General features: G+C 39.7%; 6 protein-coding genes across 40 annotated transcripts; 3 read left to right on the forward strand and 3 right to left on the reverse strand.

The window, feature by feature from the left end:
• Positions 1-10,188: 10,188 nt before the first annotated feature.
• CCDC83 (coiled-coil domain containing 83) lies at positions 10,189-63,172 on the reverse strand. Of its 5 annotated transcripts, none has more exons than XM_047878510.1 (12): positions 63,047-63,160; positions 62,694-62,769; positions 56,931-57,053; positions 50,465-50,549; positions 45,197-45,359; positions 41,065-41,232; positions 33,263-33,354; positions 30,086-30,154; positions 18,567-18,688; positions 14,243-14,319; positions 13,512-13,711; positions 10,189-10,488 (listed from the first exon to the last, which is right to left on the reverse strand). In XM_047878510.1, the coding sequence occupies exons 3-12, from the start codon at positions 57,023-57,025 to the stop codon at positions 10,327-10,329; spliced, it is 1,233 nt and encodes a 410-aa protein (XP_047734466.1). In that variant the 5' UTR covers positions 57,026-57,053; positions 62,694-62,769; positions 63,047-63,160; the 3' UTR covers positions 10,189-10,326. The 5 variants fall into 5 exon arrangements, with proteins under 5 accessions (XP_047734466.1, XP_047734463.1, XP_047734464.1 ...); XM_047878507.1 differs by having other exon boundaries at positions 10,190-10,488; positions 13,512-13,714; positions 63,047-63,172; XM_047878508.1 differs by having other exon boundaries at positions 10,190-10,488; positions 13,512-13,714; positions 62,694-62,766.
• Positions 63,173-63,279: 107 nt separating this feature from the next.
• Positions 63,280-217,129, forward strand: SYTL2 (synaptotagmin like 2). Of its 18 annotated transcripts, none has more exons than XM_047877297.1 (25): positions 63,280-63,414; positions 65,695-65,755; positions 68,624-68,758; positions 76,690-76,785; positions 81,023-81,079; positions 82,296-82,492; positions 149,354-149,858; positions 163,475-163,626; positions 165,913-166,045; positions 176,878-176,959; positions 177,875-177,989; positions 179,385-180,188; positions 184,735-188,628; positions 191,728-191,829; positions 193,797-193,850; positions 195,096-195,143; positions 198,327-198,421; positions 201,491-201,610; positions 202,902-203,071; positions 204,185-204,287; positions 207,314-207,484; positions 209,625-209,703; positions 211,926-212,025; positions 213,317-213,522; positions 214,327-217,129. In XM_047877297.1, exons 7-25 carry the CDS (start codon positions 149,746-149,748, stop codon positions 214,470-214,472), a joined length of 6,687 nt encoding a protein of 2,228 aa, XP_047733253.1. In that variant the 5' UTR covers positions 63,280-63,414; positions 65,695-65,755; positions 68,624-68,758; positions 76,690-76,785; positions 81,023-81,079; positions 82,296-82,492; positions 149,354-149,745; the 3' UTR covers positions 214,473-217,129. The 18 variants fall into 18 exon arrangements, 17 of the variants coding, with proteins under 17 accessions (XP_047733253.1, XP_047733261.1, XP_047733257.1 ...); XM_047877305.1 differs by having other exon boundaries at positions 184,735-187,176; XM_047877307.1 differs by having other exon boundaries at positions 63,295-63,414; positions 184,735-184,803.
• A 147-nt stretch (positions 217,130-217,276) lies between these two features.
• On the forward strand, positions 217,277-221,335 carry CCDC89 (coiled-coil domain containing 89). Its single transcript, XM_047877326.1, has one exon. The coding sequence runs from the start codon at positions 220,043-220,045 to the stop codon at positions 221,153-221,155; it is 1,113 nt and encodes a 370-aa protein (XP_047733282.1). The 5' UTR covers positions 217,277-220,042; the 3' UTR covers positions 221,156-221,335.
• A 16,824-nt stretch (positions 221,336-238,159) lies between these two features.
• Positions 238,160-247,410, forward strand: CREBZF (CREB/ATF bZIP transcription factor). 12 transcript variants are annotated; one of them, XM_047877335.1, is made up of 4 exons: positions 238,160-239,501; positions 239,711-240,948; positions 241,591-241,705; positions 242,743-247,410. In XM_047877335.1, the coding sequence occupies exons 1-2, from the start codon at positions 238,426-238,428 to the stop codon at positions 239,724-239,726; spliced, it is 1,092 nt and encodes a 363-aa protein (XP_047733291.1). In that variant the 5' UTR covers positions 238,160-238,425; the 3' UTR covers positions 239,727-240,948; positions 241,591-241,705; positions 242,743-247,410. The 12 variants fall into 12 exon arrangements, with proteins under 12 accessions (XP_047733291.1, XP_047733294.1, XP_047733293.1 ...); XM_047877338.1 differs by lacking the exon at positions 241,591-241,705 and having other exon boundaries at positions 239,711-240,150; positions 240,880-240,948; XM_047877337.1 differs by lacking the exon at positions 241,591-241,705 and having other exon boundaries at positions 239,711-239,788; positions 240,880-240,948.
• A 68-nt stretch (positions 247,411-247,478) lies between these two features.
• TMEM126A (transmembrane protein 126A) lies at positions 247,479-255,976 on the reverse strand. Its single transcript, XM_047877344.1, has 5 exons — positions 255,765-255,976; positions 253,385-253,483; positions 250,101-250,294; positions 248,204-248,318; positions 247,479-247,716 (listed from the first exon to the last, which is right to left on the reverse strand). The coding sequence occupies exons 2-5, from the start codon at positions 253,474-253,476 to the stop codon at positions 247,524-247,526; spliced, it is 594 nt and encodes a 197-aa protein (XP_047733300.1). The 5' UTR covers positions 253,477-253,483; positions 255,765-255,976; the 3' UTR covers positions 247,479-247,523.
• A 17,219-nt stretch (positions 255,977-273,195) lies between these two features.
• TMEM126B (transmembrane protein 126B) lies at positions 273,196-279,919 on the reverse strand. Of its 3 annotated transcripts, XM_047877343.1 has the most exons (6): positions 279,812-279,897; positions 276,979-277,092; positions 276,598-276,719; positions 275,022-275,215; positions 273,833-273,944; positions 273,196-273,543 (listed from the first exon to the last, which is right to left on the reverse strand). In XM_047877343.1, the coding sequence occupies exons 3-6, from the start codon at positions 276,708-276,710 to the stop codon at positions 273,360-273,362; spliced, it is 603 nt and encodes a 200-aa protein (XP_047733299.1). In that variant the 5' UTR covers positions 276,711-276,719; positions 276,979-277,092; positions 279,812-279,897; the 3' UTR covers positions 273,196-273,359. The 3 variants fall into 3 exon arrangements, with proteins under 3 accessions (XP_047733299.1, XP_047733298.1, XP_047733297.1); XM_047877342.1 differs by lacking the exon at positions 276,979-277,092 and having other exon boundaries at positions 279,847-279,919; XM_047877341.1 differs by lacking the exon at positions 276,979-277,092 and having other exon boundaries at positions 279,812-279,914.
• Between the last annotated feature and the right edge of the window lie 8,439 nt (positions 279,920-288,358).

A 288,358-nucleotide genomic window follows, 5' to 3' on the forward strand; every position in this document is an offset into this window, starting at 1 on the left:
TAAAAAATTGTAAGATATATATACATATACATACACACACACACTGGAATATTGACTACTTATTCTTAAAAATGAGGGAAATTATTGTCATTTATGACAACCTGGATGAACCTGGAGGGATTATGCCAAGTGAAATAAGCCAGACAAAAACTAACACTGCCTGGTCTCACTTACATGTGGATTCTGAAAAAAGAAAAAAAAAAGTCAAAATAATAGAAACAGAAAATTGGAGGGTGGGGGAAATAGGGAGAGAGGTTGGTAAAAAGGTGCAAAGTTTAAATTATAAAAAGAATAAGGTGTGAGGATCTAATGTATAACATGGTGATATAGTTGATAACACTGTGTCATATAATAGAGATTTGCTGAGAGAATGAACTTAAATGCTCACCCCCACCACCCCCCAAAAAGGTAAGTATGTGAGGTGTTGGATGTGTATATAACTCTATGGGAGGAATCCCTTCACAAAGAATATATATATTAAATCATCACATCATGTACTTTAAATATTTTAAAATGTTGTCAATTATATCTCAAAGATGAAAACAATGTAGCATTATGAGATAGGTTGCAAAATCAATGGGAGGAAGGGAAATGCTGAGTGGTTATCAGACTGGAGATGAGATGGGGTAAGTGATGAAAGAAAAGCAAATGGATAGCCTGGAATATGAACATATACAGAAGACAATTTGCATAATATTAGTCTTTGAAGAGCATTCTTCCCTTCAGAGAGTATTTCTGTCATTGAGTGAAGCACCTGCTGCTTGATGAGACAGTTGCTCCATAGATGGTAAGTGTGGACTCTGCAGCCATGCTGGGGGTTAAACTCCTAGTTTGAGCAATTTATATAACTGCCCATGCCTCGATTTCTCCATCTGTAAAATGGCATAATAATGCCTACCCCATATGACTGCTGTTTGTAATTAATGAATTAAAAATGGAGGCATTTAGGACATCTTTGCATGTAATAAAGTTTCAGTACACTTCTTGAAATACAGAATAGCTTGTGGTCAAGAGCCTAGATCCTGGAGGCAAAACATCTGTGTTCAGATCCTGACTCTGTCCCTTACTAGCTGGGGGACTTTGGGAAATTTATTAAATTTCCCTCTGCCTATTTCTTCATCTGTAAAGTGAGAATAATTCTGGACCCACTACATAAGATTATAAGAAGGATCAATTAGGTTAATATATAATATACATAACATATGTAAAGTGCATATAATATATATATATGTGCATATATATGTAAATATATGTAATATATGTAAAGTGCAATAATAAGAGCATTTAGGTGTTTGCCATTGTTAGTTATTACTAAAGAGCCTTTTTAAATGTCACTCTTTGGACTTGTTCACCCTGCCCTGTTTGCATTGTGCTGATGTTAGCCCAGTGCTCTGCTGGAGGCCTCATGACGTGATTCCAAAGAAAAACCCTGAACCTCTAACTCCACACGTCCTCACATAAGCAGGAGTCCTTGATTCTGAAGCAGTGGCAGTAATTCCTGAGTCTGGTGTGACAGAACACATTTTTGAAAATAGCCCCCACACATCTAAGTATACTTAGGTCAGCAGCTTTAGATGCCTCAGATAAAGCAGAATACTTTCTAAAGTCATTTGAGCTCCCCTCCTTTTTTTTATTTTTAACAGAGAATAAATACTTACCCAAGTCTTATTTAGTGGAAGAGACTATGTTTTACTATTGGAAACATTGACTTCTTGTTTGGTAAATATTCATGCTAGTCTCTGTATTAGTATTAGATTTGGCTTGTGTGTAACAAAATTCATACGATGATTCAAAGAAGACAAGTTTATTTTCTCCCATAAAAGTCTGAGCTGGCATGGCAGCTTTGCTCATCAGATTGATAGGTGCCTACTTGCTGTTCCATAGTCCTTAAGGAGCTCCTTCCATCTCATAATTCTCTGTGGCTGAGCAGTATAACACCACCCCAAGCAGCAGGATAGAGAAAGTAGGGAGAAAGAGAGAAGAATTGTGCACAATTTCTCACATTCCATTGGCCAGAACTTTGTCATGTGGCTGCAAGGGAGGCTGGGAAATAATCTTTAATTTAGGTGACCATGTATTCAGCCAACATAGCTAAATCAATGCATTATTATAGCGTAAGGGGGACAAAGGAGTACTAGAAGCTACTATCACGATCGTTTCATTTTCATTAAAAGAATTGCTAATTTCTTTTTTTTTTTTTTAATTTGTTTTTCAACGTTTATTTATTTTGGGGACAGAGAGAGACAGAGCATGAACGGGGGAGGGGCAGAGAGAGAGGGAGACACAGAATCGGAAACAGGCTCCAGGCTCTGAGCCATCAGCCCAGAGCCTGACGCGGGGCTCGAACTCACGGACCGCGAGATCGTGACCTGGCTGAATTGGGACGCTTAACTGACTGCGCCACCCAGGCGCCCCAAGAATTGCTAATTTCTTGAGCCTTTTTCTGATCAGTGACTTTAAATCCCTCCCATGTCACATATTGTAAGTTTAGATCTGAGATATACTAATATATATATATATATATATATATATATATATATATATATATGTATATAGTTTTACAATTGAGTTATTTCAAAGAAATTAAATAGAAAAAGTGTCAAATGCTTAAAAATTAAAAAGAAGTGAATCCAAACTGCTCATGCTCAGTGTGTGTTACAAGACATGTTGAAAATGTGTGCCTTCACACCAAATTTCAGGCACAGCAGGATTCCATATTGACAGTTTTACATAAATAGCACCAAAGTCACAGAAGTCACTTTTTGAAGTGGCTAGAAGAAACTGATGCAAAAGTGAAACATAACAAAGAACAAAGAACATCAAAGATCCAAAGTGCCAGAACCTCAAATGAGGCCAGAGCACTTGGATTTGGAGTGAGGGCTTTAAGGTAAAAATGCTTTGTTGGCCTCAGTTAGTCATACAGAAGGGAATCCAGCATAGTTAATTTTCATTCCTCTTAGGAGGGAAATGTTGCAAGGCCTAGCATATTTTTATAGCTGAGACTATACAAAAAGATGGCCCTAACCCAAGAAGGCAGGAGGTCAGTGAGTTGAGCACCCAGCTTAAGGAAGGAAATGCTGACAAAACATTTTACTAAGAATCTGTGAGGATATCCGAATCTGCGGTCCCTTTCAAACTCATTCACTCTGCTGGAAATCTGAAAACATTTCTTTATGCTTCTTTAAAAGCATCTTGAAGGTTTTTAACACTCAGATCCTAGAACAGAATGACTTAAAACATAACCAACCAAGTCACAGTCCAAAAAAGCAGCCTTTCAGGGAACTTGAGCCTCATAAAGTGTCAGGAATAGGAAATGGAAATACTTAACCGAGTTAAAGTCACTAATATTTAGAAAGCCTCTGTTGCTTTGAAAGCACATTTCCTTGCAGCTAGTGCAAAAGCCAGTTTTACTCCAAGAAAAATACAGAGAAACTGTTGTGTTGAGCTCTAGTAAAACAAGGAAGGATCAAGCGGGCCTTTAACAAACAGCCCTTTATTGCCCCAAAAATCCCCTGGCCTCCTTGTTCCCTGAATGGCTCTAGTGTCTGGCTAGAAGATTCAAAAAGAAACAAAAATGTTAACCGCTGGCCCACAGTGCCATGCCCTGCCTCCCCCACACTCATGAAAATTTTGGAAATGGGTTTACTACTGGTCCCTACTGCCAGGTGTTGATTGGCAGAGGCTGGGTGTGGCCTCTTGGAGCCCTCACACCAGGTGGCAGCTGAGTCCCTGTCCCCAGCCACCCAGGACAGAATGAACCCCTTCATACAGCTACCATCAGAGACAGGTCAGCGCTTCACAGCATCCGGTGGATGGGACCCAGGCACTCTCTATGCCTTTGTAGTGAATGCTCTGCAAAGACTTCTTGGGCCTTAGTGCCAGTGATTACCGTTAAGTGCCAGTCATTATTTCAACTGCCATATCCTGTATGTCTAGTATGTGCAGGTTACATGTACTCTTTCTAATCCTTAAAATAATCCTGCCATAGGAGAATTAGGTCCATGTAATGAAGTTGCAGAAACCAGGCTTAAAATAAGTTAAGTGACTGCCCAAGATTCAAGGTAGCTGGCCTGACTCCACAAAATGTTTTCTCCCACACTCTACCTCATCTCTACACCTCCTTAATTTCTCCAGATTTATCTAATCCCTAGCTCCAAAAAAGCAATTTCCCAGCCTGAAGCTAAAGCTGCTGACCACCAGTCTCTATCCTTCTGCCCCTCAAATCTTGAATAGCAACATATAAAACTCACATGCTTGGTTATTCTGAAAACTGAAACCACATAAAAAGCATAAGATCCTCCTAAACTCATCTTAAATTTCTTTTCCAAAGTTATTATTAATGGTGCTAAAAATAGAATATTATAAGTTAAATACAACCACCCACCACATCTAGAGTATCTTGTCCTGTCTTCTCTCACCTCTCTTGCTTGAGCGAAAGCAGTTCTCAGCACCCATTAGCATCTTGAAGAAAGGGGCAATTTCATTTTGCCTCCCGAATGCCTTACACACAGTGCGTGGCTGGAGGGCCTTGTTTGATAAACACTTCATTGAATGAGGGACACTTGTAGGAAGTTCGCTGTAGTAGGCAACGTTTTTGAGATTTGCTCTGGAATGTCGTCATCTAAGAAAGTTATCACACCTATACTGTTTTACAGTTTGAGTTGTTAAAAAAAAAAAACCTGCAGATTTTTTTTTTTTTTAGAGATAGTGCTATTTTGCAAATTCTAAACACAAGAAATGATACTAACAGAAGGAAAGAACATTCTTCCCTTTCCTTTTCCAAAGGATGCCTTTTCTACTCTGACATCTTCTTGGCAGCAAACAAGACTTTTAGCCATTTGATATTTTCTTACGATTCAAATTCACATTGTAAAGTAAAAATTGCCACAACTAATAAATTAATGCTGGAGTCCTACCATGTTATGCCTGGCTTGTTTTCATAATCTCATGGTCTGAACTTTCCAAGAGTGATAGAAAAACAATGTCAATTTCTGCTGACCTACTGAAACCAACGAGCTGTCACATAGCCTTTCTTTGTCAGTTTACTGGAAGCTCTTTGATTTGTCCCAGGAGAAAGGCAGTAAGTTTTCCTCCTCTATCAGAGAAAAGTAAAGATAAGTCTTATCTATAAAAAATTTACCCTTCTTTCTTAAAAAGAAAATTGGCAAATCCACTCCATATTGTTACTAACTTTTCCAAGGGCATTTCTGTTTCTGTTGACCTTTGAAAGACCATCCTAACAAAGTATTCTGCCTTCCAGTCAGGAAACACTTGCTTCCGTTCACACTGCAAGACATAAGCATGGCCTTTCCATTCTGTTACTTTATGGAACTGATTGGAAGATGGGTATTTTAGGGATATTTGGGGAGGGAGGGGTAACTTTTAAAAAAATATTGTCAAGTTAGCTAACATAGAGTGTATACAGTGTGCTCTTGGTTTTAGGGGTAGATTCCCATGATTCATCGCTTACATATAACACCCAGTGCTCATCCCAAGTGCCCTCCTCAATTCCCATCAGAGAGATAACTTTAAAGTATTATATCAGTCAAGTACACAAATCTTAAGTGTCCTGCTTAATGTTTGTAAAGTGAACCATCCATGTTAACTGCCACTCGCTCAGATCAGGATTACCAGAAAACTCCTTCCTATACCATCCTAGGCATTCCCTATCACAAAAGTAGCCACAATCCTGACTTCTGTCATTAAGGTTAGTGTGCTTGTCCTGTTTTGCATAAATGGAATCATAACATATGTTCTGTTTTGTGTCTGCCTTCTTTTACTCACTTTTATGTGTATAGGATTGATCTATGTGGCTACATTTGGTAGTTGTTTATTCCTTTTCATTGCTGTATACTATTCCACCTTGTGCCTGTATATAGGTTGATATATATTGATACACATGTATCAGTCACTATTTACACATTCTGCTGATAGTCATTAGGGTTGTTTCTAATTTTTGGTTACTATCAGTAAAGCTGCTGGTAATATTCTTATCCATGTCTTCTGGTAAACAGAAGCACTCATTTCTTTTTTTTTTTTTAATTTCTTAAAAATGTTTTTGTTTCAGAGAGAGAGAGAGAGAGAGAGAGAGAGCGCACTTGAGCAGAGGAGAGGGGCAGAGGGAGAGAGAGAGAAAGAATCTTAAGCAAGCCTCCATGCTCAGCGTGGAAACTGACACTGGCTCCTTCCCATGACCTTGGTCATAACCTGAGCTGAAGTCAGATTATCAACAGACTAAGTCACCCAGGTGCCCCATAAGCACTCATTTCTATTCCATATTAAGCCAAGAGTGGAAGTGGTGGATCATGACATATATATATGTTCGGCTTTAATAAAATACTGCCAAACATATTCCAAAGTGCTTGTGCCAATTTATGATCCCATCAACAATTATATGATAGTTCAAGTGCTCTGTATCCTTGTCAATGTTTGCTATTTTTAACTTTTAATTTTTGCCATTCTAGTGGGTATATAGTTGTATCTAACCGTTTTGATTTGCTTTTTCCTGATGACTAATAATACCAATCTTCTTTTTATGTTCATTAGTCATTAGGCTATACTCTTTTGTTAAATACCAATTTAAATCTTTTGCCCATTTTTTCCTAAAATGTTGTCTTTTTTCCAACTGATTTGTAAAAGTTCTTTATATATTTTAGACATTTCTTTGTTAGATATATGTATAGAAAATATATTTTCCCAGTATGTGGCTTGCCTTTTGACTCTTCATGGTATCTTTTCATGAAAACAGATCTTAATTTTCATGAAATTCAATTTGTCAATATATGATTGGTGATTTTTATGTCCCTTTTTCCTCCGAAAGAGGTAGGTAACATAGGAAGCAGTAGGCTTGGGGAAGGGGACTTTTGGAACACTGCCAAATCCACATTTACCCACCTACCAGGTATAGATTTTAATTCAAGCATAGGCTTAATTATTGGATCTGTTGGGTGTATAAAGGGGAAAATGAAGATACTCTATTTCCTACTTGAATTGTTTTACCTTCCATATTTAGGTCTCTTATTCACTTTGAATTGATTTTTGGGTATGGTATGATGTAGGTGTCAAGGTTCATTTTTTTCCCCATATAGATATACAGTTGCCTGAGCATTTTTTTATTGAAAAGAACTCCTTTCTGCCCAAATTATAATGGCATGTTTGTCAGAATGTAAGTGATTTTGTGGGTTGGTTTCTGGACTCTTTATTCTGTTCCATTGTACTTTTTCTTTATCCTTGGCCCAATACCACACTGTCTTAATTAGTGAAATGTTAAAAGTCTTACAATTTGGGGCACCTGGGTGGCTCAGTCCATTGAGCATCTGACTCTTGATTTCAGCTCAGGTCATGCATGATCTCATGGTTCGTGAGTTTGAGCCCTGTGTCAGCCTTGGTGCTGCCAGCAGGGAGCCTGCTTGGGATTTTCTTCCTCTCTCCCTGCCCCTCCCCTGCCTGCACTTTCTCTTTCTCACTCTCTCTCTCAAAATAAATAAATAAACTTAAAAAAAAAAACTCTTGCAATTTGATAATAAGTTCTCCAATTTTGTTGTTTTTCTTAAAGATTGTTTTGGCTATCTTAGGTCTATTGCCTATGCTACAGATTTCCATAATAATGTTAGAAACTAGTAATTTCTAAGAAAAAAAATCAGCTGGAATTTTTATTGAGATTTCACTGAGACTACAGGTATAGGAAGAACTCACATCTTAACTCTGTTAAGAATCTTCCAATTGAATCTTTTGAATCTCCCAATGCATTATGATTATATATGTCTCTATACCCCATTTATGTAAGTCTTGAATTTCTCTCAACAATGTTGCACAGTTTCAGCATAGAATTTTGCTCATGTTTCATTAGACATATTTATTTTGATGTTTTTGATGTCATTATAAATGATTTGACTTTTTCCCAATTGTTTGCTGCTGGTTTAAAGAAATATAATGGATCTTTATTGACCTTGTACCCTGTGACTTTGCTAAATTCACTTATAAATTCTACTAATTTGTAGATTACTTTGGATTATCTACTTACAGAAACCTGATATCTATAAGTAAGATATTTTTCTTCTTCCTTTCTAATCTCTATGCTTTTAATTTCTTTTTCTTGCCTTTATTGAACTGGTTCCAACCTCCACTTGTGTTAAACACTGCTGAATAGAAGGGTGAGAGTGAACATCTGTGTCTTGTTCCTGACCTCAGTGGGAAAATATGTAATATTTCACTATTAAAATTAGCTATAGTGTTTTTTAGATATTCCTGGTTTGCTGAGAATTTTATCATACTATTATGATTTTTTTCACAGTATTGAATTTTATCAAATGCTGCACCTATTGAGATGATCATGTGAATTACCTCCTATGCTCCATTCATTATATCCTTGATTTTTATTTTATTTTTTTGTTCTTTATACCCTTGATTTAAAAATTTTAAGACATAAATTCACAAATTCACAACTGTACAAAATGATATGGGGTGCTGGGTGGCTCAGTTAGTTGAGCGTCTGACACTTGATTTTTGCTCAGGTCATGATCTCATGGTTTGTGGGGTTGGGCCCCACATCAGGCTCTGCACTAACAGCACAGAGCCTTCTTGGGATTCTCTCTCTCTTCCTCTCTCTCTGCCTCTTCCCTGCTCACTCTCTCTCTAAATAAATAAATAAATAAATAATTAAAACTTAAAAAAAATAATATGAATAGATCATGTGTACTCTTTACCCAGTTTCCTTCAATAGCATTTTTCAAAAGTATAGTACAATATCAGAAGCAGGATATTGACATTGATATAATCCACTGGTTCTATTTGTGTTTACACTCTAATTTCTGAATGTTAAACCAACCTTGCATTCTTTAATCATGAAATATGTATTACTAGATGCAATAAGCTGATATTTTGTCAGGGATTTCACATCTATATTCATGAGAGAGAGTGGTCTGTAATTCTCTTTTCTTGTAATGTCTTGCCAGATTTTGGTGTTAGAATTATATTGGCCTCATAGAATGATTTGGATGTGTTTCTTTTTTCTCTGTTCTCTGAAAGAGTTTGTGTATGTTTGCTATTAAATTGTTTTGAAATATTTGGAAAAATTCACCAGTAAAGCAAGCCATCTAGGTTTGCAATTTTCCTCTTGGGAAAATTTTAAGTACAGATTAGATATTTTTTTTATAGATCGAGGGCTATTCAGAATTTTTATTTCTTCCTGTTTTTCAGAAATGTTTTTTAAGAAACCATTTCCATTTCATTGAAGTTGTCAATTTTATTGGGAAAAGTTTTTTTCCCTTAATTTCCTCTCATGATATTTTTCATAGTGTCAGTAACATTGTAGCAATGTTTCCTTTTTCATTTGTTTCTTGTTTTCTTTTCTGATTAGTCTTACTAGGGGTTTTCAATTTCAATGAGCCCTTCAAAAAACCAGCGTTTGGCTTTGCTGATTTTCTCTTTCTCTATCTTTGGCCTTATATTTAAAACATGTTCCTTGTAAAAGCCTTATAAGTAAAGGTAGCTTTAAAATGGAGTGTTGATGTCAACTTCAGCCGTGGTCACAGTCCTTGGCTTGCAGCATCCGTAAGAGGGAAGTGGTAATGGTCTTGAACAGGGACTCAAAAGTTTAGACTGAGTTTAGAGCTGAGAGGAGAGGGATCTCACTGTTGGTGGAATTTTTTTTTAAAGTTTATTTATTTTGAATAAATAAGTATGCATGAGTGGGGGACAGGCAGAGAGAGAGAGAGGGAAAGAGAGAATCCCAAGCAGGCTCCTTAAGATCATGACCTCAGCTGAGATCAAGTGTTAGACATTTAACCAGCTGAGCCACCCAGGTGCTCCGTGGTGGAATATTTTTATACAATAATTATCACCCTCAAGTTTATTTGTTTCCAAAGTGTTTTGTATTGATTATAAATAGTGTTAGATGAAAGAAGAATAGTCTTGAATTGTGGACTGGCACCCTCAGAAAGAAAGATTTGTAGTCAGTGCTATGCAAACCTCTAAATTTGTCTTAGAAAATTTCTAATTGAAATATTTCATATTGGAATGATAGATTAATCAGCAGATTTTTAAGTGGTAAGGAAACTTGGGAACCATCTAGGGCCCATTATCATGCTTCTGAATACTTGGATATGGAAATATAAAGTGTACTTTCATTTTTGTCACTCATGCCATGCAGATAAATGAACAACTGAATACTTAGAACTTGGATTTTAAATATCATTATGACCTTTAAAAATAACAACTGGTTTAATAATGGACCAAAGTGTAAATAAAATGGGCAAGTGATATACTTCAGTTCCCAATGAAAATTTGTAAGGAAAAGTTGTTATTTTTACTTTGTAGCTTTTAGTCTTAGAGAAAAGACTTCATCATTTTGTATGTGATATAGCTTTCTGGGCTCTTGACATCTTCATAGAATTTGACTGGAATTTCCGTCTCTTGAAAATGAATGGGCATCTTCTTGCTCTCCACACTCATGAGCTTCACTTGGAGGGGACCCAAGTTGACATAATCCTATGATAAACAGATATAGAAGAGAATATGAGAGGTTATTCAACAAGTTACCAGTCGTTTGTTTGTTTGTTTGTTTGCTTGTTTGTTTTGAGAGAGAGATAGAGAAAGCAAGGTGGGGAGGGGTAGAGGGAGAGCGAAATCCCAAGCATGCTCCATGCTTGCAGGACAGATTGATACGGGGCTCAAAGTCAGGAACTGTGAGGTCATGACTTGAGCCGAAACCAAGAGGCAGGCACTTTACCGACTGAATCACCCAAGTGCCCCAACAAATTACCAGTCTTAATAGTTTGGTTTCCTTGGGGCATCTGGGTGGCTCAGTAGTTGAGTGTCTGACTTCAGTTTAGGTCATGATCTCGTGGTTTGTGAGTTTGAGCCCTGCATTGGGCTTTGCGCTGATAGCTCAGAGTCTGCTTGGGATTCTCTGTCTCGCTCTCTCTCTGTCCCTCCCCCACTTGCTTTCTCTCTCAAAAATAAATAAACATTAAAAAAAATAGGTTTCCTTTATTATAGTTGGCCTTTATCTGACATTTCATTGTCCTTTTAACTGACTGAATAACAAGTGAAATATGAGAACCACTGTAAACAAAAAACCACTAAATACACTTATATACCCAGTGAGGAATGTAAGGCAAGACCTCCCAAAGGGCAGGCAGCAAGGCTGACAGGCTTGTTTTTCAGGGAGTTGGATGAGGGGCACCAATTAGAATGGGGAGATATATTCTCTCAAGGTCTTTAATTGGTAAAAGAAAATGTTAGCTGTATATATGTAGCCCTCTGCTGGCCAGGATATAAACACAGCAGAGTTTTCTATATTATTCAAGAACAATGGGAAGGATTGGCAAAGGTTACTTTGACTATAAAAATTCTAATATTGAGAAAATTCTCCATGAATTTTCACTTTTCACAGGACCAATGTCCACTGTATAAGAAAGCTTACCATATTCTGCCAAACTAACTGTAATTTAAGATACCAACAAACAGAAATCTAATTTACTGATGGCTCAGTCTATTGAGCATCTGACTCTTGATTTCTATTCAGGTCATGATCTCACAGTTTGTGGGTTTGAGCCCCATACTGGGTTCCGTGCTGACAGCATGGAGCCTGCTTAGGATTCTCTGTCTCTTTCTCTCTCTGTCCCTCCCCTGCTTGCACATGCTCTCCCTCTCTCAAAATAAATAAATAAACATTAAAAAAAATGTCACTTGTTGTTAGCAGGACTGAGTTGTAGTTAGCTAAAATGGTTTTTGTTTGATTTTTTTTTTTCAGTATCTTCTGCTTTCATACATCATTTTATCCTACCAGATTTTAAGTTCTAGGAGAACTCTTATTTTGATCTTTTTAAGTTTATTTATTTATTTGGAGGAAGAAAGAGACAGAGAGAGAGACAGAGATCAGGGATCATGACCTGAGCTGAAATCAAGAATTACATGCTTAACCAATTGAGCCACCCAAGTGCCCCCTAAGTTCTAGGATGACTTTTAAAGTTATTAGTAGTACCAAGAAGGAAGATAGCAAGGGATAGATGTGGGAGTAATTGGAATATACCAAAAAGGTTTTAAAATTAAAAAGCTTTGATACTACAGGTTTCACCTAATATGGTATATATGGTGGTTTGTACTTTCCAGTGATGGCCACAGTAATAGGTATCCTGTCCCACATGATTTCTTTCTTTTTTTTTTTTTTATGGTCTATTTTCTCTATCCATTTGCTTTCAGTTTATACAGGTCTTTATATTTAAGTGTATTTTTGTGGACAACATAGAGTTGCGTTGTGTTTTTTGATCCACTATGACAATCTCTGTCTTTTATTTATTTATTTATTTATTTATTTATTTTTTCAATATATGAAGTTTATTGTCAAATTGGTTTCCATACAACACCCAGTGCTCATCCCAAAAGGTGCCCTCCTCAATACCCATCTGTAGAAACATGGATGGAACTGGAGAGTGTTATGCTAAGTGAAATAAGCCATACAGAGAAAGACAGATACCATGTTTTCACTCTTAGGTGGATCCTGAGAAACTTAACAGAAACCCATGGGGGAGGGGAAGGAAAAAAAAAGAGGTTACAGTGGAAGAGAGCCACATGATTTCTTTATATATATATATAAAGGAGAGAGAGGGAGAGAAGGAGGGTCAGAGAGAGGAAGACAGAATCCAAAACAGGCTCTGCATGGTCAGCGCAAAACCTGATGTGGGGCTTGGTCCCATGAATTGTGAGATCATGACCTGAGCCAAAGTTAGAAGCTCAACCAACTGAGCCACCCAGGAACCCCCCACATGCTTTTCTTAGAATATGATGCTCCTTCCTCTTTTCAGATGCAGGAGCTACATTCCCTCCCCTTGGGTGGAGCTTTGTAACTACATCAACCAATAGAATATGATGGAAGTGATGGTGTGTGATTTCCAAGGCTAAGTCATACAAAATATTGTGGCTCTTACCTTGGTCTCTGGTATTGCTTGTCCTGGGAGAAGCCTGACACCATAACCAAGAGACAATAAAGGCACCCCACGAGAGGCCCGTGTAATGAAGAACTGAGGGTCCCAGCTTGGCCAGCATCAACTTGCCAGCCATGTGAGTGAGCCACCTTGGAAGTGGATCTCCTCCTACTCTAGCCAAGCCTTCAGGTGACTGTAGCCCCAGCTGACATATGACTGCAACTCCTCAGGGCCCAAGTGAGAAGTGTCCAGTGGAGCCCTTCTCAAATTCCTAACCAACAGAAGTTATGAAAGAAGTTATAAGCCACAGAAGTTACAAGCCACTAAGTTTGGAGATGATTTGTTATATGGCATTAGGTAACTTACATTGTATACTAGGAATGGAACTCTATTAGTGAATATACGCAGCAAATTGCACATGGGTAGGAGTGAACATTGTGTCTAATGAGAGATGTGAATGGTGGGCCAATTTTACTAATAATTGCAAACAGAAATTTTCAATATCCGTATTATAGGTTAATTTTCTCCATTAATTAAAAAAAAGCATTCTCTTAGTAGTCAGAATTTTTTTTGCATGAATCTTACCTTGAAATCCTGATCATCCTCATACAGTAAGTATTTCATATCGGAGGCCCCAAACCCTGTGCATGAGTCGCTTTCCTCATCTGTCTTCAGGTCCTTGCTGTACCTGGTCCCATCCTCACGAGTGACACATAAAGCACAGCTCTCAGCTGAGGAGCTCATCATGTTTCCACTTTTTACTTCTACAGATTGCAATTTTGACTCTTCTGGGATAAATACAAAGAGATTGGTTATTTTGGGACAGATAAAAATGAAAATGCAATATACACTTTGTCACATTTTTAATTTGAAAGATCTTTGAGGAATGTAGAGTCTATATATTAATGTGAGAGTGAGCCCCATTTTTAGAACCTCCAAGTTTATTCCATTCTCTTAGCTGACAGGTTTTGGTAATCATATGGTAACTCGTGTGTGTTGTTATTTTGGTTGGTTGGCTAAATTAGAACCCAGAAATACACCAGTATAGACAGCACTCCATCCCTCTCCACCAGTATTTATGTAATACTGAATTACATACACCACGTGAAACGTGATGACTTGAATTTGAAAACAGGACTAGAGAAAGGAGGTGGGTTAGGACAAGTGCTGCAAGGAGAAGAGAAATATGGAGAAACTGGCACATACCTATTCCCTGAATAGCTCTTGGGTACAAGGTACCTGTCATAGATGCTCAATAAGTAGTTGTTATTTAAAAAAAAAAAAAAAAACCTGTCACCATTACGACAAAATAATACCTTTAAATGTTTCTGGCAACTCCAAAGCCACTTCAGGTGTCACTGTCTGTCCAGCAGCTTGAGTAAGATACAGTCGCCTAAAAAGAACAAATGAGAAAAGCAGTCTGTCAACAAACATTGTACCATCTGGTCACTGGTGTCTGTGTCTCTGCTAGGTTCTGGAGACACACAGATGAAAATTGAGACAGTTTCTCCCCTGGAGAAGCATGAGGCCCAAGGGGGTGGCAGATGGACTGGGTGACATTCTGTACCCTGATGGGTGATGCGGGTAGTGTGAGAAGTGCTATGGCATAGAGAGAAGGTGCACCTGGTTGAGCTTTTAGGAGGTAAGGGAAGGTTTCCAGGAGGAGATGGGACCTGAGTGGAGTCTTGAAGAACCAGGGGCTATTTTCCAGGGAAGAGTTTGGGGTGAGGAAGGGCACTGTGTGATAAGGGAGTGACACACTTAATGTTCTGGAAATGAAAGTGAGCTTGGCACCAGTTAGGGTGCTGTTGTAGTAGTCCAGGTGAGCAACAGCCGTGGCCTGAATGAGTGGTTTTAAGATGGAGAGGGAAAGAGAAGGACAACAAGCAGCAAGAATCCCAGATGACATCGAGGTGCTGTCTGTCGCCAAGTGCCATGTTGCAGCTCCAAGCCTGGGGAGCTGTATGTCTGCTATTGAAGCTCTCTGGGCATGTGTTTAATCCTGTTCTCTGCTTTGCAGTGCCCACTGAACTTGCAACCAGAAAATACGATGTCTGGAAAGCTCCATGTAACTTTTCCATGAAGTTTTCCCGAAGACAGCATGAATTGCACTCTTGTCGATAGTCAAACCACCCCTCATGCTTAGCAGCTCAGCAGTCAGGGTGAAGCCCCCGGATTATAGGTTGTCAATTATTTAAAGAACATGAGTAAAGCGTTCTTCAAAATGCTTAAGTTTCAAGCAAATAATGTAACTAAATACAATATTTATGTTTATAAAACTTCTTTTTTTAAAAAAAGTTTACTTATTTTTAATGTTTATTTTTGAGAGATAGAGACAGAGCACAAGTTGGGGAGGGGCAGAGAGAGAAAGAGGGAGAAAGAATCTGAAACATACTCCAGCTTGTCAGCACAGAGTACTATGCAGGGCTCAAACTCGGGAATGGCAAGATCATGACCTAGGCTGAAGTCTGACGTTCAACCGACTGAGCCACCCAGGTGCCCCTAAAATTTTTTTTACTTATTTTTTAGAGAGAGCACACACGTGAAAGTGTGTGAATGGGGGACGGGAAGGGGGGGATGCGGATAGCCTGATGCAGGGCCCGAACTCACTAACCGTGAGATCATGACCTGAGCAGAAGTCAGTCGCTTAACCGACAGAGCCACCCAGGTGCCCAAGTGGTTTTACCCTTTTGAATAATTATGATCTTACTAAATGTCATAAACTTCATAAATCTGGATTCTGTCTCAATCATTAATTTATTGTCATTTTTATACCATCATAGGGCAACACTTGATGATATAGAAAATATTTAAAGAATGCTATTATATAGGTATTGGTCCACTTAGTCTAGTTCTGTGGCACTGGAGTCCCTGGGAAGTCACCTCTGGTGGACATTTACCTCCTCTCATGTGTTAAACAAATACTGTGATGTTCTTTGTGAGTTGTGAAAGGAAAATGTCTGGGGAGCATTGGATGGGAAAGGTAGTAACTCTATTAGCTAGAATACCCCATTTTTCAGCCAAATAGGAAAACAACTTTTCCTATTTCCTCTGGGCACAGTTTGTGTCTACTTCTCACCCCCTTCTAGTATTATATAGGACTGAGTTCTCAACAAATAGGTGAAAATGGAAGTTGCCATAAAATATGCAATATGTGTTATATTTCTTTGACTTGAAAATGGGTTACAGTAAAAGCTGCTGAATATGCTTGGAGTTACCCTTCTGGAAAAGTAGTGTAACAGAAATGAAGGGTTTACACATTTCTGTTCCTTTATGCAGATCTTTCTAAAATGTCCTAAACACTTGCCTCAGACAATTTACAATCTAGCAAGGAAGCAGACATTAAATAAGTAATCGTGAGTGTGATAAATGCTGGTTATGAAGGAAAACCATCCTTGGAAGCATATACCAGGGTACCTAACCCAGTTCTTATAAATGTCTCCCATGCTGTTTCTTTTTGCTTGGTCAGATTTTGAATTCATCTCTCCCAACTCTAAGGCAAGACAAAACACTCATATCTCTCACTGAAGAAAATCAACCCACAAGGCACTGATGAACGTTGCCAGTTCTACTGAAGACTTTTGTGGGGTTAGGGGTTAAACTGGATAGGGTTAAGTTGCACAGGACACAGCAAACAACTTAATGAGAATCTCCATTAAAAGTTTCTCCTCTCCCTGCCTGTCACTGCCAAGTTCTCTCTGGCCAGTGAAGGAATTCCTCTTTTTTTTTTTTTTTTTCAACGTTTATTTATTTTTGTGACAGAGAGAGACAGAGCATGAACGGGGGAGGGGCAGAGAGAGAGGGAGACACAGAATCGGAAACAGGCTCCAGGCTCTGAGCCATCAGCCCAGAGCCTGACGCGGGGCTCGAACTCCCGGACCGCGAGATCATGACCTGGCTGAAGTCGGACGCTTAACCGACTGCACCACCCAGGCGCCCCAGGAATTCCTCTTTGTTGTAACTAGTAATTCACATCCATGGCAGCACCAAATCAGATATGCCAGACTGAGCTGATCAAAGCAGCAAGTGGAGTCATCTGTTTGGAGGGTAGCTCCTTCCTAAGGGAAAGACGACAGTGGATGGCAGGTACAGCAGTGCTTGTTAAGCCACAGAGCCAGCACTGGCTGCGGAGATTAGACCTGACTGCTAAGAAGGCAGCAGCAGCAGGCGGGACAGGAGAGTGGAGCTGGAGACCTGATCAGACAGAAGACAGCTGGCAAGTGGGTGTGCCTATTATGGGGCACAGTGAGGCCCTTCCCCAGAGGACCCCTCAAGAGCATCAGCTCAAGAGACTGGGAATTCAAGCGTCCAGGAAACAGCCAATTCATTCGGCCTGACTGTCTGCCTCATCTGCATTGGTGTCTACCTCTGCAGGGCATCACACGGACATTGTGGAAGGGAGCAGAGGGCCCCTTTTTCTACCCTGCCCCGCCCAGCTTTCAGCCTGCAGCACAACTGCCCTATCTCCCAGTTTCTCCAATCTTGTATCCTGATGCCCATCACTTAGCCCAGCAAACAAAACCCTCCACAACTTACCTGTATCCACACATCAGGAAGTTTGCAAACAAAAAATACCTGATTATGTCACAAATGGTATTTTTCCATGCCACACAAGCCACAGGAACCATTTGGGTAGAAATTTTTTCATGGTCCTTCCACCACGTTGAATTTCTCTGCTTTAATGCCTAGACCTAGACATTTGTTTCCCATCGAACACGTATACACCCTACATTTGTGTGATTCTTTCCCTTCTCATGCTACTATTTAGATTATTTCTTGTTTCTGACTACCTGCCCAAATTATAATCACCACTTTGAGTTTTAATCCATATTCCAGGGCCCTAGTTTTCCTCAAGGCTGGTGTATTAAGAATTCTTTTGTGAGGCAAGAAAAAGAACCTAAAATACGCATTTGGTTTCTCTTGTGCAGGAATATTTTCTCTGCCTACAAGATAGTTTGACTCTTCCACTAACTACTAAAGGAAACAATTGTACAGTCCACAAGGTAACTACAAGCCCAGAAGACCTCCAGGAAGTTATCACAAAGTTGATCACTTCCTCGTTGTGCTAACTCCACACCTCATACTTCTACTTCACAGGTATGCTTTGATTTTTATGCCTCTCTTCCCTGCTGACGTGGAGGCTTTTGAAGGTCAGCAGTTGTGATATTCATGTTAAGTGTTTGCTATTATGACTACAGTGCATTGCTAGAAAAAGCAAGCCACAGTTTCTGTACCAATGGTCGATTATAATATTACACCTTCATCATGGCTGTTTTGTGAGTTCTTTTCTTTTCAACAATTGTCATCTTGCTGGAGTATCAAATATTAAATCATCTTTTAAAAATAATAACTTTTGGGGGTGCCTGGGTGGTTCAGTTTGTTAAATGTATGGCTTTGGCTCAGCTCATGATCTCATGGTTCATGGGTTCAAGACCCACAGCAGGCTCTATGCTGACAGCTCAGAGCCTGGAGCCTGCTTCAGGTTCTGTGTCTCCCTCTCTCTCTCTCTGCCCCTCCCCTGCTTGCACTCTGTCTCTCTCTCAAAAATAAAATAAACATTAAAAAATAAATAAAAATAACAACTTTTTTACAGATACAAACACTGACAAACTACTTTCTAGATATGCTAATGACTTTCACCTGGGTATTTTGAGATCCACAAGTCTACAGTTGAATAGTTGATCAATAAGCACCAAGTTTTCTTCTTCCAGTTTATGAATAGTATTTTCTAATTCTTCAATTTCCCTCCGGTGATTTGCAATCTGTTTTCAGAAGAAGAGAATGAATGTTGGTACTTGTTGACTTACTTCTATCTAGTCTTCTATAAGAAATTCAACTCTTAAAAATCCATTTGCCTAAGGGGAAGATCTATCCTGTATTATTGATTACTGGGTTTGTTTTGTCCTTCCTCTCTAAGAAGGAACAGGTGGGTCTCTTTTCTAGATTATGTGCAGTACTTTTTTGGCAAGGCAGTTATTGGTGAATGGTAGGAGTTGTCCTTTCCTACCCTTCAAAAACATCACTGGACTTATCTATGAGCTGGAGGTATAGATAAACAAAAATAACTAACTTATCCATGTAAGTGGGGGAAGATGGTGATAAAAACAGAAAGCAGTGTGATCAAACCATAATGGAAGCTGTCCAGGTACAGGGGGAGGTTCACCCTATGTCTAGTGTAGGGGATAAAGGGGAATTAATAGAGGAGATGACATCTAATCTGGATCTTGAAGGCCAAGTAGGGATTCTCTAGGCAACAAAAGAGGGTACATTCTAGGCAGAAGGAACCACATGTTAGGCACAATCATTTTGGTGTAGATAGCTACAAAGTGGAAGTGGGGAGAAGTAGGAGAGAAATTGGACAATTAGGGAAGAGCCAAATAATGCTAACAGGTCTAGTTTTTCTTTTTTTTTTAATATAATTTATTGTCAAGTTGGCTAACATACAGTGTATACAGTGTACTCTTGATTTGGGGGGGTAGATTCCTGTGATTCATTGCTTACATACAATACCCAGTGCTCATCCCAACAAGTGCCCTCCTCAATCCCTATCACCCATTTCCCCTCTCCCCTGCACCTCCTGCATCAACCCTCAGTTTGTTCTCTGTATTTAAGAGTCTCTTATGGTTTGCCTTCCTCCCTCTCTGTTTGTAACTATTTTTTCCCCTTCCCTTCCCCCATGGTCTTCTGTTAAGTTTCTCAAGTTCCACATATGAGTGAAAACATATGATATCTGTCTTTCTCTGACTGACTTATTTCACTTAGCATAATAAAGCACTAGTTTTTATTTTGCAGGTGATGGAAGGTCATTGACAGACATAGCAGGTTTGACGTTTAGTAAAGAAATGTGGCTAACTTAAATATGAACATGCTGCTTCTATTGACAGAATCCCCATCAGTCTGTAAGAAGTGTATTTTGATAACTTTTGTCTAAAGAAAGCTTGATAGTGGGAAAAATACACAGAATGTTACTAGACAGAACTCCCAACTCACCTTTTTCCCTGCCTCATATAGTATGAGCTATACAGGTACTGCCCTGAGAGATGCTCACAGAAAGAGGTCAGGACGATAGCAAAATTAGAAGCAACAGTACAAAAGAGAAAGCAATAGACTGGTAAGAATAATAGAAAATAAACTGGAAAAAGTATTTCGGAAGAATATGATGAAACAAAAAAGGTTCAGGGGTTTAGATTCAGTATTTCTTGTTAGGAGTTGCCAAGAATACTTAGATAGCTAACATTTTTGATTTGTAATTAAATATATTTATTGTATTTTTGATTTGGGAAGCATTCCGTATATTACCACATTCCTATCTCTATCACATAAGTCATGTATTACATGCTTGAATTCCTACTATGGGCAAGATTCCTACTATGTGCGAGACAGAGGGACACAAAAGTGAATAAGGCATAGCACCTTCCTTCAAAGAAGTTTACAATGCAGTGAACAAATACACAAATATTTGTAACATAAAACAACACTGGTACCATAGAAAAGGCTCAAATAGGGGCGCCTGGCTGGCTCAGTTGGTAAGGCTTGCAACTCTTGATCTCGTGAGTTCGAGCCCCACGTTGGGTGTGGAGATTACTTAAAGATAAAATCTTAAAAAAAAAAAAAAGCTCGAAGATGGCGGCTTAGGAGGACGCTGGGCTCACCGCACGTCCTGCTGATCACTTAGATTCCATCTACATCTGCCTAAATAACCCAGAAAACCGCCAGAGGATTAGCAGAACGGAGTCGCCGGAGCCAAACGCAGACGAGAGGCCCACGGAAGAGGGTAGGAAGGGCGCGAGGCGGTGCGCGCTCCACGGACTGGCGGGAGGGGGCCGGGGCGGAGAGGCGGCTCGCCGGCCAAGCACAGCCACCGAGTCTGGCTTGCAAAAGCGGAGGGGCCTGACGGACTGTGTTCCCACAACAAGCGCGACTTAGCGTCTGGGAGGTCATAAGTTAACAGCTCTGCTCGGAAAGCGGGAAGGCTGGAGGACAAAGGGAGGGAGAGCTGCTGAGCCCCCTGACAACAGAGCTCAGTTTGGTGGGGAACAAAGGCGCTCGCCAGCGCCATCTCCCCCGCCCATCCCCCAGCCGAAATCCCAAAGAGAACCTGTTCCTGCCGGGGAACTTGCTCCCTCCGCGCAAACACCCAACTCTGCGCTTCGGCGGAGCCAAACCTCCGGCAGCGGATCTGACTCCCTCCCGCTGCCACAGGGCCCCTCCTGAAGTGGATCACCTAAGGAGAAGCGATCTAAGCCTGCCCCTCCTGCCCCCGAGCACCTTGCCTACCCACCCCAGCTAATACGCCAGATCCCCAGCATCACAAGCCTGGCACGGTGCAAGTAGCCCAGACGAGCCACACCACCCCACAGTGAATCCCGCCCCTAGGAGAGGGGAAGAGAAGGCACACACCAGTCTGACCGTGGCCCCAGCGGTGGGCTGGGGACAGACATCAGGTCTGACTGCGGCCCCGCCCACCAACTCCAGTTATACACTACAGCACAGGGGAAGTGCCCTGCAGGTCCGCACCACTCCAGGGACTATCCAAAATGACCAAGCGGAAGAACTCCCCTCAGAAGAATCTCCAGGAAATAACAACAGCTAATGAGCTGATCAAAAAGGATTTAAATAATATAACAGAAAGTGAATTTAGAATAATAGTCATAAAATTAATCGCTGGGCTTGAAAACAGTATACAGGACAGCAGAGAATCTCTTGCTACAGAGATCAAGGGACTAAGGAACAGTCACGAGGAGCTGAAAAACGCTTTAAACGAAATGCATAACAAAATGGAAACCACCACAGCTCGGCTTGAAGAGGCAGAGGAGAGAATAGGTGAACTAGAAGATAAAGTTATGGAAAAAGAGGAAGCTGAGAAAAAGAGAGATAAAAAAATCCAGGAGTATGAGGGGAAAATTAGAGAATTAAGTGATACACTAAAAAGAAATAATATACGCATAATTGGTATCCCAGAGGAGGAAGAGAGAGGGAAAGGTGCTGAAGGGGTACTTGAAGAAATCATAGCTGAGAACTTCCCTGAACTGGGGAAGGAAAAAGGCATTGAAATCCAAGAGGCACAGAGAACTCCCTTCAGACGTAACTTGAATCGATCTTCTGCACGACATATCATAGTGAAACTGGCAAAATACAAGGATAAAGAGAAAATTCTGAAAGCAGCAAGGGGTAAACGTGCCCTCACATATAAAGGGAGACCTATAAGACTCGTGACTGATCTCTCTTTTGAAACTTGGCAGGCCAGAAAGAATTGGCACGAGATTTTCAGGGTGCTAGACAGAAAAAATATGCAGCCGAGAATCCTTTATCCAGCAAGTCTGTCATTTAGAATAGAAGGAGAGATAAAGGTCTTCCCAAACAAACAAAAACTGAAGGAATTTGTCACCACTAAACCAGCCCTACAAGAGATCCTAAGGGGGACCCTGTGAGACAAAGTCCCAGAGACATCACTACAAGCATAAAACATACAGACATCACAATGACTCTAAACCCGTATCTTTCTATAATAACACTGAATGTAAATGGATTAAATGCGCCAACCAAAAGACATAGGGTATCAGAATGGATAAAAAAACAAGACCCATCTATTTGCTGTCTACAAGAGACTCATTTTAGACCTGAGGACACCTTTAGATTGAGAGTGAGGGGATGGAGAACTATTTATCATGCGACTGGAAGCCAAAAGAAAGCTGGAGTAGCCATACTTATATCAGACAAACTAGACTTTAAATTAAAGGCTGTAACAAGAGATGAAGAAGGACATTATATAATAGTTACAGGGTCTATCCATCAGGAAGAGCTAACAATTATAAATGTCTATGCACCGAATACCGGAGCCCCCAAATATATAAAACAATTACTCATAAACATAAGCAACCTTATTGATAAGAATGTGGTAATTGCAGGGGACTTTAATACACCACTTACAGAAATGGATAGATCATCTAGACACACGGTCAATAAAGACACAAGGGCCCTGAATGAGACATTGGATCAGATGGACTTGACAGATATATTTAGAACTCTGCATCCCAAAGCAACAGAATATACTTTCTTCTCGAGTGCACATGGAACATTCTCCAAGATAGATCATATACTGGGTCACAAAACAGCCCTTCATAAGTTTACAAGAATTGAAATTATACCATGCTTACTTTCAGACCACAATGCTATGAAGCTTGAAATCAACCACAGAAAAAAGTCTGGAAAACCTCCAAAAGCATGGAGGTTAAAGAACACCCTACTAACGAATGAGTGGGTCAACCAGGCAATTAGAGAAGAAATTAAAAAATATATGGAAACAAATGAAAATGAAAATACAACAATCCAAACGCTTTGGGACGCAGCAAAGGCAGTCCTGAGAGGAAAATACATTGCAATCCAGGCCTATCTCAAGAAACAAGAAAAATCCCAAATACAAAATCTAACAGCACACCTAAAGGAACTAGAAGCAGAACAGCAAAGGCAGCCTAAGCCCAGCAGAAGAAGAGAAATAATAAAGATCAGGGCAGAAATAAACAATATAGAAACTAAAAAAACTGTAGAGCAGATCAACGAAACCAAGAGCTGGTTTTTTGAAAAAATAAACAAAATTGACAAACCTCTAGCCAGGCTTCTCAAAAAGAAAAGGGAGATGACCCAAATAGATAAAATCATGAATGAAAATGGAATTATTACAACCAATCCCTCAGAGATACAAACAATTATCAGGGAATACTATGAAAAATTATATGCCAACAAACTGGACAACCTGGAAGAAATGGACAAATTCCTGAACAACCACACTCTTCCAAAACTCAATCAGGAGGAAATAGAAAGCTTGAACAGACCCATAACCAGCGAAGAAATTGAATCGGTTATCAAAAATCTCCCAACAAATAAGAGTCCAGGACCAGATGGCTTCCCAGGGGAGTTCTACCAGACGTTTAAAGCAGAGATAATACCTATCCTTCTCAAGCTATTCCAAGAAATAGAAAGGGAAGGAAAACTTCCAGACTCATTCTATGAAGCCAGTATTACTTTGATTCCTAAACCAGACAGAGACCCAGTAAAAAAAGAGAACTACAGGCCAATATCCCTGATGAATATGGATGCAAAAATTCTCAATAAGGTACTAGCAAATCGAATTCAACGGCATATAAAAAGAATTATTCACCATGATCAAGTGGGATTCATTCCTGGGATGCAGGGCTGGTTCAACATTCGCAAATCAATCAACGTGATACATCACATTAACAAAAAAAAAGAGAAGAACCATATGATCCTGTCAATCGATGCAGAAAAGACCTTCGACAAAATCCAGCACCCTTTCTTAATAAAAACCCTTGAGAAAGTCGGGATAGAAGGAACATACTTAAAGATCATAAAAGCCATTTATGAAAAGCCCACAGCTAACATCATCCTCAACGGGGAAAAACTGAGAGCTTTTTCCCTGAGATCAGGAACACGACAAGGATGCCCACTCTCACCGCTGCTGTTTAACATAGTGCTGGAAGTTCTAGCATCAGCAATCAGACAACAAAAGGAAATCAAAGGCATCAAAATTGGCAAAGATGAAGTCAAGCTTTCGCTTTTTGCAGATGACATGATATTATACATGGAAAATCCGATAGACTCCACCAAAAGTCTGCTAGAACTGATACAGGAATTCAGCAAAGTTGCAGGATACAAAATCAATGTACAGAAATCAGTTGCATTCTTATACACTAACAATGAAGCAACAGAAAGACAAATAAAGAAACTGATCCCATTCACAATTGCACCAAGAAGCATAAAATACCTAGGAATAAATCTAACCAAAGATGTAAAGGATCTGTATGCTGAAAATTATAGAAAGCTTATGAAGGAAATTGAAGAAGATTTAAAGAAATGGAAAGACATTCCCTGCTCATGGATTGGAAAAATAAATATTGTCAAAATGTCAATACTACCCAAAGCTATCTACACATTCAATGCAATCCCAATCAAAATTGCACCAGCATTCTTCTCGAAACTAGAACAAGCAATCCTAAAATTCATATGGAACCACAAAAGGCCCCGAATAGCCAAAGGAATTTTGAAGAAGAAGACCAAAGCAGGAGGCATCACAATCCCAGACTTTAGCCTCTACTACAAAGCTGTCATCATCAAGACAGCATGGTATTGGCACCAAAACAGACACATCGACCAATGGAATAGAATAGAAACCCCAGAACTAGACCCACAAACGTATGGCCAACTCATCTTTGACAAAGCAGGAAAGAACATCCAATGGAAAAAAGACAGCCTCTTTAACAAATGGTGCTGGGAGAACAGGACAGCAACATGCAGAAGGTTGAAACTAGACCACTTTCTCACACCATTCACAAAAATAAACTCAAAATGGATAAAGGACCTAAATGTGAGACAGGAAACCATCAAAACCTTAGAGGAGAAAGCAGGAAAAGACCTCTCTGACCTCAGCCGTAGCAATCTCTTACTGGACACATCCCCAAAGGCAAGGGAATTAAAAGCAAAAGTGAATTACTGGGACCTCATGAAGATAAAAAGCTTCTGCACAGCCAAGGAAACAACCAACAAAACTAAAAGGCAACCAACGGAATGGGAAAAGATATTCGCAAATGACATATCGGACAAAGGGCTAGTATCCAAAATCTATAAAGAGCTCACCAAACTCCACACCCGAAAAACAAATAACCCAGTGAAGAAATGGGCAGAAAACATGAATAGACACTTCTCTAAAGAAGACATCCGGATGGCCAACAGGCACATGAAAAGATGTTCAGCGTCGCTCCTTATCAGGGAAATACAAATCAAAACCACACTCAGGTATCACCTCACGCCAGTCAGAGTGGCCAAAATGAACAAATCCGGAGACTATAGATGCTGGAGAGGATGTGGAGAAACGGGAACCCTCTTGCACTGTTGGTGGGAATGCAAATTGGTGCAGCCGCTCTGGAAAGCAGTGTGGAGGTTCCTCAGAAAATTAAAAATAGACCTACCCTATGACCCAGCAATAGCACTGCTAGGAATTTATCCAAGGGATACAGGAGCGCTGATGCATAGGGCCACGTGTACCCCAATGTTCATAGCAGCACTCTCAACAATAGCCAAAGTATGGAAAGAGCCTAAATGTCCATCAACTGATGAATGGATAAAGAAATTGTGGTTTATATACACAATGGAATATTACGTGGCAATGAGAAAAAATGAAATATGGCCTTTCGTAGCAACGTGGATGGAACTGGAGAGTGTGATGCTAAGTGAAATAAGCCATACAGAGAAAGACAGATACCATATGGTTTCACTCTTATGTGGATCCTGAGAAACTTCACAGGAACCCATGGGGGAGGGGAAGGAAAAAAAAAAAAAAAGAGGTTAGAATGGGAGAGAGCCAAAGCATAAGAGACTTAAAAACTGAGAACAAACTGAGGGTTGATGGGGGGTGGGAGGGAGGAGAGGGTGGGTGATGGGTATTGAGGAGGGCACCTTTTGGGATGAGCACTGGGTGTTGTATGGAAACCAATTTGTCAATAAATTTCATAAAAAAAAAAAAAAGAAAAAAAAAATAAAAAAAAAAAAAAAAAAAAAAAAAGCTCAAATATTGCTGGTGGCTTGGAGTTCAAAAGAAAAGCATATATTTTTTACCTGCCTTAAACAATTTAGCAAAACCGTTTGAGTCCATAATACTAAATTAGAAAGCAAGGGGCTGGTGCTTTAGGATCTCATGTGTTGGGAGATAAACAGTTCAATTACAGGCTTGAATGCCTTAAAGAAAAGTTAATAATTTTCAAATGTCAAAGGATGAGAAAGAAATTATATTTAGAGGTTGTAAACAGAAGGAATTGATAGAACATTTGGAAATGTTTGACCCAAGGACTTGGCATGCTTGGGAGGCAGCACACACAGTTTTTGGTCTTCTTCCAAAGCTTGGAATGAGGGCCCCTTGGGGTCCGACCTCTCAAGCTAAGGATGTCTTGTGGCATCACGTACCCCTTTGGACTACTAACTAAGGTTCTCAGCAATTAATGTCTCCTTTCCAGCCTTTCGAAATGTTAGGGAGATGAAAAGTACCTTTAGATTTCTAGGTATGAAACTGAAAATGAAGAAGTAGAAGACTGCTTTTCCTTCCTCATCTTCCCCATCCTCAAATATCCAAGAAATTGAGAAAGAATTTAGTTAAAACTATTATAATTCAGAGACCTAGGATCCTGAATTAAATGCCTGTTCTTGAAATTTTCCCCTGCAAGGTCCCAGTTAGCTTTATGCCTCCTCACCCTTGAAACTCTGATTACTAACCTCTTTGAATCCCTTTCTTTGCCTAGTTTTATTTGCTTTCTATTTGTTGAGTTAGTCTAAGTCATTTGTAAATTTCAGTTTTTCTTCATTTCCTTAATATGCATACTAAATAAAACCAGATAATGGAAGTCATGCAGGGGACATTTCATATCCTTACCACAGATCTAACTGTTTGGTTATTGTTGAAAGATGGTTAAATGGAGAAATATTTTCAGGAGTTCCATTATTAAATATCCCTTGTTACTCATTCTAAACCTTCCTCAAAGAAATTAATTGACATACATTATTCCATTTCCAGGCAATTTTCAATTCTTATGATAATACTTATAACCAGAGATGGTTTTAATTAATTTTGGGAGTAAATTTAATAATGCTAAAATAAATATTTATTGAAATAAGGAGAAATTAAATCTACTAAATTTCCTTAAAATGATTTGTCCTTTATTACTAAGCTCTTTTGTTCATGATTTAATTCGATTTGACATTTTTTATGTCTTTTATTTCTACTGAATTCTGAGAAGAAAACAAAACAAAATGTAATTTGTGGCTTTAGTAGGAAGGCTCAAAACACCAAAACAGCCTTTCTTATCAGTCAAATATAAATGTTTGCCATCATTTTCTCTGAACCTAATATCTATGACATCTTATAGGATTTAAGGTTTGAATTGTGAAATTATTATAATTAGGATTATACTATTGTATTCAATAAAAGTATCAAAACTAAACTCTTCCCTAATACTCTTTAACTGTTAAGCTCACCTTGAGTTTTTAAATTTTTCAATTTAACTTATTTTGTTATTATATTATTATTATTGTTATTATTATTGTTTTTTTTAAGTAGGCTTCACACCCAGCATGGACCCCAAAGCAGGGCTTGATCTCATGACCCTGAGATCAAGACCTGAGCTGAGGTCAAGAGTCTGACCCTGAGCTGATTAAGCCCTTCACCGTGAGTTTTTAAAATCAATATTCATTTTTCAAAACTGGGGATTCCTCTTGATTCATTTTGGAAGTAGTATGGACTCCTATTGACCATGACTTTATGAAGGCAACTTAAAGATAATTGTCAATATTATAGAAAGCACATTAATTTTTAAATTCCTTGTTTCCTAGACTAACCAATACTGTTCAGCCAAATAGGAGGCAGGGAAAAAAGAAAAGAAGGTGACAGTGACAGTTTTACTTCAAGTATCTGAGCAGATGGTGAAAAAGGAAATGCAAGAAGTGAAAATTTAAGGAGAAATTTAATGGGTTCTGCTTTAGGTGTGTTGAGTACCTTTGGGACATCCATGTGGAAATATTTGGTAGGCAAATAAAAATATAGGTATAGAGCTAAGATATAATGCTGAAGAAATCACATGTTAGTGATTTGAGAATGACATACATATAACTTGCCAACAAGAGCTGTGTGTAGTTGAAGTGAATTCTTTCAAAAGATACTGAGTTTTCTTTCATAGATGGTATCTAAGCACAGTTTGGGTGACTCCTTGTTTGAATGTAAAGGCAATTTCAAAGTAGTGAGTTTTGCACATTTTCTGTAGCACCCTTGTAACATCTAGACCAAAGATTATCTACCTGTTATATCCAATAACATGCTCTCACATCTTCACCCAAGATCTAAGCCATGTACTTGATTCATTGCCCCAATGAGTATATCTATACTCATAGACATTCTTTCATTCAATAACTATTTAGTGAACATAGATTATGTATTAGTTTTCATGGACATGTAGTTGAAAAGGCATAGCCTGCTCTGTGAAATGAGGAGATAGATGCATAAACAGACAATTTCAACATATTTTAGCAAGAGTTACAATGAAACAAGAGAGCACTGAGGAAAAAGTACTCAAGACTTTCTGGGGGAAATACAAAATTATTCAGAAAGAAATTAGTCATCAAGGTCTGTGTCTAAAGAAAGAGTCGGAGTTTTCCAGGCAGAGGAGGGTGAGAAGGTAAGGAGATAAGGCAGAGGGACTAGTATGTACAATGTAAGGAAAACAGGACAGTGCCTCATAACAAAGAAGGTCTATAAGTCCTCACATGATCACATTCAGCAAGAGCAATATTGTAGCACTGGTATAGGGAGACAAGTAGATAGTTGAGTCTAAGGCAGCATGCTGGGTCCACTGGTTTCTGCATGCTTTCCAGAAGACAGTCTAAGGACCAAGCTAGGATAGGATATAGAGACTGCAGTGGGCAGGGGCATCTTGATCATTGGCAAATGGCTGTAATTGTGGGTTTGGTGTTGGCTGCAAAACAATGTCCAAAAGGCTAGAGCAGTCCATTCAGAAGTCACTAGTGCAGGGAGGAGACAGATGCATGTCCTCTACAGATGAAAGGCAGAGGGAGCAAAGGTCCAAAGGAAATCCCATAGATCTGAACCCTCTTTAATAATACGCCCCACAAGAGGGCATGTAACCCCACCTTCTTATACAACAGGGTCCATCTTCGAGAAGTGCAGGGGGAAGTAAGGAAATTCAAACAACTGAACCTTTATGCAAAGGAGACCACGTCATCCCAAAGGGGCAATTAAAAACAGCAGAGAATGAGGTTAGAATGATCCTTTAGCCTTCCTCCCACCACCCAGAAGGAAGTAGCATCTTGAGAAAGACCAGATCAATTTAGGGCATGAGAAACTTCAAACATTTGAGTATATTGCATTAATTATGATGTCAAAAAATGACTTCTGATTATTAATGAAATTGTTGATGGTACTCATTGAGTAACAGCTTATAATAAGATTAGGATTCCACTTGAATTTTATTTTACCTCAGCTAGCCACAAATCTGTGTTTTTCCCATGCCTTTAGCTCATAAATGAAAGTCATTTTCAGTTCAAAAAAACGAGAAAGAAGAAATTGCTTTTAAAATTCCACTCACCTCTCTTTTTAGCCAGTCATTCTCCCGGATCTCTCGGTAGCTGCCTTTGTCAATGAACCTTATGGCATTCTAAAAGAAAGTTTCTGTATTAAGGAAGAATTGTAACATGGTGGTTCAACATCAACTTAGCTGATCATTCATTTTAACTTATGTTTTGCAACATACCTTTGGAAACATACCTAAGAACTTTTGCTTCAGTTGTTCTTTATTCTCCTATTGTATTATTTTTGCTGATTTGCACTGCCTAATACAGGTGATTTAGAGAACTCGATAGCAGTTATCCATTCAATTTGGCTTCTACTGTGAATGAACCTGATTGCCATGGTGAAATCAATCATTAAGTAATCTGCTCCTATGGGACGCCTAGGTGGCTCAGTCAGCTGGGCATCCGGCTTTGGCTCAGGTCATGATCTTGAGGTTTGTGGGTTCAAGCCCTGCATCCGGCTCTGTGCTGACAGCTCAGAGCCTGGAACCTGCTTCGGATTCCGTGTCTCCCTCTCTCTCTGCCCCTCCTCCATTCTCACTGTCTCTCTCTCTCTCTCTCTCAAAAATAAATGTTAAAAAAAAAGAAGTGATCTGCTCCATAATTAAGGTGGCTGAACTGCAGTGATCAACTATTCTTCAAGTTTATGGTCACAGTCATAATCCAACATATAGCAAAAAGCATGAATAGATTCTATTACTCCCTTTTTAATTTGAGATATTTCTGTATGTCAGTAATAACAATATACATATTTACAAACTTAATAGCAAATAGTTTCAGGGTAGCAGGCTGTAGCTAGACAGTGTCCTGGAGAAAGTTATTTTAGATGAAGAAAACAGAAAAAGTATTACTTTGTCAGTGGGTTCACAAAATGTAAATTCATTTTCAATTACTTGTATATTTATAGTTTCGCTCGAACTTTATAGTGGATGAAAGATTGTATTTATCTGTGAGGTACTTTTATATGGATACCATGTTATAAATTCCATATTCAGTGACTGAAGGGCACAACCTAAAGAAGAGAAATTAGGAAAACTCCTATAGATCATAAGCATTCACAGGAATAATTTAAAACTATGTTAAGAATAAATTTATCTAAGTCTTTAGTGTTGGAAGATTTGCAATAATTTTTTTATTTAAATCACACTAATTAAACTAAGAGTGGACCTGTATTCCCCAGGAACTAGGAACTTTTATACTCCAGCTACAACTGATAATTCTAAGGTTTCCTGGAACACAGAATTTCATTTGAACAAAAGCAGGACATAGCTCATAACTGAAGTTAGATGGTTAATGGCTTCATTTACCAAAATGGAGCAGAGGTTTTCAACTTTGGCCATATGATAGAATCTCCTGGACAGTTTGAAAAATCCAGAAGCCAATGCAACATTGTAGGTCAATTACATGAGCATCTCTGTGCACAGGACCCAGGCACTGACTGAGTTAACCAATTTCTCAGGTGACTCCAACATTGCAGCTGAGGTTGTACAACAGTGGATTATCAGAAGTTAAATGTATGCTAAAACAGCCAGATAAAAATGGGGAAATTTCATTCAGGTGTGTGAATTATGTAGAGAAAAGAAAATGTATAGTGTAACGATTAAGAGCAGTGATCTGAAGAAGACACCTTAAATTGAATCTCTCGATTCTGCCACTTGCTCTGGGAAAGTCACAAAATTTCTCTGTGCTTCAGCCTTCTCATTAGCAAGTCCCTGCCTTATAGGATTATTGAGAGACATAAATATAAAAGGCTCAGAACAGTATCTGGAACAGTCTTCATTATATATTGAATATGTATATTTGAAAGATATTTGATTTAAAGATGCATTTTTAATCATCTTAACTATGTTCAGATCATTTTAATGTTGATTTCACCATTTAGTCATATTCTGTCACAAAGGGGCTGAATTTTATGGGCAGTAAACTATTGGCAAGTTCTCCATAGTCGCGCATAAATCTGTAAAAATCATGCAATGGGATGGTAACTGAAAGAACAACTAAACTAACACGTAAACAACAAACCAAAGCAACTGAAATTCAATGAGGAACTTTAGAGAAGACCAGTGCTTATAATTCTGAAGAAGAGATATTCTTGATGAAGAGACAATTCCAGTGGGGACCTCACTAACTGAGAAGGTAGTCTGGGGCAGGGGAAGAACAGTGAAAAGAAAAGATTCAGATATTTTGTGAAAAACAAAAGGATTAGAAAAACATATAATATTGGAAATCATATCTCAAACATTTTTTTATGTCCCAAATCTTTAAACCTCTAGCAATGTGGAGTACTTTCTTAGGTTTGGATATATATGAAAGTACTTTTTAGACAAATCATATTTCATTCTATAACACATCCAAAACTTTTATTTGATAATTTGTTGTAGTCATTATTATTACTTAAAAATAACTGAGTAACAATTTACTGAGCTCTTTTTTATTTTTTTATTTTTTATGAGTCACTATGCTACTTAAATCATCTCATTTAGGGGCACCCGGCTGGCTCAATCTGGGTGGCTCAGTTAGTTGAGCATCTGACTTGATTTTGGCTCAGGTCAATGATCCCAGGATAGTAGAATCGAGTGCTGTGCCAGGCTCCATGCCTGGCTCTACACTAAGCATGGAGCCTGCTTTAGATTCTCTCTCTTTCTCTCTCCCTCTCTCTCTCTCTCTCTCTCTCTCTCTCTCTCTCTCAGTGCCTGGGTGGCTCAGTCAGTTAAGCATCCAACTTTGGCTCAGATCATGATCCACATGGGGCTCCCGGCTATCAGTGCAGAGTCCACTTCAGATTCTCTGTCCCCTCCCCAACCCCTCCCTCACTCACTCACTCACGTGCATGGGCATGCTTTCTCTCAAAAAATGAACAAATATATATAAAAAAAGATTCCTCCCCCCGCTGCCTTCCCCCAACTCTAAAATTTAAAAAAAAAATCTCATTTAATCCTCATACTATTCTTTAAAGGTAAATATCATTGCCAATCTTTATATATATATATATATATATATATATATATATATATATAAATTAGGAAACTGAAGCCCAGAAAAATCAAGTAACAAATTTAGTTTACATTCCCAGTAAGTGGTACAGCTGTGATTTAAACTAAACTAACTTTAGTACTCAAGATCTTAATCATTGTTATATACCATGGGAAAAAAATAGGGGAAGAACTTTTGTTTTTAAGAAAATTGAAATATACCTGCGTGGCCCATTCCTTCTTTTGATCCAGTTGCAACAAAGTTTCTCTGATTATTCTCTTTCTAGCATCTTCCAGAGTGACTTTATAGTGTTCTTTAAAAAGAAAATTAGAAGTCTCAACAAGATTAATCCTAGGAAAGGGGTGCTTGGGTGGCTCTGTTGGTTAAGTGTCCAACTTTGGCTCAGGTCATGACCTTGCTGTCCGTGAGTTAGAGCCCCATGTCAGGCTCTGTGCTGACAGCTCAGAGCCTGTGGCCTGCTTCAGATTCTGCGTCTCCCTTTCTGTCTGACCCTCCCCCACTGCGCTCTGTCTATCTCATTCTCTCTCTCTCAAAAAATGAATAAATATTTAAAAAATTAAAAAAAGACTAATCCTAGGTAAAACTATGGTGTTCATAAATGTTATCTTCCATGATCTTCCCCCCTCCTTTCTACATATTTTTCCCCCCTGAATTTTCAGGGTACATTTTTACTGAAGCATCTAGTACCTTCAATTAGAAGAAATGCTCCAATAATTTACTAACACCTTAATGTGAATTGGTTTAAGATGATATCTCTTCCAAGAATATTTGTATTTTCAAAGAATTGTCTCTCCAAAGGGAGAATTCCCAATACTTTAGTATGTGTGCAGCCATCTACCTTTCATATCACACACTTCTGACTGCATAATGGAAACATAAAGAAGCTCTGATTATCTGCACAAGAAACATCCTGTACTTCTGACTTCATCTAACTAAATTTCCAGTATTCTAGGCATGTGTCTCCGTGGGCAGGAAAGACAGAGCCAGAAGAGGAGAGAGGTGTGGAGGGGCTGTGGAAGTCAGCCCCTGGTTCTGAGTTGGGCTCAGAGCAAGAAAGGAGGAGAGATATGAAGAAATGCAGGATTCTTTATTCTTTCCAAAGGTTCTTGTGTCATAGTCAGAAAGGAGAGAGCAAAGGATCATAAAATCTTAGGCTTTGAAAGATGCTTAGCGATCATATCAACACTTCTGTTTAAGGAAAGTGAAGTAGTGACATTAAGGTCTCTGTAGAGAGTGGAGAGGAAGAAAGGTGCATAATGAGTCCAGTTTGTTAATCTTCTATTCAACAAACCAGCAGCAATGTGTTCTGATGTGCAGGACACTACTTAAGGCTCTGGGAACACTGCTGAATAAGAAACAAATCACCTGCCCTTATGACAGGTACATTCCAGTACGGAAGCCTGACCGTAAGTAACCAACCAAATAAATAATATTTTGGGTGGTGATATGTGTGATGAAGCAGAACTAAAATTCTCCATTTCAGAGAAAGTTTTGAGGAGGTAAAGACTGAATGAGGTGAGGTAGTCAGCAATGTGCAACAGGAGGGAACCACACTACACAAATCTGAGAATAATCAAAGTTAGTTGTACCTGATGATAGCATCTATGTTATAAGTTGCTATTAGTTGTATTTTATTTATAACATCTGAAGGATAAGTATTTGCTAGATTTCTGTACTGGTCCACAGAAACCCATTTAACTCATTCTGTAACTAAACAATACTTTCGTAGGAGTGGTGCTGTGGAACCTAACTGCCATTTAGGACACTGTGTCAAAGGGAACATTTTCTCCCCAGAGCAAGTCCGTCAAAGCAGAACTCTCAGGGGTCTTAGGCTACAGGGAAGGAGATCTGCAGATCTGGTCTTTTAGTAGGTTGGAGCTGAGGTTCTGGAAAGGGGACCAGAGTAAAAATTCCTCTTCCATACCTTTCTTCTCCTGCAGTCTCTGGGACACAACAGATAATGAAGAATATGTTGAAGAAAATTAAATGTGCAAGTCTTTGGCGGGCAGTAATCTGAGGCTTCACCACCAGGTAGGGCAGCAGCAAATGATGGCCTTCAGTTGTGACTGTGGTGGGAAGGGGAGGGTGAGAAGGGGGAGCTCTCCCAGGTTGCCCAGTGGCCAGAAAGGGGGCAGGTCAGTTTCTGCCTCTAACAGAATTGGGACAGGAGTGTCTGACTGAGGCAGCAGTTAACAAACACAAGAGTTGCGTTTTGGGGACTAGTCTAACTTGACATCTGGAGAATAAGAAAATGAAACTCTTTGTTATTCCAACGCACATGTACTCATCTATATAGCCTGTATTTTTCTTACTCATCCGGGGTAATCACTTGAGTATTTTAATCATTCCAATCTCATCTCTGATAGAAATTGTTTTCAATTCAGTACCTAGTCCACTAGACTAAGGCTGGATATTTATTTGAAATTTCTACCCAACAAAACACAACAAGCAATCTAAAAGTTGCTATGGATCAGGAGTTTAGTTATAGTGGATTTTTCATTCTTAGCATCTGAAAGAAACTGTAAAACTGGGAGCTTGATAACATTAAATATTAATTCTTTGCTATAAATCATAAAAAACAGATGATCAGATATGCTCTGACTGAAGTTATACCTCTTTCTATTGCCATATTAACACTAAAACAGCAACAAAAATATCCAGCTCTGTTCCAAGTTCCATATAGAATTCAGTGGACTTTTTATCTTCTTAAAAGCAGAGTAACAAGCACAAGGGAGCATGTAAAAGTCTCATTGCTCTCTTTTGTGATTCACAAGATGTTTTGAGAAATAGCTATTAACCACACATTTGCAAATACAGCCAAAGAAGCTATGAGTATATAAATGTCCCCTCATAAAAGTTTGAGCATGGGCGACTATGGCTTTGTGCCTTTAAACTCTGGACTGCTCAGATTCCTGTCTCTGTGGCCACTTCTCAGAAGCCGATCTCAAAGCCCCCCCTGGCTGAAGCTGGCTTTGCATTGTTCTACCTTCCCTGTTGTATCTGCTCTGAGTTGGTTTGCTCCTCCACAGCTCTCTGGGGGTCTGTTGTCCACTTTTCACATGTGTCGGTGTCACACAACTTCACCCTACTGACCACCCCCCCTCCTGTGGTGGTGGCCTCTCTTGTACGCTCTCTTGAAGATCACCAGGGGACTCCCATTTTACAGATGAAGAAATTAATGTTCAAAGAAGTAATGCTACTTTTTTGTAAATGTATTTGAACCCAAATCTTTTAACTCACTATTAGCGTACAAAGAAATTTTAGAGATTCCTGTCCTGTATGTCTGGTGAAGGCCAAAGGTAAAAATGCTCTGTGGCTCTGATATCTAATGACTCTTAATAACCCCACACTTTCTGTATTGCTGGGCTTCATCCTTTTATTGAGAGTCAGAGCCTTGTCCTGGATACATTAGTGACCATGTTTCCTATACCCACTATCCCAACATTTCCAAGCTAAAGTTCAGGGAAGAAGCTCTAGGTGCTTCCTCCCGCTTCCTTCTAGAGCTCAGGGACATACTGAATAAGGCAGTGTTGGATAGCTGACCACAGAATGGTTTGTGCTGGGGCTGACTCATTACCCACGAGGAGGCATGGACAAAGGTCTTTGCTCATCTCTGATTAGGTAGGTGATCACTCCAGCTCTTCAGAATCTCAGGGGTCTTAGGCTATAGGGAAGGAGATGGAGAAAACTGCAAGAACTGGTCTTTGGGAAGCAAGAAGAGAATGGGGACAGGACAGAGCAAAGCAAAGCAGAGGAACATCTGAAGGAGACAGTCCGTGAGAGATAAATGTAGAGAGGAGCCATCCCTATAGCCACCACTTATCTGATAGGCTTCTGTTTCCATCTTCAAACTTTGTATTCCTCATTATAAGTGTTATATTCAACAAACATGACCATGGGACATCAAGCAACCTCAGTTTTTTCTCTTCCCTTTAAAATTCATACTGTGAAGCTAGTAATTCTCTCAACAAGATATGTGGCAAATTTCTGATTTTTCTGCTTCCTTTGTGATGATAAGAGGTTCTCAATTGGTAATTAATATATCCAGTCTTTTGTAATAAACAAAACTTTAAATTTTATTCAAAACTCTGGCTATTTCCTTCCAGCTTAGATGCACAACTATATCCTCTGATTTGAGCTTCCTCTTCCCTTAGGGATGAAGGGAAGCATGGAAAGGGACAAGAAAGCTCTCACTTGACAGACACTGTCTCAAGTTAATGTTGCACTTTCTGGTCCTAGCTGATGCTTAAGGTTGATGTCTTTTTCATGGAGGTGTTCTTATAGGTTCTTCAGAGGACCACCTTCCCCATTGCTAGTTATTTCATCTGAGTTCCCTTGATGCGGGGGATGTACTGTCCTTAATGGCTGGCTAACAACTTTTCCTTTGGCCTCTGGCTCTCAATATATTCCTCCCTCCCTTACATTGCTGGCCTCTAATTCCTCTGTTGGAACATCATCACCAAGATCTAACTGGACAGCATACTAGCCCTCCCTCATAGCATATTCACAAGAAAAACTCTTTCATGCTTTGCCATAACAAATTCTTGAAAGTGTAGCCTCTTGCAGACTGAATATTTGTGTACCTCAAAATTCATATGTTGAAACCTAACCCTCAGTGTGATGGCATTTGGAGATGGGGTCTTTGGGAAGTCATTAGGTCAAGAGGGTGGAACCCTCGTGAGTGGGATTAGTGCCCTTACAAAAGAGACTCCAGAGAGCTCTCTTGCCCCTTCCACCAAAGATGGCTGCCTATGGACCAGGCAGTGGATTTTCTCCAGACACCAAATTTGCTGACACCTTGGTCTTGAACTTTCCAGCCTCCAGGACTGTGAGAAATACATTTCTGTTGTTTATAAGACACACATTCAATGCACTTTGTTACAGCAGCCTGAATGGACTAAGACACAGCCCTAGCTCAGGACAGCAGCCTCCTCATATTTGCTCTGCTGTCAGAATGATTAGTTAGTCCCTTATTCCTTAGATTTCTCAGGGGTGGGTCATAAACTAGACCTCCATGTCTCCCAAACTTCAGGAGACACATACTGAATAATCAGAGGAATTCCCTTGAAGACCCTCCATCTTGATTTGAGATGAAGGAGAAATTACCTTTCACCTGCCCCTTTGGGGGCAATGTAGGACGTAAAGCACACCAAGATCTCTTTCTAAACACTGTCCCCTAATTTCCAACAATCTTTGTTTGACCTATCCAACTCCTTTTATAGACTGGAATTCAGTGGTTGAAGGTATGAAACCAGTTTTCTGCCTTATTTGCATGGTGGTATCTCAGTTTACTCTGATGTGGTGTCTGTTATATTGCCACTCCAGTTTAACTGAGACTAAAGAATTTTATTTTAATATCCTCCTTCAGTAACTCCCCCCGCCCCATCCCTAAAATACCTGTTCCTTGCTAGTAAACCCAGTCTAACTAACGCAAAGTCCATGATCATGGTTGTGGGAGAAAAATTCCAGAAAAATCGTGGAAGAAGAGAGGCAGTGGGGGAGAAAAAGGGCACTATAATAGTAAGGCTCCGGAAAAATAGATGCAAGTGTTCTGCTCATATTCATTGTCCAGTTAATGGCCCCAATATTTTAATAGCCCCCAGGCAGAGTTGCTGCTGCTAACTGCGTGGTTGGGAGAAATGCCTAAATTCAGTGACAAGTAAAACAAGCCCACAACAACTACTTCCCATGACACCTAAAGTTGGCTACAGACCAAGGTTCAACCAGGAAGTTATTCAATGTATAAATGTCATTACCATCATCCCAAAGTTGGATTCAACAGCATGACAATTTTCAACCGAAAGAAATCATCCAAATTTCTGATGAACATAATAAGTTTATCTGAGAAGATGACTCTTCCTAATTTAAAAATATAAAATAAAGAAATGTTGGGGAAAAAACTTAAAAAATTTTAAACATGTCAGAACAATAACTATTTTAAAAGTATGATACTGGTACACAAATACATAGATCAATGGAACAGAATAGAAACATAAAGAGAGACCCAAATACACATGGGAAATTAAAGTATGATAAAATCAGCATTTCAAATCAGTAAGGTTAAAATGAGTTATCTGAGAAGTGATGTTAGGACAACTGGAAAAACATCTGGCAAAACATAAAGTTGGTTTCCCACCTCATAGACACACACAAAAAACCCAAAGATTTAAATATTAAAATGAAGCCATAAATATGGCTAATAGAAGAAATATTAGACTATTTATAATCACAGATATCTTAAAATAAAAACCGAACTTGGGCACTCCAAAACTACAAAATGTCTTCATAATATACCCCACAAACAGAAAACTAGTGACAAATAAGGAAGATATTTGTACTTTATATCACAGTTAAAGAGCTAATTTCCTTAAAAGGTAAAGAGCTCCATCACACAGTAGAAAAATGGGCAAGGGATACAAACAGATGATTCACAGAAAAGGAAATTCAATACATATCCTGACCTTATGAAAGATACTCACTATCACTTATAATAAGAGAAGTGGAAATTAAAACCACAAGAAGATACCATTTTCTACTTTTAAGACTGACAAAGAACAAAAAAAGCTAACATCCCTGCTGTTGAAGATGCGGGAACATAGGCATCTTCATCCATATGGGGGAAATAAACTTGGTACAAGATCTACAGAGAGCCATCCCTATCAAAATAAAAAATAAATCAATAAACGGGCTCTTTGGGCCAGCCATTCCTCCCTAGAGATACCCAAAAATGAAATTATATAAATATAAGAATATTCTTTGCAGCATTATTTGTAATAGTAAAATATAGGAAATAGCCTAAATGCTTGTGAGTAGGGGACTGGTAAAAAAAAAAATTGTAACAGAACAAAACAAAGTAGCCACTGGAAGAATGAAGACATCCTAATATGTACTGATCTATAAGAATGTTCATATATTGTATTTGTAGCATGCTTTGTATATTTTGATATAAAATATTTCTGATGGAGGCTATATGAGAAATTGGTAATTGTGGTTTTATCTACAGAGAGTATCTGAGTGACTGGGGGATGTACAGGGGTAGGAAGGTGTCCCTTTTATGTTCTACTTTTCTTCTGAGGAGGAGAACCTTTTGAAAGATTAGAACTCCAAGTCCAGTCTGATTTGGGCCAAATTTACACTACCATTGTGGTGCAGAAGCCCTGAGCTGAGAACTTTACAGAAAAATTGGTCTAGATGTGGAACATCCCAAGAGGGCCCCAGACGTGGGGATGGAAATTATGCCACAGGAACACCTCCCCAACATAGGGCACCATCACCAGCTGGGTTCAGAATTGTCATCCAGCCACAGTGGTCTTTTGGGTCATCAGATTACTCCATTTATTCTATCCCATGACTTTTCTGTCTCTGGGCCTCTGATTTTTTGTTTTTGTTTTTTTAAGCCACTATGCTAGCCACAGGGACAGACATGTAGCCTCATGGTTCCCAGATTTAGTCCTGGTAAGTTTCATCTCGCCTGATGCCATCCTTCTCCATACCTTCTCATTTTTGTTCTTCCCATTTCCCATCTCATGTTTGTTCTTCAGTTCTTTCTGACCATAACCTAGCATTTACTTGGGCATTTCTCTACAATGATTCTGGTTTTATAGCTTGGTTAAGCTGTTTTAAGCTTGTCTCGGGTAAATTTCTTTTCTAATGTAACCCTGTCCCAGGACCCCCCTGCCTCCACCCCGATAGAATTGCCCCAGACCTACGTGTGGGAGCATACAGACACCATCCACTGAACGAAGCTTCTTTCTCTAAGACATCTGGTCTCAGGGATTCTCCACTGCCCCGGCACCCACCCCTCCATCCTTCTCATGGTTTCACTGGTAGTCCTGGGAGAGTTTCTCCTTCTCTTTCCACCTTCAGCCTTAGATTCATAGCTACTTGTGCTGATAGCAGAGATTAAAGAATGATTCAGGGAGTGTGCGTTTTTTTCCTTCTACCACAGGGCTGCTCTCCGAAGATTTTCTACTGAATTTAAACTAGCTTTGTCTCAACTGACCTGACATTTTCTCTGTATTCTCTTTAACTGTATTGATGTCATTTTGTAAGGAGATAATGAGTTTGGCATGTTGTTCACTCCCTGCGTTCTTGTACTCTTCCCAGTATTCCTTCTCACTGAGTTTCTCAAGAAATAGTTTCTCAGCATTATTTATTTGCATGTGCATATCTGTTGAAAGAAAATAAAGATATCGTGTCATTTCTTTTGTTCTTGCAACCATTATATGTTGCAATCAGATTTTATGAAGTTAAGGTCTGATACTACAATGCTGTTAATTCATAAATACAAGCTTTTAACTCCAATTAAAGGAAATCTAAACTATTCGAACTGTTGCTTATCCCTCATAATTCATAATCTAAGTAAAATTAAACTTCCAATTATAAAGTAGATGTGTGGTTTTAGGCCGTGACTGACAGCTATAATAGACAACCTATATGCCTAGGAACCCATAAGCTTAAATTATTCCCATGATACCTTGATAAGAGTCCTTTTTTGTACAAGATTATGTTGCATATGCTTTTTATTAATAAATTGTGATTTTTCTGACCATTATGCCTCTGGGCAAAGTGACCTCAACTTGTATCCTTGTGCTGTCCTTGGCAACCATTTTTGTAAGTAAGTTGGCTGATTCCATTATCTAAAGTTCATTGTTTGGGCTTCCCTTGTGTGAAATGATACCATATCATACCAAATGATACCATGTCTTCTCCTGCCCCCACTTACTAAGGCCTTCAGAGTGAAAGATAAATTCACTAGGACAGTATGTGCAATTGAGCTATCTCAACTGTATAAACTTCTAGTTCACCCTGATGCACTTGCTAAACGTGATATGTTACTCAATCTTTAGGCGGGGTCTCATGCTTCTAAATATTTTGGAAATGGAAGCATGAAAAGAAAAAGGTACGGTGAAGTGAATGGCTATTTGTTTCAGTGCCACACACCATCTGGTTTGAGAGCTCCCTGAAGGCAAGACCACATCTTATTCATGTGTGTAAATCCAGCACTTGGCACAGAGTCTGGCAATTAGTTGGTGCTCAATACATGTTTATGGAATGACTGACACACTCCATTCAGGCCAGAGGGATGTTCTTCAGTACAGAGGGCCAGAAGGACTCCAGACATGTCTTTTTCCAAATATGTAAATAAGATATTTTTAAATCCCTTAATAAATGGCACTTGTTGCCATTAACAATTAATACTGTTATAACCTATCCAATGATCTGTCCTCTTATTTGGTTAGATTGCTGCTATCTCCAGCACTCTCAACAATAGCCAAATTATGGAAAGAGCCTAAATGTCCATCAACTGATGAATGGATAAAGAAATTGTGGTTTATATACACAATGGAGTACTACGTGGCAATGAGAAAGAATGAAATATGGCCTTTTGTAGCAACATGGATGGAACTGGAGAGTGTTATGCTAAGTGAAATAAGCCATACAGAGAAAGACAGATACCATATGTGTTCACTCCTATGTGGATCCTGAGAAACTTAACAGAAACCCATGGGGGAGGGGAAGGAAGAAAAAAAAAAAAGAGGTTAGAGTGGGAGAGAGCCAAAGCATAAGAGACTCTTAAAAACTGAGAACAAACTGAGGGTTGATGGGGGGTGGGAGGGAGGGGAGAGTGGGTGATGGGTATTGAGGAGGGCACCTTTTGGGATGAGCACTGGGTGTTGTATGGAAACCAATTTGACAATAAACTTCATATATTGAAAAAAAAAAAAAAAAAGATTGCTGCTATCTCAGCCCTGGGCCACATTCAGCCTTTGAGGGGAAGGCTGGTTAATGTCACTGAAGATTCTGGAAAAGAGGTGGATGTAGCGGCTATTGTTATACATTCCCAGAACCTATCTCCCTTCCCTTCTCCTACCCCTTGTCAAATCAGTAGGCCAATTACAGTGGTCCCTTCTCTTGGACATTTCTCTTGGACAAATGTCTCTTGGTCCCTTCTCTTGGACAAATCTCTTGGATTTGTCCAGGGGTGAGCATGTGTCTCAAGCAAGGCACATGCTCAGAGTCCTTCTACTGAAACTGGTGGAAAACATGTCTCTTTTGTCTCCATTTTGAGGTTAAAAGGATGTAAGGTGAGGAGTGTCTATTGTCAGAGTTCCAGCCTCCTGGGGACAATAGCCTCAGTTAAAGGAGCCATCTTTCAGGGGGAAGACAGCGAGAGGAGAAGGATAAGAGGTAGAGGAGGAGGACAATGGGGGAAGAAAGAGGGAGAAGCAGAGGAGATAGATTAAAAAAACAAACAAACTGAACTCTAACAGCATGTGAGGCTCTGGTGGGTCCAGGTCAGTAGCAATCTGCCTTTTCTGTTTGATTTTATGAAAAAATTAACATCCTCCTTAAGCTTAGGCTATAGTTTGGGTTAAATTTTTATCTTTGAGACTAAAGAGTCCTAAGTTGGAAAAAAAAAAGGGGGGGGGTTACCTCAGTCCTTCTCAAACCTTCCTATGCATAGGGATCCTCTAGGGTCTGTCACAATGCAGATTCTAACTCTGTAGGTCTGGCTGGGTCTGAGATTCTGCCACCCCAAACTGGCTTGCCTGTAAGCGACTACCTGGTACCTGACAGAACTGCATCAGAAAGCCTTTTCAGAGCCACCTGCCTTCTCACTTTCCTCTCTCTCCTTTGGCACCTGTGGGCTCTTTTCTTTCTTGGATCACCTCCCATGCCCAGCACTCCTCCTCTGTGCCTGGTCACCCAGCTCGGCGCCAGTCTCGTATGACACACACGTTCCATCACTCAGCCCAAACCATAAACAGGCACACCTCTGCTAGCTGGGCTCATTTCCCTGAGAAGGCAGTTTCATGAGTGCATTTGAGTATCCTTTGTGGTCTCACTCCCACCTCAAGGGACTTATTAAAGTACTCCTTCCAAGCATAAGCAGAACTCTCCTGGAAAGGAGCCCTGAGAAATACAGTATCTACCACCTCATGACATCATCATTGCCCATAAGAAGATGGGTCAGAACAGGCTTATGGGAACAGTTGTGGAAACCCCTAAAAATGAAGTTTTCTGATTGCCGTTTTTTTGTGTTGTTAACTATTTCATTCAAAACCAAAAATAATTACAGATGGTGTGCTTGCTCTTTGTCAAGTGCTTGGGTAAGTGGGCTCTCTGAAATACTTGGGACACATTCAGGGAAGCAAGTCCTTGTTTTGCCTCCCAGCTTCTAGTACTGCTTCCTGAGAACACTCAATGTCTTTTCCCAAGTTTTCCAGCTTCCTAGCTAAGATGATACTTATAGAGGTCCTGGCAAAAGTGGTTCTGGAAATCTTAGAAGCAAGTTGAGGATAAAGGAATGAAAAACATTTTTTTTTTTTGAGAGAGTGTGAGTGCACAAGTTGGGGAGGAGCAGAGGAGAGAATTCTAAGCAGGTGCCATGCTTGGTGTGGAGCCTGACTCAGGGTTCAGTCTCATGACTGTGAGATCACAACCTGAGCTGAAATCGAGTCAATTGCTCCACCCACTGAGCCACGCAGATGCCCTGAAAATCTCTTCTTAATGCATGTGTCAAAGCTATGTACGACTTCCCCACAGGGCCACGGTATTTCCTAAGCCCATGACAAGAGGGTCCTGGGCCTCCTGGGAAATCCTGGGTCTTTCATCTTCTACACCTAGCATCATTTCTATCCATGTCCGCCAACCTTCCCCCTGGTCAACTCTAATCCCTCTCTTCACCTAAATGGGAGTGTTTGCTCCTTTAGCAATACTGGTGTGGGGGGAAGCTTTATGGTAATATTCACCTTGTTCCCAAGTCTGAACTGAAGTTGAAGTCAAAGAAACTGCCAAACAAGAGAATTTCCCCAAGAAAGAACAAATCCCCACTGTGAGGACTTCAGGGTGGTAGCTAACAGGATGTTATCTAGTGTCAAGACCCAGGTGGTTTTCTTCTTTGTTTTTGATCAGTGCCCTTCCTCCTCCTCCTCACTTGGCTTCAGTAGCTCTGCCCACTTGTTATTTCCCTCGCCTGTCCATTTACCCACACATGTGTGTGCTTGTGGTGTTAATGATCTCATCTGAAACATGTTTGTGGCATTTTGAACATATTAGGAGACAAAAGCATTAACACATTCAAGAAATAATTTGATGCAGCTTTATAATTTTCCAAGTTCCTAAGTCACCTTTTAAGTTTTCTTCCTGGTCTCTTTCAAACTTCCATTTTTCCTTCATTGCTTCTTCAACATCTTCTCTTGTTACAACTGGTAATTCCTCCAACTTCTCTTCACTCAGCTCCTTCAGTAGGTTCCGTATGTGCCAAGTCTGTTCATCCTTCAAGCGTCTGTTCTGTCATGACAATCAACAGTAGGTAACAGCATCTGCTCAAGTATTTACATTGATTTGCCTCAAAACAGAGTCACACTGAGGCTTGCAAAATGAGAAAAAAAACATTTAATGAAGTAAGTTTATACAATATCTCTAAAAGCTTATGGAATATGGAAGACTCAAAATTAAACCCATCAACATAGTAACTATTGGATAGAAAGTTACATTTAAAAAAATTGTGTTATTAATTTCCTAGTCTATCACTCTATTATAGGATCAGTGAACATTAAAGTTAGACCTTGGAGGCCAATTTCTTCAATGTCCCACTAATACCATTCTTCTCCAGCGATTGTCATTCATTTAGTCAGTATTTATGGAGCATCTACCATGTGCCAGGAGGTCTTCTAGACACTAGGAGTACATCAGTGAACACTATACACAAAATACAGTGGCACCTTCTCCTGGCCACTGGATTTGTCCAGGTTGAGCATGTTGTCTCAAGCAAGCATATGCTCAGAGTCCTTCCCTGGAAATACTTTCACTGAAACTGATGGAAACATGTTTTTTGGTCTCCATTTTGAGGTTAAAAGATGTAAGGTGAGGTGTCCATGGTCAGAGTTCCGGCTTCATGGGGACAACAGACTCAGAAAAAGGACGCTTTGGTTGCAAAGGTAATAATTTAACTGCAACTAGCCTAAGCATAAAGAGGATTTTAATTTTTTCTTATGACCACACAGCCAAGGCAGGATGCCACATCTGGACCACAGCCTTACATGCTGTCAGATCTCAGTTTTAAAAACTTTTTATAAATCTGCTCTCCCCCTCCTCTCTCAAGCTCTCTCCTTCTCTGCTCTCCTATTCCCCCCCTTATCCCTCTTTTCTCTCTTCCTCTTGAAAGTTGACTCCTTTGTAAAATGGTACAGCTACTCTGCTAAAAAGGATGCCAATTTCTTATAAAACTAAACATTTGCCTATTATACAACTCAGCAACTAGGCTCTTAGGCATTTATCTCAGAGAAATGAAAGCTTATATTCACATTAATACAATGCTTACAAAACTGTATTTATCATAGCCAAATACTGGAAACAACTCACATGTCTTTCAAAAGGTAAATGGTTGAATAAATTGTGATATATTTATATCATGAAATAAAAATGAATAAAAGGAACCAACTAATTATACATGCAGCAAACTGAATCTCCAGAGAATTCTGCTGAATGAAAAGAGCCAATCTCCAAAGATTACTTACTATATGATTCCATTTATATAACATTCTTAAAATAACAAAATTATAAATATGGAGAACAGGTTAATGGTTGCCAGGAGCTAATGAAGGGGCAGAATTGGGAATGAGTGAGTAGCTATATTAGGATAATATGAGAGACACCTGTGTTAGTGGAAATGTCCTATGCCTTGACTGTATCAATGTCAATATTGTTAATGTTAATATCCTACTTGTGATATTGTACTATAGTTCTGTAATATGTTATAGGAAACCAGGTATGGGTATACAGGATCTCTCTGTATTATTTTTTTATAACTGCATGCTAATCTGTAATTATTTCAAAAAAGTTTAATTTAAAAAATGAAGATCAATCAATATTAGCAACTGATAAACAATTTATTGCTCTTTAATCAGTTCTCAAATAACTCCATTTTCTTAAATGAAATTGATTCATGTTTTGCTTTTCTTATAAATAAATTGAATTACTTTGGCTCGACATGAGTTATCTGAAAATGAAATATTTGTAGAAACTTGAATAATAGCAATGGAAATATCCCTTGCCAAACTATTGCACTCCTAATACTTTTTCTAAATATGGACTTTTCCACTTATTTTTGTAGAAATGGAAAATTCCTTTATCAAGTATAGTCCGAATACTAAATAAATCTTTATCTGATTTTATTTATGTTAGGTAATTATAGTAAGGCAATAATTGCCTCAAAATCAATTCCAGCTGAAAAATAGGCAAAAAATACCCAAAGACAGTGATCATTTAAAAACCACTACATATAATTCATAAAAGAATAGTGTGTAATGAATCAACAAATTTTCCTTTTACTTTCCATACTTAGCACAATACTTGCCAAAGTGAATCCAGTCCTCTTAGATCAAATTTTTAACACAATGACTATCCTTTTAAAACATATGATATTTTCATTTATAAATTAAAATAGTATCATATGTCCTAAAGCTGTATTCAAAAATTACATAAACATGACTAAATCATATTTGGCATTATATATACATTTAATAGCATCTGTATTAAACTTACCAAATCCCATAGTGAATTACAAGTGGATGGGACATGTGTCTGATAACATGTTACAAAATTCACTATATCTGAAAAATTATTTTGAGTGATATATGAAATACAATTTAGTTAGCTATATTCACCAACGTGTTTAAAAAAAGACATTTATCCTACAAAGCAAACCATTATCACACCATAAAAATAGAATAAAGGAGATTAAATAAATAAACTACAAAGAAAGAACTGATTTTGTTTTGTTATAAGGCCATCTCATGGGCTCTGACTTTTTAACTTTTTAAGATTTGCAGGAACAAGAAGTTGCCAGAATAGTACACAGAGCTTTGCCTTACTACACCCTGCTTTCCCCAATGATGACATCTTATATAACCACAGCACCTGAAAATGGAGAAGTTGACATTTGCACAATGGTATTAAGTAAATTAGAGAATTTAATTTGGATTTCACCAGTTTTTACATATGCTCATTTCAGTTGTTTTTAGTGGATAAGTATTAAGAAAATTTGCCACATATACATATGAGAATTATCACCAGACAGATGGCATTTGAAGCCATAGTGTTAAGTAAGGCCTTTAGATTTAAAGAGAAGAGTGGAGATCAGAACCCTGGAAAATACCTAATTAAGGGATGGCTCCGGGAAAAGAGCAATGAATGAAAAACAAGAAATGGTTGAAGAATATGGGGGAATATTAAAGGATGTGCTGGCAGCCAAAGGAAGAGAGAGTTTCAAGATGACAGGGCTGATGATGAAGGCACGAGAAATAAAGACTAAAAAGAGGCCATTGGACCCGACTAATTGGTCATTAATAACTTGTGTCCTAGCAGGTTTGGTGGAATAGCACGAGTGAAAGGATGAAATGGAGGTAAGGGAGTGGACACAGTGAACTATGAAATGTCTAATGACATGAGTGGAGCATACAAACAGAGAGAAAGAAAGATAATCAATGAAGTGACAGTCCAAACAAAATTCACACAAAGGAGGACATGATGGGGAGGAAGGATTTCTGAGTTTGACCTAATGGAAGAGAAAAAGTAGGTCTTGTTAATGAGTCATATTTAATTTAGCAAGTAAATATCTGTGACCTCAAAAATGTTTCCTTCACTGGTGTTAGTGTGAATCAACTCAACAAATATTTATCGAACACCGACTCATGCTGGGCCCTTCCGGAGAAACAAAGGCAAGTAAGATTTGATTGCTGCTCCCTAAAGAGCTTTCAATTTAATAATGGAGATACATTTGTATGGAGCATTCCAGCTGAGTTTAGGGGAACAGAAAGGAGCTGGCAAGAGAAGAGCATTCTGGAGGATGAAACAGCCTGAAGAAAGGTACAATAACGAGCAAGACTGGGTTTTCCAAGATTTCAAAGAAGCAGTGGTGAGCAAAGGGTGGAACAACTGGAGACAAGGTTGGAGAGGTGAGCAGAGGTCAGATCTTGTAGGGCCTCAAAGACTTTAGTAGGGAGCATGGATTTAATTTTCTGTACCATAGAAAGCCACTGTAGGGTTTTAAGCATTGAAAGGTTTACGGTATTCAAAGGGTTGCACTGTGGAAAATGTACTGAATAGAAGAAGGATGGGTAAGAGTTGGTGGCAGCCTCAACTGTGGCAGTAGCGGCATAAATGGAAAGAAAGAGATACATAGCTGGAACTAGTCTGCCTCTCCATGTTCGTCGCTGCTGGGTCCACATGACCCCAGAAGAAGACATAGGCCTATCCCATAGTCATGAAAATAAGAATTTTGTTTCTGGCTTCAAATGAGGGGCTATGGGAAAGTGATCCCTCAGTCCTGATCTGTTGTCATTTCCACAACCAAATGGAAGTCCCAGTGCTGACCACTGGGTGGTGTGCATTGGTCTTTGACGGCAGTTCACTCATCTAATGTGCTGTGGAGCTCATCATGTGGAACCTGCATCCAAGCACCTAGACCAAACGTCCCCTTTCCATTTTCACCCACAGACCTGAGTTTCTGATCAACAGACTTTAGTAACTGATCGTTGAGAATCACGACAATGTCAGGGCCACAGTTATATCACCACCATGTCTAGTCCCCAAAATATTGCTGAATGAATGACCAAATTAGCCCTATTTGGAAGACAGGAATCCCATGTTATAGGAGGGAAACTGGGGTTCACATCAGTTTTGGCCAAAATGCGACCAGCCTTAAGTTGTACAGTCAGGATGCAATCTCAGGTCTCTGACCCCAGACTCCATTAAAACTTGTAGATATAGTCATTTTAGACAAAAGCCAAATATAACAGTTAACTGTGGAAGCTTTAGAGTCCATATAAATGTTTTAGTAGAGAACAGTCTCAGCATTTCCTTATCCCCTTAAGGGAAAAAAATTGTGTTAATTATCAGTTAGTCATATACAGCATGACTTTGATATTCATTTCAATCTGATTTTATAAATACAACATATCATCTTAAACATCAGTCATTTTAACAACTGAGATTATACTTTTCAAATAATATTTACATATGCACACTCTGAAAATCTAAGAGCAAAAAGATATAGAAATTAAAAACAGAGACCCAATGTTTTATCATTTGGCTAAATAAGAAATTAAATGATAAATGTGGTTTCAGAGCCTTAAAATTTTTAACACAAGACTCAATGTCATCATGTCTAAATAACACAGCTCAAGCTGACTTCCTTCAACACTGTAATTAATATAATAGGAACAGCAGTACCCTTTTGCCTTACATGTACAAAAAACTTAGATTGTAAATTAATCAATTCCAAGCACTAAAGAAGATACTTTCCTAGAGTACATGTCATCATAATTCACAATTTTTAAAGCATTTGTGTAAATGTTTAATAACTAGATATAAGCTTTAAATGTTATACTTACTCTTTCATGACACTTTTGGTTCTTTTCTCTAAGTCTCTTTATTTGAGCCATAAACCGTTCTACTGCATTTTCCTTTATTTGACAGCTGATAATAAACAAAGATAAGATGTTTTACAATTATTTATCTTGGAAAATTAATGGGGCAAATTTAAAATTTTAAACTAAATTATTTGAATTGAAATAAAGTATTAGATACATTATAAAAACCCATTTAGGGATCAGAAAACTTTTTAAGTGATTTGTGTGTGTGTGTGTGTTTCTGAGTATATTTTCCTCACTAAAATATATATTCGAGAGATAACTTCAAGTTTTTTTTTCTTAAATCAATCCCCATTTGTACTTCATAATTTTTATACTGTCTAACTATCTATAAATAATTCAGCTTAAAGGGAACCTAAAGAAGGGCATACAGAAAACATGCTTTCTAGAAATCTAAATATTTCAAACAAAAATGACAAAACAAAGGCTTTATAAGTGCAGGCACATCTTCTTGAAAGAGAAAGATATACTAGGCATATCTTTGGTTCAAGTTCCTTAGCACGCCATCTCTTCTATAAATAATAAAAACTTTCCTGACACAAACACATTTCTTTAAGACTCAACAAGTATTTGTTGAGCATCTGTCAGATACAAAGGAGAGACAGAAAGGTGCAGGAAGACTTTGATGTGGGCTATGTGATAAATATTTGAAGTGCTGAGTATATCTCTACTACCCAGTACATCTTGTAACTTTAAATCTGAGACCAAAGTAACACAATGGAAACAACTTCATGTAAATACCTTGCCTCAATTAAAACAAAACAAAACAAAACAAAACAAAACAAAACAAAACAAATATATAGCACCTCTGTGGTGTAGTGAACAGAGACGCTGTTAAAGATTGAACAACTCTTGTTTTCAATCTTGTCCCTGTCCCTTCTTACCTACATGATCTCAGGCAAGTCACTTCTCTGAGCATCAATTTCCAAGCTATCAGTGGTGACAACAATACCTAGCCCTAATCGTATAAGGATTAAAATAAGAAATTGTATGTGAATGTTTCTAGCATAGAGTAAGTGCTTAGTAAATTTCGTTGAAGTGAATCTTATATCCTCAGCCCTTCCTCCAAAATACCATTTATATTTATGATATTGCATATTTGGTAGAGAGAAAAATAAGGCTCCTTCTTTCCCAATAATGAGAAAATGCAACATAAAAACAAAACAAGCAATCCATTTTAGTGGCAAAAGTACTCTGTTTGGATACTATGAAACTTGGATTTCAGGCCTGCTTCTCCACTAACTGCCCAAGGACTCTTCACCTAGTTAGGCCTTGCCTTACTCTTCTGTAGGTAAAAGAATTGAAGGGGATGAGCTCTCTAGTTTTTCAGTTCAAAAATTATACAATTTAAATTGACCATTGTTCCCTTTCATGCATTCACAAATAACAAGATTTAATGAGCTGCTGCTTTGTGCCCAGTATTGTTTATGGCATTATGGAGATAGTGTTGAACAAGACCTCTGTGATTCTTGCCCTCAAGGAGCTTACATTTTATTAGACAATAAAGAAGTAAACACACAATCATATTATTTACCCATTGTTATGGGGGAAATAACAGGCTAAATGGAAGGGTGGTTTCCACACAATAATAATAAATAAGTCTATAGGTAGGTATAAACCATCTTTTTACTTCCCACCTAAAGCTTAGGTATGCAAAAATTTTGAAGGAGTGCCTTCTCTACCTCCCATTTTAAGGAGAAAAATAAAAAATATTATGAGAATTATTTGAAAAAAGGCTATGCGAATGTTCACACATTAGGCAATTTCTGCAATTACAAATATGGCAACCTAACTCTCAGTGTGGGTGAAGCAGGCAAATGAATCTCAAATATGTAGTCTCCATTGGTTGAGAGAGTCTTTGGATGGTCTAGTTAATAGACTTACTAATGGCTTCAGCTGAGAGCCTTCCCTGCTGATGACTGAGTATACAAAGATGGGTCCAGAGACTACATCCTGCCCCAACCCCAGCTGCTGCATGGCACAAACTTACATTAAAAAAAATGATTTCATATTCATTTTAAATTCAAATTTAATTGCGCATCCGGTAATTTTATTTGCTATATCTGGCAACCTTACACTTCAGCCAACCACCCCTCTGCTCAGAGCAGTTAGGGGCAAATGACCTAGGGCTCTGTCTTTTGTTCCTTCTGCAGTGAGCTGTTCAGAAAGATCTAAATGGCACCGGCAGGCCTGGGGGAGATTCTGAGATGCCCAAAAGATTTTGGTGGCTTCACTGGCTCAATTGTGGCTCACATGGTAGTCATAGGTCTAAGCTGAGTCTTTCCTTGGAATTTACTTCAACCTCCTTAGGTCTCATGAAGATGAAACTGAACTTCAGAACTCAACACTCTTAGCCACTGTGGGAATTCAAGCTTCACTCTTCTCTATATACTTTTTCCTTTTTATAACTTTCTCAGAGGCCATAGTAGCCCACATGTCACACTAAATGCTGAAGCAAGTTGGACGGTAAACTAATGAGATAATAGATATTAAAGCCGTTTGGAAAGGATACACATTATTCTGAAGCACAGTGATATGAAATGGTTAGTAATACAAGGTGTCACCTTCCCCCTTACCTCGCTGTATTATTAAAGTGTTATTAATGTGCCAACTTTCTCCCTCCATGCAATTTCATTGAAAATTCTCAGAAGGAAAATAGATAAATCTGGATTTAAAAATTTTATACTTTTATCTATTTTTTAACCTATAATAATATCTGTACCTATTTCTAGATCTATTCACACATTGTAGAAAACTGGGGGAAAAACAAGTACAAAGGAAAAAATAAAAACCACCATTACCTAGAAATGGTGTCACTTTATAGATTTGGCATTGACAGTTTCAGCTCTTCACAATCATAGAGGTTCATGACCTTATTTTCTTGGGATAGATTTAAAAAAGTGTTCAGTTGTTCGGAAGTCATTGATTACCTACTATGTGCTCCGAGCTCTTTGTTCTAAAATGAGATTGTGTAAGAGAGAAGGAACATACTTCCAGGGGACCCTTGGACAATCCTTTCTCAGATGGTGAGGTGGGTGTTTTGGCCAATTTGTCATGTGACAAAAGTTCTGTCACCTGGGAACACCTGGAATGAGTCAAGTGTCACTAGCAGAGTATGGTACAGTCAGGCCTCGACTGTTTCAGTCCATGAGATTGTTTATTTAGTCTTAACAAAGCAGAGAACAAAAGCATGAGATGTTCAGTTTATATCTTGTGCTAGATCATGAGAATTTTTAAATGTTTGTCTTTTTGTAAACCTCTGTTAAAGACTGGCCTCTGATTGACCTACAAGAGAAACGGTTGTATTTGGATGTCATCATTGTAAACCATGGCAGCAAATTAGAGAGCAGGTTGTATTCCTAGAGCCTTTTTGTGCACCTCTCCGAAGATGAGGTGAGGGAAGTTTTCAGTTATGTTGACAAATGAGTGTGGGTAGTTTCTGGTTATAACTTAATGTTATCTCAAGTAAAAAATAAAAGGGAACTTTGTCACAAGTCCCTTCTTGGGTATCTGACCCTTTCAGTCAACTGCCCTCTAAAAAGAACAGACAGATAGATTTGGAGTTCTTAAGAAGGAGGTAGATTTTATCTGAATGTTGTTAAAAACAAATCTCTTGAAGCCCAGTGTTACAGGCTAGTCACCAGCATTCCAGGCTCCCCACTTTCAGTCTTGTTCCTCTCCAATAAATAGTTTCTCATACTGACTCCCAAATATTCCACTGGACTCGGTTTATCTGACCCTTGCATACATCATCAGTTCAGTCTTACCCTTTCTCCCTCACTCTGCCTTCTCTCAGTTCCTGGGCTGTGAAACCTCTCCCTCACTCCAGCATTTTTTTCCATAAGCTTTTCTCTCTTTTACTTTATCTCTCCATAATACCTATTCCTCTTCCAGAGATCAGCTCCAACGTCACTTCCTCAACAAGCTTTTCCTGACACCTCTGACCATAGTTTAAACCTTTAGTTAAACTGTTACACAGGACCCTACACTTTTCTTTCATAGTGTCTTAATTGCAGCTATGCAATTTTGTAAAAAAAGCTTGAATTAGTTGTCTAATGTCTGTCTCCCATGTCTCATCAGGGCAGGAACCAGGTTGTCTCTTTGTTGTTGTCCTTTAGCACTTGCCTTGGACTTGGTAAATATTCAAGTACTTGTTCAGTAAATGCATGAATGAAGTACATGCTTTTTTAAAAATTTTAATTCCAGGGGCGCCTGGGTGGCTCAGTCGGTTAAGCGTCCGACTTCAGCTCAGGTCACGATCTCACGGTCCGTTGAGTTCGAGCCCCGCGTCGGGCTCTGGGCTGATGATGGCTCAGAGCCTGGAGCCTGCTTCCGATTCTGTGTCTCCCTCTCTCTCTGACCCTCCCCGTTCATGCTCTGCCTCTCTCTGTCTCAAAAATAAATAAACGTTAAAAAAAATTTTTTTAATTCCAGTATAGTTAACATACAATGTTATATTAGTTTCACATGTACAATATATCAATTCAACAATTCTGTACATTACTCAGTGCTCATCATGTTAAGTGTACTCTTAATCCCCATCACCTATTTCACCCATACCCCTACCAACCCCCTCTGGTAACCATCAATTTGTTCTCTATAGTTAAGAGTGTTTTTGGCTTGTCTCTCTCTCTTTTTTCTTTTTGTTCATTTGTTTTGTTTCTTAAATTCCACATATAAGTGAAATCATATGTTATTTGTCTTTCTTTAACATTTCACTTAGCATTGTACTCTGTAGATCCATCCATGTTGTTGCAAATGGCAAGATTTTATTCTTTTTTATGGCTGAATAATATTCCATTGCATATGTTGAATAATAATGCTGAATATTCCATTGTATATATTGTGTGTGTATATATATATATATATATATACACACACACACACACACACACATACACACACACGTATACTCTGTGTATATATATATGTGTGTGTATATATATATACACACACACATACACACACACACACATATACTCTTGATCTATGTATCTATTTTTGTGCCAGTACCATACTATTTTGATTCCTACAGCTTTGTAGTATATCTTGAAATCTGGGATTGTGATACCTCCAGTTTTGTTCTTCCTTTTCAAGATTTATTTGGCTATTCAGGGTTGTTTGTGGTTCCATGCAAATTTAAGGATTATCTGTTCTAGTTCTGTGAAAAATGCTGTTGATATTTTGATAGGGATTGCATTAAATGTGTGGATTGCTTTAGGTATATGGACATTTTAACAATATCTGTTCTTCTGATCCATGAGCACGGAATATCTTTCCATTTGTTAGTGTCATCTTTAATTTCTTTCATCAGTGTTTTATAGTTTTCAGAGTATAGGTCTTTTACCTCCTTCAGTTTATTCCTAGCTATTTTATTCTTTTTGGTGCAGTTGTAATGGGATTTTTTTGCTAAGTTTTTCTTCTGCAACTTCATTATTAGTGTATAGAAATGCAATCAACTTCTGTATACTTATTTTGTAACTTGTGACCTTACTGAATAAATCAATCAGTTCTAGTAGTTTTTTGGTGGGGTCTTTAGGGTTTTCTATGTATAGTATCATCTGCAAATAGAGTTTTACTTCTTCCTTCATTACCATTGTGGATACCTTTTATTTGTTTTTCTTAGCTGACTGCTGTGGCTAGGACGATGTTGAATAAAAGTGGGAAGAGCGTACATCCTTGTCTTGTTCCTGACCTTGTTCCTGACCTTCCTGAAAAAGCTCTCAGTTTTTTGCCACTGACTATGATGTTAGCTGTGTGGCTTTCATATATGGCCTTTATTATGTTGAGGTATGTTCCTTCTAAACCTACCTTGTTGAGGGTTATGAAGTACATTCTTGTGTGTAAAAGAATGAAATGAATTCATTCACTCCTTAAGAATTACACATTAAAACACCTACCCTGTGTCAAAAGCTGAGGTTCAAAATCTCTCCAGGAGTTTACTATCTATGAAAACATAAATATAGAATAGGTATTACCTTTAGTTTTATCTTCAGCTCCTGGGAGTGAGACATTAAGAAATATTGTTATTAAAAATAATTCTATCTTTTGGATTTGATCTGTAGCCACTGGAGATGACACTATTCTCTGTTGTATTTTAAGAGGTAAGCCAGCCAGCTGTTATATACAAAGTGTACACAGTATGTGGGAGAGTGACCAATAATACAATGGAGGGAGAGAGAGATCCAAAACCACATTAATGAATGCAGTTTCACAGCTACTACTTGGAATATATTATAGTCAAAGTTTCAAAACTTAAAAAAAAGTCTGCACATAGCACAAGAGTTCAATTATGCTTCCAATCTACCTCTAGTTTGGCTCTCTTGACAACTTTTGAGTGCATTACTGTCCATTTGGAGTTATATGAATGTTAACAATGATTTCCATTTACATGTGGGGATGTTTGGATTTCATAATCTAAGCTTACTGATAGTCTAGAAGTGCTTCACTGGTAGGCAATTGGACTTCTTTGGGTGGCTCATTTTGAATATCCTTTTTATTTGCTTTCGCTGTGTTGTCCATTGTGTTGCTTCATTAGTAAGAGGTATGCCTGTTTAGAAAAGAAGTAGGAAAAGCAAATAAATTCTTTCTTTGCCCCTTACTTGTGTTTACTCAAGATAAGGACCGGCCAGCACTTAATTTAAAACTGCTTTTCCATTCAGGCTAGGAAATCTATCAGACCTATCATCCCCCACAGTGCGAGGACATCAGTGAATCAATGGATTCTTGAGTCTAGTAAGTTCCATGTTTGGACCAGGTACAGCATTTCCCCATTCCAAAACATTTTCTTTTCTTTTTTTAAAGTTTATTTTGCCAGAGATTTGAGCGCACAGGCTCACATGTGCAGTGGGGGAGGGGGAAGGGGAGGGGGAGAGGGAAGGGGAAGGGGAGGGGTAAAAAGAATCCCAAGCAGGCTCCCTGGTGTCAGTGTGGAGCCTGCAGTGGGGCTTCATCCCAGGAACTGAACTGTGAGATCGTGATGTGAATCGAAATCAAGAGTCAGCTGCTCAACCAACGGAGCCACCCAGGTGCCCTTTCCTACCCAAACTTTCTAAGACACTCCCCCCCTTATGTTATCCATCTACATCTCTTGTCCCTATCAAGCTTTTCTAAGAACAAGGACTATACTTTTCCAGTCATTTTATTTCTCCACAGTGTTACTGCATATAATAACAGCTCAAGAAATGTCTGTTAATTTTTTTTAATTAAGACAAAACAAAAAAGCACAATTTTCTGTGAGCTAGAATCCAAAGAAACTAGAATCCAAAAGAATTAGGTATGGCTAGGGTTGTTAGAGCAAATAAAAGCACATATTCAAATGTTTTTTTAAATGGCTAAAAGGTTTACAAATGCAAAGTAATAATAATAATGTAATATTTAGCAGTCACTGCTCATCAGCTATCGATTGCTTTTTATCTAATAATAAAAAATTATCAAAAATAATAGATTTTAAGAGTGAAAAATCAGGTCCACTGTTCACAGATTTTTATAGTGAACAGGAATACTTGATGGATTTTGTATAGGTACTAAAGTACTTCTTTTCATATTATAATCTTAACAGATTTTTATCTTCTAATTTCCATTAATTAAAAAAAATAAGTGCCTAAGCTTCAATCAAAGTAGTAGTAGTTGGGTATGGTAGAAAGAATTTAACCTTTGTAATTATTTATTTAGATGGCTGGGAAGTCCATGAGAGTGGGCATGATGTAATTCTTGTGCATTACTGTATTCCCCACCTAGCACAAGTAGATGCACAGTAAGTCCTTGTCAAAGGAAAAACTGGATGGATAAATCAGGCAGACATGTTTTAATCCTATATCCACCACCTATTATCTATGTGACCTTAGGTAGGTGACTTAATCTTTCTGAGCTTCAGTTTCATCATCTATAAGAGCAAAAATCATACTCTAAAAGCTGTTGTAAGGATTAAATAAGCCATTATTTAAAGCACCTAGCATAGTGGGTGACATACAGAAAGAGCTTAGTTAAGTATTATGCCCTTTTAGTTAAAGCTCCAGATCAGGCTTTTTCAAACTCCGGGTGACTAAAGCAGAGGATGTCTACCCAATGCCAAGTATAATGATGTGTGGAAAAACTAATCCATGCGGTTTGCTATTGTCAATCTTCATCATTGACTTGGGTCACTGACTCGGCAATCTATATAGGTCACTGAGATCCACAGTGGAAAATGTCTCTGAAATGAAACACTTCTTCCTAGACATACTGTTTTCACACGTAGACCTCCAGTGAGGCTCAGTCTTTGTGTCTGAGACTTTTCTTTTCCAGCCGGTGTGCTCATCTCTACATTCTAACAGATTTGAGTATATGTGAATGCAAACATACTATATAATACTTTCCAACTGAAAAGCACACAGCTGTCAACAAAAAGATTTAACACATTAACACAGAGTAATATATTAAGTGGTATCTTCTCAGATATTAAAGTATTGAGAATAATTTCATAAACTACACAATAAAATGTGTCATTCTCCCGTCACAGTTCACAGAAACTTGTAAGTTGAGTAAAAATTGCTTTTGTTTTGTTTTAGATGCAGAGTTGAATTTTTATATTATTTTCTATTTTAGAATTAGAAATTTTAACTTGACTATTGCACAAACAGATAACATGCTGACAAGTGTATCATTTTGCAACAATAACTTACTACTTAACAGTGATTGTTTTACTATAAATATTTTATTAAAAGTTAAAACAAATGTTAACATTGATCTGTAATTTTCCTTCTGAGTCATATGGAGGAGATCAAGTGTTAGAGTTTCCATCTATAATACCCATCTGGTGCTGGAGGAAAAATGACCTCATCTTGCTCATTACCTCAGTTACCTGGCTCTTAAGTTTTCAGCTCTCTGACTAAAGTATTATTAGTTACCTAACTGCAACTCATGGCAAAGCACTTTAACAAACTATGAGTGAAAATGTGGATCCATTAGCACAAATTATTTATCCATAAACTATTTTAAGATTCATTGTTTTACATACTTTCCAGAAAATCAGTAAGCAGAGGATTGGCCTCTTAATAGATGCATTTTTGCAATGAGCTAATGACATTACTTCAGAATGTCCTTCTATATTTGATAATGTCCTACAAACAATGGGGATTTTCATATACATTTACAAGGATTTATGGTTCCTGTCCACCTAGAGGACTTGTATCTCAGCAAAGGGTGAGGACCCTAGAAAAATATTCACACAGTAATGTAGGTTATCTTCCAGGAGGTTTTATGAAGAATAATTCTTGACAGATGGACACCTAATCTGTGTGTCAGTAACTGCAAACATCTATCTGGTGCCTGCTCTGTGCATGGCACGTTACCTGGTCCTTAATTATAACATATGGAAGAGGCAAGATCTCTACTCAGATGGATAGGAAGAAAGAAGCATACCCTAGTAGGACTTTAAGAAAAATAATGAACAACTTTAAAAGGCTAGCAAGATTGTGCAGGCAATGAAGGCTCTGGAGATCTTTGCTCACAGTATGACCTTTTGTACTATCTGTTTGTCCTTTCCCAATGCTCTTTGGGCATTCCATAACATATGCCATGGAGCGATGGCAGGCGAGGAGGCTAGGTTTGAAAGACTCAGGTCTCCAGCCTTTTCAGAGCCCACTCCATAATCACTTTCTGTCAGAAAATTTTTCAAAACATATTCCCCAAATGCTTCTCAGTGGAAAGGAAGAAGACTGTTTAGAAAAAATGGACATAGAATAGCCATCTTATTCAAATGTACTGTTATCCCATAATGCTTTACTTGACTCTGCAAAATTACCCCCCCCAAAAAACCAAAGAGTGCATTCTCAGGATCCTGGCTCAATACTGAGAAAGCTCCTAATGACTTTTTTCATGACTTTGTGGAGCCATGAATATCCAGAAGCCTCCTAATGACTCTTTCCAAATTTTGTGGAGGCTGAGAGGGATGGCAGCTCTGCCCTAATAGCTTTTTTGACATTTGAAATGGATTCTGATGTTTGTTATGTAGATTAAAATGGAAGATATTTACTTAACAGCATTAGTAACAGTAAAAGTTCTGAATAAGATTTCATCAGAGATTGAGGGCATGATTTAGTGAAAAGATCTCTATATAGGTGTGGGAAGTCTCGAAGTCTATCTAGTACTGGCTCTGCCATTAACTAGCTGTAAATGTGTATGTCTAATAAATGATAATAATGTAGTAGTATCCCATTATAGTGTTAATTGCAATATATATTTGAAAGTATTCATGGTGTTATATGCTCATTTTCAACAAAATATAATTCCTTTAATACTGAATAACAACTAACCGCTTCAACAAACCATCTTTGGGTTTTCAAAAATATATGTTGGAACATATATTTGGAATATATATTCTCAAAATATATTTTCAAAATATATGTTGGAACATACCTTGTTGGACACAAAGTAGATGCTCAATAAATGTCTAATTTGAATGACCTGCAAATAATGTCTACTCACTTTCTTTATCCATGGCCCTATTTATTTTCTCATAATGTTGTATATACCCTGAATTTAGAAAGTAAATCACTTTTAAATTCAAATTCTCACTTATGCTAGAACATATTGTTAATACAATATTTAAATGTTTTAGAAATGCTTTTCAGTGTAGGGGTGCCTGGCTGGCTAAGCCGGTTGAGCATTTGACTCTGGATTTCAGTTTGGGTCATGATCTCATAGTTTGTGAGATTGAGCCCCACATCGCTTGGGATTCTCTTTCCTTCTCTCTCTGCCTCTCTCCCACTTGTGCTTTCTGTCTCTCTCAAAATAAATCAACAAATAAACATTTAAAAAAAGAAATGCTCTTCAGTGTATGTTAAAAAGCACTGAATTCATTTAAAGCCTTTTAGTAGTGAGAATATCACCTAAAAGTTAGCTTAAAACAAATTCAGTCCTTTTTTTGTATAGATTATGTATATACAGCCCAAAACAGCTTTAAAATGTAAAACACAGCCAGTTTGGAGATATGTTAAACAACCAAATATTCAAATCAAGATATTTAAAAATATCTGGATAAATAACACTTTCAACTTTCACATGCCTAATTGGTGATGTACATTACATTACCATGTATTTTTTTCACCAATACAAATCCTTTGGTCAGTGGGACATTTCTGAACTGCAGTTCCCAAATTACACTTAGCTTCTGAATTGGTCTATCTTCTGATCCAGATTTGCTAATAACAAATAGTTTGAGAAGCATTATATTATACTAATTTCTCTAGCAACCAGAACTACTACATTTTTTCCCCCAACTCCTGCTGTCCTTCAAGCTTAGAAATGTCAAAATAAAAGAGACATAATTATGAAAAGAATGTTGTGAGGATGATGGAAATACATGTAGTATTTTCAAACTCTGATGGTGGAGGAGAACCAAAGGGCTTCCATTTTCAGAGAGCAGTGGTGAATACAAAGAGATCTACTGGGGCCAGGTCTTGGGGTGGCAGTAAGGAAATCCATAAGCAATTATCACACACACAGTGATAAACACCCAGGTTTATTGTTTTCCTTCTCTGCCTTAACAGAAATATATATATATATATATATATATATATATATATATATACTTTTTTTTTTTTCCTTCAATGGGACATCTCCCACTACCCAACCATCTCCTCAACTCTCTCTTGCCCAGCAGAGAATTAATCATGGAGTAAGAAGGGGAGTGAAGAACAAAGTACTGTACAAATCTAACATTAATAAAAGAAAGAAACCTAATGTCCTGTTCAGAAGGATGTTGCAGCATCCACGGAAAGGAGCTAAAGCCAATCTATGGACTGTGGAGGAGAGTGGGGGCGGGGGGAAGGCCATCAGCAACACTTAGAGCACTCAGGTAGTACCCTCGTGGGAGGGCTCCATGCAGGCTCTGAGAAGGTTGCAGGGAGGTGTGAGTCCTCACTCAAAACGCATTCACAAGACCAGGAATTCGGTGAGAAGAGCACTAAGCAAAGCAAGACTTGAGTCTAGTTCTGGCTCCTCCACTAGTGAGTTTTATAACCTTGAGTGTCTAATCCCCTCTGACCCTGAGTTCTCTTCCATCTTTCCTACCTCCTGTCCGGGTTATCAATGAGGCTCAAATGCTTTGGGAATACTGTCAAGCGATAAAGCTCCACACAAAGGGAAGGATTAGTTTACTGAACACCTATGTGCTAGAGGCTGTGAGGGCACCATTAAGGTCACAAACCTGAATCACATTCAGATCCTGCCCTCAGGAACAGATCTCGAAGGGCGGGCAAATCAGCAAGTCACCGGGGGTTCTACTGCAAGGCGAAGAGAGGTTAATATTTGGATCAGTTCAAAAAATCTCCCTCACTGTCTCCGTCCTGAAGAGGGGCGGGCCTATGAGAACCCCTCCTGGCGGTTTCCCACGGTCCAGGAGCAGGGTTTGGTGGAGGACGCCAGGAGGGAGCGACCCCAGGCCCGCTTGGGCGTAGAGCAAGCCCCAGGCCTGGTGGGGGTGGGACGGAGATGTAAAGTCTTAAGTGCCAAACTGGAAGGAGTCAGGGGTCGAGCGAGGAGTCCAGCCAGTCTCCCTACCTTCCCTCGACCGCTTCCAGGCGCGGATGCACTGCAGTGGGCCCGCAGGTAGCACTCGCGTCCTGCCCGCGGACCAGGCCCACCCACTCCTCTGCTGTAGCCTAGCCCTCCGTTTCCTAGGCGATGGGCTAGCGAGGGCTTCCCCCCCACCCCCCCGACTCCGCCACGCGCCGCCGCGACCCGCGGGCCGGGCGCGCCACCTGGTGGCCGCACGGGGAGGAGTCCAGGCGAAGGGCACGCACGGACGCCTTTGCAGCCGAGATCGCGTCCTCCCGCCTTCTCCCCGCGTGATTTTGACCGCCACGACTCCCCCTGTTGATTCCATGAAACACACAACTCCCTCCTTGCCTCCCTGGAGTGGCAAACCGGTAAGTGGTGAGTTGTGTGGAGACGTGACAGCCGGCTCTGCTCTGTGACCGTGAGCGGGTCACTTGGGTCTGTGTGTCTGTTTCTTCCGCTGTAAACTGAGTCACAGACCGCTCTGGGTTTCCTAGCAGCTCACGGGTTGGGGAAAGGAGTGTATGCGCGTGGAGGGCTTCTGCCGCACTCTGCCCTTCAGCGACCAAGGCTTGTCTTCTCTCTGCTCTTGTTTTGGGTAAAAGTTCCTTCGGGTTTGGCTCCAGACAGAATTGCAACCCCCTGGATTAAGTGCTTATATGATAATGTCCAGCTCTGAAAGATCCTGAAAGATCTGAAAGATCCTGCCTCTTTTGCTTGTCGCTTTACTTTTTTTGCTCCTAAACCTCGAGAAACCAACGCAGGTTCGTCTTTGCCCCTCCTGATACTTTTTGCAGCTCTGTCCTCATTTGAGAAAAGAATATCACCACACACCTACATCCTTTAAGGTTCCCCTTTCCTCTTCTGCATTTTTCCTCATCCTCAGCCTCAAGACAACAATTTCTTACGCCCTGGCACCACCTACTTAGGCCACTAACCTCTGACTCAGTTATCCCTCTGTCCTGGGGAGACGGAAGTGAGGCGCTCCCTGGAACCTCCACTCTTAATTAGTCAGCCTGTTTGGCATTCTTGAATTCGATTTTTAAAAACTAGTTTATCATATGTTTTCTAACTAGTGCTGTGTTATATTAATAACAAATTCAGAACTTCTTAAAAGAAGGGAATTGAAGCAGTTAATACGCATATTAGCTTTTGGCTGAGAGAGTTTTTCTCATCAGTAAAAAGTCATCCAAAAAATAACCAGTTTGAGACAATTTATGTGTTTTACCTCATTTGGACCTTCCTTTATTTCCATCAGTGTTGTGTATTTGTTAAATGCCAGCAGGTTGCTGGGATCTACAAATCTGACAAAGGTTTTTAAGTACTTGATCTTAACTAGAATACCAACAGGTGGGATTATCGGGTAAAAATATTAAATAGAGTGCTGTTGCAGGAGAAAAAAAAAGCTACCACCAAAATTTTTGAAGCGTGGGGATTATTTTTGTTAAATGGAAAAACAATTTTGTGATTATTCAGTACGTTGAACTCATTCCCAAATCATTTGCTATAAATCTTAGACCTGCCTCTTCCATGAGAGCCTGGATCCAGGGTCAGAAATGTACTCTTATCCGTTCATTTATCTCCTGGGCAGTTTTTGTTATGGTATTTGCCAGTTAGTGGTCAAACAGTGAAGCCAGATAATCATTTGCCAAGTTTCCTCATTTGACTTTGGTTTTCTGTTAGCTCTGCCATGTTGAGTGATGTAGAAATACAGGTAGGAGAGTTTCTGTGGTAGAAAGAGCCAGATATGTTGTCTGATTTGGCAAAATGCCAGAGAACCTGTTTGGTGTGCACAGTTGCTAAACATTTTATACTTTTTCAAAATTTTCACCCACTTTTACTGAGGATCGCTACCTCTGCAAACAGACTCTACAGCAATCAACTAAATGCATTCATATTAAATCCCACAATAATTTTTAGACGCCTGAGCTAGTGATTAACATATTGACTTTGTAAACCAGTTAAAACTTTTAGTAAATCAGAAAGTTTACTGAAAATAAGGTTACTTTTCAGAAACAGAAAAACCCTGATAACTTCTTATTCAAAAACTTTGTTCCTGACAAATATGAGATAAATAGGTGTTTTGACAAAAAAAAAAAAAAGTCGGGGTGCCTGGGTGGCTCAGTCGGTTAAGCCTCTGACTCTTGGTTTCTGTTCAGGTCATGATGTCACGGTTTCGTGAGTTTGAGCCTCACGTTAGGTTCGGTGCTGAGAGTGTGCAGCCTGTTTGGGGTTCTCTCTTTCTCTCAGTCTCTGCCCCTCCCCCACTCACGCTGTCTCTGTCTCAATAATAAATAAATAAACTTCAAAAAAAGTCATGAAGTAAAATATTCTCTTGAGAGGAAAGGCTTACATTACCTTTATGCAGACACTGTAACAAACCCATAGAGGGGATTGTGTTGTGATGCAACATCCATTGGCATGTTTCAATATTGTAAAATGGGATTGTTTCCCATCTAATTTATATGGGTCCTAACTTTTTCTTTTAGGCCAGAGACATAGCTCTGCAATCTCTCCTCATCTCTTCATTTCTTCACACCGAGTTTAAGTTGAATGACCAGAACTCTGGCAAAAAGAGGTCACATCTCTTTTTTTCCCCACATACCTCCTCCTCCTTACTAATTTTTTATGATCTCTTCGTTCTCTCTGAGGGAGAGGAGCCCAGAATGGTAAGCAGGAGCCAGCATGCCATCTCCCAGGAGCCTGAGCCAGGTAATATGGACCATGCCTAAGGGCTTTGGTGTCTGATGTCATGAGACCAGTTCAGCTACAGTGAGTTGCTATGCTTTTGGCAGTTTTAAAATATGACTACATAGGTAAATGTACAGATCAATAGAATGTGACAAAAATATCCAGAAATAGATACACAAAAATATATATACATATATTTACATATATTTGACTATATATTTTATTTTATCTATATACATACACACACATATAGGTAGTTGCTTCAGACAGAAGTGGCAAGCTAAATAAACGAGGCAAGGATAGTATTTTCAACAAAGGCTACTGTAACTATTGCATATGTTTGGGAAAAAAATGAGTCTTGACCTGACTATGCACCTTGAAAAAATTAACGCAAAGTGAATCATAGATCTGAACATAAAAGCTAAAACTATAAAACTTCTTGAGTAAAACATAGGAGAAAAATCTTTGTGATCTTGAGTAGGCAAAGATTTCTTTTATAGGACACCAAGAGCATGAATTAAAAAAAAAAAGAAAATAATAATTTGGACTTCATCAAAATTAAAAACTTCTGCTCTTTAGTCAGTTTGAAGAAGATGAAAAGGCAAGCCACAGTCTGGAGGAAAATATTTCTTTACAAAAATGTTTTAATGTTTACTTTTGAGAGAGAGAGAGAGAGAGAGAGACAGAGTGCGAGGGGGGGAGGGGCAGAGAGAGAGGGAGACACAGAATCTGAAGCAGGCTCCAGGCCCTGAGCTGTTAGCACAGAACCCAACGCAGAACTTGAACTCAAGAACCATGAGATCATGACCTGAGCCGAAGTCGGACGCCCAGCTGACTGAGCCACCCAGGTGCCCTGAGGAGGAGAGTAGTTTAATACATAGACCTGACAAAAGGCTGGTATCCGTAATTTATAAACAACTTCTAAAGCTCAATAGTGAGAAAATAACCAGTTACAAATGCCAAAGGATTTGAATAGACACTCCACAAAAGAAGATATATCAGTGATCAATTAGTACATGAAAATATGCTCAACATCATTAGTCATCAGGGAAATGCAAATTAAAACCCCAATGAGATACTGCTACACACCCATTAGAATCGCTAAACTTAAAAAGACTGACAATCCCATGTGTTAGCAAGGGTGGGGAGCAACTAGAACTTTCATATATTCTTGCTGGGAAAATAAGATGGCACAACCATTTTGGAAAGCAATTGAGTGGTCTTTTATAAAGTTAAAACATCTATCTCCAGTATGACCCAGCAACCCCACTCCTAGATATTTATTCAAGAGAAATGAAAATGAATGTTCATAACAGCTTTATCATAATAATCTAAATCTGGAAACAACCCAGATGTCCATCCACAGGTAACTGCTAAAACAAAACATTTATAGACATACAACAGAAACTACTTAGCAATAAAAAATAAATGAACTATTGATTCATGCAACAAACAACATGATGGGTCTCAAAAGAATTTAGCTAAGTGAAAAAGCTAAGTAAAAAACCATATATATATGGTGTCACACAAAATTCTAGAAGAGGCTGAAAGCAGATTAGTGGTTGCCTGGCACTAGGAGGGAAGGGTGAAGGGATTGACTGCAAGGAGGCAGAAGGGAACTTTGGGATGAAGGAAATGTTCTGTAGCTTGATGGTGATGGTAGTTACAGGGTAATACATAGTCATGTGTTAAAACTTGCCAAATTGCATATTTAAATTGGTGCATTTTATTGCATATAAATTATACCTTAATAATTAATTTATTTTTAAAAGAATAGCTGTAAATTCTTTGATATTCCTCCCATCAAGAGGTGGAGTCACTTCTTGAATCTAGGTGGTCTTATGACTGCTTCAACCAAGAGAATATAGTAGAAATGACTGTATGTTATTTCCAGGGCTAGGTCATAAAAAGTACAGCTTCTTCTGGGTTCTTTCGGGATACTTGTTCTGAGGGAAGCCAACTGCCATGTAAAGTTCATCTACTTGGAGACAGCCATTCTGGAGAGGCCAAGTGTAGGCTCTGTGGTAATCTATTCCAACGGAGACTACTTTCTAGCCCAAAAAGTGCCCAAGATGTGAGTGAAGCTGTCTTGGATCCTCCCAATCGGCCAATCCACCAGCTGAGTAATGCTGAGTTGTGCCATAGTTGATGCCACAAGGAGCAAGAGGTCGCCAGTTGCTATCCTGCAGAATCTGGGATACGATTGTTTAAAGCTTCTAAGTTTTGATAGTGTATTAGTTATCCATTACCATATAACAAATTACTCCAAAATTTAATGGTTCAGGACAACAGCAATCACTTATTATCTCACAGTGCCTATGGATCAGGAGTTTGGGAGCAAGTTGATTGGGAAGTTCTAAGTTAGGGTATCTCATGAGGTCAGATGTTGGGCAGATTCTGTCCCTGCCTGAAGAAGCTTTCAGTCTAGGGGGAGTGAGGAGTAGACAAGTTAATAGGCAATCACAACACATTCGGCTGATCTGTGGAATAGGGGTAAAAGCCCCTGAAAAGGGAAAACCTAACCCGGTCTTGAGGGTCAGGAAAATATTCCCAATGAGGTCTAAACAGAGACTTGGCAATGAGCAGGCATTAGTCAGTTTGGAGGGTTGGATGTGAAGGGGGCTGGAACAGAGGGATGGCCATGGGCAAAGGCCTAGAGGTAAAGATGAAAATGATGTGTTTTTTGGAGCTGAGAGAAATTTACAAATGCTTAGAGAATAGGTTCCCAGAGAAAGGAGAGGAGCTAGCCAGTAGTCACAGGTCCTCTGAACCATCTTTCATGGTGACAAAAGTTCACTCTGGCTACAGTGTGGAGGGGTTGGGAGAGGTCAAGAAGGGGACATGGTCCAGGATGAACTCCACTGATCATACTTCTTTCTTCTGCCTAAGGGCCTCTCACTTAGGTCTAGTTTCTTGTCCAAGACACCGCCTCTGCCTTTTGCAACATTGCAATGATTGGCAAAAAGAATGACCTCATCTCTCTGGCTCAATCTTGCCCAATCTCTGGAACCTTCTATGACTCAGGTGAGATGCTCACCCCCACACCAGGAAGTAGTCTATGAAACTTTGCCTCCAACAAACATATTAAAAGAATTAGAACATAGGGAGCGACACTACCTCACATCTGGAGAATGAGGCAGTATGGATTCTGACTTCCATCTTTTAAGAACTGTGTTTGTATAATTGTTTTTAGTTGATTTTTTTTTTTTTACTGTGGTAAGAAACACAACATAAGATCTACTCTCTCACAAAATTTTAAGTGTATATTGTTGTTAACCATAGGTGCTGTATTTAGTTGCAGATCTCTCCAATTTATGCATCTGACATAACTGAAACTTTATACCTTTTGAACCGCAATTACCCATTTTCCCTCTCCAAAGCCCTTGGCAACCACCAATCTACTCTCTGCTTCTATGAGTTTGACTATTTTAGATCCCTCATATAAGTGTATTCATGCAGTATTTATCCTTCTGTGTCTGACTTATTTCACTTAGCATGATGTCCTAAAGGCTATTGTTGCAAGTGGCAGGATTTTTTTCTTTTTCTAAAGCTAAATAATATTCCATTGTATGAATATACCATGTTTTCTTTTTTTTAATTTAATTTAATTTTTTTAATATTTATTATCATTTAAAAAAAATTTTTTTAATGTTTATTTATTTTTGAGACAGAGAGAGACAGAGCATGAATGGGGGAGGGTCAGAGAGAGGGAGACACAGAATGTGAAACAGGCTCCAGGCTCTGAGCTGTCAGCACAGAGCCCGACGCGGGGCTCGAACTCACGGACCGCGAGATCATGACCTGAGCCGAAGTCGGGCGCTTAACTGACTGAGCCACCCAGGCACCCCTATACCATGTTTTCTTTCTCTATTCATCCATCAAGGGACATTTAGGTTGTTTCAATATTTTGGTTATTATGGATGATGCTGCAGTGAACATGGGAATGTAGATAACCTCTTTGACATCCTGATTTCAATTCTTTTGGTTAAATATTCCAAAATGGGATTGCTAGATCATGTGGTAGTTCTATTTTTAATCTTTTGAAGAACCTCCATACTGTTTTCCAAAATTTGAACATGCAATTCAATAGCTTCTCTGTCTGTTAGAAACAATGATTTAGAATAGACTGTGGGGGCACCTGGGTGGCTCAGTCAGTTAAGTGTCTCACTTTTTATTTTGGCTCATATCATGATCACATCAGGCTCTGCACTGACATCATGGAGCCTGCTTGGGATCCTCTCTCTCTCTCGCTCTTGCTCTCACTCTCTTTCTCTCTTTCTCTCTCTGCCCCTATCTCTGTGCCTCTCTCACACTCTCTCAAAATACATAAACAAACATTAAAAAAAAAGAGAGAGAGAATAGACTGTGAGAAAATGTGCCATATAAAAATATCACCAGAAAAAGAGTTTGATACAGATAGTATGTGTTAAAAACCTAAATAATAGTTTTTTTAAAGTTCTCAAAACTTTTGACTTAACAGACTGGATCATACCAGGAATAGAAAATATATAACATTGGATAATATCAGTATTAATCTTTCCAAATAAATGTATAAGTTTAATGCAGATCTATAAAAAAAATGTTTGCACTACTGTGTATCAGTATTAGCAAATCCAAGATGGTGTGCTATATTTTTAAATAAAAAGGGGCACCTGGGTGGCTCAGTTGGTTGAGCATCTGACTTTGGCTCAGATCATGATCTTGCAGTTCATGAGTTCGAGCCCCATGTTGGGCTCTGTGCTGACAGCTCAGAGCCTGGAGCCTGCTTCAGATTCTGTGTCCCCCTCTCTCTCTGCCCCACTCCTGCTTGTGGTCTGTCTCTCTCTGTATTTCAAAAATGAATGAACATTAAAAAAAATTAAAAAAAATAATGAGGTTTTGGGTTACTCTCTATGTTACATATGGTGTTGAGGAAATACTAAATATTTTACCTTTTATTCATCACACTGGCTGAGAACATCATTGCAAAAGACCACATTATATGTTTCCATTTAAATGATATGTCCAGAGAAAGCAAATCTGCGGAGACAGAAATTGAGAGACTTCAGTTGGGGCTTTACCACAGTAGGGTCACCAGCAGGGGGACCACTTGGAAAGAGAGTTGTTCAAATGAGGGATGAGGAGCTGAACAGAGGGCTGCAGAGAGAATAACCTTTGGTCCCTGGAATCGAAAGACTCTACTACTGAATGCACCTGACTTTGGGAATTGCACATTGTGAAGTCTGGTGAGACTAAGAGTCATAGGATACAGAACCATGTTTTGTTGATTCTTATTTTAAACATGAAATTTGGACTAGGACAGTCTAGAGTTTTTCTGAAGCTGCTGACCAGCTGTGAACTTGGATAAATGACCTCCTTTCTGTACTTTAATTTCCTCGTCTGTAAATGGAGATAATATTTCATACCTCTCAGGGCTGTTCTGAAGATTAAACACCTAGTGCAATTCTTGGCCTATAGTAGGTTCTCAATGGATATTAGTTCTCCCTCATACTCCTTCTGAAATGTTATTTTAGAGAGAATTCCAGAAAACAGGAAAACGTGGAGCTCTTCTGGGTCACATTTCCCATGTGGTTGGAGAGGGCTTGCTCCACGCAATTTGCAGCTATATCTGGTGGGACCCAAATATGCATCTCTAACCCAGCTCCAAACCTGTGTACCCAGCTGCCTGCTCAGCATCAATTAGATGTCTCACAGGCACATCATGCCCCAAACACATTATCTCTTACCCCTCCAACTTGCTGATCCTCAAAGCTATGATCCATATTGAGTAAATAGCATCAGCATTCACCTAGCTGTTCAAGCCTGAAGACTTGACTCTTTCCTTTTCCTCAAATCCCAAATGAAACGAGTCTTCAAGTTCTGACAGTCTATCTAGTGATTTGGTACATTGAACCTATTCATTAATTTTCATCCAAAAATATTTGTTGAGCAGTTACTATGGACTAGGCATCATGTCAGGCTCTGTCTTCACTGCTTCCTCCCTAGTACTGATCACAGTCTTCTTCTGACTTGACTGAAGAAATAGCTTCCCTGTTAGTTGCCCTGAATCAGCTTCTTACCTCTTTGAATCTTTTCTCCACATGCTACCAGAGATTCGTTCCTTTGGCTTAAGAGTTTAAATGGCTTCCCACCTGGCACAGCCGGTAAGACTTTCTAAGATCCAGGCCCACTAGGCATAAGTCTAGTTCTCTGATATATGCTCCAGTCATTGGTGGGGTTCCCCCCCAAAACAAATCCCAAGACTAGGATTTGAGTGCAAGTGGTTTATGTGGGGGATAATCTCAGGAAGCTGTGGTAGGAAGATAGAGGAATGAGGAAGGAAGAAAAAGAAGGCTATTCAGAGTGCCTTAATGAATGGATTCATGGGAGGTGGGTGACTGGGGCTCAGTCTCACTGGGAAACTCTGGGAGACAGTATACGCCATAGCCTGAATTGTGTTCCCCCAAATCCATATGTTGAAGCCTTCATCCTCAATATGCCTATATTTGGAGATAGGGACAATAAGGAGATAATTAAAAATTAAGGAGGGCCTATAATGAGATCATAAGGGTGGGGCCTTGATGCAGTAGCATTAGCATATTTCTAAGAAGTAACACTAGGGAGCTCCCCTGAGGTCTTTCTTTCTCTTGGTGAGAGAGCACACAAAGAAGAGGTCACGTGAACACACAGTGATAAAGTGGTCATCCACAAGCCAGGAAGAGAGGTTTCACCAGAAACCACCCATGCTGGCACCCTGATCTCAGCCATCCAGCCTCCAGAACTGTGAGAAAATACATTTCCGTTGTCTAAGCCACGCAGTCTATGGCATTTTGTTATGGCAGCCCAGGCTTAGATAGTATAGAACACCCAGAGGGTGAGGGAGCTGTGTAGTTAACTCTCAAGTCTTATTCACCATGGGTTGAGGACTGCTCCTGAGGGCACTGATTCCTTGCAACTGATGGCCTGCACGATACTAGGGCCAAGCATGCTCCTGCCTGCTGTGGGCCAGAGAAGCCTTACTCAGCTTGAGAGTCTCTTGCAGGAAGAAGCCTTTGGCTTGCCTGGTGAGTGCTGAGGGGATGTGAGCAGGGCAGTAGTGGCCTCCACACCCCCCAGTTTACTTTCCATCCGTAGCTCTGCTTATCCTTATAATGACTCATTCAGCCAATGTGTTAGCTCTGTAAGACTATAGACAATATCTCTCTGCTTCACAAATGTATTGCCAATGCCTAGCACAGAGCCTGACAAGTAATAGTTGCTCAAGAGATATTTAATGAATGTTTGGATAAATAAATAAATGATGATCCTTTTCAGAAAGTAACCCAGGGGGCACCTGGGTGGCTCAGTCAGTTAAGTGTCCGGCTCTTGGTTTTGGCTCGGGTCATGATCTCATGGTTCGTGAGTTCAAGCCCCGTGTCGGGCTCTGCACTGGCAGTGTGGAGCCTACTTGGGATTCTTTCTCCTTCTCTTTCTTCCCCTCCCCTGCTCACTGTCTCTCTCAAAAAAAATAAACTTAAAAAAAAATCTTAAAAAAAAAAAACCAGAAAGTAAGTAAGTCATGTCATGCTCTGTATCTGACAAATAAATTATACATGGAGCATAAAACCTCTAAGTTATTGTGACACCTAAATCTCTATATTCACATAAATTACTGAACTCTCTTTACAGTAGCTGATTAAAAGCTTTACTATGCTTAAGGTGTAAATTTTTATCCTTTTGCAACAAATCCTAACACCTTTTTTCTAGACCCAGGCCATTCCACATGTTGTGCTGGGTTTGGAAAGGATAAAACACACACAGCCCACCCTGCACAACAACAACCGGGCTCAGCCACATGACTCTCTGGAAATGGCTCCCAGCTGCCCACAGTTTGAACATAAATAAGGTGGAGCACACGAAGTTGAAGGCAGCATTACGGAACTCAGACCTACTCCTGTGAGCACTGGGAAGTGTGGAAGGTGCCCTGCCATAAAAGCAAGACTTCAGAAAGATTAATGAACAGTGATGCCTAGGTGGGAGTGGAATGGGGAGAGACTGGAGGCTGGGACACAAGATAGGAACAAAGAGCACTGAGACAACATGGCTGAACAGAAACTTGTGAACTGTGTGACACTTTCTTATGGGGCCAGTAGCCTGGTTGGAGACAGAGGAATCACAGCAGTGAATGAATCAAAGTATATACAGTATGCAAATACAGTTTAGATTTTAATCGAACTCCCTTACAAGGCCTCTTCTGTTAATCTTTGAAGTTATTTCCTAAGACACCAAAGGGGTATTTGTTAAAAAAAAAAAGTTATAAGTCATCACAAAGGTTCCCTGTAAATAATCAAGAATGCAAGTTTTCACAACTGTGTAACTTGAAAAGGGAGGTGAAATGGCACTGATTTTTGTGTGTCCATGGAATGATGCCTGAATGTTGCGTGCATACAGCACATGACTTTCTCTGAAACTAAGAAATTGTTTCCCTTAAAACTTTGCTTAAGTTTAAGCAAATATTTAAATATTCCTTTTCACATGTTCTGCATCTTGACTGTGGTGGTGATTACATGATGATATTCATGTATCAAAACTTCTCAAGCTCTATATTTAAAATTGATGACTTTGGGGACACCTGGGTGGGTCAGTCAGTTAAGTGTCTGACTTCAGCTCAGGTGATGATCTCGCAGTTTGTGGGTTCAAGCCTCATGTAGGGCTCTGTGCTGACAGCTCAGAGCCTGGAGCTTGCTTCAGATTCTGAGTTCCCTCTCTCTCTGCCCCTCCCCTGCGCTCTCTCTCTCTCTCTCTCTCTCTCTCTCTCTCAAAAATAAGCATTAAATAAATTAAAAGTAAATAAAGTTAGTGACTTTGTATGTAACTTATGCCTCAATAAAGCTGGTTTTTAAGAATTGAATAAAGGTCAAATCTATCCAGAGATGAATCCAGACAAATAAGAATACATATGTATGATTGTACTTACATAAAACTCTCGAAAATGCAAATGAATCTATTGTGATGGAAAGAAGATCAGTGATTGTTTCATTGAGGATGGGGTTTTATATACCTCATAGTGCTATCTATACATACATATATGGCGCTATGAGGTTGAGAGACTTCCAGTTAAACATAGTTGAGTTTGTCTCCTCCTACTGAAACATGACTAAATAGGAAGAGGTGGGGCAGGGTAGAGTTGGAGGGAGTGTAAATCCACAAAGACTGATAAAATTAGAAAGGAGATGTGAGCAAATTTTGAAAGGTGGAAAATGAGTGGAGGAGCAAAATGTAACTGAGAGCAGAGGAGGCTACTATTGAGAGCCCATAGAGGAGGATGCAGAACTTGAGGTGGTACCAGGTACACCAAAGGTGAGTGAGGTGCAGGGATTGGTTTAAGTTTTTATGCAGATATTAAAGCCAAAGCGTCTTCCCTATCCCTTGAAGTCAGGGAAACTGCCCTCCACAGGTGATAGGAAGTATGTTCTCTGGAGACAATGAGCCAGAGAGACCCAGACAGACTCAGGGACACAAGACATATAGGGGTGTGGTGGGGTTGGGTTGATGGCAGGAGACTGAAACATGCTGATTCTGGGAAAATTCAAGTAATAAACAGAGGTACCCTCAGCCTTCTTTCTCAGATCTACTCCCACAAAGACCCTTCTTCCAAAGAGCCATCAGGCATATGTCCCCCCAGGCAGGAAACTGGAGGCTGTTTCTCTAAAGAGAAAACACCTCCACATACTGACATTTGAAGGATCCAGCGTAGGAAAGCACTAAAGGAAATTCTAGCTGGCAGCTGTGCTGTAGGCCTAGAAAGCAATTAGCCCAGATGGAGTAGGAAAACTTGAGAGTTTGAGGGGGATATTGCCAGGGGGAAAAAAAAAGTGGAACAAAAAGATTATTTGATATATTTTAGTGTCTGGAAATTAATAACAATACGTGTTTGACAGGTCCAATCAAGCATTTGAATAGATTCATAGGAAACTGTGCAACTCAAAATAACCAGGTGATTGTTAACTCCTGGAAAAAAAAAGTTGTTCAAGAAAGGAAACATAATTGTAGTAATTACCTTCTTCATCAGTGTATAATATTTGCATGCTTTTTTGTTATATAAGTAGTCAACTGATGATCTATCCCAAAATTTGGATGATGGGGGAGGGAGTAAGTGAGGTCAGAAGTTTTAAGAGAACTAAATTCTTATTGACTAGAACAAGAAATTAGTTTATGTTAAAAGTGTTATCTCAAATTAGTTAGAAAGAAAGTTCTATTTAATAAACAGTGCTGGAATTTTCAAATGCAGTCTATTAAAAACAACATTTGACTCGTGTTAATATAAAATACAGATTAAAGTGAATTAATAAACATTAAAAAATAAAGATTCTTCAAATAACCTTGAAGCACAAAAAGCCCTTCTAAGCAAGAGACAAACTGCAAAAGCCTTAAAGGCAAAAGATACACAGATTTGACCTCCAAAGAATAAAAAATTCCGGAATGAGTGACAAGTATCACCACAAATTCAGTTAAAACAGAAACAATAAACCTGGAGGAAAATACATGCAACATATTTAAGAGATAAAGGGTTAATGCTGTCTATCTACACATAAAATTTTAAGTTGTTCTGTGTTGTTCTTTTTCAAATATATTTGATCAGTTTTAAAATATCTTGCTTCTTAATTGTACTTTTGATATTGTTATTTCTTTAAATGTATCAAACAAACTTATTTTATATTCTCAATCTGATAATTCTAATAATATCTGCAGTCTTTGCAGTTCTAATTCTGGTATACTTTATTGTTTATGCTAACACTTGCTCATGGCAGCTTGTTTCATGGTGTTTTGATTGTGAGTTCATGTCCATGGAAACCTTACTATGTGTGAACTTTCTGAAAGTTGGTTTTTGTCCCTGGAAGTTTGCTTTTACTAACCTAAATGCCTGAGAGCATTAACTAACCAAGAACCACTCTGAACAATATTTAGGTGTTATGAGGTTTTCTTGTGTTACATAGGCATGTAGATTCTGGTTCCAACCCCGCCCGAGGGTTGAGCTTGCAGTTTGCAATTCTCAAGGAAGACATTTTTCCTCCTGTACTGCCTGCTATCAGGTAAGTGGCTTTCCCTTAAATAGTCTTGCAAATCTGATTATGTCACCTCGCCTACTTAAAAAATTATAGATCCACTTATTTGTTGGGTCTTAGCTTAAGGATTACTTCCTTATGAATGCCTCCTCTGACTGCCTGCCCCCAAACTAGATCAGGTCCCCTTTCATGCTCTTACAGCACCTTGTACTTCTCCCACAGGCATTAATAGCAATTGTAATCAATTATTTGTGCAACTGTATTTCATTGAAATAGTAAATTTCTTCATCACTGAAGAAATTTCGTATCAATCACTTTCACTGCTATATCTTCAACATTAACTTAGGGTCCAGGGCATATTTGTTCAATAAATAAGAAATAAGGGACACCCGAGTGGCTCAGTCAGTTAAACATCTGAGTCTAAATTTCAGCTTAGGTCATTATCTCACAGTCATGGAATTGAGTCCTGCATCAGGCTCCATGCTGTCAGGGTAGAGTCTGCTTGGGATTCTCTCTCTCCCTCTCTCTGCTACTCCCCTGCTCATGCTTGTGCTCTCACTCTCAAAATAAATAAACTTTATAAAAAGCAAATTAACATTTTTGGGAATATTATATAATGGAGGGAATCTAGTTCCAAGCTCTGTCATGTCGTACCCCTTAAATGTCTCTAAGTCTCAGTTGCTCACTTGTAAAATAGCATTAGTAACATTTACCTCATGGAATTGTTGTGAGGGTTACAAATGATATATTTAAAGAGCTACAAAATAGCCCCTGGCAATGACAGATCCTTAATGAGTGGTAGCTTTTATTATTATTTGCCAGCTATGTCTAAGTTCTTGGGAATTGGGCCAACCAGTTTTTTGAGCATACTCATATATAGCCATTTGAAATAGGGAGTAATTTAAAGAGCTTTTAGCCCACAAGGAATCACTGCATCAATATGATAATTAATGCATTATTCCAGAAATTGGATTTTAAAATAATATAGACTTAAACTTGAGAATATTGCTTTAAAAAATAAGTGCACATGGTGGTTTCCTGGGTGCATATATATGTCAAAATTTATTAAGTTGTACACTTTAAATATGTACAGTTCATTATATGTCAGTTATCCCACAATAAGACTATTTTTTCAAAAAAGAAAAAAATTAAGCCATCAATAACAAGTGGAATGAAATACATGTAATAGCTCTATTATTTAGGATGAAGTTTGATTCATTTAATTGTTTTTTTAACCAAAGGATCTGTATCTATTCTTTGGCTTCAATTTGAGGACAATTTAATTGCTTCTCACATAGTTCTTTTTTTTCTTTTTTCATTGAGATTTGCACTACAGTTTGACAAACGTCAATGCCTTCACTGCTGAAACTCCACTCCTCAAATGTAAATATTAGCTGAAAGTTAATCTTGCTTTCACAGTACAAAAGGAAACTTCTCTCCATTTCAGAATTGATAGTTTTAAAAATATTTATATTTATAGTGATGCCCTGAAAAATATGCATAATGTTTATTTATTTTTGAGAGACAGAGTGTGAGTCGGGGAGGGGCAGAGAGACAGAGGGAGACACAGAATCTGAAGCAGGCTTCAGGCTCTGAGCTGTCAGTACAGAGCCTGATGTGGGGCTCGAACTTGGGAATAGCGAAATCATGACCTAGGTCGAAGTCGGACACTTAACCAACTGAACCACTCAGGTGCCCCAATGCCAATTTTTTTTCAAGCTGGCATCCTTCACAAATATGACTGATGAACTTGGGCCTCTTTTTGAAGAGTGACTACTTAAGTGTACAGTCAGTGAATCATATTCACACATTCAACAGTCTCTATTTCTGCTGCTGTTAGGGCAGCAACAATTGTTGTTTCACTTATTTAACACCCATCTTGTGCACCCTAAGTTGGTGTTAATGGTGTTATTGGAAGACCTGTGGATAAAACCCCAAGGCAGAGATATGAAAGGTGAGCAAGAACAGGTGTGAGTCAGCTGGGAGGTGATGCTTCTGTGAATTTGGTGAACAACTTATGAGATAGAGTGTCTTGGTTTGTTTTTTCCCAAAAGCAGACCCTGAAACAAGAACGTGGAATGCAGGTAGTTTATTTAGGAAGTGATCTCAGGAAGCACAAGTGAGGGAGTGGAGAAGGTGGATAGAAAGGGAGAAATGCCAACAAAGGGTGATGAATAAGTGAGTTACTGCTGTGTGAAACTGGGGCACAATCTTACTGGGGACCCTCTGAGGAGTCATTTGAACAAGCTTCAAAATTATTCCATCGAGGGGCACCTGGGTGGCTCAGACAGTTAAGCATCAGATTCTTGATTTCAGCTCAGGTCATGATCTCATGGTTCATGAGAGTGAGCCCCATGTCGGGCTCTGCACTGATGGTGGGAGCTTGCTTGGGTTTCTCTCTCTCCCTCTTTCTGCCTACACCCCTCCCCCGCCTCTCAAAATAAATAAACTTAAAAAAATGATCCCACCAAGTGATAGGGAACCTGGAGTGTTTATCTGCAGATTCATGTCTTCATTGTTTGAAGGGTGCCCTGGAAAATGGGGACATTAATTACACACACACCCACACACACACACACACACACACACACGGAGTAAGCAAGCTCTTGTTGGCTAAAGAAAGTCCTCAGAGACACCAACGATATGCCATCCATTGAGATAGAAAGCTGGCTGTGTGCATGGAAACTGCCCACTGTAGATGCCAGTGAACTCAGAGGTTGGATGAGGGAGTATGAGCTGGGACTTCAATGTTATCTGCTACATGGAGGGTTTGGGATCTTGATGTGATAGCATATCAACACTAGGTGTTGAGGATGTATACCGACATGGTTAAAGCCATGGGTTTATAAATTCTGAAGGAGAAATTTTCCTTTACTGCTTTTCCAGAGTGAAATAAAATTGAGGAAATGCACAATTTGCTGGTCAATTCAATAGACTTTTCAGTTGTTTTGTACTCTGTAGACTGGTGGTCCAGCAGCATTAGTGTCATCTGGAATCTGTTGAGAATGCAAATTCCCAGGCTCCACCCAACCCTATTAAATCAGAACCTCTAGACACGGGACCCAGAAATCTGTGATAAGCCCTGTAGGTGATCCTGATACACACTCAGGTTGGGGAACTTCAGATGGAGACAAAACACTATACTGAGAGACTTAACTCTTATCCCAATCACGGGGTCATCGACTGGGTGTGGTTTCCAATCTAAGTTGGATGTGAAAATGGACAAATTATGTGATCTTTATGGGTCTTTTCCAATATGTAAAATGACAAGTTTGGACTAGTATACTGGAGTTTCAATTTTTTTTTTTTTTTTTTTTTTTTTTTTTTTTAGCAGTGGAATACTTTCTTCCAAAGAAATTTTACTTGAAACATCAGTATATGAGACATGAAAACAGAGATCCTTGATTGGGATATTAGCTCAGGATCCGGTCTTCTCATGTTCCCTATGGTGGCTTCCTAAGCATCACTAGGGACCTTTGGGGTTCTAAGAGGTATAGTTTGAGAACCACAGCAACTTGAAGACCCTTCCCGGGCCCTCTATAATATGATCTAAGACATCAGGCTGACTTAACCACAGTTACCTGATGATGATAGCTCTGAGATAGAGCTGTGATCACAGACCTTGTATTCAAAGCCTGGCTGGTTGCCTACCATCAGGGTGACCATGAGCAAGTCACGTAGCACCCATGGCATCCTCATTTATGATATGAAGTTAACTCTAATTCTTGTTATATGTGCCATTCAGGGCCGTTGACAGGATCAAATGAAATCACGTATATGAATATACTTTATAAGTTGCTAAGTCCTGTCTAATTGGAAGGGATTTTTGTGGGAGAAATTATCCTTCCAGGTAGTTTTCCTTTGTAACTGGTGCCAAAGATAAGTAGAAACAGAGAGTGTAGATAGTGAAATAGTCTGTAGTTTCTCCTTTATCTTCCAGGGATGCAAATGTAATTTTCCTTTTTAATTAAAACCTGTTTACCAGGAAGTGTCACTTTAAATAAAATGAAGCTTAAGCAGAGACTTGACTTAACCTGTTGACTTACTCTACGAAGCTTGTAAAAATAATGTTTGGGGTAATACTATCTAAAAAGATAATTAGTTTTTTTTAACAATTTACTGCCCACATACTAATGGGGTGAGCCAATTTTGGAATATGTTGACTTAGCATTTGTAGCTCCTTGCATGTTTAGAACAATTTTAGTGCAACATTACTTCAGATTTATTTGTTTGTTTGTTTATTTATTTATTTATTTATTGTCAGATGGGTGTTTCAGGAGAGATTCATGCATCCACCACAGAAATGCCTGAGATATACCAGGTAGCATGTTTTGTGTCTATATTCTGTCATTGGTGAAGTCTTCAATAATTTCTTGTGGAATTTTTGCAAGATTATCTACTAGTAATGTCAAATATAGTTACTGGGGTTACAAGGTAGTCATATTTAAGACCTCTTGTGTTCTAAACTCTCAGGGTAGCAGGTCAGGATGATCTCTGAAAACTGTCATTATAAGAAACAGATATCTGCCAATAACTCTGTATGACCACTTTGAAGGCCGCTGTCACATGGACCTACCAACATCTTCTAAGTGTGTCTCACTTTGCATTTCCTTCACATTTTCCCCATTACTTGGATCTTCACCTCACATTGTTGTACACCAGACAGAACTCCCTTAGAAGGAATCAACGTGGACTGGACAAGGATTTTTTCACAATCACCCCATATTTGGGTGGAGGGGCAGTCAGCAATCTCACACCTTTGAGCTGGCAACTGTGCCTCAGTTGCAAATAGGCCTTTGAACAGAGCAAATAGGCCTTTGTTGAGATCCAGAGGTTACTGAGGAGTCCAGCAGGCAGGAGTGGGGTGGGAGGACACGGAGGCATGGAGAGGAGCAGAGTGTTTCAAGCAGAGAGAATAGCATGTAGAAAGGCCCAGAAGAGGAGAGCATGGCATGTTCTGAGGACTGAAGAAAGTCCACAATGGCCAAACTGTAGGGAGTCACTTGGGTAGTGAGATGAGCCTGTGCCAGGTCAAGGAAGATCTTGTCTGCATGGGCCTCATCTTCCTCATTCATCAGTAGGACTGGTATAGAGAAATGCTTCTCAAACTGCCTTTGGGAAACAAGGGGGTTCTACCTAGGAGCCTCAGAGGGCCTTGGAGTGTAGGGGGTGGAAGGGAATGGCTCTGGTCCTCAGTTTCTCTTCAGTAAGAGTAGATTCACTAATATCCAGTTCAAGTGTTGAGTGTCCAACAGTGTTAGGAAATAGAGTTCCATGATTTAAAAATGATTGAAAACTACCAAGTCCCCTCCAGCTCTGGCACCTGTGCTGTGCCCCCTGAGAGAATGCTATATGGGTTCCTAGGGGTGTGGACATATTGCCTCTAGAGGAGTGGCCCATTCTTTACTGAAAATATAGGATTATGGTGTGGGCAAAAGTTCTGGGACTTCCTGTTCATTTTTTTTTACAGAACTTTCAAAAACAGTCCCTGAAATTTCCACTTTCCCAGCTTGACTGATGTCTCTTTATGTCAGCAGGACAGAGGAACCTTCCAGCAAGCCTTTTATCTGGCTTCACAAGGAGCAAGTGCGTTGTAATGCTGAGTCCCCCTCAGACTACACCCACACAGCTATAAAGACACATCTACCTACACGGGAAAGAATGTGAGCCTGAGAATGAGGACCAACCTCTCCTAAAATGAGACTCACTTCCTGTCTTACTCATAAGTGGCACCGTAAGTACTGGTTGAATCGTCTGCTTTCTTTTTCTTCCAAACTCTTATTCTCTAGACTTTGGTGCTCCAGAGCAGCATAACTCATTTTAGCTTGTCATTCACCCTCACCTGAGTCCCCTGGACTTGGCTTCTTGCCTCCTTGACCTGTAGATATTGCCTTTGAGTCCAGGCTGAGGCTCTGAAACTCATCGTTTGCTCACACATCTATGGAATCAGTATGCTATCCCTGCCGGGCCAGATTGGGGTCCCAGCTCCTCTGATGCAGAGCAGCCTGGCCATCTGCTCATACCCTGAGAGACCATGGTCACAATTTAAGGAATCAGTTTGGATATTCCCTGAGAGCTCCTGCCATTCCTGTCCCATCCCAGATAGAGCCACCAGAAGCCATCCACCAGGAGACTCAGGCCTCCTCATTCAGTCAATCGTGACTGAGCAGTGCTTCTCGAAGTTTAACATGCAGACAGATCACCTGGGGATCAGGTTATATTCTGATATTTGGGTCTGGGGTGGGGTGGGATCCTGCATCTCTTAAGAAGTTCCCAAATCATGTTAATGGTTCATGAACTTCACTTTGAGTAGTAACATGAGACTATGTAGACTACCAACTTCAACTTCACCTGGAGATAGGGTCTGTAATGCAGTTTTTTCCCCATTTATTAGCAAACATGTATTAAACGCTTTCTCTGTCTTCATGGTCATTGCTGCACTGATAAGGTCCCTTCTTTGCTTTCAAGGAGCTGACAAACTAATAGTTTAGAAGCCTATATGTTTGAGGGGCACTTGGGTGACTCAGTCAGTTGAGCGTCTGACTTTGGCTCAGGTCCTCACAGTTTGTGGGTTTGAGCCCCGTGTTGGGCCCTGTACTGACAGCTCAGAGCCTGGAGCCTTCTTTGGATTTTGTGTCTCGCTCTCTCTCTGCTCTTCCCCCGCTCATGCTCTGTCTCTCTCTTCTTCAAAAATAAATAAAACATTAAAAAAAAATTTTTTAAGCCTATATATTTGGGACCTATATACTTTATAAAGCTTAATTCTCACAACATCCCTATTGGATTAGTATTATTTCTGTATTCTACATGAGGAAACTGAGCCTTAAAGAAGTTAAGAAGCTTGTCAAAGTTGTGCTGATGGGAAATGACAGCCCGGATTCCAGCTCACATCTCTGGCTCTGAGCCTTCATACTTTCTGGGATATCTCAAGCATCTCTTCCTTAATGCTCTTATGTTGCCAGAATCCATACAGTTGGGCCTCTGCTTCAGTTTCCTTGCCTAACACTTTAGTTTCTGGCATTCTGGCTTACTTAAGCTGAGCCCTGCTCCAACCCCTTCCCGCCCCTCCCTCCTTCCCCCTCCAGTTTGGCTAGTGATCCTGTATCCAGCTCTTTCCAGTCCCTCCTTACCTGTCCATCTCCTAGTTGGGATTCTGCTACAGATAGTCCAGTTGCCTGGAAACAAAACATCATTCCATGTTGCAAAATAGCTTCTAGGAACTCTATAAGTTACCCCTTTCCTCTATAACTCACCCCTCATGATTCTTTGAAGTTTCACACCAGGCATCAGGCACTTCCTAAAGTAAATAAGCTACATAATAGGCACAGTGGAGAAAGAAGGAAGTGGCACTAATTTATGCAAACTTCATTCTCCGACCTCTTAAGCCCAGGGCGATATTCCTAATGGGCCAGGCATCCTTTCCCTAGGGATGGATGTGGCAGCTAGTAGAGCTCATGATTTGACTCATCCCAAACACAGTCTCTGCCAGGCTCTGCTGAGGCTCTGGGGACAGCATAAAGAGTGGGGTAGAGTCTGGGGAGTTGTCTGCATAGGATGGATGTTACATAGATCACAGAAGTCCTGGCCTGTCGTCATAGCTTTGATTTCTCCTAGGGTTCCCCACTCCCTCCCCACCTGCCCTTCTTAGGGCCAACTTTAAGCAAGGAGCTTACTTCTTATTGGCTCATTTACTCCCATGTAATTACCCAGTGCAGGGGGAAGGGAAGTATTTGCTATTGCTTCAACTGTCTCATCTTACTTAGAGTGGCAGAATTTAGCAAGAATTAGGAATTGAAATGTGTCATTGACAGTTTTCACTGACCAAAGCAACATTTTCACTGTTACTCAATGTAATCCATTCTACCCCAAGACACTATGACTTTAGGTGAAAAATCTCTACCAGAATTTTGTAAACCATTCCATGCTCAGACTGACACTTTTGATGATCATAAACCAGACTTTAGGCAATCTTCTGTAGGCACTATATCATTTTAAGTGACATCTGTTACTTGTTTAAGTATTCCTTCCCTCCACCCGCATACCCAGCAGATGGCAATTCCTGCCCGACCCAAGCTCAAGTTTGTCATGGACCTTCTGACCCTCTGACTGCGTGTAGCTGGGTCCTCTTCCCAACACTGTGAGACAACTTTAACCACACCTCAGGCACCATCTCTGTAAGTCATCCAAACTCCATCTGCCCTTGCCCCCAGTCATACAAAATGTAAACATGTTCACGGTCAACAGTGTGGTGGCTTGCGGTTTCCTTTAATTCAAAGTTCAAATCCCCCTCAGGGTTTACCATGGTTTCTGTGCAAGTCCCAGAGTCCTTTTTTGTTTACTCTGAGTATTCAGATGGCAGACAGAGAGCTTCAGCCTAACTAACCACAGCATCCTGTAGTCAGCATGAAGAGTTTACATGCATCTTGAAAACTTTTGAGTGTTATTTGATCTAGTGCCCTAAGAAGTAATCCAAAGTAAAATCTCAAACCTTTGCATCAATATTTTCCTTTGGGGACTCCAAAAGAAATTTTGTGATCAAATGCCATCATTTTTTACCTATGATGTTGACTGTGTAATTATTGGCAATGTTCAGGCATTCTTTGTTGCAAATTCTTTTGAAACCACTGGCAAATGCTTAGTAGCATTGATAATATTGACCAAAGATTAGTTTGGAAATTTAATAAAAAGAAAAAATAAAATTTTAATGTTCTAAAACCTGACTTAAGTGTATTTTTACCTTCTCTAAAATCTGCATGCCATTTCTTGTCAGAAAATTTTAAATGATCTTAGATTAGGATATGTCTGATTAAAAAATATACATGCTGACAGCTTATAGCCTATTTTCTTATTGGTGAATACCAGCAGACAACATGTGCTTGGAATTCTACTTAAGGTTACTGCCACAATTTGGAGTATACTCTAGGACACTAAATATTTTCTGATCATTTAGCAGTTATTCAGTCATTCGACTAACATATATCTAGTGCTTACTATGTGCCAAAAATTGTTCTGGATTTTAGGCCTTCAAATGTTGAAGAGGAGGGGTGCCTGGGTGGCTCAGTCAGTTAGGTATCTGCCTCTTGATTTTGGCTCAAGTCGTGATCTCACAGTCGTGAGACTGAGCTCTGAATAGGCTCCTCACTGGGCTTTGAGCCTGCTAGGGATTCTTTCTCTCTTTCTCTGCCCCTCCCCTACTTGTGCTCAGGCATGTGTGTGTGCACAAGCACATGCACACTCTCTCTTTCTCTCTCTCTCAAACTAAATAAACTTTAAAAAGTGATGAAGAAGATAGACAACATTTCCACCTGCATGGAGCTTAAATGTTTGTTAATTGAATAAGTAAAGGAATGAATGTGGGTGGAACGAGGGAGGATGCTGGGGTTAGACTGGATGGTGATCAGAGCACCCAGCCAGCAATCCCTGATAGTTCTCGAGGGCTTAGAGCCAGAAGGAAGTCAGTTGCAGGTCTGGACCAGCTTAGTGACCCTGCCCAATCTCGCTGTACTTACAGATCCTGTAAGAAGACCTGCCCTACATTCAAGTGCTTGGGAAGTTAGAGCCTCTTTCACCTCTGTCCTCCCTTCTCCACCCACTTGCTCCTTAATGTTGGCTCTGGTTATAGCCTTCTTCCCTTTTGGCTGGTTGCCCCTCTCTGCCTGGTTCCTTTGGATTGATGCTTTGGGGCCTGGGTGTTGGTTCTGCTCCTTGCCATCCTTCCTACTTTCTCTCCCTAGATTCCTTCTTACCTCTACATCCCAAGCTATGGGCCAGCTCTACCTCAATCTGAGCCTAGCTCTAGTTTCTAGGTTGGAGCCTTAGACACCCACTGACCAACTGACAAGTTGGATCTCAGGGATTGGGGCATAGCAGCAGCAATTTTCACATAGGGGTATTGCTCAGAACCAGGCAGGCCAACGAGGTTGGGGGTGCAGAATTTATCTAGTTTGGATCAGGACCACAATTGGGAAGAAGAGACTGGCAGGAGAAGGTGAAGAAGTCAGGGATTCAGGGTGGGCTCTCTGTGTAACTAAAGTGCAAAGCAAAGAGTTTAGGTAAGTTCCAGTCTTACAGAAAGGCAAGCATGTCCCTAATAAAGGGTTAAGGACAAGCCTAATTTGGTGGACACATGGGTGCACACCAAACCCGGGCTATCTTAATGCTAATTCCAGACTCTGTAACTGGGGGGGAGGGATGTGGGGGGGGGGGGCTCAAAAGGAAACCATTGATCTGGCAGTCTGATTAGGGCTGAGACTCATAGAGAATACAAGTTCAAAGAGCAGACTTTGAGAGGAGACAGAAGAGGGTGTGAATCTCAACTCTGCTATTTACTAACCGTGACGTTGGGCAAATCACTTCACCTCCAGTCCCTGGTTTCCTTACTTGTAAAATGAGAATGGTAACACCTACCTCACATGGATGTGGTGAGGATTAAATGATGAATTTGGGGTGACAGTGAGACTTGTTCAAAAAGAAGACGAGTCTTTGAACAGTGGGCTCTCTCCATGAGGCCCAAGTGGGGAGGGGGCAATGGTCAGCAGCCCAGTGCCGGCATGCCTGGCTCTGGTGCCTATTGTGATCTAGCACAGTCATTCGGGTCTGGCAACTGGAAAGCAGTAACACTCAGTGGGTGTGCTCTCCCACCAGGTCTGGTGGAGTGGGTGGGCGTTGGTTCATTTGTCTCTGCCACATGCTCATGTGTATATAGTACTATTGTATTTGCCATGGCTGTTCCAGGAGCTCATAGCCTCTGAGTACTAAGTCAGTATGTCTCCTTCCTTCTCAAACAGTGGTGACCAAAAATTGGAAATAAATAAATAAATAAATAAATGTATGATATATATATATATATATCATTATATCTATATCTCTATATCTATATCTATATCTATATCTAAAATCCCCTGATGCTGAGTCCATTCCAAATATCAGTTTGGACTTAACCTTTCATTCTTCTGCTCAGAGATATTTCATTGCTCCTTATTTTTTAACTGCATCATTTGCTAAATTTTCTAAGGTTTTTATAATCTGATTTCAAGTTATTAGTCACTCAGCTCCCTTGGTTCCTAACACCTCCTGCTCTGTCCCACCCAGGCCTGTGCCTCTCAGTCAGTTTCTCCTTCCCTTTGGGTGTTTCACCTCTAGATGCTCCTGTTCTTCTTCCCCTCTTAAAAATCCTACTTTTTCTTCAACCTGGCTCAGGTATCACCTTACCCTTGAAGGCCTTTTGACTCTTGGAATGCTTATAGATCTCCATATCCCTGAACTCCTGTGATACTCAATAGTTTAGAATTTATCAAATTTCACAAAATCTATGAAGCCATCAACTGAAGATGCACCATTATTTTATGTACCGTTAGAAAAACCTTCTAATAAAACTGGCACCCACAGAATGTAAGACACATCCTTATTTCAGGAAGATTAAACTGTAAAAAAGTTTGTCTTAGGATCAATGAAATACGGTAATTATTTGGTGCTACATATTATTCATAATTACGATGGACATTACCACTGTCTTATTTTTCTGATTCTTCCACTAGAATGTATACTTCATGAGGACAGATTTCATGCCTGGCTCATTTCACTGTTATATCCATAACCATCTAGCACACTATCTGGTCCTCAAGAAATGATTGAATAAATAGACTCCTAAAATGAATGGAAAGTTCCTCAAAGGCGGGATTATGTATTACACACTTCTGTGTAGCTATTTTTAAAATTGACATGTAATATACATAAAGTGTACTAATCGTAAATGTAGAGACTAAAGTTTTTAAAATATATCTGTATATCTACACTATAATCCCTGAAATGAATATATAAAGCATTTTCCTATAGTCCTTTCCCCAGTGCTGAGGAAGTAGGAGATATATGTCAATATTTATCTATACTCATTGATTCATTAAATGGTCTCCAGCTATCCTTGTATATGGTTCAGTGTCAGTTCACTCCTGTTTTCCCTGGTTCAATGGTTCTCAAATTCTAGCCTTCATCAGAATTACCTACAAGGCTTGTAGAAACAGATTACTGGGCTCCACCCCCAGATTTTCTGATTTAGAAGGTCTATGGTAGAGTTTGAGAATATGCTTTTTGAACAAGGTAATGTTGATATGGCTCTAGAGGTGAGGAAGAGGGGGTCTTCCTAAGGGTATGAAATATCTCCCATTGTCTGACTATTAAATGTTTGGTTAGGCGTTCTTCACCTTTTCTTTGTAACAGGTGGCCTGGGCAGCATGGTGAAGACCCTGTACTCCTCAGAAAAATATTTCTTTTTTTTTTTTTTTTACAGTTTTGATATTTTATATTTTAAACCCGTTTTGAACTCATGTAAATATGACATTTGAGTCTCTATGTCAGAGACATTGGAGAGCCTAATATGTAATATAAAATACTTTTCCTACATTTTTTTCTTTTTTTTTTTTAATATATGAAATTTATTGTCAAATTGGTTTCCATACAACACCCAGTGCTCATCCCAAAAGGTGCCCTCCTCAATACCCATCACCCACCCTCCCCTCCCTCCCACCCCCCATCAACCCTCAGTTTGTTCTCAGTTTTTAACAGTCTCTTATGCTTTGGCTCTCTCCCACTCTAACCTCTTTTTTTTTTTTTTTCCTTCCCTTCCCCCATGGGTTTGTTAAGTTTCTTAGGATCCACATAAGAGTGAAACCATATGGTATCTGTCTTTCTCTGTATGGCTTATTTCACTTAGCATCACACTCTCCGGTTCCATCCACGTTGCTACAAAAGGCCATATTTCATTCTTTCTCATTGCCATGTAGTATTCCATTGTGTATATAAACCACAATTTCTTTATCCATTCATCAGTTGATAGACATTTAGGCTCTTTCCATAATTTGGCTATTGTTGAGAGTGCTGCTATAAACATTGGGGTACAAGTGCCCCTATGCATCAGTACTCCTGTATCCCTTGGATAAATTCCTAGCAGTGCTATTGCTGGGTCATAGGGTAGGTCTATTTTTAATCTCAGAAAATATTTCTAAATTGAATACAATAAAATACCTAGGACTCCAAAGAAAACTAATTATATTAAAATGGATTGTTCAAATTATTTTAAAAAATATTGTAAAAATTGTAATATTTACAGTATTTACAACAAGTCATCTGTATTGTGATATGAAACATTTGGGGTTTCCATTGGTGGTAAACTCACTCACCTACCGATAACACTACTGTGGTTGTTGCTTACATTTATAATTGAAAGAGATGATAAATTGCAGATAGAAATTAGTGAAAATAAGGAGCCTAGGTTAAGAATCCTTGCCCTGGTGTAGTCTGAAATGAGATGCTCTACCTTTGGCACTGGGTGAAGTTTCAAAGATTTTAGGTCTGTGTCATTCAAGTCTGTTACTGATTAAATGCCTCCTATGTGGAGCTGTGATAGATGCTCAACATTCAGAAAGGGCTAAGATGCTTTCTCTTCCCTTATTCACAAGTATTCGATTTCGGTGACGGAAAATTGAAATATAAACTGGTAATTAAAGTGGAGTATGATAGGGGCATCTGGGTGGCTCACTCAGTTAAGTGTCTGGCTCTTGATTTTGGTCATGATGTCATGGTTCATGAGTTCCAGCCCAGCATGGCACTCCATGCTGACAGTGCAGAGCCTGCTTTGGATTCGTTCTCTTTCCTTCTTTCTCTGCCCCTCCCCTGTTTGCTCACTGTCTCTCTCAAAGTAAATAAATAAACTTAAAAAAAAGTGGAGCGTGACATATTCAGAAAGGGAAGTATGCACAAAGCACATAAGTAAAGAATGGAATGATATATGCATGCATACGAGAAACAGGAGTAAGATCTCTGTTAGTTAGAACTCAGTTGGATGGAAGTGGTGGTGGTAGACTATCACACTGGTGGTCCTCAATGAAAACATGCTTCCAGGATCCTCAGGCTCCCCCATGTTGACTCTGGACTTAGCCACAAAACTTGCTTTGGGCAAAGGATGGTTAGCCAGCTTGATGCAAATATTTACACATTGGGGCTTGCCTCTTGTAATGCTTGGGCTTCAGCTGCCATGTAAGAAGTTTGGGCTTAGATTACTGAATGAGGAGAGGCCATGTGGAGGGCAGCCCTGGAGAATGAGCTGCCACCTTCGATGTTCCAGCCTCAGCTGAGCACTCAGCTGAATGCAGCAGCATAAGAAACTGTCATCAGTGAGTGAGTAGCAGCAGAACCACCCAACCCAGAGAATCATGAAAAATAAGAAATTGTTGTTTTAACCACTGTTTTAGAGTTGTTTGCTACATACCAATAGATAACGGAAATTATTGTTTTTATTTCTTGACAATTTTTTCTCTTCTGTTTGGTTTTTAAAGATGCAGAGGGCAGGGGCACCTGGGTGGCTCAGTTGGTTAAGCATCCAACTTTGGCTCAGGTCGTGATCTCACTGTCCGTGAGTGGGAGCCCTATGTCGGGCTCTGTGCTGACAGCTCAGAGCCTGGAGCCTGATTCAGATTCTCTGTCTCCCTCTCTCTCTGCTCCTCCCCCACTCATGTTCTTTCTCTGTCTCTCAAAACTAAATAAATATTAAAAAAAAATAATAAAAAAGATGCAGATGGTAAAATGCCCTGTAAAATAAGCTAATGCAGAGATTCTTCTGCAAGTAAATAAGCACAATTTCCAGAGAAGCTTCTGTTTCATACATTCAGGTCTTTTAAGATCTATGGCTAGAAAACTGATATAATTATGACTCTAGTAAATTGAAATGCTGATCTGCAGGGAATGATTACTTTAAAAATCATAAACTCCTAAAACCTGAAATTTTGGGCTGGAAGAGATCTTGCAATATATGCAGTCTAATCTCATAACTTTATTTTTTAAGATTATTTACCATTTTTTAGTAATCTCTACACCCAATGTGGGACTTGAACTCATGACCCTGAGATCAAGAGTCACATGCTTTTCTGACTGAGCCAGAGGTGCCCCTTACCTCTTAATTTTAGAGGTAAGGACACCAAGTCCTGAGAGGTTAAAGCCACAGAGCATTTTGTTAGTTGGGTCCAGAAGGGAAGCCAAATATTCTGACTTCTACTACAATGTCTTTTTTTTTTTTTTTTTAATTTTTTTTTTCAACGTTTATTTATTTTTGGGACAGAGAGAGACAGAGCATGAACGGGGGATGGGCAGAGAGAGAGGGAGACACAGAATCGGAAACAGGCTCCAGGCTCTGAGCCATCAGCCCAGAGCCTGACGCGGGGCTCGAACTCACAGACCACGAGATCATGACCTGGCTGAAGTCGGACGCTTAACCGACTGCGCCACCCAGGCGCTCCTACGATGTCTTTTAATAAATAAGAAATAGCAATTTGTAGATTATCATTTCTATAATTTTATTTTTGCAATTGGCAAAGTGGATAGTTTTATCCTTTTTAATTTTGTAGATGAGTTAGATCTAAAAAGACCTGCTCATTTCACATAACTCATAAAAGCAGGACTAGATCTTGGGTTTTATGTCCCCTGGGCCAGGGCTTTTTCATTATATCATGCTGCCTGAGATGTTCACTATTAAAAACCAGGAAATAAACTAATATCTTTTTGAAAGGGCATCAACAGCAGACATTATCTGGTTCATCTCTGAATTTCTCATAGCCGTATATCATGTACATAATGTGTCATTCAATAAATATTTGTAATATGAAATGAATACATGAATGAATAACTGAATAAACAAGGGATAGAACAAGATTGTGTTTTATTTTTACCAGACATTCCATTCTTTTTTTTTTAATTGTTTTTTTAATGTTTATTTATTTTTGAGACAGAGACAGACAGAGCATGAACAGGGGAGGGTCAGAGAGAGAGGGAGACACAGAATCTGAAACAGGCCCCAGGCTCTGAGCAGTCAGCACAGAGCCCGACGCGGGGCTCGAACTCACGGACCGTGAGATCATGACCTGAGCTGAAGCCAGACGCTCAACCGACTGAGCCACCCAGGCGCCCCCAGACATTCCATTCTTGAAGTGTATGATTAATCAAGATTCCTCTGTACTTGAAAAGGAATAGGGGATAAAAATGCCAGGCAGTAGTAATGACAACATTTTGTAATTATTGTGCTTTGAAAGCAAAGTAATGAACAGAAAGGCAAGCTCTATCAATATGTGTCTCCTATTCTGTATGTAATAACTCAAAAGTAATATGCCCCTTCTTTCAAGGGTGAAAGTGAGGTAGAGAAAGTGACCCAGGCAACCTTGAACAGACTTATCCAGTAGAATAATGAGAGCTACATATTTAATTTAAAATTTTCTAGTAGCTGCACTGAAAAAAGTAAAAAGAAACAGATGAAACTAATTAAAACATTTTTAAAATTAAAAAAATTTTTTTAATGTTTATTTTTGAGAAAGAGAGAGAGACAGAGCATGAGCAGAGGAGGGGCAGAGAGAGAGAGAGAGAGAGAGAGAGAGAGAGAGAATCAGAATCCAAAGCAGGCTCCAGGCTCTGAGCTGTCAGTACAGAGCCCGACGCAGGGCTCAAACTCACAGACTGTGAGATCATGACCTGAGCTGAAGTCGGTCACTCAACTGACTGAACCACCCAGGCTCCCCTAATTAAAACATTTTTAAAAAATGTTTATTTATTTTTGAGACAAAGAGAGTGTAAGCTGTGGAGGGGCCAAGAGGGAGGGAGACAGAGAATCTGAAGCAGGCTCTGAGCTGTCAGCACAAAGCCCAACGTAAGGCTTGAACCCTGGAAGGAGATCATGACCTGAGCCAAAGTTGGATAATCAACCACCCAGGTACCCCTAGATAAAACTAATTTTGATAATATACTGTACTTAATTCAGTATGTCCAAAATATTATCTTTCAACATGTAATCAATACAAAAATTGTTGATGAGGTATTTTACTTTTTTTTTTAAGTGGGTGTTTTACACTCAGAGTACATCTCAATCCAGACTAGCCACATTTCTCTTAAGCATTTTTTTCAATACTTTTTTTTTTTTTTTTTTTTTTTTTTGAGAAAACGAGACAGCGTGCATGCATGTGCTGGGGAAGGGCATAGGGAGAGGGAGAGAGAGAGAATCTTAAGCAGGCTCCATGCCTAGTGCAGAGCCCGATGTGGGGCTCAATCTCATGATGGTGAGATTGTGACCTGGGCCCAAACCAAGAGTCAGATGCTTTACTGACTGAGCTACCTGGGCAGGCACCCCTAGACTAGCCACATTTCTAGTATTCAATAGCCACATATGGCTAGTGGCTACCATTTTGGACAGCACAGGTCTAGTCACATAGGACACAATAAGAGAAGGCAACAGTAATTACAGCACAGAGGAAGTAGAATTTGAAGGAATACTTGAGGAAATTTTCCTGCTTTAGTCCAACTGCATAACCCAGATCACTGCAACTTGAAGGGAGATTCTACTACCTCCTGGGAAGTCAGCTCCAGAGTTTTGTCAGCCCTTTGGGAAGATGTTTGGTTGTATGGCCCTGGGCAAGTAACCTAACCTTCATATAACTCAGTTTCTCATCTGTTACCCATAGCTGCTCTCACAATTACATGAAATAATAGGAAAAAGCATGTAGTCAATACTGGCAGGTAGGAGGCACTTGGTTAATAGGAGCTCTAGTACTCTACTAGGATTTACCTTATCACCCCCTATCTCAACCCCATTTTGGATTTTTAAAAAAACTTTTTTAATGTTTGTTTATTTTTGAGAAAGAGACAGAGTGTGAGCAGGGAATGGGCAGAGGTAGAGCAAGACACAGAATCTGAAGCAGGCTCCAGGCTCTGGGCTGTCAGCACAGAGCCCGACGTGGGACCCGAACCCACAAACCGTGAGATCATGACCTGAGCAGAAGTCAGACACTTAACCGACTGAGCCACCCAGGCGCCCCAACCCATTTTGGATTTTTTTACAAAAGGTTGGTATGACTCCCTACAGATCAGTATCTTTTCTGCCACAGCAAAGGTGTGAAGGTGAAGTAAATTTCAAAAAGACAAAACAAAAAAGGTCATGAATTACATTATAAGTAGCCTTCTACTACAGGGAATCTCATATTAATAAAACTAGGTGGTCTACTCTTTAAAAAAATTTTTTTTAACATTTATTTATTTTTGAGAGACAGAGACAGAGCATGGGTGGGGGAGGGGCAGAGAGAGAGGGAGACACTGAATCTGAAGCAGGCTCCAGGCTCTGAGCTATCAGCACAGAGCCCAGTGCGGGCCCGAACTCACGACCTGTGAGATCATGACCCAAGCTGAAGTCGGACGCTTAGCCGTCTGAGCCACCCAGGTGCCCCTCTTCTATGTTTTATTGTTATAAAATATTCATAACAAAATTTGCTTAATTTTTAAAATAAATATTTATTCATTTCTAAATATGCAGTTCTGTGTCATTAAGTAGCTGTTCTGCAGCCATCACCATCATCCATCTCCAGGACTTTTTCAACATCCCACAGTGAAACTCTGTACCCAGTAACTACCCATTAACTCCAGCACCCCCTCCCCCAGTTCCTGCTAAACACTCTTCTGTCTCTTTGTATTGGACCATTCTAGGAATCTCATATAAACAGAGGTCTTATGTTTTTTTGAAGTAACATTTGTTCTTTTTTTAAACATTAAAATAAGAAAATTTGTCCTAAAATACTGACTGAGTAAACCTAGAGGTTTTTTTAAAAAGAATATTAGTGTTGAGGGGCGCCTGAGTGGCTCAGTCGGTTGAGTATCCGACTTTGGCTCAGGTCATGATCTTACGGTTCGGGTTTGAACCCCGCGTCAGACTCTGGGCTGACAGCTCAGAGCCTGGAGCCTGCTTCGGATTCTGTGTCTCCATCTCTCTCTGCCCTTCCTCCACTCATGCTCTGTCTCTCTCTGCCTTTCAAAAATAAAGAAACCTAATAAAAAAAATTAAAAAAAAAGAATATTAGTGTCGGAATGCATGTTGATAAACACAGATGAAAGCCACTGAAGAAATAAATTATAATTATTACATATCTGAGGGAGATGGTCACTACCAAGGTTCTTCTTTACTTTATAAAAGGAAGTCTGTGCGAGAGTATAGACACATGAATATAAATTAAGACATGTCTGTGTGAGATTACTGCCCATAAAGGTCATAAATAATGATGCCCAATTTTCATGAATATCAGAACTCTCGCTGGTATAGTAGATCCTTGACTTTGTCACTAGTTTGCCATTTGGCCTGGGTTTAGGGCCTGGTCCTCTCAAGCCCTTCCTATCTTCATCTGTAAAATGCAGATACTAATAATAGTTGCCCTTCCTACATCATAGGGTTGATGTGAAGATCAAACAAGATAATTAAAGTGGAAGAGCTTTGAAAAATACAAAGCCCAGTAGAAAGGCAAGGCATTATTAAAGACTGTGGAGAGATTGCTAATACGATTTGATTCAAGGCCAGAGTTTTGTACTTCCAAAAGATAAAAAGATATTCAGTTTTTGCAAATTATTTAGAAAACCAAATTCCTACTTTGGTGACCCAGCACCATGACTCAATTGTGTTCTAAATGCTGTACATTTGATACCTACTGCTATACATCATCTAACCACATCACCATACTAGATGTAATTGTACAGCATTTCAGCAATATCTTCAATTTTTGGTGGGTAAGAAGTTATAAATCCACATAGCTTAAAGGCAAAGTCATGTCTGCACAGGAAGTTTTGTTTTTGTTTTTTTTTTAACTTTTCCATGGTGGCAACAGTGCTGCTCTCTGTAATGTATCTACTCTGCGAGACCTGCCTGCAATGCGATTTAATAAGCATTTATTGAGTACCTATAGTGTGCAAGGCATTTGAAGTAGAGATGGTGTGAGGGAATGATGGAGGTAGTGAGAAAAAACGCAAAGAGAAAAGGGGTGTCCCTTGATTGGGTAGGCTTTAAAACAGGTGTGGAGTTGCAAGTCCTGTGACAACTAACTATGAAGACAATGAAATCAATGCCAAGAAAAGGCTTGAGGAATATGCCATGGGCGTTCCAGAGGTCCAAAGGATTAATTCATTCAACCTAAGAAGGAAGAATCTCGGGACATTTGTCCCAGGCCCTAATGCATGAGAAGGATTCCTTGGTTCTGAGATAGATGGGACATATTTCAAGCATAAAGGATTCACACCTACTATCCCACAAATAAATATTCACCTACTAACTAGCTGGTAAAACTAAACAACTTGGCCATGTGTCTGTGACCCTACAAAGTCATGGCTGGGTGGTATTAGAGGCTAAATCCCAGATTCTCATTTGAAAGCACCAGCCTTATGGCATTCCACCATTCCGGGAGGACAGCTCAGAGACCATACACACCCTGGCAAACAACACTCCATTTCATTGCAGCTCCATAGAGTTGCAAAAATTGACCAGAAGGGGGTTCCAGATTTCAACAACCCATTCCCAACTAGAAAACTCTTCCAGGCCAGGGTTCCACCTGTAGGTTTCTAAGCTGACGTCTACTCCTGTTCCAGTTTTCACAGATCCAGAATCAACTTTTCCACTTAGATTTTTTTTTCCTGGGATTACATTTTCCCCTTCCAATGCATTACTGTTAGATGACATTTCCCTTTCCCAAATGTATAAGACCTTTCTTCTTACCACAGTTTTTGAAATCTTACCTTGGGCCATGCAGTGTGCTATGTATTTTGCAGCATCTCCCTTACATGGGACAGGTAATATGACCACAGTTGACCCTTGAACAACTCAGGGATTAGAGGTACCTATCCTCACCACCCCTCCTTCACACAGTCAAAAATCTATAACTTTTGATTCCCCTCAAACTGAACTAATAGCCTACTCAGAGCCTTACCAATAACATAAATGGTCAATTAACACACATTTTGTATATGTAGTATATACTGTATTCATACAGTAAAGTAAGCCAAAAAAAAAAAAAAAAGAAAATATTGAGAAAATTGTAAGGAAGAGAAAATACATTTACAGTACTGTATTGTATTTATATTAAAAAAATTCACATATAAGTGAACCCATGCAGTTCAAACCCATATTATGAAAGGGTCAATTGTATTTCTCTTGTAGAAGAGGAACAGAGATCTAAAGAAGTTAAGTGACTTGTCCAAAGTCAACTGGATAGTTCAACAGTCAGTTGTAGAGTCCAGTGGTAGAGCTGGGACACACACCAGTCTGTACTCCAACCCTGCATTATCCCTATACCCTTGTTTTTCCCCTTAATATCAACAGAGAATATTTGTGAAATTTGTCACTTACATGAAAACTATTTTGAAGAATGGCAAAATCTTATAGGTTATGAGGAACAAGCCTCTGCTGACTTGATATAATCATGTTAACTAAGATTTATTCAATACTTCCTCTGTGCAAGCCACTATGCTTATACACACACATTTTCTCATTGTAAGCTTCAAGTAGTCTTAGTGAGGAGCATTATTATCATCTCTTTTACAAATGAGCAAAGTGAGGCACAGAATGGTTATGTAACTGGCTGAAGGTCCTGTTAGAAAGTGGTGGGGCCAGTATTTGAACTTTGGCCACATAACATCAGGGCTCTAGCTTTTAACCTCAGAGAATCCTTAGACCTTTCCTAGCAGGTGTTGCTATTTTTTTCCTCTGGGAGGAGTGACACCGGGAATAGTGAGCATTGAGTTTCTTCAAAGCTTTGTACCAAGCATGCAGGCCACTCACAGGTGAGGAAGATCCAGTGCCTACCTTCCAGGTTGAAGAGGGACAGGAAGGGGATTATGAAGGCACACACAAACACTGGAAGCAAGACACCAGACAAATGAGATCAGACCACTCCGCTGCTTAAAATCATTCACCAGCAGCCCTCACCAACAGGACACAGTCTGCTTCCCTCAGCAAGGCAGGCCTGGCTGCTCTTCCCGCCTCTACCTCTTTAGTTTCATCTCTGTCTCACTGTCAATATACCCTGTGCAACATATGACAGGCATCTGCATGTCTGCCTGCTTCTCTGCAGCCACTGTTCTCTTCCCCTTCTGTCTGACCTAAGTTATAGCCCTCCTTCAAGACTTGGTCACATCTGTATTTAAACTTGTATTGCCCTCTTCTCCCAGTGTTCGTGACTCTGTAACACTTTGCACATCTATTCTAGCTGTTATGACACTAAACTGAAATTATTTGCATGTTTGTCTCTTCAAGGGCAAGAGGAGTGGTTTTTCCTCTTTTGCATCCCCTAGTGCCCACCCACCGTAGGGACACATGGGACTCAAAGCTTGGGTGAAAGCCAGAATATACAAATTAACACAGCACAAGGATTCCTGGGCCAGGTTAGCAGCCCAGCACCCAGCACTGAATGAGGTCCGTGGGGATCAGCATTTGCAAGTTGGAGAGAAGGTATTTGAAAGAACCAAAGGCAGACCTGGGCCACCCTCAGTTGGATGGACAGCACAAATGGGGGAGATGAGGAGAATGGAGAAGGCCTTAAGGTCTACCTCTTTCACAAGTTTGCCTGGGCTCTCCCTATCATTGGTAACCTTTTTTTAATTGGCCGTGATACCCTGCCTTCCAGCACCATCCAGGGCGCTGGAGGCGAGGGGAGCTCAGTCTGTACACATCACGCTCACAACTTATCCAGGTATTATTGGATACTTTTCAAGCATCACTTCACTTAATCCTCTCAACTGCCTGTGAGGTATTTTTATATAATTTACACGTTAGAAAACTGACGTCCGGAGCGGTTAAAGCATCTTGATCCCGTCCGCTCTCCCGGCGCGGTGGCTAACTCCTCTTTCTTGAGTGGACTGGTTCCTTGAGCGCCACGTTCTCCGGCTCCAGGGACACCTAACGCACAGTGGTCACAAAATAATTGCACTCCTTATTTGCACAGTGAAGAAGCTGCTTCGGGGCAAGGTGCATTGGAGGAGGTCTGGGCGGGAGGGCCAAGGGGAAGAGAAAAACCGGGAGGGGCGGAGGGAAGTCGGAGAAGGGCAGGGGAGCAGGCGGGTGAGGCGTGCCGGGGGCGGGGCGGGGAGCGGGCAGAACGCCATTGGTCGGCGCTCCCGGGAGCCGCCCCTGCGCGCCCGCCTGCCGCCCGCAGGGGGGAGCTTGCACCGGCCTCCGTGCGCTGACAGCCGCGGGGCGACACCTGGACTGCCCCGCGAGAGTGCGGGGGTAGAGCTGCAGGCGCGCCTTCGCGGGAGAGGAGGCTCCGAGCGCCGGGTCCCGAGGAAGGTAACGCGCAGCACCCGGGGATTCAGGGATTGCACGTCTGTGGACTCTAGGACGCGGGAGGCGGCGAGACGCTCTCCCTGCCCCGCGGCGACCAGAGCAGCGGGGTTTTTTTCTCTGCCCACTCGGGGTGTTATTTCGGGCAACTTTCGTTCCTTCTCTGGGTCTCTCTTTCCTCCTCTTAAATGAGGGAGTTGTTGGTGTTGACTGATGCTTTGTAGTCTTTGGAGTTCTAAAGCGTGAGCCGCGTTTTGGCGAGCGGCAAGCTCCCTTCAAATCCGCACCTACTTAAGAGCCAGCTCCGCTGCCCAGGGGGCCGAGTCTTCAGGAAGCCGACGTGCCGGGTAGGCGGGGGTTCTGCTGGGCTGTCGCGTTTCCTGGGGCTTTTGAGGACCGACCCTGGGCTTCGTTCGGGCTGGCTGTTAGCGGGATCTGGTTGCAGAGTTAACTACCTCCAGATTGCTCAGGTGAAGTAAGGGCGATAGGACCTATCTACAGGTGGGGTGTTGGGAAGGAGGGTTTGGGAGCCGATGAGGTTTACTTGCAAAACAAGCAGTTTGTTTTGGAATTATCTCCCTACGCCCAGACCTTGCCCCGTCTTGAGTTACAAATCACAGGAATGGGATTCATCATCTTTCAGAGAGGAAACCCACTGCTTCAGCGGCTAGGACATAGGGCTCCATCAGCTTGTACGAAGTGGGCCTCTTTCTCTGCACCCATCCTGCCTCCTCTTCCCTTTCCTCCTTCCTGCTTTTATAAATCCCCTTTGACTTTTCATTTAGCGCTGGTTTGTGACCAGCAGCCTCCAGAGCTTTGGGCGCTGGGTAGGGATGGAAGCCTGGATAAGGACAGACTATGGATCCGCTGGCAGCCTCCTGACCCTTAGAGCCTGGTAGGGACGTGCAGAGGAAGCCCAGTGGGCTTCAGACAGACAGACAGACGGACAGACACTGGAAGGTGGGATGGATTCAAACTGCTGTCCAGCTTCCTGGCGTCTTCTTGGCAGCCATTCCCAGTGAGGGAATAGGGGCCCTAGTTGGTTGGGCAGCCAGTTGGTTACAGCAGCCAAACAGAGGGATGGTTGAAAGGAGTTGAGGATTTTGATGTGTTTCTGTGGAAAGTCTCCAGGTACTCTCTCCCCTCCCTATAGTTCTTTTGTTCCTTAGTGTGGTGCCTGGGTGAAATCAGATGCCAGGACCTGTCAAGAATGGTGAGGAAGGAAGGAGGCATGGCAGTGGCCTTATTGATGTCTTTATTCGGCACTTAGGGGCCACTCTTCTTTGTGTATAATGTGTCTTTGGTTCTCACAAAGCCACATGAGGGATCCTGTACTGTCAGTTAACCCATTTTACCAATGAGACACTGAGGGTTAGAAAGATCACTTCCTTTAGTCGCATAGCTAGTAAGCAAAATAATTGGAATGCAAATCTAGTTTCTCTGATTCTAAAACCTGTGATCTTTCTACCTTTTTTGGTGAGTAAGGGCAAGTTGGCCTAGTAACAGCAAAAATGGTATTACTGAGTTCTCACATGTGCCAGACACTGTTCAAAGCATTTTAGAAGAGTTATAGGGGTGCCTGGGTGGCTCAGTCAGTTAAGCAGCTGACTTCAGCTCAGGTCATTATCTCACAGGTTTGTGGATTCCAGGTTGTGGGCTCTCCGCTGACAGCTCAGAGTTGGAGCCTGCTTCAGATTCTGTGTCTCCCTGTCTCTTTGCCCCTCCCCCGCTCATACTCTGTGTCTCAAAAAATGAATAAATGTTAAAAAAAAAAGAGTTATGCCACTTATGGTGCAGTTTTGGTCATTCTGCTGGGAATAAGTGACTGTCTTAGCCTTTCTCAAAGCAGCAGTGCTGTTCCAGGATGCCTGCCTGATCCCACCCAGCTGCTAGTGAGTGAATGGGGCAGGGACCCTGCTTGCTTTATCCTAGAGGTGGTTTGAGGTCTAATGAAAGATTGATTGTCCACGTCTGATCCGTTAGACCTGACCGTTGGCTTGTGAATGATCCCACTGTCCCCTAAGAGGCCTTTCTCAGGTTTTGCTCAATAAACATTTGTGGAATGAATGAATTAGTACCTTGTGCAGAGTGGTCTGCTGTCCTGCAGAAGTGGGGCAGCCTAGGGCTCACCATGCTCAGAACCCAGGATGCCAGGCCAGGCAGTTCTCTCCTCTGGGCTGTGCCCCTGTGGGCTTCTAGATTTGCCTGGTAATATGTTTTCTGCCACCTGCTTTATTTGAAATTTTAAAGGTTATAGATGAGGAAAAATTTGATGTTTTTTTTAACTAACAGGAGAAATCACTTAGTCTCTCTTAAAAAGGGAGGGAAATAAGATGGTGCTATTTGCCATAGGGCTTCCCAAACTTCTTCATAGAAGAATCTCCAATAACGAAACTGGCAAGTGCTCCTAGGGGTTGGGGTACGGTTCAGATTGACCCCAACAAGCTTGAAAATTGTTTTATGAAATTATGCGATTTTTAAATTTGATTTCATATGTTGAATTTGGTTTCAATATATAAAACAAATTTTTTCCTCAAAATATTTGTGTAAAATTGGTGTCTTGGTACATTATTTTATATTCTTGGGTGCTGAGAGTACCCAAATGGAGAAGTACCCAAATGGCAAGCATTCTGGTGTGGCAGCATAGGGTACCATTTCCATTTTTCATGCACTTGGTTTACAGTAATAGAGCTTCCCAACTCCTTGTGGAGATAGCCCCTTTCCTATTTATCAGAATGAAGAACATGTTTTAAAAATAAAAACAATCTTTATTGTTTGACCCCCCCACCAGCTTTATTAAGATATAATTGACATATAACATTGTATAAGTCCATGATGATTTCATATGTGTATACATTGCTACTACATTTTTGTAGTGAGAACATTTGAGATTTATTCTCTTAGCAACTTTCAAGTATATAATACTATAGTCACCATATTGTATATTAGATCTTCATCTTAGAATTGGAAGTTTGTACCCTTTGACCAAACTCTCCCCATTTCTCCCTCTCCCAAGTCTCTGACAACCACCATTCTATTCCCTGTTCTGTGAGTTCAGCTCTTTATCGATTATATGTAGAAGGAAGATCCTTATTGTTTGTTTTCCTATTACCAAAGGTAATATATATATGTATATATATTCATTGTAGAAAAAGAAAAACTACAGATTAGCATTAATAATAATAATACCTTTATACTCAGAAATAACTAATGCAAAACTTGGATTTTATAGCCTTCCAAATCTTCTTCTCTGTGTCTATATGAGCACATTAAAAATAAAAATAAAAAAAAGAACAAATGAAGGGGTGCCTGGCTGGCTCAGTTGGAAGAGCATGTGACTCTTGATCTTAGGATCATGAGTTCGAGCCCCATGTTGGGTGTAGAGATTACTACCAAAAATAAACCTAAAAAGAGAGGATAAAAAAAGCATAGTAAGCTGAAAACAAAAAATGAACAAATGTATTAATATAACCCTTACTTTTCACTCAATCATCCTTAGAGCTAGGAGTCATCTCAGATTGTTTTTGAAAGGATACAGAGAATTAATTTTGAATAATTAAAATCATCATAAAGTTTAATCCTGTTTGTGAAGTTCACCTTCCCATAATTCCCTGGTGTCAGTTCCCAGCAGAGGGAAGTGCCTACCTTTGGGGCTGCTGCTGCAGTCACAGGGTCCAGCTGTGCTTCTTATGAGATGACTCACGTGTCTTAAATGTAACAGAAAAGGTAGCTCCTCAGTGTTGTTGAAGTGAAAATGTGAGCAGAGAATTCTAAAGCTAAACTGCACACAGAGGAGCCTCAGATAAGATCATTGCTCCAGAATTGCATTTTTTAAATATTATTTATTTTTGAGAGAGAGAGAGAGAGACAGACAGAGAGAGAGAGGGAGGGAGGGAGGGAGAGAGAGCGAGCGCGCACAGGGGAGGAGCAGAGAGAGAGAGAGACTGAGAATCCCAAGTAGGCTTCTCACTGTCACTGCAGAGCCCAATGTGGGGCTCAAACTGTGAAGAGTCAGACACTGAAATGATGGAGCCACCCAGGTGCCCCTCCAGCATTGAATTTTATTACCTGTGTGACTTTGGGCAAGACAGGTAGCTTCTCTAAACTGGTTTTCCCTTCCTTAGATTGGGGATAATGACACCTGCTGTACCTTTGCCTACCAGAGTCACTAATGAGGACCAGGTGTCAGGTATTGTTACTTAAATTTGCATGCAGGTGTTTATGCTATTTTTAAAAGGAGGTTTAAATGTAGAAAGATCAAAAGAATTGTCAGTCTTTATAAAAAGCTGGAATCTAACTCTTGGGCTTAACATTAGCAGGACTTAATTACAAAGCAAATGCTCTATTGGATCCCCACTCTAAGTTTTCTTCAAAGAATAGAAGATTCCTTGATGGCTAACATCTCATTACTTTTCATCACAATTCTGAACTGAAGGAAAGGGCAGAAAATAGTCCCATTTCACAGAATAAAAGTGGGCTTGCCATTCAAGAGAGCTGTTCATTGGCAGAGAGAGTCAGAGAGTTCCAGGGCCATCTGTAGCTGCCTTAAGAGGGCAGAGGTGTACAAGGGAGAAGCAGAGAGAGTAACTGGAAAGGCAGTGTGTGGGGGGGAGGGGGGGGCGGTGCATGGCTGAATGCTAGAAGCCACTGCCTCAAGGGCTGCTCACAGGCATGCACTCAACTCAGTTCTGAAGAGAGGAATGGGCCCTGCATTGGGATTGGGAGGCAGGTGTCTTGGCTTCTATTCCTGCCCCAAAGACAAGCTGTGTAATCTTAGTCATATCCTCTTCTTGAGCTTTTTTTTTTTTTTTTTTTTAAAATAAAGTGAGGGAATAGGACCAGATGAGGTACCTTCAATTCTTAAAAATCTATGATTCTGTCTGTTTTTTCGTCTATGTCTGCCCAAATGGAACTTTGGTAGAGAATTACCACACAGATAAATCAGGTGTGGGAGAATGTTCCAGCTTTCGGTGCCCCTCATGATTCCTATGGGGCTTCCCAGCTGGATACCTTAATGCACAACACATGATCCGTACATCATTGAAAGAAGAATTATTTTTGCTTGTCTATGTGTTACTCTTAACTAGAACCTTTTTAGATTGTTGGGAGGGAGAACTACTTTTGGTAACTTTTGGGAAGGTGGGTTGATAGAAGTATAGTGAAAGTAGGTTACTTATGGTAAGTAGTAAGTACTAATGGTAAGTATGGTAAGTATGGAAAGTAGGTATTACTTATGGTAATAGGCTGTGTGTGTCACTATGTACTGGCTTTCGAAATTACTAAATACAGTATTTTTCCTTAGTGCCCATTGGGAACTTTGCCTGTGCTATGGCTTTTGCAGAATGTGGGAGAAGCACTCTTGAGTGGCTCGAACTCTAGAAGAGGGAGAGGCAGGGAGGAAGGGAAGGGGAGAAGGAAGGTGGGAGAGATAAGGAGGGAAAGGGAAGGGACAGGAGAGAGCAGAGAGTACCAGTTGTGGTTAGAATACAATGGAGATTAAAAGACCAATTTGGGAAAAGATGAAGTCCCCAAGGACTTGGACTTTTGGTTTAATTTTGCATCTACATTGCCCAACCCCCGACGGGAACTCAGTGAAGTATTTTTAATGAATTAATAAATGAAAAAATGAAGAATGAATGATTCTGTTGAAAGGAAATTTTTGCTGAAATGTAGTACAGTGACCTTCAGGTGGTTGCAGTGACGTGTTTATATATGTGAAATGTGTACTTACAACCTATGGAAACACTTTCCTGTGCATTATCCTGCATAATGATGATAGACATTTTTTTAAAAAGGCCAAAATGAAAACATTGCCTAATGCCATACTTTCTAGACTCTTCATAGGTACTGATAAAAAAAGGATTTGGTTGATTATTTCTAGATAAGTCTTTCTGTAAAAGCACCAAGAAATATTTTAGGAGTGGGGGTATAAGACCTGTAAATAGTCCACAAATTTGCATTCCAAGTCAGAGGGAGAAAGACAGGCATTGTGTAACTTCTGGGTGAATAAACATTTTTTTCCCCCTTGCAGAAGCACTGTTTCACCATAAGTCTTGACGGAACTGGTGCCATCAGCTTCTGATTAGACAGATGTGTTTTGTGCCACCATTACTCACGGCCACAGGCGCCTGGGCTCTCCTGCCACTTGCTGAGTCAGCTGATTAAAACATTGGTCTGTGAGGCTGAAGGCAAGGGCTGGATCCCAGGCCAAGCCAAGTGCCTCAACCACTCCCGCCCCTTCTGCCAGCAATCTACATTGGGAGGAAGACTGAATTATGGCATGTTAGATTCATTAGGGAATATTCTTTACCATTGCTTGTTTTAGATTAGTCATTGAGTTTTAGAAGTAAGGGGTCTGGGTTTTCAGTTTAATTCTTTCACTCTTTTTAAAGTGGATTCTAGTGTTGTTTCAGGTTTACCATCTTGGGGCATGTTCATGGTATGCATTCTGAGACTTTTGGTACCCCAAGTCAACTATCAGCATGGCATATCATATCTTCAGTGTGTCTAAAATGGGGATGATCATACCTGCCTCACAAGTTGCTCAGAGGATTAAATTAGGTCACATATCTAATAAAAAACAGCAAAAGCAGATTGAGATGCTGTTGCTGGCTGGTTAGCCAAAGACTCATCAGCCAAGGACTCACCACCTCATGCCTATCTGGTGCCATTTTTCATTTAACTACAGTTTCTATGTGACATGTATTTAAGATGCCTTATGAATTGTTGAAGCCATATGCATTCAGGCTGCAAATGCTATGGATCTCCTGCATTGATAATGCCCGGGGAAAGCAATTGGTTAGGTGGACTTCATCTTCGTTAGTTATTTCAAAAGTATTTTATCTGATCTGGTATGTTCTTTGTTGCTAATATAACATATTTGATTATATCTGGTTGCTTTTTTAAAACCCTATGAGGCAAATGAATGGTGATGATATCTGACCTTTATTGAGCAGTTACCATGTACCAGGCACTGTTCTAAACACTGTACCTACGCCCATTTATTTAATCCTCACAGTAGTCTATTTTGGGTACTATTATTTTTCCCATTTGATGATGATGAAATTAAGACACACAAGTTAAATAAGTTACCCAGATGACATAGCTGATGAAAGAAGGGACAGGGATTTGAACCCAGGCAGTCTGACTCTAGAGCCCATGCTTTTGGATCATCAGAGGATAGTCTTTCCAATCAAAACTAACCATTTTATTTGTCTATAAAGTACGAGAAAGTCACAGTCACACACTAAGCATATTCCACTCTATTATTCATGGAAGCAAGAAGCTAGAAACAGTTCTAGATACAGAATGAGGATACATAGCTTGGCAATTTTTTTCTTCTTTTTTTTGAGAGACAGAGCCCAAGTGGTGGAGAGGGGCAGAGAGAGAGAGAGAATATCAGAATCTCAAGCAGGTTCCACACTCAGCAGGGAGACCTATGCAGAGCTTGATACCACAACCCTGGGATCATGACCTGATCCGTAATCAAGAGTCAGAAGCTCAATTGACTGAGCCACCCAAGTGCCCCGCTTGGCAAACCTTCTGACCATACAAGATAATACTTGAAAATGAACTTGTTGCATGATATTCAGGAAATTTTATTGCCTAGAAATAGCAATAATTAAATTTAAGTATTACAGGAAATATCTGGGGGTGAGACTTAAAAAATGAGGAGTCAGCAACTTAATGCCTCATTTCAGTATCAATACAGTACTGTAATATAGTAACTGAAGTGTTGTGTCTTAGGAAGTAAAGTTGTAGCTCTGGTTACATTAGGTAAGTCACATCATTTATCATCTTTTGCTTAGAATGCCAAATTCTATCTTTCTTTTCCATTCCTTTTAGGGATGTTATGAATAATAACAAGAATATGGTGATAAAAAAGAATGCCTACTATCTATTGAGTACATATTATGTGTCAGTCCCTTGCTAGGTCATTGCTCCTCTAATTGGAAGGACAACTCTGAACTAGATGATAATTACCCATTTTACTGATGAGGAAATGGAAGCACAAAGAAGTTAAGTACATTGCCCAACGTCAACAACAGTGAATGGCAAAACAAACATTCGAACTCAGGTTGCTTACCTTGACTTAAAAGCCTGTGCTCTGTCCCCTAGCCAGTACTGCGTCTTTCTGGGGTTTCTCTAGAAGAATCATAGTATATCCACATTTACTGAATCCTTTGTTGAAACATATTGCTTGGCTTGAGGCTCATAACAGATTATTATATTTGAAACTGGGATTGTTCTAGAAAACCTGGAACATTTATGTTACCATAGAAATAGTAATGATGGCATGTGGATCTTGAGAAACTTAACAGAAGACCATGGGGGATGGGAAGGGGAAAAAAAAAGTTACAGACAGGGAGGGAGGCAAACCATAAGAGACCCTTAAATACAGAGAACAAACTGAGGGTTGATGGGAGGTGAGGGAGAGGGGAAAATGGGTGATGGGTATTGAGGAGGGCACTTGTTGGGATGAGCACTGGGTGTTGTATGGAAGCTAATTTGACAATAAATTATACTAAAAAAAAAGAAATAGTAATGATGGACTTGATATAAGCCTTACAGGAGAAAAATCTGGTTCTCCCAGCACACCACAGCCTAAGGAGTCAGGTACTTACTTGGTATCTAAGAAGCAGGATGACCTGGAACCAGAGTAGCTGAAATATGATCTATAGAGCTGGCAAGTAATTGTTTCTTTATGCTTAATTTCTGGAAGACCCCAATAATTTTTATTTTGGGGTGTCACTTGAGAAATTAGAAAGAATATATGAAGAATTTGAGTAAAACAAAGTTGGTCTTCATATTGTACATGTTGTAGAGGTTTATTAAAGAATTCTTTGTACCAGTTACCCTACTCACACCACTTAAATATGACATGTGTTTACTCTGATGGCATGCACACTCAAGTGTTTTTGAAATAACATCATACCACCTTTATGCAAATACAGTCACTGTGTTCTTGCTAGAATCCTGGGGATACTTTGCTATCTGATGGTTAGTAACAGATGGTTGTGAGGTGCAGTCATAGGTGGAAAGTCACAAGTCAGAATTTTGTGAAGCCCAGCGGCTGGCAAGGTGATAAGGGGGGGCTATAGTAAGGAAGGTGTTTCTGGATTGTGTCCATGGGCAGGTGTGGGTCTGGAAGCCCATGTTCCCTGTAGAGGAATAAACTTGGCTTTGGAGTCTGACAATATTGAGTTTATACCTTGGATCCATTTATTAATTGTGTAATTGAACAAGTAACCTCTGAATCTCAACTTTCTTTTCTGGAAAAAAATTGCATTCATCTTCCATCTCTCACAAAGTGGCTCCAAGGAATAAATAACATAATGAATAGATTAAAGTGCCTAACATTGTGTCTTGCAGAGTCACTGTTCAGTATCCGTTTCCTTGCCCCTCTCTTCTCTTCCTCCTTTCCTCTTGGATTCCTCTGTTGGTTCTTGAGAGTTCCCATTGTACAAGATTTGCCATTACTCAGCTCTACTCTTATCAAATCACTTAATTTCACTGATGCTTCAGTTTCCACCTATAGAAAACAGGAGTTGATCTCTGCCCCACTATTTTATGGGGTTTTAATCTAATCATTAAGTTGATAATTGGATTCTAAGTATTAAAAAAAGGACAAGAAAATGCCCATAATAGGGGCAACCATGGTAAAGAGTACTTACAATTCACTGTAAATGTTCTGGTGGAAATACATACAGCTTATTGTGAGACTGCGGAGCGCGCTGCCTGGGAAATTTGAAAGGTGAAAAATGAGGTGGAACCATAGCCCAGTAGGAGTTTGCTAGATTGAGAAGGGAATGGGATAGAGAGAACAGGTTCAAGGATTTTCATGTTCAGTGGCATAGAGGCAGGAAGGGCATGGGATACCAAAGGAGAGATCATGGTGTTGTCATATAGGGTAGATAAGTTGTGGCTAGAGGTGCTAATGTGGTGGGCTGAAGCCCAATGGTGAAACCAGGCTAAAAAGTTGCCCTTTACTGGGGTGCCTGGGTGGCTCAGTCAGTTGAGCATCTGACTTTGGCTCAGGTCATGATCTCACAGCTTGTGGTTTCAAGCCCCACACCAAAACTTGCCATTTACCTTGGAGGCTGCAAGGAACTAATGGAAGTTTCTCAATATTGTGAGCGAAATAGCTGGGCTTCTCTTTAGGACAAACAGCCTAAATTATGGAAGTTGTTAACGCTGCTCAAGTTATGGAAGATGGATTTGTTTGAAGACATACTTCTTAGGACTTACGGGTAACATAAAATAGTATATTTTGAAACTTTTTTGTAAAAAGTACTTGGAGAGATGGTGCTGCTATCAAATTCAAGACTTCTACATGAAGGTACATGTGTATAGGAAAATGGAGACTTCATATACTAATTTGTGGACTGGACCACGTGGAGCCATATTGTTCCAAAAGGATGAATATGCCCTGCTTTGGAGCTAAGCATATTTGCCATTTTTCAGTAAAGGACCAGGTATGCTTTTGGCAAATCATTGAGGCTTAGATCCAGAAAGATGTTAAGATGTTATACATATATATCTCCAGCACTGAGTTTAAGATCCTGAGAGTAGTTGACACTCAATGTGTGCAGAATTTGGGTGGTGATTTCTTGAATTTCTTGTGCTCAGCATGTGCTGCTGTGGTTAGCAGTCCCTGAATTTCCTCAGAGGAGGATCAGGGAGGCCTGAGCCACAAAACTATCATTTATGGGCAAATTGCAAGAAACTGGGTGACGTTTTTCCTTAAGTAGTCAGAGTCAAACACAAGTACACTCACATGTGTTTGTGTGTTTCTAGGTCTGTGTTTATGTTTTCCTGAGTGCTGTCTGCTTTATCCAGACCAGGGGGAAAACTAGATACATATCCAGAGTTCCTCAGGGAAAGCCTCCAGAGAGATTTGCCTTGGTTACTAGAGGTACCTAGATGTAAAGAAGACACTTGCTTTCTCACGTGAACTGGGTGGTGGCTGGGAACTGAAGGTGTGAGGAGATGTGGTTCCACTTACGAGATTCTGCTGGGGACAACTGAGCACCAGTGTTTGCTTGGCGTGTGAGGAAGTGAAGGTAGGATGGATGCTTTCTCCTTCTCTGATAGCCTTTCCCCAGGATCACTCTCTGAGTATTCGGGAACTGAAATCAAGTCTTGGGCTGACATGTGGTGTGCAGGGAGGATTATGTACACCTCAAACTCCTAAAGGCTTCTCATCTTTGAGGTTTAGAGTATGAGATCTTTGAACCTGTCTTTCTCTATGTGCCGAGCTCCAGTTCCTTCTCACTGGGTTAATCAAACCTGGGCTGAGTCCTTTGATAGATCTAGCTTTGGTCTCTTGAGACCAAAGGCAGAAGGGCTGATGAACTGTGGGTGGGAGTGGTCGGGTCTCTGAAGGGTGTATGTGTGTGTTTCACTATTTCGAGTTACAGTGACCAAATGTTTTAAGTTTAGTTTAATATTTAAATACACTCTGATTGGTTGATTTTTATTTTTCCTTTTTTTAAAACTGTTATTAAATAGTGAACATATGTTGATAAAAGGGGAAGCATGCTCTAGTGGGAAGAATATCAGATTTGGAGACAAGAGTTCATTCAATAAACACTTACTGAGTGTTTATTATGTGCCAGAAATTGTTTTAGGCTCAGAATTCAGTGGAGAAGGGGTGTCTGGTTGGCTTAGTTGGTTAAGCAGCTGAATCTTGATTTCTGGCTCAGGTCATGATTCCAGACTTGTGGGATCAAGCCCCATGTTGGGCTTGATGCATGGAGCCTGCTTAAGATTCTCTCTCCCTCTGCCCCTCCCTTGCTCTCTTTCTCTCTCTCTGTCTCTCTCTCAAATTAAAAAAAAGAATTCAGTGGGAAAAGCAGACCTCTGTGATCACTGTGCAGTATGATGTTAATAGTAAGATGTGAGCACAGGGGAAGGAAGTCGGGTGGTGAGGGGAAGGGGGATCAAGTGCCAAGGGCTTTCTGGAAGAGGGAGCTCTTGAGAAGAGACTGAGGGATGAATAGGGAAATTGCTCATCACACAATTTCATGTTCAAAGCAGGACTGGCAGGATCTGGGGCCAGAGAGAGGCAGGCAGTGGGCCAATCATGGAGAACTCTGTGTATCCTAGACTGGACTTTTTAAAGATCCTGCCTTGTGTCCTGTTCTGTGTGATAATTGGCCAAGTATTTCCTCTCTGGGCCTCAGTTTCCTTATTAGTAATAATGGAGATGATAATGATTACCTGGCTTTACCTCTTGGAATAATACTGAGACTCAAATAAGAGACTCAAATAAGAGAATTGAACACTTACACAGATTAGCTCACTTAACCCTTACTACAACTTTATTAGGTAGGTACTATTATTTTTTTTAAACCTAAACTTGAAATGGTTTATTATTTTTAAAAATATAATTTATTGTCAAATTGGCTAACATATGGTGTAAAGTGTGCTCTTGGTTTTTGGGGTAGATTCCCATGGTTCATTGCTTGCATACAACACTCAGTGCTCATCCTGACAAATGCCCTCCTCAATCCCCATCATCCATTTTCCCCTCTCCCCCACCTCCCCATCCAACCTCAGTTTGTTGTTTGTTCTCTGTATTTAAGAGTCTCTTATGGTTTGCCTCTCTCCCTCTCTGTTTGTAACTATTTTTTTCCCCTTCCCTCCCCCCATGGTTTTTTGTTAAGTTTACGTTTATCAAGTTCCACATATGAGTGAAAACATATGATGTCTGTCCTCTGAATAACTTATTTCACTCAGCAAAATACCTTCCAGTTCCATCCACATTGCTGCAGATGGCATGATTTCATTCTTTCTCATTGCCAAGTAGTATTCCACTGTGTATATAAGCCACATCTTCTTTATCCATTCTATTATTAAGGCCATTTCACAGATGAGAAAACACAGAGATTAAGTGATGTCTCAGATCGTAAAGCTAATAAGTGGTGGAGTTAGGATTTGAACTGAAGTAGTCTGTCTAAAGATAACTTCTCCGTGTGTGTGTATGTATGTGTTTATAGTGCTAACTCTGTGCCAAGCTCAAGAGCCAAGTTCTGTAGGCTGAAGGCAAAGGAATGCATAGCTGTGCACTTGCCATGTATAGTATTTGGCTTTTCCAAAATGCCTGTTACAGTGGGTCTGTGTGTCTGGGGAAAAAATATTGTGCTTGTTGGTGGACACCTGGCTGGTAAGCTTCTAAGAGTGGGAGGATCACTTTCCCTCAAGTGTCCTGCAAATAGTTAATTCTGGAGTGAATCGAACCATTTGCCTCTGACAGGTTCTTCTGTTCATACATCTGTTACCGAAAATGGGGACTCCACCATTTTCAAACCAGTGTTCCATTGGAAGGACCTTCGTTTCCTCTTTCATTCTGCCATTATCCACCATGGCTGGCTGAGGAAGCCGACTGTTTTGCACAATCATCACTATCCTTTTGGATTGTGAAGAACACCTTTGATTGTCCCTGAGCTTCTCCCCATTTCTGTCGCCTGAAAGAGAAGGAGCAGGCCGCCATTCCTAGCACCTCAGTCAGTGTCATTGTTGTCCAGACACCATGTTTCTACAACCATCTCTCCTTTTGGGAGACCCATTAAAGGATGGGTCCCCTCTTAATACTACTTTCTTTATCTTTTATACTACTCTCCCTAGCCTCTAGAACTTCATCTCACCTTTTTTTCCCCATAGTGACAAGAGGTCTTGGCTCACACAGTTTCCTGTGGATGGTTTTCTGTCCCACCCTGTCTTTGATTGGCAAAGGTCATAAGTGACATATCAATTACCAAGCCTATTCCCCTTTTCTCTGCACCACTCTGCCTCAACTCCTTGCAGTAGCTGACTAGGTTGACAGCTCCCTCTTTCCTAAAATTCTTTCCCTAGCTTTGTGACACCCTACTGTTTTGTTTCTCCAACCTGACTGGTCTTTCTCTTTTCACTTGACAAGTACAATGTCATCTGCTTTTTTCTCTCTGCTTTTTCACTGCATTCTTTCCCTTGCTGAGTTCAGCAATCAGTTGAGTCTCTAAGCTGGTAACTGCCATGTTTATAGTTCCAACCATGGCCTCTCTCCTGAGCACTTGTTCCTCATCTCCATCAGAGTTCTAGACATGTCTACTGAATTTTCTACCATGCTATCAGTTTTTACCTTTAACCTGCCTGCCTTCCTAGGCATTCTTGGTTTGGTGCATGAATCCCCCAATTAACTCTGTTTAAGAACTTTGAGTCTTGTTAGATTCATGCATTTCCTGAGTAGCATTGTTACTCCTTCCTTTCCAATGTTCTTCCCAAATGATACTTATATTTCACCTCCTCTGTTACTGCCAGCCTTCTTTGGCTCTTGTGAAGTTGACTGAGAAAGTCCTGGCCATTTGGCTTATAGTCACTCCTCTCCTTCATTCATGCTAAAGTAGCATGCTTTAAAAAGTAAACACACACACACATACACACACACACACACACACACGCTTCCCATCACCCACTGCATAAAGGACAGTCTCAGTCTGACATTTGAGACTTTCACTGATGTGATACTAGCCTCTGTTTTTAATTCTTCTATTACCTCCTTCTCTGAACCCTGTCTTCTATTCAAATCATATTCTCCTTTCCCTGTATCAGGCTCTGTGCTTTGTTCATGTAGCTTCCTGTGCCTGGAGTGATAGTTTTATTCCCCTCCTTGAGCTCTTCTTGGCCAGTCACTTACTCTCAAATCCTACCTGTCCTTAAAACTGCAGCTCTATGGCAATTCTCACAAGAATCTTCCTGGTTCATCAGAGCAGGAAGTTTCCTCCCCTTTCTCTACCTGGGCCAATTTATACCTATTTTATGTCCAGCATTGCATACCAACTTGTGTTATCTCTCTTTATGTACTCTTCTTATCTTCTGTATTGGTCTGAAAGTTCTTAAAGGGCAGGGACTAAGGGTCTTGTTATTTCCTTAATGCCACAGCACAGCAGGCTGACACAGTACAAATGTGCTGAATGAATATATTTTGAAGCACTGAATTATATTCACTGTGTTTTTTAAGAAATTATTTTTAATGTTTGTTTATTTTTGAGAGAGAGAGAGAGAGAGAGACAGTGAGTGGAGGAGGGGCAGAGAGAGAAAGAGAATCCAAAGCAGGCTTCATGCCATCAGAGCAAAGCCTGACATGGGGCTCGAATCCATTAACTGTGAGATCATGACCTGAGCCGAAGTTGGATGCTCAACTGACTGAGCCACCCAGGTGCCCTGACTAAGGTTTGTTTGTTTTCTTTTTTTTAGAATTTTAACACATTAATTGGCTCTGAAAATTTAGTGGTCAGTGGGCAGGTATTAATTAGATTTTTGGATATTTGTTCTGTTGTGTAAAGGAAAGAATTCATAAAGCAAGGCTGAGACTGCTTATCCCTAGAAAGGCCTGCTTGCAAGGCTGGTTCTTTACTGGTGTCTGGGAACTTGGATTTCAGAAGGATTGGCAGCACTCTAAATTGAGAGCAGCTCACGGTACCTAAATAGTTTGTGCAAATAGCACTGTGTATGCTGAGCACCTGCTTTCCTTCCAGGAGTCTGGAATTTGGTTCTATGCTAGGCAGGGAGTGTCTACCCGACCAGTCTCCAGTAAAAATCCTGGGCATCGAATCTCTAATGAACTTCCCTGGTTGGTAACATTTCACACATGTTGTCAGAACTTGTGTGTCTTGGGTAACTCTTCGGGAGAGGACTCTTTGAAGCTTATGCTTGGTTTTTCCCAGACTTCATTCCACCTACCTTTTTTCTTTGCTGGTTATGCCTTGTATCCTTTCAGAGTAATAAATCATAGCTGTGAGTATGACCACAGCCTTATGAGTCCTCCTAGTAAAATATCAAAACCTAGGGCTGGTCTTGGGGATCCCCCAACTCTATGAAATGCCACAAATGCAGAGCCAGTCCTCTTTTTTTTTAAACCAAGACTTCAGAGACATGAAAGACTCAGAGAGATTATTGGCTTTTACATAAGAGGAGGAGCCCAATTCTTAACACTATATGTACAGGGCCTTGTGAATGTATATGGTGCTCTGCAGAATAAAGCTGAAGTCTTCTTGATTGCCCACTATAAAATTTGGGTGAGAAAGAGCTATTGGGGAAGATTTGGTTGGATTTTTTTTTTATAGCATCTCATGTACTGTCAAGAGTTCTAAAAATATCGGTTATCAGGGCTAGGCTCTTAGAAAAATTAAGGACAATATTTGCCTGGGATCCATTGTCATTATTCTCCCATATCAAGAGTTGAGTTCCTTGGGCCATTTTTCCTGCCTGAAAATAAAAAGCGGACAGAGCATCCATCATGCTGAGTTTCCATTGTGTCAGACATCAGCTAGGTGTGTGGTATGAATCATTTCCTTTAATCCTCACAAAGACCCTCAAAGGCAGGAATTTTAAGCCATATAATATAGATAAGGAAATGAAACAGAGAAGTTAATATTTTCCCAGAGTCACAGAGCTGAGAAGTGGTACCCTGGAGTTTAAGCCCAGGTCTTACTCCCAAAGCAGTGCTTTTTGTTTTGTTTACCTCTGTCCTGCCTGAACACATATCAGCTCTTTCACAAGTGACTAAATCTTATCTGGACCTCCGTAAATGTTAAGTTTTGAGAAGTGTTAGTTAGCTTCCCGACTGGAAGTTTTAGAGAAGATTTCTTTGGTGAGGGTAGCTTTCGTGTGCATGCTCTGTATGTCAGTGCACCTTTCCCAGTCCTGGTGGGTCTCCATGCATGGCAGTTAGTGGCCTTTCTGATTCTTTTCACGTGCCTGCCCTGGGAAGGAGGGGATGGTCTGCTCTGTTGTTTTGCCAATTTCAAAGCAAGTTTGCCTGATGTTTCCCTTCTTAACAGATTTTGGGCCAAAACTTATCTGAGAACAGTTTGCTTTATTAAATCTGAAATAAGTGGAGGGTTGTTTTTCTTCTTCTTCTTCTTCTTCTTCTTCTTCTTCTTCTTCTTCTTCTTCTTCTTTTTATTTAATAAAACTATAGGGAGGAAAATAGAAATGGACAGTTGGGGTACTCTGTTGTATTCTTGTTAATTTCATCCTGGGAAATGCTTTCATATAACATTTCTTTCAGATGACCAGCACACTTCAGTAAGGAAACAAGGACTTGGGTTCCAGAGACTGCCATGGAAAGTGCTGACCATGAGCAAATAAATTCAGCACCTGGTACAATGCTCTGCATACACTAGGTACATGGTTGGTTAACATTTGCTGGATGAAAGCAATTGGACATAAGTATCTTAACTCTTTTGTTGCCCAAAGAACACAGTAACTTGGACCCTAGTTCCCTTTAGTGTGTTCTGGATGAGGAAGAGAATATTCAATTACTTTTAGATCAGGTGCTGAACCTGGGGCCAAGCCATCCATCATCTTTCAGAGAATGAAATGCAAATTGTTTCTTCTTGGATGGGTAAAATTTTATTTGGATTATGGAGAATAGATTGAGTGGTGGTGATAGTAATAACAACTAATACATAGGGTTTACTGTGCTAGACTAAGTGCTTTACACATGGAAAATCATCTAATCCTCACATCACATTTTTAAGTAGATGTTTTACCAATGAAGAAGCTGAAATACAGAGAGGCTAAGTCATTTGCCCAAGATCACATAGTAAGTGGTAATTCTGGAACTTAAATGTGGGTAAGAAACAGGCCACTTAACCTGTCCTTAGGGGTAATATAAAGAAATAGGAACCCAGGCATTTCCCGCATTTTTTAAATTTTGGTAAAATACACATAAAATTGATCATTGTAACCTTTCGTAAGTGTACAGTGGCATCACATTCACAGGGTTGTGCCACCATCACCATCATCCATTTCCAGACACCAGCTGTCCCCAGGTCACCAGCTAGACCCCAAGACCTGACCTTTACTGCCCACCTGTTTGTACTCACTAACCTTTGTCTTACATCCTCCCCCACCCCCTTGCCCCCAACCCCAAGCTCTTCTTTCCAGCTTACCTTTATCTCAGGCGAGTGGTCCTGGACACCACCCCTCAGGTGATGGCGACTGTCCTGACAAGACCTCTGCCCAGACCACACAGACCTTTTGAGTTTAACCCCTGACTCCTGAGGCGTGACCCCTAGAATGACAGGCAAATACCTGTACCTCATTATAATACTAAAATCTCTGCCCACAAAGGAGCCTCAGTCTCATTTATATAACATACAATATGTGTATAGGAAGGTTTTCCTTAAGGCACATGTACCATCATTTGCCTGCCTCTACATACAATGACAAGGCTTCCCTATCTAAATATTCATCCTAACCCATTCTTTCTCTCTCATTCTCTCTCTCTCTCTGAGTCACAGTTAGCTGCAAACCAAGTTTTTTTCTTTGTGTTAATACCTGACCTGGTGTGGTTTCTGTGACTTACCAAGGAGTGAACCCACCTTTGTTCAGTTACATTTTCACTGAAACTCTATATCCAGTAAATAATAATTTCCTATTCTCTCCTATCCCTAGCTCCTGGCAACCACTATTCTGCTTTCTAGCTCTATGATTTGACTAAGTATGTCATGTAAATGGAATCATAAAGTATTTCTCTTCTTGTGACTGACTTCTTTCACTTAGCATAATATCCTCAAGTTCATCTATGTTGTAGCATAGACCAACATTTTCTTCCTTTTTAAGGTTCAACAGTATTCAGTTATATGGATATACCACATTCCGCATGTTCATTCATCCATCAGTGGACACTTGGGTAGGTTTCATGTGTTAGCTATCGTGAATAATGTTATGAATGTGGGTACAAATATATCTTTGACACCCTCCTTTCAGTTCTTTTGGATATATACTTAGAAATGGGACTACTGGATCATGGGGTAATTCAGTTTTTAATTTTCTGAGGAATGGCTGTACTGTGCTTCTCAGCAGCTCTACCTTTTTAGTTTCCCACCAATGGTAAACAAGGATTTCAGTTTCTCTACATCCTTACCAACCAATACTTTGTTATTTCTTGGTGTTTTTTTTTTTTTTTTTTGATAGTAGCCAGTTAAATGGATGTAAGGTGGTGTCTTGTAGTTTTAATTTAAACTTTCTCAAGTGATTAATGATGTTGCGTATCTTTTCATGTGCTTATTGGCCATTTGTATGTCTTGTTTGGAGAAATGTCTTCTCAAGTTCTTTGCCCACTTTGAACTGGAGTTTGTTGTTTTTGAATTCTAGGAGTTATCTACATATCCTGGATATTGATTCCTTCTCAGATATATGGTTTTCAATATTTTCTCCCATTCTGTGGGTTGTCTTTTTACTCTGTTGATAGTGTCTTTTGATGTACAAAATTTTTATTTTTATGAAGTCCAATGTGTCTATTTTTTTCTTTTTTCTTTTGTTGCCTGTTCTTTTGTGTCATGGCCAAGAGATCATTGCCAAATCCAATGTTATGAAGCTTTTTTCTCTGAATTTTCTTCTAAGAGTTTTTTAGTTTTAGATCTTACATTTAGACCTTTGACTCATTTTGAGTTAATTTTTTATATGGTGTTAGGTAAGGGCCCAACTTCATTCTTTTGCATGTGGATATGTTGTTTTCCTAGGGCCAATTTTTGAAAAGACTGTCCTTTCCCCATGGAATGGTCTTGGCACTCTTGTCAAAAATCATTAGAGGGAAACTAGGCTTTTTTAAAGGCATTTTATCTCTTGGTATCTCTTGGTTTTATTTACTGAAAGGAAAGTACAGGTGAAGGGCTCCATTTTCCATGAGTTCCTGGAGCAGTTTCTGGAAATTCTGCTTTTCTTTTACTTCTATGTAAATCTTAAAAAATTGTTTACATTTTTATCAGAAAGAAATGAGAATTCATGTTTAAGTCTTGTACCCCCTGCCATAATATAATGATTTTTTTCTTTCCTCTAATATCAGGCAAATAGTAGAAATCAAGTCCATGTAATCAGAGAAGACTTCTTAAACTCAAGGTCCCTCAATAGGGAACCAGTTCAAGGAGATACATGATGCCTAGTTGGGAATTTGGATTCTTGTGAGTTTTGGGCTATGACAGTCTATTCTGTGACCTTGAGGAAGTAGGAGGTTTTACTGCTTGTTCTATTGCCCTTTAGAGTTTAAATCTGTACTTTTGAGTCATTGGACCATGGGGATTGAGGAATTGTGAGCCCTTTTCACTAATGAATTATATAGCATCGTCAATTAAAGATGGCAGAGCATTAAGTTCTCATTTTGACATGCTTCCAGTTGTGCTGGACTTGTTTTTTAGATGCCATAGTTATTTTTAATTAAATATTTTGCAGGGTTTATATTTGCATTGAGGGAGCATACTGACTAAAACAATGTGAAAATACAATTGTTGGCTTCCAGCGACAGATTCTCCAGCCTTTTTTTGGTACTAGGATTTTTCATTTGTGCAGAACTAAGTAATGTGACAGCTGTGAGGCCTTAACCATGGAAATGCCTATTTATTTGCCTGTTGGAACAATTTCCATGACAGAAAGTGTTGAGAACATTCCCTTTTTAAGGACAAGTTTATAAAACACTAGTTAGGGATAAATCAGTTTACATTTCAGGGATGTTACCAAAATTTGAGGTGGCTGAAACTTTTTTCCATGTCTATCTATTGGAGATTTTTAATTCAGTCTCAAAAGAAAATGGCTCATCTCTAAAACATAGACATTGATTAATAACAATTCTCACATTACCTCCTTCAAGTATTTATATTTTATAATGAAGAGGAGAGGTAATAAAACTCTGAAACTAAGAATCTGAGTGGTGGTGGGGTTGCAGTTTAGCAACAAACAATTGCTTTTATGATAACTTTTCTTGTGAAATCATTTTGACTCTTTGGTTTATTGTTTCTAAAAAATATTTAAAGAGGAAAAAAAAATTCCTCTGGAGACTTTAAGTTACTTAAAGTGATACATTTCAAAGTAGCGCCATTTAAAGATGGTCTGCACTAAATGGACTAGAAAGTTAAGCAGCAGGTTAAGAGAAATGAACAGCCCTGACTTGGAATAGAATACAGAAAGGCAAAGGTCAGCTGGCTGTCAGCTGCCTGCACCGCTCTGTGAGACAGTTGATTCTGAACTATTCCAGAAGAGTGGGTTTGAGGGCTATATTGGTAGTGCCCAGGGTCACCCCTAATTTGAAAACCACTCCCCACTAAAGGCTGGGTTGGTATCATGGTTTCCCTGGTAAGTTATATCTTTTTCAGTGATTTGAAGAGTTTAATCTACAGAACAATAGGCTTTCCCTGAAGCAGACTGTACCCCTCATCTGACCTTGTTCATCTGGCTTCCTTTTTGTCTTACTGGGTATACACCTAAGTATATCACATAATAGTAATCTGTCCTATAGACAGTTCACCGTTACATACTGTGTGAACAGTCGATCTTAGCTAGACTGTCAGCATGCCAATGTTATTAATCCCCTTCTTTTGCAGCTTTTGTATTCCTATAACAGGTGGTAGAACTCCCAGGGAATGAGGTTGAGAGTTATGGGTCTTTTTCAGTTGCAAGAAGTTGAGAAAGCAAACAGCTATTAGCTGCATGTATTCTCTTCCTTATGAGCTTTAAGTTCCGGCACATGACCCAACATGAGTTAGGTTCAGTATCTTGCTAGCCCCACTTCATTCAGAACTTTGATTTAGGCCAGAGGAGAGGAAGTGAAGTGGGCACTCATGAAAGTATTCAAGTATGTATTTGAAGACCTATTGTAGGCGTGGTGGAAAACAGCTGTTTTCTATGTCCACAGTGGACAGTTCAAAAGGAACAGATGGCAGATTAGATGGTAAAAACATAGATAAAGGGCTGGTCAACCTTTAGAATAGGAAAGATGTGTCAAGGTCATTTATCCTAGTCTTTATTCTACAGATGAGGAAACTGAGGCAGAGGAGCACAGCCAGGTATTGAATCAGTCCTCAGGCTTGCAGTGGGGGTTTCCTGTAACCCTTCACTCCCAATCCTCAGTCATTGCAAAGGTTGGGACTAGGTGCTTATTAAGTGCCCTATGCAGCAAAGCTGGATAGCCCTACCAACAGAACTCCTTCAGACCCACTCTTCTGGAATAGTTCAGAATCAGCTAGCTCACAGAGCCGTGGAGGCAGTTGACAGCCTTTCTGGAGTTTTTTGTTTGTTTGTTTGTTTTTGTCTTAATCAAAAGTGTGTGTTTCTGACTTCTTGAAGAGGGGCGAGTGAAGTCCAGAAAGGAGTGGAATATTTTTCTGGAAATCACTGTGAGCCAGAATATTTACTGAGAGTTCTTTGCCTTGGAAGATACACATTTGTTCCCATGTTCCATTTCTTCTTCCACACTATACCTCATCTCTTTATCCTAGTGATTTTTGGGTCCCTTGGTTTTCTTTTCCATGGTGGAATTGTGTTGGGGCAGGAGCTACCAACACCATAGGGCACACCTCAGTTCGCCTAAATAGACTAGCGAGGATCTTCAAGCTGTTCTTTCTCTCTAACATGTGGGACCCAGGGATCAGAGGAAGTTGCTGGGAGGCTGTCCTGGCAATGCAAGTGAATTTAGAAAGAAAGAGAAATCACACTATTAGACAGATAATAGTCACTTAATGAAGAATTGTCGGACGAATGAATTACTGTGCTTCTCCCCCTTCTTCCCTTGTAATTATAGAGCTGAAAGAAACTAAAGACACATTCAGTTCAACCTCTTCATTTTATGTGGTCAAGCAAGTGAAGACTACAAATGTTAAATGATTTGTCCAAAGTCCTGTTAGGGGCTGTGCTGGGGATAGGCATATGTCATTCTGTGTCTTCATATTACATTGGGTTGAACCGAGTGAAATTGCTATTTCCATGGTTCAAAACATTTGCTTATGGATAGTTTGTGAGGTGCAACCTAAATATGTTTGAAGGAGCAATCCTGTATACTTTTTAGTTCAATAATAGCAATAATAACCTTGGCCTTCTCTCTAAAACAAGCAAGCATATAATAGGTATCTTATTGTGGTGATCAAGAATAGTGGTTCTGAATCAGATGATTCTGGTTTGATATCCTTGGTCTTTGTAAGCTCAAGTTTCCTCATCTACAAAATAGGAAAAATGTCAGGTATATCATTTTTTATTCTAAAGGTTAAATGAGATGATTCTTTGAAGGGCTTAGTATCGTGTCTGGTACATAATAATTATGTAGGAAGGGTATTATTCATTGTATACATAAATAAAATAATAAAACTTATAAAGCTTTAAAACCTTATAATCCCTCTGAATGGCACAGTCATCTTTTCTGAAATCTGTGGGATATGCCATACTTCATTGTTTAAGATGGACATACTTTTATATACATATTTGTATATTCTTTGTATATTATGTTTCTGTTAGTTACAGAGAATATGCTTGGAATGATGTTCTATTTTTAAGATTTTTGTGTTGATAAAATATGCTATTGTCTCACACAAATCATTATGGTATTAATGGTATCTAATGCAGAATTAGATACGAGTTCCATAAAGGAAAATCACCTTTTCTGTCACAGTCATGCATGATTCTACTCAGCTTCTACCAGAGACCAGGTGTGTATAGTCAAGACTCAAAATGCTGTTGACTGACAAACTGAGTTAGTAAATTCTTTTAAAACCTGGACCCTGGAACCATATCCAGTGTTTGTCCATCTCTGCCTCATGTATCAGCAAATATCTCTACTGCCTGGTCATGGAGATACCCATGTGTGAAGTATTTCTCAGAGAACTCCTCATGACCCAGTGACACATCCATAGCAAATATGTTTTCAGACAGCTGCATACTTAGGGGAAAAGTTATCACCCTCAGTGTAAGAATGGACTAAGGCACTCCCAGCCCTGAGAAGGAAGCATTAGACTTACCCTAAAAACAAATACTTCTGTAGCAGAGAAGATAAACATAGGTCCTCCCATAGGGTCCTGCTTCCCTTCAGGACGACCAGCCTACCATTCTTGGGGTCAGTAGAAATTGTGGGTGTCTTTCCCTAGTGCCTATGCTGCCTTTGGGCAGGACCACTGCAAGGAACTATGGGGGAGGGGAGCCAGCCCAAAACAAGCCTTCTGTCATGATTTACCAGAAAAGGTACTTGGGATACACTATCCTAACAGCTACCTATATATACCCTGATCATCTTCCGCTCAAACTGGCCTCTTCCCATTTACTCCATCCTCTATCTCCATTTACTTTGTCCACATTACTTTTGCCATTGTAAATGGAAGCAAAGTCTGATCTTTAGAGGAAAGGTGCTACATGAAGGAAACACTGCTTATTTGTTTAAAAAGGCATAAATTTACTAAGAATTGGCCACCATTTTGAACTATGAAATTAACACCAGTGTCTGGAAGTATCTGTGGAAGGATATAAACATTTCTTGAGCTTCTACATAGGTGGCATTGAGCTAAGGTATTTATGTACACCATGTCTCATTTACAAAGCTGCATGCAAAAATATGTATTATTCTTCATTTTGCTAATGGGAAAACTGAGGTTCAGAGAAATTAACTACCACAAGATCATACAGCAAATGATCAGTGCAGCTGTCTGACTGAATCTCTGTATGTGCTTGCTGCTACTGTAGGCTCAGTTGCAGATGACCTTTAATTTTGCAGTAGGCCTGTAAGGCAGTGGGCACAGCTGTTGCTGACCTCTGAAGTTCAGAAAATTGGAGCAAAAGCATTGTGAATTTCTGGTTTATCCAGCCCTACTGTGGGCGGTAGAAAATGCATACATTCTTTTATTCACTTATTTATTTACTTTTTAAATTTTTCTTAATGTTTATTTATTTTTGAGAGACTGAGAGAGACAGAGCATGAGGAGGGGAGGGAGACACAGAATCCGAAGCAGGGTCCAGGCTCCCAGCCATCAGCACAGAGCCCGACGCAGGGCTTGAACTAACAAACTGTGAGATCAGGCCCGAGCTGAAGTTGGACACCCAACCGACTGAGCCACCCAGGTGCCCTGATTCACTTATTTGTTTATTAAGACCACTTTTATTCAGGGGTGCCTAGGCAGCTGAGTAGGTTAAGCATCCAACTTTTGATCTCAGCTCAGGTCTTGATATCAGGATTGTGAGTTCAAGCTCTGTGTTGGGCTCCATGCTGAGCATGGAGCCTACTTTAAAATAAATAAGTAAATTAATTAATTAATTGAAAACACTTTATTCAGTCTCTACTCTAGGCTCAGCACCGTGCTAGGCACTGAGAGAGTATTAAAAAAGTTTAAGAAATGGGCTCTATCTCAGGTGCTTTTACCCTAGGTGAAGAGAGAAGAGTCCTAAAATAGTTGTCCTTAATGTAAGAACAGGAATTTGATTGTATGATTAAATCAATTGGTGCATTGTGAGTTCATTTTCTTTTTTAAGTTTATTTTGAGAGAGAGGGAGGGAGGGAGGGAGCACGAGTTGGGGAGGGGCAAAGAGAGAGGGACAGAGAGAATCCTAAGCAGGCTCCATACTGTTAGTGCAGAGACAGATGTAGGTTTTGAACTCAAACTGTGAGATAATTACCTGAGCTGAAATCAAGACTTGATGTTTAACTGACTGAGCCACCCAGGTGCCCTGGTACATTGTGAGTTTAGAAGTGGGAGAGATCTATGTAGGTGGTTAGGAAAGGTTTAATGTGTTAACTACACACACACACACACACACACACACACACACACACACACACAGAGTCTCAAATTAGTGGTGCTGATGGTGGCAGAGGAGAGATTGATTCAAGGTAATTTTTTAAAATTAAACTTTTTAGGGGTGCCTGGGTGGCTTGGTCCGTTAAGCGTCCGACTTCGGTTCAGGTCATGATCTCATGGTCCGTGAATTTGAGCCCAGCATTGGGCTCTGTGCTGACCGCTCAGAACCTGCAGCCTGTTTCAGATTCTGTGTCTCCCTCTCTTTCTGCCCCTCCCCTGTTCATGCTCTGTCTCTCTCTGTCTCAAAAATAAATAAACGTTAAAAAAGAAAAAAAATTTAAAAAAAATTAAACTTTTTAGTTTGAGATAATCATAGAATCTCATGCTATTATAAGAGATAATATAGAGAGGTCTGTGTACCCTTAACCCAGTTGCCCTCAATGGTAGCAACATCATGCATAACTATAGTACAGTAATCACCATCACGATATTGACGTCAATATCATGTGTGTTCGTGTGCCCGTATGTAATTAAATTCTATGCAATTTTATCACAGGTAGCCAACACTATCACCAAGAGACTTCTCAGTTCCATCCCCATAGGGATTGCTCCCATTTTTCTTTTATAACCGTATAACCTCCCCTATCCTCATCCCTAACCCCTGGCCACCACTAATCTGTTCGCCATTTCTAATATTTTTAACAATATTTTTTATGTTTTTTTATTTATTTTGAGAGAGAGAGCATGCAAGAAGGGCAGAGAGAGGAAAAGAGAGACAGAATCCCAAGCAGGCTTCACAGTGCCAAGGTGGAGTCCAATGCGGGGCTTGAACTCGCAAATCGTGAGATGGTGACCTAAGCTGAAAACAAGAGTTGGGTGCTTAACCAACTGAGCTGTCCAGGTGCTCCTGTTCTCCATTTCTATAATTTTGCCATTTCAAGAATAGATGGAACAATACAGTGTATAATCTTTGGGGATTGGCTTAATTTCCTTGAGATTCACCCAAGTTGTTGTATGTAGCTGTAATTTGTTCCTTTTAACCACTTAGTGGTATCCCATAATATGGATATACCACAGTTTAACTATTCACCTGTTTAAGGGCATCAGGATTATTTCTGATTTCTGGCTATTACAAACCAAGCTGATATGAACAGGATTTTTTTCTTGCTATTTATGTAGTATAGTTGGGTCCAATGGTAGGCCTTACTTGGGCCTGTTTTATTTCTTCATTTAGCACTTATTCAACAGCTATTTTTGAGCTAGGCATTGTACTACTTATATTCTACTAAGAAATAGATAAATGAAAATTACCTTTGGCTTTTGGACTTCAGTGGCCTACAGCTCTTAGTATATAATCTCTTTGGAGAAAAACTAGAAGTCTGGACCTCATTTAAGCCTCTGATAGACTTCACAAATTAAAATTTAAACATCATACTCTCTTTAATTCTCCTCAACCAATTCAGACTTTTTGTAACTTTTCATAATGATTAAAAATCTCATTTAAAATCTTAAAAATCATTCTTTTGTATTGTTTTGGAAACAGAAGAATGAAAGAAGTTTTTGCAAAAATAGTTTAAAGATCTGCTTTTCCTTTTATAAAAAGACAAGGGAGTCACCTGGGTGGTTCAGTCAGTTAAGCGTCCAACACTATTTTAAACCATTTTTTAAAAGTTTATTTATTTATTGTGTGTGTGTGTGTGTGTGTGTGAGAGAGAGAGAGAGAGAGAGAGCGCGCGCGAGCGTGAGCACACAGGGGAGGAGCAGAAAGAGAGAATCCCAAGCAGGCTCCATGCTGACAGGGCAGAGCCCTACTCTGGGCTTGAACTCACAAATTGTGAGATCATGATCTGAACCAAAATCAAGAGTCAGATGCTAAACAGACACCCCCAGCCAAGCACCCCCAGCTTCCAACTCTTGATTTGGGCTCAGGTCATGCCCAGGGTCACGGGATCAAGTCCTGTGTCACGCTCTGTGCTGAGCATGGAGCCTGCTGGAGATTCTCTCTCTCCCTCTGTCACTCTCCCCTGCTCACACACATTTTTACTCCTAGGAAGATATTCAACATTTGCCAGATAATGCCTAGGGAAGAAATGAAATCCCACTTTTCCTTCTGTTTTCCATCCTCAAAGAGGGTTTTTATTTCTAGTTGCTCTCAAATAGGCTGTGTTGTTTGTTTGAGCTCATACTGAAACTCTATTCTGTCGACTCTTACATTTAGTAAATGTATTTTGTTTTCTTTCATTTTGTTTAGAATTACAAAAACCTCTATCCTCAGGTGAAACTGAGTCCCACAGAGTAGACCTGTTTTATGTTTTGTCTTCCAGCTTTCAGGGGCACTTGTGCTTTCCACTGTGTCAGGGGACTAGACAGTGACTTTAGTGTGGCATGGGTGTGGGATTTCTCTTGGCCTAAATGGCCCTTTTCTCACCTCCCGCTTCTTCCCAACGTACCTTGACTTCTGACTGATTGGTTCAAATAAGTAGTAACAAGCAAATAAGAAGGTACTACGTTAAATACATGCAAATGTTGCATGTTGCAGCTGGCAGGAGGCTGTGGTGGGAATAACTTGTCATTCCCAGGGCTGATGGAAACTAGTTTATAAATCTAGGGATGGAAACATTGTCTTCCTTACCAGCTCTGTGGGATTGTAAAAAGAAATTAAAACTAAGAGTTAAGATGATGGGTTTTTTTTTTTTTGTATAATTCTTTTCTTTTTAAATGAATGTTGAAGTCTGATAATTTTGTAGGCTTCTGATATGCATACATTTAATAAAATTAACATGTAATAGAGTTAAGTCCCATGATGATATCATTTGTTTCACTTGTAGATAACAATGGCATTTGAACGCCATTATTTTGGAAGAATAATGTAATTATGGGCCCAGAATTAGAAGTGAAAATCATCGCAGGCTGATTAGTTTTTCTTCCACTTTTTTCCCTCTTCTCTTGTATGTAAGATGAAAAAAGAATTAGCAAGGCAGAGACTATCATATTTTTAGAGAAGATTCTTTCTTCACATTTCTTCATAAGTTGATTTACTTATTCCTTTTTTCAATACTTTCGTGAGGTTCACCACACTCTTTTTCCTCTTAGTGGCTTTGGCCTTCCTAATGGAAGAATAAGGCATAAGGAATCTCAAGTTCAGTGGTTAAGCAGCTCATAAAAGCCCAAGCTCTATTTTCAGACCATTGTGTTGCACCATCTATGCCATTAAACTTTTACAAAAGCTTAAACTCAATTTATCTGAGTCCACCAAATGCTTTTCTTGGGGAAATGTTTCTTTTCTCCTCTGGCTGGGTCAGAGTTCTCCCTGGGCTTAAGAAAGATGAATTTCAGTTACTCTGTGAGGGTTGGTTGTAGGACATTGTCTCAGGCCATACTAGGAAGTTTGCCCAGGGACACATGTCTCTTTTGGCTGAATAGCACCCATCAGGAGGCTGGAAGCTCCTGGGGCCTCATCAACTTGGGCTGTTTGTTCTGAAGAAATCTGTGGGCTGAATCTGCCAGATATTAGAAAATGGGCCAAGCCAGAGAGTCCGGGAGGGTCAGAGAAAAAGAAGTAGGAAGAGCCAGAGACTTAAAAAGCTAACATTGAGGCCATCTGGAGAATGACTCTGTGCTTTGTGACACCATTGTCCAAGAGAGGCAAGGTGGTGTGGAGGTCCAGAGTGTGGACCCTCAAGTTGAATGTCTTTGTAGAGTTCTGCACTGCCACTTATTAATTACTTCATTTCTGCTAAGCCTATTTCCTTAGCTATAAAATGCTTGTCATGTTGTTTTGAGAAATCACTGAGTTAATGATATAAAGCGCTTAGAACAGTGCTTAGCATGTGTAATAAGTGCTACGTAAAACTTTGATATTGCTGTGATTAATAATAAATAATTACTCCAAGTTTGCTGTTTACTGTCAGGAATGAGGGATACTTAATTTGGTTGTAAAATATCACACGATTTAGAGGAGCGTGAGCACTACTGAAGGAGGGGCTATGTTAACTTGGTCCAGCAAGGTTGGGATGGAATTATCCAGGCTTTGAGGTGAAATGAAAGTAGCACTCATGAATTACAGGGCCATTCCCTGTAGCCAAATGGACATGGTCCACTGTAACCAAATTTTGCTGTGGCCTGAATTTTTCTCTTTCACCAATATGAATATAAGTGTTTTATTGCTGGCAGGGGTCCTTAAGGAGAACAAAGCTCTTGAAGGTCAAGTGATTTGCCCAACATCACATAGCTAGGGAGAAACTGAACTGGGAGTAAAATTGACCTTGCTTGAGTCCCAGGATGTTTTTTTTTTTTTTTTTTTTTTTTTTTTTCCCCAACACAGGTTTTCCATGATCACAGCCCCTCTCTGCAGTGTGATGCGCCGCCTGGTGAATCTCTCTCACATGGCATGTTTTAGGGGGTTTTTACTGGTCAACCTTTGTTGATTAAAAATTCATGAGTGTTTATCTTCTTCTGAAATCAAAGTTATGGATAAAGTGTTTTACCTAAATATTTTCAGTTTTCTATTATAGCTTGACTATTTAAGATTTACCTCTGCTAGGACAAAAAAAAAAAAAAAAAAAAAAAAAGGAAAGAATAATGAGATTGCACAAATATTACCTGACCCATCTGTTTTTAATTTTTGAAATGAAAACTTCAAATTCTGTTATCTCAGTTTGTAATTGATATCTTTAGTATACACATATACACAAATATGACATAGTATTTAAGAAGATAGACAGGGTAAAGTTACTCCACTTCTCTGAGCCCAGTTCATCTTCTGTACAGTAGGAGTGATAATGGCACCTTCCTTACAGTGTGGGACTGAGGGTTTGGTGTGATGGTTCTGGAAGCCTTCCAGCATGATGAATCTGAATAGAAACAACAGCAATAGCAGTGACTTTGCATCTAATCCTGCTACCTCCTTCCAATAAACAGCTATATCTGAACCAAAACCAGCCTTATTAGGACATCTTTGAGGGGGGAGGGTGCCTGATTTTGCCCATTACTTGGGCACCAGAATTCTGGTTTTGTAGTCAGTTAGCAACCACCCTGCTTAGCATTCTCTATGTAACAGTAGAGTGAAAAGTTCTCAGGATTTCATAAATTGGTTGCAAATGACTGAGAACTAAGAATTTACATATATTACATATATCCCTGCATGTATATGTGTATACATCTATCTTCTGTACTTTAGACAGAGTGCATGAGTGTCTATCTTGTTCCGCTTCACTTAGTCATTGTTAGGCACTTCCTTAAGGACAAGTCTTCAAATCTCCATCAGTGGATGTCTATGGAAGGCTTTGTTGCCTTCTGATGAGCCCCTCAAGATGCCAGAAAAGCTGGAAAGATGCTGGAAAAGGTTCTGCTCTCTAACTTGGTAGCTCACTTTGGCCATTGTATTTATTCTGCAAATAGTACTGGGTTCTGATGTGATGGATGAGAAGATTTAAATTCCCTGTGGTGGAAAAAGTCACCTCCAGCTTTGAGTCTAGCTTCCAAACCCACTTCCTGGGTACTGTCATCAGATAGTCCCTGCTTTCACCTCATCCCTAATGCTTGTCAGTTACTTGGGGCTGGGGGTGAGACAAGATTGATAAATCTCATTATACCCTGTACCCTGTGAATTTCATCTCAGAACTCTTGATGAAATTGGTATTGTTTGAAATGTAACCTGATTAGGAAAAAAAAAAAATGGAACCAGAATTCTGGAGGCTGACTGAAGTCTCACTAGCAAGACCTGGAATTCTGCTAGAAGTAAACCTTAGAACTCCTGTCACCTGAATTCCCCACCTGCAGGTCTGTAGTTTAACTTGAATCTCACCCTTCATTGTGCCAAAGGCCTCCTCCTCTCTCTCAAGCACCTTCAGCCTGATTCCAAAGTCTCCCCAGTTCTGCTTTTTTGGCTTACATCTCCTTCTGCATGATGTACAGAGCCTGGGCCTGCTTTATTAAGCGCTTCTGTAATTTTGAGACTCTATCATCACCTTGAAATCTTTCCCAGACATTTTCTTTCTTCCCTTCCCACATAGGAATGGGTCCAGGTTGCTCATTAATTACATTCTTGAGCCTTGGGAGCAATGAATGCAGGGAAGGCAGGCTTGCTGTACAACCATGTGATTAGTCACACCCACAGAGAAGAATACTTGACTGAGAAGGCCAGTTAGCTCAGGTAGCTACAGTAAGGATCAAGAGTGCCAAGGTCAGGAATTTTCACCCTAGCTCAGTGGGTACAGATCACATATCCCTAACACCATGTGACCCTCTCCCTGATACCCACTGTGAGTGCCAAAGGAAAAGGCTCAGAGCCACACATTTCTGCTGCTGGGGAAAATACTCAGAGCACACACATGCTGATTACTGATGACAGCTAAAGAATGACCACTTCTTAAATGAAAGACAGTGTGCTTCTGTGTGTGTTTAAGTATAGACATCCTTAGGTTTTTCTGCACTCCACCCTCTAAAGTAGTACTGTGCTGTCTTCTGCATTGAATTCAGTGTGTGTAGGGTGTGAATTGTCTAAATCTTACTTCATGTTCAAAGGTCATCTCAAGTCTCACTTCTTCCCAGTCCTTGTTCTGATCTCTTCACCTCCCCACTTCTCACATAATTGATGCTGAAGTATGCCCCCTTTGTCTGTAGTCATTTTCACCTTTTGCAAATGTATTCTCTTCCAAGCTCTGTCACTTAGCAGCTATGTGACATTGGACAAACCACTTGACCTTGCTGAACCTCAGTTTTCACATCAATAAAAGGAGGATTATGATGATGCTTACTCCCACCTGCCCTCCCTCACTGCCAAGGTTGTTGTGAAGAGTGTGTGTGCCAGAGTATAGTGTAAACTCCCAATATGGTACAAATGGGAGCTGTTGTTATTGCTGTGAGCCAAAATCTTCTTGACAGCACAAACCAGGTCTTAACTACCTAACAGTTGTGTTGGTGGTACCTAGCCTAGTCCCAAGCAGGGGACACTTTCAGTGAGAAAGGAAGGAAAGAGGGAGGGACAGGAAGAAGGGATGGAGGACTTCTGTCAGTTTTTGTATCTTATTTTCCTAATTAACATCCCCTCCGTCAGTATAGCTCTATCTTATTTTTAAATGTTTAGTTTCTTTAAAAAATTTTTTTGTTAATGTTTGTTTATTTTTGAGAGAGTTAGAGCATGAGCAGGGGAGGAGCAGAGAGAGAGGGAGACACAGAATCAGAAGCAGGCTGCAGGTTCCAAGCTATCAGCACAGAGCCTGATGCGGGGCTTGAACTCATGAACTGCAAGATCATGACCTGAGCCAAAGTCAGACCCTTAACCAACTGAGCCACCCAGGTGGCCCAAAAATGTTTAGTTTTTAAAAGGCATTTGCACTGGGCAGCAGAATCACTTTTTTTCCTCCAGTCAGTTTCCTCTGCATCTCCTTCTCCTTCAGCTAGCTTGGTAGTGGTGTTGAAATTCCTTCTGGCTGTTTGCTTTTATGCCCATGAGGAAAAAAATTATACAATTGGAAGATACCTGAGTGATCAGAGAGCACATGCCCCATTTTACAGGTGAGGGCCATCAGAGAGGTGAGAGACACCAAAGGGTTTCAGTCATTTGTGGCAGAACAGGGACCAGAACCCTTGTCTTTGGCTGCTCCTCCAGGCAGGGCACAGGCTGACCTCAGCTAACAAAGTGTATCATCTTTTGTCTTTGGCTAATACTGTAAAGCTCTTTCCCTGATCAGTGCAAGAATTTGCATTGTTCATGAGGCTTTAGGAAAATAGATTTGCTGGTGCTGCCACATCACACTCCCTGCCTGCTCTCTATATGTGCTGCTAAATTGGGATCACATAAAGAATAAAAAGTCCCTTTGTAACTGGTTGCTTTACACAACAAGGTTAACAGCATTGTGTACTGCAGAGCTCAGTGCTTTGTGTGTACCGGGGTTTGAGGGAAACCTCAGCTCTTCTTTGCATCCTTGGGCTCCTTCTCAGGGCCCTTGCCCTTCCTTTCTTCACCTTTACCAGAGCTCTTCCTGTGTGTTGGACATAACTCAAACTTGGCAGACCTGGGTTCAAATCCCTGTGTGGCTTACAGGCAATATGGGTACAGGCAGATCCCTTAATCTCCATGAAATTCACTTTCCTTGTCTGGAAAACACAGATAAAGTCGCCTACTTTGCTGGTTTCCTTATGCTGTACATATCATGTGTATAAAGATGGAAGGAGGTATTGAAGGAAGATAAAATGTCTATTTCTTCTACTCTTCCATCAAGCCCAACTCATACCTTTTAATGGTATTAACTTAGTTTTTAAATCTTCTGTAATACAGGCACATATGCATGCCTTTTAATGTTATTAGTGGTTAGTAAGACATTTTACTTTTCTATACAAGATCACATTCTTTCTTGCTGCTTTTCATCTGATTTTCCAGGGTTTGGCTGAGAATTTTCAGAAAGATTAGTATATAATATATCCCTTTTGGAAATTTTCCTTCCTCTTGGTAAAAAAAAACAAAAACAAAAAAAAAAAAAACAAAAAAAACACCACCAAAACCAAAACCCACCAAGTTGCACATCATTTCTAAATTTGAATCTCCTTTAAAAAAATGTGGTTCAGCTGGTTAAAAGAGAGGTTTCTCAGGGAAAATGTAATGTATATTTTTAAGCTCTGCAAAGATTATGTTACAATTCCAAACAGCTGTATATATTTTTTCCTAATAAGGCAAAGGTTTGGTAATAGTTTATTTTCTTGCTTTTTGAATAGAGAAAACAATACTTTAAAAAACCCAGTTTCTGAAAATAAGATACAGAGAGGAGGAGAGAAACCATAAGAGACTCTTAAATATAGAGAACAAACTTAAGGTTTGGAGGGGTGTTGGGTGGGGGGATGGGCTAAATGGGTGATGGGCATTAAGGAGGGCATTTGTTGGGATGAGCACTGGGTGTTCTATGTAAGGGATGAAATACTAAATTCTACTCCTGAAATCATTATTAAATTATATGTTAACTATCTTGGATTTAAATAAAATAAAAATAGAATGTGATACAGTAAAAAGAAAAAAAACACAATTTCTGGTCTTTTGGAATAACACTGTAAAACCATGTGGTACTTTGGTGGAATTTGGTACAGAATCCACAAACATCGAATGGCTGGCACAGGGTTGGATAGTGGGAATATGGAGGAGATGGACATAGAATGTCTATTTTCCAGAGGCACTTAGTCTTGTAAGGGAGCTAGATAAGTAAACAGACAATTGCTATATCATGCAGAGTTCAGCAAGACCACAGAGGCCAAGACTCTAACCCAGCTTCTGAGGAAGGAGCTAGACTCACTTTCCCCGAGGAGCTGACACTGGACTCTGACTTGAAAGATGAGTAGGAGTTTATGAAGCTGGGAAAGAGCATTATTGTCTGAAGACATGGAAGCATCAGAGGTAAATTTAAGGAACATCAAGGCATGGGGTAGGGGAAAATGGAGAGGAAGTAGGGGGCAGATCTGTAGGGGCCCATGTAACACTGAAGGGGCCCAGGTCTTATGCCAGGAGAAGACCTTAGAGGTCAGTCTACCATTTGATTTCACAAAATAGGAAACTGGTGCCAAGGAAGGGGGAGTGTCTTACTCATGGCCACAGAGGTAGTTAGTGGCTGATAGTGTTCATCTTTAAACCTACTCATTGGTGCCTGGGGAGTAGGTCAGAGGGAGCCTTCGCAATGAAATTTCAACGTTGACCTTGTGAAGCAGATTCTCATAGGAACGTTTGGCCAAGGATTTATCATGGGGACTGCATGGTTTGGGCTAATGACCCCAGCATGCCTTTTTGCATATTATGTCCTTTAAAGGAAAGGCCATCACTAGCTAGAAATGCTCTTTGGCTATTTTTAGGCTGTGTGGTAGGGGGAATTAGTGGAATTCCTAAGGTCAGCTCCAGCTGTTTTTCTCCAAAAGACCAGCTGAATTTTTCATGAGATTTGCTCATTAGAGCTTTTACCCTTTTGTGAGGCATTGTACTGGGTCTGAGTCAGGCTGTTCTGGAAAATAAATAAAGGGACTAGAATTGGGGAAAACTAAACTGGGATTAAGACAGTTGCTGTCATTTTTAATGTTAAGTGCTGTCTTAGATGAGGTTGGTCATCTCACATGCATTGTCAATCACAGCTAAGGTCCTTTGGGATTACAGCAAGTACCTTGAAGGATCTTTGGATTTTGAAGATTTAGGGATGTCATATACGTAAAGAGTCTGGCATGATGTCTGGGCAGAGGTGGTGCTAATTACATGATAGTTACACTAAATAGCACCTTTCATTCAGTAATATCACCTCCAAACACTTCATAGATGTCAAGACAGATGTTCCTTAAGATTCCTGTGAGGGGAGCTTGCCTGTGGTTATTTGACATCTACAGTTACAATGCTACTGTCTGGGCAGGTGAAGTGTCTATATGAAAGTATTCTTCATTTCTTCTAGAATGTACTATGCATCTTTCCTCTTATCTAGTCTCCTGGGTATCTGGTAGAGTTCATGCTGTGTTAGACACTGAATGGATAAATATGATCGTATAGCATTTTGCAGTTGATAAAATGTCTTTCCATATATGGTATCATTGGCCCCCTGTAGTGATTCAGTGAGGGAGATGGGCAGTGGTTATTCTCAATTTTAGAGACAGGAAACTCAGACTCAGGTAAGTGCTATGTTCATGGTCACTGAGCTATTAAGCAGGTAACTAGATTTCAAATCAGATATTAAATGACTTTAAATCTCATGTTCTTTCCACTTCATGATGCTGCCAACTAGGCTGAGAAATAAAGGGCCAAGTTTCCCCTCCACAAAAGTGGTTTAAGGAATACCTTTAAAGGAACGTGATTCTGTTACATACCTAACTGAGGAATGAAGGAGCATCTCCAGCTTGAGTTACCTAAACGTGATGGAGTAAAAGTGAACACTGTCCCACTAGCTCTGGAACAACAGTTGTTTTCTGAGCTAGAATTCAAGGACATTAGAATAACAATATATAACTTATGCTAGTGAAAACAATGTTCATTGAGTATTGTTAGTTGGGGGGTGAATAGTGGTTTAGAGGCATTAACTAAAGAGAGTGGGTCTTGCAAAGTTGCCAAAGTTGCCGTATTAAAAGGCTAACACTGATGACCAGAAAGAGAACCAGTGTACTGGTTTCCTTTAAAATGGAGAAAAAATGAGGCCATCCTTAGTATCTATGGAACAGGAAGACTGCAGAGGTGCTCCTAACACTTTGTTGACTTACTCAGTATTTAAGTTTTTTCACTGCTACATGCAAGATACTATGTGGCTACGAAAATGAAGTGGACATACATCCTTCCATTAAAGAGTCTAGAAGTAGGGGGACACCTGGGTGGCTCAGTCGGTTGAATGTCCAACTTCAGCTCAGGTCATGATCTCGCAGTTTGTGAGTTTGAGCCCGACGTTGGGCTCTGTGCTGACAGCTTGGAGCCTGGAGACTGCTTCAGATTCTGTGTCTCCCTCTATCTCTGCTCCTCCCCTGTTCATGCTCTGTCTGTCTCTCTCTCTCAAAAATAAAAACATTAAAAAATTTTAAAAAGAATCTAGAAGTAGGAATTTGACATGTGTATAAATTACTATAATGTTGATGTAATTATTGCATACTTATTGCTCTGGGCACCTAAATATGAATTTTAATCTTCCTAATGACCCAGTGAGATAGATATGATGTCCATTTTACAGATGAGAAACCTGAGGTTCAGAGAAATTAAGTACCTTGCACAAGAGGGTCACATTGTACCTAGGTCTATCTGACTCTAGAGCCTATGCTCTTTCCAACTTCAGAGAGAGATGTACACGTAAGTGCCATGAGGGCTCAGTGAAAGAAGTACCTTATCACCAGCTTGTGGAAGGGGTATTTGTGAGGTGGAAGGGAGCTGCAGGAGCAGCTTCATGGAGGAGGTGTCTGTCATTGAGGGTGGGACTTGGATGAGGGGTAAGGTTTGCATGTGTGCAGATAGGAGGGAATGACATTCTGGGTGGAGAGAACAGCAGAAACAGAGGTCTGATGATGATGGTGTCATGGTGCTATTGAGAAGTGCTTTGGCTGGAATTCATGAGGTAGGAAAAGCTGCGTGTGAAATTAGGTTGATAGGGAGCTGGGAATGAGAAGGAATGTTGACTTACTCTGCCATCAGGGAAGAGCTGAGGAAAGTTTTTAAATCGAGGTATGGCATGCTTAGAGTGGGGCTCTGGACTATGAATCTAGCTAGATTGTGTATGATAGACGGAAGTGAGGGAGAACCAGGAAGGAGAGGAGCCATGTTCAAGAGACCATTACAGCCTTCTCAGTGAGTGGTAGAGAAGGAGAGAAAGGGTTGATCCAGAGGGAGATTGCGTAGGTTCAGTCACCTGTACCTGGCAGTTGGTTGGCTGGAGGGCCTGCGGAGGAAAGTGTCACCAGAGTATTGTTTATGATGATGAACACAGTCAACAGAGTCTCAGGCAACAAACTGGGGATTCAGAGATGAATAAGGACACCATCTGTCCTCACACTATGTGTCAGTTCTCTGTTACTGCTGTAACAAGTCACCACAAATTTAGTGGATTGAAACAACACAAATTTATTGTCTTATAGTCAATAAGACAGACTGGAGGTCAGAAGTCTGAAATGGATCTTCCAGGGCAAAAATCAAGGAGTTGGCAGAGTGGAGTTCCTGCTGGAGGCTCTAGAGGAGACTCTGTTTCCTTGCCTTTTCTGGCTCTCAGAGGCTGCTTTTTTGTTTCTTGGCTCATGGCCCCTTCCTCCACTCTCAAAGTATATCACTCCAACCTATCTTCATTCTCACAGCTGCTCTCTTTCCTTCTGACCATCCTGCTTCCTCCTCACAAGGACCTTGTAATTTCTCTGGGCCTACTTAGATAATTCAGGATAATCTCCCTACCATAAGATCCTTCACTTAAACACATCCATGAAGTCTCTTTTCCATGTACCGTATTCATAAGTTCCAGGAAGTAGGATGTGAACATCTTTGGAGGACCATGATTTTGCCAACCACAGAGAGTTAATAAATACATTCATGGAAGATAATTTGTCACAGTTTTTCTGCCCCACTCTTGTGACTTTTCTAGGCTTTTTCACTATGCTGCTGTCTTGATTTTTCCTTCTAATCTCTTTTTTTTCTTTCCTTTATTCAATAAATGAGGCACCTGTTGTGTGCCAGGCACCATGCTAGGTGCTGAGGCCCAAGGATGCCTAAGCGCCTCTTTGCCCACCATCAGAGGAAGCAGAATTAGATGAGGGATGTTGGTGTTGATCCAGAGACCAAGATATTAGACTCCTGACTTTTGATTTTTCAAAGCTGAAGTCCAGGCCTAAGATGAGAAGATGTAGAAGAATTTTTGGTAATTTGAAAATGAGATCCTCCCACCTTCTTTCTCTATTGCCAAACCCCCATACCAAATTTAGAAGATTTTTTTTTTATCTCCTCAAAGTCCAGGGGGGTATGGCTGGTGGAAACCAAGAATTTGACTCCTTAAAATGGGGTGGGAGGTTAGAAGATGGGCGACAGTCTAATGAGGAAAAGAGAAAAACAGCAGCGATAACACTCTGACCTCAAGGTAGCATGGAAAGGTGATTGAGTTGGTAAAATGTGGAGATTTATTGTCAACAGGTATTTATGGATCACTTACTGTGTCCCAGACCACTTAACTTACAGTCTAATGACATCCTCACAGTGACCCTGGAGGGTTCGTCTTGCTGCCCGCATGGTACGGGTTGAACAATATACAGAATCTTCAGGGAGCTTCCAAGGAATGAATAAAGATCAGTACCCTTCCAGTCATTTTTTGATGCACAAACCAGTGTTTTCCATTCCATCACAACACCCTAGTAAATGGATGTGGTAGGCATTATTCACCTGTATCAGTTTTAAAATGAGTGTCTCTGTAGAGATGGAAAGGAGCAAGGAAGACTTTGCACATAGTGGGACCTTTATGTATCTTTGATGGGATAATTAATGGCCTGAGCAGAGGGATTTGGACAGATTCTGGGACTGGGGTGAGGGAGATGAGGCCCCCAGGGCACAGAATCTATGGACACAAGGTTATGTAAGTACTGACACTGGATTTGTGGCACCCTGAGTGAAAATGAGGGTCTTCTTACATTTTGTGCCCTAGGTGCCTCACTGATAAGGAGGCCTCACTGTTGGGGGGCTTCAGGGGCAGAGTGTTGTGCTCACACAACCTTGCCTCCTTGAATTTTGTGCCCTGGGCATCTTGCTTGCCTCACCCCGAGGTCTTAGATTTGAGCAGGGGCCAGAGAGAAAAGAGGACCAGTTAGTTCAAGGGTCTCATCACTCGCTGCACATTACAATCACCTGGGCAGCCAGGGTCTGACCCCGGACAAGTTACATCAGTGTTACGGAGGTTGGAGGAGGAAGAGACCTGGACATGGCTAATATTTTTTTTTAAAGCTTTTCAGGTCGATGCTGATGTGCAGCCAGATTTGGAAACCCCTGAGTAGTATGGTTGGAAAGGGTCCCTCATTCCCAAGGAGGAATGTACATGATTGTACAAAAGTGGGGCTTTATGTAGTCTTTTTAAAGTCTAAGTTGGTGATTTGCTACAGTTCAGTTAACTTTAGGATCCTGGTTTAATTCCAGCTAGTTAATAAATCACCTGGTTGCTGCACTCCCTTCCTCTGAATTTGAAACCTAGAAAAGAATTAAATCTAGAACTCACCTGTAATGCCTGCTGTTGTCAATGTGCTGGCTTCAGGGGTGTTCTGAAATGTAGTTCAATCCACATAGTAGTTCATTTGCAAATTCTTATTTAGGTTGAAGATGCACATGTCCTGGAAGATAAAGAAGGCCTCTTCTGGGCGACCCAGCTCTCACAGTAGGGAGCTCTGTGTCCTTAGGCAGTTGTTCTAGGTGACCTTAGTCAGTTGCATCTCAGCTTCCTCATCTGCACAAAAAACTAGTTATGACTATGATTCTGCTATTACTCCCTTTGTTGGGCTTGCTTTTGTTACAGCTGGAAAAGAATTGATGTACATATGAACATGTTTAACTTTGACTAATCGCTTTGCTCTTTAACCAGTCACCATCTGTTTCTAATCCATCGGGAATCCTTCATAGCTGTGATTCCCAGTCCTGGCCAAACATCTGGCATCATGTGGAAACATTTTATAAAATGCAGATTCCTGGGCCCCAGCCCTGAAGATTTTGATTCAGTAGGTCTTGAGCAAAGTCTGGGAATCTGCTACTCAGCAGCCACGTTTAGATATAAGCAATGATGGGGCGCCTGGGTGGCTCAGTTGGTTGAGCGTCTGACTTCGGTTCAGGTCATGATCTTGTGGTGTGTGGGTTTGAGCCCCGTGTCGGGCTCTGTGCTGACAGCTCAGAGCCTGGGGCCTGCTTTGGATTCTGTGTCTCCCTCTCTCTCTGCCCTTCCCCTGCTCATGCTCTGTCTCTCTCTGTCAAAAATAAATAAACATTAAAAAAATTTTAGATATAAGCAATGATGAATTTAATTATAACGATAGAACTCCCAATTTAGTTGTGACTATAGAGCTTAAAGTTGACAGAGATTGTATTTCTTCCTTAATAAGTGCCCTGGTTAAGAGTTTTAAAGCATCCTGCTCTTCTGCTTTGTAGGAATTCTTGGACTTGTTCAACATCTGTCCTCCTTTCCAGAATATAAACTCTCTGAGGGCAGGGACTGAGTATACTATAGAACTTTTGGAACATACAGATTCCTCTTCCTAAACTCTTATCTGAGTCTGTGGTGGATACTGCCATTACAAAGGGAAAGGAAGTTTCTCTCTGGCATTTTGAACTTAGACAAGGGTCCTGGTGCTTTCCAAGCTGGGTAGTCAACAAAAACCCATGGTCTGTGCAATGTCAGGTGAACCTTGTTCTACTGTGTCTTAAAGCTCCTTGTTGATACATTGTCAATGGCAAATCATCCCTTTTGTCGATTGTCATCCTTTTTTTTTAATATTTCAGTTTTGGCCCAAGTATAAAATTTAAAATGAATTTCAGCTGCCCATTTCCCCAGCTCCTTTCTTTCTTCACTGTTTTCATCTTTTGGAATCCTGATATGCCAAGAAAATACAGATTAAAAGAGTGGTTCTGGCACATTTATCAAGACTGGAAAATGTGAAAAATTCAGTTTCAAATTTCCCTTCTTTGGCATTTCAGGCCCTCTGTGTGGTCTGACCCTGGGTCCTGTTTCCCCATTCGTACCCTATACTCTGGTTACCAGCCTTCTTTTTGAATCCCTTCATGGTTTCACAGCTCAGTACACTGGCCCAGAATTCCTGTTCCCATCTCTAATTCAGCCTTCAAGGTTCACCTCATGTTATTTGCTTCCTAAATCCCTGGGACCCCCATACTTGGTTTGTGCCTCCTTTATTCATTCTTCACATAGTACTTGCCTGAGGGTTAGTTGTGTGTGATATTGCCTTCCTCACATGGCCCAGGATCTTGTGCTCAATTGGGGCTGGATGAAAATATTTTGTTCCTGTGGGTACCGTAAGTCCAAACTTGACTAGGAATGGCACATTATCATTAGGTCTGAACGTGAGATTAAAGGGTAGGGGGGAATGTCACATATAAGAAGTCTTTCCTTCTATCTCCTTCATTCTTTTTTAAAAAAATTTTTTTAATGTTTATTTATTTTAGAAAGAGGACAGAGCATGAGTGGGGGGTGGGGGCAGAGAAAGAGGGAAACACAGGATCCAAAGCAGGCTCCAGGCTCTGAGCTGTCAGCATAGAGCCCGACGGCAGGCTCAAACTCATGAACCACAAGATTATAACCTGAGCCGAAGTCAGGTGCTTAACTGACTGAGCCACCCAGGCGCCCCTATCTCCTTCATTCTTAATTTGAGGTCACCACATTAGTCATGGGAAATATAAGCTGTCAGTCACATGAGCCTGGGACTGGAGGAGGAGAATGGAGTAGCAAAATGGCTTCTACCTTTGGAATAATCCTCACGAAAGTGAAAGTTTTGTGTCTTGAAGGTGCTTGTTAGTTTTAATTTTTCAGTTGTTCCTCTAAGAAAAAATAAACCTATGATTGGATAACAAACTAACATATTCTTTCTTATTCCATCTTTATCCTTTTTTTGTTCACTTATTTATAGGGTCATGTCATTTATTAATTTTATTTATTCATTCAACTCATATTTTTAAAATGTGTTCATTTTTGAGAAAGAGAGAAAGCTCACATGTGTGTAAGTAGGGGAGGGGGAGTGAGAGAGAGACAGAGAGAATAAATATCCCAAGCAGGCTTCACACTCAGAATGGAGTCTGACTTGGGTCTCGATCCCACCACCATGAGATCGTGACCTGAGCTGAAATCAAGAGTCGGACACTCAACCGACTGAGCCACCCAGGTGCCCCTCAAACAGCAACTTAAAAGGAAAACATGTTTCTCCCTGAGTCTCCTTTATTGAGGGGAAGATGAGCTTCCTTCCTTCTCGACTGTTCCTCACATGATGTTGTCTAAGCTTTTCATGATCTTGCTTTACCTACATGGTCCCACTGGATCTCTCTGCCCACCCAGCAAGGCAGGTATTTTCTGCATTGTGCAGATAACATTTTGCTCAAGGAGTTAAATAATTTGTCTATAGTCACTCAACCAGAAGGTAATTTGAACCCAGGCCTGGAAGATTCTAAAGCCACTGTTTTTCATCTTTCTCTATATCACCACCCCCCTTATTTTCAGAGATATCACATAGCTAGTCAGGGACAAAGATGAAACTAGACCCCAGGTTTCCTGATTCCCAGTCCCGTTTGGTTTCACCATGCGTTCCTCCTTCTGTACATTTTGTTTCCTTCTTTGTCCCTATGAGCAATGTGCATTGACCCTCAAAGCAGGACATGTTCCTCTATGCACAACTCATAGGAATAGGAAAATTATTGGGCCCTTTGGATCTGTTTTATGGACAGACATGGAAAGGAGCACAAGCACAGGGTAGAGGGAAAAAGGCACCTGTGTCAACAGGTAGTGTTTATAACATGGCCACGAGCCTCTTAGGTTGGTGGAGATCCCAGGAACCAGAAACTTACTAAAAGAACCTACCTTTATGTGTTTAAACTCAATCAGAATGTTTTGTTATAGACTTACATAGAGATGTGTTTATATGAAAAGCAAATTTTGTCTACAGCACTGTCCAGAAACAATGCTACATGAATATTTTCTTGTTTCTGCGTGGTCAGGGCTTTTATCACTCTATTGAAAAGACGCAAATTACTCAACTTAATATGTTGCCTAAATTTGACTTCTTGAGGGGAAAGCATAATTCATTGCCTTATGATTGGTTCAAAGTTACTGCTCAAAAAATTTGAGTTGAAGCGTGCCTGAGTGGCTCAGTCGGTTAAGCATCCGACTTTTGCTCAAGTGATGATCTCACGGTTCCTGAGTTCGAGCCTCGTGTCAGGCTCTGTGCCTGCTTGGGATTCTCTCTCCCTTTCTCTCTCTCTCTCTCTCTCTCCCTCTCTCCCTCTCTCCCTCTCTCCCTCTCTCCCTCTCTTCCCTCTCTCCCTCTCTCCCTCTCTCCCTCTATCCCTCCCCTGCTTACCTGCTCCCTTTCTCTCTCTCAAAACAAATAAATAAACTTAAAAATATATAATTGCTGTGTGAAAGGGAGAGTGAGCTGAGGGGGCCAGGGGAAATTGGAGGCAAAGGGTGAAAATTAGGGGCAAGTTCAACCATAGTTCAAACTAAGCCTGAAAAGTGGAGCAACCCCGTAGGGGAATTAGGGCTTTGGGCATGCATGGTGCCCTGGTGGGGTGGCCTGCAGGTCTGATGACACCAGTTTGGTATGCAGGGGGGAGATTGTTGCAGTAGGGTGGGAGGTGATCAAGTGTTCTCTAATTGTCCCACTTCACTTGTTCATTCCTAGGCATCTTCTGAACCATCTGTGGATTATTCCATTTATTCCTTGATGCCACTATGATCTAGGAAGTTTACAAAACATTTGGTTTTATGTATAATGGTTTGTCACTGCTGGGAGTGAGTCCCTAAATTGATCAGGGCTGTCCAGCGCTATTTTTCCTAACCCCACCGTATTGATTCCTACTCTCCTTCTGCCTCCCAGATTTTTCTTTCAAGTCTTCATTCTTGATGTCACAGGACTGTCAGAACAATTTGCTTCTCATCTGAAAACCTCATCATGTGAGAGTCACTACTTACTTGAGGTTTCCCCCCCTTCCTTGGGGTCTGCAGGCTTTGGTGCAACAACAGTCATCTGGGGAAGGAAGAGATGGTATATGTGTCTGCCTTTGCAGCAGAGTGCGGTTGGAGAACAAACGCCGTTGATAATCAGGCTTTAACCTGGGTTTGGTCAGGCAGAATGATTGGGATTAGGACTATAAGTCTAACTCTTCTTCTTGCTGTGATTACCAGCAAGCACCAACTGTTTGGGGTCTTGGTTTCCCTGTCTAGCTTAACTTTGGACACTTGACAAGGAGTAGTGGCTTTTGTAGATGTGGCATAGCAGGGCTGACACATGAAAAACTTGAATTAAGCCCAGTCTGCATTTGGAGCCTGTAAATTTCCCTTTCATGTTGCTGCTCTTTTTTTTTCTTTTAATGTTTGTTTGTTTGTTTGTTTGTTTGTTTATTTATTTATTTATTTATTTATTTATTTATTTATTTATTTATTTTTGCTGCTGCTCTTACTCTTGCTCACTCCTTATTTGTTCTCGATGGTGTCCTGCATTTTTATGAGAGCTTCACTCACTCTATGGAGAGTAATCTCCATAAGAAAGGGAAAGTAAGAATAAATATGCCCATCACATAGATGAGAAAACTGAGACCTGGGGAAGTCATGTAGTTTATTTAAACCACACAGTCATGTGAAAGACCTAGAGCTTGAAAGCTGTGAATAATATGGACTGGTTTTTCAATATGGCCCTAGAGCCAGCTTCATGTCAAGGAAGAAGGGGCAGCTCAGTCCTCTTCCATTTGTATTCATGTGTTGAGTATGTGAGTGCCTTGTGGATGCAAGGAACAGTGGCAGGTGCTAGGGACACAAAGCACTCAGATGCCCAGGCCTTGCTCATAAACTAGTGGAGGAAAAACATGAGCGGATAGGGATCCCAGATGGTGTGATAGATATCCTGACTCAGGAAGTCAGGTGCTATTGTAGCCCACAAGAGGGATGCCTAACCTGGCCTTGAGAGGTTAGGGAAGGCTTCTGTGCAATAAGTGACATCTAACTTGAGACGCAAATGTATTAGCTCAGGAAAGGTATTCCAGGAGGAAGGAACAGCATATTCAAAGGGGGCAAAAGTTGTGTGGCAATGGCCTAAGGAAGAAAGCTGGTGCTAGTTCATGTGGGGCCCACAGGCCACGGTGGGGAGTTTGAGCATTAGCCCAGGGGCAATGGGAAGTTGTGAAGGGTTTTAAACCTGGCCATATGGCTTAGTCACATGTGACTTAGAAAAGTCACTCGGCAGAATGACGAGGGTGGGTGGGAGGGAGGCCGAAGCTAAGGAAGACTTTATGCCTCACCCTGGGAGCTACTCCTGTGAACACATAGGGAATCCCTGTTGTTGGATTTCATCCCTCCCAATTTGCCCCCATTGCACTGAAGTTGCCCCCATTGCTGACTGCCAGCTGAGGGCCAGTGATTTTTTTTTATGCTTAAGCAGAGAATGAGAGTCCACATTCAGACAGAAGAGTTTTGTTCTGCTTCCCAGTTTGAAGAATCTGTGGCTGGGAGAATTAAGGGAGAGTTCAGTATCGGGGCAGCTTAATCTGACAAAGCTGTTGACAGCTACCAGCCCCACCACACACAGGCTTGGTGGCCAACACCTCTCTGAGCCTTACTCTCCTCATCTAAACACACAGATCCCAAACCACCAGCCTCAGATCTTTGTGGGGATCCAATGAGATGATATATGTCAAGTGCCAGGTGTTTACGGGTACCCCGTAAATACTTGCTTCTCCTTCCTTCTGCCTTTCCTCAGTGCTGCTCCATCTCAGAGTGAGAGCCAGAAGTCATATAGTGCTAATGCAAAGCCGAATACAGTCCGATATACTTCCTTTCTGACCTTTCCCATCCTGTCCTCCTCTTGGCACACTCTGGTGTCCTGGCACCAGCTTCCTTGTTCTCTGAACACTCCAGACACACTGCCACCTCAGGAGCCTCTGCTACCAGCGTTGCTTGTTTCCTCGCCTCTGTCAAGTTTTTGTTCAGATGCCATCTTCTCAGCAAGACCAACCTTAATCACTCTCTTTAAAACTCCAGCTCCCCCCTTCCCCTCTCTGCTATCACCTTGTTACATAATTTAATTATCTAGGCCTTTTTCGTTTTATCGTTGTCTCCTCTAAGTGCCATGTAAGTTCCATGGGACTCGAAGTTTTTGTCTGTCTTACTTATTGCTCTATTTAGTGCCAGACACATAATAGGCTCTCAATAAGTGTTTGCTGAATGAATGAATTAAATGCTTGATTAGCTCCCATGGTAGAGACCATCCAGAATACTGGGAATTGAGAAAGCACCTGGCATTGAAGAGTCTTGATTGCCATCCAAGAGCTTTAATGCCGTCTTACCCAGTTAGGAGTCGAAGGTTCCAGTGCTTCACTCCTTTGTCTGTGAAATGAAGACTTTGCTCTTTGTCTCACTAACAGTCCATTCTTAGGAAAAACCTTTAACCCTTAGAAGCTCTTACACAGAAGCACTGGTTAGCTTGTACATGAAGGTGTGGAAACCAGCATTTCCTCCTTTAGCAATGCTGCCAATTACCACTGTTGGACAACCTGAGTTGTTTTTCTCCTTTGTCCTCTTCCTGTCCCCCACTTATTGATTTAAAAACAGTCTCTCATTGAACCATATGGCAGTGTTCATGGTTCTCAGAATGTGGCCTGAATTCATTTCCTTGGTAGCCTGTGAGATCTAAGGAAGTTCCTATGCATGAAAGAAGCTATTCTGCATGAAAGGATAGCCATCCCCTGGCAAACTTGTATTTTTTGGATTAGGTTCATTCATTTACTTATTCACATTCAGAGACTCACAGTCAAATGGGAATGGCTGAAGGAAGACACATAGTTACAACAGTGAAAGTGTATATAGAGAGAAGAAAGTTTTTGTATTAGTTAGGCTCCTGCTACAGAAGTGTTCTAGAACAATGCCACACTTGAGTGGCTTCCAACAATAAATATTTATTTCTTCCCATATCGCCAGGTCAGCTGGGGTGGCCTTAAGGTGGGTCAGGTTCTAGTTTGTCCCAATACCTCCTTTTCTGGGACCCAGACTGAAAGGGCAGTAGCTTACCTGTGGCAGCTCTTCTTGTAGCCCATGGCAGGACTGTAAGAAGCCAAGGCAAACCACATGAGCATCTACAGTCAGGCTTGTATGGCATTTGTAACATTCCATGGACCAAAGTCACAGGTCAAGCCCAACATTAGGAAGGTAGGGATGAATACTCTGCTTACTCTAATGGCAACATGGTTGCATGGCTATTTCAGGGAGGGAGTGAAGAGTTAGGAGCCATAAGTGAATCTACTTTTAACTCTGGCTGTGGAAATTAGGGAAGGCTTCCTGGAACTGGTAACTTTCACCCTGAAGGATGAGTAGTCTCCAAGATGAACAAGTAGGCTCTAACCTGTACAAATGAGTGCAAATTTTAAAAAGAGAGAAGAAAGTAGTGTCTTAATGTTTATTTTTGAGTAGTCACTGTGGGCAATATGAAGAGAGCTACAGGAATTTAAAACAAAGGTCATCAGAGTATCTGTCCATGAAGTCCACACCTCATGGGGAAGTTGGGAAGGAAACATAATACAAAAGAGAAAAGGAAACTATATAATCAAGGACACTCTTATTCAGAGGGATAGAACAAAAGTGTGAACTCAGAAAGGAAGCTAGAATGTATTTTCAGTAGCTATTTTTGGTAGAGGATGCAAGATATGTGCTGTTTTCTGTTCACGTTTCACTTAGTCTTTACAACCTCTGAGGGCTGTCCTATGGGCAAGTCAGCGCAGATGAGAAGAAATCTGAGTCGCAGAGTGAGAGCTCGCTTGCTAAAGTGGCAGAAGGGGCGCTTCTCAGCAGTTCTATTTTGCCAAAGCGAAGAACTTACTCATAAAAAGTACTCAGCCGTGTACACACTCTATTTTATTCTTCAGTGAGACTTCTTTAAAACTTACTGAACACCTGGTTTTCAGTGTCTACCGTATGTATAGCGCGGTGTTTGTTAAAGGGCCCCAATCCTGAAGTAGGTGGCTTCTGAAATCCCAGACGGCTATGGAATTCTTCGTGTCACCTTCCCATTGCACGTGGGTTTGAATTGCCTCAAAGAAAATAGGATTCTTACCCAGAGTCCTATTTAAAATTCTCATTTTGGATGGGGGGTGGAGATTGAAATTCTGCATCTCCCTTTCCCCAGTTTATGTACACACACATCACAGGTATTTTCTCCTCAGAAATGAAGAGAGACAAGCTTGGTGAGTTGCTCTAGACTCAGCAAAGTTAGAGGTGGGACTGGGTGAAGAATAACAATTTCCACTCTTGCACGAAGTACCTTAACCTGATACTAGCTCACTACCTGTCATTACAGAGCACAGATATATTCTGGTGCAACATTCCTACTCATGAAGATGTGAGCATTTGTGAATTTTTACGTCTAGTTTCTTATCCATAATCACTTGACAGCTGATCACGTCTTCCTGGTCTTATGGACCTTGAGCATGACTTTTTAGCCTAGCATCCCATGAGTTTGTAGAGAGAGAACCAGCTCCTTTTGGCGACCATTCCTTTGCTCAGTCAGTTGTCAAACGTCGATCGGCATTTTGTGTGCTCTCCATCTTGGCAGTCTGGAATTGAGTTGAAGCATGTTTCATGACCCATTTGCTCAGGAAGCTGGCAGAACTGGTTTCCCTGATCTCAGAGACCATCTCACATGGTCATTTTCTTTCCCCAGGCATGTTTTAAATCTTGTAATAATGAGCAATGCTTGTAGGAACTGCCTCTCACTGTCTGGTGTTTACTGTCTCATGATTCCCCAGGTAGGTGATGCTCGGATCTTGCTGCCTCTCCTCAAGTCGATGATCTGGATGGAAGGAGAATCAGTTGTGTCTAAAACTGGTCCAGAGTGGGAGTGTGAGGAGGAATGCCACCGTAGGAACAAGTGACCTGTCTGGCAAGGAATTCAGCGTCCTTCTGAGAGCCTCTTCTCCACCTTGTCCCACAGGCCACCACTTCCTCGGTGAAGAGGGTACGGAGGATTTTGCAATCAGTCACCTAAAACTTTAGCTGAGCCAACACACAAGACTTTTGTTGCAGAACTGAACAAGATATTATTTCACTTAATTTTTGTGTCTTTTAATCATTTGAACTACAGTCATAGTTGTTTTGCTTTGAGAATTGTAAGCCGGATTTGTTGCTATTATCTTTGTGTATGCGTCTCAAAATGATTGACTTGAGCTTCCTGACCGAGGAGGAGCAAGAAGCCATCATGAAGGTTCTGCAGAGGGACGCTGCTCTGAAGAGAGTGGAAGAGGAGAGAGTCAGGTAAGGGGCCAGGAGGTCCTCGGGCATGGGGGAAGGAGGGACAGTCTGTCAGAAGATGGGACACCTCTTTTTCTCAGGCATAAGTGGTAGTTCTGACTTGGAGCCTGAACTTACAGGTTCCAATTTTAGGTTTACTTCCAGGATGGGACTTTTTTCCTTCTTAGTGTCTCTTAATTCCTAATTCCTTAGGACTTTTTCCAGAAATAGTCTTAATAAACTAAACCCCTTTAATTTATTAAATATTGAATTTAAAATGAAGTATATACAAACACATACATACATCTACATCTGTATATTTGAATGTGTGCATATTTATAACCACTTTAAAAAAAAAAAGGAATCATGGACAAAATTAGAATTTTTTTTTAATTCCTAAGATTTTTAAAAGAAAATAAATTGAGAAGTAGCTCACATTTCTGCATACCTTCAGAAATGTTTGAATTGGTTTCAGCAGCAGTTGAAATTGGCTCTCACTGAGCCAGTTTTTCATTTGTGTCTCACAAGAAGGAATGGCAACTTTGACACACTATTCTTGCTGAAAGGAACCCAAATGTTCCATGTAACCATTCCTACTGCTTTCCACTCACCTGCGGGGTAGATGGAACATGAGACCAGGATGTCAAAGATGTGGGCTTGAGCCCAGCTCGAGCCATCTGTCACCTGTGTAACCTTGGGCTTTGAAGACAGTGAAAGGCTTCCCGAGTGTAAGTTAATAGTATTAACTGCATAATCACTGTCCCAGGAGTTCCCCAAAAGGAGCATAAGCCATGTTCTTATTTCCTGGGACACAGGATCATGAATAATGGATTTATTTGAATGATATTTTGACCCTAACTGAATGTGTATGCTTTGTGAACATGCTGAAATTCACTACAAGCACTCCAGAGTATCTGATTATGGCTACTCATAGTAATATCTCACAGACAGACAGTGCTTCACAAAGTAACAAATGACAGTGATGAACAGATTGCAAAGGGCATTTTTCTGAGCCCAAACATTCTTTTGCAGTTGGCAGTGGGTCACGGTGGGATACAACTATGCCTACTTGATGCGTGAGGAAGCTGGCACGGGTTGGGTGACTTGCTCAAGCTCATACAACCCATAGGTGTCAGGATTGAGAGTCACGTTCTGGTCTTTAGGTACTCATGTACTAACTCCACCTCCCCTCCCTGAGAAGACAATTGCAGACAGGCCATCCTGGCACCTGGCTGTGGTTAAGAGGGCAGCTGTTTTGCCTTGAGGTAGGAAGGGCACAGAGCTGTGATGGTAATAGATACGGAGTGTGAGAATGGGGTTCTTTACCTGGCATGTGCCTCCCCACAAGTCACCTGTAGTGCTCTGTGCACCTGGAAGGGGTGCTTTTCTCCATTCTCAGCAAGTGAGGTGCTGTGAGCATTTTATGGGGGGGTGGGGCAGGGGATTTACACCAATCTTCCCTCAGAGCCTTTTGGTAGCACTGATCCTTTACCCATTACAGTTTATAAAGCCCCTTCATGAATGGTATCCTATGTTTCTTCACAACAACCCTGAGATTTGGCAAGGTAGGACTGTTAAACCCATTTTGAAAATAAGGAGTGAGGGCAACACAGAGAAAATATTAGCTGATTCTGTTTTTTTTTTTTAAATCCTTATCTATTTTTGAGAGACAGAGAGAGAGGGAGAGAGTGAGCGAGCGAGCAGGGGAGGGGCAGAGAGAGAGGGAGACACCAAATCTGAAGCAGGCTCTGGGCTCTGAGCTGTCAGCCCAGAGCCCGATGCAGGGCTTGAACTCACGGACCATGAGATCATGACCTGAGCCAAAGTCAGACGCTTAACCGACTGAGCCACCCAGGTACCCCAATATTAGCTGATTCTTTTAAAAATATTTTTTTTCTTTTTTTTTTTTTAATTTTTTTTTTCAACGTTTATTTTTATTTTTGGGACAGAGAGAGACAGAGCATGAACGGGTGAGGGGCAGAGAGAGAGGGAGACACAGAATCAGAAACAGGCTCCAGGCTCCGAGCCATCAGCCCAGAGCCTGACGCGGGGCTCGAACTCCCGGACCGCGAGATCGTGACCTGGCTGAAGTCGGACGCTTAACCGACTGCGCCACCCAGGCGCCCCTAAAAATATTTTTAAAAATGTTTGTTTATTTTTGAGACAGAGGCAGTGCATGAGCAGGGGAGGGGTAGAGAGAGAGGGAGACACAGAATCCGAGGCACCAATATTAGCTGATTCTTAAAGCATAGTGGGAATTCCTTTATCCTCTCAGAAGACAAGACAGAGAGACTTGGAAAGAAAGCACAGGAGCAAAGGCTGCACTGGGCCCTTCTTCCTACATCAGGATATGGGGACTGTGAAAACCAGATCGCTGAACACCTTTGACTCTAAATGTTCTTGGCCCCTGGGATTGCAGGCTGCTGAGTCTTCTGCATAGTTGTGTGTTTCTGTGTGAGTGGAGTGGAGGTGTTTCATAGACATCTGCAGTGGCTGATGGAAAAATCCTCAAAACATGCAAAGTTCTGTCTGGAGCTGGGCTTGGTAAGGGGTGTGAGCATATCCTCTGGTACCAGCCAGTCTACAGCTGCAGCAACAATGCAATGAGTCCCTTGGTAGTGGTGAGTTTGCAGATGCCCCTTCCATTCGCCATTTCTGAGGGTGCCCCAGCAGCTGCCACTTTTGTAAACTGATAGGAAGAAGTCTTGGGGTGGCAAAAAATCAAGTGTCAGTCAGGCCTTGTATACCACCACCATTCTGGGGGAGTTTTGAGTTAGACATCAAGCACCTGATTTTGACTTGGCCACAGATAGGTCTAGGACTCTGCTCCTGGGGAGGAGTGATGGTTTACAGCTGGGTGGGGGTGGAGGGCAGGGGGGGCGGCAGGTGAGCATGAGGCCGATAGTCTGAAGACCCTGGAAGAGGCCCAGCCCATAGCCTGGACTGCTTCATGTAAAGAGAATCGTGCTGTGGCCCCTTCTTTGATTTAGAGGTAAAGGGCCTTGTGGGTATCGGTCTGAGGCTGTTCTGCTTCTGGGCTGGTGGAACTAGATCTCTGGTCTCTGAAAATGCTATTCCATGGGCTTTTGCTTTTCAGCTCCTTTGCTCTTCTCCAGCTGTTTGTCTTTGACTCTTCTGTCAGCCTTCCATATAGCCTGATAGCTCTGAAAAGGAGCTTTTTTGGTCCATATTGGTTACTTTACAGACAAAGAAGGTAAAGTCCAGAGAGGGGAAGTGACTTGCCCAGGGTCACACAGCTAGTCATTGCCAAAGCTATGGTAAGAAAAGCTCTTGGTCCAGTGCTATTCCCTCTATCCCATGTTGGTATTATTGCCCTTTGCAATTTGTTAAGCACTGTCATTTGTTAATCATTTGTTAATTTGTGAAGCACTGTCTATCTGTGAATTATTATTTGTAGCCATAATCAGATACTCTGGAGTGCTTGAAGTGAAGTTCAGTATGTTCGTAAAGCATCCGTGTTCAATTGGGGTCAAAATTGTTGGTATTATTCTTTCAGAAGAATAGGGAAGAACTCCCCTGCTTAACCTTGGAGTCAAAAGTGACATGAGTTTCAATCCTCTCCTTACCACTAACCAACCATACTTCATTGGACAAGTTATTTAACCTTTCGGAGCCTTAACCCAGAGACTGGGAATGACCATAATACCAAACTCAAGGGATTAGAGTTGGGATTAAGTAAAATAATTCTTAATCTTCTTAGCTCATGAGAAGTGATGGATACATTTCGATTCCCTTATTCCCCACTCTGCTTTTACCTCTAAAATAGGTCAAAATTCTATGCTTGGTAGTCTGACTCTTTAGGAGCAAATCACTCCTAAAAATCTCAATAATTTAATGCAGTGAAACTTAATTGAGCATCTATTAAGTATAAGGAACTACTCTGGACAATGATATGAAGAGAATTTTAGGGTCATGAAGACATGGTCCCAGCCCTCAAGGAATTGACTTTTGTCCATTTAATGGATTATCAGTTGCAAATTAAAAATCTCAGCTTTGTTTCCCTAACATGATTTTGCAGTTTCTGTCCTTCTCCTACTTGGAATGTGGCTTTAGAAACATAAATTATATAATTCTAATAATAACCTCGACAAGACATCATTAGAAAGACAATGGACTGGAGCACTGTTGCCCAGTAAGACCAGATGCTGCCTCAGAATCCTTTTCAGCATGGCTGTAAGTGAGATTTTGCGTTCAAACTGAAATCTGTTTGCCTTTCCTAATATATCCAGGGGTTCAAATTGTTTACCTCCAAGCTCATTCAAGACATTGTGGATGATTTCATGGATGAGAAAGATGAGTGTCACACAGGGAAAGTGTTCAGTTCTCAAATCCCTGTACCTGGTAGAGCATGGACTTGAACCCAAGGGAACATCCAGTGTGATGTCTCAGGATGCAGCTACAAGATAACAGTTCCAGGTGACTGTTGCCACCACAACTGTGTTTCATGCTGCCTCTCTGCCTACAGTCACAAGTGCTGGGCTCAGTCATTACCATGCATGTATACTCAGCATGCTTCCCTAACTACCAGCTAGAGCCATTTCACAGACCAGCAGTGAAGCAGACATTAGGATGGATTCTTTTTCTCTCCCTTTTCATTTTAAGAAACACCATCACACATACACATATGTAATTTTAGTCTTTTATGGTTTGGAAATGAGACACTTTAAAGGTGGTGTTTCCTGTGCTTTGTGTCATACTGTCAGCAGGAAACCATTGCCCATGTGCGTCTGTACCCCACCAGCACCACACCCCCACCCCTGTGCATACATAACCACATCTACAGTGATGGGCGTTCTTGCCATAGATAACATCTCAACCGCGACCACATCTTATGATTCTTAGCTGCTCCCCTAAGACCTAGTTTTTTAAGGGAAGGCAGTTGGCATTGAAGAACTGCTTTCCAGGACCTCTGGGGTATTTTCTGTCAGTGCAAAGGGGAAAGGAACCAACATTTGTTAAGGAACTATACTGTATACTGAGCTTCACTTATATTTTCCCCTTTCATCTACATAACAGTATAGCTAAACCTGCTTTACAGTGAGGAAATGAGGTAGAAGAGGTTAAGCGCCTGCAAGATTGAAGCCTTGCTCATCAAACTGCAAAGCCTGTGCTTCCTTCCCTCATGCTGTGCTGCCTCAGCAGATTGTGTGGATTTATGATGTGTCCATGACACAAGGGACACATGTTTCCTCTCATTTTCTGCATGGAGCATTTGCAATTTATTTCATTTTTGCATGTGTTAGTTTTCAGATTCTCTATCAAAGGTTGAATTCCCTTGTAGAAAAAGTGAAGTGTGATGACCATCTTAGCAAAATCATGTTTGGCTTTCTCAGGTAGGATGGAGTAGCAGAAACAGTGTTGGCCAGGAGTCTGGATGGCTTCTGGTCCTGGCTCTGTGTGACCTTGGGCAAACCTTCTAACCTCTCTGGCCTCAGACTACTTTCAAATCACATAGTCTAACTGCCTTGTCCAGAATATACTGAGGAGTTAAAAAAAAAAAAAAAAGCGCCTGGGAGTGGGCCAGTGGGCCTTTCTGGACAGACTGCTGTTTCTTGTCCAGTTGACTAGATAACATCATGAAAGTCCCGCCTGTGAAGGTAAGCCTTTGCCTAATGATGAATCACTGGAAGCTGGGGTGCGTTGTGTGAATACAAAGGGGAGCAGGGGATCAGCTGAGGGAAATACTGAGGCTGGACTGGAGGGTGTCACTGCTTTTCCAACTTTCCTCTGGAAGTGCTCACACTCTGCAACACAGGAGTTGAGACTGGTGCTTAGGGCTGTAGATTGAATTTTTAATGCACAATTCCAAGCATCTGGCTAATACATGATAGGGGATTAATGAATTAATGAATGAACAAATGAATAGATATGGCCTTCAGCACGCAGAGGAGGCAAGATGGCTGTCTTTTATAATTCACTAAATTCTTTGTACATCATGGTGAAATTGTAAGTATTAAATGAGATGATAGGTGATGCATGTTAAGTGCCAAGCATGGGGCCCAGTACAAAACGCATGCTTTATATGTATTAGCCAGAGGAGGGGGGCATGAGGGGCATATTCTGCCTGGAAGGCCAGCAGGACAGTGTGCTTCATGGGCTGAGTGCTTTTCTTCTATCTTCATCTCTGCCCACCAGCCCAGCGGGGTTTAGTGGGCATCTTCTCTATCCTCAGCTCTCTGCTAAGCACAATGTGCATGTGTGGAGAGGATGGTAAGCAATGAAAACTGTGATCCGAAAAATTTATCTTTTTCTCATTTCAACTCAATGGTATAAAAATTAGAGAATCAAATGCCATTTTTGTTGGTACAATTAGAGTTGATGAAAAATGAGACATCAACCTGGCTGATAGAGAAGATTTTAATAGCATCATCTAGATGGTGGAATTTTTGTTTAATGATCCTACATCTTTGTAAAACTTGGGATTTAGTGTCACATATATGTATTCATCTATAGGATATTCCAAATGACTAAGATAGAAAAGGAAACTGATTAAACCTAGCAGTGATTATCATGTTAGGAAAGACATTATTGGCACTTAATGAATTTGAAATTTTTCGTACTCTTTTGCCACTTAAGCCACAAACTCACCCCTCGTTCTATAATGTAATGGCTACCAGCCTTTCCAGGGGCAAATGTGTTTGAGTGAGCCTGACTCACACGGTGTGTGTTCATTGCACACTGAAAGTTTAGCATGATTAGGGCTTACAGACAGTCATTCAGGCAGGAGCAGAGTAAGAGTTGCACGAGGATGACTACAGAGTACGTTTCAGCTGAACAACAAAAATAAGTAAATAAATAACCTGAAGAGGAGTTGAGAGTTGTTATGCTATGAGGGTTTGTGGTCTCTTTCAACAGGAAGATGGCTGATGCCATATTTCATCATGCTTTTTCCCATTCCCTCAAGAGTGAGATGTCCTGCCTCATCAGGGGAAGTGAACCATACCCACCACTGCCATTGTATTGGGTATGGTTCACTTAAGCCCAGCAGTGACAGGATCTCTCTTATATCTTGCCTGACTCAGACTGGGGTGGCTGCTGAGCATTTATTTGTTCTTTATTCACTCAATTCACAGTTGTTGGGTATCAGCTCTGTGCCAGGCGTGGTGCGAGGTGCTCGCATTACAAAGGTGATTAAGATGTTGTCCTCACCTACAAGGTGTTTGCAGAGTTCACAGAGTAGTGGGTGAGACAGATGTGCAAATAGATCATTGGAACATGATGTGGTCAGTGCTGTGGGAGCCTGGGGGAAGGGCAAGCTGCTCACAGGTGTCTTGGCAATCAGGGAAGGCTTCCCCTGTGAGGTGGTGCATGAGCTGGATCTGAAGGATAAGGACCAATGTACTGCGAAGAGAAGTGAGGAAAGATATCCTCACATTTATTGGCCTCTTACCAAGATCTAGGCACTGTTGGGTGCTTTCAGGTAAACACCTCATTTAATCATCTTAGAAGTCCTACAGAGTAGATCTTATTTTCCTTCTCTTTACAAAGAGACTGTAGTGTCAAGGGGTTTAGTAACCTGCCCAGGTAGCATATAGGAAGGGTTAGAACAAGGATTTGGACCTGTTTGGGAGAGTCTAAACCTTGTAATCTTTCTGCCAGGACTTTCTGCTTGTAATGTTTATGGAGATCAGAAAGAGCAGTTTGGGGAATAATAAGAAATCTAGAGTACTGGCGAGTAGAGTCTGGAGGTAAATGCTGGAAAATGAATCTGAAAAGGTAGTCTGAAGCCAGGTGGTCAGGGGCCTTATTTGATATTCCTTCACCCCACAAGCACTGAATAAATACCCACCGTTTTCCAGAGATACCAAATAAGGATATATAGAGTACAAGACCTGCTCACTTTGTAATCAGGGAATGCTAGAAGGACTTCTCTCTTCTGGAATTGAACTCAAACTTGGTCCTTTGGGAGGAGAAGCCAAAAAAGCTCCATCAGTAGCCCATGGAGGATTGTTTGCTTTGCCAAAAGCATCAGACAATTGGAAACCATTAGAAATGTTTGATAAGAACCATGACCTCCCTGGTGATTCAAAACCATAAAGTGATGACTGTTTCTGTCAGGGTTTGGTGATGTTTTATCGTAACTGGACATGTTTGGGATGGGGTCACTTCTTCCTAGGTAACTGGGAGAGGAGAGAAACTTCCAGCAGAGAGTTGAACTCTTGGGAGGAAGACACTCCAGGCACCCTTGGAGAGAGGACATGCACTTGCTAGAATCCCTCCTGTTTTCTCCACTCCTGGGCATGCCAGTGTGCAACCCTCACACACAGCCCTGCTGCCACCCCCTTGGTGTGGCCATCATACAATGTTCTCTGGCTAAGACATTTTGATTTGCTACTTAGGAAGGGTGCATATTAACTTGAATGACAATCATAAACCCTCTTGGATTTATGTAGCACATTACCTCCCAAAAGTTCAAAGTCTGCTTAAGGCTTTAATACTTCTTTATTCTGTTGCTCTACTCTGGAGTTTGTGATTCTCATTTTACTGAGATGGGTGGAGAGATGTAGAGATTAAAAGACTTGTCAGGTATAGGGTCAGCTAGAAAGATGGCAGAGTAGGATGACCCTAAGCCCACCTCATCTCACAGATACAACCAGATTACACTCACATCGGTATAAATAACCCACAAAACAACCCAACGATGGACAGAACAAACTTCACAATTAAATGGTGGAGAAGAGGCCACAATGAATAAGGTAGGAAGAGTGAAGGCCCAGTTTGGGAGTGAAGTGGATTAGGGCCATCTATGGTGCAGAGGAAGCTGGTGGCACAAAGAAGGGCAGAAAACAGACTTTCCCACAGGGAACCCATAAAATGGAGGATGAATTCCCATAATATTTGCCTTTGAAATTGAGGGGACCTGAATATGTGATTTCTTACAACCAGTGGGACTTAAGGCCTGTAACTTTAAAAATAGGGGCTTGACTCTGGGATCTTTTCTGACCCCAACACTATGAAACTAGAAAACAACCACAAGAAAAATCTGGAAAGAGCACAGATACTTGGAGGTTAAATAGCATGCTACTAAACAATAAATGAGTCAACCAAGAAATCAAAGAAGAAATAAAAAATTGTATAGAAACAAATGAAAATGAAAACATAATGGTCCAAAATTTTTGAGATTCAGCAAAAGTAGTTCTAAGAGGGAAGTTTACAGCAATATAGGACTACCTCAAGAAGCAAGAAATCTCTCAAACAACCTAACCTTACACCTAAAGGGACTAGAAAAAGAAGAACAAGTAAAACCCAAATCCAATGAAAGGAAGGAAGTAACAAATATTAGAACAGAAATAAATGGCATAGAAACTAAAAAAAACAATAGAACAGGTGAAACTATGAGCTAGTTCTTTGAAAAGATTAACAAAATTGGTAAACCTCTAATAAACCTCTAAAAGAGGACCCAAATAAAATCAACACCACAGAAATACAAACAATTGTAGCAAAATATTATGAAAACCTATATGCCAACAAATTGGACAACTTAGAAAATATGGATAAATTCCTAGAAACGAATAACCTACCAAAACTAAAGCAGGAAGAAATAGAAAATTTGAACAGACCAATTACCAGCAATGAAATTGAATCCATAATCAAAAAATCCCCTAAAACAAAAGTCCAGGACCAGACAGCTTCACAGGAAAATTCTCCCGAACACTTAAAGAAGAGTTAATACCTATTCTTCTCAAACAATTCCAAAAAATAGAAGAGAAAGGGAAACTTCCGAATTCATTCAATGAAGCCGGTATCACCCTTACCAGATAGGAACACCACAAAAAAAGAGAACTACAGGCCAATATCTCTCATGAATATACATGTAAAAATCTCAAAAAAATATTAGCAAACTGAATCCAACAATACAAAAAATTAAAAAAAGAACTACCCTATGACCCAGCAATAGCACTACTAGGAACTTCTCCAAAGGATACAGGAGTGTTGATTCATAGGGGCACATGTATCCCAATGTTTATAGCAGTGATTTCAACAATAGCCAAATTATGTAAAGAGCCTAAATGTCCATCAACTGATGAACAGATAAAGAAGATGTGGTTTATATATACAATGGAATACTAGTTGGCAATGAAAAAGAATGAAATCCTGCCATCTGCAGCAATGTGGATGGAAGTGGAGGGTATTATGCTAAGTGAAATAAGGCAGGCAGGGAAAGACAGACAGTTCCACTCATATGTGGAACTTGAAAAACTTAACAGAAGACCATGGGGGAAGGGAAGGGGGAAAAATAGTTATAAACAGAAAGGGAGGGAGGCAAACCATAAGAGACTCTTAAATACAGAGCACAAATTGAGGGTTGATGGTGGGCATGGGGGAGAGAGGAAAATGGGTGATGGGCATTGAGGAGGGCACTTGTTGGGATGAGCACTGGCTGTTGTATGTAAGCAATGAATCATGGGAATCTACCCCCCAAACCAAGAGCACACTGTATGCACTGTATGTTAACCAACTTGATGATAAATTATATTTAAAAAAATCTTACACCACAATCAAGTGGGATTTATTTCTGGGATGCAGGAGTGGTTCAATATTCACAAAACAATCAACATGATACATTACATGAATCAGAGAAAGGATAAAAACCATATAATGATTTCAATAGATGCAGAAAAAGCATTTGGCAAAGTAGAACACCAATTCATGATAAAAACTTTCTGTAATGTATGTTTAGAGGGAACATACTGCAACATAATAAAGGCCAAATATGAAAAACCCATAGCCAATATACTGAATGGTGAAAAACTGCGAACTTTTGCCTTAAGGTCAGGAACAAGACAAGCCTGTCCACTCTCAGCACTGTTATTTAACATAGTACTGGAAATCCTAACTACAACAATTAGACAACATGAAGAAATAAAAGGCATCCAAATTGGCAAGGAAGAAGTAAAACTCTCACTATTTGCAAATGACATGTTACTGTATTTAGAAAACCCTAAATATCCCCCCCCAAAAAATGCTAGAACTGATAAATGAATTCAGTAAAGTTGCAGGATGCAAAATCAATGTACAGAAATCCCTCAAATTCTTATACACTAACAATGAAGCAGTAGAAAGTGAAATTAAGTAGAGAATCCCAACTTCATATATTGAAAAAAAAAAAAGAAAGAAAAAGAAGAGAATCCCATTTACAACTGTACCAAAACCAGTAAAATATCTAGGAATAAACTTAACCAAACAGGTGGAAGATCTGTACTCTGTAAAGTGTGAAACACTGATGAAAGAAATTCAAGACAATGCAAAGAAATGGAAAGATGTTCCATGCTCATAGGTTGGAAGAATAAAGATTGTTAAAATGCCTATACTACCCAAAACAATCTACATATTTAATGCAATACCTATCAGAATACCAACTGCATTTTTTTCACAGAGCTAAAACAAACCTAAAATTTGCATGGAACCACCAAAGACCTCAAATAGCCAAAACAGTCTTGAAAAAGAAAAACAAAACTGGAGGTATCACAATTCCAGATTTCAAGTTATATTACAAAGCAGGAGTCATTAAAACAGTATGGTACTGACATAAAAATAGACACATAGATCACTGGAATATTAAAGAAATCCAAAAATAAACCCACAATTATATGGTTAGTTAATCTTCAACATAAGAAGAACGAATATCCAATGGGAAAAAAGACTCTTCAGCAAATGGTATTGGGAAACTGGACAACCATGTGCAAAGTAACAAAACCAGACCTCGTTCTTATACCATACATGCAAATAAACTCAAAATGGATTAAAAGGCCTAAATGTGAGACCTGAAATAATAAAAAATCCTAGAATAGAGCATAGGCAGTAATCTCTCTGACATTAGCCCTAGCAACATTTTTCTAGATATGTCTCCTAAGGCAAGAAAATTAAAAGCAAAAATAAACTTTGGGACTACATTAAAATAAAAAGCTCTGCACAGTGAAGGAGACAAACTAAAAAGCAACCTGTGGAATGAGAGAAAATATTTGGTAATGACATAAAGGGTTGGTATCCAAAATATATAAAGAACTGATACAACTCAGTACCAAAAACAGATAATTCAACTAAAAAGTGGGCAGAATACATGAACAGACACTTCTCCAAAGATGACATCCAAATGGCCAGGAGACATATGAAAACAAGCTCAGCATCACTCATCATTAGGCAAATGCAAATTAAAACTACAATGAGTCATCACCTCACACCTGTCAGAATGGTGAAAATTAAAACACAAGACACATCAAGTATTGGTGAAAACGTGGAGAAAAGGGAACCCTCTTGCACTGATGGTAGAAATGCAAACTGGTGCAGCCACTGTGGAAAACAGTATGGAGGTTCCTCAAAAGATTAAAACTGGAACTACCCTACCACCCAGTAATCAAATTACTAAGTATTTACCCAAAAAATACAAAAACACTGAATCAAAGGGATATATGCACCCCTATGTTTATTACAACCTATTTACAACAGCCAAACTATGAAGCAACCCAGCTGTCCACTGATAGGCAAAGGATAAAGAAGAAGTGGTGTGTATTACAATGGAATATATTCAGCCACTAAAAAAAGAAAGAAATCTTGTTTGCAACAACAGGGATAGAGCAAGAGAGTGTAATACTAAAGGAAATAAGTCAGTCATGGGAAGACAACTACCATGTGATCTCACTCGTGTGGAATTTACAAACAAATGAGCAAAGAAAAAAGAGACCTAGAAATAGATGCTTAACTATAGAGAACAAACTGATGGTCACCAGAGGGGATGTGGGGGGGTGGTGGTGGGAGAAATAGGGGATGAGAATTAAAGAATACACTTATCACGATGAACAAAAAAAGACTTGTTAAGTAGAACAGTGTTTTTTTAAGTGAGTAAATTAGGAAGATTTTAGGGCTGCATTTGTTTTGTTCTATAGGCTTTAGCTTTTCAGTGAGCATGAGTGATCATGGAACCCTTGAAAGCAGTAACTGCACAATTGGCTGTGCCTCTGCCTCTACTCCCTGTCCCCCTCCTACCATAAATTTGATCTTGCCTGCCTCCTGCCTGCTTTTTCAGCATTCATTTCCCTAGCATTAAGACCCAGAGACATCATGCACTTCCCCCACAGAAAGTCTCTGATAAAACTCATTTCACTGAAATGGAAAGGATTGATGAGCTGATAACTACACCACACTTATTCATTGGGTATTAAGTGCCAGGCATTTGCAAAGGGCAGTTTATATGCATTAGCTAATTTAATCCTCAAAGCAATCCCATGAAGTAGATTAGTATGATTAACCTCTTTTTACAGCTAAAGGGACCAAAGCTTAGAGATGCTTAATATATCATCTTTCCCTGGGGTGTTTGCATTTGAACAGTAGACACAGAAGACCACAGCTCAAAAGTGAATCCATTCTTGAGAAATTCCAGACATCATGTGGAGGTCAGGGATAAAGTCTTTGATTTTTAAAAAGTGTAAGCCTTGTCTTTCTTGACTTTTCATTCAAAGAGGAATATATATTTCTTAGTCATCTAAGAGGTTTGTGGGGTCTTCTAAATTATTGAGAGCTTTATTTGTGTTTCTGTTTACAAATTTCTTTATGCACTGTCACAGTAAACTCATTTATTTACCATGGGCTCTCAGCAAAGTAAAGCTCTTTTCCTTTTGTAGACATTTGCCTGAAAAAATTAAGGATGACCAACAGTTGAAGAATATGAGTGGCCAGTGGTTTTATGAAGCCAAGGCAAAAAGGCACAGAGACAGAATTCATGGTGCAGATATCATCAGAGCATCCATGAGAAAGAAGAAGCTCCAGGTAGCAGGTGAGTTGATTTGGGTAGTACATTTTGAGCCAGCATTTGTGGGGAAGGCATTGTCAAGAGAAGGGAAGGATGTTAGAATCTTTACTGGAAGCTGCTGAGGGATGTCATTTAGAGGTGTGCTTTGCATAATGTGTAGTCCCCCAGCTCAAAATCCTCTTGCCCTGAATTCAGATGGATGAAGGCAGGGCTAAGTGACCCAGGGTAATGTAGAAAAACATGGGAAGTCCTTTAGAGACTGTATTGAGTTGTAGTAGTATAGACAGTTGGGGTTTATTTTTTTTTTTTCAGTTTATTTTATTTATTTTGAGAGAGAGAGAGAGAGAATGCACATGCAAGGGAGGGGTGGAGGGAGGGAGGGAGGGAGGGAGAGAGAGAGAGAGAGAGAGAGAGAGAGAGAGAGAGAGAGAATCCCAAGCAGGCTGTGCACTGTCAGCACAAAGCCTCACATGGGGCTTGAACTCACAAACTTTGAGATCATGACCTGAGCTGAAATCAGGAGTCAGAATCTTAACTGATTGAGCCACCCAGGCGCCCCAACAGTTGGGGTTATAAGGCATTTACCCCTGCATTCCTTTTGGCTTTTAACTCAGAAGATTCAGAACCTTTTCTTTGAGTAGGGTGACAGAAAGAGACTAGCATCTCTTTCAACAACTTTAACATCTGATACCTCTTTAATCAACCAAGTGTATTACTTAAGAGACTGTAAAGACAGTATTTTGAGGGCTTTAGAATTCTGTTGGGTTTATTAAACATTTATAGTGTGCCTTCTCTCTCACTCTAGACTAGACAGTATAAACTTTTACCCCTGAGAATAGCCCCTGTGTAGATCTAACCTGTATACAATAAGGAAAACAGCTCTCACCTTTTGATCATTTAATACATGATAGGCATTTACTCTCTATATTTGTAAGTATAGCAGCAATATTGTAAGGTAGGTATTATTATCCCCGTTCTATATATGGGACATGTAAAGTTCAGAGAAGTGAAATTACTTGTCCAAGGTTGTATCATTGGCAAATGGAGCACTGGGATTTCATTCTTTATGACTCAGAGTCATACTCCTTGCAAATAAAGGCTTATTGTTGAGTATATGCCATGTGTTGCTTGCATCCCTCTTGATTTTCAAAACCATCCCGGCCTTCAGAACTCTTGATAGGTACAGGTTACTATTGTGGATTCTGTTTTGCAATTGAAGAAATTAGACTTATGTGTAGAGAGACTCTGTAGGGAATACCACCCTGGAATGTGACTATTTGGTAATTGGGAGCCCTTATATTGAGACAGAGCATGAACGGGGGAGGGGCAGAGAGAGAGGGAGACACAGAATCAGAAGCAGGCTCCAGGCTCTGAGCCATCAGCCCAGAGCCCGACGCGGGGCTCGAACTCACGGACGGCGAGATCATGACCTGAGCTGAAGTCGGACGCTTAACCAACTGAGCCACCCAGGCGCCCCTGCTTCATCTTCTTAACGTTGATGTATAAGCATTCCTGGCATTTATTGGCTCTGTGGTCTTAGGCAAGTCTCCTGAACTTTTTGATCCTCAATTTCCAAACCTGTGAACTTGGAAAAAAACTCCTTCCTCACAAGGAAATGCATGCAAAAAACTCAGCACTGTGTCTGGCATTTAGTACTTGGTTGATGCTATGAGAGGTGCTGGTGAAGAGATCTGATGTTCAGAGGCAAAAAGAAGTTATTTCCTGAATAGGGAATGCAGAGTTTTTTGGGGGGCCTTGGCATCTGAGCTGGGTATTGAGGAGTATGTAGAATTTGGATGTGTAGAGACTGGGGGAAGGAAGAGGCAGTGGAGAGGAACATTCCAGATGATAAGTGTTTATTTCCCTTTGGGTCCCAGAGCCCAACCTCAAGTCAGGCACTGTTGATGTTTGGTAAATGCTTGGTAATGATGGTGTCTCTGTTCCAATGAGGACTCACTGACCAGAGAATTCTCCTGGCATACATCTTTAGTCCTGTCCCCAGTTGAGGTCAGATCCACTTAGAGGTGGTCAGCATTTTGCTGTAGTGGTCTCTGGATTTACCTGCACATTTAAATGTACAATCATGCTCTCAGGAGATTCTGCTTGAGGGAAGCTAACAATATGAGAATCTACTGACTTGACTTGCAGATGTAATTCTGACCCTGGATACTCAGACTCATTAGTGATTGCCTTGGCACTCTGGAAAGGCCTGAGGTTCAAGTTTGAGCTTCAGTGATAAGAGCTACTATAAGAGTTGTAGGTTATGGAGGTGAGGAATAACCTTCCTGTCTTTATTGTTTCCTCTTTCAGCTGAGCAGAGTAAGGACAGAGCAAATGAGGCAAAGGAAAGCTGGGTGAATAACGTCAACAAAGATGCTATCCTTCCCCCGGAGCTAACTGGTGCTCTAGAAGAGCCAGAGGATGTAGCACCAGCAAGCCCAAGGTAAGGTAGAGCTCATAGGGAGAGCCGCTGGATGTGGGATTCATGGCTTGGTGTGCTATGAGTGCAAACACCAGACTCTTCTCACAGGCACTGTGATGGGAGTATGTATGAGAGAATTTGGGGCCCTGATGTGGACAAAGCCTGAGCAGTACTCTTCCAACTTCGAGAATTTCTAACAAACCTGAATGTTAAATAAAATCAAAATATTAAGTGGGTGATTTCTTCTAGCACCAACAATAGCTGATTTTTATTTGTGTTAATGATTTCACCTTAGAGTAGAATGAAGAGGTACTTCAAAATAAATAGAGTCGTTTCAGAGAAGAGGTGAATTATGATCAAATTGTACAACCTGGTTCAATGGAAGAAGCTCAAGTTTCTGAGAAACCAGACATGAATTCAAATCCTAAATATGCCACTTATTAGCCATTTGATGATGGACAAGTCATTTAACCTCTCTGAGTCTCTTTTCTTAACTCTAGATAGGAAAGATAATATGTATATACCAGGAAAGACTATAGTGAGAATTAGTGATAATGTAGGTAGAATACCTGGTATATAGGAGGTGCTCAGTAAATGCCTCTTTAGGATGCAGATTGTCCTCAATATTTCAGTCTTGATTTTTTTTTTTTTTTGGTGTTTTCCATACCTGTTACCATCTGGCCAGTCAAAAATGTACATTTGTGCATCCTTCCTAAGAAGTACCTGACTGTGGAGCTACATTGCCAGAAACCTTTTGAGGATTTGCTTTTAGGTATTTAAGATCTTCCCATTGGTGTTCATCCCTTGGAGGTATAGTTATTACCCTTTGGTGGGAAGGCAGTTGCATTGTATCTGTACCTCCTCAGTGAAGACAATTCAATTCAGAGTCTACAACAGGGCTGAAGTCAACAAATTTGCTGGTAGGATAATCACTGAGTCAGTTTCCAAGTCTGAGGCACCTAGGGAACAGGGATATTTCTAATGTAGTTGACACATGAGGGAGAAGGTCTATAATGTAGGCATCAATAGGCATTTCAGAGCCAAATATGAGTAAAGTTACATGATGTGAATAATGGAATACTGACTCTATTAAGGTACCCAGTATCCATCTCCCGGTTGGAGAGGACTCACTTCCATGGGTTGTAGGCTGGACTGTTTCCCCTCTGGGATGATTTGTAATGTTCTGTATGTAGAAACCATGTTGGCTAGAAGTTAAACAATAAGTAGTCACTAATTGATTTTGTGACCTTGTGTTAGAAGTGACTTAACTTCTTGGGCCTTTGGTTTCTCAACTATAAAAATGGAATGATAATGATTTTCCAGCAGGATTACTGAGAATTTAATTAGCTAGTAAATGTAGAATTCTTAAAATGGTCAATAGCACATAGTGGGCATTTAGTGAATGGAAGTATGGACTCTCACATACATTGAGTGAGAATCGATCCCTACCACTTCCCCTTGGTGACTTCCCATTTTCCAGCAATCCCCCTAATGAGATAAAGGATTTCCTTCCATAGGGAAAGATGAGAACTTAAGTATTAGAAACTCCAGGAGTGAGAACACAGTTATTTAGAATCATCATTAAGGAGCTGAGAGCAGCTCCTAAGAGCCAATCTGATGGGTGATGGGGACACCAGAACACTGACTAACTAGGGGAGGAGGGTTCAAGTACCACAGAAGGGGAAAGGAGATTTGGGGGTGTCAGAAGACCAACTTAGCTTACTGCACAGTTTTATCTGGGTCAGACTTCCTGTCCTTCTCCCAAGAACGCATTTCATCTCAAAGGGCCTGGGGGACAGAGGCGCCGCTGCCCTCATTACCTGGCTTTTCTTCATGACCCCCATGCAGGCTGGTGGGTGTTTCCCCCTGTTTCTCAATTTGAGGCTATTAATATAGCTTCCCCAAGTCATATCTTCATTATTTTCTGCATTCCTTGTGTGGCCTCAGACGAGACTTTCTGGTTTCATCTGTAAATCAGAGCAGAGCTGCCTCACTAGGATATTATGAGATTAAATGAAATGAGATGTGGGAACCACTTAGCATTTCACAGGAAGAAAGAAAATTGGCAATTTCCAGTGGCTTTATAATTATGTTATTATAACATAGATGAGGTATGGTTCAGAAGGCAAGAATAAAAATGTCAGAATAAAAATGTATGCTGCTTTGCTCATGACGTGACATGGGTGGTAATCATCCAGAACTGTGGAAGGAGCTGTTGTTTACTTCTTCCTTCCCATGTCAGAAGCTAGTACTTTACTCAGTATCGGGTTCCTGCGGTGTTTCTCACCTATACTTTAACCTTTGCGAACTGGGTGTGTTAAGTATATTTTGGGGCCTGTACTTTTAGAGGAATTGAACTTCAATAGCATGACTCAGTACCTGTCAATATTTTCTTAGCCAGGAGTCAGGTGTCCGGGAGTGTTGTGAGGCAACAGTGACTAGATATTGCAGTTTCTGAAGCAGTTTTTCTAATAGGTTCTGTGGCAAGATTCCTTGTTTGTATGGGCACAGTTCTGTGGGGTCCTGCCTGAGAAGAATTGAAACACTGTGGGTGCCTGGCATGAACTCACGCGCCATCTGGTACCTGCATTCTTCCGGAATTCATCTTTGTTTGCACCTGTCACACAAGGAAGTAGAGAGAGGTTTGATGAACGAAGGAGTAGAGAGTGAGGTTTTCTTTAAAGTGGCAAAGGGAAAACTCCAAATGCTCACAGTTCCAGTGCTGGTTGCTGAATTTTAACTGTGCAGTATTGGCACAAATGGTGGTCAAAGACCCGTGTTTTGTTTTTTTAAAAAATAACCTGTATTTCTTAGTCATCACAGATTGGAATCTTATATAAAAATATAACAAAAATGAAATACAGAAAACAGCAAAATCATACGAAGTATAAAGCTCCAATACAGTTCTGGGCTGTCTTAGCAAATTGCTATAAATGAGTCTAAATGTATACACGCAATTTCTGTACTCCCCTCATTGTGAACCAGTGACACGCAGTTCTCAGATTGGCACTGGTTCATGAACCACACCTTGATAGCACATCATGTCCTCCCTATCCCCAAATAATCCACAAGGCATGGCTGAACCAAGGTGGGGAGTATACAAATAAAGATGTGAGAAGCTCTTCCCATAGGGGTCAGGACCCTGCCCATAAATGAGGTATAAGATGTCTTGACTATAGAGGTAGACCTGTTTTGGGGTGAGAAGACCTTCCTTTGTTACTTGGGATGACATGTTCTGTGAAACAAGGTTGGGTGCTCCGGGCAACACTGATAGTCTTAGATGTCCCCATTTTGGTGCTGCTTTGGTCTGAAGGAGGCTGCAAGTGGACTGGCCCTGTAGTTTCTCTCTCTAATCTCTTCCTTTAAGACTGCCTGTCTGAAGATTGGTCTCTGTGATAGCTTATATTAACACTGTGGCCTCTCACAGGACCAGCCCAATACACTAAAGAAAACGCTAGTTTCTCAAGTGCATTCCAAGCTTCTCATTTCTTTTCCCCTTCTGGTTCCTCTTCTCATGTCCTTCCCCATCCCACATCCCTCAGTTGCCCGATGGCCTCTCCTTTCTCCTTTGAAGGAATCTAGCATGCATTCCACTCTAAGGAATATTGACTTTTTAATAACCCTGCACGGATGGAAAATTTCAGCTTCTTGCCTTTTCTGAATGGTCACCTTATTGAAATAAGAGCCTGAGCGTGTTTGTGGCATCCCAACACACAGCCCAAGTAGCTCTTATCATGTGGTGTGCAGTACAGATGAGGGCATTTCAATGAAAGGATTCAGAGGTCTGTCATGTGTCTGTCTCCCACCCTGTATAGACTTTCTGCTGGGAAGACTTCCAGTTCCTAATGGTTTCTAAAGATTAAAGAATTACCTTCAGAATGCAGACTGATGGGGATCAGAGCCTTCAACCAAGGGAGGCAAACTGTTAGGTGCAGAGAGGACTGTGTTAGTGGCAGTGGGCATCTCAGTGCCCTGGCATCATATCAAAGAGGTGGTAGTATACTCTGACTATATACAAATAAGCCCTGGTAATAGATGTCCTCCGTCAGAGGTCAGTTACTGCTTTTGCTGGAGCAAAATCAGCAGGGGGTACTATGGGCCAGCCTAAACCACAGGCAGAAGAGTTCAGAAAGGCCAGAAGAAAGACAGTGAAATGTGTACAAAAATAGGAAAGAGAAACGGGTATGAATGGTTAGGATGGAACAGTTAATCCATTTATTGGCTCGGTTTACTTTCAGGATATTTATTAGAAATAAAATGTTTAAATATCACTGTATGTAGTTGATTGGAAACACTGATTCAATGTCTTGCTACCACCCAGTAGAATAAATCATTTTATAGGGTTTCTAATTTATTCTTCATTCAGTCATTTATTTAGTCAGTCAGTAATTATTCCATATTTATTGTATGCAAGATAGTAGCTAGGAATTCAGAGATGAACAACATATGGTCCCTGTCCTTAGGGAACTTATTGTTTGCAAAAGGGGCTGTCATGTATAACCATAAATTGTGATGTCAAATGATAAGTGTAATTAAAAGCTATGGGAGCACAGAGGAGTAGCCCCGTGTCCAGGGTGAATGTGAGGGATTGTCAGGGAAGCTTCTAGAGAGAGTTATATGTAAGTCAGTTCTTGAAAGATGAGAAGGATTATGTTAGGTAGACATGGGGAGAATGACATGAGGGCCTGGCATGTTGGAGACCTGAAAATGGTCTAGTAGATGTGGTCTGTGAGTGATGGGCAGTTATGCTGCAGAAAGAGACCAGAGCAAGATTGTGAAGAGCCTTGCATGTTGGCCAAAAGGCTGGACTTTTCCTTTAAGTCACAAGGAGCCATCAAATGACATTTTGATCAAGTTTGCTTTTTAGAGTGATCATTCTGATAACTGTGGAAGATGGGGTTAGGCAATTCCATTAGAACACTGTAACAGAAGTTTAGGTGAGAGATGGTAAGAACCTAATCAAGGGAGTGGAGAAAAGAGGAAACGTATGACAATTTTAGAGATGAAATTAGAAGAAATTTCAGGTGTTTGTATGACACAGGGATATCTAATAATCTATAAAAGATATGTGGGTTACTTGATGAGATATTCTCAACTGTGAGTTGTATGTCAGAACTGCCCAAGGAACTTTTAAAAATCCAGATTTTTCCCAGGGCTGAGCTTCACTGCATTTCTTTCTCAGCATTGAGGACATGGATATTATTCACCACCATGTACCAAGCACCTAACATGTAGTGATAAGTATCTGGGGAATGTATGAATGCCAGCACTTTTCTCTTATTTTCTGCACACTTACCACTACCTGACATTGGGTTACATATTTACTTTTGTGTGTATGTATTGTCCTTCCCCGCCCTCCAAATGCATGAGGAAAAGGCCTTTTGGTTTATTGCTATATTTTGTTTGGTTCACTGCCCTATTCCTAACACATACAACAGTGCCCAAAGAGTGTCTTGTGGAATGAATGAAGGAAGGAATGAATGAATGGAGAATAGACGGAGAGTGAGAGACTGACCACTTGGATGAAAACAGTTGATAAGGTAATGAATTATGAGGTAAAGAATAATGGTGAATGAGGGGTTAACGAATGAACAAATGAGTGAATGAAAGAATGATTGAATGAAGTAGTTTGGAACTCAGGGATGGAGTAGAAAAGAGGAGAAAGGGAAAAGTTAAGCTACAAATGAAGAACATGATCGATAGCCTACAGACTTCATTGCTTTGCGTTACTGAGAATCTCTCAGCTCAGCATTATCATCATGAGCTCTGGTGATTATAAAAGATGGACGAGAATGTGAGGGGTATTCTCACATTTGGACAACTATAAGAGGGGGCATTCAAAGTAGAGTACCAGAAGGCATGGAGGTAGGAGGGAGCTTGGCTGCTGCAGAGGTTTGTAATGTCTGTTAATCAAAAAAATCCCTAGAGAATATCTCCAAAATGAGTTCAGGGAGAACAAGGTGAAGGTTTCCCTGTGGTATTTCTTTCCATGGCTTCTGCACTTCCCTAGGAAGTGGTGAGAAAACAATGAGTTTTCTTACAAGAGAAGCTGTACGTCCTCACCTCACTTTGGTTTTGGTAGAGTTAAAGCACTGATTACTTGTGAGTCATCATAATGAACAAAAATGCTAATCTTTAAGCTTCACTTCCTATGCTTCAGTGATACTTTTGCCACCGATCTCTGTCTTATCCTCTGTTGAATGCGGACCAAGAAATTAAAACCATGTCTTTAATTCTGAAATAATGTTATTGTTTCTACTAATGTTCTTTTCCCTGGAAGGCTTTTGTTTGTGTCTCAATCTCTTAGTCTCTCCCTCTCTTTCTCCTCCTTCCTCTCCCTGTTTCAATCTCCCAGAAGAATTAGCCACTTACCTCAACCCCTACCCCAATAATAAGCTCAATGTGAAGCACGTAGCTTTCTCGCAAAAGCAAGGTAGAGATGCCATTCTAAGGACAATGCATTTGATCTTTTGTCCTTGGATATGTTGCATATGCAGTGATGTGACCATTTCATTTCTTAGAGGCCTGCCCCCCAGAATCACTTATACTGAGCACTTTAAAGCAATCTTTCTTAATCGTATAGGATCTTGGATTTGCCCAAATCACCTGTGGTAGAAATAGTTTCACTGTGACATCAGAGTGTCTTACACTTGGCTGAGAATATTCATGTTAGAGAATTCTGTAGCATGAAATATGGTGGCATCAGACAAGTAATGTTTTACTTAAAAAAAAATGCTGACTTGAAAGGCTTGGTGTAGCATATTTTCTAATTTACTTCCCTTACTTTATCCCTGAGCCATTTCTTCATTTGTTTACCCATGTGTTTGAGCTTCACTGAGTGTAACATGTGCTGGCACAGTGTTGGGCACTTGGGACGAGACCCAGCATTAGCTTCCAAGAAACTTGCCACCCAAAGGGGGAGAGAGGTGAACAACAGCAACAACATGTGGAAAAAAATCACTCGCAGAATTTGTTTCTGATTCGACACTGTTAATATTTAAGCTGCAAAGAACTAGTGTAAGATGTCTGCTGTTATTTTTAACTTTTTTAGAGGGAAAGGCCAGTTAAGGTTCAGAAACTCTTAAAAGTCACTTTATGTGCTTGAGAGCACTTTATGGCTAGATAGAGAAACAGGTTGAGTGTCCAGCTGGCCACGTGGTATGATTTAAAGCTGCACCTCTTTCCCCAGCATCCCTGCAACAGTATGATACCTTATTAGTCTTTGTAGTTAAGTCTTCCAAGACTTGTATTAAAATGCAGATACTTTTAACCCTAATGTCAATATCATAATCTAATACTTTAATAATTCTTTTAACAAAGTAAACACATTTTGTCTAAGTGTTCCTTCTGGCATTGCAGGTAGTTTTTGAAGGGTGCCTGAGGGAAGAATTACAAGCACAGGGTGTGGAATTTGGCTTGCTGCAGTTTAAAAATCTAGTCCTGTGGAATGTATTGAGTATCTTTTATATGCAGGACACAGTCTACTGCCTTGGGGAGGGATTCCAAGAAACAAAGACACAGTATCTGGCTATAAAGAGTCTATATTCTCTTAGGAAAAATAATGCATCCGTGTGTGTGAATATCTGATCATGTGATAACAAATAGTGCCAGGCAGAGAGCAAATTTTGAATCCAAAGTACCACTGAAATGTGATATAAGGATTTGAGACAAGGAGACCCACTTCCAGCTGGGCTGATACAGGAGCAGTATCACAAGGTGGTGAGATTTGGACTGGGCTTGGAGATGACAGCAAGGATTTGGGCAGAGAGCGGAGCAAACACATGAGGGCAGGGCGGGGAGGATAGACCAAGTGGAGACAACAGTCAAGTGAGTTTTGGGGATGATGAGTAGATGGAACTCTTTGGCATGAAGGGGCAATAGAAGGAAAGAGTGGGAAAGTATATTGGGTACATGGCGGAGCATCTCCAGTTCCTTCCTGACAAGTTCAAACAGACTTCATTCCAAGAGACCTTGGGGAGTCAGGGAAGGAGGACGAGCAAAAGAGTGACATGATCAAAATTGTGTTTGAGATCATCCCAGCTTAGTGGCGGAATGCTGAATGGATTCGTGGAACTTTAGAATCAGGAGGTCAGATGTGATGCTAATAAAGTTGATAGAAATAAAGGATGTGACTGTAAAGGTAGAAAGGAAGTGACAGATGTGACAGTCACTGGGAAAGAAGGATCACCTGGACTTCAGTCTTCTTGCTATAAACCACCACTTTATTAATGTGAGAAATCAGAGGCAGTGTAGCTTCGCCATTATTCGTGTGATTGTCTGTTGGGTCAGGGTCAGACACACCTGGCTCAAATCCCCAGGTCTTCATTTATTAATTTTGTGACATCAAGGTTATTTAACCTCCCAAGCCTTAGTTTTTCTCATGAGTTAAATGAGGAGAAGCATACATACCTCAAAGGGTTGTTGCAAAAATCAGCTGAGGATAAGGTGATTGCCAAATAAAAGGCAGGAATGCAAAACATTGCTGTATTCCTTGAGAGAAGTAAAGCCAGAGCTTAATCTGAGAAGTAGCTGTATTTTTACAGACTTTGAGGCACAAGACTGTTGTTTTCATTTTTTCTAAGCAGACTAACCCAGTCCCTAACCACGTGTCCCACCCCCTTGTCATTTTCCCTCTCCCAACACACACAGTGGCCCAGTGATACTGTATCTCTGTACTTTAGTGTCTGACCATGTGCTCTGAATGTGTCATTTCTTCCTCTTTTGTTTTCTGAACTAATAGAAACAAAGGCATTTATTTTAAACTTAAATAATGTGCCTTGTTGTTGTTTGGCAAGTAACATGGGTTTTTTAAGAAAAAAATCATGGATACCTATCTGCTGCCTGGCACTGGCTCAGTGATCTTCATTTTTCAGTTTTTCACAAGTTGTGTATCAGGTGCTGTACAAGGCATTGCAGGGGGTTTATAAAGACGGTCAAAGAGGTACTTCATAGTGGACCTGACATACATTGGTTGATAGAGTTTAGAAAGAGAGAGACTAGTTTCATGTCTGGTTTTATGATGTAAAATATGGGCACTCGGAACTGGGGCCTATGAAGCACAGGAACTGGGTTTCCGGGGAGCAGAGAGGGGAGAGAGTTGAGACTGCTTATCCTTCAGTCTTGGTGAGTGGGAGAGGAGGGAAGAAGATGGCAGGACAAAATGGGTGATCCATGGAGTCAGTAGCATTTGGTTGAGGTCCTCTGATTATACGACTGCTTTATTTATAAGGAGATGATACAAAACATTCTAAGAAACTGAGCCTAGCCTCTGTTGTAAGGTTCCTTGTGTCATTCATGGGCTTCTTAAAATGACAGTCAAGAGATAGTGCTTTCTAGTCCTGAGCTATTGGCTATTTTTATTGTATGGACACCGTGAGTTCTCTCAGTGACCAGGTACTTGTTTTCACATTGGCTGATAGATACCTTGATTGAAATTTGTGCCCACTGTTGTAAGAATAGCCTCCTGCAATGTGTTTTTCTATGAGCCTTAATTCTAGCTCCATTATAAATTCCCATTCTTGTTCCTTGCCCTTCCCTTCCCCATCCTTTTCCCCTCTTTGTCACATCCATGTAATCAAGATGTATTTTATATACATCTGCCTCAACTGCCGCAGTTCCTCTCTGGAACAATGAAGAGAGTAACAAAAGGAAGAATGGCTTCCTCAAAAGTTCATCCTTTTCCTGGGACTAAGTCTGTGCAAAAAATAACAATTGAAGTGCAGAGGGAAAGAAAGGAAATGAAGCTGTGGGAACAAGTAGCCCATGTTTTGAGTAACCATATTCTTGGGCAGGGCTCTGTGGCTTTGGGGAAAATTGCTCTCTTTCCCCAACATCCAGTTCCTTTGCTACATGGTGAAAAGCCGGTGCCTTCCTAGGTATTTTCCAAGTTCTTGAGTCTTTGATGTCACTAAGAGGACAGGTGGAGTCCACCTGGGCACAGTGGTTTCAGCCAGTAGTGACTTCACCTTTTATGCCTGAGGCAAGGCCACTGGAGCAGGAAGTCTGAACAGATGGTTTTCTTCCCGTCTGTCCGGGGCCACTCTGACTCTCTTTTTCCTTTCTTCCTTAATAGCCATGGGAGTGGTTGTTCAGGAGGGAACCCTGCTAAACTCCCTTTTCTCCATTTACTCTCACTGTGCTCTCACCCTGGGGCTGTCCTGTCCCTTGGGTAGAGAATCTTCTTCACTCTTCTGAGCCAGCCCCAGGCTTCTACCTGCCACCATCTTTTGGCTGCTGTGCTTGCCCTTACCCCTTTTGTATTTGAATAAGAACTCACTGCCCAGCCTGAGTTAGGAGAGTTAGGTTGAGAGCCCTCACCAAGTTGCCTGAATGTACTGGCCTCCCTGCACAGCATCTCTTAGATCGGCTGTCAAGTCACTGGTCTCACCGGAGTTTTTCCTTCAGTTATTTCCTGCCTGAGTTAGAGTGACCACTGCCATTCTGTGAAACCAAGCCCTGAAACTCTTTGGGGCTTTATTTTCAGCAATGACATCCCCTCGCCTTGAGATAAGTTGCTCCCTGTCATCTGCACCTGACCTTAGCTTCTGACTTTGAGATGGGTTCATCTCTACACATTTACATTGTGAACCTCCTGTGTGCCTGGTACCATGCTAAAAATCTCAAGGCTTCTGATGGTTTTGCTTGTCTCATGCCTGTCTTTCGTGTCTGTTCTGCCTCCGCCTTCACTTTGCTGCTTAATGATCTCTAGGCCCCAACTCTCTCTCCCTTCCCGGCAGTTTGGTTTTACAAACTTCCTCTCCTGTCCTGCCTTAATAGCTTTCAGCTTCAGAGGCATGATTTATGCTTCCTCAAAGGGTGAGGGTTTATTCTCTGAATTATTATTTCTTTTGCAGTTCTAGCGTGGTAAATCCAGCTTCCACCGTGATTGATATGTCCCAGGAAAACACAAGGAAGTCAGCTGTGTCTCCGGCTAAGGTAGATTGAGCTCAGACTCCAAAAGTCTCATTTTTGGCAGGAATGCCATTTTTCTGGTTGTATCAAAGTACCATGATATAAAGAGGATTTTGTAGTCCTTTTTTGTACCATAGATAATTTTTACTATTTTATGTAAGAAGTCACTCTTGTGGTGAAAAAGTTGGTGAATACCATGTTTCTACATTGCTGAAGACCCTGATTTCTTGCCCTAGAGAATAAAAAAAATCCCCTGTTGGGGATTGCTGCTTTTAAGCATACGGAAAGTAGCTTGTTAGTTCCATATCAGTCCAAGTTCCTATTCATAGCTTCCTGAATCTCTGTTAGAGTTCTGCTTATGGGAGGGCATTGCCAATTTATGAAGGCCAAGACAATAAGCATATTCAGTCTTATATTAATAAAAAAATTCTATTTACTGTTCCCCTTTCTGTCATTGGAATTGATGATCATAATAGTGATTATGAAGCACTCCAAATACCTTGATAAGTGTCTTTTAAATCTTTATAGGAAAGGTCAGTTACAATTGTATTTAGTTCAGCTTTAATCTAGCACAGTGAGAGTCTTTTATGTAGAAAGAGCATTGGGGGAATCTGCCCTGATCAGTCTCAGCTTTACCCTAACCTAGACTAGGCCCAAGTTTTCTCACCTTTGTAAAATGTGAGGTTTAGATTTGAATGCCTGGTTCTGGTCTAACTTTGTAGGACTCTGGGATTGAGTATATTTTATACAGTTTAATTCTGGTCTGGCATATTTGGTAATTCTGTGTCAGCCACATTAACCAGGACAGTAATTTTTCAAACATGCCAGACAGAGTTTACTGGACGAAACTATCAAGTTTTGGAACTAATAAGCATTTGTTAACACTGAGTTGCTGCTATGACGTTTAAAATGAGTTTAATAAACAATATTTTTCCCCAGCAAAGGAAGAACCCATTTAATAGCTCCAAGTTTCCAGAAGATCACTTATCTCAACAAACCAAAAGTGAGCCGTCAAAAAATGGAAAGGCTGGTTTCTTTCAGACCTCAAAAGAAGGTAAATATTATTTTTATGGACGAGATATTTGTATCTTTGTTATCTGTGGACCAAGGGAAATTCTCAGAGTTCCTTTAACTAAAAGAACTTTCAAGAGAAAGTGAAAAGTCCTGATGATTTTCTTATTCTACTGTGCCCATTGGTTTCCTGCCTGAGGGAAGGAAGCAGAAATTTTAGAAACTGGAAGTTCACGCATTCCAGTCTTGGAGCTCACACTTGTTGTTTGACCTCCAGGCCTTAGGTTCCCCCTCAGTGAACTGGGGAATTTTTTGACCAGAGGCGTTCATTCATTCATTTAACAGCACATATTGGCTGTGTACCATGTGAGGACATTCTTTGTGTAATGAAAAGAGTTTTTGCTTTAAGGAAAAAAGGCCACTTGACAATGTTATGATCCTCTAATCTGTAATTATCAGCCTAGTCCCTCAGGAGGCATTTGATCAGGTTTGTGGCTTAATTGATTTAAGTCTGCCTCTTACAGAATTTTACCGTTCTTCCATACCATTAAGAAGAAATACTAGACAATTCAGTCTCTTCAAAAGCAACTATAAGAAGAGCCCTCAGGCATTAAAAATTGGACAAGGGGTAGAAAATTAACATTAAATAGTGGAGTTGGAGTATCAATTATCCTGTTTTAATATTAGTGTACTTCCCCCCTCCATTGGATACACATTATATTACGTAAAATATTTTACAGAAAAAAAGGCACTGGAACATGCTACCCATTTTTTTTTTTTAACTTTTTGGAAAAAACTAATTTTTGTTTTAGAGATTTTCTTTTGTAAAAAAAATTGAGATTTTCTTTTTAAAACATTGAGTTCCTTTTTCTAGTTTCCATACGTGAATTAAAAAAAAAAATTTTTTTTTTAACGTTGATTTATTTTTGAGAGTGAGAGACAGGGTGCGGGCAAGGGATGGGTAGAGACAGAGAGGGAGACATAGAATCCGAAGCAGGCTCCAGGCTTTGTCAGCACAGAGCCCAGTGTGGGGCCTGAACTCACAAAGCACGAGATCCTGACCTGAGCCGAAGTCGGACACTCAACTAATTGAACCACCCAGGCGCCCCAACATATGTGAATTTTTTAAGTGACTTCTGTGTTTTTCCTTAGCCTCCTTAAGGAATTTTAAAAATTTTTTCTAAAAACTTTTTTACTGAGTATAAAAATACCTCAAAGTATGGATGTAAAGCACAGTAATCTTAAATGTACAGTTCAGTGAAGTTCATGAATGAATTTTTTAATGCTTTCTAATTAGGTCTGCACTTACACGAATACTTTGTTATCTTTAATATTTTATTCTACTCTTTTTGCTAAATGTACATTAAATTCGTGATAGGTGTTTTAAATTAGGGTTATTCTCCATTTGGTATATCACCTAACATGTTTTAATTTTCAGGTGAATTGTCAGAGTCAAAAGAAGAATTGTCGATCCCAGATATTTCAAGCCAAAATTTAGAGAAACCAAAGCAGACATTTCCAGGCCCTGAGAATGGATCTCAGATCAAAGCTCCAATCCCCAAAGCCAGGAAAATGCTCCACAAATCACATGAGTTAAAGCAAGATGATAACCAGCCTTTTCCTAGACAAAGGACAGACTCCCTGGGTGCAAGGGGGGCTCCGAGAGGGATCCTGAAGCGCAACTCCAGTTCTAGCAGCACAGACTCTGAAACGGTTCGTTTTCTTCAGAACTTTGAACCCAAAAGCAAAATTGTGTCACCTGGCCTAACCATCCATGAGAGAATTTCTGAGAAGGAGCATTCCTTGGAAGATGACGACTCTTCAAACTCCCTGGAGCCATTAAAACATGTGAGATTCTCTGCAGTGAAGGATGAACTCCCACAGAGCCCTGGGCTAAGCCATGGCCAGGACATAGGAGAATTTAGTGTTTTAGAATCTGACAGATTGAAGAATGGAGCAGAAGATAAAGTGGACGTAGATGAGTTTTGGAATGACCCTAAACCTCCCCAGTACAGAAAGCCTTTGCCTTTACATCAATCAGCCTCAAGCCCAAGTGCATCAAAAAATGAAACATGTCAGCCAATGACTTCTGGTTCTTTTCCAATTAATGGGCACCGTTCTCCCTCACAAGTTTTAACTACAAGACCAGAGTCCATTGAGAATTCACCTACCATCAATGAACACAAAGCCAAACCATCAGAATTGTCAAGGCTTAAATCAGAATTGTCCAAAAGCCCTGCTGGTAAGAGTTGTTACTACCAGGCTATAAAAACCAACCCAATGGCTTTGGAATGACCAAACCCAGCCCTGTAGAAGCCCCATTTTGCCTCTTAGACATTTCAGCTACAATTCAGGCAGGTGCCACTGGGGAATGATTATACTACCTTCTAATGGGTTTGGAGGTAGTATAACCACCAGTAAATAAAGGGATAACTCAAACTAAAACCAGGCACACCTGGGTGACTCAGTTAAGCATTGGACTTCAGCTCAGGTCATGATCTCATGGTGAGTTCGAGCCCCACATTGTGCTCTCTGCTGTCAGCATGGGTCCCTCTTCGGATCCTCTGTCTCTCTCTGTCTCTGCCCCTCTCTCCTCATGCTTGCTTGCTCTCTCTCTCTCTCAAAAATAAGCAAACATGAAAAAAACACACACACACACTTTCTGGCCCATTATGCTTTTCACTAAAAATTGTTAGCTACCAATAATTTAACTAAACAAATTATAATGTTTTGAGTTAAATCAAGGTGTGTATATAGAGTAAGAATTAAATATATGCTAATATCTTTGTACAGGATATATTATTCAGTTATTTTATCAATTACCTTTAATCAAACTTTGATATTTTTTTTTGAAAGAGAGAGAACAGGGAAGGAGCAGAAAGAGAGAAAATCTTAACCAGGTTCCATACTCAATGCAGAGCCTGATGTGGGGCTCAATGCCAAGACCCTGGGATCATGACGTGAGTTGAAATCCTGAGTCAGACGCTTAACTGACTGAACCACCCAGGAGCCCCTGACTTTATTTTTAACCTCAGAAGAACCTTCACTTTGTTAGCTCTGAAGGATGGGAACTTAGAGTTCTAGTACTTACTATGAAAAGCCTCAGACCTTGGCTTGCCTGGGGCCACCAGCCATGTGTTCTTAGATGTTAAAAGCCCAGAAGGAACTTTCTCCTTAAGCTGCTGTGAGCAGAGAGGTGAAGGGAATACTGCTTTTTCCTGCTATCTAGATAAACTAGCCCTCTCTTGAAAATCTTACACCTCTCAGGAGATGAGACACTGTTTTCCCAGACCCATGTGATTACTTCATAATTCTTATGTTTTATAAAACAGGAACAATGGAAAAAATCATGTTGTACACTCTTTCCCATCTTCAGTAATTCTTCATCAAGCCCTATGATGATGTCTTTGTAGTCCAGAAAATTTACAATAGCAGCAGCCACGTGTCTGATGCACTTGCTCTCCTCCTTCCTTATTAGTCAGTACTAAGTTAACTCTGAGTCATTTTTGCTCAGCCCTACAGTTTTATACTTGTTCAGATCAATCCTCTTCTTAAAGAGCAGAGCACTTTCAATCACCGCCCTGCGCCCCAGACATTTTAGTTATTTGAACACAAAGGAATATTTTTTAATTAAAAATTAGCAGGTGATTCTTCAATAAAAACACCTCATGTTAAAGAAAATTACTAAAGTTTCATAAACACTGGCAAATAATTGTATGGTGTTTACTTAAATATTCAAAAGATGAAAAAATTCTTTAATAATATTTTCATTTTGGGGCGCCTGGGTGGCGCAGTCGGTTAAGCGTCCGACTTCAGCCAGGTCACGATCTCGCGGTCCGTGAGTTCGAGCCCCGCGTCAGGCTCTGGGCTGATGGCTCGGAGCCTGGAGCCTGTTTCTGATTCTGTGTCTCCCTCTCTCTCTGCCCCTCCCCCGTTCATGCTCTGTCTCTCTCTGTCCCAAAAATAAATAAAAACGTTGAAAAAAAAATTTTTTAAAAAATATATTTTCATTTACTATAATCCACAGAAAAAAATTGGTAAACCTTTCCTGTTTTTCAAACTGCACCTGCTTTCCCACAAACTACAATTATGTATTAACTATTTGTGTTTTCTGATTTTTAAATCCCAGCTGACCAGGAAATTTGGGAGGAAGGCATCATCAGTTACACCTGTTTTGATTGATGGGCCTCCTGGCCTTATAGCTTATATACAAAGTTCTACTTACTTATTAATACCTTGCTTACCAAAAAAATATATACAAGTAAATAATGAAGCGTAAAAATAAAACAGGCTCCCAAAAATGATAAATGCAAAGTATGTGAATTGTAAGGGTTTAACTTTAGCTCTGAGCTTCAGGACAGTCAATATCACATTCATTACTACCTGGAAAATACAAAAGAACTCCTCAGAGGAAATTAAACATTACCTGGCATCAAATATTTAAAATAACTGTTCTTATTTTAAAACTAATATACTTTTGGGGCTCCTGGGTGGCTGTGTCAGTTAAGCATATGACTTCGGCTCAGGTCATAATCTCACAGTTCGTGGGGTTAAGCCCTATGTCAGGCTCTGCACTGACATCTCAGAGCCTGGAGCCTACATAGGATTCTGTGTCTCCCTTTCTCTCTGCCCCTCTGCCTCTCATGCTCTGTCTCTCTCATTCTCTGTCTCAAAAATATATAAACATTAAAAAAATTTTTTTTAATAAAAAATAAAAGTAATATAGTTTTGTTGTAAAACATTTGAAAAGAAGTGCACACAGAATGAAACAAATATTATCTGTGATGTCATCAGCCAGCATTAGCCACAGTATTGCTAACATTTAATTGTAGAGCCTTTCAAAAATTTTCAAGCATGACTATAATTTTAAATTATGTTTATACTGCCAGATTTCTTTTTTTCCTTATAGCATATTATAAGCATTTCTCCATCATTAAATAGTCTTCTGTTAAACAAACTAACACAGAATTCTTAAAGATTTCTCAAAAGAACTTCACAATTATTGACATATATTCAATAGTACAATGGGTAGTTATGGAAACCAATATCAACCATGTGCCAATTATTGTGTAACACTTAGTTGTTTTCATGCTTAGCCAGAGTTGATGATTAAAATTAAAGATAAAATTTTATTAATTGAGATGTCCTCTAGTGCATTTGAAATGTAGCTGATTTCATAAAAATTCTGCTGATGTAATTTTTAGGAACATGTATTGCATAGCTTAGCATTTGTAAGGAAGAGGGAGAAATGCTGAAACACTGGAGTCTTTTTTTTTTTAATGTTTATTTATTTTGAGAGAGAGAGCCAGCCAGCATGTGCATGCATGAGCAGGGGAGGAACAGAAAGAATGGGAGAGAGAGAATCCCAAGCAGGCTTTATGCTATCAGAGCAGAGCCAGAGGCAGGGCTCCGCACCGGGCTCAATCCCACAAACCATGAGATCATGAGCTGACCTGAGATGGAGTCAGATGCTTAACCAGCTGAGCTACCCAGGTGCTCCTGAAACATCCAAGTCTTAACTAAAAGGGAGAAATGCCTGAGCTCCCTTATCTAAGTGTACCGTATGCCCAATAATTAAGGCTCAGACAGGATTCTCTCTGCTTTCTTGATAGCTTAGCATAAACTTAAATATCCTTCTCTAGCTTCCTAGCCATTGGTCAGCCAACATCAGGGAACAAGTTGAGATCACATTCTCCATCAGTCTTCAGTTTAGTTTATTTGGCTCATAGAAACTACTAAACTCACAAACTATATCAGGGAAATGGAAGATAACAGAGGAGCCTCTTGAGATCATGGTCCTCAAACTCCAGTATGTAGAACAATCAGTGGGATAACTGTTAGTAAAGATTCCTGGGCCCCTCTTCAGAGATTCTGCTTTAATGTAGCAGGAGTAAGGCCCAGGAATGCAAATATCTTCATTGTAACATTCTTATACTCTGGCGGAAGCTCCAGAAAGTTGTTTTCCCAACTCCTGAATCTTCTGGTCTATGTTCCTCAAACGTGGGTATAAGCCCCCTCTGATGTTTATGAGTATGCCAGTGGATTGGTGGAGTCACAAAATCAACATGTTGTATCTTCTTATAGTGTCAGTTTTATGCATAGATTTGAGAGTAGAAGAAAATATTTAAAATGTAACATAGGGGCACCTGGGTGGCTCAGTTGGTTAAACGTCCAACTTCGACTCAGGTCATGATCTCATGGTTAGTGGGTTCAAGCCCTGCATTGGACTCTGGGCTGACAGCTTGGAGCCTGGAGCCTGCTTCGAGTTCTGTGTCTCCTTCTCTCTCTGCCCTTCTTCTCATGCTTTGTTGTGCTCTCTCTCTCTCTCTCTCAAAAATAAATGTTGAAAAAAATTTTAATGTAACATAGATCAGAATACTAAATTCACATGAATTTTTACTTTGTTTTAATTTAGCTCTACCCCTGACATGGGGCTTGAACTCATAACCCCACAAGATCAAGAGTCACATGCTCCACCGACCAAGCCAGCCAGGTGCCCCCATATGAATTTTCAGTATAAATCAGAGACTTCAGAGGAATTTCTCAATTGGGTCTATATCCCATATTTCAGAGGTCTACATTTACCTTCCTTTACTGTCATAGAGCAACTCTAATAGAATATCTTAATTAAGATTGTTTATATTATAGCCCCTGAAAAGTGCGGATATAAACAGCTAGTGGTATGGAAAGTGTAAATACAAAGTGCCTCTTCAAAAGATAATGTGAGTGATTGAATAATTCTTTAAGCATTCTCTTTTCTTATTTAGAAAAGCATTTCTGTGTTGCAGATGGACTGTCTTGTGTTGAGCCTGAGCCATCTCAGGTGCCAGGTCACAGTTCTAGAGACCATCAGCAAGGTAAGCCCCCTCTTCTCAAGGCCCTAAAAGCAATGAAGTCCTCACACTCTGATCCATTTGCCACTGAGATAAGGAAGACAACTGATGATTCCATATCTAAAGTCCTAGACTGGTTTAATCGAAGTTGTCATTCAGAAGACAATAAGTCATCTCTCCAACATCCCCAAGGAATAGAACCCAAAGAAGAAATAGACTCAGAATCACAGGTTGCTACTACCTTGGTGACAGATGACGCCAGTGTAAAAGAAAGTGGTTCAAAGGCTCTATTATCTGCCAAAGTTAAACTGACGCCTATGGAATCTGATTTGACATTCCAGGAAAAGGGAAATATGCTACCTTCTGGAAATTGCCAAAATAATAATGTGAATATCAAACCCAAACCTATTAATTTGTTCCAACAAGGCAAGGAAGGTCTAGGCATATTGCAATCATGTGAAATCTATGACCCAAATCAAGGCAGTAAAACTGTGGACTATAGCCAAGGTTCGAAAAACATAGGAGAAGGAAATCAGGTACTCCCCCCAACCAGTAACTATTCCTACAGTGCTGTCACAGGACCTGATGCAGAAGACCAAGTTCCATGCAACATTAAGGCTATTGGCACCTTAGGTGAAGAAGAGCCTGAGCTTCAGAGTTTTGAAAAAAGTAGAGGAAACTCAGAAGTGAATTTTGACTCTTCAACACTTGTCAAAGAACCAAGTTTGAAAGACAACATGAAGACAGAGAAAAAGAGCAAAGAAGAAGATACATACATCCTGAAAGCTTCCTTAGAGCCAGAGTATATTGAGTCACCACATGGGATTGCCAAAGACAAATCTTGGAAGAAGCCTGAAGTCCAATTACAGGATGCTGTTGAGGCTCCCAAGAACCAAGTACAAAGAGAGAAATACAAAAGAGTAAGTGACAGAATATCTTTTTGGGAAGGTGAGAAAGCTGCTGCTAAATTAACTCATAAAGAACCCACATCATCATGCAGTCAAGGGCGACCTTCTGCTAAAGCATATCAGCCTGTGAAGTCCATGGACAATTTATCTACAGGCCAGACTGAATATAATCAAGTCATTAGCAAACAAGTGGTCCTAGATGACAATGGCCACATAGCCCATCTCTCCAGCTTTTATTCCTTGAATAAATCTAAAGAGACCAGGCCTCAGAAACCAGGTCCATCCAAAAATTATCCTTCAGTTGACCAATCAGGTGAAATGTCTCCTTTTCAGAATAGGATAAATGAGCCTATAAAAATGTTGCCAGAGGCTGAGAGCTGGCATTATAAAAGGGATCTTACTTTACCATCATGGCAATATCCTTCAAATGTTGCGAATGGAATATATACTCCTTTGGAGAAAGACAGATCCCTAATTGGTGAATCAAATCCCAACTTTAAAGTTATGTCCCTAAAAGAAAGAATGGATGAACCCAATATGGAACAGGTCTATAATCACTCTCAATTTGAGAATTTGAGAAAGTTTTGGGACTTAGGAGCCAATACAAATAGTCAAGACAATGTTGAGAAGAATACTACCATAGTAAGCCAAAACCCTTTGGTGCCTTTTAATAGCCAGAAATACAAAGAACTCAGTGACATTAAATCATCAGGAAAAAATATCCATGAAATAGGGACACTTCCAGGTAAAAAAAAATTACCAGCAAGAGAGGAAATTGAGAAATTAAATTCAAAGTGCACACTCCAGGTGTTACCAGATGAAACCACATTTCCATTGAGACCATCCAGAAAGTCTGCTCATCAGTTGCCAGGAAATGAGTCATCAAAGGAAAATGTGAAAAAGAATATGGAATGGTTTGTTACACCAGTGTTCAAGGAAGAAAAGGATTACTCAGACCAAGAGATACAAGAATCAATAGTAAAAACAAGTGTTTTGTCTAAAGACTACAAAGACACTTTTAATGACAACTTACAGAAGTTACTTTCAGAAGCTTCATCACCAGCCATGCAAACTTCTGTTGGAAAAGTTCATGAAAAACAAGTGCCTGAACAAGAGATTTCTGGAAATAAAACATGGCCTCATGACACAGATTTTGCTGATACTGAGGGAGAAGACAGAGGACATGAGGAGATCATTAATGAGCATGTAGACAAAACAGTAGCTCCTCCAAAGGTCAAACCGAACACTTTGACTGCTAGTCTAGACAAACTCCTGAAGGAAGCAACTGGGACTTCACCTTCTCCCTTACCAACCATGTTAGAACCTGTTACCACTAGGATCAACTCTGAGCCTGAAGAGAGTAGAGTTTATGAAAAAGGGATAGAATGGAGTCACAACATATCAGACTATCAAAAAGAGATAATAGCTCCTTTTCCAAAAGGGGAAGAAACTTTGGGAAATGCAGCTCTCCTTCAGAAAGCTGAAAGTGGTGAGTGCCAGCTAAACACGGAGGATTTGTGTCAGATGGCTGCAGAAAGTTCTCACTCATTGGGTCGACCTTCTCATCTATACAGAAAGGATTCTTTTGGGGATGTGGCCAACTCTCCCCAAAAGATGCCTTATTCCAGGGATGCTCATCTCGCTCCCCAGGATAAGGCATTACCTTCACAAAGGGAAATTTCAGAGACTGTGGAAAAAGTCATTCTTCCACCTAACCCTGCCTTGAAGTATGTAAATGCTACATTACAAAAGCTACTTAGAGAAGCTTGGTTGAGCTATCCAGTTGAGAGGGGAGTAGTGCCTGGAGAAGTAAAAGCAGAATTTCCTGAAGGAGTTGAGGCAGCAGGTAGCCCCCAGAATTCTACACCGTGGGCTATAATGGACATTTTAATTCCAGACAGAAAGGATTTTTATCCCTTCACCATAGTTCCTGATAAAACTCATAAAATTGGATCTTACTTAGCTGCCCGAGTATCTCCATCAGAACAAACCCTTTGTTCATCTGATTGCACTGTTACTCAGTATGGCAAAAAGTTATCCCAGGAAGTGGCAGAAATTGTGAAGGAAACAGTTATTCAACCTAAATCAGAGTTCCTAGAATTCAGTGCTGGCTTAGAAAAACTACTGAAGGAAGCAGTTGAAAGCCCCTCCTCAAAAAATGAAAGTGATACAGGGACTCTTTCTCTATCAAAGCTAACAGGTAGTACTGAGGTGCCCAGGCAAGCTGCTTCTGAATTCCATCCTGAGGAAATCAAAGAAACAGTAAAAAAGTCTGAGGCGCCATCAATAACTGAGAGTGCTTTTGATATGGGTTTTGAGAAACTTTTTAGAGAAGCATCGGAAACTCCTTCTTACCTGCTCCAGTTGTCAGTGAAGGAAGAAACTCCCGAGAAGGAGTGTCCACAGTCAGAGCAGGACAGTTTCTTGAAGACAGTGCCCCATTTTTACTGGACAGCCTCAGAGGCCTCTGAAAGGAAGCTTAAGAATAATGTTCTCAAATCTCAAGTCAACCAGTGTGATGAAGTGTTGGGCGGACACCAAGCTATGACTGATTTATCAGTAGATCTTTGTGGTCCTGACAGTGGGGTTGAGATCTTTGGAACCCCACAGCTCTTTGCAGAACATAAAATAGGGGTCACTGAAACTACAATAGCCCCAGAGGACAGGGACAGTGAAAGTCAGGTTGCAGGGGTTCAAGAAGGGACTTCTCAGGAACCTGGCTTTGAAAAGGCTCCTAAAGCAATGAGTGTGTCCACAAATAGGCAACCCATTTCTCTCCTGACAGACAAAGCAAACCCTACAAAAACAAGTAAAGTTGAATTGATTCTGGCATCACCATGTAAGAGAGAAGAGAAAAAGGAAGAGAAAGAAGGTTTCTCTGACTCTGATTTTTCAGATGGAAACATTGGTTCCAATGCAGAAAGCTGGAGAAATACCTCTAGTGAGCATTCTGATTTTTTTTAACCTGTTGGTTAATGAATTGGTTTGTGGAATGCTGATGTAAAAGATGATACAGTTTTTACAACTGAGATTAATTTGACATTCCAAGTGGTGCTAAATTCTTCATATCACTTTAGCTCTACCTAGCCTTTCTTAATGAAAAGCTACATTTCCTTTTATATTCTTTTTTTTTCAAGTTTATTTATTTATTTTGAGAAGGGGGATGCAAAGAGAGAGAGAAGGAGAGGGAGAGAATCCCTAGCTGGCTCAGCATTGTCAGTGCAGAGCCCAGTGCAGGGCTTGAACTCACAAATCATGAGATCATGACCTGAGCCAAAGTTAGATGCTTAACCAACTGAGCCACCCAGCCTCCTTTTTATTCTTTAATCAAATCAGTTACATAGAGACAGTTTTACCCACAGGCAGTGTTTCAGAATCTGACTTTATTCTCATTAATCACAATAGAATTTTTAGGTTTTAAAAGTATTTTTTAAAGAACTTTTTGGGTTTAGAAAGTACTTCTAAAACATCCTAGCTAGTTTTCCTCCTGGACATAAAATAGAATTTCATTCTTAATGGGCAATCCACACAGAAGTCTCTAGTAAGATTTGTGGCAAGACAGTGCCACAAATGGACAGACATTTCCCTTTAAGGATGGATATTTTACCACAGTAGGGGCTAAATACCAGGAACAAAGTGCAAGGTTGGAACTTTCTTTCCATCAGATACATAGTACTGTGGTGTTTTGTTGCCACTCTTTTCCTCTTGTGTTCAGTTATCTGCAGAATCTTTCCCTTCTCTAGAGTATGACTTTGGTCAGATGAATTCACCTGGTTCCACCTGAAGGCATTGCCTGGCCTGCTGCATTTCTTTGACTCCAACTTTGGCCAAATGGATGAAGATCTTAACTGATTACCACATTCATCTGAGCGGACTTGGGGGTAGTGGTTTCAGCCAGGCTGTAAGACATGGGGCTTGTCTCTGTTTGCTATTGTGATCAACATGGGCATTTTAGAAGAGAAACCCAGAGACAAATAGGAATGAGAAGTTACCCAATTATAGTGATTAAATGATAAAGGATGCTCTTTGGGAGGGACATTTTAACCAAAGTTGCACAACAGCTAGTGTCAGTCACCCTCCTAGTAGTTTTAAAAATTTGTCATTTTTGAGTCCCCTCAGCATCGATGAGAATGAGTAAGTCTTACTGGGTGGATAACTTGTGAGGTTTGGTTTCCTTTGCAAGTAACTGTAGTCTTCTCTTCTTGAAAACTGACCAAAGTATCCCCTTTAATCCTAATTAATCAACTTGGAGCCCCTTTAACAAAGGTTGTTGGTAAGCAAAGGAAAGTGATATACCAGTCTCTGAAACCAGACATTTGCAAGAGTATAAGTCAGTATGTTAAACATGCTGAAGTAGACTTTTACTAAAGTACCCCATTAAAGACGAGGGTGAAGTGACCCTAAGAGGGTAAATTTGTACTTACTTTGGAGACTATTGCCTAATGTATATAGCTTTGTTTATAGTATATCAGGATAACCAATTAGACAGTAAAAAGCCTATCTAAAAATGAAATAATATTAAATAACCACCCAGAGCTTAGAGAAGATATTTAAAATTCATAAGCCAATAAGAGGTATAAATTAGTACAGTTGTAATTTTATATCCCCTAACCTAAATTTTTATTTGAAAACAAACAGATGGGAGTAGGGTGGGAGAGGGAGGAACCTGGCTACAGTAGCACCACAATTTGGGTGAGCAACTTAACATGTTTGACATGTGGCTGAGCTCTTAACCAATACCTCAGTATACTCCTTACCAAAAAAAAAAAAAAAGTTTCCATGATTAAATACATTTGGAAATGCTGGGAAATTATGCACGTTATTAGCATATTAAAGTCTGTAAGAAGATCTGTAGTAAGAAACCTTTAAATCTGAACACAGAGCATCTCATATCTAATTCATCTTAGAGTCCATTTGCTCTAGAATGCCTGTTAACACTGAGGAGAACTGGGATGCGTTTCAGGAAAGTATTGTGTGGAGAAGTGCTTCCCAAATTCATTGGCCCATTAATGAAATCATGCAGTGATTTAGCAAACATTTTTTTGTTTTTAAGTAGGCTCTACATCCAACGTGGGAATTGAACTCACGACCCTGATATCAAGAGTCACATGCTCTCCAACTGAGCCAGCCAGGCGTGCCTGGCAAACATTTTTGAAGTGCTTATTGTCAGCCACTGTTCTAGGCACTAAGAATACAACAGTGATAAATGACAATATTCAGACCAGGGCTAATCCATGATGGAGTTTTCACTGTCAAAATGAAAAAGTTAAGAGCCATCTAGAGATATTTTTTTTATAACATTAGATGTATTTAATTTAAAGGACTATTCTTATTTTGAGATTATGCCCTTTTTCTTTTTTTCTTTTGGTCCTAACATGCCTTTTTAAAAAATGAATACAGGTATTAGTACATGATACAGCCACCTCCCCTCCCTCCCCGACTTTAAATTGACTTAATTACATAAAAAGTTGACTATTTCATGTCATTTCCCAACATTTTGTTGGAAACTTTACTACCTCATGAAACCCAAAAAGCGTACATTCTTCATCTGGGGAATTCGCCCATCTGTGTACCTGATTATACACAGATGTTAAACATCTGAATCCTGCCTTCTATGGTTTTCAGCTAATTGTTTTAATGCTCCTAAAACCACTTTGTGGTTGTCTTCAAAAGCTGGAAGTGAAGTGGAAAGATTCAAAGTCTGGCACAGAACAAATCATGTGCCTAAAATAGAGGTGTAGACGACTAAGAGATCACTCTTCTATTTATGTGGTAATCTTGTTTCTTTATGATTTATGCTTGCAAATATTTCTTGACCAGGGAAATGGTTTTTAAAGGACATACCAAGAGAGTGGAGAAATTTTTCTTTTCTTTTTTCTTTTTTTTTTTTTTTTTGAGAAGTGCTTCATAGAGTAAATACAAGTATAGAGGCTTATAACATAATGCCTGCTTTCAACCTATGATATCAATTTCCACTGGTTTTTAAGAGTTTGGGTGTTTTTTGTATTGTGCAGTGTTCATCGATTTTGTCTTGTAACAGGTTCAGAAGAAGAACCCAGTCCTGTCTTGAAAACTTTGGAAAAGAGTGCTACTAGGAAAATGCCTTCCAAAAGTCTAGAAGACATTTCATCAGATTCACCAAGTGAGAAAATTTGCCCCACTGTTCATACCCCAGTCTGAGCTTAAAAATGCTTATGTGCTCTTCTGTGGCCTCACTGCATGCTTGTTGTGCACTGAAGCCCCTAAAGGGGGCGTTAACAGATGAGAATAACCTTTCCAAAGTGAGCAGAGTGGCTGGAACTTTTAAAATAGCGCATGAGGTTTGGTTACTAGACACTAGGTTTCCTTGAATTGAAGAATCCAAGTTTGAGTGTTTATTCAAGTACAGTGAGTTTTAAAAGATTGGGGTAGCTAGTGGTTCTAATAATAATAGCTAATATTTACTAAGCACTGTGTACCAAGACTTGGCTAAGCATTTCACATGCATTATCTCATTTAACTGGCATAAGCAACCCTATGAGGATGAATTGTTATTCCCATTTTAGAGATGAGGAAAATGAAGCTCATAGAGGTAAAGTAAATTGCTTAGTGTCCTGCAGCAGAACTGTGATTCAGAATTAACAGTAGTCATGAAGTGACCATGTTATATGTGACTGTGATGGATGTCTGATGAATTTTACATGATATAGAGATGAATGAGTCCCTAGCTTCAGGGACTGTCCTCTTTTATTCCTTCTTTTCACATATTTCTTTTGGATACTGGAACTATAAGCCCAAAGACTATCTGGCCTGCAATTCTTTAGGCACACTGTTCCCGCCCCCCCCCCCCCCCCCAACTGCTCCTTTAATTGGTGAAGGACTTCTTGAGTACTAACATAAAGGATAATATCTATAGGGACTTGTGAGCCACACAAGCGAATTTAGAAATCATGACTTCTAGGGGGTTTGTTCTTAATTGTTTTTAAACTAAGATGCACCCCTGGGAGTGCAGAGGGTCATGAGAAAATTTATTGAATGAAAGTTAACCACTGCCAAACTCATATGATTGAAAGTTGACCATTCTCATGTTTAGAATATGCTTTAGGCACCTGCAATTGAAACTAAAAAGTCTGAATTTAAAAAGGAAAAGGAAAAATCCATTAAATAATTCCTGAAAATCAGAGATTCTCAGGACTCTGAAGACAGTATTCCCAATTTAGGCAGTTCTATCCCCACTGGAGATCTTAGAATCTCGGGGTTAGAAGTGACCTTGAAGGTCACCCATTTTACACTCCTCCCCACCATGCAGGAATTTTCTATAAAGCCTCCTCAACAGGTGGCCAACCCCCTACATCCGCCTGAATGCTCCCACAGAAAGGGAGTCCAGTCCTTTGTTGGACCGCCCTAATTGTTCTTCCTGATGTTGGCGATGGGTCCTGAAAACAAAAACAAAAACAAAAAACTCAGCAACAATTGTCCAGTTTGACAAACCTCTTGCCTGTGAAGCATGGGGATATTTCCATGGTGCAGCTTTAAAGTACTTAGGAATGTGTAGGGTTAAAAAAAAAAATCACCATCAGCTGACGGGTATTCCTGCACGCTCCCTTCCAAATACCGATACCCACTCTCACACTAGCCTGCCAAGATTCCACTTAGCAGCTGGTCCCCAGTTACATCTCTTCAGTTGACTTCCCAAGCAAGGCTCCCAGAGGCTTACACAAATGATGATGCATGCACAGAAATATTTGTTAATGACCATGGGTTTGAGAAGGTGTTAGTCATGGCTAGCATCTTACCCTTTCCAGAAGAATAGAGAGGCTGTTGCAGCCCTGTGTTTTCTTCTGCCTCTGGCCGATTGCTTGCTCTTAGCTAACCCACTAACCCTTGGGAGTCCGTGTGCAGCAGTGTGCTGATGTAAGCTGCATCGGGGCTGAAATGGGAGCTCCCGCTATGGCACTGGTTCAAGTAGCTAATCTAAAGAGAAAGTATTTTGGGGAAGACATCTTGGTTGCACCCCTCACTGCATCTTGACTAATTGCTTCCAACTCCGGGGGCTTCCAGGGACAGTCTCATTGTTCTCTCTCGCCAAGGGTCAGCCGTGTTAACCATTTGTTAATTTCTCCTGAACAGATCAAGCAAAAGTAGATAATCTGCCAGAAGAATTAGTACGTAGTGCTGAAGATGGTAAATATCTTTACGTATTTGCATGTCTGTCTGGGGCGGTTTGGGCAGTCACCGGGACGCAGCTGTTGGATAAATAGAAGAACGTCATTTGCCACTATGTGATGAATGGTGCCTAAGTTATTATAAAATGGTTCTGACTCGGTGCATTTAATACTAACTATTTGTATTCTCAAGGCTTCTGCTGGTGATACCTTTGTGAGGATCTCATCAGAGACCCTTGGCAAGCGAGGGTTTCTATAAATAGGAAATTGTATTTCTATTGGTATGAGCTGATTTTTGCTACTCTGACTTGCAAAACTCCTTGCGAGGGCAGGAAGCATCGGGTGGGCTCCTGGGTTAAGTTATTCCTGTATTGGATTCGCACATCTCAGCATTTGGATCTCTCTGGCATAGCTGGTAAAGCTTTAACTTCAAAGGAAGGAGTCCCAGAACCAGAGTCAGGATCCTCCTTGGGTAATTTAAATAGCTAAATATAGACTGAGGTAAAATTTAACTGGTTCTGAATATTCAGGAGCCAGAAGATTTTGAACTTTGTCAATGGATTATTACTGGGTTCAGTTATAAAATACATAGGGTAATAGTGCCTTTGGGGGGAAGGGATGGAAATGAGTCTGATCTTTATATTTTATAGCTCAGCATTTATGAAAATGTATAGTTTACATTTGTATACTGGAATTGTGTTTTCTAAATTGCCTTTACTATAATAAAAAATATGTGTATTAACTGAGTTTTCCATATAAAATGCAGCATCAGAGCTCCTCAAAGGTCATTCCTTACTTTTATGTCATAGTTTTGTCTTTTTCATTTTATGTTTACAACAACTTCATGGAAGTAGGCGGGGCGGGGATTTTCATGGTCCTTTACTGATAAGAAAAGCTCAGAGAAATTAGGTGCCTTTCTAAGATCCTATAGCTGGTTGGTCAGTGGAGGGAGGTGGCAGCTAGAATCTCGGCTTCATTGCTCCTAGTGCAGTGCTCTTTGCATTTCCCAAGCTATGTGTGGCTCAGTGAATTAGAGGAAAGATGCCAAGCATCTCCTGTGCTGGATGTTGGATTTTTAGTTGAACAGGAGACCCTAAAGCGGCTAATGAAGAGTTACTCTGGGGATCAGATGAAAGCAAGCTAAAAACCCATCAGATGTATTCTTCAGTCTCTGTTGTGAAACTGACATTTGAGCTTTACTTTCTTGTCTCTTTAATCCTTCTGTTAAAATGGTATTTATTCTCAATGTTGCTCTTCTGAGTAGATCAAAAAGCAGATCAGGAACCAGATACAAATGAATGCATACAAGGAAGTGAGTAGCAGGATCTTTCTCACAAATGACTAAATGTTGCCACTTTACATGGTGTTAAATATACTGAAATAACTAACACTATTAATAACACAGTATTTATTATTGGTACTAAACTCTTGCAGCTTATAAAACTATTTCATTCTGGCAAGCATTTTGTTAAAAACATTTTACTGCTGTCAGTGTTGAAAGATTAATTCATGGTTCCACTGAGGAAGAGTTATGTACTTAAACAATTTTTATGTAGACACACACACACACACACACACTTGTGTGTGTGTATTTTATATATAAATATATACATGTATGTTATTGCTGAGTATTGTTATACTTTTGTACATCTCTCTGCTCTTTGAGTCTTGGCTTAAAATGAAGTTGGCACCTTGTCTTATCACTTGACTTTTATGTTGCAGTATATGGTCTTGAGTATTGGATCTCTTGTGGCCTTTACACAAGACTGTAGACATGACACAATTTATGAGTTATTTAGACATAAGAAAGAATTGTACTTTTACAAGTATGTGGTATGGTTGTATATGCCTCTCTCCATATCTATGGAAGCAAATTTTATTATGTCCAGGGTTTAAGCTCTGGGGTTCAAAACTGGACTCAGTATATATTCAATATATAAAGCAAGTGAACATCTGAGTTTTAAGAAGTAAGTGTATACTTGTGGTGGCTAATGTCCATCAGCTAATTAATATCCACCATGAATCAAAAGTAATGATTATTTACTCTTTTCTGTTCAATCTTAAGATTGATGTACTTAACTCTGACTACTGTCTCAAGGACAAATAGCACATTCAAAGGGAGTTTGTGGGGCCTTGCAAAGGATGCAGATAATGCGTGTGTCTTCTAAGCTTCTCGCTTTCAGTCAGTTTCATAATGCTAGGTGCTGGAGGTATGAAGACAATGATACACATGTCTGCCCTCAGGAGTCTACAAGATTTTTATTGACAGTTTGCCAACAGTCTGGATGTGCTAATAAGTCTTAATGAGAACAGCAGCTAACTGAAGGAGCCATTCGATAGAGAAACAAAGTGCTGATGCTAGAAGGCAGTGACATCTAGTCTGAAATCTGAAACTTTGCTCATAAGGTCATGCCAGAGAGGAAGGTGTTGAGCTCTGGCACATGACCTGGCAAAAGGACACTCCAGGCTTCAGATCTTAGTGCGTGTTCTCTGTCCAGCTGCTGCAGAGGAAACAAAACTCCTACCCCTTGGGGGTGTTGGGTAAAGAGATTTCTCCAGTTGCTTTTGAACTGGCAGATACTTAGGTATGGTCATCTTGTTTTATCTTGTTACATTTTTTCAACAGTTAGTGGAGGAGTGAAAACAGTAACATGGACATATATGCGAATGTACCTGTGTCTTCATTCATGACCCAGCTTAGTTAGGTCAAGCCACGAAGGCTAGTCATGTGCTGAATTCTGGATGTATTGATTTCTCTCTTATTTTATATTATCCAAGATGACTTTAATGTCTGGGCTGAGACTATTGCTTTTCTCCAGTGAAGACTGTATTCTTATCAAAAAACAAAATGAAATACATGATCAAAACATAAATAACTGAAGCCTAATAAATGTAAAACTGACTACATTTGAGGAGCAGATGTAGATTTTGCAAATAATGGGAAGCAGTATTACATAAGTTTTGTGTACTCATTGGGCTGTACTGTGCCCTCACGGGACCTAGTCTTACACCACTTCAGGGTAAGTCACCTGAATATGCACACATACATATTATTGTTTAATGGGAAGCAATTAAAGAAGGTATCATTTCATGAGTCACCGTAAAATATGTTTTGATACATTTGTGAGCCAAAGGCTAGATGAGAACTATGTGAATAAGAAAATATTTAATATATATAGTTCAGTTTTCATTTTTCCTTCATTAGATTTCTTTTAACCAAACATGAATTTAGCTAATGCTTAGGGCTGAATTTGAGCCTTTTGAGTTATATATAGAAATATAATTTGATTTTTATCTATTTTCCTGGTATCTCTTTCACTGCTAAAACCAAGTCAGTATATTTGTAGCACATCGAATAGGTAATTTAAGGATTATCAGACAATATTTACTTTTTTAGCAAATAATTATATATAGAGTATACTCTGTGTCAGGCACTATTCTAAGGGCCTTGAAACATGTTAACTCATATAATATGCAAGCTCTGATTCACTGTAAGAAAAACTTAGACACTAATTCTTTTTTTTTTTTTTTTTTTTTTAGTTTATTTTTTGAGAGAGCACGCATGAGAGAGAAGGGGCCAGGGAGAGAGAGAGGGAGAGAGAGAGAGACGGAAAGAGAGAGAGGGAGAGACAGGTAGAATCCCAAGCAGACTCTTCACTGTCAGAATGGAGTCCAATGTGGGGGCTTGAACTCACAAACTTCAAGATCATGACCTGAGCCAAAATTAAGAATTGGATGCTTAACCACCTGAGCCACCCAGGTGCCCCAGACACTAATTCTTAAAGAAGGAAATAGGTTTCTAACTAGAATTACACAAATGAGGAATAAAATTCATCATCTCATTGTGACTTCCACGTATATACTTACTGTATCAAAGGGTATCTAAATTAAGGTGTCTAAATAATAAGTCTAAACAATTTGTTTAAAAAAATAGTTTGGAATCATAGTCTTTCATAATTCTGAGTGAGAAACACTATCAGAGAAGTGATCCTCATAATCACTCAACAAACAAGCCTTCTCTTAGACGCTCAGTAGCCAGGACACTTTTATGATTGAGTTGTGTACGGAGATCCTTGCTGTCCAATGAAATAGTTTTTCAGCCTGCAGCATGTTTTAAAAATACATCTCAAGGAGATGAACCAATAAATCACACATCGTGTGGTTCAAATCTCTGATGTGAAAAATAAGTTAAAACTGATTTACAATGTCTCTATGTTTTAATAAATATAATTCAACTCCAGCTCCAGATTAATAAAAATGAGCAGTTTTTAAATTCTTATTTTCAATTGGTTCATCTCCTTACTAGTTCTCTCTATATAATTTATGAAAACTGCATGTTGCTTATCTTAGGATCCTGTGCATGTGAACTACTATGCCTTTAACCTTTTTATAAAAATATCTCATTCATAGATGAAAGAAAAGTGTGTTTTCAACTTATGCTTTATGTTTGTCCAAAATTGTAAGGATAATTTTGAATGGAAATGCTGCTGTTTAGTTTCCACAGTGCCTTCACAACCTGATAATCAGTTTTCCCACCCTGACAAACTCAAAAGGATGAGCAAGTCTGTTCCAGCATTTCTCCAAGATGAGGCAAGTTTGTCTTTTGTACTTTCAGAAAAATGGAACCAAATCGGTGAATTTGTTCTGCCAAGGTTGGTGTGTTTTTATTCAGCTGTGGCAGAGACCAAAGAGGTCAGCAGGACTGACCCATGAACTTTCCTGTCAATAAAGGTAGTGTTGTTGATCCTGGAACGAGGCATGGCATGTCTCATTTGACTCAAACGGCAACTCATTTTGGTGGTGAAGTCAAATTGCGTTGATTTTGGAATATGACTTTTGTTTCAAAGTGGGTACAAAATAAGAAACCCCTACAGAAATATATTGGTGTGAAATAACCACTCTTTAGTTTACAGTAGAGTTGATTTGTGAAAGCTTAGTCTGGGTAGCATGACTAGCTTGAAAGCATTTGGTAAAGTAATAGAGTGACAATTATACAGCAGACTTTAAGGATATCTCCTGGGCATAGACAATTTGTGTACATTATCTCATTTATTCCTCCAACAAGCCTAGAAGGCGGGCACCATCATTATCCCCAGACTTTACAGGTCAGGAAACACCATGAGAGGTAAATAACATCATCTAGAAAAGGGTTGAACCAGGACTGGAGCCCAGATCCGATTATCATAGTTAGCCATTATGCCTAGTGCCTCAGGTCAGGACAGGACTATTATCTGCTATTCCCTGAATACTTTGTAAATACCAGGCACTTAATATTCATTCTGATATCTAACTGTCACTAACTAAATGTGGTAGGTACATAAAACAGGAAAGTGCCTGAGATATTAAATAACTTTCCCCAAATCCAACAGCTGCTAAAAAGTAGACCTAGGACTTTAACTTAGGTCCTTTGACTTAAGATTCCATGTTCTGGGTTGGGGGATGGGTTAAAGAGGTGATAGGGATTAAGGAGTGCACATGTCACGATGAGCACTGGGTGTTGTATGGAATTATTGAATCACTATATTGTACACCTGAAACTAATATAACACTGTAAGTTAACTAGAATTAAAATAAAAACTTAAAAATCCCCCCCCCCCAAAAAAAATAAAAGATTCTATGTTCTTGCAGCCAGGTAGTTAGGAGCTTGGAGTCAGACACTCCTACTTCTGGCTGTGCTACAAATTTGCTGTGTGACTATGGGCAAGTTTCTTACTTTCCCTGTGTCTGGTTTCCTAGTACCTACCTGATTAGGTTGTGAGGAGTCAGTGAGATAATGGAGGGAAAACACAGGGCATCATGCCTGACACATAGTGAATACCCAGTAAACATTAACTGTTACTATATGAAGTTCGGGTCTGATTTTTGATGGTAAAATTAAAAGCTTTATCCTCAAGCATTCTCTTAGTAGATGAAATATGAGGAAAGTTCTAGACAGCATATAAATTACATATCTCTTGCCTGACCTCCTGGCCTTCCCTTTGTCTATTCTTGGGCCTTAGATGAACTGTATCTGCAAATATTCACCCCTGCATATGCATAACAGCCCACATTATAGTTCCTTTGAAAAGAATCACTCATTCTTTGAAACTAAATCATTAGTTGGAAGCCACTGGTAGGCACCTCATGGAGTTCCTGTGGTTTTATACCTTTGTAAACAGGCTTTGGTCTTGGTTGGTCATATGAATAAGCTATATAATAACTGAAGAGGCAAGTGATACCAGTTCTGGTTTTTCATGCTCCTCCTTCACTTTTAATGTGCTGCCTCATAGCTCCACACAAAGGAGAGTCCAAGTCATTTGAGTTTGTGCATCAGAGATGCCAAATTAAGCTGTATAATTTTGTCTTTCAAAGCACATGGGTCAGACTAAATGTTAAAGGAAGTGGACATGAAACCAGGCCTTGTGCCTTTGTCCATTATCCCTTTGAGGCTTAGTTTAACATCAGTCACATTTGTTGAGTACATGCTATGTGAAAATTGGTGTTCCAGGTCAACAAGACAGGATCCCATCCTTCATGAATTCACTAGTGACCTGATATACTAGGTAGACCATAGTGCATGCTATAATAGAGGGAAATGGACTGTAAGCATGTGGGGAGAGGGTGTGACAAGAGAGACATTTAAAAGGTATGGTGTTTTGTTGTTGTTGTTTTTAAATCCTTGAGGGAGGATTTTTTTCTTATCCATATAAGTCATAAATTTTGTTTTTCTTTAACTCCTTAACTCTGCATTTGAATTGGCATCTGTTATATTGATACATAATTGCATGGCCCCAGAATATGTTGGCATGAACTAACTACTCCATACAGATGTTTCCCTAACTCCACTGAACTGCTCCATAAACTCTCTAACCCCAAAAGGAACACATTCTGAATCATGAATTTTTAAAGGTACTGTCTGATAAACTTTAGCTCTGAATATAATAAAATTTATTATTGCCACTTTTTTTTTCTTGACCCAGGTAAATATTTCCTGGGACATATTTAAAATAATACTTTAAAAAAATTGTTAAAATCTAATGTGGGTAGAATTTAATACATGTTAATAAATGTAATTTAATATATACTTCCCTATAGCAATAAAAAGCTAAGCACAATAGCACTATGAAAATACATAAGAGGTGGTTTAGAATTCTTAAATATGTATATATATAAGTTCTAGTTGAAACAGATCAAACTAGCATTTATTTTTCTAGTTTAATAGTGTCTCAAGTAAAAGATTTGAATTTTAGGGAAGACAGGCTATGTTAATAATGAGGAATTACACATGACATTTTATGTTTTGATAGTAAGTCTTAGACCTTTTACTGTGTGCGTAAAGTTAACTTCTCATATCTATCAATAAAGTTCCCCAAGTAACCTAAATACATATACGAAATGCTGCCTTCTGTAGCACTATGGGCCCACCTTGTAGGTGAAAAAAAAAAAATCACTTTGTTGCTTTGGTAGCAAAGCACTGCTCTCCTCCTTAGGTGAGATCCAAGATAGACCACCCATTTCATCCTGAATCCCATTCCCTGGTGATTAGCACGAGTGTCTTTTGACCTTCAGAAATGTTGACAGATCCCTGGGATACCGAGATATCATATTTTTCTAAATTGAGATTCTGATCTTCACTCATCCTGAATTTAAATTTTGTGTATATTATATGATGTTTTGTAGAGTGATGACAGAGAAACAGATACAGCATCAGAAAGCAGTTACCAGCTCAGCAGACACAAGAAGAGCCCAAGCTCTTTAACCAATCTTAGCAGCTCCTCTGGCATGACGTCCCTGTCTTCTGTATGTAAACAAAGGCTCCGTGTTAATATCTCTCTGCTTCTGTGAACCTTGCTCTGCCATGCTCCTTCTTACTATAAAATGGCTCCCATTGTATTCCCAGATTCCAAGGGCACTAGCTTTTTCTCTAACCCACAATTAGCTTCTGGCTAGCTAAATCTTTGTTTTTCTTCTTTTAAGCATAAAAAGAGTTCACATCCATTATAAATGAATATGTTTTTTGGGATGTAAGTACTTTAGAAATAAGACTAAATTACCAACAAGATGAACCGCTGCATTTTTCTCTGCAACAAATGGGGTAACTATTGTTAAGTTCTGCTTATATTAGATACGTTTTATATTCTCTTTGCAGGTTTAGAATTGTATCTCTCTTTTAGCAAACCTGATGAATAAAGGTACTGATTCACATAAAAGAATAGGATTTCTTTGCCTTACAGAAGGATTTAGAACAGGGTTTTAAAAGGAAATCTACTTAAGTGTATTCAGGTTGGCTTTAGAAAATTTGACTTTACCTAGAACTTCTTTCATAAAGTGAGATCAGTCATTGTGCATGTAGTATGTGTGTAGAAATATATATATGTAAATATATCCACATACACTTACCAAATAGTTCTCTGATATACATAAACATGCACATATCTCACCAGGTATGCTAATCAAATGATAAAGCTGTACTTAAATTCTTACTAGCCTCCCATTTCTCAAACTTAAAAAAAAAAAATCTGTTTAAATTGAATTTCTGCTGATAACAATCAAATGTTTGGCCTTGGGAAGGCTTTCAACTGCCTTCATCAATCATCCATTCTCTACCCTTCCTGACCTCTAAAGGCGTATGGCCCAGTAAGCATTTTCCTAGATTTAGTGGATGAGTAACATAGTAAAATTCCTTTTTAGTGCCTTGGAAATTTGATAGAGCAATGTGTCACTGTGATTTGTGTGCCTGGGGTTTCTCACATCCTCTTTCTTTAATGTCTTAAATACTAAGCATGCCTAAAATTGGAACTTTGAATGCCCCCCACCATAAAAATCCCCCTGCTTTGAAATGAGCCAGTATCTAAATAACTTTGCATTTCACTTTTCATCTGTATCTTTTAGAGGCATTTTTTTTTTACACACTAGTTGTGCCATATATTACGTCAGGTTGTCTGTGTTGGCCTGTCTTTATGCCATATTTTATTAATTGCCTTAAGTGCAAACTAGAGAAATAATGGCAAGCAAAGATTATATTCATGATCCTTGTATTGGATTTGTGAAAGAGATAGAAACAAACACTGTGTGTTTCGGATGCTTTCAGGTGAGCGGCAGTGTGATGAGCGTTTACTGTGGAGACTTTGGCAATCTGGAAGTGAAAGGAAATATTCAGTTTGCAATCGACTATGTGGACTCATTGAAGGAGTTGCATGTCTTTGTGGCCCAGTGTAAAGACTTAGCAGCAGCAGATGTTAAAAAACAGCGCTCAGACCCGTAAGTACAATTTGAAGTAACTGTTTTCTCTTAGTTATTCGTAATCTTGCAGAAACTGGCCAAGAAAGAAAGAAATTGAAGGGAGGGTATGTGTGTGACTGCATCAAAAAGAAATGTTTGACAAGAAAAGTTTGGGGGAAGTGCTGTTTTATTTACTTTATAAATTCATATGCCAAAGTTATTAAACTATAAAAATGTCAGAGAAGCACAAAATATTTCAAGTTGGAAGGGACCTTTGAGGCCATCTTGTCCCATTCATTCTTTTAACAGATAAGGAAATTAAGGCCAGAAAAGATAAGTGACCTATTTACATAAATTCAGAGAGTCAGCAGCAAAACTGGGAATAAGGGCTTAAACCCTAATCTGTTCCCATGACTTTCAAACTTCTCTAAAGTTAGGGACATGTAGGGGCATACTTCAGAATGTTCAGTGGTGCAGGAACAGTTAAGATTCTAGACTGAGGTAGATTCTAAATTTAACTTGTATTTTACAGAAGAACTTTAGGGGGAATTACCAGCTCGTCTTTTAAATCAGAGGCTTAATTGATACTTCAGTTTATTTGCAAAAATTGAGTACATTCCTCACTTATCCTTATGCAGAAGTCAGATTCTTAATTATTTTGCTGGCATAAGCCTAATTCTTCATGCTTTTATTATAAAAACAATTGGGGCCAGTATACTTTTTCCCCCATTGAATGTGGCTTCATTAGGTTGGTGCTAAGAGTAACTTTTGTTTTCAAAAGGCAGTAACAAAACTTTTAAAAAAAAATTCTGTAAGCACCAGTCTTTTCTTAACTGGAAACAAGCCACTAAAATTAAGCACTACATTAGAGGTCTGTCCCCCACCACCCTCCATATCAGATAAGGCCAAAGAAAAAAGGAGTTCAGGAAATATCCTTTAAAAATTTTTAAAACAATTATGAAATGATCAATTCTGCTGCAATGTGTTTAAACGTTTAAGTATAAAAGACATTAGTGAGAACATTCATTTACTTATCACTTTTCTGAGTGTCATGAATTATTTCTGTCAATTACCAATGCATTTTTCAAAGTAGAGATAGAAACATGACTTTTATTTTCTCTGACCTTCTTGTCTTTCCGCTTCTCGCTTTAGATATGTAAAGGCCTATCTGTTACCAGACAAGGGCAAAATGGGCAAGAAGAAAACACTTGTAGTGAAGAAGACCTTGAATCCTGTGTATAATGAGATACTGCGGGTATCTATGAACTCTCTGTCTAGGAAAATCCTAAATGATGATGTGTCACTGTGATTATGTGTAAATAGCCATGTTGTCTAAATTTTTTTTTTTAATTTTTTTTTTCCACATTTTTATTTATTTTTGGGACAGAGAGAGACAGAGCATGAACGGGGGAGGGGCAGAGAGAGAGGGAGACACAGAATCGGAAACAGGCTCCAGGCTCCGAGCCATCAGCCCAGAGCCTGACGCGGGGCTCGAACTCCCAGACCGTGAGATCGTGACCTGGCTGAAGTCGGACGCTTAACCGACTGCGCCACCCAGGCGCCCCTAAAATTTTTTTAATGTGTGTTTATTTTTGAGAGAGAGGGACAAAGAGAGTGTGAGCGGGGGAGGGGCAGAGAGAGCGGGAGACACAGAATCCAAAGCAGGCTCCAGGCTCTCAGCTGTCAGCACAGGGCCCAACTCGGGGCTCCAACTCACTGAGATCATGACCTGATCCAAAGTCCAATGCTTAACCAACTGAGCCACCCAGGTGCCCCTAAATAGCCACTTCTTCTTGGGTAGTATCTCTACAAGTGAAGTCAGTCACAGGGAGAGAAAAAGGGAAGGAATAAACATTTTCTGACAAACTGCCTTGCATGAGACCATACACTTTGAATGTTGTTTGCGTTCTGTCATGCATTCTCTACATAGGCCACCAGGACGATACTGCCTGCACCTCACAGATGAAGCAGGTGAAGCTTAGAGAAACAAAGGAAATTGCTCAAAGATACACAACTGATAGAATTGAGCATCGTAAAAAATGATTTACCAAGAGCATAATTCTGATCATGTTATTTCTCTGCTTAAAATCTTTTAGGATTCCCATTACCCTTAGCGGCAAGTCCATCCTTCTTAACACGTCACCAGTCCCTCCACAACCCAGGCTCCAGCCTCCTCTTTTCAATTTCAGAGTCTTTGTTCAGGTCACCCCGATTCCTTTCTGTTCTTTGGAGGAACTGACTACATTTTCTCACACTGCTGGACTTCCTGTTCCATCTGGCCAGAGTGCTCTTTCCCACATTCTATCCCTAACTACCTCCTACAGCCTTAAATGCCTCTTCCTATGAGAGGCTCTCCTTAACCCATCAGGCCACCTTGCGGTCTGCTGCCTCAGTCACCTTGTTCTATATTAGGCTTTGTTAACACTCAGCACTTGAACTACTAGCCTCATTGTCTGCTTTCCCATTAAACTGTGAGTTCCAGGAGGGCAAGGTCCAACTCTGTGCCATTTATCAACTGTGTGAGTTTGGGCAAATGACTGAACCTGTCTGTACTTCATATCTGCCAAAGGGAGACAATAAGAGTACCTACCACTTCAGTAGGTGTGAACATTAAAAGAATTAATATATGCAAAGTGATTAGTATGTATTAAACACATGTTGACTCAATACAGTGTCTGGATAGGTACTCAAAAAATGTTTATTGGAAGGATAGATGGATAGACAGATGAATAGAAAGTATACCTGCCTCAAATACCCATATTTCCCCCTACCCCAGACTGTATAATGTTGTCTTAGTCATGATAACTTGAAACTGGAAACAGAATAAGTGTCATTCATTCCCTTTTTCTGAAAGGCTGTCCAACTATTTGATTATCCTCTGAGGAAAGAAGCAGAATTAAATTAATTTTCAGTCATCCATGGGTCAATTTTTTATAGATTTTCTGTAGCCAGTTTTTTTTTTTAATTTTTTTTTTCAACGTTTATTTATTTTTGGGACAGAGAGAGACAGAGCATGAACAGGGGAGGGGCAGAGAGAGAGGGAGACACAGAATCGGAAACAGGCTCCAGGCTCTGAGCCATCAGCCCAGAGCCCGACGCGGGGCTCGAACTCACGGACCGCGAGATCGTGACCTGGCTGAAGTCGGACGCTTAACCGACTGCGCCACCCAGGCGCCCCTGTAGCCAGTTTTTAATTACAGTTTGACTGTGATATACCTCCATACCCTAGCTGTTTCTAGGTCAACTACTTCAACCCTATACTCAGGAAAAGCCACCTAATTTAAATGGTAAATTCAGAGAAAGACCGGCCTGCTACAACCAAAATGGACATTCAAGTAGTACATCATAAAACCAAATAGAGATTATTTTTAGGTCAGAAGTACTATTATCCCTCCCATGATTATATACAATCTAGGATTGATTGCATCTTAGATGAAAAACCGTTAGGATGCCAGATATTTTCCACTTAACCGTATGAATCAGGAAAAAGGAATTTAATTGAAAAGTACCTTGTCATTGCAGGATATCTGTAGTGGGAGATGTGTGTAAATGGGAGCAAGTGGTATATAGGAATTTTCTGTACTTTCTGTTCAGTTTTGCTATAAATCTACGACTGCTCTAAAAAATAGTCTATTAGAAAAAAAAAAAATACCTTGTCCTTAGGTAGAAAACAGACCACAGGGGGCGCCTGGGTGGCGCAGTCGGTTAAGCGTCCGACTTCAGCCAGGTCACGATCTCACGGTCCCTGGGTTCGAGCCCCGCGTCGGGCTCTGGGCTGATGGCTCAGAGCCTGGAGCCTGTTTCCGATTCTGTGTCTCCCTCTCTCTCTGCCCCTCCCCCGTTCATGCTCTGTCTCTCTCTGTCCCAAAAATAAATAAACGTTGAAAAAAAAATTTAAAAAAGAAAACAGACCACAGGATTAAACTTCATTAGCATTTTGAGACTGAATTGGACTTATGTTATATCTAGTTTGAACAAAAAAACATCCAGTAAAAAATGAATAATTGGCTTTCATTTTTAGAAAGCTATTACTGGCTATGATATTTGAACTGTGGTTTGCTTTTCCAGAAGCAGAAAGAAAATCAGCTTTTGTGAAAGATGGATTTAGCTCTTTGAAACAAGACACTTAGAATAAGATGACTTTGCAATATCTTTGAGACTTGAAACCTAGCAGATGAGAAAACCTGATCTGTACAGATGACTTTTCTCTTTATCTCTGTGTCATAACTTTGGCATAAAATAGTATTATTCACCACTTTAATTTCCTTCTTTGACCTGCAGTATAAAGTCGAAAAGCAAATCTTAAAAACACAAAAGCTGAACCTGTCCGTTTGGCATCGAGATACATTTAAGCGCAATAGTTTTCTAGGGGAAGTAGAACTTGACTTGGAAACTTGGGACTGGGACAACAAACAGAATAAACAACTGAAGTGGTACCCTCTGAAGCGAAAGGTAAGTTCTGACATTTTTGGTTTGTTGGTTGGTTTCTTGCCTGGCATGTAGGAGAAAGCTACTATAAACTGCATTTTAATTAATAACGGTTATCCCTTGTTTGGGATCATTATATCTTTTCACTCTGTCCAATATGTCTCTTATGCCCTTTTAATGTATTTTCTGTTCTTTTTTTTTCTCCTCTCCAGAATTCAGGCTGGCTAGTTTTTGCTAATTTGTCTTTCCATTCAATAATTTTCTTATCTGCTATGTCTAAAACACCCATCTTACAGGTTCTCAATCATTATATTTTTCAGATTTATATTTTCATTTGATTTTTCATAGACCACTTCTCTCCTAAAATTCTCTATCTTAACATTATCCTCATGAACATATTAATCAAAGTTATTTAAAATTTATATCTGAAAACCCAATATCCTAAACATTTGTATGTCTCTTTATCTAATTTTTTATCTTAGTTTGGTCATTTGGTCCTTTGTCCTGGTATGCCTGTTCATTTTTTATTGTAAGCTAGACATTGTATATGAGAGTTCTAGGGATACTTTGAGAGGATTTACTTTTGTTTCTGACACACAGAGTGGGGACAGAACACTTTTATCTGAGAACAAACTGACTAGAAGCTGGGTTTCAGTTTTCATGTGGTCTCATGTAGTTTTTGTTTGCTCAAATTCCTAGCCTATGGCCCTTCAGGGATTCCAAGTGAAAGCCTAGGGAAGTAGTTATCAGATTTTAGCATGCATCCCATTCACGTGAAGTACTTATTATAATACAGATTTCTGGGCCCTATTGCCAGGGTTTCTGATTTAGTAACATCTGGGCCCAAGTTTCTAGCCATGGCTGGTTGCTGATACAGCGTCTTGCCTGGGGACCATACTTTGACAACCACTGATCTAGAGTATGTCTAAGGCTATTCCTTTCTATTATGCTCTAGTTCGGCACTACTTAAAAATCAGCTGATGGGGCGCCTGGGTGGCGCAGTCGGTTAAGCATCCGACTTCAGCCAGGTTACGATCTCGCAGTCCGGGAGTTCGAGCCCCGCGTCAGGCTCTGGGCTGATGGCTCAGAGCCTGGAGCCTGTTTCCGATTCTGTGTCTCCCTCTCTCTCTGACCCTCCCCTGTTCATGCTCTGTCTCTCTCTGTCCCAAAAATAAATAAACGTTGAAAAAAAAATTAAAAAAAAAAAAATCAGCTGATGCCTCAAAGTGAAAAGCAACGAATGTCAGACTCAAAGATGTTCTCCATTTGAGTCGTGATAATAATTCATTAATTCCTTCAAATAAATTTGTTTAATCCAGTTTTTTTTTTTATTGCTCCCAGTGTGAGGGTTGGTATGATCTCAGCTGGAAGTGATGAATATCAATAGTAGAAATCTTTGTTCAGCATCTCCATAATAAACCACTTATGCTTAAGAAATGGTTCCCAAATATTGCATCAAAATCACCTGGAGCACTGATTTCTAGTCTTACTCAAGACTCACTGGGTGTGAATTCCTTAGAAGATGTCAAAAGCTTTTCATTTTAAACTAACCCTTAGGTTTCTGATGCATAGCTATGTTTTGGCAATAAGGCTCTAAAGGACCAGAATTTGAAAGTGAAACCAGCTCTCTTATACTTGAAAATAATAGATACACATTTTTAAATTATTGTCCAGTCTTTGTTATTCTTACAGACATCAAACCATGTGATCTGAAATGATCAGGTTAATACAGCTTTGGAAATGTAATGTTTGGCTTTTCTTCCCCCAGACTTTCCCCACACTCTTCTTACTCAAAGAAAGAGTAACTCAAATAAATAGTTTTATGTCTGACTGGGTGACCAACAAAATTTATGTGCTTTTATAAAAACCAAAGCATCCCAGAACATTTCTTCTCTCTCCAAGAAAGCCATTCTGATTTCTTTACTATCTCTGAGACTAAAGGCCTTGAGATATTTTCTGGGTACCAAGCAAGTCTTTCCAAGATACACAGTATGGCTTTCCCAGATATAAAAGCAAGAGTTTAGCTTTGATGGAAATGTTAATTCAGGGCACTCATGGGTGATACATACTCACAGAAATGGGCATTTGTTGTCCTATAACACAATATCAACAGAGTAAAATAGTTTGTGTCTCACACTTACTGACAGTGTCCTTCATTTTCCAGACAGCACCAGTTGCCCTTGAAGCAGAAAACAGAGGTGAAATGAAGTTAGCTCTCCAGTATGTTCCAGATCCAATTCCTGGTATGTAATGATTTTCCATCCAGATTTATGTCCTTTCCCGATCCCTTCCTTCTCCAAGGATTTCTTTGAACTCTGTGATATTTTCAAAGGTGAAACCCTAGGCAAAATTACTAACTTAGTAATTATATGGACCAGATGAGTCAATTTATAGTTGATAATTCTTTATTGTGGTAAAAACACATAATATAAAATTTATCATCTTAACCATTTTGAAGTGTACCTTTTGTAGGATTAAGCATATTCACATTGTTATAAAGCAGATCTCTAGACCTTTTTTCATCTTGCATATCTGAAACTCTGTACCCTTTAAACTTCAGCCTCACCATGTCCTTCTCCCAGCCCCTGATAACCACCATTCTACCTTCTGGTTCCATGGAAAAAAAAATGTTCAGTTTCCAAAATTCTCTAGTTTACAATCCTTGTTTGAACTATCACCTCACTCTCCAAAAGTTTTTTTTTTTTTTATTGTTCCCAGTGTGAGGGTTGGTATGATCTCAGCTGGAAGTGATGAATATCAATAGTAGAAATCATTGTTTAGCATCTCCGTAATAAACCACTTATGCTTAAGAAATGGTTCCCAAATATTGCATCAAAATCACCTAGAGCACTGATTTCTAGTCTTACCCAAGACTTACTGGGTGTATCTGCACAGTGTGGATGGCCTTTCCCATATTCAGAATGGAGCCTGGGTGTTCCTCACAGGCAAGAATTAGACAAATTCATATGGAGCCCTTAGGAAGTAAGAGTGTATTGGTTCCCCATTCTTAAGGTCTCAGCAGGACTGAAAGCTTTTTCCTCAAGATTCCTAATTGCATCCTTGATGTTAGGGCCTCAGGTCTCCAGCCCAGTTAAGGAGCAAGAGACTAGCAAGAAATGAATGCCTGCCATTACTTCCTAAGCAAGTTCCCCAAGTTTTTCTCCTTAAGAATCTGTATAAATGTTATGACTGAAATCAGAGGTTGCAACTCAACTGCTTTCAGTAACCAGGCAGTGAAACCAGTGGCATGAAAGAAATCTTGGATGGTAAGGGCAGTGATTGAACTAGAAAAAGCATTCTAATTCGGTTAAAAAAAAAAAAAAAAGAATTGGAGGGCAAGTAAAAGATATCTTTAGGTCCATATGGCTGCCAAACCACCGTCTTGTTACTTCTGGATCTTCCTAAAAGGCAGATTTTTAAAATATATAATTTCTGTCCTATCATTTATGGTCCACATGCATAGAAATTCTGCCAGTCTGTTTTCCACCACTATCATTTCTTGGTGGGAGCAGGGGGAAAAGGAGATGATGTTTTGTGGTGGGCTCCACCTTGTCTGATTTTTTGTTCATGTAGTTTCTCTTCTCTGGAGTGGCTTCCTCTCTCAACCTATCCAAGTCTTAGATGAAGCCCCATCTTCTCCATAAAGCTTTTCCTGGCTATATGCATTCACCCTCGTTGAGCACATCATCACCTAGAACATTATAGTAATAACTTGGCATTTCATTCTGTATTACATTTTTATAGTTTTTATTTGAATTACTCTTTTTAAGTGTAAACATTTCCCGAGGACATAGATTTCTTATGTTCCTTGTATCCAATGATATTACTAGCATAGGGCTGAGCATATAATAAATGCTCATTAAATTCCTGTTGGTTAATTAGGTTAACCCATTCAGAAAAATATGGTAGCGGTCCTCTGTCCATGTGCACCCAGCCTAGCCAACAACTAAAGAGTAAGCCAACTTCTCAGAATTCCCTGGCCATAACCCTAGTTATTATGTGTGTGTATGCAATATTGTCACAAAGTGTGTAACCACATTTAACAAGAAAAGTGGCTGTACTTAGCCAGTACCTGTTTTGGTTACTTTATATTCATTATGTTTCAAATGCCTCCCATTAACAATATTTGAAAGGAATATGCATTTCATTGAGATGTTTTGAATATAACTGTAAATGGATGATTTATATACCTGATCTCTATAATTTATCTTGAAACAAGCCAAACCCAGAAATAATGATGTAGTACTCTGTACTTGGAATCAATATGAATTATTTGCATAGAGTTATCTGAGCTCAGTGCAGCCAGACTAGGGAAGATTTAGTTAAGAATGTATAAATTTAGCCAATTAGGATCATATCATCAAGCTCTAGCTAGCATCACTGTTCCAGACTGCATCTTTGGATGCAGTATTGCCAAGAGAGGAATGGCAGTGAAATTTTCTTTTCTGCCCTTTTTCAATTATAGGTAAAAAGCTTCCTACAACTGGAGAAGTGCACATCTGGGTGAAGGAATGTCTCGATCTACCTCTGCTAAGGGGCAACCATCTAAATTCTTTTGTTAAATGGTAACAGCATTGATAACTCTGCCTCTCTCATCTCTACCATAGCCCAGCCTTTGCTGGTTGGTTTCAAGCCTCCATACCTGTGATGCTGAAACTCATCATTCATGGTTTGAATGAAATAACTTAGGACAGTGGCAACACATTCTGGAAGGACCTGTGACATGAACCCCTAATTTGAGTTTTTAAGTGGCAAACTTTTTTCTCTGTTATACATATAAATGCCTGGCATCAAGTCAGCAGTGTCTAAACAGCTATTAGTGTGCTCTCTTAGCCCCCCTGACTGATTTTATCTATACCTATTCTTTCAGAAGACCAGTTGTAGCTGTTTAAGTTTATATGACATTATTTGTGACTTTCTCTCTATATATTATTCATAGATGCCAGCTGGTAAGATTTTTCAGCTCAGGGCAGTCTCTCATTCTGAGACAACTTTCAGACCTTCTTGTATTTATAAGAGGTATGGTAGGTTAAAAACAGAAAAGAGATAATCAGGACTAGATCATATTTCCAAATTATAAAGGAATCCTCAAGCAATTGCTACCATGTTAAGCACTTACTAATTGAAAGCACTGAACTAAGTTGTTTGCTTCATATGTAATTATAACATTAACCTTACGAATTAGGTATCACCATTCTCATTTTAAAGATGAAGCAAGTGAGAGATTAAGTGACTTTTCCTACAATACACAACCAATAAATGGCAGAGTGAGGATTCAAAGCAAGTCTGGTCCACTGTAATGAAGAGTAATGAAGAGTACCTCCAGCAGGATGCTGCCACCACTGCCACCACCACCATGACCACCCCCACTATGACCACCACAACCACCATCACCACCCCCATCATCATTGCCATCACCACCACGACCACCACCACCACTACCACCACCATGACAACCACCACCATCCCCACCACCACCATGACCACTACCACCATCCCCATAATATTCTCCAATACCACCACAACTACCATCACCACCATGACCACCCCCACCATGACCACCACAACCACCATCACCATCCCCATCCCCATCATCATCACCATCACCACCCCCATCATCATCGCCATCACCACCATGACAAGCACCACCATCCCCATCACCACCATGACCACCACCACCATCACCACCACCACTACCATCACCACCACCATCACCATCGCCACCACCACTGCCTCTCTACACTCTTTTTTTCTTCTATATCCTTCTGCCAGTCTTCACTAGCTGTGTTGAAGTACACTTAAGGTGTAAATGTTCACCATCTTAGTAAAATGCTTTCACAATGATTTCTTTTGTAGTATCATCCTTCCAGATACAAGTAGGAAAAGTCGCCAAAAGACAAGAGCTGTAGGGAAAACCACCAACCCTGTCTTCAACCACACCATGGTGTATGATGGTTTCAGGCCTGAAGACCTGACAGAAGCCTGTGTAGAGCTTACTGTCTGGGACCATTACAAATTAACCAACCAGTTTTTGGGAGGTCTTCGGATTGGCTTTGGAACAGGTAATGTCTGTTACGTTTTTAATTCTCTATGAGCCAAGTGCTTCTGGAGACAGTAGAGGTTTGTCTGCTTGTTGCTTTGCTTCTTCCTTATGAAAACAGATATTCTATTTCTGTTAACTGTAATGAAATGAATGAATGAAGGAATGTCAGGCTGTATGCCAAGGGCTCTAGATATGAAGATTAACAGGATGTAGTGTCTGTCCACACAGAGCTTAAGTTAGAGTATGTGGGGGGATACAGAAAATCCTTCATCACTCACTACTCTTCCCTGAAAAACATTTATATCCTTTTATGACTAAAAGGATGCTTTAAATAATGATAGCAATTAACATTTGTGGAGCAGTAGTCACTGTACTGAGTGCTTTGATTATATTATTTCATTTAATCCTCACAGAAATTCTATGAGTCGTTACTATGTTATCTCCAGAGGAACTGATGTTCTAAGGAATGAAGTAACAGAGCTAATAAGCATCAGAGCCAAGATTCAAAGTCGAGTCTCTTAGACACAAAACCCCAAACCACACTTCCTTAGAGATTATCTAGTGTCACCTCCATCCCAGTGCCAGGCCTCTTCCCTACTACCCCACTATGTCCCTGACAGATTGTCAGCTAGCTCAGGTGACTAAACAGCTCTTTCTTCTATTGAGCCCCAGATTTGCCCTCCTGGTGATATTAAAACGCTTCCTAGCTGTCTTCCACTGGTGATTATAATGAGGGAATGACCTTCCTCGCCGCCTCCAAAGAACAATTCCTTTCTAAATGCAAAGCTTCCTTTCTCTGCCCACCCCCCCCCCCCCCCCCCAGGTAAAAGCTATGGCACTGAAGTGGATTGGATGGACTCTACTTCAGAGGAAGTTGCTCTCTGGGAAAAGATGGTGAATTCCCCCAATACTTGGATTGAAGCAACCCTGCCTCTCAGAATGCTATTAATTGCCAAGATTTCAAAATGAACTCAGCATCGACTGGCTCCTCCACTAAAAACCACTAAACAGGTGGAATCTGATCTTGAAAATCTGACTGTGTGGACAGAGTTCTCACCTGCTACCCATTTCCACTAACGGATGCCACACAGCATGTTCAAGTCAACCTGCATGTGCTTCTTTGGTTACAAGGCCCAAGAGATTTAAATAATAATAAACAGTCTAACTTATTTGTGCCCTCAACATTAAAGAAGATATTTGAGAAAGCTAGCAAAATCAAATGGTACTGAGGCTTCAGGGAAAACGCTTTCAAAAAATATTAAATATGGGGTGATGTTAACGAGCAACATTTTCTAGTTTGCTGTTGTGTTTCACACCACAATTTTGTGCAACAGTTCGGAAGGCCTGCTTCTCGGTGGTTGAAAACCCTTGCAGGAACTGAAAATGTATAGTTTTTGTAAAAGAGGGACAGAAAAACACTCCTATAAGAAGTAGGGGGGGGGGGAAATATCAGTGATGATAAAGAATTTGACCATAAGAAAACGATATACTCTATAATCTCTATTATGATATGGAATTCCGTGTTAGGGACTTGAGACTGAATTTATTGCATGTATTTCTTTCTGCCTTTGAAACTGCTTTCCACCCGGCCCCCAATGTCAAAGTCTCAGATGTGCTTTGGTGCCACCTCCTGGCTCATAGGTGGAATTCAGTTTTTGGCTTAATTTTCTCCCAAGCTCTCAACCCTGTATTTTGTCATAGACTATGTGAAAAAACCAAAAACCTTGCATATATAAGATTCTGGTTTTCCTGTAACTCTACTATATGAAATTAGCATGAGAGTGGTCACAGGCATGTTTTGCAACAAAGTTTTAATTAGAATGTAAATTGTTAAACTTTGCTTCCTATGTATAATTTTCATACAGTATTTTGTAAAAACCCTTAGAAGAAATTATGATATGATTTAATTGTGTTGTCAAGTTAAATAGACTTCTTATTTTAAATGAGATACTTCATGTTAGAAGTCCTAAAATCTTAAATTCGCAGCAAGGCTAAAGAATTGGTAAGCTAATATTTCTCGAGTCTTTACTGTAACTCTGGACATCATTTCCTCCGAGTGAGATGCTTTGACCACATTGTTGAAAGTGGAAGTTTTTCTTTTAAAGAAGTAGTTGAAAAGCATTGAAGATATGTTAATATTTATTTTTGAAAAGTTTTCCACAGAGACATTTTTTGGGTCATTTTAGGATATAAAGCATGACTCCTCCTTAGGACCCAACTTGCTTGCCTTTCTCAAAACAAGCACTGTAGGTTAGACGGGGTCTGGATGGTCAGGAGTGTGAAACCTTACCACAGGTGTCTAGGAAACATCACTGAAAATGACTAGTGTGCTTGTCTCCTCTGAACAGATGTTAGAACCTCTATCCACTTGAAACACGTGAGAAACTTCTGCCCAGTAAGAGCGGCTAACTTAGAACCCCCTTCCCGTGGTCTCTCAAGGTCTTTTAGGGAGATGTGTAGTCTAGCTCTATTTCCTGATCCTGCTCTGACCACAAGGAGAGGCACTAGCTGAGTGGAGGCGCAGCTCCCAGGTCGAAAGTACAGATCCTGTTCCAGCTCCTGCCGCTTCATGGGGGCAGCTCTTTCTCAGCCCTTCTTTCACCTGCTCAGCCACCTCCCAGCAGCCAGCCAGCTCTGAAACACTGTGATTGGTTCTAGTGTCTCCCTATCTAGGACTGGGACTGCCTTCCTCCTCCTATTCTCAGATCCCTGACCTGCAAAACACCAGAGTGGTCAGTAGAAGCACCTTTGGTATCCAAATGATCTGGGTTTGAATTCTGGCTCTACCACTCGGGGTGACATGGGGTAACTTGTTCAACCTCTCTGTGCCTTCATTTCTTTGTTCCCTGCAAACTATAAAATGTATATACTAATGCCTACCTTTCAAGAATATTGTTAGAATTAAATGGGAGAAGATGTACAAGTGCCTAGTACTGTGCAGGTTATATAGAAGAACTCTGGAGATAGTAGATTCAAAAAAAGAGACATTAAAAGACTTACAGGCAAGTGGAGGGGACTCATTGGTCACCACTAGGGAGAGCATCAGCCCAGTTTTAGGCTTTGAACTTCTGGGGAGGAAATATTTTGGATAATTTCAGGATCAAAGGTAGGTGGGGGGGAAAATGGTAGAGCAAGGAAAACAACCATGGCAGAGAGGAGCCCAGAGTCATTATTACTAAATGGAAGTTCTCTCAGAAAAGAGATGGTATCTAATTTATTAATGTATACTCAGCCTCTAGCGCCACACTATACCTAGTAGCTGTTTGTTGAGTAAATAGGTAAATGAATATTGATTAGGGTCTTGTGAGATTCTCAGACTGGACAAGTTATCTATGGACTTAGTTTTTTTAAAATAATTTTAACATAGAAATGTAACCAATTTTTAATGTGGAAAATCTACTTAATCAACAAATGTCACCAAGCATTCACCATGTGCAAGGGGCATAGAAAGGTGGAGGGGGGTAGGGGAAGCATCCATAAGCTTATCCTTCAAGAAACAACTGCTGTTAACACTGAGTATTTTTCTGTCGTGTTTTCTTTTCTTAGGAAATATATTCTGTGAATTCACTTTACTACATCAGACAACCATATGTGGTAATCAGCAAATACATTCAATATATCTGTGACCCTTTTTTTTATATGAAGACGACTGTTCTAATTTTCTAGTCACTTGTCTCAACTTTGTAAGTTCCATTTCAGTGTATGAGCTTGAAATTTAAGGAAAAGAAGAGAAATGAGGGGGAAATACAAATAAGTTTAGGTCACTTTTTTTAATATTTATTTTTGAGAGAGACAGAGCACACGTGAGCACCAAGTGTGGGAGGGGCCCAGAGAGAGGGACAGAAGATCTGAAGCAGGCTCCGCACTTACAGCAGTGAGCCTGATGTAGGGCTCAAACTCATGAGTCGTGAGATCATGAGCTGAGCCAAAGTCAGACACTCAACTGACTGAGTCACCCAGGCGCCCCTAATTCACATTTGTGAAGTCTTTGGAATCCACTTTCATAAAACCTCAATATCCTACAATTTAAGTAGTTATTAAAATTTCAGTTCAGGAAATTTCCTAGTCTTCCAACATTGCTTTCCCTTTACAGACATGAGACCCTGATCTCTGAGACCAAAGATCAGATTATTTCTCATCTGTTTTCCCTCTGGTGAAATCTGAAGCATTTGAAAATCCATCAAACATCTACAATGACACTCAGGCTTTTTCCTGATCATCATGACTTGAGAGATGAAGTCCGAACACCAGAAACAGTGGTCATAGCAATAGTTACTAGGATCATTCTGAATTTTAAGATTTTTATCTTTCTTTTTTCACTTATATTTCTAGCATGTAATTTTCCATGCCATTAAATTACTTACAAGCATGATAATGTTTAATAGCTGCATAATATCCTAAGAAAATATAATTTCTTAACATTTTCTCTTTTTTGGACATTGAGGTTTCCAACTTTTAGTTGTTATAAACCACACTGCAGTGAAAAACTTTATCTTTTGGATTATTTCCTAAGCAAAACGCTCCCCCAAAAGGGCAAGCATTAGTTTAAAAAGCATAAAAATGTTTTTAGTCCTCAATATGTGCCGTCAACTGATTTTCACCAATAGTGTGGGAGTACCTATTTCACTATACCCTCACCAGTCCTGGGTAGTCTTAAAATAGGGGGAAAATTGTGACTAAATTGATGGATGAAATGGTATCTAACTTTAACTTATTGGATCACTGAGGGGGTTCAATCCTTGCCCATTTTCCCCCCTTCATCTGTGAATTTGTTTCTCTTTTTAGATGTTAATGCTTTATTTATTTGTTCAGGCTCTATAAAAATATAAATTTATCATCTGTCATCTTTATGGTGGATATTTTTCCTGGTTTTTGAAATTTGCCTTCAACATCTATTCACCATACATTTATCTAAGCCTCCCCAAGGTGCCAGGCACTTGTCAAGTATCAATGATGGAACAGTCACAGCCCCTGCCCTTAATGATCTCAGGCTTAATAGGGGGAGGCAGGCAGGTGAGCCATGAGTGCAATAAGGCTTTCACAGTTTCCATTAGAATTGTGAACAGTCGGGGCGCCTGGGTGGCGAAGTCGGTTAAGCATCCGACTTCAGCCAGGTCACAATCTCGCAGTCCGTGAGTTCGAGCCCCGCGTCAGGCTCTGGGCTGATGGCTCAGAGCCTGGAGCCTGTTTCCGATTCTGTGTCTCCCTGTCTCTCTGCCCCTCCCCCGTTCATGCTCTGTCTCTCTCTGTCCCAAAAATAAATAAAAGCGTTGAAAAAAAAATAAAAAGAAAAATTGTGAACAGTCTCCAGTGGATGCACCAAAAGAGGTGAGCAGTCAATTCTACATGTGGGGGCCAGGAAAGGCTTCACAGAGGAGATGATTCTCAACTGAGTATTGATGCTCAATAAGTGAGTAGAGTAACAAAGGACAAGGTGGGAAAAGGCATTCCAGGCAGAGAGAACACGCACAAACAAGGCCAGAGAGCTGGTTGGTTAGGGGAACATCAGTAGTTGGGATGGACTAGGAAGTAAAATGTCAAGCAGGTCCTAAGGAACAAGGGGCTGGAGAGACCGCAGAGCTCACAATTTAAAAAGTTATAAGTGACTTGAGATGTTCGGCAAAGTCACATTAAGCTTTTCCTTACTCCTCTTTTACATAATGAATAAACTGAGACAGTCCTTTCTGCAGGTTTTATTCTTATTTTAAGGTTTTATTCTTACCTGTGTTTCCTTTGTTTCCATTTTGAACACTTTACTTGTTATATTTAACTGTTTAATCTGGAATTGACTTTGGTATATGATAGCAAGCCTCATCTGGATCTTTCTTTCAGTTTTAATGTTCAGCGCATCTATATTGTTCATTAAGCTTCTTTCTATAACCTTATTTTGCCATTGAGTAGAAACAGGGAAAGCTGAATATCTAATAAGATGTATCCCCAGCCGGGGACAATAGGAAGGGAAACTAAAGAAATTTCACTGGGGTTTGCTCTTGTACTGAGCTGTGTTAAACATTATAGGTTCAACTCACAGCCACTCAGGATCCTGGCTCCCGGAGCACCACTGCTACTTTGTATTTATAGATGACACATTTCTAAGGAGCAAACGTGTTTCCACAGAGAGTAATTTACTCTCATGACAAGTGAAGGTGGGGAGATGGAGGAAAAATATGTCACAGGCAGCTTGATTTATTTACTCCTCCCAGAAATTAGGTGGAGTCGCGTTTGTTTGTTTTGCACCCTGATGCTGGCTGAAAACCCAGTGGGCCTGGCATCTCTTCTCCGTACAGTATAGGCCAGATGCTGGGCTGGGAGCAGAGAGCTGTGATTTGTTAGAAAGGCAAGCACAGATTGGTTCTCCAGTCCCTCAGATCTCCCTGTTCCTTCACGGCATTCTGAAGACCTGTCCACCAATCACGGGGCTGCTTACTGGAAAAAGCAACTGCTGGAGAGCGCTGGGAGTCCCTAGCAACACTCCGAGGCTTTTGAATCTGAGGGTGAACGGCTGTGTAGTCAGCCGATAGTGGAGGAGAGCAGCACCTATGCCTCAGGAAGAAAAGGCTGTCAGGATGGACACTCCACATACTGAAGAACCCTTCGATAAGAAAGACAAAAAACCAGAAAAGCAGGAAGAAGAGATGGAGTTTAAGGAACTGGGCGGTCTGAGGGAGGCCTTGGCAAATCTCCGGGGACTGTCCGAGGAGGAGAAGAGTGAGAAGGCCATGCTGTGCTCCCGCATCCAAGAGCAGTCCCAGCTCATCTGCATCCTGAAGCGGAGGTCAGATGAGGCCCTGGAGCGCTGCCAGATCCTGGAGCTGCTCAACACAGAGCTGGAGGAGAAGAGGATGCTGGAGGCTGAGAAGCTGAAGGCCATGAGCGAGCATGCCCAGAAGCTGGAGGAACGCTTTATGACCCTGGCAGCCAACCACGAGTTGATGATCCGCTTCAAGGACGAACACAAGAGTCAGAACGTCAAGCTCAGGGAGGAGAATGAGAAACTGAGGCTGGAGAATGACAGCCTCTTCAGCCAGGCTCTGAAGGACCAGGAGGCCAAAGTGCGCCAGCTCACCGCCCGCAGCGAGGCCCTCTCCAAGGAGCTGGAGACCCTGAAACAGAGGTGTACTCGGGATGCCTGCCAGGCACAAGCCAGAGAGAAAGAGCTGCTGGAACTGCAGAGCCGGCAGGCCTGTGCCCACGCCAAGGAGACAGAGCAGCTGCACAGCCAGCTGCAGAGCCTCCAGCAGCAGCACCAGCAGATCACGGAGCAGATGGCCTCGGCGGAGCAGGCTCACGGCAGCCTGAAGCAGGAGCTGCAGGCCAGACTGCAGACGGTCACTCGCGAGAAAGATGAGCTGCTGCAGCTGTCCATGGAAAGGGGCAGGGCGCTTCAGAGCAAGCAAGCGGAGATCCGCCAGCTTGAGGAGAAGCTGGAGACAGCAGATGTGGCCAGGAGGCATGCGCTACAGAGGTTTGAACAGGAGGCTGTGGCCGTGGACAGTAACTTGAGAGTACGAGAACTTCAGCGCAGGATCGATGGGATCCAGAAGGCCTATGATGACCTCAGGCTGCAGTCTGAAGCCTTCAAAAAGCACAGCCTGGGCCTTTTAAGCAAGGAGAGAGAACTCAACGCCAAACTCCGCCATCTCTTCCCATAGGAAGCTTCTGTTTCCTCTTTCCTCTAGTTGAAATATTTGTGCCTTAGCATTATGTGTATTATACTTTTAAGCACAATAGGAAGAAGAAAAGCTGCTTTACTATGATCTTGTGGTTATTACTATTGTAACGCTAACACTGATTTTCAGTCCTACCACCTAGAATACACAAGATTTACCTGACTTCTTTCTGTGCCTTTGAAATCCTCCAAAGTTTGCTATCATTATCTCTACCTTCCTCATAACCTATTCATTCTCAACCTCAGATACCTTCGTATATCCTAAGATTTTAAATTAGCAGCTACTATGGGCTTAAGGGAATCTGAAATGCAATGAGATGTACTATGGTGAAAGTAATTTAGTATAGTTCCCCCTTGGAGATAGGTAGGCTTGTAGTCTCCCATAGTTTAAATTATAAACTGTAACAGTTAATAGCATGATAATAGCATAGAGAGCTCACAGAAAAAACTCATATTTTGCAACTGGCCAAACAGTTGCTTGCTTCATCTGCTTTACAGCAGTATCCTTTTGATTTTATTTTACTTGCACTAGTTTGGAAAACAAAGATTGAAATCAGTAAGTTCTTTACCAAAGCAGACAAACTTTATTACAGTCATTCTGTATGAGCAATAAGATTCAAATAAGTGAAATCAACCAGTTTGTATTTTTCCTGCAAGCTGAGATCACATTCCATTTTCTTGGGTTTTTCCCTTAATGAAAACAGGATATAGAGGTACAAGGTTGCAAATATCAGTAGTTTCATTTAATATTACATAATGTGCTAATGGACAAAAGGCCCCAATTTAGGTAACATTCAGAGCAGACTGGGTACGATACATAAAGCAATGCAAAGTGATTGTTTTGTTTCTATTAGCATATTTCCTTGCAATTAACTTTTTCCTTTAAAAAAAAAAAACATCTAGGGGCACTTGGGTAGCTCGGTTGAGTGTCTTACTGGTGATTTCAGCTCAGGTCATGGTCTCCTGGTCTTGGGATCAAGCCCTGCTTTGGGCTCCATGCTAGATGTGAAGCCTGTTTAGGCTTCTCCCTCTCCCTCTCCCTCTCCCTCTCCCTCTCCCTCTCCCTCTCCCTCTCCCTCTCCCCCTCCCCAGCTCTCTCTCGCGCTCTCTCTCAAAAACAAACAAACAACCAAACATCTAAACAAAATATATATATGTATACTTAGCAGCATGTTTTAGGAATACCTAAATATGTAGATGCATACAAACGTAAAAGTTATTATATATATTTATAGAAAATTCTTAAAGAGGTAGTTATAAAAATATACTTAGTGCTTACTTATATCCCTGTTTTTAGTTGATATAGAAACATTATTATGAATACCCCTCAAAATAGATTATAATATGTCGACCTCAAAGGGCCGTGGACCTGGGAGGGGGCGGAGGAACTGAGAAAAAGAGAGGACAGTATAGCAAGGCACAGGAAACCCCAAGCCAACAGCCCAAGGCACTGAGGTTTATTGTAGATCTTCTTATATACGTTTTCAGGAAAAACAGATCAGCAATGATTAACAACAGAAGCTTAGCAAAGCATGTCAACAATGTACATCTGATTCAGCTATCATACGTATTTGCGTACTTGCGAATGAGAGCAGACTTGCAGATACGTATGTTCCGATAAAAATCTTTACCATAGAAGCAAAGACAAAGAAGGGAGTGAATGCACTGTGCTATATACATCTGGCTTTCTTTAAGCAAAACATCCCCATCTGCGTACTAAAGAACAGACCACATTTTCCAAGGGCAATTCATTCAAGTCCTTTCAGGTTATTTTTAACCTTATGATCTCCAGTTTTCTCAGAGATCTTGGACCCTGAATGAATATGGGCCTATGGTCATTATGGTGTTCTGTTTCCCATAGTAATATAGTATTTTTCTTACCTCACAGGGGCCAAGAGTCCCAAGAGTTACCTAATAATTTGGATTTATTAAAAAGTATTACTTGCTATCTTAAAAAAATTATTTTTTGAGAGAGAGCATGCGAGCGGGAAAGGGACAGAGAGAGAGGGAGAGAGAGAATCACAAGCAGGCTCCACACTGTCAGTTCAGAGCCTGATGCGGGGCTCAGATCTCACAAACCATGAGATTATGACCTGAGGCATGACCTGAGAATTAGATGCTTAACTAACTGAGCCATCCAGACGCCCCTTGGAATATTTTTAATAAGCAATTTTCCAGTGTTACTTTACCTCAGGCAGTTTTTTAAACCTATTTTCTCATAGTCCTACTAAGATGGTGATATTAAATACAAATTGCAAGAAACCACATTGATGGCCTGAAAGGACTATTTACTTCTTACATATTACCAAGGATCAGAATATAGGAGCTAGTTTAATCATGGTTGTCCCTGTTCAGCTCATACTATTTGTCATTGTGCTGAAGCACTTTGGATGGCTGGCTTTATTTAATCCATAGGGCCTTTTGAGAAGGTAATTATGTTTATTTCTATTTCAAAAAAGAAAACACTGGGATTCAGTAATTTTCTCAAGGCGACTTGGTCCCTGTGGAAGCTGGGATTTTGATGACATACCCCATTGAACCCCATTGAACAATTTCTTGACTGTCCACTGAGTGCCAAATTCAGAGGTTAGGCACTTAGAATAAGCATGAAGAAATATCTTTTCTGCCTGGCAGAGCTCTCACACAGTCTAGTCTAGGCACATAAAGCAATTATATACACAAAACAAAGTAGTTATATATAGTGTGATGTGTTTTCACAGGGGGTGTTATGAGATCACAGTGGGTAAAACACACACACACACACACACACACACACACACATACACACAGAGTAGCTAACTCTGCCTGGGGTTAAAGGTCAGGAAGGTAGAGAGGATTAATTGGCAGGGATAACCACAAGAATTGACATGTAAGCTGGTTCTTAAATACGTAGTAGAATTTCATCTATGGAGAAAAAGATTCGAGACAGCATGTAGAAAACCACAGAGGTTTTTAAAAAATGTGCAGGATATTTGGGGACATCATAAATAGTTGGGAAGAGGTTCAGAGAAGCATGTCTATGGATAAAACTGGAAGAGTAGGTTGTGGACAGAATACTGGGAGCCTAGAAAGCCAGGCAGACCCCTTATATTGGAGGGGGGGGGGGAGAAAAGGGAGGAGGGGGCAAGCCTAGAAACATAGCCACAGAAGAGCCTTCCTCTTCCCAGCCAGGTTTGGGGGGTTGTGGTTTGCAAGGGGCCTGGTGCACATGTGCACCAGCACCCCTTCGTTTCTCCCACCAACACCCCCAATGTCTTTCAGTGAGTCCAAGGTTGGTCCACTTGGCTCAGCAGGCTCTGGGGTGGTGGTGTAGCTCACCCAAAGTTTTATGCCCAATGCTTGTGGAGAAGGCAGCTTCTGTGCAGAGGCAAGGTGGGTCTTGAAAACTAGGGAATCCTGGTGCCCCCATACTGAAGTGTGGTCTGTTGGAGGACTTAGCAGAGGGGACTCCTTTTGTGGTAGGGAAGGGTGTGTCTGGAAGAGTGCAGGAGTGGGTAAGGTAGGGGGACAGGGGCATGTGTCCCCTAAAACATGGGCACAAAAGAAGGGCCTCAGGTGCCAGGGTCTGAGGACATTACTTTTCAAAGTCATGCTAAGGCATTTGTATTAGGTTGTATGATATGAAATCGACACTTTGTGAGTCATCAATTATTAGATATTGACTGGTGACGTTGACTCTAAAACCCTTTTGAAATATATTAAAAGGATAGTGGGTAATGAGAAGAGAAAGTCAAAGATGGATGCCTTGGAAAACTGATGGAAGAGCCTGATGTGGAAACCAAAGGTAAAAGAAATGTGGAAAAAATTAAAATTCCTTACAACTTACAGCCTATTGACAAGTACTTGGGATAGGCAGAGTGAGCTTCCTGGAGGAATTGAACTGCCTCAATCTTAATACTTGGCTAAGGGCAAAAGGCAACCTTAGTTTGACATTATAGCCTGACCTCCAGGATCCTGCATATTTTCTGTATAAAAATCCCTTTGGAAACTTCCTTTATCGCTACACCACCACCACCAACCCTTTCCCCAAAGATATATGTTAGCAATCCTCCTCCAAACATATGGCTCATTGATACACATCTGAAGGGTCTCATGATTAAGATTTTACTAGACAGTAGTAAATGACCTTATCCTAACAGCGGCTAGCCCCCTCAAGGTCCTGGAAACCTTGGCTTGCAAATTCCTTAGAGACTTACACTATCCTAACCCTCTCCCTGCTTAAGAGTATATAGTCAGTCACTCCTCACAATCCCAGTGTAGCTCTTTCTGACCACAAGTCCTGTCCCTGTGCTTTACTAAACCACCTGTTTTGCACCGAAGATGTCTCAAGAATTCTTTCTTGACCATTCACTCCTGAACCCCAACATTTCACATCAATATGGAGCCCACAATACAGAATAGGAAAGAGGAATGTGAACTTATCATGTATCAAGTGGTTTTCATTTCAGCCACATACCAACTCATTCACTATTTTACAGATGAAAAAAGTGAGACTCAGGGAGGGTGACTTTCCTGAACCCAAAGAGTTTTGCTGCGGGGGAGGGGGGGGGCGGCGCTGGAGCAGGAGAGAGGTTTGAACATAAGCCCCATCTGGCAGGGCCAGCTTCATGGCGTGTCACTTGTATGGACTTCCACACTTGGTTTAACGCTCTGCTGTTCCTGCCTTGAGATGCTTGATCACTGTGTGACAAGGGGCTCCACATTCTCCTTTTGTGCTGGGCTCTTCAAATTATGTAGCTGGGCTTGTTTTCTCGCTCAAAACCCCATGTTTTCTCCCACTATACAAACTACCTTCTAACCAGCCACAGAAAAGCATTGTTTTTTCCCCTCTGTGCTCCACACCACTTTGCATTCCACTCTCTCAGTGCTTATCTTGTGTGTAATCTGTGACCCACAGCCAGATCCGGGGATGAGCAACCAGTTTAGTCATTGTTGTATGCTGATCTAGAAAATGATGCTTATCACTGGAACAAATTAAAAAAGTGAAGTGGTCACCTCCAAACTATGCCCATGAGGGGAAATTTTAAAAAACAAAATAGCTCAACTCCTTTCCAAAGCAGACCTACATCTCTAGTAAACTTTTCTGCAACATCCACAAGCAGTAACCCTAAAATGAAAGCAGAATAGAAATTCTAAAACCAAATAATGTATGAGTGATGCCCCATCGATAGTGTGATCTTTTGTGTTACCTATATTGAAAGCCCCTCAGTGTGCCTTTAAGAACTTGTCTAGTTAAAAACCAAACCAAACAAACATAAAAGAGAGCTAGAAAAGGAGACAGATTACAGAAAAGGTGAACTGACTGGGCTGATATTTTCACAAATACAGACTCTACTTCAATTAGTGAACATTAATTCAGGTTAATTTGTTTCCAGTAAAGTATTAATAGAAGCTCTGTTTCTTCCTGGGGCACCAGGGTGGCTTAGTCAAGCGTCCGACTTCAGCTCAGGTCATGATCTCACAGCCCATGAGTTCAAGCCCCGTGTCAGACTCTCCGCTGACAGCTTGGAGCCTGGAGCCTGCTTTGGATTCCATGTCTCCCCCTGCCTTTGCCCCTCCCTTGCTCATGCTCTGTCTCCCTCTGTCTCTCAATAATAATAAATGTTAAAAAATATATTTTTTTTAAATCTGTTTCTTCCCAGCTCCACTATATTAAACAGTTATTTAAAGAACGGTGTTTGAAGGAGTACCTGCCCAGGTGCTTGCTGTTCTATCCAGCCCTTGTTGACCCAGATACCTATGGATGGAGGGCAATGGGTGTTGGATAGGCCATCAACAATGCCTGCTGTACCACATCTACTTAGATTGACAGAGCCTTATCTGCAGGGAGTCTCTTTTTATCTTGGCCTCCTAAAAAAAAGTTGGAATTTAGGGGAAATGGCCAAGAATAGGCTTTTCTAATCATTTGTCCATCTTCCTGAGGACAAGCTGGATGTTATTTTCCAAAGGCTAAAAACATCTAATTAAATTTAAAGGCCTAGGGCTGTACAGATGAATCTCCCTACCTGATGTTGTTCTCTCCAAACCTTCTGTTTATCTCACGAAAAAACTTTCAAATTTTTTCTGTCCAAATTTTCCCTTGGACAGATCTCCCTGGTCATTCGTTACTTACTCAACTGACCACAGCAGCCCCCTACCTCAATCACACTCCTCAGTTCTACGAAGGGATTAGTCTTAGCTATTTGCCAGACTGTGCCTATTTAATGCTCTAATCCACTCTTATTTGTACTAGTCTAAAATAATCTTCCCTTTCATGTTTGCGATTGTTCATTATAGCAGTGTTTGTAAGAGCAAAAGATTGGAAACAGCCTACATACCATAAATAAGGCACTGGTTAGACTGTGGGCCCTTCATTTTTTGGAATACATTGCAAGTGTAAAAAAAAGGGGGGGGAGAAAAATTAAGCTCTTTATGTACTGATATGAAAATATCAGGTTACATGTAGGGAAAAAACAAACAGGGTGCAGAATACTATCTGTAGTATACTCTCTTCTGTAGAAACAGGGAGGTGAAGAGGGGAGTAAAAATGCAAACGTATTTACTCCCATCTGCTTAAATAAATATTGGAAATCAGAAATACTAATAAAAAATGGTTATTAGTGGTATGGAGGGTTGTGGGGACCAGAATCGTTGGGGATAGGACTGAGAAGGAAACTCCACGTACACTATTTTATATCATTGGAATTTTAAACCATCTGAGTGTATTACCTATTCAAAAAGGCAGTAAAATTAAAACAAAGCATCTTGCACATAACTGTTTAACTTCTTAGTAAGCTCTATTTCTGTGTAGGTGACTCAAAAGCCTGCAGATTTTTCTTTCTCCAAGAATTAAGTAGACAAGACATATTTTATATAGAGCCAAATATGGCCTGACAGATCTAGGTCAGGCCATTCGGCTGAAAGCTGCTGCTTTCACAAATGTTCAACAACATACGGCTAATGACAATTTCTTTTTCTATTCTGAATGCCTCCTAAAGCTTAATATTTCTCTCCTGAATTTAAAGATTTGAATGTATTAACTTTTCTCATGGATTTTCATATGTCTGTGTGAGACGTGAATTTTTTTTGAGAGAGCAAGCCTGAGAGCAAGTGGGGGAGGGGCAGAGAGCGAGGGAGAAAGAGAATCCCAAGCAGGCTCTCATCTGCTAGCTCGATCCCACAAACCGCGAGATCATGACCTAAGCCCAAATCAAGAGTTGGATGCTTAGCCGACTGAGCCATTCAGGAGCCCTGAGATATGAATTTTACATTTTAGAAAGCCTATTTTCTCATATTAAATTTTTTAGGCTTTAGATGTTGGTGTTGGTTTTGCCCTAACAGACAAACAAAAGATGGTAGAGGTAGAGCAGGCCAAGCCGTTCTGACCTTTCCAGTTGAGTAAGTTATTCATCTAATGCACGAGATTAATTTAACAAATATTTAAGAGCCTTTTGTTGGCCAGGTACTGTGCTAAGTACAGAGACACAATGTGAGCAAGACAGGGACCTTATCCTCACAGAATTTGCCTCCTAGTGGGTGAGAAAAATGCTCTAGGATAGGATGACATTGGAATGGACAGCAGAGCTTTGCAACATAATACCGAGGGGGTTAGGGACAGGTTTTCCTAGAAGTGGCATTTAAACTAAAGCCTGTTGAATGTGTAAGAATTGCCCAAGAGAAGAGAAGAGGAAAACATGAGAGTCCAGTAGCTTGGCAGCCTTCATAATACCTCATATTCCTGGTAAGAAACTGCTTTTCCCAGTAGCTACACCATCCAGGGCTGCAGAATAAGCAGTCATAGTAGGTTCTAGTAAGAGACCCTGTGGCCAGATTAACTCCATTACTCACATCCGTGTTTACCTCCGTCACTGTCAGAGGTCTGAGCCTTGATAATCTGGCTCAGTCCTCCCCCCACAACCATCCCCACTCAAATCCTTCTACTAGGTCCTTTGGAAACCTAGATCTATGATCAGCAAAATACCAAGGTATTAGTGCAGTGAGTGAAGTACCAAGGTATTAGTACAGTACGAGTGCACTGGCATCAAACTGCCTGGATTCAAGTGCAGTCACTTACTGGGGGATCTCAGATTAGGTCTTAGCTGGATGCAGAGGAAACCAGAGAGCTAAAACTTCCAGTGTGTGAGAGATATGAAGAGAAGATGGCATGAACTTCACATTGGTGTAATCATATAGAGAAAAGAATTATCCAAATCTAGAAAACTGCTTCTTAAATGAAAATCCTTAATAGACAATATTCCAAGGAGAAATTGAACCACACCAAAATCTTAGTACATTTCATTTATTAGTTTTATGGCTGGTTGTAATATTGGTGTTACTCTAAAACTATTATATTTTAAAACTATTTTTAACTATATCACATATATATGACATATGTGCATATGTTTTGTGTATGAGACAGAGAATGAGAGAGACACTAAAGGAAAGATAATTATGTTAGTGTGGGGACAAAGTTAGGGACAAGACTTTCAATGTATAAACTAAGATATTAAAAAGTAAAGTAAAGCAGTTAATGTTAAATTCAAATTGAAAATATCAGTCTAAATCTATGACAGTTTTTCTTTAAAAAACATACACATGTTCTTCGGGTGCCTGGATGGCTCAGTCAGTTAAGCGTCTGAATTTGGCTTAGGTCATGATCCTGTGGTTTGTGGGTTCGAGCCCCGCATCTGGTTCTGTGCTGACAGATCAGAGCCTGGAGCCTGCTTTGGATTTTGTGTCTCCCTCTCTCTCTACCCCTCCCCTGCTTGCGTTCTCTCTCTCTCTCTCTCTCTCTCTCTCTCAAAAAAAAAAAAAAAAAGACAACATATGCCCTAGCTCTGTCAACTGAGAAGCCTAAATTCAATGACAATCTGGTAGTAATGAATATCCCTCAGGCCCAATCTGTGGCCTCCAAAAACTATTTTCCACTAAAATGCAGAAGGAATTGTTGGAGAAATGGCTAATTCCAGAACTAGAGTTGGAAATGTATACAATGAACTTGAGGCAGTTAGTTGTGTCAGAAAGCAAATAAAGTGTCGAAGACTAACACAGCTCTCTTTAAAAAGACAGGAGAGCCAGGCTGGAGAGGTTCCCAGTGGCTAAAGATGAGTAATTTGAGAACAAAAATAACTGCAATTGAGTGAAACACACTGAACATTTTAAAATCTATGAGTTCATTATGATACACCAAAAAAGACAAACAATAACAATAATGAAAACAACAACAAAACTCAGTGGTCACTAACTGAAAAGTGGCTATTAAAAGGAATTAATTGGTCGTTTATCCTGCTTTTCCAATTTTCTGTATTTCAGGGTAAAAAAAATGGCCCATATGTGACAAACTAACATAATTGAGAATTAAATTAATTGAGAACTAAAGGAATAAGAGAATTTTAAAAATCATTATTTTATAACTCCTAGTGAAATAATTTTTTCGAACACTGATCATCACTAGATGAAACTATTAGGAGAAAGGTTAATGGAGAATTTTACAATGGAACAGGAATGAGAGTGTCACCATTTGAAAACATCCATCCATCTTAGCATCACTAAAAACAGGAAAGCTAAACATTATGTGCTTCCCATATGATGCATTATGAAGAGTAGCGTCTTCTAGGAAGTATTCTGGCCATAAATGTTGAACCTTAAATGAACTAAGCCCTGAAAACCAATTTCCCACTTGCAGGATGTATGGGTCTAATGGGAAAAGTAAAATGGCACCACAAGAAAGCAGACAAATCTATAATATTCACTTGCAGTCAGAAATGCTTTCTTGGGAGGAGGACAAAGGAACGGAAATACAGCGAGCACACTAGGAATTGCACGTAATCCCTGCAAATACACAGTGCTTGTAAACAAATCCTACAGTGCCTAAACACTGCCAGTCCGGAGTCTTCAGTTTACACTCAGCCTTAAGATCCTTTCATGGTCTTACTACTCTTTACAGATTGTACTTTGCTGGTAAATAGGCAAACTAGATTAAAATGAGCATTCTGGCCTCTGTAGCACTGTTATCCTTCTGCTGTATCCGCTCAGCAATACCCCAACCCTGACTCACCTGCATTCCCTGCCACCTCTGCTCCAATCCTCCTCTATAGAAAATCCAATAAACGTTATGTATTGGTGCTGAAGCACCACAAAGCCACGGTCTTTGTAGAGGACTTAAGAGACTGGTAATTGTCATCTACTTCAGTCCCTCTTTTAGTGTGCTTTTTCCTGAATTACAAAAAGTGGAGAAACTGAAACAAACAAACAAAAATACAAAGCAAACTATATTTGCCAGACTTCTCTGCAGTATTTTTTGGAAGATACAAATAAGGCAGGGGCCCTTTCCCTTCTTTGGCTGTTGTTGCTGCCAAGCATATTCTCAGAAACACGGGCTTTTTCTGCAACAGCATTCCTATATGCATTCACTAGTTTTATGGGATATGGTAGCCAGCCCCCAAGATAGCACTAATGATTCTTGTCTCCTAGTATTCACTTTCTTGTGTAGTCCCCTTTCACAGTGAATAAGGTCTGACGGTGTGACCAGTAGAATACTACAGAAGTGATTGTAACTTCTGAGGCTAGGTCATAAAAGACATTGCTGCTGCTTCCTTGGTGTCTTGGATCATTCACTCTGGGGGAAGCCAGCTACCATGTAGGATAGACATTCACACAGCCTGTGGAGAGGCCCACATGGAAGGGGAACAGAGGCTTCCCCCAGCCATCTGGGAGGTGGATCTCTAGCTCCAGTCAAGCCTGCAGATGACTGCATTCTCAGCCAAAATCTGATTGAATTCGATGAGAATTCCAGAGCCAGACTACATGACCAAAGCACTTGAAATTTTCCGACCAACAGAAACTTTAAGAGATAATAAATGTTTATTGTGGGTTTAAGCCATAACAATAAGCAAATATTTATTATTTATTGTTGTTTTTAGAGTTTGAAGAACTTGCTGGGCCCATAGATTATACATGGGGTTGAGAGTTTGGGCAGTGGTAGTACTCTTGGAGCCAAATTCCAGTTTTTTATTTTAACACTTTCCCAATTAGGGCAGAGATCTCTATTGGGCCTGTTGGGCCACATTGTACTGAGAGGCATTCTTGATCACCCAGCCTAGTGCCCATTCCTCCAGTCCTTCCAATGACTTTATAAGCACACATTCTCTGTATTACAAACTTTTCTGCTTAAAGTAGCCAGATTGCTTTCTGTTTCCTGAACTTTAGCTTAGCCTAATCAAAATACCCATCTGAAATCAACAGTGAGACACCAGAGACATTCCTGTGAAAGTCAGAAATAAGACAAGGAAGTTGGCTTATCAACAGTATTATTTAACATCAAAGTGGAAGCACTATTTTATTATTAGTCAAGATAATGAAAAAAAGTATTGCAAAAGAGAAGGCAAATATCATTATATACCATAAGATGATATAATTGTCTACTAGAAAAATTTGAATGAATAAGCTGAAAATAAAAACTATTAAGAAAGTCTAGTGGGATAGTCAGTAAAAAATTTAACAAAAAAGATCAAAAGCTTTCCCACATAGCAATTTAGAAAATATAAAAGAAGAAATAACCTAGTCCAGTGACAAAAAAAAAATACATAAGATAACTTGAAAAAATTAATAAATTTAATGCAATTTCCATGAAAACTCCAAGTCTTTTTGAACTTGGAAAATTTTATAAAGTTATCTGGTAGAATAAATATTCAAATATAGATAGAAAATTCTGAGAAAGTAAGACCAGCAAAGAAGGACTTGCCCTATGAGTTATTAGAAAACATTGTAAAAAAAAAGTGATTTGAGGGCATCTGGGTCACTCAGTTGGTTAAGCATCTGACTTTTGATTTTGGCTCAGGTCATGATCTCATTGAACCCCGTGACGGGCTCTGTGCTAACAGTACACAGCCTGCTTGGGATTCTCTCTCTCCCCTTTCTCTGCCTCTCTCCCACTCATGCTCTCTATTTCAAAATAAATAAATAAGCATTTTAAAAAATTGAGTGGTTTTTCTCTCAGAATGGTTATACTGACAAATGGAACTGAAGAAAAAGACCAGAGATAGACCCAACTATACATAAGAATTTAATATGTGGCAGGTATGCTGGGAAATCTGTGGAGCAAGTCTGCATTGTTCAATAAATTGTATTCTGGCAAATAACTTTTTGAAGAATTATATTCCTATATCATAATTTATACAAGAACAAATTCCATTTGTAACTAGATGAAATAAATAATCATATTGTGAAAAACTTTTAGTAAAATGTGAATTGAAGTAATTAAGAAGTATTATTTAGGCTAATAAAGCCTTATTAACCTTAAAACCAAAGCCAGAAACCATGAAGAACACTTTGATAGACTATTTAAAAATTATAGCAAAACAAGCAATTTCACTTCTTCTCTCCCCAAATGTATGTTCAACTGAGGAACAAAATCGGGACATATATAGGAAATAAAGGTACATTATCCTTGTAATGCAAAGAATTCATATAAATCAAGAAGGAAAAAGACAAATACTTTTTCCCACTGCAAAGAAAAATGAGCTCAGAGGTGAACAGGTTGTTCACATTACATGTCAAGTGGTCATGTGAAAAACATTCAGCCCTCTAATAATCAAAGAAACACAAATTGACACAAAACATGCCACTTTTTATTTTTGGATTGGCCATTTTAAAAAGAACAAGTCCACTGTCTTTGAGTGCATAGGACTAATTACTGTTGCACATCATTGGTGAGAGATACCTTTCTGTAGGTAATGAAGGTCTCTGTATAAAAATGGTATCTAAAAATTCTGCTTTCAAGAATTTATCCTAAGAACGCTCTAAGTGAACAAAGATATTTGTACAATATTATCATGTGGTTTATGATAGTGAAAAAGTCAATGCAACCTAAGTGTTATAGAAACTGGTTGAATAAGTTGGAAAGTTCATGTAATGGCATTCTAGACAGTCATCAGAAATAAGCATGTGGGCGGGGCACCTGGGTGGCTCAGTTGGTTGGGCATGTTCAGCTCAGGTCATGATCTCACAGTTCATGAGTTCGAGCCCCACATGGGGCTCTGTGCTGACAGCTCAGAGCCTGGAGTCTGCTTCTGATTCTGTGTCTCCCTCTCTCTCTGTCCCTCCCCACTCTCGATCTGCCCCTCTCTCTCAAAAATAAACATTAAAAAAATAAAGAAAAAAGCATGTGAGTCTGTACTAGTTGTCTGAAAGATATCCACAATATATTCATGCCAGAACAGTTGAGTTCAAAGAAATAAAATCAAAACAAGTGTCTGTATATAGAAAAACTATGATATACCCAAATTTTAGTAACAGTTATTTTGGAGTAGTTAGGTTGGACAGGTTGTAATGTCTTGTTACTTATTTATACATTTCTACACCATCTGAATCTTTTGCAATAATCATTATAACCAGAAAAAAAAAAAAAACCACAAAACATCTGTAAAGAAAGAGTGAGAAGAATGAATAGAAGAAAAGGGAGTGATAGTGAAGGGGAGAAGACACACTTTCTAGGAGGTTTACCCTTGCTTTGTTGCTTTTTTGTCTTCTGAGGCTACATTGTAAAAAATTCTCCTTCAGTTTTCTACTTTTAATCTGATCGGAGAGCCTCTTAAAATACATGTATTTAAACCAAAATCTTGCAATTTAGGGAAAAATATAAGAAATCAATCCATGATCTTGAGAATCTAGGAGATTTGCCTAAGGAGAAAATTCAGTTGAATGGGATTACCAGCCACACAAGCGCCTGTAACCCAAGAGGGGCCAGAGCATATAGCAAGCACCTTGCACTGTTTGCTGCTCTGCTGCAGCAAAACCTTTCCCAACGGGAAAGCTGGGAAAGACGTGCATATTCTTTCTTTCTTTATTCTTCTAGATACCATAGCTCATATTTATTTTTGTTCTTTGCAGAATTGCACAGTTGAATTTTGTGTTATACCTTCAGCTGGAACTGGAGACCTTCTTTATCTATGAAACTGGAGACCTTTTTTATTAACCCATTTAATAAATATGATTGAAACCTAAGCTGTGGCAGGTACTGTTCTAGATATTTGGGATTTATTAGTGTCCATGGTTCCTGGAACTTGCTTTCTATCCCTGTAAGAAACAACCATATAAAAGTAGCTATTTGTTGAAGCTATTTGCTACTTATTCAGTACCCCCAAGAGAAGTTTCTTAAGACCTAAAATCTGAAAAGTGGATAAAGGAATTCATATAAAGTTAACTCGTGGGCAAAGAAGGAAAATTTTTCCCTTTTGATTTGCCAGGGAAGTTTAGTCTATTGTTAACTCAACTTGAGTAACTGTAAGATTTTATGTCTATCCTATTCCAATCAAACTTTCCCCCCTTTTGGAACTCCTTATCTTCCCATTTCCTCTATATCTTCATTGGCCTTGCTTTTAAAATTTTTGAATTTTTTTGTTTCACGGTATTCTAATGTACTTGTACAGTGCTTCAAATCTCAAATACCTTGTGGGGTTAGAGAACAAGATACACCATGAGGAAACAGACATATCCAGAATGTGGTGTGTTTTTTAAGACACATGACCTTCTCTCTTCAAAAAGCCAATAGTAAGAAAAGCTAAAAAATGGGAGGGATTATTATTCGAGTTTGAGAAATGGGAAAAAAACTTCTCAAAAACATAGCCAAATGTAACAAGTGACCCTTGTTTGGATCCTGGCTCAAGACAGTATCCACTATAAAAGATTATCTTCAGGAAAGATGAGGAAATTTGAAGATGGCATGGAAAATAGATAATTATAGTAAATTATTGTTAATCTTCTCAAGGCCTAATAAGAGTATTATGATTATGAAAGAGAATGTTCTTATGCTTAGAGATACATACTTAAATATGTTGGGGTGATATGTGTTCTCTGCAACTTTTGGAATGATTCACCAAAATTTATGTTTTACAAACATTTATAAACAGATAAAGCACATTTGGCAAATGATAATTGTTGAATTGTTGAGTCTGGATATTGGGTAGTATTGCTGAATTAGAGTGAATTATTCTTTCATATATTCTATGAAATATTTGGAAACTTTAAAAATTGATATATATCTATTTATTATGCAAAGATAAAATATATAAAGCTGATTATAAAAAATATTCAAATATTTTAGTGAAACAATTTCTTATGCAGTAAACTTCTAAAGAAAGAGACTAACGCCTTAATTTTCTACGGGGATTAAATTGAGAGACCCTATTATTATGGTCCAATCATCACTAGAGCCACTAGAGGTGTTTGGTAGAATTTTGATTTCCAGTGTTACACAAACCTACAGACCAGTCTATGGGTAATTTACATATTCATTAGCTCCCTGAGTAGTATTTTCATTCACCTGATTTTGGGAATCATTATCTTGGATTTCATATTTTGCACTTACACTTCCTAATGTATTCTTCTTAAATGGCTATTTTCTTAGGCAAGCCATTAGAAATTGTAACAGATAATATTGTGGTTAAATTCAAAAAATATGCTTCAGATATCATTTGTAAAATGAATCAATGAACCTTATGTTAAAACTATTTTAGGGGGGCGCCTGGGTGGCGCAGTCGGTTAAGCGTCCGACTTCAACCAGGTCACGATCTCGCGGTCCGTGAGTTCGAGCCCCGCGTCAGGCTCTGGGCTGATGGCTCAGAGCCTGGAGCCTGTTTCCGATTCTGTGTCTCCCTCTCTCTCTGCCCCTCCCCCGTTCATGCTCTGTCTCTCTCTGTCCCAAAAATAAATAAATGTTGAAAAAAAAATTTAAAAAAAAACTATTTTAGGGAATTATATACTCTACCTGATAGAGATGTATCTTTCTTGTTATCTTGAGGGAGGGAGACCACAGCATTGTCACAAAAGTGAATGTGTATGTAGCCTTGAAAGGGAAAAAAGCTCTAAAATTCCTAAAGAACTTGGACAGAAATTTAGTTGAAACCCTAGAGTTATAAGGAGAAGAGTTAGCCTCGATAATGTAGTCCATTTCAATATCTATTTTTAAATTAGAATTTCTTTTATGATTTAAAGAAAAGTTGATGTCAAAGAATATGTGATCCTAAAATATTGACCAGAATAAACAAAATATAAAATAAAAAAAAACCAAAACTGTGGTTATCACAACTATACATCTAAGTACGTTCATAAAATTGTGAACACAATGAACAGAGAAAAGAATACAACAAGGGTGTTTAACTTGGCTACAGGGATTTTAAGAGTACTCTTTTTACCCTGATAGCTGAAAAACAGCAACAAAATTGGGCTCATTCAGGAAAAACCAGAAAAATATTGTCTTTGGAAACTGGTAACAGTCCTTTTTAGGAAAAACATCTGTCAGTTTCATGAACAACTCCCAGATAAAACAAAGAGGAAAAAAGTCACACACACGATTCATTCTATTAACACAACCAGCAATACAACCATGGCTCAAACCATGAGGTAGCGACAGTACAAAAAGACTGGCGCGCATATGCACACCCACACATGCTCACAATACGCCAACTACAGAATACACACAGAAAATGCGTTTACAATCTTATTACAGACAAGGAAAAGACCTTTTTTTGTAGTTTAGAAAAGGCATAGAAATGGCCTAGAGGTTTTAATAAAATTATAATTAAAACTTGAAAATTAAATTATATATGAATGACTTATTTACTTTTTTCCCCTAGCACTCTGTGTTTGAATGAAATGATCTTGTATTACAACAGAAGAGGAAAGGATTCAAGCGGTGTTTAATCACCAGTCTTAAAATTCCATGGACATGCAGGGTAACTTTAAGATTTTTCGTAAATTTGGTATTTAAAAGATCATTTCTGAGAGAGTCGTTTCACTGGAAGTGGAAGCTAGAATATGCAGGGTTGAGAAGTGAGGGCGGAGAGAGTAGACCACTTCATGATAAATTCGGCGTTTGTTATTTTTGCCGCTGTTACTATGACATCACTGGAAAGCTGAAATTACTCCCACTCCGGACCTTACTGAACTCTCGCGATACTAGAGCTCAGCGGGGCGCGAAACGCCGTGGGAGGGGCTGGGGTAAGATCAACCGACTTCCGGCCAGGCCGTTGTCTGGGTGGCGCGGTCGAGTCATCTTTGGGCCTCGCCGCTTCGATCTCCTATCCCTTCCCCCCCACCCCCCGCCCCAGCGCGGGGGGTCGACCAGTCAAGTGGCGCGGGAGGCGTCTCGGATCTTCCCCTTCACTTCGCTGTGGCCAGCTCCCTGGCTCCCCGCGCTGGGGGTCTGGGGTCCTTGGGGGCCCGCGAGGCCCGGTCTGAGGGGCCGGGGCCTACGTGGGCCCGCCGCTGGGCCCCATGAGGCATAGCCTGACCAAACTGCTGGCGGCCTCAGGCAGCGACTCCCCAACCCGCAGCGAGAGTCCGGCGCCGGCCGCGACCTGCTTGCTGCCCCCGGACCTGACCCGGGCGGCGGCGGCTGCAGCGGCGGCGGCGGAGGAGGAAGAGACGGCGGCGGCCGGATCTCCCGGCCGCAAGCAGCCGCGCGGCGACGAGGGCGAGTTGGAGGCCGGGAGGGGGGGCCGCGGCGGCGTGGCCGTGCGCGCGCCCTCGCCCGAGGAGATGGAGGAGGAGGCGATCGCCAGCGTCCCCGGGGAGGAGACGGAGGACATGGACTTTCTGTCCGGGCTGGAACTGGCAGATCTTTTGGACCCCCGGCAACCGGACTGGCACCTGGAGCCCGGACTCAGCTCGCCCGGGCCTCTCTCGTCGTCCGGCGGAGGCTCGGATAGCGGCGGCCTGTGGAGAGGGGACGACGACGACGAGGCCGCGGCTGCCGAGATGCAGCGCTTTTCTGACCTGCTGCAGAGGCTCTTAAACGGCATCGGAGGCTGCAGCAGCGGCAGTGACAGTGGCAGCGGCGAAAAGAGGCGGAGAAAGTCCCCAGGAGGAGGCGCGGGCAGCAGCGGCAACGACAACAACCAGGCGGCGACAAAGAGTCCCCGGAAGGCGGCGGCGGCTGCTGCCCGTCTCAATCGGCTGAAGAAGAAGGAGTACGTGATGGGGCTGGAAAGTCGAGTCCGGGGTCTGGCAGCCGAGAACCAGGAGCTGCGGGCCGAGAATCGGGAGCTGGGCAAGCGCGTGCAGGCACTGCAGGAGGAGAGTCGATACCTACGGGCCGTCTTAGCCAACGAGACCGGACTGGCTCGCTTGCTGAGCCGGCTGAGCGGCGTGGGACTGCGGCTGACCACCTCGCTCTTCAGAGACTCGCCCGCCGGTGACCATGACTACGCTCTGCCCGTGGGAAAGCAGCAGCAGGACCTACTGGAAGAGGACGACTCGGCGGGAGGAGTGTGTCTTCATGTGGACAAGGATAAGGTGTCGGTGGAGTTCTGCTCGGCGTGCGCCCGGAAGGCGTCGTCTTCTCTTAAAATGTAGGGTCAAGTAATCTGCTCTTTATCCGCGTTTACCCCTTTCAACTCCCTTACACCATGTAAAACACCTTAGTGGGACATCTTCACTGGACACATTTCAGAGGAGGAAAACAGTAATATTGAATCTTTAAGTGTTTAGCTAAAAGCATGAATGTGACACTGTAACCAACTCCTAATGATAACATGTGACTATTAAATCTCTCTGACAGTTTCTTTTTTAGGTGATTTCCTTCCTGCCAGGCTCCGTTGTAGGGGTTACAGAACAGTCGTTCCCGCCTCACAACCTGGTAAGGATCCATCTCTTCACGTAACGCTCATGCTCTGCTGCTTAGTCTACTTTAATGGGCAACATCTCAATATGTGTGTGTGTGGAGGTTTTTTTTTTTCTTTTTTTTTCTTTTTTCTTTTTTGGAAGGTGGGAGGGGAAATCTAATTTGGGCCCTGTCCACCCTGGAAACAGACTTGTGCTGGTCAATAATGTATTTAAGATGCTTCTTCTGGTTGAAATAGCTGTTAATGTGTCCCCTTGTTCAGACTTGCGTGTACCTAGCTCTTCTGTCCCCAGTGTGGACATGGCCTTGGATGACATCGGTTCCAACTGTACACTGAAAGCTGCTAATAGAGATACAGTTTGGAGACAGTGAAACAGGTGAAGTTGAATGGAAGTTCCGAGTTGTACAAGGTGCAAATTGGAATTCCAATGTTAGAGCAACTTTTTAGAGGCTGACAATAAGTATTTGGGGCTTGCACAAATGTGATAGTTATTTTGCTGGAGATGACAGAAATGTCTTAAATATTTGGGAATGCCATTTAGTTTTCAGAAGGAGATGTAGAAATACAAAGTATTCAGAGTAAAAGATTTTAATATCTCACCATTAGAGAGGTTGGAAATTAACATGCATATCTGTGTTATTGAAGGAGGAGTAATAATGGTTAATGAAATGTTTCTTTGAGGACCAGCACAGTGATTACCTTATCACTGAGTATAAATAAATTGTTAAACACTTTTACTTTTGTTGTATTAAAATTTTAGGTTAAATTTATGTATGATTAGATATTGAAGGTTGTGAAATGTGAATGAAAACGTGTAAAGTGAGGCTTCACAAAGAATCTTACTCTCCTTATTTCAAAGGTTTTTGTCCTATTTAAAAATAATTTTTAAAGTTGAGTGGTTCTGGCTACTCAAGAACACGATTGACACTTTTTCCAAAGATGGGACATATTCTTCCCTTGAAGTACTGTATTATCCATTGTCTGATTGTATAGATTCAGTTACTGTGTCCTTCATTGTAAGAGGCATTAAGAAATTCTTTGTGAAACATCACTGTTTGATAAAGTATATACATATTTAGCATCCTTGTTTTTCTTTGTGCTAAAGTGGATACAGCTGTTGGGGCAGAAGAGACGGGACCAGCTGCTGGCCACATTTCCTGCTTTATTTTAAAAGGTAGTATAAGAAATGAGGAAAAAGAGGTAATATCAGGGCTTCTGCTGTCTTTTATTTTAAAATGTTCATAATTAAAAAGTATTTTCCAGCAGTCCAAAGATGTAAGTTATCTTACACATAAAATGTTTTGTTGTTATTTGGTTATAAAAATGGAATCCTTGTTCTTGCACAACTGTAAATGTTTTGTTGCTAGATAACACAATTTGAGACCTAACTTGGTCTCTGGTTTCCAGTGCATTACAGCATATTTTGTAAAATCATCTACTGCACTTGAGCATGAATGGGTAATAGCCAAACTCACAACCTGGAGTGATGAACCTGCTTATACCTAAGTGCAGGAGCAAGCCCCTCACAATGCAGCTGCATGGATTTTTAGTGCCTACTGAATTATATATATATATATATATATATATATATACACACACACACACAAACCAAAAGTAGTTGGAAAAATTATTTGAAATGACTAATTTGTGCTATCTCTATGGAATATGTTAAATGTAGCTTTTTGAAACAGAAGCCTTGAATTGAAATTTAATTAATACTTGAACATTTTGTATATATTTCTTTGTATATAATTTTGTGCAGTACCAATGACAAAAATATGGTGTCATAATAAAACCAGGTTTGTTGATCTTTCAGTTATGGGCTCAAAGAATTTATTCATCTCTAACATGACATTGGAAAATAATGGATGAAAATAGGAAAAATGATTATTGTTAATGCTGACTTTGGGTCTTAAAAGGTTCTGGAAGCAGTAAGTGTGTTTTTCTAAAATACCATTCCCTTGGAATATTTTCTTCCTAATGTCATTGCTTTTCCTGCATTATTTGAAGTTTGGGGCTGGGGAGAAATAGTAGTCAGAGCTTTCTGAATTGGAATGCTTTGAAAATTCTAAGTGTAGATTTTTAGAATGTCATTTTATAAATGGCAGTTTTTGGAAATACTTGAGTAAGAACTTTTGAGAATGGAGATTAGTATCACCTATTTTTAAAGCTGCTTATTTAGGTTACTTACGTTTTAACTGTCTTCTTAGTTTCCATTTCATTCTCCTTTTTTTTTTTTTCCCTAATTTTGGTGACTTAGTGATTTTGTCATTTTTTACATCAACTTCATGGTCTTGTTTTTACATGGTATTGCATGTATTTAGGACCTAACAGGGGCTTTAAATAAATTTGATCATATTTATGTGTAAGCACATTTTACTGTAAATGTTTGGGTTTCTGAATTTACAACAGATCTGTTTATTTCAGTATGTAGTAAACAATATCTTAAAGTGTCCGATTCACTACTTGTTAATTAAAAAAAGTTATGATTAATATGAAACTGTTGTCTTACTATTTTTAGAAAATTGTGTTCTGAATGATTAGTAGTTGGATAAAGGAGATTTCTGGAATATAACAAGGATTGTTTTGAAATTTTAAGGTTTGGCTCTATTTACTGTAGTGGTTGAAAACAACTTAGTATTTGGGAAATTTTTTTTTTTTTTTCCCCTAATTGCCTCTATGGCAAAATGATGCAGAATTAAAGAGGTAGTTTTTTTTTTAATATTTGCCTTCTGATGGTGACAGGAATTCATACATTAATTGAACTAACACATCATATTGACCTCCTATTTCTGTCATATTGACTTACTGTTTCTGCACTTTCTTGACCAGTCCTAACTAAAAAGTCCACATTTGTTAAAATGTCGTCACACCTCTGATATAATCCGACAAAAAGTGTTCAAAATATTTTAAATATTTGTGCATTTTGTAATCACTAAATTAATCTCTCTCTCTTCTCTTTAAACAGCTTAGCAGTGTCTGCAAAAACGAATCTTTTCCTACAACCTGTTAACTGACTGGACTGATGGTAACAAAGTAATTGTGGGAGCCATGTCGGTCAAAAATTTGGCATCTGCTGAAAAAAATGAATGCCATATTCAAGTTCCCAAATTACTTCTGTACTGATTTCACTTTCCAGATTTCACTTTCCAGAAATGGAGATATGAAAAGATTCTCTGGAATCCTTGAAAGACTTAATAGAAATACATGAGACTAAGTTAATTTTGGAACAAAATCATACCCTTTTGTCTTTCATGGGAGTGATACTCAGTTCTTGCATACCTTTTAAAAATTGTAACCACTGGAGAAGAGAATTATAGTATTTCATCAAGGAATAATAGAGTCTTTACACAATCAAGAGCACATTCTGTAGAATTACATTTTAGTGGAGTAGAATTACATAAACAGGCCATCAGGGATCACAAAGCATATCATGAGTTTGTATTTATTTCCTGGAACTTGAGAGCTAATCTGAAGTATGGGCTGACCTTGCTGAGTAGAATATAAAAGTTAATGTAAAGTCCTTAACTATAAAGAGTAGTCTTTTTAAATAGATGCATTGATTTGTCTTGTGTATCTGAAAAAATTGATTATGATTAAATATGTGAGTAGTTAATTACAATTCAGGGTAATAGGATGTTTGGATTCTGAGGTTTTGGCTTCTTGAGTTTTCTCTGAGTACTTGACACTTTCTTGAATATTTTGAGGTTTCTAACGGTATCGTAGTTTCTATTGTTATATATTAAAATTTCTCTAGTGTTACGTAAGGGCTTCAGTATTCTGGATGATGGGAGTGGTTTTTTTTTTTTTATGTGGAATGTGATTGTTTTACTTAATTGAAACATTTTTCCAGTTTATTACAAGTGTGAAAAAACACTCAAAACTCTGGATTGTTTTATTTCATTTCATTGGATTATGTTAATACATTATTTAGTCTGGTCTAGACTGAGTCATTTTATCTTACTGACTCATTGGGAAGTGTGTAGATCAGAGAGGTGGGAGGGGTAGGAGATAGCCAGAATGAATTATCATAACTATACAGTTTAGTTATTGTATGATATTATACAAAATTTATTAAATCCACTGTTGCTTGTAATCTAAGTATATTCAGTGCCTGTGCTGCCAGGCAACAATGAGCATGTGTAGTGGCTTATACTCAACTGATGGATATTCCTACAGTTCCAACAGTATAACTGGTTGTATTTCTACAACCAAAGATTTGGCATTAACGCTAGTTGGTGATGATTAATTACTCCTTTGATAGAACAGAGTGGATAACTCACTGATAATGAGTAATTACCTTTAAAAATACATGATTACCTAGTTCAGCATTTTGAAGTTCTAGTTTAAGGTCTCACTAATTTAGTCAGAGTTTTAAGTTAAATAATCTGATGATTCTTAAAAGTTGAGTAGGTACTGAAATACTTTTAAGCGTTGACTTTTTCCCCCAGACTCTTATTAATACAAAGTGTTGAGACCCTCCCAAATGTTTATATTTTTTTTACTGTGTACTTTTTTCTTCAGAAACCAGGTAGTTAACCTTCTAAGCTAGGGATCAGAAAGGGGAGGGTCTCCATTAGAAACTTGTAGAATGTTTTGTGTGGCCGGCATAGTATTTTTCATATATTTGAACTTGAAGACCTCAATCCTCTGTCTGGCAGTCACTCGTTGTCTTACAATACCAGATAGCTCCCAGCTCTGATCTGTTTGTAGTAAAATGGTCATTTACTTTCAGTTTTGAAATGTAGAAAAACGAGGTGATTTAAATTTTATTCAGAAAGTAACCATCTTTAGGAATATAAATCATGCAGTATCAGGGAAAAATTGATTTTTAAAAAAATATATAGGTTGGTTAATAGAATGTTGTTGCTCATGAACTTGCCTATTTCATTGCTTTGGTTACTGATAATAGTGTTTTTATTCCTACTTTTTTACCTTCCTCAATTTGTACATTCAAGATTTCTTAATTAGAGCCATTTCCCCCAATTTTTAAAAAGAAACCAGTTTACAATCTACTTTAATAATTTTTATAGTTTTGTTGACCCCAGATTATTTTTCGCTGAAAATTATTTTGCTTAATTTTCAATCTAATTTAAAAATGTAGTCACTAATGGTGTTTTGAAAAATTGTGTCATTGGGATAATATGCACAGTTTGATTTTTATTGGTGGCCCAACTTTTCTTTACACTGTGCCTCCAAATGCTATATCTTTGGATACCCACTGCAGTCAGTTTCCTAGACCGTCTGGCTTTTAATGTGCTATAGTTTGGGGTTTACAATGTAATATGAGCCTTCTCTCTTTCATAAAGCCAGATAACTACACCAAGTAAATTGTAAAAGACAGACTTAAATAGTTGGTTTACTATGACTGAACTGAACTATTAAAAGCTCTCTAAGGGTAGTGTTCTTAAGGTCTTAGCTACAAATGACTATTTCCCTAAATTGTAAGGAAGACCACAGCAAGTTTACATGTCATTTACCTGCCCCCATCCAAGTTTTGGTAAAGTAGATTTGTAGCAACAGATGTAAAATAACATTGTATCTTGCTTATATTGTCCATTTTTACTAATTGGAAAGATGATCTAAAAATATATATGGTAGAGGATGGAGATGTTAGAAAGTAATTCTTTTTGGTTACAGACACCATTGTAAACTCTTGTATGGATTTATAGATGGTATTAAGGTAGAAGTGTTTCAGCACAAGAAAACAATTTGTACTGAGTTACCAGTTTAGTTGTCAGAGGCTTTTGAATTATCCAGGTTGATTGCGCCATTCTTTTTCTTTAAGGAGTCTAATTTAGTAATATGGATTTCTTATTTTTGAAATCAGGAGTTTTAACTTTTGCTGTGATAAGTAGAACTCTCCTTTAAATGACAGAATGTAAAGTATATAATTTTGGGTCAGAGAGCTTTAAATTTTTTTCTTAATGTTTATTCATTTTTCGAGGGAGAGACAGAGCATGAGTGGGGGAGGAGCAGAGAAAGAGGGAAACACAGAATCTGAAGCAGGTTCCAGGCTCTGAGCTGTCAGCACAGAGCCTGATGTGGGCTTCAAACCCATGAACCATGAGATTATGACCTAAGCTGAAGTTGGATGCCTAACCAACTGAGCCACCCAGGCACCCCAGGATTAGAGAGCTTTAAGTAAAGCATATTCATTATAGAAAACTGAGAAAATACAGAAAGGAACCAAAAACAAAAAGAAAAATCACCACTAATTCTCTAACCCAGAGAATATTCATAGTAAAATATAGATTTCTTTTGCTTTGTAATTGGGATCGTTCTATATATAAATTTGTTAGGGAATACATTTTAAGGTACTTGTTGAACATCATCTTTCTGAAATATTTAAAATGAATTTTGAATTTTGTTAATTTTGTTTGAATTTAAAAATATTTAGCTGTACTGCTTTCTTTTCTTTGAGGAGACCCTGAAAGCCTGTTTCACTCATGAGGCTGCATTTTCTAGGTAACAAGCTAAATTAAATTCTCCTTTCATGTAATTAAGTAGCATAAGATTATATAACAGATACATCACTATATTTGAAAGGAATAAATAAGATGCTTGTGAATATGTTGTAGGAGGACACTTTATTTGGTAAGATTGGCTTGTTTCATAAAGGAGTGTTAGTCTAGATCCACACTGTTCAGTACTGTAGCCATTACTCACATGTGGCTAAAAACTTTAAAGGTAAAAATGAAGTTTTCCAGTTGCACTAGTTACATCTCAGCCACATAAGGATAGTAGCTAGTTACCATGGTGATTTAGATGCTTTCACTTAAGAAAATAGTTTAAAGAAATGAGATGAAAAGTTTTAGGAAGAGGAATGTAATACGTCACTTAGAAAATTTAAAAGATCTGTCTTAGGAAATGAGGAATATTAGATGAGGCTATTTCAGAAAACAAAACCGGGAGCAATAGGAAGAGTGTTCTATTTAAGTGCTACTATTTATGTCAGGTGGTGGGTTAGTCAACTTCCATATATTACATAATACCAATCTTGAGTGAGGTTACTGTTGAAGAAACTGAGGACCAGAGAGGTTAAGTTGCTCAACACCACACAGCTTAAAAAAAAAAAAAGTCTGGGTATGTGACCCCAAAGGGTTATCCCATACTAGATGGAATCTTCAGAGGTAGAATTTGCCTTGATCTTCCAAGAACATAGATTTCCAGAGATAATTAAGATGACTCTTTAAATCGTTAACTCTATCATTCTATCACTGTATTGGCAATATCAACATATCAGCTCCAGCTGAGCCTACCATCTTTAAGACTGTAAGAATTGATCCCTCTGTGAGGAAGGTTGTTAAATATGTTCTAAACTTCTATGGATTAATAATACCAATGGAAAGAGTGAATTGGGAAAACGAAGTGTGAGTAACATTTGCTGTAGTGAACTGATCCTCATCCCTGCCTCCCATTTTCATTCCAGCTTGGATTCTTTATGAGGCTTTCAGTTAAAAATGCTGTAAGGCTATTTTTCCTGTATTATGGACCAAAATATGCTTAATGTAAAAGAGTGGAGCAAGTGAGGTGAAAGAGAACATTGGGCAAATTAAAGAAGTTACACTCTTGTTTAAAGGGATGGCCCTTACTGGTATTCAGCCTTGTGTTGCCTTGTGTAGCCTTAATGTTATCGGTCCCAGAACTGTACCTCATGTGATAAATTAACAAATGTATGTTTATTCATACACTAGACATTTATTCATACATTACAGTTTTATTTTTGTGTACAAAGTTGTTTAACAATCACTGAATTTCTAGGCCAGGTTCAGGTAACTGAAGAGCCTTTATAACTAATTTATATTGTCTAGATCCAAGGTATGCTGCAAACATGGTCTGGAGCAAAATGGGAAATAACATCTTTCTAAAGACAGGCTTAGAAATTCTAGTCCAGTAAGTTAATATGTTTCCTTTTTCTGGTAGCAGGGCTGACTCATACCTATAAGAAAACATTGAGACAATTCTCTAGAAAAGACAGTTGTATCAAATGGTATAATATCTATTAATCCCAGAAGTCTTAAGATAAAACTAGTTTAGGTAAAGATTAAGATAATTCGGTTATTCTCTTTGATGTCACTAGTCTTTAAAACCATACTTTTGGGTTTTTTGACCCTTTATCCACTTTACCTTTGAAGGCTCATATAGCTTATATTGCTAGATATGAATTCATCAGAAAATAACTGCAATATTTGGCTTATAGCTAGCCATTTTGTGATGGAATTTTTCTTTAATGAGCTCTCATGCTTGGCAGAGTAATGTTTGCAGCTTTGTAGCTGGCATTCAATAAACAAATTAAGGTTACGAACCTATATACCCAAGAGGTATAGTGGCATCAATTTCTAGAACTGTTTTCAAATTCTTGAGAAGTAGTCATTTATATATTTTTGAAGTTTTTCAATGATTATGAGGAAAAAAAAGAATCCTACCTGGCTGCTAGGCCACCATTCACAGGTATAGCCAAGAAAACAGGGTACAGACCACCAAAAACAAGACCAACCAGTCCACCCCGTGTTATGGTACAGGTTTCACAATTCAAATCACCTAGGAAATAAATCAGTTCTAAAATGGTCATGATAGTCAAGCAAACATGATTTTAAAAATGCAAGCTTATCTTAAATGTGTCACAAAGAACTCAATTTTCAGGCAGCAAATACAAATCTACAAGGCATATTAGAAGGTATAATATGTATGGATAACCTAAAATGGCCATGAATAACGAAACCATCTTAGGAAAAATACTCTAATTTGTTTTGAACTTGAATATAATAATCTCAGTTTGCACTGCTTCTGCTTTCTGCACTTGTATTGGCAAACCTGAGGTAATCTGTCTTCAGGAAACTTGTAACTCATTTTTAAAAAATGATTTGTACTTCATTTTCTGTTTTTATATTATATAGCGTGACTATTTTCAGAAAATTCTTTATTCATTTCCAAATTAGTATAAGCTATTTTAAAAACAGAAAGCTAAATTAATAACTTTAAGTTTTAGTCTGTTCGGTTCACTGGGTGGTAGGTTTCCCTAGATCTTAAAAATTCTTTCCACAGTGATCATGGGGATTCATGCAAAATATTCATCCAGTTTAAACCAATTTGGAACACTTAAGAGAATTTAAGTGGACTATCTCCCTTCCATCTGACCATCACCTGCAGTAATAATATTTTTATTTGAAATCAGTCAAAAAATTTTCATGATTAGCCATACAGGCATACCTTGTTTTATTGTGCTTCATTTTATCATGCTTTGCAGGTAATGCGTTTTTTTTTTTTAATTGAAGGTTTGTGGCAACTCTGTTTTGCGTAAGTCTGTAGGCACCATTTTCCCAGCAGCATTTGCCCACTTCATGTCTCTGTGTCATATTTTGGTAATTCTCATAACATTTCACACTTTTTCATTATTGTTACATTTGTTATGGTGAATGGTGATCTGTAACCAGTGATTACCACTCGTTCAAAGCTTAAATGACAGCAATATTTTTAAGGTACATGCATTGGTTTTTTTAGACATAATGCTATTGTACACTTTAAACAGACTATAGCATATTGTAAACATAACTTTTATATGCACTGGGAAACCAAAAAATTCTCTGGACTTTGCTAAAACATTCACTTTATTGCAGTAGTCTGGCTAACCTGCAATATCTCCAAGGTATGCTTATACTGAAAGCACTCAGCACATACGGTAAACAATCAAAAGGAAATGAAGTCTCCATATATTTGTAATTCTTGTATATACATTTAGTGCATTGGGAGATTTAATCTATAAAGGGTCTTATTCCCTTCAGCTCCCCCCCCCCCCTTTTTTCCTCTATACAATTTTTTTGAAAACTAAGGCAGCAGGGTGCCTGGGTGGCTCAGTCGGTTAAGTGTGACTTTGGCTCAGGTCATGATCTCACGGTCTGTGAGTTCGAGCCCCACGTCGGGCTCTGTGCTGACAGCTAAGAGCCTGGAGCCTGTTTCAGATTCTGTGTCTCCCTCTCTCTCTGACCCTCCCCCATTCATGCTCTGTCTCTATCTCAAAAATAAATAAACGTTAAAAAAGAAAACTAAGGAAGCATTTAAAAAAAAATTACACATATTTCTTTAAGTATTGTGGGAAAGAACTTAGCTAAAGAAAACTATAACTGCTATGAGTGTGCATTTCACTTGCATAGAAGACTAACTTGTTATATGAACTGCCACTTTACACAGGCTAGCAAGTTTCAGTCTTATCCATGCACCGACTAAGATATATCATATTAACCTGGTGTTAATATTTAAGGATTAATGTAAAGTGCAAATAATATATACCAAAGCAAACTCTGGTGATAGTGAAATCGAATTTACCTGTATTCAAAGGTAGATTTACAAAACCTTTGTAAGATGCATGCGCAGTCAAAAATGGGATCACTGCCATTGGTAGGCCAGCAGCTATACGAGCCTGTGTCACGTTTAAGATGCGTCGAAAAAGACTATTTGCTATTAGACCACAGAGAGCAGCATTAAGTCCGATATAAACTGATCCATGTTCAAATAGATTCCTGAATGGTGAGAAAAAAAGAGTAACTTTTTTTGTGTGTGCTGTCCAACAATTCTGGTGTAAACACGACAGAATTATAGGAATAACAGGATACCACATTTATCCCTTAGAGTTCCGTAAAACAAAAACCTTTTAGAATAATGTTTTATGTATAGATTTTTATTCTAAGGTCTTTTGAATTTGTTCAACAATTAAGGATAGAGTGATACATTTAGATCTTGCTGAATGGACTTTGTGATTTTGCATGAGACAGTATAGAAATTTCCCACAACAATGTAACCGGGAGGAGCTTCTGAAGGGTCTTGTGAATGCCTCTTTGGGCTCCCACAATACCCAATACTTAACTCTAGCACAACAGGTGATAAGGTGGATCTATCTTACAAACACTTCTGTGTCAGGCTTCCCCGCCAGTCTTCAAGTAAATAACTTGAAGATAATGGATACAAAGATATATTTGTCTTGTTTTCAGTAGCACCTGACACCTAAAAGGCATTCATTAAGGTGAAATTAATAGGTTTCCTTTCACTTTACCCTGAAGGATTAGAATCAGGATAGGGAGGTGGAGGAGTACTAATATTTAAGGGATATCCTATGCTAGGTACTTTACAACAACCCACTGGAATAAAGAAGAAATTTATGTTTTGAGCTAGTAAGTGGTAGAATTGGTTTTTAGCCAAGGTATGTATGAATTTTACAATGCATGTTCCATGCTTTCTTTAGTTTTGGAAAAAATAATACCTAAACTTATTGGTGGATACTGAAAGTACTCCAGACTCTTTAGCCTACCACTTTTCTACCACCTGCCTTGCCATTTACAACACAGGCATCAAACTCTAAAAATTTCTCATTATTTATTTAGCCAGATGACCCACACAATGCCCCCTAATTTCTGTGGTTAACACTCATCTTAAAAAGTTTTTCTAGGAATTCCTAATTGAGCTTCCTACATTGTATAAGGCATTACTTTTCTTACCTGTCACTCTGCAATCATAATGGTGCTTGTCATTCAATCACTGAGTACCTACTACACGCAGCAGACTTGATGCTGGAGACAAAAAATTATCTTCTACCTTCAGTGTTTTCATAGTTTATTATTGGAGGATGAAAGACATGTGAGCATGAGATAAAACAAGTCTATTGAAATGGTAATGGAAGTATAAGAGAGAGGCAGTATAGAAACTTAGGGTACACAAGATATATTTAAAAAGTGAGGAGAGCCTAGAGAACCTTCCAAACAATAACAGAAAACCCATGAAAGTGAAAGACCTACGTATTTTTGTATTTTTGAATAGCAAAGTTTATGGCCTCCCAAATTTTAATTTCTTAAGGTTTAGAGTCACATTTTTTAGTTAGTAATTCAGTACAAAACAGTTACTATCTAGCAGCTCCTTTGCAAGTCAGTTTTCCAAGAAAGTGCCTATATTACTAGAAACTCATGACTGTTTGGCAAGACACACACAAAACAACTAGACAACATGAATGAAACACATGAAATAGAAGATCACAATTAAGTGGCAATGAAATATATGGTACATAAAATTATTTTGTAGATCAGAAAGTGAAGTTTTTGATATTAAAGTTTCATACACCTCAGGACTTTTCAAATACCTATTAAACATATCTAATGATAATGCAAGACCAGGTGAGGATTCAAACTTAAGAGAACAAGGATAAGAAAATAGGAATGGGAAAAATATGAAATAAGTCAAAGATAAGGAGACACTGTCATCTGCCCTGTTCAGGTGCCAATGCCTGAGAGCAATTTTTACTTCCAAATCTTACTTACTATGCAGTTCCAGCTTACTTCCCCACTGTTTCTGCATTCTTATTTGGTGTAAGTCCCAGTGAGATAGCCTGCTCTTTTCAAAGCTGCCACCACCTATTATGTCAGTCTTTCTGGCTCTCTACCTTACTGAGCTGGAAACATGGACACAGGCCCTTTATTGCTTGAAAAGTTCTGTTACCTCCCTCAGGAAAACAACAAAAGGACGTACAATATGTGTGTGTGTGTGTGTGTGTGTGTGTGTGTGTGTGTGTGTGTGTGTGTGTGGTGGGGGAAGAGCTGTAGGATATACAGCTTATGAAATCTCACCAAGTTCTTATTGCTGCCCTTGGTCTATAGGTTCTCTCTTGTTGGGCTAAGTAGCAGCAAGACTGGAATTTACTCAAGAATGTATCTGGAATTTACTCCAAAATGTATTTCAAATCCACCTTTTTCATGTCCAATGACTCCACCCCTGCCATCACCACCTACCAACATTACTATACCAGTTTTCTTACTGGTCTTAAATTTCTCTCCTACCTTAAATCTAGTTCCCCAAAGCAACTGGAATGTTCTTTAGAAATGTTACCTGGATCACATCATTCCCTGCTTAGAACTCTTCCTTTTCCTTCAATCTTATGCCCACTTCCCTGTTTTTCAGTAACACTGGTTCCTCAGGTATGATCAACATTTTGCCACCTTGTGGCCTAGGCATATGCCATCCCCTCTGCCTGAGATACTGTGTCTCTCTCCTCCCTAGGCTGGCTCGCCTTCATGCTTTTTGGTCTCATAATTTCTCTTTAAATGGAACCTATTCAGAGAGGTCTTCTTGCTATAGAAATGCACTATTCAGTGCTGTCTTCAGAGATACTGTTTCCTATATAGCCTTTTTCTATTTAATAATATAGATCTTTAAGCCATGATCTCATTTCTCTGGCATTTCTTGTCATGTGTGTGTGTCACATGGCACTCTCTTGGACTGTAAAACATAGTTCTAGAAATAAACTGACAAGACAATTTAAAAGCCATCTTAAAGGTCTATTATTTAGATGAGTCTATAAATGTTCACATTTGACTATACTCTTACCCAAATGGAAAAACTGAGCACTATCATATAATTAGATATGTCCAAAGGCATGAATTCTAGCCTTAACTTCAAGCAAAATAGTTAACCTCTCCTGGTCTTGGGTTTACTCAGTAAGGCAAGAAAAAGAACTCAGTTTCCTTCTGACATTTTATGTTTATATTCAAATCAAATAAATGTGAGATAATGAAGGAATGATGAAAATCCACCTGGTAAAAGATATTTTTAAATTTAAATTAAATTACCTTTCTGCTTCTGGGAGGTGGTTAATTTTTCTGGTTATGATATTGAAAATTAAGTCTTCCTTGACAGTATCATCTGGTTCATGATTTTTCATCTTGAGCCTTAAAAAATTAAAATATTTCTCAATAATATGTATCTATAGAAAAACAACAAAAAGGCTTATAAAAAGCTTTATAAATACCATAAATATTTAATTAAAGAATTAGCTATAGCTTGAATTCATAATCTGAAAAATCAATGCATACACACCATACCAAAAAATATATTCTAAGTGAAATAGAATCAGAACATGAAAAGCAACCCATAAAGCTTCTAGGAAATACAGAATAGCTTTATAATCCTTAAAATATTTCTGAATTTGTAAACAGCACTAAACACCTAAAGCTAACATTAAGCCAATATTAACTGATTAAAATTAAGAACTTGGGTTGATCAATAGCTACTATAAAGATAAGCCAGTCTGGGAGAAAATGTCTGCAATATAACTGACAGAGGAGCAGTTAGTACCCAGAATATGTAAAGAAGTGCATATATCAAGAAAAAGGCAAGCAACCCAATAGAAAAGTTGGCACAAGGTTTGAACAGGTACTTTCACAAAGAGGGAAGCAAACAGCCAATAAATATGAAAATATGTTTAACCTCATTATAAAAAATTAAAACCACCATGAGATATCAGTCTGTACCTGGGTTGGCTAAATTAAAACCTCACAATTTCAATTACTGGCAAAAATGCTGGGTAACTGGAACTCTCATGTGCCACTGGTCAAAGTGTACACTGTACCCACTTTGGATACAACCACTTTAGAATAAAGAATTTGGTACTGTTTAGTAGGTAGAAGAAACATATAATCAATTTCACTTTCAGGTATACCCTAAAGTAGAAATCTGCACACTTTCTCTAAAGGGCCAGCTAGTAATGTAGAGTAGGGGGATGGTGAACTATGAGTATTAGCCTGAAGATTTAGCTCATTAAACAAGATTTCAAGGTAGCAGAGTTCAAAGCAAAAGTTCAGAAATAACAGCAAAATACAACACAGTTTTATGAAATTAGATTTTTGTTATACATTTGCTATGAGATTAATTTACAACACCGATTTCTTGCTGGGTACCTGTTAGATATAAGACCTCATTTGGAACATGTTGAGTGAAATGAAATTTAATATCCCTAGATATAAAATTAATAAGTACAATATAGACTTAGAAATTTACATCTAGTTTCCTGGACACAAACGTTTTGAGGGTCTTGGTTATAGTACCATGACAGACACCATCTCTGACCTACAGGAACTTTGAATAATTCTGTTTATGTGCTGGAGGCGCACGTGTGTTGTGTGGATAGATATATAAATTCAGTATATACAGAGAAATTTGGGGCGCCTGGCTGGCTCAGTCGGTTAAGCCACTGACTTCAGCTCGGGTCGTGATCTCGCTGTTCCTGAGTTCAAGACCCCTCTGCGCTGACACCGCAGAGCCTGGAGCCTGTTTCAGATTCTGTCTCCCTCCCTCTCTGCCCCTCCCCCGCTCACGCTCTGTCCCTCCTTCTAAAATAGATATTATTAAAAAAATCTAAAAAATGTACTGAGAAAGTGTACGATGTATATAGTTCTGAAATAAATTGTTTCCTTAGAAAGTCCAGCCTGCTGCTGGACTAGTTTTCTATTTTATGCTCTGCATATTGACGAGGTTCCGAGTTCTGTGAACTAGCTTTTTCTAACATGTGGCTATTAAAAGTCTTCCTTAATTCAAAAAAGTTCTGCCATAGCAGCCTGCAGTAGGCCTTTGTATCTGCGTCACTAACAATAAATCCAAGGGTGCCTGGCTGCTCAGTCCGAAGAGCATGCGACTCTTGATCTCGGGGGTCCTCAGTTCAAAGAGCATGCGACTCTTTTGATTTCGGGGGTCGTGAGTTTGAGCCCCACTTTGGGTGTAAAGATTACTTTCAAAAAAATTTTTAATAAAATAAAAACAAAAACATAATGAATCCAAGTCCAAAACAATGTCACCTTTAAATCCTACAAACATTTTTAAAAGCTTTTGCCTTAGCTATCTCACATCCCTCAGGATAGCTCTTAGATAGGCAAAGGGCCAAGTGGGGCCTCTGAAAATTAAGTTAGGCCAGGGTCACCCTGGCTATTAGCAGTAAAGCCAGGATTAAATTCAAACGCAGGCTTTTTTTTTTTTTTTCTATTAGCTTAATTTAAATATAAGGTCTTTTCTTCTAGGATGTAAAGTGAAGAGACGGTAGGCGTCGTCTCCCCTCCTCCCTCTTCCGACCCAGTCAGTGGATCTCATTCCCGTGCTGCAGGTGAGCGGCACGTCACGGCGCTGTACCTCTCTTGGTACCCGAGCATTTACTGCACCCTTTCCCCAGAATGCCATTACCTTATGCTCTGCTCACAACCCTCCTCGGAACGCTGGGGTTCACGCCAACCTTTGCTCAACTAGCCTGAACGCAGCCATCTTTGGCTGACACGTGACTCGGGTCAGGCAGGCGCCGGGTCGCGGGCGCTGATTGGGCTTCCAGCACAGAGGTTGCCTGCAGTAGTAACTTCCTGCTGGGGGAGTTCAGCCGAGGGAAGTGGTGGGCCGCTGAGTGAGGAGTGGGTTTTCGGCGAGCGCAGAGGGTACTTGTTAACAACCTATCCCCCGCCTTCCAGGACAGAGTCTGTGGAAATTGTGCAATTTCGGTATCAGAGTGACCGTAATGCTTCCCCTTTCACTGAAAACCTACCTTGGACACATTACTTCAGTTCCTGGCCAATAGAGCCAACCTCATGTGTTGAGATAGGGTATATAGAAAACTGCACAGCCCTTGGCATGCTATAGGTAGTTAAAAGAAGCTGAGATTTCTTGGCTCCATCGGTTTTTTATTCTCCCTTGAATCTTAAGTTCCCGTGCTACGTTGTGATCTGGTTAAATGTTCCACCACAGTCTGAACACCTCAAGAGCAAGCGAGAGTTTTTTTGTTTGTTTGTTTGTTTGTTTGTTTGTTTTTCTGAGGATCTCTGGTGCCCTGCTGAGGACTGCTTATTAAAAAAAAGGGTTGGGTGAATTATGGTGAAAGAAAAACTAGAGAGTGAGAGAGCTAGTGGCTTCGTTAGTCAGAACAATTGAGAACCAAAGTCTTGGACCAAGCCTCTGAAGACCTCTCAGTTCTCATCTCCATTGGTTCTTTTCTCATCTATAAAACAGGAGGGGAACTAATACTCTCCTTGATTATTTTGTAAAGTTGTGAGGATCCTATAAAAGTGTTTGCCAAGGTTGCTTTGGAAATCACTGAGCTTTATCAAGGAGAAAGAGGTATTCAAAATAAAGAGGGAAAATTTCATTGGCGAGGTGAGCAGGAGAAGAGCGCCCAAAACTCCTTTGGCTGGCAGGAATTTATCCAATGTCAAATCGTCGCTGGTCAATAAACCAGAAAATTAAAACAGGTCCTCAGATTCCAAGCCAAAAAGCCAGTATACTCCTCACCTGGAAAGTTTCCTAGGTAAAAGTCAGAGACAGTTTGAGAAAACCAGCTTAAGATGCTAACCGTAACGTCTGTTCGCACGCGTGAGTGCGTGCGCAAGTGACTACTTTGTCTCCATTCTATACTCATTCAAATTTAATTTTTAACGGTTTTAAGCTAATTTTAAAATCTATAAATATTCGTGCTGTACATCTGCAGCATGCCATTCTGAAGTAATAAAAGCAATTTAGTAATTGAGATTTTATTTAAAAAATCAGTTCTTCACAAGAAGAAACGTCCATTTCATCTAAATTCTCAAATTATTAGCTTAAATTGTTTACTATATTTTCTTATTAGCCTTTAAGTCTGTAGAATGGGTAGTGAGATCACATTTCTCTTGATATCTATCATTTGTGTCTTCTCTTTTTTTGAGTGTCTGGTCAATCTGGCTAATGGTTGGTTTCATCTTCTCAAGTAACCGGATTGTTTTTTCTTTTTTAAATTTCATTGTGGTTTGTTTTTTTTTTTTCGTTGTTTTTTTGTCTTCAATTTGATTGTTTTGTACTTTGATCTGTATTATTTGTTTTCTTCTTCCTACCTGGTATTTAGTTGCTCCTCTATAATTTTTTTTAATTTATTTATTTATTTTGAGGAGCAGGGGAGGGACAGAGGGACAGAGAATCCCAAGCAGGCTCACACCAGCAGCACAGAACCTGTAATGGGGCTCCAACCCACTAACATGATATCATGACCTGAGCTGAAATCAAGAATCAGGGGCTTATCTCCAAATTATTTAGGAAGGAGCTGAGGTCATTTGAAGTGAGATCTTTCCCCCACCCCCAACATATGTGTTTAGTGCTATGAATTTCCCTCCAAGTACTGCTTTAACTGTATCCCACATATTTTGAATTGTTTATCATTTTAATTTGGTTCAAAACACCTTCTTTTTTAAATTTTTTTAAATGTTTATTTATTTTTGAGAGAGAGACAGAGAGATAGAGTGTGAGTGGGGAGGGGAAGACAGAGAAGGAGACACCGAATCTGAAGCAGGCTCCAGGCTCTGAGCGTCAGCACAGAGCCCGATGTGGGGCTCGAACTCAAGAACTGAACCATGAGATCATGACCTGAGCCAAAGTTGGATGCTTAAACGACTGAGTCAGCCAGGAGCCCCTGGTTCAAAACACTTTCTAATTTCTCTTTGCTTTTTTTCTTTGATCCATGAGTTATTTAGAAGTATGTTTATTAGTTTTCTAATAGTTCCAATTCTCCATGTACCTGTTAATATTTCTAATTCAATTCCATTGTGGTCACAGAATATACTTTGTATGATTTGGATCCTTTAAAATTTATTGATATTTATAGCCCAGATTCTGGTCCATGATGATAAATGTTCCATGTTTGATTGAAAATAATGTATATGCTGCTGTTGTCGTGCCAAGTGTTCTAAAACATCAGTTATCACAAATTGGTTGATAGCATTGTTTAAGACTTTTTACCCTTTCTGAATTGCTACCAACTTGTTCTATCAATCAATGAGAGGTTAATGAAATCTCCAACTATTATGGAAATTTTCCTATTGTTCCTTTCAATTCTATCAGTACTTGCTTCATGTGTTTTGAAGTTCCATATTATATGAATAAATATTTAGGATAAATTGATCCCTGTATAACTATGAAATTACCTTCTTAATACTTGGTAATATCTTTTGCTTTGTAATTCACTTTGTTTAATATTAATATAGCTACTACAGTAACTTTTTAAAATTAGTATAAATATGACATAGCTTTCCCTATCCTTTTGCTTTTTAACCTACTTGTGTCTTTGTACTTAATGCAGGCTTTATAGGCAGGAGATAATTGGATTTTTAAAATCTAAATTGACAATTTCTGACTTTTAATGAAGGGGGGTGGTTAGGCCATTTGTATTTAATATGATTTTTATATCCCAGGGTTTAAAATATATCACCTTGAAATCTGTTTTCTATTTCTTCCATCTGTTCTATGTCCCCCTTTTCTTTCTGCTTTTGTTTGTTTGTTTTGACTAATTGAATATTTTTTATTACATTCTATTCATTTACTGGCCTATTACCTACAGTTCTTTTTAAAAATTGCAATGATTGCTTTAGCATGTATAGTACTGTATACACCTGTTTTAGTTTCCTCAGGCTACTATAAGAAAGTACCAGAAACTGGGCAGCTTACAACAACAAATTTATTTGCTCACTGTTTTGGAGGCTAGAAATCTGAAATCAATGTATTGGCAGGGTTGGTTCCTACTGGAGGTGTTGAAGGACAATTTGTTCCATGCTTCTCTCCTAGCTTCTGGTGTTTGCTGGCAAACCTTGATGTCTCTGGTCAATGCATTGCTCCAATTTCTTCTGTATTCACATGGCATCTATCCCTGTGTCTTTGTGCCTTCACAGGGTCTTTTCCCCTCTGTGTGTGCCTATGTACCCAAATTTCTCTAGTCTAATGAAAATGCTAGTCATTCATTAAGGGCCCACCCTAATCCAATATACCTCATCTTAACTTGATTACATCTGCAAAGACCCTGTTTCCAAATAAGGATGCATTCACAGGTACTGAGGATTAGAACTTGCAAATATATTTTGGAGGGACACAATTAAACCTGCAACATCTTTAACTTATCACAACCTATCTTCAAGTAATATTATACCATTTTATGTATGATAAAAGAATGTTACAACAGTATACTTTTCTTTATTTCTTCTTGGTCTTTTTATTATTATCATACATTTACTTCTAAGTATGTTATAAACAACACAATACATGGTTATTTTTTGTTTATTTCAATGGTCATTTGTCTTTGAAAGCATTTTTTTTAATGTTTATTTGTTTTTGAGAGAGAGCGAGCAAGCACACACATAAGCTGGGGAGGGGTGGCACACAAGCCAGGGGTGGGTGGTGCAGAGAGGGAGACACAGAATCCAAAGCAGGTTTCAGGCTCTGAACTGTCAGCATAGAGCCCAATGCAGGGCTCGAACTCACAAGCCATGAGATCATGACCTGAACTGAAGTCGAAGGCTCAATGGACTGAGCCACCCAGGTTTCCCTGAAAACACTTTTAAAACTAAGAAAATTTACCTTTATCCACATATTTTCCATCTGTAGTACTCTTCATTCTCTTTATTTTTATTTATTTATTTTATTTTATTTTTATTCATTTATTTAGCCTTTCAATTTTATTTTTTATTATAAAATATGTAAATGTTTGAAGACAAAAATTGGGAATTACTATTGGTAATTAGTTGCACATATAGTAATAATTAATTGGAAGCAAAATATTACATTTCAAAGTATGATATTCAAATTATGATAAGCATATCCTTATCAAAACTGTTAATTTATTTTTTTTAATTTTTATTTAGATTCCAGTTAACATGTAGTGTAATATTGGATTCAGGAGTAGAATTTAGTGATTCATCACTTACATATAACACCCAATGCTCAACACAACAAGAGCCCTCCTTAATACCCCTTCATTCTTTTTATAGATATTCCATTTGGTATCATTTTCTTTCTACTGTCATTTCTTAGAATGCAAATCTTCTGGTAGTGAATTCTCTCACATTTTTCCAACTCTAAAAAGTATTTAACCTTAGTTTTAAAATTGTGGTAAAAAACACATAACATCAAATTTACCATGTTAACCATTTTAAAATGTTTGGTTCAGTAATGTTAAGTATATTCAGTGTTATGCAACAGATCTCTATATTTTTTCTTTTTTTTTTTTAGATTTTTTAATGTTTTTATTTTATTTTTGAGAGGGAGAGACAGAGTGTGAGTGGGGGAGAGGCAGAGAGAGAGAGGGAGACAAAGAATGTAAAGCTGGCTCCAGGCTCTGAGCTGTCAGCACAGAGCCTGACGCAAGGCTCGAACCCACGAACTGTGAGACCATGACCTGAGCTGAAGTCAGATGCTTAACTGACTGAGCCACCCAGGAGCCCCTATAATTTTTTCTCTATTGAAACTCTATACCCACTTAATACTAATTACTCCTCTCCACTCCTCTCAGCCTTTGGTAAACACCTTTCTACTTTCTGTTTCTTTGGATTTAGCTACTTTAGATACTTCATATGAGTGGAATCATACTTTATTTGTTCTTTTGTGACTGGCTTATTTTATTTAGTAAATTTCCATCCATTCTGCAGCATGTTACAGGATTTACTGCTTTTTAAAGAATGCATAATATTATGGCGCACCTGGGTGGCTTAATCAGTTAAGCATCTGACTTTGGTTCAGGTCACGATCTCACAGTTCTGTGAGTTTGAGCCCTGCATCTGATGAGCTGAAGCCCCACCTTGGGTGTGCCCCACTTCTCTCTCTCTCTCTCTCTCTCTCTCTCTCTCTCTCTCTCTTTCTTTCTCTGCCCCTTGTGGGGTTCTCTTTCTCCCCATCTCTCTCTGCCCCTCACTCACTTGCTCCCTCTCTCTCTCTCAAAAAAATGAAAAAGAATGAATAATATTCCAAGTATGTATATGTAGGTACCACATTTTCTTTATCCATTTAGTCAATCATGAACATTGGATTGTTTCATCACTTGGCTATTGTGAGTAATGCTACAAAGAACATGGGTGTGCAAATATCATTTCAAGCCTCTGCTTTGAATGCTATTGTATACATACCCAGAAGTGAGATTACTGGATCATGTGGTATTTCTATTTTTATTTTTTTGAGGAATTGCCATACTGTTTTCCATGATGGCTGCACCATCTTACACTCCTACCAGCATGGCACAAATGTTCCAACTTTTCCATTTCCTTGTCAGCACTTATTTTTTGTTCTTTTGATAGTGGCCATCCTGATGAGTGTGAGAGGGTATCTCATAGTGGTTTTACTTTGCATGCCCCTGATGATTTGTGATGTTGAGCATCTTTTTGTGTGCTTATTGGCCATTTGTGTATATTCTTTAGGAAAATGTCTGTTGAAGTCATTTGTCATATATTAATTGGATTTATTTTGTTTTGCACAGGCTTTTTTTGTTGCCTGTGCTTTTGATGTCATAGCCAAGAAATTATTGCCAAATCCAATGTACTGAAGTTCATTTTTCTATGTTTACTTATAGGAGTTGTGTAGTTTTTGGTCTTTAATCACATTTTAGTCTTTAATCCATTTTGAGTTAGTTTTGGATATGGAGTATGGAAAAGATCCAACTGTATGTATGTATGTATGTATGTGGATATCCAGTTTTCCAAACCCCATTTATTTGAGGAGACCATCCTTTTCCCATTATATAGTTTTGACAGCCTTGTCAATAATCATTTGCCCATATATGCAAAGATTTATTTCTGGAATATCTATTGTGTTCCATTGGTTGATATATCTATCTTTATGACAGCCCGTCATCTTACTTACTGTTGCTTTGTACTATGTTTTGACATAAGAAGTGTGAGGCCTCCAACTTTGTTCTTTTTCAAGAATGTTTTGGCTAGTCAGGATACCTTGATATTCCATATGAATTTTAAGATATTTTTTTCTATTTCTGAAAAAAAATGCCATTGATATTTTGATAGGGATTGCATTGACTCTGTAGATCAATTTGGGTCATATGGATATTTGAACCATACTGAGTCTTCCAATCCAGAAGCACAGGGTGTCTTTCCATGTATTTTGTCTTCTTTAATATTTTTAGCAATGTTTTGTAGTTTTGAGTCAATGACTCTTTCACCTCCCTGAATAAATGTATTCTTAAGTATTTTATCCTTTTCAATGGTATATTAATTGGGTTTATTTTCTTAATTTCTTTCTTGGATTGAGCATTGTTACTGTTATTGACAACTGTCTTGGATTGAGCATTGTTATTGTTATTGACAACTAATTTTTGTGTGTTGCTTTTGTATCCTGCAAATTTGTTGAAATAGTTTTTAGTTGTAATAGTTTTTTTTTTCTGGGATTTTTAGGTTTTTCTACATATAAGAGTATGTCATTTGAGAACAGAGATAATTTTACTTTTTCCCCCAATTTCTTATCTAATTACTTTTGCTAGAACTTCAAGTACTACATTGAATAGTGTTGTCAAGAATGGACATGTTTGGGGCGCCTGGGTGGCGCAGTCGATTAAGCGTCCGACTTCAGCCAGGTCACGATCTTGCGGACCGTGAGTTCGAGCCCCGCGTCAGGCTCTGGGCTGATGGCTCAGAGCCTGGAGCCTGTTTCTGATTCTGTGTCTCCCTCTCTCTCTGCCCCTCCCCCGTTCATGCTCTGTCTCTCTCTGTCCCCAAAATAAATAAACGTTGAAAAAAAATAAAAAAAAAATAATAAAAAGAGTGGACATGTTTGCTTTGTTCTTCATCTTAGTGAAGGAGCTTTCAGTCTTCTACCATTGAGTATATTAGCTATGAGATTTCCATATGTGGCTTTTATTACATTGGGGTAGTTTTCTTCTATTCTAATTTATTGAGTAACTGTTATCATAAGAGATATTTAATTTTTCTGTATTGAGATGATCATGTGGTTTTGTCCTTGATTTTGTTAATGAGATATATTACATTGATTGATATTTTTATATTGAACCATCCTTGTTTTCCAAGTATAAATTCCACTTGGTCATTGTATATGAACTTTTTGATGTTCTTTTGAATTTAGTTTGCCAATATTTTGTTTAGGATCTTTGCATCAATATGAACCAAGAATATTGTTCTATAACTTTCTCGGGTCTTTAACTTTTTTTGTTTTAATATCAGGATAATGATGTAATACTGGCTTCATAGAATGACTTTGCAGATATTCCCTTCTCTTAAACTCATAGGCAGAGTTTGAGCAGGACTGGTATTCATTCTTTAAATGTTTGGTATAATTCTTCAGTGAAGCCATTTGCTCATAAACTTTTCTTTGTTGGGAGCTTTTTAATCACAGCTTCAGTCTCCTTACTAGTTATAGGTCTGTTCAGATTTTTTATTTCTTCATGATTCAATCTTGATGGGTTAGATGTTCCTAGGAATTTGTCCATTTCATCTAAGTTATCCAATTTGTTGGCATATAATTATTGATTGTAGAGACTATTGATAGTAGTCTCGCATGATCCTTGTTAATTTGGGGTCATAAATTGTAAAATCCCTGCTTTCATTTCTATTTTAGCTCTTTGAGTCTTCTTTCTTCTTTTTTAAGTTAATCTAGCACCATCATCAACTAGACTTGGAAGAGAACCTCAGGAAATTCTTTGAGGGTAAGAAATACAAGTCCCTGGATCTGTGGTCCAAGAAGACACATACCATGTGCTGTGACTTAACCGGCACCAGGAGAACCTGAAGACCAAGTAGCAGCAGCAGCAGCAGCAGCAGGAGTGCTGCAGAAGGTCAAGGCCTGAGCATCGGCATCAATAAAACAAAAAAACTGGGAAAAAATATGAGTATCATATAATCTCATCATTTCACTTCTGGGTATTTATCTGAAGGAAACAAAAACACTATCTCCAAAAGATATATGCACTCCCAGGTTTATTGCAGTACTTGATAATAGCCAAGATATAGACTCAACCTATATGTTTATTGATGGATGAATGGATAAAGAAAATGTGATATACATCCACACAATTGAATAGTATTCAGCCATAAAAAGAAGGAAATCTTGCCATTTGTGGCAACATGGATGGACCTTGAGGTCCATTATACTAAATGAAATGTCAGACAAAGAAAGACAAATACCATTGATCTCAGTTACATGTGGCATTTAAAACAAACAAACAAACAACAACAACAACAAAACCAACCCATAAATACAGATTAACAGATTGGTGGTTGCCAGAGGTGGGGGATAAAGGATGCGTGAAATGGTGAAGGTGGTCAAAAGGTACAAACTTTCAGTTATAAATAAGTAAGTCCTGGGAGTGTAATGTACAGCATAGTGACCACAGTGAATAACACTGTATTGTAATTTTGAAATTTGCTGAGACAGTAAATCTTGAAAGTTCTCATCACAAGAAAAAGATATTTGTAATTATGTGTGGTGATGAATGTTAATTAGGCTTATTGTGATAATTTTGAAATATACACATATATTGAATCATTATGTTGTACACCTGAAACTAATATGTTAATTATATCTCAATAAAAAAGAAACCAAAATATAAATACTTTAAAAAACAATTAAAACTTCATAATTTATAAAAAGAAACTAAGTAAACAGGCTTTTTTATGTGTGAAGAAGAAAAAAATGAAGGGAGTTGTATAATGGTCATCTGTTGTGGACTTATTAATTTGCCTGTGTGACTACCTATAGAAAGGATGCAGAATCAAAGGACAGATAGGTTTTTCGGTTTGACACGCTCAGCAAGAACATGCAGGAGAACATGTTGGAGGGCCAATAGTGGTCTGCCTCTCCTGACACTGATGTCAATAGAGTCTAGACACAGTAAGAGAGATTTGGTTTATACTAAACAAATTGAATATATTTGAACTATAATTTGAGAGATTTTAGTTATGCCTATTGAATATATTAATGTGTTACATATATTAATATATGGAATAATATATGTTGAATAATTTAAAAAGAGTTCATTGTTAAGTTTCCACATATTTGTGAATTTTCTTGTTTTTTTTTTATTTGTTTTTAATTTCATTTCATCATGGTTAGAGAAGATATTTTGAATGGTTTGAATCTTCTTTTTAAGCCTTGTTTTGTGGCCTAACATGTTGTCTCTTTGGAGGAATGTTCCATACTTTGATTCTATTTTCATTTCCCTTTCTGTATACTATATGGGTATTTTCTTTGTGATTACCACTGCAATAACATGAAATGTTTTAAAGTTATGACAATCTACTTTAAACTGATAACACTTCAGTTGTGTGTAAAATCCACTCTTTTACATCTCTGATTTTCACACTATATGTTACTGATGATATAGTTACATCTTTTTATATTGCATATTTCTTAACATAAACCTACAGCTTTTTATGCTTTTTCTTAAATTCTATACTATATCGTAAAGTGATTTACATACCTACATTATCATACTTCGAGATTCTATATTTTTTAAAATATTTAACTTTACCAGGGAGTTTTATATTTTTGTATGGTTTTGTGTTACTGTTCATAGTCCTTTTGCTTCGATTTGAAGGAGTCCCTTTAGCCTATCTTATGGGGGTAAATCTAGTGGTAATGAATTCCCTCAACTTTTGTTTATCTGGGAAATTCTTAATTTCTTCTTTGTTTTTGATGGACAGATTTTCCAGATATATTCTTGGTTGCCATTTTTTTCTTACATCAGTACTTTGAATATGTAATCTTATTCCCTTCTAGCCTGCAAAGTTTCCACTAAGAAATCTAATAGTAGCTCTTTTGTATGTAATAAGTTGCTTTTCCCTCATTGCTTTCAAGATGCTCTGTTTTTGACTTTGGACAGTTTGATTATGATGTCCGTTGGTTTGCAAACTGCCTCTGTACATAAAGGGCAAGTGGAGACCAAAGGAAGAATCAGACCACTCCAGATTGGTTGGTGGAAGTTTTAATAAGGAATTTACATACAAGGCTTGTCTTGGGTGGCCGCAAGATGAGCCTCCGGTTGCCCGGGTTCAGCTTGCAGTCAACTGGTGGTCATATCTTCTTGATTACCTCCAACATTTCTCTCATTGTAAATCCCTTTGGATTTTTCCTAATTGGGGTTCCTTGAGCTTCTTGACTTTGTATGCCCATTTGTTTCTCAGAGTTGGGAAGGTTTTGGCCATTATTTTTTCAAATAGTTTCTCTTTCTTTTCATTCTGGGATTCACATAATGCATATATGGTTCCATTTGATGATGTTCCAAAAGTGCTTTAGGTTCACTTCATTTTTCTTCATTCTTTTTTTCTTTTTGCTCCTCTGCTGCAATAATTTCAAAAGTCTTGTCTTTGAGTTCATTGATTCTTTCTTCTGATTGACATCGAGTACCTTTAGTAAAATTTTCAATCCAGATATTGTATTCCTAATTTCCAGACTTTGTTTGGTTCTTCTTCATAGTTTCTATCTCTTTGTTGATATTCTCATTTTGTTCATGCATAATTTTTCCCGATTTCATTTTGTTGTCTATCCATGCTCTCTTTTAATTTATTGAGTATCCTTATATCTCATATCCTTATACTCATATCCTTAGTATATGTCTGTTTCTTTAGGAATAGTTTCTGGAGATTTAATTTGTTCCTTTAAATGTGCCATTTTCCTTATGTCTTAGTATGGGTTGTTATTTTTTTGTTGGGATTTCAGCATTTGAAGAATCACTCATTGCCCCCAGGTTTTTTGCTTTGCTTTTGTGTAGGAAAAACTTTCTCTACTCAGCCCAGCTAGATATTCTAGAGATTCCTCCAGGCTTTTCTGGGGATGCATCTTCTCTGTGCTTGAGGAACTTGGCCAATTTCATCTCAAGTGCTCTTGCTGGTGCCACTTTGTGATACTGTGGCCTCTTTGGTGCTGTATTAAGCTGCAGTATTGGAGCTTTACCTATTGTTTCTGTGATAATGAAGACTCTGGTGCATGTTGACAGTCTGTTCTCAGCTATCCCTATCCTGGCACACTATTCCTGTCAGCACTTGGATTCAGGAAAGACAGAAAATCGTCCCTTGGGCAGCCCCCTAAAAGTCAGAATGATGGATATGTTTCACTCCTTTCAACAGGGAGAAGGGAGTTTCCTCCTAATTGTGCCACACTGTGTTGTGGTAACAGTTTCTGGATTTTCTTATAAAGGTACTTGGTCTGTGTTTTGTTAGGAATAGTTTCTGGAGATTTAATTTGTTCCTTGTCCTTTAATTTGTTCTATGTCTTCATGGGAGAGGGTCTGTGGCTTTCTGTTTTGCCATATTGCTGATGTCACCCTCCCTATTTAGCCTTAGTTTTTGGAGAATATTTCTGCAGCTATAGGATTCTAGGTTGACTCTTTAAAGTTATCTTTGCACCCAACATGGGGTTCGAACTCATGACCCTGAGACCAAGTGTCGCATGCTCCACCATTTGAGCCAGCCAGGTGCCCAGACTTTTTTTTTTAATGTTAGTATTTTAATGGTTTTGCTCTACTTTTTTTCTGGCTAGCACTGTTGCCAGTGAGAAGTCTGTTGTCATCCTTCTCTCTTTTGGTTTTTCTCTGACTCCTACAAAGATTTTGTTTTTCATACTGGTTTTAAGCTATTAGATTATGATGTAGTGTGTGGGTATTTTTTCTGAAATTTCATTTAGTAGGAGTTCATTGTTTCTTGAATCTGGGCTTTAAAAAATTTCAGTTTTTCTGTGGTATAATTAACATGTAAAGTTGTAAGATATTTAAAGTATACATTGTGATAACTTGATACATGTGTATATTGTTCCTCCCATCTAATTTAATTGACACATCCATCACCTCACACAATTATCCTTTTGTGTTTGTGAGAACTTTTAAGTCCTAATCTCTTAGTAAATTTCAATTATACAGTACAGTATTTATCAGTTATATTCACCACGTTTTATATCAGATCTTCAGACCAATTCATCGTAGAGCTTATTGCTTATAGCTAAAAGTTTGTACCCACTTACAAACCTCTCCCTATTTTCCCACCCTAGCCCCTGGCAACCACTTTTCTACTCTATGTTCTACGAGTATGACTTTTTTTTTTTTTAGATTCCACTTATAAATGACATCATGATACCATGAAATATTTTTCTTTTTCCATCTTATTTCACTTAACATAATGTCCTCAAGTTCCACCCATGTTGTTATATATAGTAGGATTTCCTTCTTTCTAACGGCTGGAAAATATTAGTCTATATATGTGTATAGACACATATAGTACATTGTTATTTATATATTATACATGACTATTTTCATTTATAATATTATAGTTATCCACTTATAATTGTATGTATTATCCTATACAATATTATTATACATTATTTTAATATATACACAGTGTATATAAACACAATAGAATATATATCTCACATCTTCTTTACCCATTCATCCATCGATGGACAAAAAAGTTGTTTCCATATCTTGGCTATTGTGAATAATGGTGAAATAAACATGGTAATACAGGTATCTCTTTGATATCATGTTTCATTTGTTTTGCATATATGTACCAGGAGTGGAATTTCTGGATCATATAGTAGCTCTATTTTTAATTTTTTGAGAAAACTCCATACTGTTTTTCATAGTGGCTACACCAATTTATATTCCCACCAACATTGCACAAGAATTCCCTTTTTTCCTCATTCACGAACACTTTTTATCTCTTGTCTTTTTGATGATAGCCATTCTAACAGGTATGAGGTGTTATTGTGATTTTGACTTGCATTTTCCTGATGATTAGTGATCTTGAACACCTTTTTGGGCACTTGATGGCCATTTATGTCTTTTATGGAAAAAATGTCTATTAGGTTCCTTTGCCCATTTTTAAAATCATATTGTTTGCTTTTTGCTGTTGAGTTGTATGAGTTCCTTATATACTTTGGACATTAGCCCGTTATCAGATAGATGGTTTGCAAATATTTTCTGCCATTCAGAAGGTTGCCTTTTGTTTTGTAGTTTCCTTTGTTGTGCAGAAACTTTTTAGTTTGATATGGCCCCATTTGTTTATTTTTGCTTTTGTTGCCTTTGCTTATGGTGTCAAATAATATAAAAAAAAGATCATTCACAAGACTGATGTCATAAAGTTTACTCCCTGTGTTTTCTTATAAGAGTTTCAGGGCTTCAGGTCTTAAGTTTAAGTCTATTTTTTTGAGTTGATTTATTATATGGTATGAGATAGGTTTTATTCTTTTACATGTGGCTTTCCATGGTCTCATGTAGGAGAGAAATCAATTAGCCTGGCTTGTTTTCCTGGTTGTCTCTGAAATCTTTGTGGTTGTCCAAGTCATCTTTTGTTCTTAGTGGCCCCAATCAGTTGAGGGTGTGCCAAAATCCATTATTGTCTCAAAGAGAAGCAGTCAGCACCTAAATGTAGGCTAGTTGGAGGCTGGTCCTCATAGGCAAGAGCTGGGAAAATATGTAGCTAGACTACTTCCACGGAGTAAGTGGTAGTTATGAGTTTTTGCCTACTTTCTCTGCACTGGGCTGGGGTGTATTGCCACAGGAGGTACGTTTGAGCTTACTAAGAACTTCTTTGTTTACTATAATCCTGTGGGACTACTGAATGCAAGTACCATTGCCTCTCTGAGCCAGGCAATCCAGGCACCCATATTTTAGGTGGTAATTGATAAAAGCAGGGAGAAAATCAATACAATACACTGCAAACAATTTAATGTGATGCAATACAATACAAAAGCGCAGGGGGTGGGGGTGGGGGCGGAAATTACATGGTTAAAGCAATTGGGGGAAATGGAGGAGAAAAGGCAGGAGAGAAGGTAAGCTATCATAATAGGGACTGCATCTTAGTCTTTGTTATATACTTGGCAGGGAAAACAGACAATATAAACACATTTATTAAGCACTACGTATATGCTGGGGTATGGTATGGTTCCATGCACTTTAATCTTTGTAATCTCACTGCAAAGCAGTTATTAGTATGTTTTCAGAGGAAACAGAAAGCTTAGATAACTTGCCCAATGTGTGGGATACAATCTTTCATACACCAGGTCTTGAATCAATACTAGCTGAATAAATGAGTACATATTTATTTATATGAAAGATATCTTGTGAATTTTCCTTGCTGTGTTTTCTAATATTTCCTAGAAAAATGCTAAAATCATTCATTACAGCTAGGGAAAGGACTGTGATAAGTGGTATGGAGTCATAGCAACAATAACAGTAATGGCTGTAACACATGTAGACTTCCTGTGAGTTGGCCACTGTTTTGGTTTACAGATATTAACTCATTTAATCCCAACAACACTATGAAGTAAATAAAATCTTTATTCTTTATTTTACAGATGAGGAAATGGAGGTGCAGAGGGGCGAAACAGCTTGTTAAAAGTCATCCTGTTGGTAAGTAGTAAAGCCAAGATTTGAACCTTGAGAGATGAGCCCCAGGTTGTATTTAATACCTCTGCCCTATCTTACCTCTAGTTCCTTGCTGTCTTTCACCTAGCTTCACTTTTGGCTTCACGCCCAGATCAAGATTTCCCTAATTTCTTCATTCAGGCCTCATTACAGCCACTTTGGCAAGCACTGCTTTCCAACACCAAAGGAAAATATCAATAGACTTCCCAGTTTTTTCTGTAGGAAAGGCAAAGTGAAGTCATGGAATAAGGTACCAACCTCTTCAGCTTTCAGGTGGCAGAGGAGGGGAACATAAGTCAACCTTGCTGTGTTTCCCAGATTACTACCTCAGCAGATGAACAAATAAAACTTGCTTGATGAGCTTCCTCAAATCAAGTGGGTCAAAGACATGAACAGAAAATTCAAAAAAGAGGCCAATATTTTTATCTAAAAAAATCAACCTTAGCTAGATTTATTCTTATTTAATTTTTTGCTTTGAGATTGGCAAACTTTAAAAAGATGTGGCTGATGTGAGGGGCATGAGGGATAGTAAGAAGGTAGGAGGAGGATTGCTGAATTATAGATTCTGGTGAGGTTGAAGTAATGTTGGAGTTGTGTGAAAGTGAATGGACTGGAAGGACAGGAGGTAGTGATCAGAAGATGGGATTTTAAAATTGAGAACGTAGAGAATTTGAACTTACTGATAATTTATGACTAAGGCTATAGCACCATAGTCCAATAAAAATATGTGATTCACGTATGACATATTTTGGTGAGATATTTAAATTCTTTTTTGACATAGTAATTCTTCAAAACTTGTGTATTTTACACTTAACAACACAGCTTTAAAAAATTTTTTTTAATGTGTATTTTTGAGAGAGAGACAAGAGTGTGAGTGGGGGGAAGGGCAGAGAGAGAGAGAGACACAGAATCCGAAATAGGCTCCAGGCTCTGAGCTGTCAGTACAGAGCCTGACGTGGGGCTAGAACTCACAGGCCATGAGATTATGACCTGAGCCAAAGTCACACTTAACTGACTGACCTATCCCAGGTCCCCCACACTTACAACACATCTTAACTTAAACTAGTCACATTTCAAATGCTCACTAGCTACAAGTGGCTAGTGACTATTATATTGGATGGCACAGCTCTAGAGTATGACCATAGGTTAAGTGGTCCGGTAGAGAGACCAAGGTGTTGGAAGGATCACCTATGTGAATACTGGAATCACCAAGAATATTACTCAGTCACTAAAAAGAACATGTTAGACCTATATGTAGAGTTGGAAAAATCCCCAAGACATATGGTGAAGTAAAAATTAATTTTCATTATAATATGTATGGTTAATATTATTTTAAAAAATATGTAAGTTACAAAAGAATACTGCAATGAAAGAGACATGCTAACTTGATGGTGATTACCTCTGGAGAATGGAGTAGATATAGGATGTGGGAATGAAGGACATCTTGCTTTATTTATTTCTGGGTCTTTTAAATATTTTACAATGAGAAGGTATTCATGTACTCTTTGCATAATAATTTTTCAAACAGTTAAAATATGAATACCATTGATCCAGTTATCAGTTTGACTTGGTTCCCCTCGTCCCCCATCACCTGCCCTTTCCTCAGTTTCACGTATCATGAATTATTCTGAGAATACAAAGCTGGACGGCAAACTAGCTATTTTTATCATTTTCATTAGCAAGAGGGTATGTATTCCAGTTTGTTATCTATGCTGTCGTAAAGCACCTTGTTAAGACTTCCGTTTCTGCTTTGTGTTGCTTGGGACCTCAGATGACCACATCTTATCTCAAGATGTATATGATTAAGCCAAGGAGAATGAACTGTGGGGCTTGGGGTTCCAGTCTGTGCTTTATTCATCAGTATTTATTTTCTCAACTAAGATAAATGTGTAGCTCAGGAACGCTCAAGAAGACATAAAGAAACATCTGGTAATCTCTTTCTTCAGATTTTGAGCTTCATGAGGGCAGGGTCTAAATCTCTGAACCCCTGGTGTATTAATGCACATTACATAATAGGCACTCAATAAATGTTCTTTAAACAGCACATGTGTTAATGGTAAGAGGCTAGAAAGTATACACAATCAGAGTTTAGGGCAGACTGTGTGTTAATTTCTATGTGTTGCTTTCCTAATGAAGTTTCCACTTCTCCTTCAAAATTTAGGTCAAATGTCACTTTTCCCCCTTAGCTTTCCCTTCTGGACAAGTAGTTAAGAGCCATATCTTCAATGTGCCCACATAATTATTTGTATACCTCTTAAACCTTTTCTTGCTATATGTTCACATTTTAAATTTCTCTTCTAATTGTGAGTTCCTTTTGGGTTAAAGACCATTTCTTATTATATATTACCCAGTGCCTGAGATATAACAGGGGCCTAATAAATGTCTGGTGAACGAATGACTATATGTATAGAGCAGACCTTGTCATCTCAAACCTATTCCCACACACAGGAGGAAAGAAAGATGAAACTTACATTTAAATAGTGAATTACAGAATATTTATTGAGTACCTGCTATAGACTAAGCAGGAGGAACAGAAACAAACTGTCTGGAGTTAGTTTTAACTCCTTCAGCAATGCCGGATTCCTCATCATAAAAAAAATCCCATTCTGCTGATTTAGTATTCATTCACTCTTTGATTAATCATCACGTACAGTTTTCTCAAGTGTACTTTCAAATATTGCATAATGCCGTAGACCATTAAGTATTCCAAAGACTGTCTGAAAGACCAGAGGAATCATCATTGCTTTTACCTCTGTTTGACAAAGCAGCAACCAGTAAAGTAAAACCCTTCCTTTTGGTGGCAATGGAACAGTATGATACCTAAAAAGGAAAAATAATTAAGCACTTCTTCTGCATGTATTTTCTATGAAAAGTTCATTGGTTCTCTTTAAGTGGATAATTTCAATTCCAAGGTCTTTCATGTAGATAGCAAAAAGGTTGAAAGCTAGCTATTTGAAGTACCAAAGTACATTTTGATTAAAATGTGTCATGGGCAGCTAAAGATAAAGAAAAATTTAACATTAAAAATATAACAAAAACAAAAGGAGGGAAGGAAGGAAGGAAGGAAGGAAGGAAGGAAGGAAGGAAGGAAAGGAACAGATGGACTTACTTGACTGCCAGGCGTCCAGTTTTAGAAAAAGCCAAACCAGTGGGATATAAAACACCACATACTATGCCAACCAGTGAACTCCTCAGAACACAATTTTCCTGGCTTATATTGCCTGGAAAACAAAAGGAAATTTAGTCTCCTTTTTAAAACTCAGGATAAGAACAATTAAGACAGTCTTGTGTCCTCACAGAGTAGTTATCTGTACTGTCCTCAATCATGGTGAAAACAATAGAAATTCAGACTCTAAGGCACATGATAAACTAAGAGCATCATGTTTAAAAAATGCCTTTATTACACTTAATGTAAGGTGAGTTATCTCTTATAAATTTGGTTTTTGCAGAAGCAATTTCATAATGAGAAATATTAAACAGCAGACCCAGACATCTGGATTCTAGGCTAATGCATTTTTATTGTCTATGTGTTAGGCATGTGTTAGTGACACAATGCTACATAAAAGAGACCCAAACTCTAACCTTTAGGTGAGTCCAGTAGGAACAAAAGAACTAGACAAATATTTAAATAATTTTTTAAGTGTGTACAATGCTTTGAAGGTAAAACGAATAGAGAATGTGTCTAGAAACCTAACCTACCCTGAGGGAATCCGAGGTTTCCCTGGGAAAGAGATATGTAAGTAGGGACCTGATAAACAGGATTCAGAGGTTCCATTAATTACTAGTTGTGAAACTTGAGGTAAGGGGAGGAGGTAGGAAATAACATTAGAAGCCCACACAATAAGCCAGATATCTCATTAGGCATTTAAGATATTGTATTTTAATGATCACAACTGTCCTGTGAGGTAAGTACTAGTAGTCCTAATTTGTAGATAAGACAATTGAGTCTCAGATATTAAATGACTTATCCAATGTCACAAAACTTAAGCAGTGGGGGGTAGAATCTGAAATCATGTGTGTAGAATGCCAAAGCCTGTTTTTTATATTATGTTGCTTTCTAACATACATGAACATGTCTTAGTTTTGGTTGTGTACCTGTAAAAAGGACACAATACTATTTGTTCTGCCTCATCAGGAGGATTGTTGTGATGAGGAAACAGGACAATATAGGTAAAGGTACTCTGTGAGTTGTAAAGGAATATACAAGTGTAAGTGATCATTATAAATGGTAGCAAAATTTTGTGTTAATGTGTAATTTTAGACATAAACACATTATACATTAATGAATTTAAATTTACCCAAATACAAAGCATCTGTTACAAGGAACTTATAAGCGACTACAGTAGACAAAAACGGAAGTGTAGTCACTGATGCATATGTCTTCAAAGCATCATGTTTAACCTTGAAGCAGTGTCTGAAAATGAAGTTCGCCAACATTCCAGAGAAACTAGCTGCTGTTCCAAAGAACACTGTGCCATACACATTTAAAGTCCTAACAGGGAAAACATAGAGAAAAATTACATTCAACATAATATTCTCTTAAAGGATATATCCTTTCCTGGGTATAACCAACACCAAATATTTCTTGAATACTTACTATGCAAGAGACATTTTCTCTGTGCTGAGGATGAGGCACTGATAAAGAATATTAAAAAACAAATCTCACTTCTCATGGAACTTTCATTCTAATGAGAGGATAATTCTCTCTCTGAGATCAATTAGAGTGGTTCTAAAATGGAACTCTTTTAAGAGATAAATTCTGGTCACAAATAAAAATTAGTATGTTCTAGTATAGCCAAATTTTATGAGATATCTAAGAATGCTGCTCTTGCTAAAAGGATTAATTTCTTAAGTCATACGAACAAAGTTGTTTACATTTTGGTTAGTCCTTCTAGCAAATAACTATTTCTTAATTAGTCCAGATATATTTCAAATAATTTGTCTAGGATTTCCAAAACTTCATGCAAGAGATTTGATAGGTCTAGTTTTATTTATTCCGATCATACCTAAATTCATAAATGTCTGAGGTCTAAGATTAATGTCCTTTGATAATGTCCTCTGTTAATCTAAGTTTAAGTGGTAATGTGAGATAATATGTACACCATGGCATCTGTATTCCTTTTTTGCTGAATTCAGCACTGTGCTGAGTCAATTAATTCTAAACTGAATTTAATTACAATTGAACATCAATTAAATATAGATAGCTCCCAAAATGGTGTTCTCCTAATTGCTTTTAATTTAAAAATGTTTATTATACAAATAACATTTCAACAATAATTCTGGACTTTTTTTTTTTTTAAGTTTATTTATTCATTTTGAGGGCACCTGGGTGGCTCAGTCAGTTAAGCATCCAACTCTTGGTTTCAGCTCAGGTAATGATCTCACGGTTAGTGGGTTTGAGCCCCATGCTGATAGCACAGAGCCTGCTTTGGATTCTCTCTCTCCCTCTCTCTGCCCCTCCTCTGTTAGCTCTCGCTCTTGTTTATTTTGAGAGAGAAAGAAAGAACACCAGTGGGGGAAGGGCAGAGAGAGAGGGAGAGAGACAGAATTTCAAGCAGACAGTGCTTGTGAGCCCAACTCGATCTCACAAAGAGATCGTAACCTGAGCTGAGATCAAAAGTGAGATACTTAACCAGCTGAGCCACCCTTGTGCCCCTGGACATTTTATTTTTAAGAAGCAAAAGAAATTATCCACGGTCTCAATATTACAACAAACCACTATTTTCATCTGTCCATACTTCTCTTCAGTTTTTTTTATAAGCTTTTTTATAACCAACTTAATAAAGTTAATAGATCTTAGATACTTAGAAACAACAGTAATACAGAAGATCTGCAAATAAAGTTATTGACTGTCAGTCTGGGTGTGTCTCTTACTTTTCTTTTCTAAGATACTCCATTTTTTTTTCTATGATTTCGATGACCATGGGTCTTCTGAATTTTTCATCTCCTAGAGAAACACTGGGCTGACCATGTGTGTATGTTGCCATTCTGATGTCCTGGAAAACACAAAATTTCAGAACCATAATAGCTAATGATATTAATTATAAATTTTATAAATTTTAGATTCCAATTAAAAAACATTTAGACCCTAGTAAAATGTCATCTGCTTTCACATACAGTGTCCATGATTCAATCACTATTTAGCAGCTACTATTTAGTAGACAATGGCTTTTTGAGAAACTGGCAGGATAATAATCATCTCTAATTTTATACTTTTATAGATGAGAAAAATGAGGTTCAGAAAGGTTGACTTGCCTTAAGACCTAGTGTAGAAGGATAACTTGCAGAGATACTGAGTTTTTGTTTTCCTTACAGTTTTCCTCAAAGGTAGCCAGGTCCTCTGTAGTTCTTTTTCTAGCTTTTTCAAAGCTAGAAGGAAACAGTAGGTACTTGTTGACAACTATCTCATGAAAGCCTGACCTCCTTTTGGAGATTATGTTTCCTGGAGATGGAAGAGAGCAGGGACTGCCTTGGAGAATAGTGAGAGAGACATCAGAAAGAGGGACACTGTTCCAGGCTAGGAAGAGGTAGTAGATCATGGATACCGTGGATTACAGAAATTATATATCCAGCCCCCTCACCTGGGGCAGAAGCCACAGCCTTTGCTGGAAACTACATGTGGCACATGAGGGAGCTGGGACCCAAGGTACTGAGCTTCAGGGTCGGAAGGCTCCAGTGTCCCAAGTGTAAAATATGAACAGACAGTTGCCAATGTCAAGGGACCATGAGGGTTTGGCCAGTAACATCTTAAGAGAAAGTAAAAAATAGTGCTAAACAAAACAAAACAAAATCGGATCCTCAAACAGGATCCTTCCTGAATGCTTTGCTCTGGTTAAGACTTTCAGGTCTCTGAAAAGTCTTAATAATGACATTTGTTAAACCTGTTGCCACATTGGTATTATGAGATTCCAGATTAGCCGATGAATAGATTACAAAATCATGGCCCTTCACAATTTATACCAACTTCTGTTTTAATATTTATAGTCAAGGACACAGACTAGATCTCAAATTTCAGGAGTCCTGGGCAACAGAATTAGAGTGGATTAAGCATAATGAACACAGAAGATAATAAATCAGTGATTCTCAACCTTTAGTGTACACAGGAATCACATGGGGGGTTCATTTGATTTATTAATTTTTTTTTAAATTTTTTTTCAACGTTTTTTATTTTTATTTTTGGGACAGAGAGAGACAGAGCATGAACGGGGGAGGGGCAGAGAGAGAGGGAGACACAAAATCGGAAACAGGCTCCAGGCTCTGAGCCATCAGCCCAGAGCCTGACGCGGGGCTCGAACTCCCGGACCGCGAGATCATGACCTGGCTGAAGTCGGACGCTTAACCGCCTGCGCCACCCAGGCGCCCCGGGGGGTTCATTTTACATGCAATGTCTTGAGCTCCCTCCTGAGATATCTGGATTCAACAGGAATAGGGTTAAGTCTAGAAATCTGCATTTTATCTTTTTTTTTTTTTTTTTTTAAAGTAGACTTCATGCCCAGTGCAGAGTCCAATGCGGGGCTTGAACTCAAGCAGCCTTGAGATCAAGACCTTAGCTGAGATCGAGTTGGATGCTTAACTGGAAGCTTACAACTGAGCTACCCAGGCGTTCCACAGAAATCTGCATTTTAACAGTACCAAGTGATTTTGCCACTGGTTGTCAGTGGACACATTGCTGTAATTGTTGAACATCACTGTAATACTCATTTGCTGAGTAAGTGATATGTACCAATCCTAACTAATGAAAGGTCAATTCATTCATGGCATCAACATCCTGAAAGTACGGGCTCCTTTGAACTTTCGTATGTTAATACACAATAAGTAATAACGGTCAAGTTTCTTTCCTTGTATCACTGCAGAATTGGACTCAAGCCAGTACTATCTTTTTCTTTAAAATATCTGGGAGGACAGGGAAAAAATTATAAATTACAATTTCTCAGGGAGTAGATTTAATCTTTTGGCTCTTTCAGAAATCTAAATGGAAAATGGAAGAGATAGTAACATCTAAGGTAGATTCTATATCTAAGCCATCTAATGTACTATGAAGGCAGGTATCAGTAATGTGGTAATTTACCAAAAATCTTGGATAAAGTACTTATTTTTCTGTCATTCAGTTCATTGATGACATTGAAGTCCCTTACTTCCCACAAAGAAAACTCTCAGGCAATGCTTTGAACCAAGCTTCTACCCTACTGACAGTCTACACTATCAGTTTATAGGGAACCCAGACAACTAGTATAATGATTCTAAAATCCTGAAACAGGACAGATACTTATTGAGCACAAATATTTACTGAATGCCTAGTCTTTGGAAGGCCCTGTTTATTAAAGCAGAGAAATAGGCTGGTAATTTTCTGATAGACTTTTACCAAGTGCTGAAATGTAAAGACTGCTATAACTAACATTTTATCTAAAAATTGACTAGTCCAAGGTCACCATGATTATACCATTACGAGTGTATGTATCGAGGTTTATAGTCTGGAAAGTATTTTACAGTTTTGTAGTGCTTTTATATGTATTATTTTGCCTGACTTTCAGAACTTTAATATTTACTCATCATTTACACAGCACCTGATATTTGCCAGACCCCAGGATAATTAAAAGGTAGATGTATCTTCTAGAACCCACAAACCGGCCAACGTGAGGACAAAAAGGCAGGTAATTTACAGGCAGAAATTAGTGTGCCATACAAACGAAACTAAACGGGACAAAACCAAAACCATAAGAAAAGCCAAACTTAATCTGGCCAGGGGAAGCGTGGGAAGGTTTCCCGGAGTAAGCGAAATTTAACCGAATAGCTGAAGAAGGTGAGGTGGGGAGGGATGGTTACAGGGAAGCACTGCAAGTTGAAGGAAAGGCCAGCGCAAAGGCCTGGAGGCCAGAGAAAGGAAACATCAAGCAATCGGGACTAGACTTTAGGTCTCCTACTTTGTCTCCGTCTCTTTCTATAGCAACTGGGGGCTCCATTGATTGCGCTCTGCATGGACTTGGAGGCTCTTCTCTTTAGATTTCCAAATCCCATAATTTAGGAAGAGTCCGCTAACATATTGAGGCTGCAGAAATCACGACTCCTACCGTCCTGGGTTTCCGCCTACCTTGGACGCTTCCCCAGTTCTGACCGGCAACACACCTGCATCCTTCAGGTCAGCCCCAGCCTCACGCCCAAGCGCCGCCATTTTGGCGGCTCACGTGACTAGCGGTGGGCGGGGACCCAGAACGCCCGCCCCGAGCGGGAAGTGGTGCGGGCTCACGCCTCTATCCTGCAGTCCAGCCCTCCCCAACTCAGTCAAAAGCCGCGCCCTCCATCCTGGCTGTGATTGGGCACGGCATCCAGAAATGAAGGCCTCTCATTGGCTTCGAGGAGGTCCAGACGTCCATAGTCCCGCCTTATTGCCAGCCCTGCGTTCCCTTATCCTGCTGTGTGTTAGCCTAGCTCCCTCTTCCCTCAAGCTGAGGGGGTGCGTGAGGCGGTCCGAGCGCAGGGATGTCGCGCGCTTTCCCCTCTTCTGGGCACCTCTGTTAGCGGGGGCCGAGCTGTCCGCCCCATTCGCTCCTAGAGGGAGTTCTTCCCTCTGGCCTGGTCCGTGTGTTAAGGCTTCCCGGACACCTCATCCCCAGAGCCCCCAACCGGCCGCCAGAGCGGCCCCGACCAGCCTCCTCCCCGCTCCCCCCCTCATCCCCCCAGCGGTGTGTCTCCTCTCCCAGTCTTTAGTTACCTCATATTCCATCTTTTCACCCCATTTGGAAGGGACCAGAGAAAGACACCCACCCCCCCACTCCCCAAGAAGACCCCTTTGCCAGCCGGTGTTTCGGGGTGGGGGTGGGGGGCGCTGCGAATAGGCCTGGCGCCCTTTTGTGCACGTTCAGTGCCCAGCAGTATCTCCCAGACCAGCAACCCCCGACCCTCCAGTCTCCATGTCTTAGAGAAGCCAAATTCGAGAGTTATATAATTTCTAGTGCTGCTGTTTTTCCTGCCTGAGGAAACACTTCATCGCGTGGAGGGTGCAGGACATTTCTGTGCACTTCTATATAAGAACGGGGTGTGGGCAGGGGTGGCCAGCGGTAGCAGAGAGATTTCTTGTCTTTTCTGCAAAAGGAAGGTGGGTAGTTTGGAGAAAGATAGAAAGGGTGGATGTGGAAGCCAAGCAGCAGAACTCTCATTTAGGAAATCGCGAACCGTTTGCACAGCTTGTGCTCACATGCCTAATACTACTACATCGTCTCAGAAAACACCTTTGGGGGAAGGTTTGACTTCTCTCGAACAGTCTCAGTGTTTTTCCTCGCCGGATAGGGAGCTGCTTGGATGCGAAGAGATGGCATGATGTGAATGACTCCAGTGTGAAGAAATCTGCTTCGCCAACTCATCCTGCATCAAGTGCCCATTGAGTAGCACTGTCACTTTAATGTCTCCATGCCAAGGGATTGCTTTCCTTCTTTTCAATCCTCTCGGTTAATACATGGGAGGATCAGAATCAGAGGGGCATTAAGGATTAAGCCTGAGGGGCTTGGAGAGCACTGAAGAAAAAAATGAAAGTGACAGCAAGCTGGATCCTGTCTTACTGAGGGGGTGAGATCTGGAACTTCTGGTCCAGTAAATAAAAAGGGGGCCTTTCAGTCTGTGTACTGCCCCAGAAAACTGTTCAAACTCACCCACCTTTTTAGACACCAGAGTCAAAAAGGTTTTTAAAAGTATTTTTTGTTGGGGAGATTAGATTTTTCTCTAAAGAACTGAGAATCTTTATCATCAACCAGTTCATCTGAATTCGATCATGTATTGAGTAATGAGACAGCTGTATAAATTTGGTTTGTGCCTTAATTGAGTTAGTCATTGAATTCCAAAAATGTTGATGCCTGAAGAAGAGTTTTAATAACATTTTCTATGCTTACGATAATTTTCTCAAATTTTTTTTAACAGAATAAATATTTTATAAAAATCGAAAAACTCAAGGTTATTTTTTCCTGAACTCTGTGGGCAGTGTCAAAAGTTTAATTGTGGGGAAAGATACATCATTTTTTTCCTTATTGAAAGAGAAGACAGCCTGGATTTCAAAACTGAACAGTGAAGTGGTTTACAACAGTTACCTGGCTCTTGGCCTCAGTCCAGCTGGATCAAGTTGAGACCTGAAAAGATCTTGAATCCTGTGGCAGTGGACAGACCCAAGAATGCCAGTCAAGAAGAAAGGTGGGCAATGAAGCTTCCTATATAATATATGTTTCTCCCTTTTTTTGGTTCTGGTATTTGCTATTTAAACTGTTTTCCATTTGAGAGTAAAATTTTCCTTGGGCTTTGCGAAATATTTATTGTAATAATGTCTTCTCTGTGGTACATCATTAATATTATTTTGCTAAAGTAAAATGAAGTAGGGCTATAGTATTTAATTACAGACATTTGTGATTTCATAAATCAGGTTGCCTAAATTACCATTCATAATCAGCATAAATTTGATACCACAGATTTGAGCGTTTCTTTAGCCTGTGTTCTTAGCTTGTTAAAGGTTACTTTTGAACAATCTTTAAAAATAAAATTTGCACAGTGGAGCTCTTCCTCATGGATTTAATATTTATCAAGTGAATTACCTAGTTGTGAAAGATAACAGAGTTGTTTATACTGAACAAAATTATGGATTTATCAATCTTCTGATTAAAAATAGATTTCATGCTTGGGTTTCCTGTAGTGTAAATATTCACTTCTGTGATGAAGCACAACTCCAGTAACTGCTGTGCTTTTCCAGAGGGTATGTATCATCTAAGAACACAATTGACAAGTTTACCAAATGAGGCAAACCTCTGACTCCCTGCTCCCTCTCCAGAATTGATCAAGATCCAGTGGTTTCCTAAAGTATAGTTTATTTTAGGTTAGGCCAAGGGATTCACTTTAACCTAGATCTACCCCAAGTTAGCTTTGTTCCCAAGGATCCTCATGAAACCAGTTTTTGTTGTTGTTGTTGTTGTTTTGACATAGCGTGGAAGATCAGATCAACTATAAAGAATTTTCTCGAGGTATTTTAAAAATTTATTTATTTTGAGAGAGAGCGGGGAGCGGGGGGCAGAGAAAGAGGAAGAGAGAGAATCCCAAGCAGGCTCCACACTGACAACATGGAGCCCAAAGCTGGGCTTGAACCCATGAAATGTGAGAGATCATAACTTGAGCCGAAACCAAGGGTGGGATGCTTAACCGACTGAGCCACCCAGTGGCCCCTCTTGAGAGTTTCGAACCAAAATTTATTCGACACCCTTGGACTCCACTATATCGGGCTAGCATAGATCCAAGTGCTGACCAGTTATGAGTTGCTACACACTGAAAATAAAGGTCAGGTGAGGTTAAGGCAATCTGGTTCTGCACAATGTGTAATCCTTCTACCTGTGGACGTGGAAGATGCATTGAGGAAAGTCAATAATCAGTGAGATACTTTAGCCAACTGGTATCTATAGAGATGGACAATGATATATAAAACCTCTGAAACACCTAGAAATGTTCCTTGGTACATTGGATTGAAGACTGGGGTTGTTTTCTTCTTCTGCTCTCCCCCTTAATATCACCAAGAGAAACAAAACTCTCTGTGAGATTTTGGAGCCATACCTGTCCAGATCTGGCACAGTTGGTTTGTCTGGAACAAGAATGGTTTTGGTAATGTAGCCAATAAATGGCATGGCTCTTTGACTTACTTCACTTTGTGTTTTTACTCTCTCTACCACTTGTTCTCTAGACATTGTCCCTTTTGGATTGCCTTATTTTAGACTAATAATTGAATTTAAACACATTGTCTAGGTGTATATGTAGTGGGGGGGAGAAGAGGGGAAGAGAGAAAGGAGAGAGGGAGGGTAGAGTGAAAGGGATAAAAAGGCATCTGGGAATGAGGTGGAGAAAGGCACTTGATGTTCTAGGTATAATTTAACTAAGCAGGTGTCTTTTTTAAAAATGATGTCTTAAAAATATTGTTGATGTATAATTGGTACACAGCATTACATTAGTTTCAGATGTGCAACATAGTGTGGCAAGTCTGCACATTATACTTTGCTCACAAGTGTAGCCCCATCGGTCACCATACAACTCCATTATAATACCTTTGACTGTGTTCCCTGCGCTGTATCTTTTATCTTCATGACTTATTCATTCCCTAACTGCAAGCCTGTATTTCCTACTCCCCTTCACCCATTTTGCCTCTCCCCCCTACCTGTCTGTCACCCAACCTGAGAACCATCTGTTTGTTCTCCATGTTTATGGCTCCGTTTCTGTCTTTTGTTTGTTTATTCAATTGTTTTTGGTTTTTAGATTTCAGATATTAGTGAAACCATATGATATTTGCCTTTTTCTTTCTGACTTATTTCACTTAGCATAACACTCTGTAGGTCCATCCATGTTGTACAAGTGGCAAGATTTTCATTCCTGTGTGTGTGTGTGTGTGTCTGTGTGTATGTGTGTACCACATCTTCTCCATTCATGTGTTGATGAATACTTGGGTTGCTTCCACACCTGGGCTATTGTAAATATGCTGTAATAAACTATTTTCAAATTAGTGTTTTGGTTTTTTTGGGTATATATCCAAGAATGAAATTCCTGGATCACATAGTATTTCAATTTTTAATATTTTGAGGAATCTCCCTACTGTTTTCCATAGTTGCTGCACCAGTTTGTATTCCCACCAACAGTAAGCAGGTTGATTTTAAGGCTTCTAAGCCCAATAGGCTGAGTTTCTCAAAAGTTCCTACCTTTGATGGAAGTTACAGAAATTACAGATACATAATTGAAAATTATACTTTATGAGAAATAGTTTAATATTTATTTCCTTCCTTCTTTCTTTTCCTCTTCTTCCTTTTTTCTCTCTCCCCTCTTCCTTCCTTCTTTAATACTGAATTGATGGTAATGGGTCAACTTTTTTTTAAATTTTAATGTTTTTATTTTTTAAATTTACATCCAAGTTAGTTAGCATATAGTGCAACAGTGATTTCAAGAGTAGATTCTTTAATGCCCCTTACCCATTTAGCCCATCCCCCTTCCCACAACCCCTCTAGTAACCATCAGTTTGTTCTCCATATTTAAGAGTCTCTTATATTTTGTCCTCCCTCCCTGTTTATATATTATTTTTGTTTCCTTTCCCTTGTGTTAATCTGTTCTGTGTCTTAAAGGCCTCATATGAATGAAGTCATATGATATTTGTCTTTCTCTGACTAATTTTGCTTAGCATAATACCCTCTAGTTCCATCCACATAGTTGCAAATGGCAAGATGGCAAGATTTCATTCTTTTTGATTGCTGAGTAGTACTCCATTGTATGTGTGTGTGTGTGTGTGTGTGTGTGTGTGTGTGTGTGTGTGTGTATATATATATATATATATATATATATATATATATACATGCATGAACCACATCTTCTTTATCCATTCATCCATCGATGGACATTTGGGGTCTTTCCATACTTTGCCTATTGTTGATAGTGCTGCTACAAACATGGGGGTGCATGTGCCCCTTCGAAACAGCATACCTGTATCCTGTGGATAAATGCCTAGTAGTGCAATTGCTGGATCTTAGGGTAGTTCTATTTTTAGTTTTTTGAGGAACCTCCATACTGTTTTTCCAGAGTGGCTGCACCAGTCTGCATTCCCAACAGCAGTGCAAAAGAGATCCTCTTTCTCCGCATCCTTGCCAACATCTGTTGTTGCCTGTGTTGTTAATGTTAGCCATTCTGACAGGTGTGAGGTGGTATCTCATGGTGGTTTTGACTTGTATTTCCCTGATGATGAGTGATGTGGAGCATTTTTTCATGTGTTGGTTGGCCATCTGGATGTCTTCTTTGAAGAAGTGTCTATTCATGTCTTTTGCCTATTTCTTCACTGGATTATTTGTTTTTTGGGTGAGTTTGTTAAGTTCTTCATAGATTTTGATGCTAACTGATATGTCATTTGCAAATATCTTCTCCCATTGTGTTGGTTGCCTTTTAGTTTTGCTGATGTTTCCTTTGCTGTGCAGAAGCTTTTTATTTGGATGAAGTCCCAATAGTTCATTTTTGCTTTTGTTTCCCTTGCCTCTGGAGATTTGTTGAGTAACAAGTTGCTGCGGCCAAAATCAGAGAGGTTTTTCCTGCTTTCTCCTCGAGGATTTTGATGGCTTCCTGTCTTACATTTAGGTTTTTCATACATTTTGAGTTTATTTTTGTGTATGATGTAAGAAATTGGTCCAGGTTCATTCTTCTGCATGTCACTGTCCAGTTTTCCCAGCTCCACTTGCTGAAGAGACTGTGTTTATTCCAGTGGATATTGTTGCTGCTTTGTCAAAGATTAGTTGGCCATATGTTTGTGGGTCCATTTCTGGGTTCTCTATTCTGTTCCATTGATCTGAGTGTCTGTTTTTGTGCCAGGGTCAACTTTTTAAAGGAATCAACAAGTTCTAATTAGCAAGACAAGAATGTATTTGGATTATGCTAAAATCTATGTATTATGTCATTTATGAACTGATCTACTTAGAAAAATACATTATGTTGCTTTAATTTTTTAATTTATGTTTTAAAAGTTTATTTCGAGAGAGAAAGAGCACTAGTGGCGAGGGGCAGAGAGGGAGAGGGAGACAGAGAATCCCAAGCAGGCTCCACGCTATTAGCATAGAGTCCAATGTGGGGCTTGAACTTGCAAACTGTGAGATCATGACCTACCTGAGCTGAAGTCAAGAATGTCATGCATAACTGATGAACTACCCATGTGCCCCCCATGTCTGTGTTAAAAAAATTTGTCTTATTGGGGTGCCTGGGCGGCTCAGTCGGTTAAGCATCTGACTTCGGCTCGGGTCATGATCTTGCGGTTTGTGAGTTGAAGCCCTGTGTTGGGCTCTGTGCTGACAGCTCAGAGGCTGGATCCCACTTCAGATTTTGTGTCTCCCTCTCTCTCTGTTCCTCCCCCACTCACACTCTGTCTCGCTGTCTCTTTCCCAAAAATAAATAAAGAATAAAAAATTTTTTAAAAAATTGTCTTATTATCCTCTGGGCTTCTTTTAAATTGGTATAAAAGTCTATCTGACAGTTTTCATTTGTATAACATTTTATTTCCTTTAAATTCTTTTTTACAGCTATTCTCAGTGGTATAATAGAGTGTGTATAAACTTATTTTTACCAGGAACTGGAAGTTAAATACCATCATATTCATAACTCATATGTTTTGATATTGTTCTTTTGAGAGGAAGCTGAAGAGTGTTGTGTAATTAGAATTCTAAGTTAAGACTTGATACTTCCATGTATCTCCTGGGCATCCCTGAAATTGAGATTGTTGTTTTCTGGGTTCACAATCTTTCCTTTTGGTTGTCTATACTTTATAAAGGTGTCATTTTGTTTTTATTATTTTCTTCCTCTCCCTAGGGAAGGAACCCCTTTAAACTCTTCTGTTCATTCCTTCCTCATTTGAAGTTTTCTTCTTTCATTATGTTTCTTGTACTTTGTGGCTTAATTTCTTTCTCACAGTATCTTAGTAATTTATATTTTCCTTTCATTATTTGGATGTATTCTCTTTGCATCTCTAACTTTTCTCAAGTTGTTAGAATTTTTTTTTTTTTCAGATTCACTAAAGGGGAAAATGTGTGCCTGAATTGATCGTACTTGAGTGGCTATTTTATTCCTTTTACTAACTTTGTGTTTGAACTTTCATATTTGCCATACCAGTGTTATATCCAGACATTTTTTCCATTTCACAAACTTCATGTTTTTTCTTTTTCTCAATCAGTAAAACTCAAATGAGTTAAGAACTGAATCCTCCTAGAGAGGGATGGGAAAAGATAGTTTTTCTAATTTCTGTAAGTAAAAGTAAAATGATTGTTTACCAAAGATTTTTTTTAGATTTAAAATTCCTCAAAAGGGTCACCTTGACTTTGGTTTTGAGAATTACTGGAAACCATGAAGCCACAGATTCTTGAGGTTGGAAGATACTCATCATTTCAGGAGGCATAAAGAGAGAGAATTCTGGAGAGAGAAATGTTTGTATTCAACTACTGGTTAAGACTATGTTATGAAGCAAACGTTAGGCATAGTATTAAAGTTATCTGTTAATTGAATTTATTCTACAATTCTTATATATTGGGAAAGTGTGAAAATGATATGCTAATGACTTGATACCTGAAATATTTGAACTGTTAGGTTTTTGGGAAACTGCCCAAGTATTCTCTATATGATAGAATATTTTATCTCTCCTTTAGGCCTATCACTGGTTACTTCCTTGAGTAGTAGAGTCTAGTCAGTAGGAAGATGTACACAAAATATTAGATTTTTAAAACAAGGAATTAAGGCATTCAATTCATTCATGTCTTTGCCAATCAATCACTCACTCACTCTTTTATAACAGTATATTCACTAAACTATAAGAATCCCCTTATTTATTAATTATATATTCTCATTATATGCTCCTATTAATATTTACTGTGTAACCATTTCAGTGATTATAAAATATTTCTTACTATCAGGCTAAGATGTATAAAAAACTTTTTTAAAACTATGGGGAGAGGACCTCTTCTCCAGCTCAGGAATTTTTATCAGTCAAGGCACGAGGGCTCTGTATCCTCAATTTAGGTTGCTTTGTCAGCAAAGGATCATGAGTTTTACCTACTCTCTTCAGTCCAGTCAGTCACTCTGAATTCCAAGTAGTAAGCTTTCTGCATAGGTTCAATTT

This window comes from Prionailurus viverrinus, chromosome D1 (assembly GCF_022837055.1).
Source record: "Prionailurus viverrinus isolate Anna chromosome D1, UM_Priviv_1.0, whole genome shotgun sequence".
In the NCBI taxonomy this organism is placed as follows: Eukaryota; Metazoa; Chordata; class Mammalia; order Carnivora; family Felidae; genus Prionailurus; species Prionailurus viverrinus.

Excerpts from the sequence above, each read along its gene's own strand:
- SYTL2 (XM_047877297.1), top strand. The coding sequence starts at position 149,746 with ATGCGTCTCAAAATGATTGACTTGAGCTTCCTGACCGAGGAGGAGCAA. Across the intron at positions 166,046-176,877 it reads GTAGCACCAGCAAGCCCAAG|TTCTAGCGTGGTAAATCCAG; the intron begins GTAAGGTAGAGC and ends TTTCTTTTGCAG. Across the intron at positions 201,611-202,901 it reads GCATGACGTCCCTGTCTTCT|GTGAGCGGCAGTGTGATGAG; the intron begins GTATGTAAACAA and ends GGATGCTTTCAG.
- TMEM126A (XM_047877344.1), bottom strand. The coding sequence starts at position 253,476 with ATGAAAAATCATGAACCAGATGATACTGTCAAGGAAGACTTAATTTTC. Across the intron at positions 248,319-250,100 it reads AAATCTACCTTTGAATACAG|GTGATTTGAATTGTGAAACC; the intron begins GTAAATTCGATT and ends TTTATTTCCTAG. Across the intron at positions 247,717-248,203 it reads AATGGTGGCCTAGCAGCCAG|GTATGAGTCAGCCCTGCTAC; the intron begins GTAGGATTCTTT and ends GTTTTCTTATAG.
- CCDC83 (XM_047878507.1), bottom strand. The coding sequence starts at position 57,025 with ATGGACAACACAGCGAAAGCAAATAAAAAGGATATTCAAAATGAGCCA. Across the intron at positions 30,155-33,262 it reads AGAAGGAATGGGCCACGCAG|AATGCCATAAGGTTCATTGA; the intron begins GTATATTTCAAT and ends ACTTTCTTTTAG. Across the intron at positions 14,320-18,566 it reads GTGGATCTCAAAATACCCAG|GCGACTGTATCTTACTCAAG; the intron begins GTGAAAGTCATT and ends TGTTCTTTTTAG.
- CCDC89 (XM_047877326.1), top strand. The coding sequence starts at position 220,043 with ATGCCTCAGGAAGAAAAGGCTGTCAGGATGGACACTCCACATACTGAA.
- CREBZF (XM_047877335.1), top strand. The coding sequence starts at position 238,426 with ATGAGGCATAGCCTGACCAAACTGCTGGCGGCCTCAGGCAGCGACTCC.
- TMEM126B (XM_047877341.1), bottom strand. The coding sequence starts at position 279,892 with ATGGCGGCGCTTGGGCGTGAGGCTGGGGCTGACCTGAAGGATGCAGGT. Across the intron at positions 276,720-279,811 it reads GAACTGGGGAAGCGTCCAAG|GACATCAGAATGGCAACATA; the intron begins GTAGGCGGAAAC and ends TGTGTTTTCCAG. Across the intron at positions 273,945-275,021 it reads AACAGATGCTTTGTATTTGG|GCAATATAAGCCAGGAAAAT; the intron begins GTAAATTTAAAT and ends TTTGTTTTCCAG.